At 38.5% G+C, this 282,720-nt stretch overlaps 5 protein-coding genes across 9 annotated transcripts; 3 read left to right on the top strand and 2 right to left on the bottom strand.

The window, feature by feature from the left end:
* Positions 1-26,820: 26,820 nt before the first annotated feature.
* On the top strand, positions 26,821-36,156 carry syt10 (synaptotagmin X). 2 transcript variants are annotated; one of them, XM_062443832.1, is made up of 7 exons: positions 26,821-27,010; positions 27,781-28,174; positions 30,698-31,259; positions 33,559-33,679; positions 33,979-34,150; positions 34,495-34,624; positions 36,085-36,156. In XM_062443832.1, the coding sequence occupies exons 1-7, from the start codon at positions 26,824-26,826 to the stop codon at positions 36,154-36,156; spliced, it is 1,638 nt and encodes a 545-aa protein (XP_062299816.1). In that variant the 5' UTR covers positions 26,821-26,823. The 2 variants fall into 2 exon arrangements, with proteins under 2 accessions (XP_062299816.1, XP_062299815.1); XM_062443831.1 differs by having other exon boundaries at positions 26,824-27,025.
* Positions 36,157-55,168: 19,012 nt separating this feature from the next.
* On the bottom strand, positions 55,169-56,017 carry tnnt2c (troponin T2c, cardiac). Of its 2 annotated transcripts, XM_062443637.1 has the most exons (2): positions 55,952-56,017; positions 55,169-55,894 (listed from the first exon to the last, which is right to left on the bottom strand). In XM_062443637.1, exons 1-2 carry the CDS (start codon positions 56,015-56,017, stop codon positions 55,169-55,171), a joined length of 792 nt encoding a protein of 263 aa, XP_062299621.1. The 2 variants fall into 2 exon arrangements, with proteins under 2 accessions (XP_062299621.1, XP_062299620.1); XM_062443636.1 differs by having other exon boundaries at positions 55,169-56,017.
* Positions 56,018-62,636: 6,619 nt separating this feature from the next.
* Positions 62,637-65,098, top strand: LOC134004600 (transcription termination factor 2, mitochondrial-like). Its single transcript, XM_062443934.1, has 2 exons — positions 62,637-62,696; positions 63,500-65,098. The coding sequence occupies exon 2, from the start codon at positions 63,519-63,521 to the stop codon at positions 64,656-64,658; it is 1,140 nt and encodes a 379-aa protein (XP_062299918.1). The 5' UTR covers positions 62,637-62,696; positions 63,500-63,518; the 3' UTR covers positions 64,659-65,098.
* A 273-nt stretch (positions 65,099-65,371) lies between these two features.
* On the bottom strand, positions 65,372-83,044 carry cry1a (cryptochrome circadian regulator 1a). Its single transcript, XM_062443419.1, has 14 exons — positions 82,140-83,044; positions 71,486-71,594; positions 71,216-71,358; positions 70,917-71,101; positions 70,713-70,801; positions 70,407-70,547; positions 69,944-70,255; positions 68,681-68,832; positions 68,120-68,322; positions 67,586-67,696; positions 67,369-67,467; positions 67,017-67,088; positions 66,731-66,834; positions 65,372-66,182 (listed from the first exon to the last, which is right to left on the bottom strand). Exons 1-13 carry the CDS (start codon positions 82,295-82,297, stop codon positions 66,743-66,745), a joined length of 1,866 nt encoding a protein of 621 aa, XP_062299403.1. The 5' UTR covers positions 82,298-83,044; the 3' UTR covers positions 65,372-66,182; positions 66,731-66,742.
* Positions 83,045-86,879: 3,835 nt separating this feature from the next.
* Positions 86,880-272,180, top strand: LOC134004440 (ankyrin repeat and BTB/POZ domain-containing protein 3-A). Of its 3 annotated transcripts, XM_062443705.1 has the most exons (19): positions 86,907-87,771; positions 120,222-120,257; positions 212,907-212,936; positions 215,800-215,880; positions 240,315-240,522; positions 247,295-247,447; positions 249,832-249,997; positions 254,412-254,501; positions 256,924-257,025; positions 257,863-257,956; positions 260,678-260,813; positions 266,490-266,722; positions 268,295-268,473; positions 268,747-268,852; positions 269,993-270,095; positions 270,205-270,286; positions 270,584-270,652; positions 270,757-270,870; positions 271,950-272,180. In XM_062443705.1, the coding sequence occupies exons 1-19, from the start codon at positions 86,907-86,909 to the stop codon at positions 272,178-272,180; spliced, it is 3,078 nt and encodes a 1,025-aa protein (XP_062299689.1). The 3 variants fall into 3 exon arrangements, with proteins under 3 accessions (XP_062299691.1, XP_062299689.1, XP_062299690.1); XM_062443707.1 differs by lacking the exons at positions 120,222-120,257; positions 212,907-212,936 and having other exon boundaries at positions 86,880-87,771; positions 215,731-215,880; XM_062443706.1 differs by lacking the exons at positions 120,222-120,257; positions 212,907-212,936; positions 260,678-260,813; positions 266,490-266,722 and having other exon boundaries at positions 215,731-215,880.
* Positions 272,181-282,720: the final 10,540 nt, after the last annotated feature.

Genomic DNA, 282,720 nt, shown 5'->3' with positions numbered 1-282,720 from the left:
TGTGACAGTCAGGTTGTTGCGGGAAACAACCTTTTTTTTTGTGCGTTTGCTGACATTGACGTTTGTGGAGGAAGGGTAGAGGGATTGAAGGGTGCAGCATTAGCTGTGGGTCACAGGCAAGAACAAGCTCATTATTTCCGTTCACGGCTTCAACACCACACTGTGAGCTGAGCGTCTCACAGACACCTTGATTAACTTGACAACTGGCTGCGCGTCCATCAAAATGTGCTCTCAGGTCTGATGAAAGGTTTGGGGCGGAGGGGGCCTTAATGGATTTGGGAAGGACAAAAAAGAGAATGCAACGGACATCCAGTAATTGTATTGGCAGTGCGCTCAGACCTGTTGGCAGCACACAGTGATTTGTTTGAGAGTCCAGCTGGCAGGAGACAACAAAGGAGAGGATTCAACCCTTCTGCCACTTATTGTCTGAGAATCTAAATAAAGTTTTATCACCAAATGTCTGGCAAATAGTGGTAAAGTCTCATATAATCATTCAAATCCTCAAAAAAACATTACTTGTGTGATTATTTAGGCCAAACTAATCTACATTTGTAAGTTTTAAAAGTTTTAATAACTTTTTTGTTGTCCAAAGTTTATTCTATTGAACGTTTGGTTTAAACAAAAAATAATCAAACCATAGGGCATTTAAGAGTGTTATTGTCATTTTTTAAAATAAGAAACTATTATTAAGTATTACTAATGTTGCATAATGTGTTGCACTAAGGGGGAAAAAACAATGATAATATTTTACAAAGACTACTAAATTGGCCTCCCCATTCACTCCCACAGGTCTAGTTGCTCTAAAATCTGATGGAACAATACCGACTGCTTTTTGTCTTCAGGCAAGACTTTGTAAAAACCAAAATTGTCCAGAGCTACGTTCATGTTCAAATAGAGTATTTAAAAGGTCAGTCATTAAGCCAGAGGCCAGACTTGCAGCCGTAAGAGAAAACACACACACGCACAAAAAAAACCCCTAAATATAAACTCCAAAAGTAAAAGAAGGGGAATTAAGGACAAGAAAATAACAGCTTGTTGAGCTTTTCCTCATTACAGTCTGCGTCATGCCAGCAGGCGTATTCACAGCGATGTTTGGTAAGAGTTCAGTTTGAGTTTGGTAAAGTTTTAAAAGCTGAATAGAAGCTTAATCAAATCCTCTCAAGATATATATATGTTGAAATCCAGACCGGACAATTCTGCAACCCACCTCCTTTCTGCTAGACATGAAAATGAATAGGTGTGTAAAATGACTGACTTAGTACAACCTGGTTTCTTTATTTTGCCTCCAATTAATATTTCCAAAGGATTTGAAGCTGCAATTTAAAAATAAATAAAGAAAGAAAGTACAATCTAGTTGTAAACAGTCATTTTTAGAACCTTATAAAAGCAAATCAAGCAGGGTACTGCACACGGATCCATTGAGGACTCAGTGAGTAATCTGCCTCGCAGAGATGTGGTTTACTCCCTGTTTCTGTTGCCAACTTTGTCACAGCCAAATAATCTACGAGAAGTGATGCGAATGTTCCTGACAGAGATGCAACAACGTTAAACCTTTCAGTCACCGCTGGAGAAAACTGAAGTGTATCCAACTGTTTGGCATTGTGACTTCTGAGTCATTTCTTTCAATTCAGAACATTTCAAACTCACTGAAAACTTCCTGTTCACCGGCAGCTTTGCACTTGTGAGTCCCGTGCGGTGTTCACACGAAGTCCGGTATCAAACTGAGATCAGCTTCTTCATGTCTTCATGCCAGAGACTTAAATTACGAGCATTTATTTCCACTCTATGATCACAATAGGACATAATTGTCAAGTCAAGCAAGAACAGTATGTCAAAGAGCAGATTTCAGGCTAGAAAATCTAAAATTTAGCTTAAAAGGCAGACAGTAGTAGTAAGGTGTACATACCCGAGAACTTTACAAATAAACTTTCTAGAGCTTCACTTCTTGTGTGGAAGCCTGTTAAAGTCTGATAAAGATGATCAAGACAACAAAATCTTGGTGAAACCTGCATTAACACATTTTTACAACATGGGGACAGAAGAACTCCACAACAAACAGCTGATTAACTAACACACACACACACACACACACACACACACACACACACACACACACACACACACACACACACACACACACACACACACACACACACACACACACACACACACACACACACACACACACACACACACACACACACACACACACACACACACACACACACACACACACACACACACACACACACACACACACACACACACACACACACACACACACACACACACACACACACACACACACACACACACACACACACACACACACACACACACACACACACACACACACACACACACACACACACACACACACACACACACACACACACACACACACACACACACACACACACACACACACACACACACACACACACACACACACACACACACACACACACACACACACACACACACACACACACACACACACACACACACACACACACACACACACACACACACACACACACACACACACACACACACACACACACACACACACACACACACACACACACACACACACACACACACACACACACACACACACACACACACACACACACACACACACACACACACACACACACACACACACACACACACACACACACACACACACACACACACACACACCTCTGACATATTATCACCATCTCAAGTTGTTACAGCTATTGTGTTTGGAACCATTTACTTGTTCCCACATTCAAGAGCAATTAGCCTTTATTTGAAATTGTGTTCCTGGCAACCTGGTGCGTTTAATTCCAATATTCACTTTCTTACCCTTGTTTTTGGTCTCTATCAACTCCCGAGGGAAATATGTGTCTCTTTAGCTGTTCACCAGATAGTCACCACCTTTGTCTGTATATGTTTGATGCTGGGCAGGTGGGTTTATCAGAGCTTTTTTTTTTTGCTGAAAACAGCTGCGTGCTGAATCTGTAAACAAGTTGCTGAAACTTTTTGTTAAAGCTTTTCGTGATGCTCTGAGCTCCTCTCCCTCTCCGTCTCCATCTGTATGAATTCATGTCCAATTAATGCATGTTGATAATTTGGCATCTTCTCTGGAGTTTTTGTGCTTTTTCATCTGGCAGGTTTCCATGTTGGTGGTTGCGGACCACCTGCTGCTGTGGTTCTCTGCTTGACTCCCACTGTAACTATTACTATTAATAGTCATATTTCTATTATTATTACAGTTGTTATTCTTGTTACTGTGAATCTTTTGAGGTGTCTTCCTATTAAAGGGGAGATTTTCCTTGCTGCTGTCTCCAAATGCTTGCTAATAGGGGATTGTTGGTTGAATGTTGAACGTTGGTGCTATATAAAGTTAAGATCATTCTCCATGTGTTTGTCACTACTAGTTTTTCCCAATACATAATCATTCATTTGATCCATTGGTGATCTAAAAGTATTGATTTGAGCAACTTCACAACGGCTGTAATAAAAACATTTTTTATTAGGGTCAGTGATGTTTTTTGTGTCCATGTGGTTTAGTCAAATTTAAAAGGGGTTAAAATAAGAAAATAAACATATGATAAGTTGCACACATTCTTTTGTTTGTGGACCCAGCAAAAACATTTCTGCTTTTCATCCATTTTGAGAGAATATATTAGAGGATTATGGCAAAAATGTCTATGTTGTGTAACCGTACAACTTTGTAATTCTCAATAAAACACCACCTTTTTTATATTAGCTAAAAGGTAATGGAATACTATGTTCTAAATATTAAATTTAGTCTGAAGTAATTATTTGTATAAGTCCACTTAAATACACTGTAGGTGGATAAAATATTTCATATTTATCATTATTTTGTGGTTACACCATTTGACATTTTCAAGAAACATTCAGTCTTACTTTTGTTGGACATAAAACCAACAAAAATAAAAAAAATATACATTTTAACAAACCTGATGCTGTCACAGTCTGTTCTGCTCTTCTCCTGCTGCTGGTACAGTAAATTTCGTTTCACCACACCCCTGCTCTACTCCTGCTAATCAGCCACACCCACCTCATCAGTTTACTCTGTTCACCTGGGCACTCAGCTGCAGCTCATCAGCAATCACCTGGACTCTCAGCTGCACCCCATCTGTAATCAAGCCAGTATATATAAAATAATAATAATAATGAATTTTTTATTTAAAGGCGCCTTTCAAAGCACTCAAGGACACCTTACAAGGCAAATAAAACACAACAACAGTACATCAAACAATATAAATCAGGTAACATTTAGTGCAAAGATAAAGAACAAATATGAATGTGACTACAAAGTGCATCAGTACAATGAATAAAGAAGAACGTGATTGCATAGTTAGTGTTAGACAGAGTATGCCACTCTGAATAGGTGCCTTTTTTAGTCAGGATTTAAAGGTGGAGACAGAGTCAGAAGTGCGAATGTCTGGTGGGAGAGAGTTCCAAAGGCGGGGGGCAGATCGGCTGAAGGCTCTTGACCCCATGCTAGTTAAGTTGGCAGATGGGGCAAAGAGCTGGTTGGCAGAGAAGGATCGGAGAGTTCGGGAAGGTGTGTAGATGTGAATAAGTTCAGAGAGATATGACCGTACCAGGTTGTGGAGGATCTTGAAAGTGAGAAGTAGAATCTCCTGTTGTCCACTCACTCTTTGCCAGATCGTCATTTACATTTGCTTCATGCCAAACCTTCCAGCACTCATTCACGGACTGATTCCCTGGTTTCGACCCTGCTTGCTTTTGACACACCTGAAATACTGTATGAAGTGGCCTGAAATACGACCCTGAATTATGACTATGCACTGTGTTTACTGGATGTGTAAATACGCACCTGTTTGCTCGCTATAATCTTAAAATGTGATAATATATCAGTGTTGGTTTTGTTTACAGGATGTTTCCACAGTGGCCAAAAAAGAAATCACTTATTGCAATCTTCAATCTCAGGCTTTAAAGTTGGCGGATAAAATGGTTCAAATCTATCAAACAGAAAGAAACAGCCAAGAATGACAGCACTGCTTCAGACTAAATGAATAGCTTTTGCAAATTAGTGTCTGCTGCCTGGCTTTGAGTTAGTTCTGTGCCAGTGAATACAGTCTGCCTGACAATACTCAAAAATTACTGTTAAGAGGGTTTATTCCAGATTAATGAGCATAAACGTGACATTAAGAAAGTACAGAGCTAAGAATCTAATCTGCAATGCCATTAAGAGAGACAGCCAGGGGTACTTCAATGCTAATGAGTGGGATTCTGGCTGTGAAAAGAAATGACTGGTTGCTCTATATAATCAAATGTAGATCAAAAAAGTGTCTGGTGCTCCAGGAAAAGGGGGGAAAATACCAGAGTGCTTCAAGCAAGAAAGAAATCCAGACATGGCAAATAGAAGAAAATGTAACAGCGGGGAAGAAAATATTTAATAAAGCCTTTTTTATAGTGGCTAAATTATGTTTCGACCACTGTATGTCTTCATCAGGGCTTCAAAACAGATACAAGTGTGGCCTCACCTATATAGTAACAACAGCCAATGGGAGGCAATCACATGACCCAGAGAAAACCATGACAGGTGAGGCTAATCGAAAACAATGAAAAGACAAAAAAAACATGAGATGAGACACAGAAATATATACATGTACATCATGAAAGGAAAATAGGTACCAATATATAGGTTTTGCATACACTGTGAGAAACAAGGAGAGCCTATACAGAACAAGTGTACAGTACGAGTCAATGCTTGATCTGCTGCTCAACAAATAATGGTAAAAAAAACATCTAAATTAAATGAATTAAGTTAAATCCTAATGACTTTTTCAATCCCCTGAATTTTCCTTTAGTGACATTTGTGTTTTTGAGTGAAATCTTTTACAGCTGTTGCTTGGCTTGCCATAAAAATTGGTACAGACACTTACAGTATGTCCCACTCAAGTTGAACTGTAATCAATCATGTCCAATATTTATAACCAAATACCTGCAAGACCTGCAAACATGGGATTCTTTTTGTTTACTGCTAATAAGCCAGTGTTACTACACTGACACACCAAACTAAGATGTTGAAAAAGGTTTACATTATACCTGCTAAACATGTATCTCAAAGCACTGCTGTGCCTAAGTACAGCCTTAAAGAGCTACTAGTGTGGTTGTAAATCTTTCGTGTTTTTTTTTTACACTCAATCACACAAAGTAATCATCACGGGCATCATTACATTGTTTGGTTTCCTCTCCCTGTCTGTAAAGCTGTTTAAAGGTATAGTTTCTGATGAAAATCCAGTCAGCAATGACTGAACATCTCCATCATTTCGCCTGCATGCCTCATCGAAGATGCGTTCATTTAAATTTCAAGTTTTTACTGCATCTTCCTCCTTTGATATTCTCTACAGTTCACTGTCTTGCCTCTTCTTAGACATGCATGTTTGAATATCATGAAGTCAGCCATTAAGGGAGATTCAGTAATGCATCATGGCTGACTAAAACCTGGCCAAAATAAAATCAAAAAGTCTGCAAATGTCTTGAGCTCTTCGATTCCGAAACTCGAGGAGATATGGAAGTCTTATTCAGAAAGATTTATTGACAAGCACAAACTTGATGGACTAAGGAGATGAAATGCCACATCAAATCTAAAAGAAAAGAGTTAAACCACTCTCAGTTATTCAGGCAGCACCCAGGCGACCTTGTCTTAAGGCACAACATCAAAATAAGATTATTCTCTATGGCAGCAATCATAAAGCCAGGTCGTCTTGTCCGGGAAGAAGACAGCTGCCTGCCACTCACTGTCTGCTTCTTTAAAGAGGATTTTCATATATGACACATACATAAAAATTCCTTCACAATGACTATGCCTAAAATGAGAAATCAACCCCAAATTCACACCTGAATGCACCTATCATCAATCAATCATTTCAGGGTAGGAACCATTTAAAAGCCAAAACACTATTGTGAGTGCAATGGATTTTGCCTGTCATGTGAAATCTTACGGCTAACAAGCCCTAAGTGATGTGAGACAATCATACCATGGAGAATGACTGGATTTCCTGGTGACTTTCCATTACAGAATTTTCCCCCTGGTTTTCAGTGGCCCAACGTCTCCGACCCTGTCACTACCGATTGCTTGTGTTCGCAATTATGCCTTGTTTACTTCTGTCAGTCCCTTTAGCCTGGCAAGATGCTTATGTAACACAACATACAATGTATGATCATCAGAGCTGCTGTCTCCATGAGAGAAATCAATTTTCCCCATCAGTTCTCGCCTTGCCCTTTCTGATAGCTCAATCCTTTCTCTTTTCTTCTGTCTCAGGCATGTGTTCACATGTCTTTACTGCTTATATGGGTGAACAGTGGGGGTCCCATGATGGTTACTGACGAGTAAGGCTGACACTCTGCCCACAAACCATAATACAGACTGGTCTGAGTTTGAAGCTTATTTCTAATGAAATATGATGCTTGGAGGGAAAACATACTGAAGCAGCAAGAGTGGTGCTTTTGGTTTCAAGTCACTCAAATTGTTTTGTAGCTGCAAATGTGTGAGTGTTTTGCATATCATTAGCAAATTTAGTGTGTGTTTTTGATGATAGTTGTCATAAGACTGAATTCTGTTCTTTAAAAAAGATCAAAAAGCAGGTCAATTTTAGAGAAATGCATCATCAAATATGTCAATTATATGTCATCCACAGCTTCTACTGTATGTCTCAGATGGACCAATGAATGCGATGCACACACAACATGTCCATGACTCCCATCTAGTCCAGTTGTGCTTCGTTGCACAAGGGGGGTGGGAAATCTATTAACCTTTAAGGCAGCAGGAGAATCACTAAGCCAGCCGGGAGGGGAGCAAATGCATCTGTATTTAAAGGTTAGGGGAGATATGGAGTAATGAAGCAAAGGCATACAAGAGGGGGAATGGGAATGGTGGGGCTTGATAGGAAGATAAACATACAAATAACTACTACTCAAGCTTGCTTTAGTACTTGTATGTGCTCAAACTGAGCATGTTTAAAGCAGTTTATTTAAACTCTTGTGGAATAGAAGATATCTCCAGGTATCACTATGGTGGAAAGAACAAAAATGACATAAGATTGAGGATGAAGGAGTGCAATTTTAGGAGTTTAATTGAGTTGATAAAACTGAGTTTAATATTAATGAAATGAGGAAGGAGCTGCTGCGTTTATACACTTTTAGGAACAACCCCCCACCCCCTCTCATAAGATTAAGATTCATAAATATGTTATTCTCCATTATGAGGCAGAGTTTCATGGTTATAGTAGAGGCATGTAACCCAACCTCACCTTAAGCTTACTTAAGTTTGAGGGAAATTGAACAGTGGCTTCACATCACGAAACACAAGGCCACATATTCTATGAGATAGTTGATAAGTGAGTTTGAAGCATCATCTTGGAACTAACTACATAATGATAAAAAGATGAGAAATGTCAGGAAGTGTCAGTTTACCACCTGCTCTAAGAAAAATATAAATGTCTTCGATGTCGCTCTCAAAAAAGGATGGAATGAGTACTGGTGCAATTTTACAGAGCTGTTGTTCAAATTGTATTGACCTTTTGTTTTCTTATCTCAATGTGGTGTAGTTAGAAAGCAATAGAAGGTAGTGTTGGACAGCGCTGAGCCCAATCTATCCATAATCTGTTTTCAATGCAACGCTACATCCTTTGGCAGTTTGTGACATTTGAAGTAATCACTTATGCAGCCAGACATATCTATTAAAACTGTATATATGATGCACTCTCTATGAGCAACATTATGTATTTATTAAGTTTCATTTTGCACCATCGTCCATACTGCAGGAACACACGTTTAATAAGTGTTGAATATATTTATTATTGGAACCACACTGGCATTTTACTCTGTATTTAAGGCATATCATCGTTAAGCATGGCTGTATATTGGATGTTGAGTTTTTATTGGGTGAATGCTTGGGTATAAATCATTTCAGTTTTTACCAATATGACACTAAAGCCCGGAAATTTGAGACAAATGTAAAATGATGTCTGTTCTTATTAACAGATGCCAACAGACAGCAGTTGTACACAATAGAAAGCAACTACAAAGCAATAACTCTCAAGTCCAACTGATAACTGGCAAGACTGAAGCTATTTATCATATGCATAAATAATGCAAAACATACTTGACTAAAAGCAGAGGATAAATCAACCATGCATATTGATTCGTACAAATAAATACAGCTGACACCAGCTACGAGAACCTGTAGGTGTGTTGTGGCCATGTTGTCAAAATTACAACCAGCAGCTACTGATAATGAAAACACAACACTTAATCAGGAACATTTGGGAAAAGCTCCAACATGTCAGCATGTAGCTGCAAATAAGTAAATACAACAAACACCTCCACACAAATGCAAAACAGATTATGGACAAGAAGACACACACAGATGCACACAAACCATTAGAGTTATATACAACAAACTTTTTTTGTTAACCTTGACATTGCAGCTCTTCCAGGCCTCAGTCAGAGTCACATTGAACTGGATCAAGGACAGCCAACACGAGCCAAAAGCTACATGTTTCCAATAATCCACCTGTGTGAGGAAGTGGAGGAGGAATGTGACGGTTTAATTCAATTCATCAAGGTTTATATAACTAGATGCTTGAAATGAAAATTGATACTGGAAGAGGTTGATGCCAGTTTTTAAGATTATTACTTCTACTCTTCCATATGGCAAGACTTGGTGTAAGTCAATGTGAGTAAAGATAATTCTGCTCAAAATCAGACAGAAAAAGCACATGGAAATATGCAAAGACTATTTCTGGGTCCAACTATGGAGGCCAGAAAGCAAAGATGTAGTCATTTTGAATGGTTAATGAGGGGCGTAAATGTCTTGATCCTCAATGGATCTCTGCCCGATGCCATATTAAACATCTAATGAGATATTTAATGAATAGTCCTGCATACCTATTTGACAAGAAGGCAAGATCTCATACAGGCAAGCTAGGCTTCAAATGGTACTCCTTTTCATATAATGCCTTTCCCCCCCATTTTATGACATAGTGTGTGTAGCAGCATGTAAAACTGCTAGCATTACTCACTGATGGAGGAAAAGTAATCAAAAAGACCATTTTGAATCCATCATTTTGTTAATACCGCACAGATCAGAGGATATGGTGAAGAACACTTTTACTGAATTGCGGCGAATTCAAGGAAAACATTCAGACTGAATGGAGAAACAGCTTTATTCAGACCCAGAAAAACAGACCAATCTTGAAGAGAAAAACTGCACTAGATCCTTCTTCTAATCTTTTCCTTCCCGAGATAATTTTTTTTTTTACTTGAGTACAACAGCAAAAACACACCACTTTCCCAGAAAGCATAAAAATAGTTAATAGTATGTAAAAATCTGCTTCAACTGATTTATAGCTATGTTGTGTGTAAAATAATTACTCAGAACGACACAGGAGGTTGATTTCATACCATTCACACCAAGAGTAATACAATAATGTTGATCCACTTCTCAATTCATCTGTCAATATACTATATTACCTTGTGTATCCTTCCCTACAGCACAGTGGTTTATACAGACTCAAGAGAGCAATATATGAAAATCTCTTGAGATTCAGGCGAAGACAGGAGCCTTCGGTCTGTGAAGCCTCTCGTCACCCACTACTGTAATAGAAAAATGTCTCCAGTGCTCGTCCTTTCCACAGGAAGCTCAGAGGAGCCATGGCTGCCATTAATTCATTAGTAAACAAGCCAAACTTTCCAAGTGGCTTCTCTTTTGACTCTTAATGTTGACCAGTTTAACATTTTAGGTGGATTCATTTGATTTCAAAGAGGGAAATAAAGAAGGTATTTATTCCTACAGGTGAATCCACCGGCTGCAGATTAATGTGATAGCTGTGTTGAATGAAACACAACAACATTTTTGCTCTATTAATACAATTTGAAGACTTATAGTAGCTTCGATGTCTGCTGAGTCAGACTGTCACAATATTTAGGTAAACTTAATGTTTCTTGATTACGATATGTGCCCTCTTAGCTAAAGTAGCTATACTATTAGCCAAAGTGTGCACCTCTTGGGCGTTCCCAATAAGCTAAAGTATGCTTCGGTCCAAAGTAGAGAGCGTGTGTTTCTACAGCGTGAAAGGCAACAGCCCACATATGGAAGGTCCTGGCTCCATATGATGCCAATCCATTAAGCTTTCACCGACTCCAATGCAAACCAACAGGTGACATTACACCTCACTAAGTCCATTTTTACATACACTCTATAAGAGTACCAAGCTAATAATAAAATATCAGGGGCTTCAGCTAAACATTGGCCCTGATCTTTAGCAATCCCTGGTTGGTTATTTGTCAGCAGGCACCTCAGAATGAAATCTAAACACGACTTAATTAAGTTTTATAAGAGCGAAACAGATTCATGGTTTGTGAATTTTTCTTAGTTTTTTCCTTTTGGAGCCGCTGATAACAGCAGAAATCTAACAGCCTCTTTAAACTTTATATTTGGTTCAAAAGCTTACATTTTTTGATAATAGCCTTTATTTCTATGACATTTGTTAAAGGCTCCACACAGTTTTTGACATATTCTTCTTGGAAAAAGCACTTAAGTGAATTAGTGAAATACTTTACAATCACCACAGTGTTACTGTCTATGCCGGTTTACAAGTGATGTGCCACCGCATTAATGGAAGCCTTCACTTACACATTCAACCTGTACGCTTTAGAAATGGACATTTTGCTCACGTGTAAGGCTGAGGCAGTAGGCTATTCAAATTAATCACCAGGTAGAGCTGAACTTGATGGCTTGTGGGTTGGACTGAAGTTTCACAGCCTACCATTTGCACACAATGGGGGTGACCACTGATCTTAATCCATCAATCTTCTTTTTTTACCTTTTCCAGTAGGAAATTATATATCATGGTAAAACCCTGGATGAGTATATTTTACATCTCATTGTCTGCATTGTCTTTTTGGGACAGAACATTGTTTTTTACAAATGTCATGAAAATGTTTGGTAGAAAAAAAAGTGCAGTTGTCTTGTGAAGAAAGAAAACAATGATTTTCACTAAAATGTGTGTTGTGTGTTGGTACGTTTTCTTCCCATCCTTGCTATTTTTATTTCTCTACTTCTCAAACCTCTGCATCCTAACAGCTTGAAACAGAAATAAAGAGGAGCCTGACAACACAGATTGCTGGCTTTTACATCCCTGCCCTGTCCATTCCCCAAAACCATTAGCCCGAGTCTGATAATCCAACCCGATAAAAAGGAGATAGACCCAGACTGAAGCGGTGTCTCTGTTAGCTGTGATTACACAACAGTGTTATCCTTCCTCCTGCTTTAGCCTTTTGTCCCATGTGATGTGCTGGTGAGCTGCTTCTCCCTAAAGGCACACTATCTCTGTGGCTCACCCATAAAGACAGATAGGATCATTGCCTGCCTGCAAGAGGTCCGAGCCAGAGGCGAGGAATCTGTGAAACAACCTTTTGTCAGGTTGTTTCACAGATTCTATTGTTTTGAGATGAGGAAGAATCAACAAGTGATATAAATATGTATGGAGTCTACAGTGCACACTGGACAAAAAACCCCACTAACACCCACTTGCTTTTGGTCAAATGACTCCACAGTAGTCACAGGTATTTATCGGTTCCAGCTCTGATCAGCAGTGTTGGAAACATGACACCCAGGTGGATGCGCTAATTTTCGCCCCTTTTCCAGGAACACTATTTATTGTTTTTGTTTTTTTTTTACAGTCTATGGGAACAACATGCCACAAATGTCATCTGTCTGCATTCAAGCAGCGTTCGAATATCATTCAGTCGGCGTTGAGTTAGAAAGAGACACTGAAGTAAAAGATATTAAAAAATACATTACAACATAACATTGTCAGTGGCCTCTATGCTCCTTTTACTGTTTACTAACCCTGAACAAGATACACCAGATAAAGGAAACAGAAAAGCAAACTCATCTAGCAATGGGACAGGAAATGAATTGTCTATTTTTAACAGGTTTATATTATTTGCATTTAAAGAACCTGCATATATGTGCCAATTTTGGTTAAAAAATGGTAAAAGGTGTTAAATGTGAATAATTAGAGACATTTTAAGTCTTTAATTGTGAGACTGTCCTCACCAGAAAAACAGCAGCATTGGTTGTTTGTTCAAACACGTAGTACACATAGTTTTAGTTGCATAAACCTTTATAAATGCCCATTTGGTACAATCCTTGATGCCTTCCATAGAAAATATGAAGAAAAATCAGCCTTTTGTCAAAGGTGGGCAAGAATCAGACACACATTTGTGAAACCAGCCAGTTAGTCCTCATTCTTGAGTCTGTTTTCATGTATGGACTGGGTTCTCTTCTCCTGTGCTTATGATTGAGCTCTTTCAAAGCACTTCAAATGTTATTCTTTCATTTGCACTCTATGTCCTTTTAATGATTTTAAAGCATTTATGCTGCAACCTTATATTTAATGCCCTATTCTAGTATTTTCTTTCTCTCTCTTTCTATGTTTCTGTACTTTGTTTTTATTAACAAAGGGGGGGGGGGGGGGGGGGGGGTGTATGTATATGTTTACTATGATTGGGTTTTATTTTTATTTCTCAAATTCCATGTTTTTTTCAATTTTTTCTGTTAAATGTTTGTTTATGTAAAGCCCATTGAGTTGCCACTGTGTATGAAATGCGCTATATAAATAATAAGGCCTTGCCTTGCCTTGCCTTATTGATGCGCTGACCTGCCATCTAGGAGGTCATGCTGGGGTTTTATCACCTTTCCGAAAATTCCAGCTTTGCAGTTCAAATGGCACGCAACATTATTCTTTATCTGCCATGTCAGGTAGCATTTAGGGCCTAACTTCATCACCTCATTACTAATGAATTGATAAATATTACAAAAAAATTTGCACTGAAATGATACTTAAAAAAAAATTGGAGGTAAAAAAAAAAGCTGGACTGCTTTTACAGAGTTGTGATGTTCGAATACGTCAAGGATAATGACTAAGCTCAGCAGAACTCAGACTGCCTATAGATACACTTTAAATTTAAGGGATCACAAAATAGAAACTGTGAATTTTAAAGGAAACAAACAAAAAGCAAAATAGAAATGACAAGTGGATACATTTCATTGTGATAAAAGATTTAAAAGCCTGTTTAAAATGTATTTTGCACATCTTATATCCCTGTTCAACTTCAATCATTAATCATTTACTTATTTAAACAGTATGGAAATATAATTTTTGGCTAATTTCATAATTTTTTTTTGTTTTTTGATGCACCATTTACAGTAAATGCTCATTTGATTTATAATAGCTTATTTAAATGTAGACACACTCCAGACTCCATATATCTTAAGAAGGAAACTGAAACAAAAGCTTTAATCAATCCACCAGGGTCCAGTCTGCTGTTTACGGACTTCTGGGGGTATTTCTGAGTGAAAAGACTTTTGAATCATGTGTGTCCATCACAGCAGGTGCTGCACTTTGCACAACATGTGTTACATACCACAATACCTATCCAGTCTTATGTAACAGCCATGGAGTGTCTTAGCCTCGCCTTTTATTACAACCCTGCCAGTGTTGTGTCTCTACATTACCTTTGATAACCGTGGGGGAAAAAATGATGATGAAAAGGAAGAATCTTTCAGAAGGGAGCTTCATTCACAGTGTTGTGCGTGGGCGAGGATTTAAGAATAGGTCATCTGGTGTTCGTTGTAGGTTGTCAGTGTGGATGGACTATAAAGTGCATGTAGCTTTATTCAACGCCCTCCAGCACTGTTTGTTTGGATGTCTGTGTGGTTGATTTCTGTCAAATGTACCTCAGAATTCTAATAAAGTCGCTAAGGCCTTATGTTTTCATCTGGGATTATGTGTTCCCATCTCGTCTGCTCTCCTCTCATGAGATTTATCTCCAGCTAGTCAGGGAAGGAGCACATGTTCGAACAAAATGTTTCACTTATTTTTCTCTCTTTTGGGGATTGTCTGAGCTAGTCATCCGTCTTCGGCAGTGTTTGACTTACATCATCATTGATAAACATCTCTCAGTCTGACTCGTGGCATTTGTTGTGTTATCCATGCTTCTTCCATGCAGCCGCCTGATCTAAAATTTGCATTCTCAGACCATCAATGTTTATGTTTACACAAGCCTATCAATTTTTTTTCCACAATGTATGAGACACACATGCACACACTCGAACAAGGCATGTAACAGTGCATGTCAATTATTAGACCTGAAGAGGAATTCCTGCCACTTGTCTGGCTGATGTGAGATTATCTTGACATTCATCTTCACCCTAATCTCTTGAGGATCACATTGAGGGTTTTGGCGAGGCGGCTGAGACGCTCTCTCCACATCCCCGCAATGCACACAACCCGTGTCAGCCGCCAATAAGAGAGATTCACTCTGTGGTTTGCTTTAAATTGTGTTTAATTATAGCTCTGCGAGAAGTGGGGAGAGTCTCTCCCTTCCAGCTCGGTATCTATCGAACATTCAGGTCACCATGACAACAGCTCAATCAAAGACCAACACTACTGAATTGTGGATGTCTGCACTGGAGGAGGAGAAATGATTAAGCGTGTGGTTTCCCCCAAACAAAATGGATGAAAAGTGCAAAAAAAAGAAAAGGAGAAAAAAAGGCAACAATAGACAGACATAATTGCAATATCTTATGACTATAATCTCAGGACTAGTATTTGGGGAGAGCCAAAGGTGAAGGAGTTAAGAGAGGTGATTTTGAAGTGAATTGCAGCTCCATCGTTGTGAGAAAAAAAATCAAATGAATTATATAGCAACATGTTTAATTCCTATCTCCCAGTAGAAGTGAAAGCATGGCCACTCAGTTATTGATTAGGTTATCTGAAAGAGAATACATTAGATGCAAAGCACACAGGTTTGTCTGGGTGTGGGAGTTGAAAGCAGGCATGATTTTATTACTTTGGAAACCAGTCAAGAACAAGTATAATTCGCATGTTCTCACAAAGGCAATAAGAAAGTCAGCTAAAGTTTTAATTTGATCACTTTTGGTTCATTTGGCAAAAAGCTAAGGTGCATAAAGTCCTCAGGTTCCTCTTCTTTGAGTTCACTGTTTTGACAATCAAGTTAAAAGACACTTGAATAGCCGTCGCAAACTCCAGCTTAGTCTGGCTGATATCGTCCTCACTGCACTGCCTTTAATCAGACAGATATGACAGTACATTTATTATTATGATTACAGTGTCCTAAGGTCAGGCTTGCCATTTCAAAATGAGTGTACAGTAAAAGGGAAAATCAGTCTGTACAGAAAATCAAGAGAAAAACGGCTTAAGAGCAAAGACAGGCTGCCGTATTTCCAAATGTATTCAGAGTCCCTTTGTAATGCTCTTGATCCGCACACACAAGCACACAAATAACCACAAAACAAATATAGGAATATGGAATAGAAAAGCTTGTTTCCCATTTTTTCTTAAACCCACAAAAGCATTACAGAGGAAAAACATTGTACAGTATTACCAATCCAAATTTAGCGCCTGTGAATATTTATATTAATCATAAGTATTATATTTGGTATTCATCATCCCTCATGAACATGGTTAATAAAGTCCCAGTTCATCCTGGGTTGTATGGACAGAAGCTGCATGCTACTTCTATAAATTGCTCTCGAAAGACAGCGTTGTTGCAGTTTGGAAGTGTTGGGAGTCTTTTAATTGATGAGCAACCCAAAGTCTATTAATAGTCACTCCAAGATGTTCATCCGGTTTGAGGTGCCCACAGTCTTTGGAACATACAAATCTGTGACGTTAGAGATGTAAAATGTCTATACAGCGGGGAATTCCCACAGCAAAAGAAAACAATGATCATCTATTTCTGTTATTACTGTTAAAGCCATTTGTCATCGTCATCATGGTTAAAAGAAAGCAACCTTAAAGTGGCTATTATCATTTTTTTATTAATAAAGATGTATCAATGCCCACATATCGAAGTTCCTCGGGCAACATACTGAACCCCAAATTTCTCCTGATAACCTGATCCCAGCATGGTAGTCACCTTGCATAGTAGCTTGCTGCCATCTAGAAGTACTTGAATGTGAGTGTGAATGGGTGAAGTGGTGATTTGGATAAAAGCGCAATATAACTGCTCCCATGGGTAATGTGTTAGCTGTGGCTTTCACTGATGAACCTACAGAGAATTGTCGGTGACTCTGCGGCTCCCCTCAGCGTTAAAGCGTTTCAGCTCATTGTTTTTCTTTTCCAGCTGCAACTTTACTCTTTTGATTCACTCTCACTGCTGAAAGTGTTATTTTCGGCTGCAGCAGGCAGCTGTTCTCAAAGAAAAAGCTGTAAAACCCCACTTTGAACTACCTGCACAGCAACTACAGTGGAGTATCTAGCTGCTAAAGAGCCAGATATTTCTCTCAGAAGTTGTGGAAAACAAGAAATTTACACTATAATGTGTCACTACGTCCTTACTCCTGACAGGCAAGTCACTGTATCATTTGCCTGGTCACACCTCTCATTAAAACACAAACATGGATCATTGTTACCTGTTTGAATAAATGAACAATGCTGTATGCTGGTGAGGACAGTCTTTGTCATCTGTTTTAGATAATCTAACAGGAGTGATTAATGCTTATAAAGAACCTCATACCAAATAATAAAGTGCATGTGCAAATTGCCATCTACAAACAAGCAGATGAAGATAAAGCTGGATAACTGAATGTGAGTTGCAGAAGACCTTAAGTAACGCATATCTTTAAAAAATATATCCTGTGTATGTTTAAAAAAGCAAATCAATTACACTAATTTTGACTTAATTGGAGTATTTTTGCATTTAAAATCAGAACGCCTCTTTGAACACCACACCCTTTCCAGGATTCATCGTTAAAAGTTCATTTTCATACTGAAAGAATTGGACTACACCAAAAGGGACAAGATGGAAGAGAAAACAGAGCCTACCAGTGCCTGTGTAGCTGTTAATAATGGAACATGAGAAAATAAACGCTCATACTGGTAAATAAAGGTCAGAACCACAGGGTTTCAAGATATATGTTCTTGTTACAAGAGAAAATGGTCTCTGCATCCTACCATAAAGTTGTACATAACCAAGTATTCATTACGGTGGATTTTTACTTATTTGAAAGAAAACACTGAAACAAATCTGTGACAACCCTCACATTTAGTTTTTGAAGTAGCAGATTAAGCAAATTACTCTTTTGAAGATTACTTTTCAAAGTTCTAGACGTAGACTCATCACTACAACTCTAGCAACCATTACCTTTCCTTTTGTAAAGCAGCCTGATTTAAGTGCCTTCTTGCTTTGTAGCAGCTGACTAAAAAGTCCCGATTTCGAGGACCTTGCCTTGTCCAGTAATGAGTATAATTGGAGCCATGCATCCAGATGGCCCTGGTGGCCCAAGCTGCACTGTTAATGTGAATTAATTGTGACTGTAGTGAGCAGCCTCTGGTTAAGATAATGACTTCACCTGAGGGGTCCTGAGTGGCAGCGAGGCAGAGGTAATTGTTCTGAACATCCCAGTGAGGCGCTCTCAGCGTGATCAGTCACCGCTTACCCGAGTGTGTCCGTGGTGAAAGTCTGTGTGTGCACACCAGAATGAAACAGAGATTAAGAGTGGGAAAGATTGACGCCTCATGAATTCATACTGAGGTTTATCATGTATGAGATCATAATATACAGCCATGATATAGGCTCCATCATATGAGACCACATCATTTTAATTTATATTTTAAGTTCCTAGTTTATTTGTGAGGTATTATACCCACTGATCAACTGAAAAGCCATAAATGAGCCAGATTTAGCCTTAAAGGTATATGTTTTTAAATATTGTGCCTGTCTAGGTGTTAAAAAATATGCATTAGAATAAAATAACATTACCACAAAGTATAAAATATACAATATCAAGGAGAACAGCAACAAGCTACATGAAAGGGTACACCATGCATGCACAAATGCAAATGCAACTTTCATCTAATGCCACTTATCTACAAGTCTACAGCCATGCCATAACAGCTCTGAGGTTGTAGTTAGGCATAGTGGGGCTTTGAGCTAAATGCAAACGTCAACATGCTGATGTTAAGCAGGTTTTGATGTTTAACATGTTCATCATCTTAGTTTAGCGTGTGGGCATGTTAATATATTCGAATTAGCACTAAATACAAAGCAAAGCTGAGGCTGATGGAAATGTCTTAAGTTTTGCTGGTATTAAGTAATTAATGAATTAAAATTTAAATAGCGCTACATGAAGTCGTTAAAATTTTTCTTGAAGGAAACATTAATATCTGAGCTAAATTTAAAGGCAATCCATGCAGTAGTTGTCAAGACATTTCACTATAAAACCACTAATGTCAACCTCATAATGGCACCAGAGGCAAATTCATCATCCGGGAACCATGCCATGACATAAATGTCATTGCATGGCATTAACTGAAACGCATGCAGTAATTGTTATATTTACAACTGGACATAAGTGGTGGACTGACAGATCTGAAAACATAACCTGAAATGCACTTAGTTTAACTCATTTTAATTATTTAGCTATTGTGGTTTTAACAGAAGTGCAGAACTAAGAAATATAAACCACAGAAAAGCCCTGGTGCCCACTTAATAATATTTAAAAGTGAATTTTACTTATATTAGACAAAGATACATACAAAGACAAAGATGAGTATGAACACATCACAGGGAGTATAAATTATTGATTTTTCCAATGTGACAATGTGTGAATGCTTGATTTTAAAAAGATGTATTTTTTCAGATAACATAATTTAATTGCATTCTGTTAGATGCTGGGTGTGCTATAAAATGTGAGAACAAATGCAAGTGCCTGCTGTGAAAAACAAGTCTGTAGGCATTAATGTGCAAGGCGACATGGTGTGAATGCATGCCAGGGAAACACTCATTATTTATATGAAATTATACTGGGAAAACGGGCACCATATCTGCTTTTCCATAGTCATAGGTGGAGCTGGCTGCAGAGGAGAGCACAGCAGTGAAAGATGTGAAAGACATTGTGGATATGGGCGCAGACCTGGCAGTTAACCTTTAAATGGCCTAATTAAACTGCACAGCCATTAGGAAATCCGTGATTAAATCAAACCTGCTGCATGAGGGCGATGAAAGATGTCTTTTTAGCGGGTTAACCATAAAACACACTTTTCTCTTCTAAGGCTGCTATTGAATGTGCATATTTCATTCGACTTTTCAACATAATTGGGGAATTGGGTGTTGGTTCATTTATATGAGCTGTGAGCTAAAGGCCCTGAATGTCACAGAATGAACCCAAAACAGTCAATTTGCATGATGCTGTATGTTTAATTAAAATGGGCCATGAAACTCACCAAAAGTAATACATTCTCATGGCCAAATTCTTCTTAAACTACACTTTATATCAAATTAAGGATAACTCGGGCTAATTATAATGTGTTTTATTGTTATAGTTTTTTTTTTTACTCCATAGACAATGTGTAAACAAGCTAACATTCAAACCCCTTTGTTTGTTTGTAAAATGGAAAATAATCACTCATTGCACAGCTTGCATGACAAATTTGAACCAGTTAGTCCTTTAACTGTGATGAATGTGAGACACTTTGGGTAATAATTTCACTCGTCACCTTCTCCTAAATATCAGCTTATTACCTGCAGGTTTGTCACAATCTTGTACAATGTATTCTGTGTCATTCTTCTTTTTTAGCACCACTTCTCTTGATTTCTTAAATAATAATAAAGCTGAGTTATTCCTATTGTTCTATCCAAGGATAATTGGATCAAGGATTGGAGTCACAGATCATGGATCACATCATGGATAACTACTGATGCGCAAACCATGATACAGTGTTTTACAAATGTGTGTAGTATATATTTTTTCTTTCTTTCTGCCCCATTTTCTTAAAATATTAAAATCTTAGTGGATGTTATGTATCACAGTGGACATCACATCTGTATCAGTTTTTGTCAAACTTACATTATCAATGTGAAATGTTGCAGCTTAGAACTGAAACAGCCCTGAATTACTGCGAAACAATAATGTGACATGAATGCAACATTGAATGCAGACTTGAAGTTAACCATGTACCAATTGGTTTGTGGACTGCCATTTTGAAGCCTTGAGTTCGCATTTTGACCATCACCATCTTTGATTTTTGGAGCCAGAAGTGACCATATTTGGACGAAAGTTAGCTGCTAACTTGGTTAACACGGTACATTTGAGGCCTATGGTTGACTGTGATCATGCTGATGCTTATTTGTACTTACTAGAAAAACTAAACAACCAACAAGACTTTTTTTTAAGCAACCAAAATGTTATTTCATGAACTGAAAACACACTGAAGTCGCAGCAAGTATGCTTATACTCTGTGAATCTGGGGCTACACCATTGTGATGTTAAGTAATCAACATTGTCGCTGTGGTAGGCTAGCGGCTTGTCCATTACAAGTGAACATCATGCTGTATTGAAGAAGACTTGAAACTAGTGAGACCATAAACTCATTACAAAAGTGTTTACTGTGGTAATAAATCAAGTGAGAAGTGGGGTCATTTTCTCATAGACTTCCATACAATCAGATTTATTTTTGCAACTAGTGGAGTAGCCCCCTGCTGGTCATTACAAATTATGCAGGTTTAGGTCACTTTCAATTTGGCTTCACTTTTTAGACCAGGAGCTAGCCGCTTCTTACGAAGAGGAAATTAAAACATCAAACAAATTTAGTGAGCACCCTGGCATCTTTGAGTATATATTCGTCACTTTTCCAATGAGAAATGCAACTTGGAGGCATTAAACATTCACAATTGGAAGAAAATAAAAAAATATCCAAAGCATTGAGTAAATTCAATATTTTCATGTTCCTATTTCCACTATTGCTTCAGACTGTTCCTTCAATTATTTTGTATTTAAACAGTTCAGTGTCCTCTAATTTCATAAATATATTGAGCATGGAGGCAGCACTCTCTTGGGTGTAAACATAAGAAATTAATGCCTGTCATGTTGCCGAGGCTTTTAAATCTGCCAAATGGCACTCAAATGCAGCAAATACCAGCAACAGCGGCTTCAAGTGTTGTCAGAATAATTAACACAAAACAGTCTTTTTAGGAATGTGCAGCAGGGGCCGACGGGGTGTCATTAAACTGTTGAGTAACAAATTGATCCAGCCTCACACACCCTGCGTTTGTGGCTGAGACAGGGCAGCAAGTCAAGACAAATTTAAACCTGCTACAAACTGATTATCACACTCCACACATACAAAGACACGTGTGCAGCTCTTGAGAGATAGTGTAGTGTAGTAGTGTCTTTCTGTGACTTTTTTTGCTTTCACAAACTGTGTGCTTGACATTCACAGACGACTGTCTCTCCTCCCCAAGTTGTGCTGATGCACTCAGAACTCTGATGATGTTCTCAATGTCTCCAAAATAATCAATTACGGCTGTAATTTCAGAATTGTCTGGCTGTGTTTTGTTTTAGGCAGCGGCACAGCGTGTTGGAAGCCTTCCATGTTACCGCTCATGAATGTTAATGACGAAATCATTCTTCACACGCAGGCTCCCTTAATGTCAGCAGATGTAACAGACCATGTTCTTGAAGCATGTCTGTCGCCACAAGGCTCCTTCACTGCCTGCTTTGAAATTTCATGATAACAACATAATGCTGAAGGTGACAAACAATTTACTAAATCTGATGTAAAGATAATTTGTTAGTGCCACAAGTTTCCTACTGACGGCAAAACACTTGTCGTAAATGGCTTTTCTCGTCGTATTATCTCTGCTTGATATAAATTAAAGAAACTGACCTTGTGTGAGTAAATAAACTGAACATTGTATCCTCTGTCAGAGATATGAACACTTTCACACTGCCGTCTTGGTGGCCACTCCACTGACATTTACCGTGACATTTGACATTCTCGAGCTCTGTCCTCCTTCGACCCAACAGAAACAAACACAACCGAAGTTTAGCGATAGAGATACAACCTTTTCATGGACTGTTTTACTCACAAATTACACAAACCTCTCTATTGGCATTGGATGTTAAAGATTGGGTGTGTATTCTGTTGGGATTGAAAGCATGTTTCTCAAACCTTAACAATCGCATATTACATGCAAATTCAGGTGTTTCCTGTCACATTTTCAACATAAAGAGAATACAAAATTGGGGTTGTTGAAGTTTTACATTTGAATGTTGTACAACAATTTCAGACACAATTGTAAATCAGTCCTGATAGGATAACTGCAAATTCACATCACAAAGGGGCACAGTAGGTGTTCAAAATTTTTGCCTCATTCTTTATGCTTCGGAGTTTAATGAGAATACCAACGGGGCAACACAATGTGTGTTTATGAGTTAGCATTAACATAATCACACACTAACCTTTCATCATCTAGCGTTCCCTCCTACCAATTAGTAACCTATAACTTCCATTAAAATGCATTTTAAAGTGGAGTTGATTTTTACAGCAGGCTCGGCTTCAGCACAAATGCTCTTTATTTCTTTCCACAATGCTACCCTACACATAAACAGAGGACATTAAGTCAGAGACAGAGGCACTCTTGCAGACAGTTTACTGACAATCAGTATGTACTGTTGTCTAGGAGATGGACCCTTTTGATTCACGTCCCTCATGTCAGGAGATTTGAGGTTGGGAATAAACCACTATGGGAAATAAAACACTCTGGAGGCTAGAGATGAACCAATTGTGTTAAACACACAAAAGCAGGAGATAAAAGGTTGATGTAACATTTGGCATAGAGTCATGTATGAATATTGAAGTTATCTATTACTGGAAGCTGCCAAAAGAGGCTTGCAAGCAGATGAGCATGTTTTAATTGATTCGTAAATAGCATCTTCCAAATAAATGGTTACATTACAATATGCAATGCCAAACAGCTGGCTCTATGCATACATTTGTTTATATCAGTTGCATGATAGTGAATTAAGTCTGCAGAGCCAACTCCAATTCAGTGCAGCAGTTGATTATTTTGCCCTTTTATTGGTTAATTCCCAGTTCTGGAGGTCTGCCAAACAGCTTTCTGGGTTTGGCATCATGACTTGAGACAGTATTGGGCACATCACTCATCAGGGAGGACCTGCAATTTTTTTCATTGGTGTAGCGCCCCTTCATAAAGTGGCTTTTTGGAACGGACCGAGTACTTGGCCTCCAAAAAGGCGCTTTGCATATAAAAATTAATACCACTGATGTGAGGTTTGAATGAGTATATCCACCAACAACACGAAAGAAACTAACATGCTACAGATATTTAGTACTGTAACGTATAATGCTAGCTACATTTAAAACAATATAAATAACAGTTAGCTTTTGAAAATATGGGCATTCATCATATTGAGCTCTTAGATCGTTTATTTTCGGTGGCGTCTGTTCGGATCAAACCTGCAGTGGGGAACTTTTACATATAAATGAACGTCCGTAACATTCATGTCCTTGCCATACAAGCTCACACAATGCTAATAAAGCCTATCACCGCCAGATAAATCTCTCTGTATTTCACAGGTAACAGAGTTTTAAAATCTGGTGTCAGATTTGACATTCCCACGCTGGCTGGATAAATGCATGCTGTAGCCAGCAGGTTAGCTTATGATAGTGAAACAAGTAATTTTGCAGGATTCTGTGACGATCAAAACAATTTATCCCCTGTTTTACAGCCACAGCAGTGTCTACAGAGTAGGCTACGCTGGAGCCTATGACATAAACATGCGTTGAGTGTTTTTGTAATTACTCTCACTGCCAGATAGGGGAGACAAAAGTCCCACACTGCAAGTTTAAACCACTCATGGTGGAACTAAAAGAAAATTTAGGGCAGTCACCAAAGTCATTAGGATTCAACCTCTGCACATGATAATCCAATCATGGTGGACATATTGAAATGGTGGACTGACCAACACTGTTTTCCCTATAGAGCCTAAAAATATATAATATAAAAAACCTTTTCTATCAAATGTCTTTCTTCCATACTATATATTGTTAGACGTAGCACTTCAAAATATGAAGCGAGTCATGTTAAATGAGTCCAAGGGAGATGAAAGCAAAACTGCAGAAGGAAGTTCTCCAAGTATCCTTTTGAAAAATACATTTTGAAAGTAACATATACGTAAATCACTTTATATGCATGGAAAAACCAACCATGGAATTTCTATTTGTCCTTTCAAAAAGCTCTAAATGCTCTTTTTGTCTTAAAAAAAAAAAGTGTTCAGTATACAAACAGGTCAAGCATAGGAGCATGAATATCAACCAGTTCTTGCAAAGATACAGACACCGTTGTGGATATACTGTTGTGACAATCTCAATTATCACATGGGGACATTGTGGCTGTATTGTGAAAAAGAAGGGGGGGTTCTTTCCTGTTCTGCTTCATTTCCACTCTTGACGTATTTTCTTCAAAAGAGGCAGTAACCATGGAACCAAAATTCAGAACCACCTTCAGCTGTATTTGTCACTCTTTCATTGCAGCTGTTGTTATTCTCTCTTTTGCCAGTTTCCCCTGGCTACAGGTGTATGCCCACCCCCTACCACTGGCATAGAGTGTAAGGTAAGTAATAGAAATAACCAGTGAATATAGGCTGGGTAAGGATTGTGCTGCTGCAGTGGAAGCAACAATGTCAACTTCACGGTGACAATAGATCCATGAACGTCAACTTTTAAAAAAAACTTTCTCTCATCCAGCTTTCCTCATTTTTAAAAGTTACCCAAATTAACTGAATATGCAGCCGATTTGCTATGCAACTAAAATTGCAACAGGTTATCTCAGAGAGATAAGTTACGATTTTCATATAAATAATTAGTCCTTCAGATATACAACTGTCCTTGACTTTTAATTAAAACAGCTGTTCAACCTGCTAATTTGCTATATTTTTAAATTTATTGCAGAGTTGTACTGAAGATCACTTTTTCAGGTTTACAGCACAACTGCCACAAAATGGCACATTTCAATAAAACATTCAACCGTCCCTGACTCCCCAGACTACATACTGTAACTATTTAAACTGAATAAGTAATGTATAACATACTGTATATGCATTAAATTAATTACAAAACATAGATTTTTAAAAGTGTGCACATATGTGTTTAATATATGTGACATGTTAAGAGCATGTCACATATGAGCATACAAATACATAAAAAATATCACATATGGCAATATTACATATGCCTACTTTATATGTAGACAACCTGTATAACCTGTGTGCATTTAAGAAGCGGTTTGTAACTTTTCTTATGACACCTGTTACAACCTGCCAGTGCATCATGGACAAGGAACAGGAGGAACAGTACTGCAGCTGTACTCACGTGGCTCCACGTGGCGGACCAAATGTTCTAACGCTGATCCCTTTTTTTCTTCTTTTTAAATCAAAGTCAGTCGGATTTACAGGTGGGGATGCAAAAGTAAGGTTTTATTAAGTATTTAGAAAAATCGACTTATATACCCCATCTATCCATCTTCTTCAATGCATTCTTCGGGGTCACAGGGGACTAAAACCTGTTGGTGGTACTTTGAAGGAATGGAGCGTGCAAACCAGCATGTGTTGCACTGAAGGCGGGGACACAGACAGGTCGCCTGTGCCTCACGGGATACTCTGTAGTCATTACTAGAAAAAAAAGTAATCGTTACCACCACCAATCAACCAGCAGGACTCACTCTCTCTAGCTCACTCACCCTCAAAGTGGTGCGCATCGCTATTGGTCGCAGTAAGGGTTGGACTCCAGCGCCCAGCCGCCTGTTATTCAAAGGCAGGGAGCGCGTCTGGCCACTCGCTTCTCGTTGCGCGCTGGATATGGATCAGGACGCAGCTCGCCTCCTTACTGTCTCCCGCGGACAGGCTGCACTCTGCGGCGCATAAAAGGTGCCCAAATGAACCACCGTCCTCCCGGCTCCTCCGGCGTCCAATGGCTTAACAGGAGAGACATGAGTGTCCGGACAGAGGACACCATCACCTTGTGCCAAAGGGCTCTCCAAATCATTACGGAACTTTGTCTTACGGGGCACGTAGACCGGGAGAAATGTTCGGATATATTTCCCCTGGATAGCAACATACCAGGTAAAGGTCACGCAGGTAAATAGAATAAAGTCATTATTTTCTTTCCCTTATTCCTTTAATTAGTCACCTTTCCCCTTTCCCCTGAAATCGAGTAGTTGCTGCGTTTGAAAAAATGTGAAAAAACTTCAGTTCTGAGTTTTTAAAAAACTTTATTTCATTTTTTTGTTGAATGTCTTTTAGCGTGTTTAACAGCTATGAAAGTGTTTCTCCTGTTACCTGTTACGCATCCTGCTGCAGCTCAGTCCAGACTGAAGAAATAGCAACAGGTGGAAACAACAGAGGTGGCCATACTGAGGAGAAGATTTGTCTTCATTTCTCTCATCTGTCTTCCACTTTCCACATTTTGGACATTCATTTAAGACCAATTTGTTTAACCAGGGTTTTTTTTTTTTTTTTTTTTTTAAGCTGCGTTTATGAAGCTTCCTTCCTTTACTATTACAGAGTAAACTTTGTATTTAAAAATCTGTCACAATGGGACATGACAGGAGCAGATGGGGGCTCCAAATTATTTTTCCTCTTCAGGCAGTGAGCATGTAATTTTCTTGATGCTGTGGCTCCATGACTGAAGTTCTCTATGACTTTATATTGTCCTGCTTTATCAAACAGGTGCATATGCTGCCCCCTCTTTCTTACAGCTTGCTTTCTCTCTTTTTTTCTCTTTCTCCCTTGCATGTTTGTCTGTCGTATTTGTCCCTCGCTTGCTTCTCCTTTCCTTTTTATGTGTTTCCTTCTCTGTCTTCCTTTATGGTTCTCTCCATGGTTACATGTAGACATCTCTATTAGTCTCCTTGCTGTGGTCGTGGGTTTCTGTGGCCTCGCCCTGTTGGTAGTCTCTCTCTTTGTCTTTTGGAAGCTGTGCTGGCCCATTTGGAGGAGCAAGGCTCTCTCAGCCCACACCGAAAATGGCCTGCATGTCGGTTTCCCTGAGGCGCCTCCACCCAACTCCCCGCCGGTTAATGAGTGTAAAGTGGCAGAGGTGGAAAAGAAGTACCCACCAGAAGTGAAGGTGAATGGACGGAGCTCTGTCAAGCTCCTGGAGGCGGCCATGAAGATCAGCCAGACGTCTCCAGACATCCCTGCCGAGGTCCAGACAGCCCTGAGGGAGAAGCTCAGCCAGCAGGCTAAAATCCAGAGGCAGACCACCGAGCCAACCTCCTCCTCCAGGTACTCTGTATGAACCCAGTGCAGTCACATAACCGCCCCCTCCCCCAGTCTGCCCCTGAAAACATAATAACTGTTCATACACATGTATCTGTTTTTTACAACTACAGTTGAATGGTAGAATTTTTGTCCTGACAGTTCGTGACAGTGTGTGGCCACTGTCCTCGAGGTAGTTTGGCACATGTCATGCAGAGCATCGAGGACTGGCCGGCGACCTTGAAACGCTGTTGCACATGTTGAATTGTGTGTCTCTTGCTCTAACTGGCCAGAGAAAAAAAAAAAAGAAGAAAAAAAAAACCTCCTGTAGGCCCATCAGCTAGGGCCATGGCATGTCTCTTTGCTTCAGTTAAAACCCTATAATCACTTCTATGTGTGAGTGAAGCTGCCATGGTAACGGCGGGAAGCAACCCTAGTAATTAAACAATCAGCTCTTGCTTCTCTTTGTTTTCCAGGACTGTGTTTAAAGTAGAAGGTCCATAATTAGAATTGCTGTGGGGTGGGAGCTGTCACGGTGGAAGGTTGGTTTCTAGCGAGACGCACCAGGCAGCTGCGCTCAGTTTCTCGGAGGGAGCTGCTATTGAAACTTGCTTTGATTTGTCTTTTAGCTCATTAATTATATTATATTGAGGTCTCCATGCATTGAACACCCACCAAAGATGTAGTAAAGCCAGGTTAAAGATTACAACGCCTACTTTCTCAATCCTTCCACCTACTCCTTGACAGTGATTCACAATTTTGTACTGATTATTTTCTTTTTGAATGAAAAAAAGCCAAAAACACCTACAACATGAAATGAAGTCTTAGCTCAAGTCCAAATACTATTTTAGAACCGATATTGTTGTGAGAGGTATGTCAGCTTAATGAAGTTACAACAACAAACGAGGTAGATATAACAACCAGACATTTTCAACCAAAGTCTGTCTATTGCTGTGTTCGTCTTGTGTCTGAGGTTTATTAATGTTTAGTTGCAGGAAATGTAAGTTTTTCTAATGTGTTTCCTAATGAGCCAAAACGCATAGTCGGGCTAAACGTAACCATTATTTGTATTATCCATGAATCTATCTCAATTACTTGTTTGGTGAATAACAAATAAAAAAGTCCAATGTCCTAGAGACCAATATGACATCTTTAAGTGGCTTTTAGGACCAACCAACAGCCCAAAACCTAAAGATGTTCAATTTACTAAAAATGTAAAACAAGGCAAAACTACAACTTCTCACATTTGAGAAGCTGGAAACCAGAAAATATTTGTTTTGTTTTTTTGCTTCAATATATTGTAATAAATGATTAATCGATTACCAAAAGAGTTGAGTAAGTACTCTTTTATGAACTCTTCATATCATCTAATATTTAGTGTTTTTTTTTAAAATATTGTAAGTAGGTTTTTGGAAAATTGCAAAGAAAGTTCATGGAGGACAAGATAGAGGAAGATGTCACTGAACCAACATTTCCTCATAGGTCAACGTCAACGAAGTAATAAAAACAGGCTGATTAAAATAAGGCTTTTATCTCTGGTGTGTGTAATGGCTTAAAGATAATTAAAAGTTGATATCACACAGCTTATAGTTATTGCTATTGTCATTTGAATTAGTATTCAATGTGTTTTCTTATGTGTTTTAGTAGTATTTCAGACAGTTTTTCTTTTTTACTTGGCTCTAGACAACACTTAGCTTTCTATGCTGCTTGCAATACTTGAGTGTAGTATTTAATTTCCAGCTGTGCTTCCTGCACCATATCATTTGTGCCATGGCTGACAGATCTCTGTGATTGTCTTATTGTCAGAAAGGAGGAAGGCTAGTTGCTAGGTGACAAGATTGGCGAGTCAAACACAGCCATGGTTTTCTCCAAAAGATATCAACTTCACAGAAGTTTGTGTAGAAGGATACATCTGAATGCTGGAGATGTATTGTCAATGTCCAAAACCACAGTCAATGCTGACATAAATCTTTTCAAATGAAAAATAGTCTGACTTGTAGTTTTACAGCCTGCTACTTTGAGAGTGGAACCAAAATGTGAAAAACAGTGAGTTAGATTTGAAGTCCTTATGTTGTTCATAACATTAAAGTTGTTTTGATTTTAAACCAATTATACATTAAATGGATACAAGATTGTTGGTTCAATTAATATGAACATTTTAAGCTATCATTTTGTTGCCACATATTTTTCATGATATGCATTGAGTGTATTGAAAGCGACAGTATGCTTCTAAGAGTAATTCCTGGCAAGTGTCATTTTGTCCTGTAGGGGGCACTGCAGCCCATTTGGATTGCTAATTTGGCTGTTTGTATTAAAAGTATTTTTTCTACACACCTCTACACTAGATTCTTATGCCTCTGTAGAACATTTTGAGCTACTCTACCAGACTAATATGTCAAAACATGTTCCATGAGCACACTTTATTATGCATCATGCTTTTTAGATGTACCCCTCTCCTGACAAACCATTAGCACCCCCCATAACAAAGCCACTCATGCATAACACCGACACTTGAGACATTTACCAGATGCCCTCTACCCTTTTCAACAGGCACAATTCATTCCGGCGCCACCTGCCTCGTCAGATGAATGTCACCAGCATTGACTTCAGCATGGACACAGTTCCCCTTCGACAGTCTTCTACAGTAAGCATTGGAAGAATAAAACCCGAACTCTACAAACAGAAGTCTGTGGACTCAGAGGACGAGGCCAAAGAACCTGTTGAGACTTGCGGAAAGCTCAGCTTCTCACTGCAGTATGACTACGAGGAGCAAGCGTTAGTGGTGAGAATCCTCAAGGCCTTGGACCTGCCTGCCAAAGACTTCACAGGCACCTCTGACCCATATGTGAAGATCTACCTGCTGCCTGAGAGGAAGAAGAAGTACCAGACGCGTGTCCACCGCAAGAATTTGAACCCCATGTTTGATGAGACCTTCTGTTTCCCCGTGGCGTACGATGAGATTTGCAACCGTAAGCTGCACTTCAGCGTCTACGACTTTGACCGCTTCACCAGCCATGATATGATTGGCGAGGTGGTGGTGGACAACCTCTTTGAACTCTCTGATCTTTCCAGGGAGGCAGTGGTGTGGAAGGATATTCAGGCAGCAACTACGGTGAGTTGGGGTTCACACCAGCACACTTCCAAAATCCTCAAAAATGTATGAATATTGTTGTGTTTTTGTATGAGAGCAATGTTGCACCAGAGTTCAGTAACTGAGGAAAAACTGTTGAATGGAAACTACTGCTTTTAGAAAGGCCATTGTGAGAAATATCGCAATGAATCACTTCTGAGAGCCTGAATTCATCAACATGGCTTCTCAAAAGTGGCAGGTGGAACACATTGCATAATGCAAATGCTTTGGGAAATGCATTTCATCAGCCAAACTCCCACACACGTATTTTTCCAGAAACTGCTGGTTACTCTACAGACGTAAATATAGCAACAGGGAATAAAATTACCCAATCGTCAGATATATAAATTGTTTTATTTGGTAGCAGCAATGTGCTCTTAGTATTTACACAAACACATACATTTATCACGTAATGTAGATTATATGTCTTCATGTGAACTCTTTTCTGAAAAGGACATGGTGATATAGAGCACAATGCAGTTTACACCTACATTAACACTTATCACAGTTTACTCAAGGGCCTCAACTTGATTCATGGTTTATTTCAATGTGAGAAACACTGAGCCATTGTCTTCAGGATCATATTAGCTTCTCCAGACTAAATTAGTAAAAGAATCATTATTATTGTTTTTTTTATTGCCTTCTGATGAGAAATGTTGCTTTTTATATTATGCTGTTTTCTTAAAGGCACTCGTAATTGGGAGTGTCAACGTTGATTTGTTTATCTGCATGTTTAAACAAGATAATGCATTGTTGTGGTTGACAGCATCAATTGTGTTTACCTCTTCACCTCGTTGGGCTTCTGACATGCACATTGATGCTTTCTGGTTATTGTGGAAAACAAGGTCACATTCTGCTGTATTTTCTATACTCAGTACATACATTTCTAAACACTTTCTTGCAAGAGTTATATGACCATGATGTCCAGGCCCCATTGTTACTTTCAACAGATTTCAAATTTGGTTGAAAGTTTCACAAAACAAGCGTTGAACAAGAGTTTTTTCATTCCGATCCAATTCTAGCTGGAGATTTATGATTTTTTAACAGATTTTGTGTTATTGTAACATTGTGATATTTGACACAACCATTTTCTCAAGAACGACTTACTTCAAGTGTGAATTCAACAGGCAGTATGAACCACACACAGCTGCTTTCATGTCATGATTAGGTCAGTTCTTATTATAATAAATAAGCAATTAACCTGCGAAATTGGGAAATGACATTGTGCATCAGGCAACCTTTGTATATGACTATGTAAACAATATGTTCATGGCAATGATAAGAAAGGTGAGGCTCCTTTTGGTTGCTTTTGGTTTTAAACTCTCAAATAGCAAAACTAAAGCGTTGGAAGATTCAACATTTTGTAAAAGTGCATGGTCTCTGCTTTGTCAAGTCAATTATAACAGTATTACTCAAAAGCACTCAAATTATTTGGCAGAGTATCATTTGGCAGTCGAAATTAAATACAGTCTATCCTTATATTGGTCTGGGTAGTCTTCTTTGATGGTTTTTACATCTTATCCTCAACATGCAGGCCATATATTAAATTGTAAACCTCCTACTGCATAGATACTACCTGAGGGAAGCATTTTTAGTTTTTAAAACTCTGTGGACTAAAACGTAAGATTAAGTGTTGGATGCATTCAGAGCTCCAGGGTTTTAAAAATGTTTATGTGTGTGTGCTTTTATTAAGGCACATGCAGTGTTGCAAACTATAATTTGCTGCGGTGCAGATTTCAGCTACATAACTACTGAAAACACATTATGATAGATCTTTCCAGGCTGTCAGTTTCTCTACATTCTAACTCCCCATGTTGGTCCAATGACTAGATAACATAGCAGTTTAACTTCAACTCAGCTGAGTAGCTGGCATGTTTTTTTTTTCCAGCAAAATTGTCTCTGGAGTATCACCTCCTGAGTAGGATTGTATACAAGTGACAAGCAAATTGCACACAAGGCAGTCACATATTAATGCTTCCTAGTTTTAATCATCTCTAAGAGTTATGTGTTAACATTTGTCAAACTGGCTTGCAGGCTTGCAAAGAAAGCCGCAACTTCTACCTAATAAAAAACTAGTGGCTATAATGCATTGAAGGATATTAATAACACAACAACCTGCCAAGCCATGCCAATTAAATGGTCCTTTCCAGCTGACAAAACACAACCCTCCTTTAATTACTAACCTGTTTAGTCCTCTGCTTTGACATTTTGATGCAACGTAATATGGTAAAAGTTATTCCAAATGGACAAAATGTATTCTATTGTCCCCTTTCCCCTCCAGGAAAGTGTTGACCTGGGAGAGATCATGTACTCGTTGTGCTACCTCCCCACAGCAGGGAGAATGACCCTAACAGTCATCAAATGCAGAAACCTCAAAGCCATGGACATCACAGGCTCTTCAGGTAACCTTGACAGCAAATAAGATGCGGCTCACATCAAAAGCACAAACTGGGCCATGAATCAAAACTTAGTGGAGACCAGACAGCAGGTGACCACTTAGAATGGAAATGGGGAGAAGAGCCATAGGGAGGCAAGCGACACCAAATTATTAAAAGTGTCACCTTCTCTCAGAATAAGATGATACGCAACAGTGCTAATATTTTTAAATAAGTCAGTAGAGCTTTTGCACAACCCATTTATCTAATTTCACTATGCACAAATGACCAGATTTTTGAAATGACCGTGAACATATGTCTCCCAGATCCATATGTGAAGGTTTACCTGATATGTGAAGGACGGAGGTTAAAGAAGCGAAAAACCACCACCAAGAAAAGCACACTTAATCCAGTGTATAACGAGGCCATCATCTTCGACATCCCTCCTGAAAACGTGGAACAAGTCAGTCTGAGCATCATGGTGATGGATTATGATCGGTGAGTTAAGCAGTCATTACATTATGTACTCTTTATTAACTGGTATGTGCCATAAATAAAAGTCAACAGGAAATGATTGGGGAGGCTGAATTAACAAAATCATGAGTGCACCAAAAGCTCTCCAAAACAGAGATTGATAATCAGAACTAATTAGAGTGCTTTTAGAAGGCATGCGATAAGCTCAGTTAACTTTTGTTTAGTTAGACTCAGTGTACTCCACAGATTGTTTTTGAGACATTAATTACATCTCAAAATGGTAAAATTTCCATTCCAAGTTATGCTTTTGTGTCCGTTCCAGGATTACTAGAAGCATTAACATTGTATATGTGTTTTATGACTAACAGGGTCGGACACAATGAGGTGATTGGTGTGTGTCACGCTGGGCCAGACGCTGAGGGTCTGGGACGAGATCACTGGAATGAAATGTTGGCTTACCCACGGAAGCCCATCACACACTGGCACGCTCTGGGAGAGGTATTATACTAGACTCTGTTTCGCTTTTTCTTAAAGAGGTCACATTTACTGAGCTTTCTAGAAGCTTCTAAATGTGAAAACGTCCAGGACAGATGCTGTTGGGTGCAGGGTTAAATGTCACAATGGTTAATGTGTTTGAATGGGACCCAAGCTCTGTCTACATGAGCCTTCATGTCCTGTCATGTCTTTGAAGACGACATTATTTTTGTATTTTGGCTTGCTTTTAAAAGAACAAAACAAAATCCAGTGATGTATCTGTATTTATGCAAAATCAAGGTGTAAATCAAATAGTTAAAACATCATTTGTCAGTACAAGCATTTGCTTATTTTTACAGCTCAGTTATGAAATATGCTGGCCAATCTGCAACATAATAAGATGTTTTGATATTTTTTCCTAGTTTTGAAGGGACATTCTAAGAATATATTAGCCATCTTAACAAAAGTCAGATGATAAATAAAATCTACTAAAAATTAACCTCTATGCATTCAATACAGAGGCATCAAATGTGTTTTGTGGAGGGAAACAGCTAGCTTAGCTTTGTTAAAGGTGCTTTCCAACAACTCCAAAACCGTCTCACTTAAATTATGCACACAATTAAAGAGAGACATACAGTTGTTCAATGAGCAATGAGATGTCTCCAGATAGAGAAGTTTGCAGTTTTGCATGCTTCTGCAAGTCTGAACAAAATCCAACTGACTCTTGGATGTATTGGTGACTCGTTTGCAAGCTATCAAGATACAATGTGCAAATAAGTAATAAAATTAATAATACTAAAATATCTTTTGACAAAGGCTAACTGTTTTACTTCAGTTAATGTAACTTCATATTTTACATGTTATAAATGTTTCTTTTTCTTTTGTCAAACCCAATCCTCACCTGATGCATAGGAAAATACAGGTGATTACTCATTTTCAGTGGTAAAACAACTGTTTATACTTTGAGAAAACTGTGATCATAGGCAAAACATACCCTGTTTACTAGTTGTCCAAACCCATCATCAACCTTTGAGATAGAAAAAGTCTGACTTGGAGTATTATTGGTAATAGTACTTAGTAATAATAGTATTATGGTTTTGTCATTTTGGGGGCGATAGGTGCTGTGGGAACATATCGGTGAATGACAACCATCACACACACTCTTGCTTGTGATTTTGATAGTGTCATGTGTGAGGACTTGAGGCAGAAGCTGTGTATTACATTGGTTATTTGCCACTGCTCCTGACGTATTTATATATTATTAAAGTGCAACTGTTACATCAAGAACCCGCTAAAGACCCCTCTACTTAAACTTGGATCTGACCATGCGAGATGGTGTAAGCTGCTCTGACCGACCTGGGTCGAAGTAACCTTTTTACCAATGATCACAGTACGTCCTGAGGACTAGAGACATACCTGCTATTACCAAAAATGGACAGTAAACTCCTATAATGTCTCACATTTTGTGATATTTTACCTTGCAGTGGCCTGGAAGAGCAGCAAGCTTTGAGAGTCAAGGTTCTTGTCCTTCGCCCAAACCTCCACAGACACCCTGATGACCACAGGTAGATTGATGACATCGCCTCTGTAAGAAAACAGACTTTTTTTTTAGAGTGGCTCAGAAGTTGTGTTGCCTATGAGTCTCTTGTGAGCATGTTGTGTGAAAATGAAATTCATTCATGTTTCTTACATTTTCATAAAAACAAGCTTGTATTGAAATTGTTTGTATTCATTCGATTTGAACTAGAGTTCAAGTGCTCTACAGAGCTGGCTATGCAGCAGACACTGTCATTCAAGTTCAAGGGTTTGTTTGTCATATATATATATATAGTTATATATATGCTTTGAAATGATCAGAAATGCTTTATTTACCAAACATTTACACAGACCACATGAATGGTAAGCCTCACTGCAAGAAATCCTAAGAGATTCACTTGCAGCAGTATCAACCTTTTCAATACTTTGAATATTTCTCTGGCCCAAGAACTCTTTAGTGATTCACCATTTTACCTTGAAATGGCACAAAGGGCTATGCTGCTCCATGGCATATAAACATTTTAATTTATTATTTGTTTTGCCTTTATTTGAGGGTCAGTGTGGTAAGACGGGCAACGGGGCGAGAGAGGGTGGTGTTACATTCAAGGTTATCCCTCAGCCGTAAATTTTTGTATGGTATGCACCTTAACCATTAGGCCACCAGGGCAGCCTGTATGAAAACATTTGCTTAAAAGTCAATAGATCCAGTCAGTTCAATGATCCAGGTTTTATTGTAGAATGCAGGTAACATTTCTACAAGGGCTGGGTTAATGTCTCAGAAAATTCATCAGTCATAACTGTCACAGACATGTAAGCCAGCCATTACCCTGCCACTCTTACCTGCAGATATTACATAAGAGATTTAGAGAAATTGTAGCGGATTCATGTAGCAGACATATGTACAGAAAGAAAAACACTCAAATCAAAGTGTTTTTAAAATAATTTAACAATAAATCTGTTTCCAAACACCTGGCTGAACCCTGCAAAACTTTAAACATAACAATATCTTATTCATATTTAAAAGCATCAGATCGATTTCAGCACATTATTGCAAAGCAGCACATATAAATTAGACTATCCCTCTTATTATCCCTGTCATGTAAATATAATTAGACTGTTTACTCTGCAAATGTCAATCATGTTGAAACTAAATAGTGAACGAATGCTCATAAACAGTGACACACTGGTTGATGGTTTAGTTCTACTGTATGAATTGGTTGTAAAAAGATGGAAGGAGGATCTTTATGTAGAGAATATCAGTAGACTAATCAACAATGTTGTTCTAAATTTATAGAGAACACTACATGTGACAATGATTTTAGAAAATAGGATTCAAATTATATGTAAGGTCGTCAATCCAAAACGACTGTTTGCTTAACCCGTCCAATGAACAGCGATTGTCCAATCATATAGCTCAGCAACAATAACAATGTACAGCAGGCCTGTCTTCTTCTCCTAATGAATTTCCAGCTAGATGTGCACTGAAAAGCATAATGCTGCCCTGTTTACTATATATCCTATATTTTATAATACAGGCCAGTCGCATGGAGAAATCTTGACATTGCTCCACCAACAGGTTCAAAATTCATTTTGGATGCAAAAATAGACTTGATACAGAAAACTGAAAGATCCAGATCTGACAACTCCCTGAATGACAGTTAGCATTTATTGACTGTATATAAATATGGCCATCATGACAATGGATGTATTATAAGAGTTGGATACCAAAAAAAATTGCTTGGTTAGTTTCTAGCTTCCAGATTTGCTTCCGCAGCCCACTGAATATGTGCAGTGTTTTTGTCCCACCTGCAAGTTCCTGTTCGGCCCCTAGACTTTACATTGTGATGACATCGCAGATTTCTAATTCACTTCTCTAAGCTAGAGGAAAGTTTTACATATATAAAACCTCAATAGATCAACAATTCATAGAAGAAAGAGATGTAATTGACCTAGTTTGCAGTTTTAAGTGTCCTATCAGCAGTTGTGCAGACATCTCTTTTACAATGGTAGCCTACAGAAAAAGCTTTTTGGACCGCAGGGGAATTTTTCACTGCAATACTGCAAGTGACTACTGGGAAAAAATGTCTGTAAGGCTGAGCAGTGGAGTGCTGTCCAGCTCTTATAATACATCCATGGTTATGATTGCTCCTCAAAAGTGAAGCCAAAATATCTCGATCGCCCCCTGGTGGCTGGCTGCAGTATATTTCATAAATCCCATCCCTTTCATGTTAGCATTTGGGACATGAGCCAATGGAAGAAAAAAAATCAATGTGTTGATGTTCACAAGCATTCATTTTTCTGACAATTTTGTTTTTATTTGGTTATTTGATGATATAAAAAGAGGGTGTGACATTATGATTGACAGCGTGATAGCCCCTCTCAAACATCCGTCAGGTGATGGGTCGGCTGAGGAGGCGTTTCTCATGGACTGTCATCCCACCACCTGACTCTACTCTACACACTCTGGCTCCAAATGATGCCACACAAGCTGGTGGCTCCTGAAAAGTTGATATTTTGGCTTCACTTTTGCATAGCGGTCAGAGATGGAGCCACGTTGTTCATATTTTATGCATTTAATGGTCAAGTTTTGGATGTCTCTGCCTGTTGCAGAAGTACACATGGTGAGAGCAATACTCTGTATATAAGAGTTTGAATAGTAGTTTTTTTTTCTTTCTTTTACCCAGTCCAGAACCAAAAATACAAGAGCAAAATGCAAGAAATTGATTTAATACAGTCCAGCATTATATTGAGGGGTTACAGTTCATGTTTGTAAAAAAAAAAAAAAAGATTTTACTAACAGATTTTACTTTACAGACTAACTAACTAGGTCTAAACTGTAATATAAGAACAATACTGTGTCTCCTACATAGTTTATCAACCTGTTTCTTCAGCCGCCTCAGTCTTTAAATATTGGATGTAACCATCAAGTGCATATTTAAGATCCCTTTACAGGGTTCACATTTTAAAATAAGTCATCTTGAAACATTACGTTAACCAAAAGTTATCATGTCATCCAACAGAACTGCCTCTTGATGGCTAGAAATTAGACATTTTGTCTAAAATGAAGGACACATTGGTTTTAGAATTACTATATATAATTACTATAATTATCTTTATTTAATTTAATGTTTTCCACCATTAAGTTTTGCTTAGAATTTCATACCAACAAACAAATAATAATACCTTAATGTATAAGACATTCAAATTGCATTAATTTATCCTACACGAAACACATACACCTCTCATACTGCCTCCCTACCCTCCGCAAACATAACACATGGTTGTCCTGGGTCACTTTTGCAGACATCACATAGACTTACATTAATTTCCCTGAGACATGACATAACCACTAACTGCCTGAACCTGAACTTTAACCTAAACTTAACCTAACTCTAATCTTAACCACTGACCCAAAAATCATCTTTTCCCCATCTTGTAACATTGTCCCCAATTGGACATGTGGTCCCCAATTAACTGGTCTGACATTGGTCCCTGAAAGTAGCCTAGGACAAACTTACACACACAACACCTCACATTACTTCTGTGGCCTTTGTTATCCATTGGACTCCGTCCCCCTCTCTTTCCAGCCATGCCTCAAGTTATGTTTTAACTCTTATAAGAGAATTACAGTAAATTTCAAGCAGCACATCTGCCACCGTTATCATTTTACCTTCATATGTGTGGTGTGACAATGGAAAGATTGACAGGTGTAGCAACACTATCTAAGGGAGATGGGGTTAGCAAACGATCAACTGGCCAAATAACATCAAAAATATTATAGTAATAAAAATCATAATAAAAATCATACATAAAATAAATTAGAAGAAAAAAGCCAACATTTATAGTACATCCACTTTTCCTGTCCAGTTACAATTACAGGAAATTATAATTTACACACACACAATAATATTATAATTATTAATAATAATAATAATAATATACACAATAAAAAAACAACTTATGTATATTTTTACATAAAGCCATATGAAATTAAGTTCAATGCGTCTAACACAGAACATTGACTCAGCTTTTCCTTATGTCAGTAATAAGACACTATTAAGAAACCAACATAGCAAATAGAAAAACGGCTATGTACTGTTATCTAACTTGCACATGCATATAATAATGCTTTTCCCTCTGCGCTGCCATTAATATTAAAAATAAATATTTTTACTTGTAGCATGCCCGTCACCACTTTAAAAACAGACTTACTAAGGGAAAATGTAGGTAATTAACATGTTAGAGTGTTTTAATTTTCAAACTTTGAGTTTACATTTGTATATATACAGTATAATTGTGTATGACACTGTTTGTACATTTAAAAAAGTGAAATTCAAGAAGTTGTCGTAAATTTATGGAGATAGAGACATCAAAATGTATTTCTATTGTTTTTGTGATAATTTGAACAGCTCAGACTTGTAATAGAGTGAGAGTTATACACGTTCTTTATTGTTGTGAACAATTAGTCAAACTGGAAAACCCAGTGAAGCCAACTCTACCTTATCAAGTTGTTCTATGTTTAGGAGTTTAGAGCTTTGAGCTGTAATTGTTTGCATATTGGTTGAAACTGTATTGAGCAAGAACAACTGCAACTACTGTCATGATGTGTACAGTTTGTGATAACTTTTGTAACAATTTAAAGTAAACATTTGGAATATAATTTATTGTATCTGTTTCATATGTATTTTAACAAAATAAATAAAAAATGAAGAGTCTCTTGTTGTTTGGGAAGGCAGAATTATTATTTTAGCTTATTTTATTTAGCTTCTCTAACTTGATGAGGTTTGTCACAGAGGGTTTTTATCATCTTCTTTCATAAAAGCTGGAGGTTGTGTCCATATACCAAGTTAAATGAATATCTAGTAGATATGTTGTAATTTTCTAGTACACTCTAGATATTATCTAGAAAATGTTAGTTGTTTTTTGCAAAATAAAGTGAAGATTCTGCAGCATTGTTTAGTTATTTTTCTCCCAGTCAACACATTCAAAAATCATTACTTTGAAGCAGTGACAAACCAAAGCAAATAGACTTGCAAACATGTAGGCTGAACCTACCCTATTTACATTTATTGTTTGTAAGGATCCCTTTAGATTTATACTCTAAAAAAAATGCATTATTTGATGCGTGAAGCATACATCAGACAGCCATATAGGCAGAAGTAGTCATGGTACTGTTGTCAGTGCCAATCCCAGAAACAAATGTGTCTGGGATTCATTCAACATTGGTGTACCCTGATGAAATGATGAGCATCACTGTGGGTAGACGTGTCAATTCATTAGAGCGGCTGCAATTTCATCACTTCTGCTCCCTGGATCAGCAGATTTGGGTGTGTAGTGTACCTTGACTCTGGTGTTAAAACACACATAAGCAGTGGTTCATCTCAAATGCCCCTCATTCATTTCAATGAGATTGCCATGCATAAATAACAAAACAAAAAGATGCAGGGTTACATGGCAAAAAGGATGAATTTTATGTAGCTTTTGTCCTAATGCAATTCGAAAGTTCATCCTGCAACAAATACTTTATACAATACAAATACAAATATGGTAGAGACAAAGAAAGAAATGATTGTGATTGTGATAACTTTCCATAGAAAATGCTGTATTTGTATTATGAACCACTGTGTAGTGTTTTAGTGTCTAACAAGGTTTCAAACTCATCGATGTGTGACTTTCTGCTGTATTTCCATTTTAACACAGTGCTGTTATTGGTTTGAACATGACCTTAAGCTCATATTAGAGGCAGTATGATTGCATTGAAAGTGAATGAAATGATGCTATTGGTTTTCTTTAGGCTGTACAACCTGAGCAATTCATGCTTATTCAAACAACATACAGGGACAAGAGGATGGGGGCCATGGTCTGGAGACAAATAACAGAAATTATGATTTTGAAATGGTAATTTTTCTTAAGTGATGTAATTTTTTTGTGTCAAAACAACTCATTGCATGTTGTTAGGCAGTTAAAGTTAATATCTGTATATTCGTTGCATAACAAAGACGGACTACAAGAACCTTCCATTGATCAAAACATAGCAATTAAAGCAAAAGTCACTTCACATTCACTCATACAGTAATAATGGGTGCCTTTGCTGTTATTTTCACATTTGTCTCATATATATTGGCTATAAGTCCCCTGCACACACACTTCCAGTTCATACAGTTTAATTCTCTTACATACTGTAACAAGTTTTTCTTTGTGCTGCTTTCCTCTTCTAGTGTTGTGTGACGCAGGCTTCTGTAAAAGTTCTATCAAGTTGCTATCAAGGTAATAATAGGAATAACTTCTCAGTTTTCCTGGACTTAAGAACAAGAAATGTTATTCGAGTTTGAGCGGCTCAGAGTGATGAGTTGCATGAAATTCAGTAACATTTATTGTCCGCTTTCTACACAAATGCAAAGCACTGTTTCGTTTTAAAGACATTATTAAAGGTGATTTTTACAACTGTGATAAAATGTAATCGAGCTGGTTAAGTATAGTTCTCATCTGTCTTGGTTGGCAAGATGCTGGCTCATTCAATCACGACTAACACTTGAACTAAAAGCAGATAATACATGTAAGATCACCACTCCACTGAGTGATACATGGCCCTGAGTTTGTGAATGCTTTTAAGACCTTTAAGATGAAATAATAAAGCTTGATAGAAAGATGGTTGCCTCTTTCTCATCCTGCATCCTTTTGATGGTGAAACATGTAGAGAACATTTTGATCTTTCGTGCACCGTGACATAGAGCACAACTTCCTTTTGATCCACAATATTAGGCAGACACAGACAAAAGGGGGATGTTGCATTAGTTTCCCTGGCAATGAAAGCTTCCCACTCTCTGAACACTAAAACCCATATTTAGAGTGGAGTTGTATCTTTAGCAAAGGCTAATAGCTCCACGTGGTGATGCATGTAATTAAAGCTTTGTCATTTCCTGAAAGCTTATTTGTGCTGGGTATTTAACACCACTGCTCTATGAAGATTTAGGAGAAGATTGGACTGGTCTCGTGTCTACTGTCAACAATGCACCTGCATGATTAGTCATTATTTGGGTTAGAAAATGATGGGTTGGAAATGATCCATCCCAGTTTCAAATTGTCAACACGGGTATAAAATAAAGACTTAGGCTACTTTCAAACTTTACTCTTTGAAGAGATATCTTGTTTTGAATAAAGACTTTTAATTAAACGTCATCAGCTTATGAAAGACCCTCAGTAATACCAATATGATCAAAATTTTTTCCTGCTTGTTTAATCAAAAATATTCAATCAAAGTCCTAATCTTAAATACCAATTAAGACCATGTCATACTACATAAAATCTGACTGGTATTATGGATACTTGTATTTACCTCATTTCCCAGACACTGACATTTCACATCTTAAGATATGTGTGTGCTCAGACAGGTCTGCTTTATTATAGTTTGATTTTCCATGGCGCATTGGATACAGAGGGTCAAAGTTCAACCCATTAATGGTGAGGTAGCGAGGGCTAGTTCTATTCTAAGAACAATTACAGTTAAAGGGGTAAATGGACAGACAGTTATGTAATGCCACCACCCATTAGAGGCTAACGGTTGTTTTTATAGCCTTCAGTGTCTCCATTAAAGAAATTCATTGCTCTCTGGCACGTGGCTGTGCGTAGAGTGCATCTGGTCAGAGCTATATTACATAATTCAAATATCCAATTCATGGCGTGAAAGACTTCCAGCAAATTTATATGATTGTAGTACTAGACACAATACAAATGGTTCCCATCGCAGACATGAAAAGCACGAATACATTAGCACAGACCCAAGCGCATTTTCAATTGAATGCCGTTGACAGATTCGGTAGCACTATCTTGATAAGTCATCTTCATGGAGTGAATGTAAACCCCCCCCCCCCCCCCCCCCAGCACCTCCCTGGAACATCTGCTCAGAGTCAGACGTAGCCTTGTGGTTGTTTAATGATTTCTCTTTCTGGCAGAGTATCAGGAGCTCGTCTTACTGTTACTCTACTGTGACATTAACACTCCTCTCCTGTCTTAGTATGGAAGGTGAATAATGCATACAAGTTGAGAGGCAAGGTTTTGCCTAGAGGGTATTTAATAGAGGGATCAAAGACACAAACTGCTATTTGATTTTATTTGATCTCATCAGGTGTTTAAGTATCTGTGATTTGATTGGATAGCTAATTTAAGAATTTAAATTATTCAGAGAAATAATAATAATAATAATATGTATAATTTGTACCAAACTTTTAATTTACAGTGAAACTCAAAGTGCTACAGTATACATAAAAACACAACATTAAGAAAATAGTTATGCCTTCCTGAATATAAAGTTTTTTAGGTCTTTTCGAAAAGAGTCTAGGGTCTGTGCTGCCCTCAGATGGTTAGGAAAGCTGTTTCACAAGTAGCAGAGCGGAAGGCTCAATCCCCTGTGGTGTGGAGCTTAGTGCTTGGGCCTGGAGAAGCAAACTGCTGGCAGATCTGAGGCTTGTGGTATGATCAGTTTCTGTAGATAAGGAGGCGCATTACCATTGATGGATTTGTATGAGAGTAGCAGGACTTTGTAGTTAATCCTGAAGGAGACTGGGAGCCAGTGTAAAGAAAACAGAATTGATGTGATATGTTTGTGTTTTCGCACTCTTATAAAGGATGCTGGCAGTGCTGTTCTGAGTGTAGTGGAGCTTCTGTATGCTCCTGCCAGGGATCCCTGTGAAGAATTGAATTAGTTCAAGCTTGAGGATATGAAGGCATGGACAAGTTTCTCTGTATCTGACAGGGTTAGAGAGGGGTGAAGTTTAGAGATGTTTTTGAGATTGCAGAAAGAGATTTTGCATAGATGTCTTATGTGGGGCACCTGGCCATTAAAGGTGAAATGAGGTATCGGTTATTGAATCTGGTGTGCAACTAAGGAGAACTTCAGTTTTGTTGCGGTTTAACAAGAGGAAATGTGTGCTCATCTAGGCCTTTATCTCCTTAATACAGGTGCTGAGGGATGACATGGCTACAGAAGGGCTTGGGGCAGTTTTGATGTACGGCTGGGTCATCATCAGCATAGCCACAAAAAGATATCCCATGTCTGCTGATGAGACATCCAAGGGGGAGCATGTAGAGGGTAAACAGAATGGGGGTGAAAACCAATCCTTGTGGAACACCACAGATAACAGGGAGCAATATAGACCTGCATTCTCCCAGGGTGACATACTTATGTACATTTTTCAAATAAGTTCTCCTGGGAAGTTGGAGATAGGTTTGTGGCTGGCAAGAACTTCTGGGTCCATGGTAAGCTTCTTGAGGAGGTGGCAAATGACTGCGTCCATGAGAGCAGATTGAACTCTATCAGTTTGCAGGTAGTGGTTGACAGTTTGGGCGATCAGGGGTTGAGAATGGGGATGTATGATATGAACACAGCTGTGGGAATGGGGTCCAGGGCACAAGTACAGGGTTTCATCTTCCTGAGGATCTCCTCAATATGGCTCTGCCTGATGCCAGTAAAGTGGAAAATGGAGTGGAGACAGTGAGCTCCCAGGCAGAGGGTCGATGACAGGAGGAGGAAGAGAGGAAGAGAGGAAGAGATGGACATCAGAGAACGGATCGGTGTTGACCTTGGCTCAGAAAAAGTCAATAAAGCTGTTACATTGCTCTTTTGTAGCCTCAAATGGGGAAGATGATTGCTGTTTCAGGAGATGATTTATGGTTAAAAAAAAGGGCTTAGGTTTGCCAGGATTGTTATTTATTAGGTTGAGTAGAACTGCATCCAAGTATCTTTAAGAAGCTTTGAGTATGTCCTTTAACGTCCAGTTTATGGACAGTGAGCCAAGAGCATCTGAAGCATTGTTTCATAATAATGTTATTATTTTCTGCAGGTCACGAGTGAACCAAAGGGGACAGTGTGAAAAATTGACCTCACATGTCTTCACAGCAGCAATAAGATCAAAGACACTGGTCAGAGATGTATTGTAGAGCTTCACTAGTTCATCGACTGATGCAGAAGCTGGGCAGTTGATATGCGACAGGTCCATAGTCGTGATTGCTGGGTCAATGCTTTTCCAGTTCCAAAAAAACATGTCATTCTGGTTGCAAATTTGTCTTGAGTTCAATTTTCTTTCTTTCTTTCTTGTAATTTTAAGAATAAAACATGCACCAAGTATCCTGTTTTATGTCGATGTATTTTCAGTATAACATTCTCAACCATTTAAAATACCAAGAGGACAAAATTAAGAGAGTCTGAAGCTGCAGAGTGTCAAGTGCCGCTGCTCACCATCACTAACAGAGAGGAGATGAAAGGTTGCGAAGCTTGCTTTATGAAGCATTAGACAGAGGTGACATGTAGGGAAACATATTGATGTAAGCTGCTATAAATAGATGTTTTACCCCATGGGTAGGAGCACAGGAATCCTCTCATATTACTCTTGTTCCTTCAATTGATGTGTCTTGACAGAAACCTCCAACTCATGAATAACCATGATTCATATTTAGAAGTGAAACTTTTGAACCTTGAAGTGTGAATGTTTTAATTGTGGCAATCAGGGTAGCTGTTCGTCATGCTTTTAAATGTCAGTGTAGCCAATCACACAGTGCACTTATTTTCATTAACCTGCATTTATACCCTGTTTATTTAATCTGTACTGAAGTTGGAGTGCAAAAACGACAAGATGTGTGTTTTTGGTTGGGGAGAGAAGTGCCCGTTTTTGTAAGGATTAAACAAACAGGATATGACATGTTTATTTGTGAGCTTTAGAGGTGCTAGTGGGCAGTTTCTTTTTTCAGACATAGCATGCTTTCATTTTTAAGAATGCTTTTAGAAATGTTCAGATGCATTTCCCCCATAATACAAAAATATCTTTATTTCACCACCAAAATGTTTTTACCCGCTAATAAGAAAATTAATTATAGTGAGCTCATTCACACTGCCTCAGATAAAGACTCAAGCTTTTATGAGGCCTTCAAAAGAATTTCTCCTCTGAGAAATTGTCACTGTTGCTGTTCGCTCCTGATACCTCCTGACTCAGACTTGCATTAATTCCTGTTTTAAAATTGGTCTGAGGATGATTGTAAGACATTGTAAGCACCACTGAGACGGGAAACAAGAGGTGTCACTGTCACTCCAACAGGTGTGAGAAGCGGTATTGTCATCAGTACCGTCACAGTGTCGGGAAGAAGTGGTAATAACAGGTTGGGAGGATAAGGTTCTGTGTGATCAGGACACTCCAGCTGCTCTGCTGATTTACATGGTGAGCAGAGGTGGAGGAGTCGGAATGAATCACCAGAGAGACGGAGAGGACACCGCGGAGGACGTGAGCCTGAATCTAAATGCAGCCTTTCATCAGATGCTGCTCATTCCGTCACAGGTATGGCTCATCCAGCAGTACAGCCATTCATAACCAGTGACACATCCAATGTCCAAATGAAACAGGTGGGCCACGCTGTACAGGGAAGCATTTGTCAGCAGACCACATGAATACAGATAGAGGCGTCAGATCTCTTTCACCTTATATGTACAAGCACAAACAATGAATACATATTCAGAGATTTTATTCTTAATCAGAGAGATGCTCACAAAACCAACTTGAAATGACACTTTAGACACAGCCACTAGTAACAGACATTATTTGAATATAAAATGTACAATCCAATGCTGGCAGCCCTCTGAGGTAATAATACTGTTAAGAAAACGACTTTGTACATTGGAGAGTAGAGTTTTTAAGGTTGACATTATGAACCTTAAAAACTCCTTGTTCACAATCTTAATGTTAAAACATGTTGAACATTTAAGTATTGGGCAAATGAAAATTTTGACCTGATGATGGCACTAAATGTCAGAGGACAAGCAAAAGTTTTACAAAACAGCACCTGGGAACAATTAATGTCTGTGCCAGATTGTGTGCCAAACCATGTAGTTCCAGTCACAATATTGTGAATATCTAAACATTTAAACTTAATATCTATTGGTTTTAGACTGTTGATCAGACAAAATGACACATCTGAAAACAGGACCCTTACTAGGACATTGTAATGGCAATTTTCACCATTTTCTGAACATTTTAAAGATCAAACAATGAATTGATTAAATGAGAAAATAATTGTTAGTTGTAGCCCTAATTGAATAATCACTGGAGCTGGAAATCAACATTGTATTCACCCAATTTATGAAATCACTCCAGAATCCCAAATTGGAGCCATATCACCTTTACAACTGGACCAAAACTCTTCAGACTCTTGTACAGTATTGTTACTTTGATTTGTTTGACTAAAGCCACTATTTGGCATCAAGGCAAAACAGCTTCTTGTCATCTAAACATTTAGACAATGCTAACACTATCCTACAACTCTATAAAAACTCTAGCATAGTGTTGAGTTTGACACACAGTCTTTCTTTGAGCTCTTTGAGACAACAAGAAACATAACAACACAGTATTTCCCAGCCAGCGTCTCTGTCTGAAGCCTGTGATTATAGCAGCAAACAGATGTTCGATGTCCTCATTGTATTTGAGCCGCTTTTGCATGAATGAATGGCCTGAGCTCCTACACTCAGGTGGTGAGTCATAGTTTTGACCTGTGTCCTTACAAAGCGTTTGTGGGAGCCTGGGTGCCACCGGTAGGAAGCTGTTAGATAAGGGCAGGGCTTTATATTTATAGGTTATTCCCTGTCACGCAAAAACAACACACACATACACACACTCAAAATGACTCACTCACTGGCTCTATGTATTTTACATGAGTGCACCATCTTACAGTCTAATACATCTGCATTTCCCACACATTAAAGAGAAAGTGAGAAAGAGAGCTGTTATTGGACACAAACAGGAATATGATCTAAGTGCATCAATTTTCTTTGGTGAAACTGGTACTATGGCATCACCGATATTTAGCCTTGGGTTTGAGAGGCATATAAATATGTTTGAGCGCAGTTAAAGTGAAACTGATTTACCAACTTTTTGACATGATGAAATTGTAGTGGAATAAGGCAGTCTGACCCACGCCTTGGTTTGATGCCACAAAAATAGTGAAATTCAGCTTGTAACTGCTCTTTTTCAGGTTGTATAATTCTGCTGTGATCACCGAATATGAGAGGTTATCTTCATCCGTAGCATAGGAGTATGCCGGCGGCTTGATGGAACTAAAATTGGGACTGACAGGAAGAAAATTCGCCATTGCGGAAGAAAGCCAGAACACCCTGGACACAGTGACAAAACATAACTGCAGGAAATGTTTCCAGGAATAGGAAAATCGCTTGTACAAGTCTATTGCTTTTCAAGAAGAGTATTTTTTTATAGACACTAAAAGTCAGGGGATTAGAAAGGTACTACTGACAACAGTTGAGATGTTGCCAAAAAGCAGTGGAGCAACAGGTGCTATGCAAAACCAGGTGTATTATATTAGTCAAAATCACTCGCTAAGCGAGGTGAAAGTTTTACTTGAGGGGAAAGTTTTAGTCTAGTACTGTATGATGATTGTCAAAGTAAGAGGTGAAGCGTGCAACACATTAATGAGAAAAAAAACAGAAGTGCTCTTCAGAGACATACAGTACAGTACTCATATGAATTTATCATAAAAACAGAAAAATGCATATTTTAATTAAGCATGATCCACAGCAGAGCAGTGAAAAAGAGCACAGAGACGATGTTTAGAAGCTGAACCTCCAGTTAAAGAGGGTTGGCTCAATATCACAGCAATTAAAGCTCCACTGTTACTATTCTCATCTAGACAAATATAAGACTGATATCTACATTCCAACACAGACAGACAGTAAAGCTATTTATTTATTAACTCACTCTCAGAGGGTTGAAATATGCTGCTGATAGGATGCACGGCAACATCAAATCTTTATATGGCAAGAGGGATCGGGGCTTGAAAACTTGGAGGATGCTGAAGAGGTGCAGAGATTAATGCCCTGTCGGATAGGCTAAATCTCCTTTATACCTCTGGCCGCTACCAACTCCCACCTCAATTTGGAGGAGGCTGGTGATAAGCCCAAACGGCACTGTCTCCAGGGCAGGCTAATTTATCCACAGGCTAAAGGCATCCTGAGAGCTGGAGCTTGAGCATTGCTCTCTGCTGGTTTCCCTGCTGCCATTGTGTGTGCATGCATGGGATTATAATATGACAACACAACAAAAGGCTGCTTGCCATAAGGAAAAATACAAATCCCTTATCAGAGAGAACTCCAAATATAGACATTAAAGTATCCATGAAACAGAAATTATGAGTTGTATTGTTTTGAATGACTTAACCTGTGAATTCTCTCCTAAAAAAAATATCCCCTTTTAGGTTCAATTAGGGTCATTACTTGAGTACTCAATGCTCTGTCTAATTAATAAGGGGTACTATATTAATGGCTTCAGTTGCCTGAAGTGATTAATGGTCCAATCTAAGACCACCTAGTGATGGAAGAAGTATACAGGTCTGTGAGTGAAATTCAAATTCTTACAAAAAGTCTAAGTACAAAAATATACCAGGAAAAGATACATAAAAATCCCCTCTAGACATATTACGACATATAAAAATACGACATTGTGGTCTGTGGCTTTGACTTCTTCTCCCTCATTAAAATCTAGACTCTATTAATATGCAAATATATCTTAACTTCAGGAGTGTAAATGCTGGACAAAAAATGTCTCCTACTTCAAGTCAATCCTCAGTGTATGTGCACTGATGTTTCCACATAACACTTTTATAAGTTAACTAACAGAGCATGACTGGCTTTAAAATTGTGATGTGACTAATCATGCTCGTAGGCCCGCCCCCCTAAAATGTGATTTTCCAATGAGCTCAGAGAAACTATCCACTTTCAGCAGATAAATGTGAAAACAGCCTTTTACTATCAAAATCTGCACGTACATCATTCTGCACAGTGAAGCTCAAACAGCCACCTGAATTTCTGAGTGTACATTGTATTTTATAAGCTTTTTTTACTGTAAAATCTTATTCTGCAAAGCCACTAAGACAACTGTAGGGGAGTAAAAAGTACAATATGTGCCTTAATAAGACAGAGGTTATTCCACCAGATCCATAAATCCATAAATGTTGTTCTGGATTACTGTATGTTGTGAACACATAATACCTTCATTCCTTCGAGAATTTCCATGTCTTAGTTTTTAGTTTACACCCAGAAAAAACAGACTCATCCACTCAATAATAACCAGTGAATAAACTCAAAACAACATCACACTGACTGTCTGAATGAAAGTATTTATGACATAAAAGCTGAAATAATGTGACATGTAATACTTTTTAAAATTTCAACAAAAAACTGAGCTCCTTTGGTTTCACTGGATGTTAAAAGATTATTTGCAGCCAAAAGGAGATCAAACAGAAATGTTCAAAATGGAAAACTACACAGGAGTTTGCTGTTATATCACAAAGCAGGGGGGATGAGTCTGAAAATGGGTTTTTATATCTCTCACAGTGCTTACCAACAGGCATAATCTAATTTAATTGTCATTAAAGAAAATCGTGAATAAATAATAGGAACCATGAGCATCCACATCACACAGACTGACAGCCATTATGGTAGATACTGTGGAGAGAAATACATTCTCAGGCACACAGACATATGGGAAATTTAGACTTTATGACTGATTCAAGGAAGCAAGCCAAGCCAGCATTGTATTGTTCCTCCCTGGGCACATTAACATGCAAGCAATAGCCTTCAGCAGCTGCTGTTCATATTCTCAGATATTTATATGAACTATTTTTGTAATTATTGTCTCCATTGGGTGAGAATCACCATAACGAATTTCAACCTTTTTAGACTAAAAGCAGTGACATGTTCCTATGATAGAGGAAGAATCAAAGCCTCTTAAATGGCTTTTTTTATTAACATAACCAGCTTATTGTAACAATGTCAAGCTTCTTCTTTTTTTTTTTTTGATTTTTAATGCCATTTTTTGTAAAGTTCAGAAAGAAAGTTAGTCTAGTCCGTAAGACACAATAATGTAGTAATACTGGTAAGTTTAGATATGTGAGTGGTTTGGATATACTTATTTTATAAAGATAACATTTTTTGTCCACCTGTGACACTCATATATTTGTTTATTTGTGTTGATATTTAAGAGTAGGACTAGATTTATCACTGCAGCAAGGTTCACACCTCAGCCATGGACTGCAGTAGTTCTTTGATTTGTTTTGTTTTGTCTGAAGATCTATTTGTAGCATGCTTGCATCTTTAGAAGCCTGCCTGTGATGAAAAAGGACTCACGGCGAAAAAGGAAAACGAAAGAGATGTCTGCTCCGAATCTTTGATAAGTAGTATCACATCATCACATCAAAACATGAGCTGACAGCACTCCAATCTTCTCCTTAAGCAATTTGTGTGTTAAAATTATCCATTATCAATCAGCAGAGATATGACATCTTCTTTTTCCATAAACACCATTATCAGTGTCAGATATCTAGATGTAAAACAGTTAAATATGCTGGATGTCTCACTGTTGGCAGATCTCTAAACTTGTTTGAAGGAAAACAACATTTTTGCAGAACTGAAAGAAGAAATATTAAAGCACTGATGCCAAACAAAACATCCCTACAATGCAAAACAACAGACCACTGAACAGCTAATTTAAATGCAAATATCATATGTTAAACCGAACCAGATAAGTTCCTGGTCAGGGTTGAAAATGTGGCTTAGGAGCTGTCAATCATGCAGCACTTACATTATCCTCTAGTCTCGGCTGGGTACTAATGAGCAGACAACGACCGCCTGATGACCCTGCAGCTGCTGTTCCAGGTGCGCACACAGACTCACACTTTTAGCTTTTCTGATATGACACATTTCAACTCCTTGTGCATCACTGTGAACTGCATGCTTCCTTTCAAATCATATACATCCACTGTGATAGTTCAACAGAGCCATAGTGAAAGGAAATAAACTGTTTCACCACCCAGCAACCACTTGCTGCCCAATTTACTCCACAGTTTGGAAACATTGTGTTCTTTGTGTGGCAGATTGATGCAGTGGTATGTCCTGATGTTGTCAAGTCAGGCATTTTTTACAACATTGTCAATAAAATCCACACCACACCTTTAGACTAAAGCTGCAAGGTGTATGTGCGAGTGGGTGTTTTGTTGCGGCTAGAGGAGAGATGGAGTTGGGGGTGGGGGGGAGGGAGGGGGGATAGAGACCTGATAGCATAGACGGCCTCTCCCAGTCTCTATGGTAACCTGCTGGCATACAGCCGTGTCTGGGGGGCTTTTAATGGCTTGTCATGCCCGTGAGAGCAGAACAGCAGTAAGGCATTGACAGTCCAAGCCTAGGTGACAATCAAGAGCCGCAGGGGAGTGGAATGTCCCTGTACCTTGGTCTGACATATATTTTTATTGCAGTTCACTGAATAACTGTCGTTAAAGAGGGTGTTTTCCCTGCTGTGCATTGAAAAAGTCTGTCAGGGATAACCGGCATGCATCCACAAAAACAAGAAGTACTTTGGCAATTATTACGTTGCGAGTGTAACTTAAATGTTTTGTTTGTTAGCTTTCCTTGAAGTTTTAAAATTAAACACAAACTCAGAACTGCTGTTTAAAAGTTTGACTGTCTGAGTAAATTGCATCATTTAATGAGTAACAAAATATGTATTGCATATATAAATGTTTAGTTATGTAATGTACTTCTTTTTCACAGCAGGGCATTAAAAGCGGCATGCAACAAACTGGTGTTCTAGTGCCATCTAGTGGACATAAGGAGTAACTATTGTGCAGTTTGACATTCATTTGATCTGAGACGGATGGATGTTGTGGCAAATAATTCAACGTGGATCATTGCAGTGTGGTTGTTAGACTTTTGATGATGGTGATTTTTGTCTTTATTTGATAGTTGACAGCACAAAAGTGACAGGAAAGAGAAAAGGATGATGAAGTAGTGATCTCAGACTGAACTGGGAACTTCTTGGTACTTTTACTTTTATTAAACAAGCAACATCTTCAAATGTGTTTACTAGCTTCTCCTCTGATGCATCATTTGCTAAAGAATCTGGAATCTGTGAATTAAAATAGTTTATTTATTTAAATTTTTTTGCGAATCAATGTCACTATTATTTTTCTATTGGTTATTTTGTACTGTATGATTGTGCTGACAATTGAATAAAGAAATTCACACTTTCTCAGGTAGTTTATGTCACTTTGGCTAATTCATTACTACAATTTATTTAATTAATGGGAAAATGGTGGTCTATGATTATAATTATGATAAATTTGATAATGTTTTGCATAAAATAAGCAAGATTGGTCTGATCATAAATTGTGGAAATTACTAAAAAGAACTGCCCTACAAAACATTTTATCTGTACACTGAATAATTTGAATAGCTTATTGTAGGCATCAGACACCCTGCTGCTGGCCTCACCTGTTAGTCAACTGTTGGGTCTTTTCTTGCTGAAAACACTGCAGGCCTGCACTGCCAGTCCTGAGCTTGAGAGACTAAATTAGCTTCCTAAAAAGTCAGCTGCACAACACCTGTTAGACTTTTCAGACATTTAACACAACCCAGTGAACCAAAATAACATCTTCCATTCAATTAAACATACTCAATACCCCCCCCCCCTTTTCAAAACACTGTAAAATGTTTTCAAGAGGTTTCTGAAAAGGTAAAAGTGGACTAAACAGAGTGAAAATAAAGTCAGAATCCCCTTAAATATATAATGATTTAACATATTTAAAGTATGAAAATGATTTCACTTAACTCTAACAGAAATTAAAATGAGTTTTGATTTATTTGAAACAAATAAAATTTCTTCACCCCATTTGGAGAATTTTAAACCTTTGTTCAGAAAATTCTGGAAATCTTTGGAAAATGTTTGTGAGACAAATCCTGAACATTTGTGCAGGTTCTAATATTATCATACTTTGGTGGGGTACTGAAAATATACCACCAAACACTCAAAATTAATAAACTTGTCAACCTCAGCTTGTGAACAAACAGACTGGTGAGCATCCCAAAGTTAGAACAATTGCAGATAATACATGAAATCTAATACAATCCCTGGGATATTTTATAAAATACAAGTTGGAAATTCAAGCCAAATGGTCCAAAAACAATTTGGCTGTCCTGCTGGAGCTGCATCCTCATTTCCAGGAGCCAGACTTGCCCTTGGCCCCACGAGTGGTCTTGGATGCTTTGGAGCCCCTCTGGTGGTCACTGACTCGGTTTCGGAGCACATGGATGTCATACTTCTGCCTCTTGAGCTTTTCTGCCAGCTCAAACTTCTCAGCATGCAGCTCATGGAGCCAACTCCACAGGTCCTGCGCCTTCTCCGCCAACTTCTCTTGGTTCAGGTGGTCGATGTTGAGTGGCTTACGGCGCTCCATCAGTGCTTTTTTCTTCTCTTCTCTTGCAGTCAGCTTCTTGCCCTTCTTCTGGTCGACCTTCTGCAGGTAGCCACCGAATGATTTGTTTGTGAAAATCTTCTTCTTCTTGGCCTCCTCCTCTGCGCGCAGCTTTGCCGCCTCCTCCTCACGCCTCGACCTCTCCTCGGCCAGACGTGATTGGCGCTCGCGGTCCTGCTCCGTACGGACGCGCTGTTGCTCCGCTCTGTCTGATCGGCGGCGTTCAATACGGCTACGAAGAGCAACCAGCTCTTCCTCCTCTTTCTGGCGGCTGGAGAAATGCACCTCGATGAGGCTCTGTAGGTCGTTGAAGTCCTTTTCTACTCTCTTACGGTGGAGGTCGTCAAAATCCACCTTCTCACCATCTGGGAGCTTTGGAGGCGCAATATTTGGCACATAAGTTGTCTTATGTCGCCGTTTGGACTCTTCTTCATGCTCATTCTCCTCTGCAGGCTCATGTTTTTTCTCTGCATCATCATATTCCTGCTCTTCTTCCTCCTCGTTCACCTCCTCATCCTCCACTTCCTCCTCTTCTTCCTCTTCCTCCTCTTGCTCATACTCGTCCACAATTTCCTCAGTGTCAGACATAATGGTACTTTTGGAGGCTTGCCAGGGAAGAGAAAGCAGGGTGAGCACCAAGTCCAGCTGGTGTCTGGCAAACAAGAGTTGACTGGGGTCTTGGGTGTGCTGCTGGGGGTCTTTTAAAGGTTTGTCCTTACCATGTGATCATAGGCTGACCAAAGTCTCCAGAGTGCGGGTCAGCAGCAGGGCGGATTTTGAGACAGATGGAGTAGTCTATTTTCTCCTTCAGAAAGTCTTGTCAGCCTCACACACCCCCACTTATCCCCTATAGACCCCCACTCTGCGCCACTCTGACCCTGCAGCCCTCCTCATTCCTTTGTAAGGACAAGATGAGAGACTATTTCAGATGCACAACAGATGCGCACATAGCACAACACAGTATCATCTAGAACAAATACCATTCATAGTTTTAAAGGCCTACTGAGCCGCTGGCGCTGATAAGAGATGGAGTTGTGGAAGCAGAAACACAGAGGATGAATAGAGAAAACTGCTATAGATCATCCAACTAACTTTTTTGGACATGGATCATCCATTGTGTGCACCATTTAGCAAACTTGCTAATCCAACATTTAAAAGCCACTGTGGCAAAGCATGTGGTTCATGTGGAACTTCCATTAACAAAGCAAACTGTAGTCTCTTTAGTATGTCAGAGAGCCAGCAAGGGTTTTAATGATGGGAAGTTACAGCTGTCACGTTTTCTAAAATTATAAATTATACTGAATATCCTGCGCCTTGTAGCACCGACAAACAAATGTTGTTTTTGAGTTAAGAAAGACACCACTGCAAACTCTTTGTTGTCAAATAAATCTATCTTACTTCATGATCTTGTTCTATTTTTTATATTCATGAAGCACTTTGTATTTAACTACTGTTATAGCAGTCAGTCAGTGCATATTAGTTATCTAGAACTGCTACCAATATTATTTTCATTATCTATTAATCTGTTGATTATTTACTCGATTAATCGATTAGTTGCTTAGCTGAGAAAATGTTGATCCCTGTTTCCCAAAGCCAAAGATTCCAACTAATGTCTTGTTTTGTCCCAATTAAGAGTCTACAACCCAAACAGTTTAATGTGCTATAGTTTAAGATAAAGAAAACAGAAAATATTCACATTTTAGAATCTGGAACCATGGAATTTTAGTATATTTATTTAAAAACAACTAATTGACTAATCAACTAAACACTGCACCTTTAATACCAACAGTTATTTCTGTAAAGCAAAGCCACTTTAAAAGAAAGACAGGCGCCGCAGAAGACCTTAACTAAGAACAATGACGTGCAAGATGAACTTTACTACTCCGGCCTCGTCTCCACTTTGGAATGTAATTAAAACATTCTTGCTTTTGGAAGCTTTCTGCTTTCAAGCGCTGAGTGGATTAAATGGTGATTGGTCCCATGAGTCAAAGTTTAAAGACTGATGTCAAGAATCTATGTTCCCAAGTCTCGAGTTATCAGTGGAAAAGGACAAACGTAGTTTATACATGACGAGATAACTGACAGGAAGAGACAGGTGCTCTTGTAGCCTCTGAGGATCCCCATTAAACTGTTACATGCACCTCCTTGTGATAAAGCTCCTGACGTTATTCTACTATACATGTGTGCGGCAGAAAACACATTAACTCTGGGGTTAAATTTCAGTCTTATAATAAATCTTCTGATGCTGTAACTTAGTGAAGACGGGCTAAATGTGGCCTAAACAAATCTTAATGCCAATGAGAATGCTCCATGCCTGTGTCATCCCAGTGTGGATTGAGCTGTACTGAAACATGCCTGTGCAGAACATGAGGACAGCAGGTGGTTCCAGTATAATCAAGGCACTCTTGGCTGCTGCATGGTGGCAAGGGACAACTGTGTATATCAGTAGAGGAAGGCAACAAATGACCAGGCCTTTAAATAGCAAAATGTTCTGCTGTTTCACACACTTCAAAATGAACCCCATAAAAGCAGCAGATCAAAACTATACCTACAATAGGGATCAATACACTGTTGGGACACCTTAAAAATAAAAGTTGTTTAATATAAATTGTAAACCAATATCCACTATCCACAATTTCATAATCAAACCAGTGTTTCTGCTTTTAGCCTTTCCTTTGACAAGAAAAATGCTTCTTTTTCTCATTGGTTTTCTGTGGCAGTTGCATTACTGCCACCTATTGGACTTAAACTAAAATCTCTCCACTGACTAAATAAAACTAATAGGCTAACCCCTTCCCACTATAAATTCTTTTTCAGGTGCTTGAAAGAGTCTAAAAACTTCTCCTAATGTCTGCTGCACATTTCCTTCATAAGCTTCCACATCCAGAAATCTCCTTGCTTCATCTACAATTATGTCAATTTTCCTCAGATTTTATTTCTACTTCAGCAGTGCAGTTGCGAAAAATGCCAAAAACCTCACCTGATCCTTACAAAAGCTAAATTCATCATGCTTCCTGACTGATTTGTTCTTCTTAGCTTCTTGTCTCACATAATAACATTATTTCCTCATGTATAAGTATTTTCTTAGACCTGGCCCTGATTATTTCTACCTTCCTTACCCTCTTTGAGCACTTACCCTCCATGTTGCATGATTTCCTTTGCAAAGAAGACACTCTGGATCTTTCTTACAGACTCTTTCATTAACCACAAATGGCAAAATCACTCCTACATGCAGACAAACTATGACCAAACTTCCAACAATCTTGCACTACAAAGGTTTGGGATTATACTTTCTTACTGTGTATGAAATATTATCCAAGAACACTCTACCAGACAAGTACTCCAAATCAAAGTGAAGCATAACAGATTTAGTTTCATACTTTTCTTTAACTACTTCATCAAACTTCTTCGTTCTATAACTGTCTGTCACTCTTTAAATCCCCTTGGATCCACTTTGTGTGAGACTCCATCAACAACACCTTTTATTGGAGCTGTCTTGCTGAGCAGAAAACATGCCACTGGGCACACATCCATCCGAGAACCCGACACTAAGACCTTCAAGGCTTTTTCCATCTGTGTCTCTGATATACACTCAACTATCAAGCCAGATCGTTTACTGTCGATCAGTTTAACATCACCCACTTTATTCCTAATCCATCTTGCCACAGTGTGCTTTTCTGACAACGAACCACCTCCAGCACCTTCTTTCAAACCCTGAAACCATGTAGGTTTCTTTTTCATGTTCACTCTCACTATGACTCGATGAATCAACTTTCCTTTTCTTTCTCTTCCCTGAGGCTCTCTCGCCTTTAGCTTCAAAATTCGATTTTCCTTCAACACCTGTGGCGTCTACGCAGACTTCCCCCTGCAGACAGATCCACTGAGAGCTTACAGTGACGTACTTCTTTCAACAAGAAAAGTCTTTGTGAAGCTTGGAAATGTATGGTTTGGCTCAAGAAAATACCGGTTGAACAATAAAAAACTAGTCTTTGAGGCCTGGAGGCACAGTGACCTCCTCTGGTAAACATTGTGCAGTACAGGTACATGTACCCCATGCAGTATATTCCTGTCAAGTTGAGGTGAAAAAGCCTCTTTATATTGTATGTCACCATTCTTGCTAGGTTGAGGATATCAATTGAACATCCAGATTAAGGCAATATATTTATAGATTATGGCATGCCAAATATGGTTTTCAATTCATTATTAATGTGTTTGTTTTTGCATTTACATTTTGTCATTTGGCAGAGGCTTTCATCCAGTGACTGATATGACAACCCAGCATTTATTGTTGTTCTGTGTTTGGTTTAATGAATGACCAGAATACGCAATTTTTGTATTTCTATTGGAGAAATGTATCTAAATACGCATTTACTAAAAAAGAAAAATGGCAATGACATAAAGTGAAAATATAAAAAATAAATAATATAAAATAATATAAACCTTTTTTACCACATCACAAGTGATTCAATCTAAACGTTGACTGCAGAAGCCAGCTTCCCAAAGTCACGTGCTGCAAAAAAAGAAAGAAAGAAAAACATTTGGACTTCTTGCTAATATTTATTGTGTTTTGTTGACATTGGTTTTACTTCCTCATTGTTTGGTATCTTATAGATCCCACTTTTATACAACAACTGTAATAATAATAATAATAACTATTATTAAAAAAAACCTTTTCAACATTTATTTCCCGGTAAATATTTAAATATTTCTTCTGACGTTAATAACACCCAGATTGTTGAAGTGTATTGCGACACATAGGCTATATTCCTTTAGTTCGCCAAAACATCATTAACATCAACATCAACAGATTTAAAGAATGTACAAAAAAATTCCAGTCTTGTATCTGGAAGCAAGTTATGGATATTATTTCATGTTACAGTTGTTGGAAACATTGAAAATGTGGGTAGGACAATCTAACATGGGGGGTGTCTGGGGGTCCTCCCCTTGATACTTTGATCTGGTTGTATTAGCATGAGAAAAATAATGGGTACATGTTGTAATTACATGTAGATGAAGTGTTTTGCCTGAGATCACTTATCTGAAGAGAACAATAACTGAGCCATCTCTACTAATTACCACTCATTGTTTATTTAAACTTGAGGATCACTTTATGCTTGCATGTAACTTCAATTTCTGTTACATGTTCCATTATCTAAACAATGAGTAAAGTAGAGAGGACAGCTGTAGTCAAACATTGCTCATAAGGTACACAGCTGTTGGCTCAAAAAAAATTCTTGGAAACCCCCCCCCTCCCAAAAAAAAAACTCGATCCTTATGTCCATGTTGTCTGGAGGAGTAAATTATATCAAACCAAGAGACTGTCAGCCAAAAAGTAGACCAGTCTATTCTACAGTAACAATCAAACGAAAACTAGCCACTCAGTGCTTCCTTTTTAAGAGTGTGTTTTTAGGCGGTTTTTGCCTTAATTTGACCATTGCTGAGAGGCCAACAGGAAACAGGAACTCACTATAAAAGGTCAAATACGATTCTATAACGTCCAGTAACCAATGCTATCAGGGAACTCTGTGATATGCGAACACTTGGCTAACCGAACAGTGACGCTGCTGTGAGTGTTTGGACTGTGAGCAACAGGTGAACAAAATACGAACATTTAGTTAGAGGCCAAGCTTATTTTTCAGTGGAAAAGTCCTAAACATTATGTTGTGACAGTGTGTGACTCACCTTAACTCAGTTACCTGGTGTCTGAATATCAGCAACACGCTAGCGTTAGCAGCGCTAGTGTGTACGTGTGTAACACCTCAGCAGGACTAGGTTAATGACTCTTTCTATTATCCTCGAACCGGAAAAAACCCTAACCTAATCCTATTTTAAAATTAGTGATGTCATCACAATGTAAAATCCATGGGCCGAGTGGCGGGCCCAGTTTGCCCATAGACAATGTGGGGTCTTTTTTTTTTTTTTTTTTTAATCCTAGCTTTATTTAAGTGCTGTACCAAATCACTGGCGTTATCCTTCATATAAATGTTTTTTTGATGGAAATTAATTCATGCAGACCAAAAATATTTAGTTTGTGTTGTTAATGTATTCAAATTTGTATTATTATCTTTTATTAGGCTACTTATTTCTATATTGCACCTAATTTGGAATTTGTATGCAAAAAAAGCACCAATTGTATCCAGATATTGAATTATATCTGTTGATACGTTTTAATTAACTGGACAGGTACCCAAATGTACAGTAAATGAAACATGTTTTTCTTGCTGACATTAGAAGATCCCTTATACTGCACTTAGGCTACAGTGTTAGTGATGGAGGACATAATCCACAGTCCTCCTTCTGTGTTAAAAGTATTTAAAAGTTGATCTGAAGATAATAGCTTCAGCTGTCCAAATAACCCATCAAGTAGATATATGTTACGTTACAATCTTTTTAATGCCAAAGTCTCTATTTTTATACTTCCACCACAGCTCAAGAGAGAAACACTGAGGAAACACAAAGAGGGAATTTGATGCTAAAAAGACTGTAAATATACAGTAGCAGATATCCTCTAATGTAAATAACTTAGACTGCTGACGTGTCATATAGCCTAGCTTCATGCAAACGTTTAAAAGTGGATTTTGGTCTCTATCACTTACTTTGAAAGCACATTTGAAGGAGATCTTGTATGAACAGAAGATTACAGCAAGGAAAACCTCTTTCACTGTGCATATGGACATACCCGACTGTTGTTTTAAGACAGACCTGAAAAACCTGTCTTTTCTGTGTACCTCTGTAACTTCCCTGAGGTTTAAAAATGTGATTTTTGGATGAATTTATTTAAGTAAGTAAGCTTGCAAAAACGTACAGAAGACAAAAGTGTGAATGATTTCAGCATTAACACTACACTAGTATAATTTTAAAATCAAGCATGGAGGCGGGACTGTGGCTTGCATCATAATCACGGTTGCGTCTATAAGGGAACCCTGGATTTGCGAAACTCTCGCGAGATTTGTAGTAATTGTAAAAAATAAAAATAAAAAAAAAGAATAAAGAAAATTATAAAAAAATATATAATTTATGTAATTGCGCTGTGGTTAAGATCTGATAGTCTTTAGGTATAAAATTATTGAATTAGAATTAGGTATACGTTTCGGTGAAAAATACGTAAAATCACGAAATAATTCGCAAATATAGGGTTACCATCCAGACGTGACCAAGTCACATTTTTTTCATGTGTTCAACTCCGCCCACAAGCTCCTCTAATGTTATGAAAGGTGGTGGGTGTGGAAAGCGGAGTCCTTTGGGTGAAAACAGAGCTTGAAAACTGGTAATTTCACTACTTTTAATTTAATACAAATGAAACATGCTTTTTGTGTTGTGTAGCCATCATTACATTTAATTTGAATGTTTATCTCTTTTTAGTATGTAGTGAAGGCGAGCGCTGTTACACAATGCAACACAATACATAACCACGTCTCATGTAGAATAGCAGTCAGTACACAGTGTTCTACAGGACAGCTGCTGTGCTCTAAAACAAAAAAAAACTTCCTAACTATCTGAACTGTTGATTCATGCTTTGCAATATCAGCTAACTGAGAGCTTTATTTATTTGAACTTGTCTTTGAAAGCTTGGTGAGTGCAACTAATCCTAATATATCTTGCATGACTAACAAAACAAAGTATTTGGTGAAACAGTAGAATGGCAGTATGTGGGTCCTGAGCCTACAGTTAAAGCATTTAAGCCATGCTGTAATTTTAAATTCCTCTTCAGTGTTAGAAATCATAAACCTTAGCTTTATGGCTCTTAAAAACCTGTAAGTGTAACTTGATATGTAATGTATAGCTGTAAATCTTCAGATTTGCTTTTTCTCAATAGTTCTGCAAACAGATCAATCTGCAATGACAAAATGACACATTTTCTATGTTTTTTACTTGTACCTTAAAGTTAAAACTTAGAACACATTCTTGCTTTCAGCATTGAGCATATAGATTGTGTTATGCTTTTTTTAATGTAAACTATTATCTCAGTTATTTAAAACTTCAAATTAGAGCTATGTTATGCTTATGGAAAGAGTGCCACTGGTTTGTTGAGTTCATTGTATTAATCAATATGCTTTATTCTTCACACAGATCCACTGTAGTCATCAACATGCTTCGTGTCACCACTGCCTCACTGTGCACCTACTGCCAGAGGATGAGGGTCTTTCTCCCACAGTCTGCCTCTGCCTCCACAGTCACTTCTCCTAGCAAAAGACTGGAGAACCAGCACACAGTGGACTCCCTCTATGGACTGTCTGTAGATATCAGAAAGGTACGCAAGTTCAAGGGCTGGGTTCTGTCTGAAGGCACTGCGTATGTGTCTGAAACGGCTGATCTATTGAGGGACATGGGTGCAGACCCGACAGTAATTGCCCGCATCCTGGAAACTCACCCTGAGGCTGTCCTGTGCCGGCCACAGGACGCATCCGCTCAGAGAGAACTCTGGGTGTCTGTGTGCCCCAACAAGCGAGAGCTGATGAGCATCATTGAGAAGTTTCCCGCCTCCTTCTTCACATTAACTCACCATAGTAACCAGCAGGCCAACATCCTTTACCTCCAGAGCCTGCGCCTCAGCAAGCGGATCATCGGAAAGCTGATGGCCAGCGCCCCGCAGAGTTTCAGTCGGCCTGTTGAGAGGAACCAGGAGGTTATCCACACACTGAGAGAGACCTACTTGGACTTGGGCGGGGACGAGGGCAACCTGCGCATCTGGCTGCAGAAGCTTCTCAGCCAGAATCCGTACATCCTGATGCGGCCTGCGGAGGCATGGAGGGACAGTCTGGGTTTCCTGAGGGAGCAGGGCTTCACCACAGAGGAGCTCCTCAGCCTTGTCTCCAGCCTCAGGGCCTCCATTGCAGAGCTGCAGCCTGAATCTATGCACCAAGCGCTGGCCTATATTGAAGAAGCTTTTGACTGCTCCAAGGGTGAACTCAAGCAAATTGTGATCCTTTGTCCAGCTGTTTTGTACTACTCCTTGCCCACCTTGATCGGCCGCTTCCAGGGGCTGATGGATGCGGGAGTGAGCATGGGGCAGGTGAAAGAATCTCCAAACGTCCTGGAGCTCACCACGCAGATTGTGCTTTACCGGATCCAGAAGCTGGCCTCCTACGGGTATGATGTGCGTGGTGGCAGCCTGGACGTTATTGTGGGAACCAAGAAGGACTTTGAGATGAGCTACAGCAAGCTACACCTCAGGGCGCAACGGCCGCTCTTCAACCCTGTAGCTCCCCTCAGATCTGCTGAGGAGTGAATTTCAGATGGTTGATATGTTGCAATATTCTTCCATGTGGAGGGTTTGTGTGTGTGTGTGTGGAGGGGTTGGGGGGGGGAGTTGTGTGATTGTTTGATGCTGATTTCGCAAAGAGATTTATATCTTCACTTTTGTGCAAGGTGTGTGAAGAAAGGAGGCGATCTGAAATAACAAACCTCCAGCAATACTTGTTGTATTGATAACAACTTTACTACTCTTAAAACACTATATATAAAGATGTGACTGCTTTAAAATGTTCATTCAGTGTTGGAAAAGAAAAACAAGTATTTTATATGACAAGTATGTCAAAGAATGTATTTTAATTGATGTAGTAGTCTACATAGACGAGTGCAAACCCATGCCTGTCATTCTGGTATGTTACTACTGAGATTTACAACTGTAGTTAAAACTGATTGAGGTAACTGAACATGTCAAATGAGCAATAAATGTCAAAGTTTTATGTTTTTTAGTTTTATTGATCGACGATAAGAAGCTGCATTTCTTCTAAGTGAGTGAATATTTAACACAAACTATGTGTACAATCTAACAATGGGCTAATTTGATAACTGTTTTGTTAATCATAATCACAATCTAGGTTACATTCAGTTGTGTTTCAGGCTTCAACACTTGAGCTCCAAAGAATAGACTGAAAACATTTTGTATATTTAACCAAGTTTTAATCAAAACAAGCATTGAGAAGGACTGAGAAACAAGTGAAGCAGTTCGTTCCAGTGGTACATTTATTGGGGATTATACAGTGGGGACACCGATGATATGGATACCGTAATTCCTTTCACCTTTTCTCAATAAACATTGACAAAGGGCAATAACTAGACAGCAACATCAAACTGATATTGCCTCCACGGTATAGGAATAAAATGAGCCAACTAGGACTGAGATAGAGTGAAGGAGATGATCAGAACACCTCTCTCGATAGATACACTGGATGGCTCAAAAGGGTGAAAACTGGGAGGGAGATGAAGAATAAATGAGAAGACAGGCAGTTGTATTCGAAGAGATAAAAGGTTTCTCACCTTTTTTTATGGAATGGACAGTCTATAAATGCTCTCATTTTTATTGAAAATTTTCCATAAAAGAAAGATTCATCCACAATGATTTCTCATATCAAAAATACTTTATATCAATGGGTCTATGGCTACACAAAGAGAATACACACATACAATATCCAAATATTTACAAGTTGTATGTGAGCTGAAATGAGCAAATTCATTATATACACAAAGATTTCAGTCCCGGCAATATTAACCAATAGATAAGCACAGTGTAACAGCCTCTCAAGTGCTGTAACTCTGCTGGGATGTCAGCACCGGCTGAGCTGTGCAGTCCAAATAATAATATACAGTCCAATTACTTCAGAAACGTGAGTGTGTTTAAGGACGGGCTCCTCTTGAAGGTGAGTGTTCATTTATCAGTGTAGTGCTGCGACAAAAAACGCAAATCTTAGCGTCCTTTTTTATGTCAGCTGTGTACACAATGTGACGGTCAGCGTGTCCGCAGAGGCACCTGTGATGGGAAGAGAGAAAAAAAAGACCAGTGAGATATTGATAATGAACATGTTTTAGCTGTAATTCACTCCTTACTCCTAATAAATGCTAAGTTAATTGAGGAAGAGATAATTGGAGAAAAGGAAACATTATATTCAGTAAGTCACCTATATGTAAATGCAGCCATTTAGAGGAATATTTTGATATTTTGGGAAATATTTTTATTTGCTTGATATCATTCTCCACAAGATAGAAAATAAGCTAATTTACCAAAATGCTGAACTAATGCTTTAAGAGAAAAAATGAAATAGAATAGAAAAACCTCTATATATTTTTCCTAAAGAGCAATTTTGAAATGACCCTGGAAAGTGTTTAGTTTATGTAAAAGTTCTGTATTTATAATGGCCACATAAGAAACTACGTAGAAGTTAAAGATTATATTTGTCACATAAATAATATGTGTAGTGGCAGGGTGGCATACTCACGAATGAGTATTTGAATACATACATTAATAATAAGTTAAACATATAGGATAAAAGGATAAAGGATAAAATGTTCCCAGCTCACCTTTCTACTGGTCTAGTGTCTCTGGACCTTTGAGCCTTTGCCGTTTCCAGAGTCCTCAATGTGCCGTTTGCCGAATGTGTGGATAGTGCTGTGGTGTTCGAGCCCTGAAAAGACAACAAGCTGTTAAAAGCTGTGTAGAAAAAGGCCCTGAAGTCACAGTTTAACCATCTCAGAGACTAATGCAGCTAAGGATAAAGGTATTGATAGACTGGAGAGCTTGTCCTCAGCTATGAGAAAATGTAAATTATTGACCCTTTTCTCAGTCTTACAGCACATTAATATTCACCTTTTTGAATCCCAGGAATCTGTTGGCTGCCTTGAGTGTAATGCATCATACTGGTACTGGTGCCTGCATAACCTGGAATTCAAGCAAAAAACAAAGATTAGCATAGAAAGCATTGGAGATAACAAAGATATCAATCAGTCTTTTGTTTGTAAAGGACCTTTCATACATAGCAAATAACAGTAAGTGCTTTATATAATACAAAATAAAAAAAACAAACAAAAGAAAAGAAAATGTAGGAAAACTAATGTGAAATAAAGAGTTTAAAGTGAGCATAAGGCACTGGAACAAACGGGTAATGTGTTCAGACAAATGAGACAGACAAATTAAATATGTAATAGCTGAGGGTCCCCACCCTGCTGGTGTGTGCCGATGCTGGTTTGTGAATCACCCTGCAGGTACATCATGACGCCGCTTTGCCAGTCTCCCTGGGAGTGAACCTGCATCTGATAGCCTGGGGAAAAAAACAAAACAAATAAATGTTAGTCAACTTCACTGCCAGCAGCTACAGAGGAAGTTATGAACAGCTCAGAAGTTTGAACTGAGAGAAATGTCGGTCTTGTGCTACTTGCCAGAAGGTGCCGCGGCATGATGTGATGCCTCACCAGTGAATCCCATCACATCTGAAGACGCCTCGTTGTGTCCATTACCATTTGAGTTGGACGGAACTGTAGCCAAAAGGCCTGCGGACACAGACAACAAACATTGAGCATAAAAAAAGTCTCCATCTTGTGCAAAATACAGAAGATAGAAGAGTTATCTGCTAGTATTTGTGGGGATTTTTTTTACCACTTTAAGTGACCCGATGAGTAATAAAGCTAAATTATAGATATTTTAACTCCACTTGAGCTAGACTAACCCAAGGTTTTTTAAAAACACTTAAATAAAAATATGTTGGTCAATTTTTCCCATTTATGTTGTTTTCTCCCCTTTATTAACTGCCCATCAACTGAACAAGTACTGGTATTTTACCATTGGCAGGAAAGTCTGGGTACCTTCATTATCTACTCTATGTATTACTTTAAAATAAATGATCCTTGATGATCCTGTTTCATATTAATATAAAAGATGAGAATGTAGTCCAGTAACTAGTGTTATGTCCTTACCAAGGCCTCTGTAGCAGGATAGCTGCTGATAGATCTGTTTCATTCGCTCGATGTTGAGTCGACTGGACTCTGCGTGGTTCACCATGGGCTTCGGGTAATGCACTCCGATAATACATTTGGCTGCCTTTTGCACACTCTCCGGAGCGTTCCAAGGATCATAAATATACTTTGCTGGAAACCCCCTCAGAATGGGCAGGTAGCGCCTGAGGAAAGAAATGGAGGTTTAGTGAGCATGTAGGGTGGTGTAATTTATGAAAAACAAAAACACCTTCTACATCAACTTTGGTGGAGCTAGCCAATACTGATTTGTGTGATAGAGTCAAGCCATGTCATCGAGACATAACAAATGTACTTCCTTGGCACAACTAGACATACAGTTGTTCAATTACATTAGTCTTTGATTTCAATGCCAAATACTGTATATCTGAGTTTTTACTGTCACTGAATAGATGAGGCTGCCTTCAAAAGTGCAAATGTAATTACACAAAAACTAATTTTAAGTCTGAGTAGTGTGAGAATATTTGAATACCACAACATAGGATTTAAGCAGATATAACAAACCTTATGTAATCTCCGTTTGGGTCTGTGCGTCGGCCGAAACCCACGGGGCAGTAGCAGTGGAAGAACTGCTGGAAGAAAGAGCTGCAGGAGAGCCACATCCAGCTGCCGGCATTGACACTCCAGTCTGCATCCAGCAGCAGCTCCTCGAACACCTGAAGACACAAAAACACAACATGGCTCGTTAGCTGAGAAACATGGTTGGACTCAGTGTTTTTCATTCTGATCAAACAAAACTAAATGTGAAAATGTATGAATCAGCCTCTACAGCAGAGGGGTCCTTGAACAATCTCTCAATAGTCTAACGGAGGAATACAAGTGCCCTAATAAAGACTCAAGATGACATTAACAAGGTGGAAAAGGAAGCCATCTGAGGCAGCACAGCAAGCTACATCTGCCCTGAGGCAGAGATACATCATGGGGCAAGTCTGTGCCTTCTACCCAACTCCAGCAACTCTCAAACTTTACACGTCGTGACAGGTTGTGAGACCAGCCTCACGCAAGGATGCTACAACAGGCCCTCAAAAGTCTTGCATCAGCCCTTTTGAACAAGCAGAGGGTGACCCAAGTCCTTAATCCCAAGAGCAACCAATCCCCTAAAGGCAACAACATTCATTCGTCCAAGAAAGACTGAAAAGACCCAAATGTTGTACCACCAAGCCAGAAACAGGAGACCTATGCGTCGACCGCGACTGGAAGATGCTGGTGGATATCAGTCAGTGGCTAATCTTTTCACCTGAGATTACTTCCACCAAGCTTAGGCTGCATTTGGCACTGTGGTGCCCTTCACTGAAGAATACTTAGACCATAGCGGTCACAGTCCCGTGGAAGGACTGAAATACCAAAGTATATCAAGTTCAAGTGGGAAGCAGAGGATTTGTGGCTACTTATACCACAAGGCTGTTAAAATAGCTAAGAATCCATGGACAGGTACTGCAGCAGGCCATCAGATCAGTGTCAGAGGCAGCTGAAAGAAGCAGAAGGACCCTTGACCCATCACCGAGTTAACATCAAGCGATCAAGAAAACAGAACAGAGCGGGAAGCCAGAATCCTAATAATCTTGAGAACCCCCATCTGTCAACTGTCTGCCACTCCTAAAAACTAGGTGAATCTCATGTTAGTGCTCACTACCTATTGGCACAAGGGATAGGTTAACATCACGTCCTGTGTGTGGTTGATTCTGATAGAAATGTGAATTCAAGGTGCCAATATGTAAAGTCAATAAGAACTGACGAGAATAAAAAATCAATATCCATATTGTCTACCTTCATGCCCTCCTCCCAGCTGATCCAGAGGTCTCCTCTGGTCAGGAAACAAGCCACCGCGTGTCTTGCCAGGTGGTGGATCCAGCCTTCCGTCCTCAGCTGGGTCATGATGGCGTCGATCCAGGGAAAGCCCGTCCGGCCTTCTGCCCACTTGGCTAGCGCCTCTGGGTTGCGATCCCAGGGAATCTGAACGCAGATTGGGTTACTCTCCATCTTGTCGAAGCAAGGGTTGTTGGTGGCTGCCGTGTAGAAGAACTCTCGCCACAGTAGCTGACCGTAGAGTGAGAGAGGAGGAGAACTGTTCTTCTTCACCTTGTGGGGTTGGAGAAATGGCACATGTTATGGTCTCAGGCATTCAAAGTATTGATCACTACATCAGAAAAAGTGGAATCTGCTTTGAGCTACACACACATTCATCAGTTGAGCTGGTTTTTAGTTTGTACGAGACCCTTCCAAGACTTACCTTCCTGTAGAGATCGGTGAGTTTGAAGTAGAAGAGCCGACAGGAGAGGCAGCCGAAGCGCAAGTACGGGCTGAGGCCTGTTGGGCTGGCGAGAAGCGAATTGGCGTTCATTCTGGGACGCTCAAAGTTGGCCACCCACGCCTGATCAGATACAGAATGAGATGCATGAGAGCATGTTGTTAAGACATAACAATTGACAAGGTTTCAATCAAGGTTATCATACTGGAAAGCTCCAATCTAAAACCTTGATTTAAATATTTGTAAAATCGTTTTATTTTAATCCATGTTATATGCGATTTGACTGACCTTCCTCTCCAAATGCCTCTCTAGTCGTGTGAGGGCTTCTGTCTCTCCCCCTGGCCACACAGCTGATGACAAACCTTCCGTATCAAAACCTGCAAGGAAATCAGTAAAAGAGAACATTAATATTCAGCCTCTATTTTTCAATTTCACTCTGCAGCACACGTGATCATATGATCTTATCGTTCATATCTCTCTGACTTCACTTACCCAGCTCCTCTAGGGAGGGAACCCCAAACTTGTCATCGTGGTCCTCTGACAGCGGCGTAGTGCATTTCCCCATGATGTCAGCTGTGATGGACTCTGCAGGGACCTCCACTGCGTCCATACGGCTGATGAGGGTTTGGAACCGCTTATAGGTAAGTGGGGACTGACCCCCATTCAACTCTATGATCCTGGATGGGTGGAGTGACATCAAAATGGTCAAGAGTCATAATAGATGTACAGATGTTCAATATGGCAACAGTTTTTACAAACTTACTACACTTTAAAAAAGAGAGATAACTCACTTGTCCAGGTCATAGAGTGTGTGGGAGATGCGAACTGTCACCTCCACTCCAGCCTCTGAGGCCAGTTTCTTAATAGCTGCATCTCGTTCTTTCCCAAAGGGCTCAGAGTCATACTCATAAGACAGACGAGAAATATTCCATTCCTGGAGAACAGAGAAAACAAAAAGGTCAAGTGAGCTAGAGAACAGAATATTTGGGGTTTACACGCCACGTTTTAAAGCACCCTGATTGATTTTGTAGTTTAGTGATTAAATCAGATAAAAATGTCACCTTGAAAAGTCTGGGAAAGACATCAGTTGGTTGGCCTCGAATCACAAACAGTCGAGAGTTGAGCTTACGCAGGCTGGAGTCCAAGTCTTCAAGACTCTGCAGTAAGAACCTTGAGAATGAGAGAAATAAAGAGTGGTCAACACATTGATTTTAACAAATATATGGAAGCGTGTTACAATGTCACTGAATCTAAAAGGTATTAAAGCAGGTCAAAGCAACATCATTTTAAACAAGAAGTTGGTGGGAAGTTCAAGTTTTCAAAGTTGTTCCCTGTAATTTTTGGTTGCATATGCAAGAGGAGTGATTATTTTAAGGTTGTACTGCAGTAAGGTAAAGCTCTAGTTTCAATCCAATTAGCTAATTCATTACCAAATGTATGCATCACGGTGCAGCAAAATCTAATAAACAACGACCTACTTTGAGAATCAAATTTTGAAATAAAATATTAGTGTTCACAACAAGGTGCTGATACAAAGGATTGGAGATTCAGTAATTAATCAATAGACAAAAAAATAATCAGCAATTGTTTTGATAATTGATGAATCATTTAAATCATTCAGCAAAAATGACAAAACATTATATAGTTCCAGCTTCTTAAATGTGATGGTAATACTTTCAAAACCGTCAAAAATACAGATTCCGGGTAAACCTGGAATATACGATGAGCACATGAAGGCAACATGTAATTACACCTCCTACCACTATATGGGTGTCAATGGCCGAGTGGCGCTGTGCTCATAAACTCAACAGGAAGTGAAGTCTGCAGCATTTCTAACTTTTGCTGAAAACTTTAGTCAAAAACAAGAGCTATTCGTGTCTTGTTACATTTGTGGTAAAAGAAACTCGCTATATATTTCTTTGCTCCAGCTGTGTTCACCTGTAACCTTCAGTAACTTTGTTCCTGACATTTATTCAGCTGCTTTCGCTGTGGTACCAGATGAACAGGTAAAAAAGGAGTAATTGTTTTCTCTCAAACAATATAGATTAGCTTTCATAAGGGGTATATTTAAAAAAACAAATCCTAATTTGTGCATCACTACTAGACAATGACTCTTAACTTCAGCATGCCACTTCATGAACAACAAGTGAAAATACTCAGGTTACATCAGTAGGGGTATTTAAGAGTATAAAAGAGCACTCTACAAGCCTTGAGTGCATCTGTATTCATTGCAACTCGCTGAGAAATGAAAAGAGAAGTGAGTGTTTTATTAAAAGACCTCTCAGGTAGAAAAATGTGTCTGCCAACAAACCTGAAGGCTCAACAATGCCTACAATTAAACTGACAAGGTTAATGTCACAAAGAGAGGAGGACAAACGGCCACCTTTAATGATGGTGAATGAGCGTATTTCTGGTGAATGTGTCACTGTTAGTTAGGTAACAATGCCACAGGCAGAATAAAGTGGGACCTACATACTCTGGATGACTATTTAACAAAAGAAATGGGTAAAAGCAACTGGAACACTCTTATTAAACAGTGCATGAGAAACAGTTTTATTTTTATTGTTATTTATTTTATTTATTCTTTTTTGTAACCATAAAGACTACACCAAAACTGTAGATGTGGGCTCGAAAACGTAACTGCTTTAGCATTTGTACTTTTGCAATTCATAGAAAATGAATTGCCTATTTTTTAAAACTAAATAATTTCTTATGAACATGATTGAACAATGATTCCAGCTACTCAAATGTGAATATTTTCTTGTTTATTTTAGTCCTCTATGATAGTTAACTGAATATCTTCGGGCTGTGGACTATTGGTTCAGGACAAAACAAGACATATTAAGTTTTACTTTAAGGTTTTGGGAAATAGTGATCCCATCAGTTTATTGTATACATTTTCCCAATCCTCTTCAAGAGCTTTCAAGTCCTTAAGTTTAAATAACATTATAGGTATTTAAAAATTCCGAAGGTATATCAATACTGTCATGAAAACAGATGCTCCTCTTGCTGTATTGTAGTGCACAGCAGGCGCCACTAGATGTCAGTCTCTACTGGTGCAACAGGTAGCTGAGCTGAGAAAGATGGCGTCTATTGCCACATATAACTTAATCCTGAGATGACTTCTTCCAACTTTAAAGAAAGCTTATTAGCAACATGTTTTTATTCAAATATCATCTCCGTTCAGTCTGATGTGTAAGTATCTGCCGTGGCAACAGGTCCTCCAGCAAGAATGTGCAGGAGAAGGGCGCTTATCGCCTATCTATTCATTATTTTATGGGAGATAAGTATTTGAAGGTAGCAAGACTTGTGTAATTAAGCCAATTGTAATTAGACACACAGTATTATAGGCTAGACAATGATTGGCTCATCTTCAAATACATAGTTCCACACATGATGAAATACTTTCTGCATGTAGTTTTGTGTGTTATATACTTGATTTTTAGCACAAAGTATACATGGGCTCTTTATAACTTAGGCCTGTAACCACATCTCTGTTGTTAGAATAAAATTCATGATCTATTACAAAAAAAGTGCGAATTAATCTAAGCTGATGCCGTCCTTGTCTGAAGCGTTCAAATGTCCCGTTATGTAAATTCTGAATGATATCTCCTGATGCGACTTTGCTCATTTCATATGATAATTATTCCTAAGGACAAATTTATGAATGCCGACAACATCCCACCCTCATTAATTGTGTGGAGTTTTAGAGGAATCAAACCAGCAGTGCTACAAAGTGAAAATTAAAGGATTTTCCTTCAGGGCATCAATTTTCTTCCCGCTAATCCTGACGTGGCTCAATTGAACCTCCGCTTTGCACAAATAAACAAGTGTGACCAGCTTACGATGCTCAGGCAATAGATAAGCTAATTCTTTTCAGTCTTTTATTTTATATTTCTCTCACATACTTTCCAACGCTGTCTTTCTCTTATTGAATTTTCTGTTAATTTATAAAGCCTATGCGTAACTTTAGTTCTTATCGGTGTGCCTTCTGACGGAACAGACAGTGTTGCATCATTTATTTGTAAAAGAAAGACCTTGAGCTCATGCCTAAGACTAAATCATGCAGACAGTGAATGAGTCAACAAACCTGGATCCATCTTAGCTTAATCAACACAAACTCACCAAACAGAAGCTTTTTTTTTTTAACAAAGTAATAAATGTGTTTCTCAATTCTATCATTTGAACTGCACTTCTGTTCCTTAGTTTCCCAAAAAGTTATAAATACAAACTGTAAACACACCAATGTGGTCAGAAACACACCCACACACACACACACATGTGCAGACAGAGCGGTGGTAATGTGTTGCTTCCCGTTGCCGTTGCCATAGCTACCCAAAACTCGTAGGTGGAAGCTTCCTGTATCATTCAGGTCTAATAATGTCTTACAATGATGTGAAAGCCAGGTGGGTGCTGCTGTGCTTTTTTACTGACAGTTAGGCTAAAATACTTTTCATCTCTCTCTTGTTAATTACCATAATGTAGATGTTTCAGTTGATAAATGATGAAGCTTAAACCTGCCTTCAACTTATCACCCGCCATCTTTTATAAGTCATAGTTACACACAAAAAAATCTGGCTTTTACACATTTTGACAGATGTGAAGACTTTCAGATTCTGATTGTTTTTTGGGCAACAGATATAAGAGTACATCAACATTCAGTCGAGCACAATTTAGACTAGAAAATGTGCTACGATAGTAAATCACATGTCGAATCTAAATGTCGGGACAGAAAGAAAACTGTACAACAAACTTTTTTTATGCCACAACTCACCAAGTAACGCGACAAAAATGCGAACTTCTAAACAATTATGTCTACATGCCGTATGTAACATCAAGCTCCTCTGTGATCCCAAACCTAAGCTTAGAGGAATATCAGAGGCGACAGAAGTGAGTGGGACAAAATCTGAGTCTGCTACAACTTGGGCTAATTTTCATATTTTCTAATATAGATAGATATATAAAGCACAATACAGTGAATGTAGAAGGAATCACTAAAATATTCAAACTAACTCATTCATTGCAATGATATGTATGTGAATGTGTATGTATGACATTATCGATGCATGTGAGTTTTTAATTATAATGTGCTTGATTCAATCAAAATTGGGAAACATAGCTGTATTACAAGATGCTATAATTACAATCAGAGCTGCAATTTTGACAGTTTAAGTCTATTTTTAAGCAAAAATGCCAAATATTTAATGGCTCCAGTTTCTCAAATTTGCGAATTTTCCTAAAATGTTTGTATATTGAATATTTTTACTTTTGAGTCTTGATCAGACAAAACAAGACATTTTTTCCCAGTTTTCTTTTGTTTTATAGAATAAACGTTTAATGAATCAATGGAAATGAATCACCAGCACTAGATATGACTCTACCGAAAGTTGATTCATAATAATATGGTAAATATCGCAGAGCTGTAGTTTGTCGCTGTTGCATGCGAACTGCTTTGTAGAGGAGCTTAAGTAGTGATTTCTTATTTTATACATAAGGGAAGTTGATTGCTTTTTTCTTTTTTTTTTTTTAAATTGTAACTTCAGTATGGCTGCTTTTTTTTCCAGAAAACGCCCTGCTCTGCTCTCAGTTACATATTCACATCTGGAAGCTATTTACAACTACAGTCTTATCTGATGACCACTGAGCAGGTCTCTCACATTTCAGCCCAGATTTATCTGAAGGATTGAGACTGGGGTGACTCGCACTGCTGGCCACCTGCCCGCCTGACCCCTCAGCTCACTGTGACGTTGCAAAGACAGACTCAGACCAACTGACTCCTAAAGAAAAGCTGGGGGCTTAATTTATATCCATCTGGGGAGTTTAGACAGGGCAAGGTTATATTAAAACGCACATAAAAACTCATCTGTGTCTGTTTTCTATTATTTCTATATTCTGGGAGAGTAACACTACATTAAAGTCATGTTTTGGGGTCACCCAAGATAAAAGCAGATAAAAAAAAAGGCAGAAAATAACATTTAAGGACCATCTAAACCTTTCTTTTTCTTGCAAGGAGTCAGGACAACTACTAACAGCTTTTTAATGATGATTTCTATCTGTATAAAACTGTATAAAAACTAGTTGAAACTAGCTCCATCTCCAGTAACATGTCATATATAATAACACATCAGGGACCAAACCACTACTTTAACTTGCATAATTTTTTAACTACTTTTGTCTCTTTGGTTTTTATGACGTGCCGTCTCACCACATCAGAAATCAGATGTGTTTATCGTTTGTTCTGAGTGGTTTTAAAAGGAGGAGTTTAAAAAACGGTCACAGAGAGGAGACGGGGGAGACCACGAAGATGGGTCTCTCATTTGTCATTAAGGCAGCGACACTACAGGGTAACCAGGCTACCTTAGTTAAGCTGGCTGGCATAATACCGTGGCTGTGGCCGAAATCACTCACGATTTACTATACAGTGCTCTAAGTTTACCCTCCACCATTTTATTTGTGTGTGTACATGTGTCTGAGTAATGTCCGTTATCGACTTATGTCTACTTATCATGTCTATATATCGATCTTTTTTTTACCTCAGTATTGCCACACTTCACATCAGCAGCCAAAAGGCTATTCATGTCACATTGGCTAAGTGAGTAGTTGCCTCCATTCCTCACTGTGCACGTGCAGACTGCAGAAGCGAGCGGCGCCGCTTATATGGAATTACAAGGTAAATAACTCCCAGCTCATAATGGCAGTCTGTGTTTTTACAGAAGTGTAGCGCCTACTCTCCAATCAAACCCCCCACTGCCCCCCCCTGCATTATTATAATATTATATTATATCAGTCGTATAAACTGATATCGTTTATCGCAATTATTTCTGAGACAAAATAGTAAAACAAAAGTAGTAATTGTGACAGGGTCTGAGTGCTGAGTGTGTAAATATATTCATGAAAATCTCTACGAAAAAAGTAGCGTCCATGGCGTTTCCACTATTTTCTGCTAACAATCCCACAATGCAATACTCCACATTTTAAAGATGTTAAAAGTACGATCATGCGACTCTACAGCTGATGGTGACAACACAAAATGACAACGATTAGATAGCGTCCAAAATCTTGATTTGCTGCTAATTACTGAGTGAACTATTTACTGTCTATTATCATAAAGGGAGTAGTGAATGAGTGAATAAGGGAGTGATTTCGGACAGTTAAGTGGTGCGCTGTTAAAACGTCCCAGGTGGAACTCGCGCTCTACAATTATAGTTCCTCACTTCAGAGCAAGTGGATAATTAAACTATTTTGACAGTAATTGTTTGGGTCATGGACAATATTCTTCTTACGACAACATGCACCAAACCGTAATGTCCACTCCAACTGTCCTCTGACATTAGCACCCCTACTTTCCTCTTACTAGTTATAAACAACTTTTTTTTTTGTTATGTAACTCCACAGTAATTACATCCACATGAATATCTGTCACTTGAGAAAAAGGTCTTTCATAATCACGGGCCACCCAGCATGACTCAAACAAACAGTTTGAACAGTCAGTTTAAAACATAAAGACGTTTAAAGATAATAAAATGGATATCAGATGGATTTGTAAGGATTAGTGCTAACGGTTGCGCTGCTCAGAAGAGATAGTTGGGGTCTCTCGCTGCAGCAGAAGTAGGTCAAAAACACATGGAGGTTGGAAGGTTCACTACTAACACACTGACCTACTTTTGCCATGCGGGATCGTGTCGGGGGAACGGAAAGTTATTGGTTATGTCATCTAGCAATGCAAACTTGGATCTCAAGGACAGGACTGTTCAATGCTCACGCCTTCACGAGCTATTCAAATAATAAGAAAAGAAGCAGGAACGAGAGCTTAATACAGACGCTGCAGACTATAGTGAGTTAAGCTACCTGCGATACGAAATCAGAGACAGCAAAGTGCAAGAGTTATCGTTATTTCACTACAGTTTGAATCCAGTTCTAGCAATGAAACAGAGCCTATGTCTTTAAATCTCAACCATGGCTCATTATTACTTCATGCAAAAGCAGATAGGCAAAAGCAAATATGTCACATTTACTGTTTGAAACATTCAGTACATCAAAAGTTTAGAAACTTGCTCCAGTAAAAGTGCTTCCAAAGACTTCTGCATTCATTTAAAATCTGCATTTGTAACACCAAACATCTTAAACAAAAAAAAACAAAAAAAAAACAAAAAAAAACAGCAGTGCACATAGATATTTTAAATTTAACATTTACTTTAACAGGATAGTTTAGTCTTGACTTAAAAAAAGAAGAAAAAAATAGAGATTTTGATCTTCTAAATACCTTGTCCTCTTGTGAAATCCTTCAGTTTTCAGAGATAAAAGGTTTTATTTCTTGTACCTGCCTATGCGCATGAAAAAATTAAATAAAAGAGATTGAATCAGGACATACTTCGTGCTCTACGTGTGAGCTCTGCATCACTCCAGGCAGCTGTTACATAACTGTGGAATCATAACATGGATGCTCCGTCCATAACAGGCATGCTTTTGCTGCTGCTGCTTTAGTCTCCCAGTGACGGCATGGGACCGCAATGGAAACCAGACTGAACACAGCAGGAAAGGAAATAAAAACATCCCAGAGAGAGAGAGAGAGAGAGAGAGAGAGAGAGAGAGAGAGAGAGAGAGAGAGAGAGAGAGAGAGAGAGAGAGAGAGAGAGAGAGAGACCTAATGTACTTTAAACCTGAGGAGCTTTTTCATTCATTAAGAGCAGCAGTTGAATGAATGTGCCAAACAAGATCGAAGCAGGCTTTGGCACATATTTGTAGGGTTGTAATGAATGAATGCAAAGGTCAATCTGGGTTAAAACAAAACAAAAGAAGAAAACATGATGGTAGTTGTTTTGACTGGGGAAAACTTTCCACATAACACTGAAGGTTAACCCTGACTGCTAACTTTTAAAACGGTCCTCGCTCTTATCTGTATCACATGATAAAGCTTCATATACTTCAGTGTGTCACCAGACTCAACCAGATTTTTCCTGTCTTGCACTCACACACATACAAGCACAGTTGCAGACTGTCTGGAGTTCAGGAAAAGTCAGTTATGTAAAGCATTTTCATTTTCCTCTTCACCAATAAAACATGGATTCAGGTCAAAGTCTGACAACAGTGTGATTTCTTTTCCATTCATCTCTTTTTTTTTTGCAATAGAAGAACAAACTAGTTTTCACTTTTAGCATCCGTTTTCTCTTGTTTTGGTTTCAGACCAAGCAGTTCCAACTAAAGAACTGACAACTCTCCATTACGTGGAATACAAATGGATTTAAAAACAAAGCTTGTTAAATAATCACTCTCCACTCTGGCTAACATAGAAGTCTAAGTATGTCTGGACTGAAGTCTGAGATGTCTATTCAGGACTGTATTTTTCAAACATGACCCGCTCAGGACGTTGAAAAAAGCCAGGTTTCAAATACCGGCCAGGGGGAATAAATAATGATGTCATTTACACTTTCACAGTTTACTAAAACAGGTCACAGCGGGCGACTGTGGTCTAAACTGTAACGAGCCGCGGATCCTTAACGTCAAAGAGTTTGGGAAGTGCTGCTGCGACGGTTTTGTGTTATGATAAACCTTTTTATAAAGATGAAAGCATCAGCATGTAGACTGTAACCCAGTTTGGCTATAATTACAGTTGAGCGCTGAGGCGAAGATCAACACACCAAAACACTGTTTAGCAACTTGAAATGTTACCGAATGAAGTTATATAACACATTTTACGTCTATGCAGATATAATTGATGTTTCCCCTGTTTTTGATATCTCATTTAATGATGACTACTGTGAGATAATTACAGTTTTATGTACCTCTACATCTCCAGATGTAACAGTGACCGTAATTAACCTTTTGAATCACCTGACAAAGAGACTGGTAGATGAAAAAATATGCAAGCCAAGCATATTATAAATTGCCTTTTTAGGTCATACATACTGTTTAGCAGAGTTGAGTACCTGATGTCCAATATGATAAAAAATCCTGCGAAGCTTCGAGCATTTGAGACACTTGCACTCCTTCACCTCAGATCACCTCAGGCGCCCCTACAGTTTCGTGACACTGTTTACATGTGAATAAAAAAACAAATATGGCGACTTGTTTCATCTAAGCTATCACAGCAGTTATTTTATTACCTGACTATTTTACCCGCCGACCCTGCAATATATCCACATGTGGCGCTTGGAAGGTGTGATATCAGACTTTGCTTGCAGTGTGTAAGGTTATCAACACAAACATAAAAATCCAGGCATGTATATCAGTGTTACGTATCCATCTTTCTGCGCATTCCTCTGTGACAATAACAAAACTAAGCTTACAAGTGTGACAGTCTACAACTTAAAAAAGAAAAGCCCCTGTTGTATAACAAATGCCAACAACAACCTGTTTGACGAGGCTCTTACATCTATTTTTCCTTTGACATAAGTTGCAGTCAACTCCTTTAAGAAACAACACACACTTGAAACAGTGGCTGGTTTTGTGATAAATTTGTCATCAATTAGTTTTTTTCAGACATCTGTCTTCTCTGAACCAGGAAGCATCACAGACATAGTAGCTCAAATCAGCGCTGTAACTAATGATTATTTTCATTGTCGATTAAACTGCAATTATCTTCTCATTTCATCAATTTATTGGTCTGTAAAATGTTTAAAATGGTGAAAAATGCCATTCATAGTTTCTCAAAGCACACAGTGATTTGTCTGTCCAAAGTAAAACAGCAAATTATCATATTAGAAGAGCTGGAACCAGATATTATTTGACATTTTTCCTGATTAATCGACTAATCATTGCAGCTGAAGTTAAATACCGAACAAAAACATAATGGAAATGATCAGAAATCAGGATTATGATAGTAAATATTGATTCCTATTCTCTGCCAGTTACTTTTGATGAATCGTTTTGTCTACAAAATGTCACAAAATTGTCAAAAATTCTATCAGAATTTCCCAGAGCCCACTGACATCTTAAAAATTGTCTGTTTTGCCCAAAAACTTAGATTATTCAGTTTGCTATTATACACAACACAGAGAAGTGGCACATTTATCTCATTTAAGAAACTTGAACCAGCAAAAGTTAGGTATTTTTGGCTCCCAGTACCTCCGACTCCCACTTAAAAAAGACTGGTGCTGTCCTTATGTAATGTAATGTAACTATGTAAATCCCAGTAACATTGCACACATGTAAATATAATCTCAGGAACTTCTGCATATTGCACATTTATATGTTGCAGATTTATTTACACATTGATTGTTCACTGTATATAGTTTCTTATTTTATTTATTTTATCACTTTCACTCTTATGCTGCTACTTAGTTTAACTGTACTGCTGAGTCAATTTTAATTTCTCCCAATGGGGATCAATAAAAATGCATCTTAATTTTAGATGTGTCCATCAACTAATCGGTTGATCAATTCAAACAAGCAAAAAAAAAAGCTAATTTTGACGTGAAATGCGTAAAATCCCAGTGGACACATGCCAATAAGTCGCATAATGTAATATAATATCTTGTATTTTTTACCACACCTTTTTATACGTGCTGATATTTATATAAATGTAATTATATTTGTGATGGTAGGAAGGAGGATAAGTGCCAAAGCTTTAGTACATTCAAGTGTGCAGGAATTACAGTCTGCAGGTATGTGTATGTATGTATGTATGCATGAATGGTGCTGCCCTACATCTGTGCATGCATGTGTATGTGCATGTGTTTTTGTGTATGTATGCTGGGGGGTCGCTGCTTTCCTTACCTCCACCTGTTGATCCCTACGTTGGAAGATCCTGCAAACCAGGGGTCGAGGATGTAGACACAGCGGACAGTGTCCGCTCCCAGCAGAGATTCCTTGAGAGACGGGTTGTCGTGGAGCCGCAAGCCCTTCCTGAACCAGTGGATCGTATTAATGACCATTACTCGACTGGACGCGTCCTTTTCTTTTTATTTGTCCTTTTTGTGTGTGAATGATATTAGCAGTCTTTGCTGTGCTTGCGCCGCTCTTATTCCGACTCACTGACAAGTGTTTCCAAAGGAGAAGAAAAAAACAAAAAACGAAGCGAACAAGCCCACTTGCAAAAATCCAACAAGATAAAAAAAAAGTGTGTATGCTGTTTGAGCATACGACACTTAAATTACGGTGAAACAGTCCAACTTTTTCTAGATTAACCTTGTTCTAGAAGAATCTTTTCCATTATGTCGAAGAATTCAGAGACTGATGGATGCTGAACCATTTGTGCGCTCTGAGGCAATGTGACAGGCAAACCGGCGGGCTTTAGGACCTGGGTCGCTACCGAATGATCGCTCAGCTTGTGTTGTATAACTTGTTTTTCTGAGTCTTGAAATAATGCGTAAAAAAACACAACAATTAGCTATAAACGCACCTTACACGGGTAAATTAAGGAATGACAAATAGCGTATGCATAAACTGGCTTGAATTTGTTTTATTTAACCTCAACAAGACACTAGCCTACTCCCCGTCTGCGAAGACCGGGAAAAAACTGGTTATGTAAACACAATTTACAACCGCGATTTAGTTAAATTCTTCTTCCTAAATCAACATAGATGAACACTTAGCTGTCATAAAAACGTCTCCTCTTTGTCCGTGGGAATTGTCTCCTGCGTTACTGAGCTGTTGTTTTTAGCGGCTGTGTGACACAATTTTTCCTCCTCAATGGTACTAGTCAGTCTCCTCGCCGCACCTACAAGCCTTTGGTAAATCCGCCCACAGTGCGACGTACACTGCTGCGCACTCCTGGATTGGTCGGTGGAGGTGCTCGCGGGGCTCGGCGTGGTCACGTTTCTACAGCGTGCTTTCTCTTGCCCTAAAAACAGCCGAGGTAGTTCACATGTTTGGAGAACATACTAGGTGTAATAACATCTAATAACTATCAAGCTAATTTGCAATTTATCCAATCATTATTTCTATGAAAAGACTGCAATGTTATTATTATATAATATTAAAAATGTTAAAACATATTTTTCTCATATAGTGTGTGCATATATTTAATAGTGGGTGAAAACATGTAAGGTATTTAAAAAAATACATATAAATGATGTCTTTGCCATCTTTTAAGGCACCACTGACTTGTTATAACATAAAAGGACCCGGATAAGCACATGAAGCCTGGCATGAGCCGAGAGGTCGGGGCTCACGCGTGTGTGCATGTGCGTGTGCGTGTGTGGGGCTAGTAGCACTGACGCACTCGGTATTACAAGTCCTCCTCTCTTTATTTTAACATGCATTGCCTTTCTTTTTTGGGACAGGAAGTTGTTGTTACGTCTAGTGGCATAAATAAGTTTAAGTGGTCGATGCAACTTTTCATTCAAAAGAATGAAAAGTTGATAAAAGTAGTTTCGAGTGACGCAGCGTGCAGCCTAGTTTAACGTAAAGCCGACTGAATGAATGAAGCACTGCTGTATATTCATACTATTTCAATCAACATTGTACATATGCATGTGTTGTGTTATAACAGTAATATTGCCTTTTTAATTATGTATTCATACATATTTAAGTACAAGTCCATATTTACAACTTTTTTACGTCTGCTTAAATGTATTAAACTGTGTAAATCATCTAATAATAATGATAATAATAATGATGATTATAATAATAATCAGTAGTAGTATGTAATAGGTTACTTAATTTTCCTTTAATTTGGTTTTCATCCATGTGAAGATAGTGCGTCACAACATGATCTTACATAAATAGGTTTGTAATTATGCAAGACGTAAAATGCTGCCATGGACTGTAATGGAAGAGCCGCCTTTTGGCCACTGAGTGGCAGCATAACATCACACCACTGACGCTGTCCAACTCTATGCCTGACAACACATGATAATGAGCAGTTCCTACTGGAGGCTTCACTCTTTGTCTTTTCCACTTTGTGATGCAATATTTCTATGTGTGCTGTACAAGTCTCTCAATTAATAAAATATAACACTTCATGATTAAATGTAACTTATATACTCAAGTCAACTTTGGAAGCACCAAAATAATAGCTTTATTTGAACAGTACAGTCAAATAAGAACAAAATGTGTAAAAAAAAATAAATATAAAAACTAGACTAAGAAAGATTATACAATTTATGTAAATAACATACTGTAAAACAATATACTGAAGTCTAAAGATGATAACATGAAGCCCATAACACAAATGTAAATCTTACAACCTACGATTTCATAAATTAAAAAACGTGACTGTATCGAATGACTAGGGAAGCATGATCATGTGATACAGTCATTCTTCTGGCAAAATACTAACAATTTATCATCTTGCTGGGAAAATCATGATCATTTTGCTGTTACCAGGCAACCAAGGCTTAATAAGTGAGGACAAGCTTTAGAGGACCATAGTGCATGGAGAGAAGCAGCTGACAGCTGCCCACCTCCACCACTCTCACCTGAGTTAGTCAGCAAGATATGCTGCATTGCATCAAGAGCTTGTGGCACACTGCTGAGGAGGAACTCAGTTAATGTCACTGAATGGAGAACCGGATTTACTCATAGTGACATCTGCTTACATGGAAAATAAAACTCTTTATAGGTGGAGTTCGTGATCAAAATGCGTAATTTTGTCAATAATGGAATCAATCAATCACATTTTCCAGACATTACCCTCATTGGCTTCCCACTTTACTGTTAAATAATTCTCATTCAGTCAACAAATACCTTGCCAAATTGGTCCTTCTCATCCAAAAACATCTTATCCAACAGCTTAAAAAGCACAGTGCATTTCAGTGGAGGGTCTTGACATATTACTATATTCTTTGCTTGAAAACATTGATTCTGGTAAAGCTATTGTTTTTCAACCAGTCAGATTGTAGGTCAGTCACTTTGCAAGAGTGAGCATCACGTCAGTTCTCGAACATCATTGTACGCCCTCATTACAAATGTAGGTTTTGGCAGTTTGGGCATGGGTAGTGCAGTGTCATGCAAAGAAAATATGAAAGGGCCTTTGGCATAGCATGCAATGTTGGACAGATGGTTGGTCCAGCTCAGACATACAAGGAGAAGCCCCAGCAGAATGAATGAATCATCGGTCCACCAACTGTTCCTCTCAGCATGTCCTCAGAATTAAACTCACTCACTCTTTGTTTTGATGGCCCGACAGAAGTGTTGTATTATGGAAAATAAATCATGATGATGATGATTATGATGATGGTGGTATTGGTGGTGATACACCCAGAAGCAGGACTGAAGGTCTTTGTCATCACTGGACGTAAGTTACTTCTCTGATTTTGAAAAAAGCTCAGAACAATGTGCTTTGAACATTAAAATATTTATAAAGGTCTGGAGAAAGCTACTTCTGCTGCAGACCCGCTTTCACTTCTCCACTGAAATGATCACAAGTGGACTCCTGTGGGTATGCATGCCAGAAAACAGCAGCTTGTCACTGCAGGACACATGACTGTGTATTTCATCATTTCGCCATTCAGAATCAATTGCAAGAGAATGTTAGGTTCATTCAGAAATTTTGTATTTTATCCAGACTTCAAAGAGCTTAAAGTGAGAGTCAGACAGCATATTATTATCATTATTAGTTGCGCATAATAAAAGAAAATTGCAGATTCATTGTTAGGTGATGATATTGTGGAGGAAGATTTGTGTTTAATTGAAATTATTTCCATTTTAAATCACAAGCTGATTTTTGCATGATTATCATCAGTGATAAATGTGGGGAAACTGCTGCCTGGTTGTAGGTTCCCCCCCCCCAAAAAAAAAAAATTATCAAAAAGGCTCTGCTTAAATTGTAACACTCCCCTTCCATTTGAACTTATTGAAAATTTGATCTATCACCTCAGTTTAATCACCTGTTGTAAAGTTAAAAATAAAACAGGCAGTCCTATATTTTTTTTTTGTCCTAATCTCCCCCGTAACATCATGATTCATGTTTCCACCATTGGGGATATACCTCTCATCTTGACACTGCCATGGTCACTTCACTGCAGCCACACTACAGATTGGTTGGCACAGCAGCAGCCTATGCGTGTGTGTGTCTGTGTGTGTGCGTGTGCGTGTGTGTGCGTGTGCGTGTGTGTGTGTGTGTGTGTGTGTGTGTGTGTGTGTGTGTGTGTGTGTGTGTGTGTGTGTGTGTGTGTGTACATTTTGCAGTCATGTTACACCAGCACCAGGTAGCCTTTGCTGAAAGGTAGCCGGTTGCGTGTGTCAGTCAACCCTTGATGGAGATGCTGATTGGCTTGTTTCAGCCCGCGGGGTTCCTGGCCCCTCCTTCCCATCAGAGTCCTGCCTGTGCTGCGCTTGTTGCAGGGAGCGCGGAGGATTTGTGCGCTCTCCATTTACGCGTATGAAGTTGTGGACAAGAGGAGACCGAAGACTTCCAGCCACTTAGAGAAGGAGGAAAGTAGAGTCTCACTTCTATCGTTTCACCGTCGATGTTTTTTTTTTTAATGTGGGGAAATACAGTAAAGCCCTCGGACAGCGGCTGAACACCGAAAAACACCTAAACGAGTTTGTGGCATTTAATTGAGAGACCAAGCATACCCAACAGTATGCGGTGCAGTTATGGCAGGCAATGGTAAGACAGTCGTGAGGACGCTGGAGGATTTAACGCTTGATTCTGGTTATGGTGGAGCCGCGGACTCGGTCAGATCGTCCAGCGTGTCGTTGTGCTGCTCCGACACGCATCAGTCCTTTCCACATGGGGGCAACTGCTGGCATCTGACAGAATCAATGCACAGCAGACAGAACAGTTTGGACACAGTCAACACCGTCCTGGCGGAGGACACGGAGGTACTTGAGTGCTCGGGTCAGTGCGCCAAGCTGCCCGAGCTGGAGGACGTGCCATGGAGCCTCGGCGAGGTGGAGGGCGCACTGAGGAAAGACGAGGAGCTGATGGTGGGCAACCCGCCACCCGAGGTCCTGGCACGGCTATCCGCTCTCATCAACCGTGCCCTGGTGAGAGTGGCCCGGGAGGCGCAGCGGCTCAGCCTCCGCTACGCCAAGTGCACCAAGCATGAGATCCAGAGCGCCATCAAGGTGGTGCTCTCATGGACCATCTCCGTCAACTGCATCACGGCTGCTCTCAGCGCCCTTTCCCTCTACAACATGAGCACCGGGGACAAGTTCAGCCGAGGCAAGTCTGCGCGCTGCGGGCTGGTCTTCTCCGTGGGGAAGTTCTTCAGGTGGATGGTTGATAGTCGGGTGGCCCTCAGGATCCACGAACACGCTGCCATATACCTCTCCGCCTGCATGGAGAGTCTGTTCAGAGAAGTGTTCAGCCGCGTCCTGCGTAGCGCGCTGGTGGAGAGGGACAACGGGATCCCCAAGTTTACGCTGGAGTCACTGGAGCAAGCCATCAACAACGATTCGGAGATCTGGGGTCTATTGCAGCCCTACCAACATCTCATATGTGGCAAGAATTCAAGTGGTAAGAAAAGTTTAAAAAAAGAATAACGTATAACATCATTGGTTAGTTGTTGAAATATGAATCACTGAAACATAACTGCACTCTCTGAACCTTTGGTGCTGGAGGCTTATTTGTGTTCTCAGTCAAAACTCCCGATCCATTCTAAAATCCACTTTATATATACATATATAGCATATTCAGTCATTTCCCCCTCAGACAAGTAGGCTAAGGTGCTACTTATTTCTGATGGATGTCCTCTGGTCTAAGAAATATCTAAAAACAGGTGGCTGTATCACGGCACAGTGGTGACTCACCTGTGAGCTATAAAGGTTGATTAAATAAAACTGAATTTTCTCAAAAAACAAACACCTCCATCTCAAGTTTTAGCCCTGTCCATTTGTTTGGAGGACAATAGGACTGCAAAATCTGAATGTGTGATCAATGACATTTTTTTTTTTACAGTGCATAAAGTAATAATCATGGTAGGTGAACCCAGATGGAAAAAGACGGTGCATTAGCGGTGTAATTATGCCAGGGAATAACCACTGCATCTCTGGCTCGTGTAATTTCACTCCAAACAAAAGGACTTGACAGTTTCTTGAATATTTATTACTCTCAGCGTAGACCTCAAGGCCCACCTCTGAAACAGGAGCTTCCTATCTTGGTTATCAAAGCCCCGAAGCAGCAGCAGCAGTCAGAATAGGTATTTATGGTAGAAAAAGATCAAACAAGCTCAAACTTATATTTCTTTGAAGCTATTGTGCTCTCAGACTTTCATTAGAGACAAGAATGTTAATGTTAATCATTGTTTTTGATTCAGTAGTTCATCCAATCTGAGACTCTCAGATGTGCGTGGTGTGCAGAGATGATATGTGTGTCGTGATGTTGCAGAAACAGGATTTGTGTTTATATTGTGCTCTGGCCTTGTTGGTAATGCTATTACTGTCTCACTGCAGAAGGTGTAAGCTGTCAGTGTGGGATGGCCCTCTTATTCAAAGCCCTGAATGAGCTGGCTGAAACTATAAAGCAGAAGGGACTTGAAATGCTATTCTTTAACAGAGTGCCAACCTGGGCCATGCAATATTGACACAAAAAAATAAAAAAAATCATGCAGCTCTTTTGCTAATTGTTGCAGCAGGATTGTTTTCCCTCAGCACTCAGTGGGATTTGTTTACTGTCAGCGCTCAGGTAGAAAAACAAAGACGTTGGCTAAGAGAGGAATTTTTCACATGTGCAACCTGTCTTGTGGATGAGCCATGCCTCCACAATAACCCGTCAGAGGGGATTGTTCCAGAAGCAGTCTGAAGATCTGAAATGTCTGTCATAGGTTCATGAGTCATAGATTTCAAATTCAGTTTCATGGATGCAGGTTTTTCCCACCGTAACAGGTTCTTTTCTATAATCCAAACCCTTTAGTCTGTGTCATGTACAACCCACACAACAACAACCTAAACACATGAACGAATTAACATAGAAAGGTAATCAGGGGTGAAATGAACTATTGTCATTCTTATTATTTTCTTTATAGATTCATCAGCAGGCAATTTTCTGTTTGGACTATGACATGTCAAAAAATAGTGAAAAAAAATACTCAAGGTGACTTCTTCAAATGTCTTGATTTGTCCGATCAACCCCCTGAAAACACAAATATATTAAATATATAATGATTTAAAAATCAGCAAATCATCACATTGGAGGAGCTGGAATCAGAGAATATTTACTGTCGGTTCTGGAAAAATACCTGCAACCATCAATCATTAAAATACTGTCAGTTTGCTGATTGACAAATTAGTTATTTGTGTAATTGTTGCAGCTCTATTACGAATAACATATAACTGGTTGAGGGACACTCCACATCACCATTTAATCCCCTCATCCACCCTCCTTATACGTCTTCATATGACAATGCTGTATGCTACTGCTTTGTCTTGAATTTGTAGCAGAGAAACAGGTACCACTCCGTAGACAAGATGCAGTGCCAAGCATGCATCCCCCTCCACTCCTACCCGTGGAACGCATCATTTCCTGCTGGTGCAGAGGAGGCTACAATTTGCTCTCACGCACACCAGCGTGATGTCACTGTGTGACAGCTATGAAGGCGAAAAATGTGACCTACTATCTCTTATCAAACATTTCAAGATGCTGTAGTTGACAGCCATGACCACACTTCAAAAACACATTAAAAATATGTTTGGAAATGAAATGTCAGATCTTTACATTCAGTCATTTGTGTAAAATCTCCCCTTTTTTTCGTTGTGCTGTGTTGAGCCTCTGCAAACAAAGCTGATAGGCATGAGACGTGGGAGCATGCAGGGCTGCCCTTCTTGTGAGAGTCATGCTCTCCTGTCTAAATTTTTTTTAGCTGGAAACAAAAGTGTTGCAGCACATAATGACTAAATCTACATTGCTTCGCGCTCCCACTGACCGCACGCGACAGCTGCTGCTCTGACAAATGAGACGACCAAAGTGGAAGCTTTTCTTTACGTTCTTTGTTTTCAGAAATTCAGGCTGGTACATTCTGATTATGTATTGGATTTCTAATATTTACTATTATAGGAAAAGGACACTTTGTACATATGAAACATGTTCAGAGAGCACATATTCAAGCTTTTAATGAAGGTGTCTTATGTGGCTTTCATGTGGTTTTAGAAGTTCTTACTGACACTAATTCTGAAAGTAGTACAGTAACACAGTATAACATGCTGTCTACAGTTGGATGATTAGGTGGAGATAAAAGACTGCTGTAGAAAATGACGATAAAAAGATCTGGGGAAAAAGGAAGCTCATAACAAAACCACAACTAACTGTAATTTCTTATTCTCCTTCGCTTCTCATGCAAAGCAAGATGCAGGTCGCATGACTCAAATAGGAAACAGCTCACTGTGATGTTTTTGTCAATAAATCCACTAAACAAATTGACAAAACACTGTTTGGCACCAAATAAACCTATATTACCAATACAAAAACAATTCATATGAGCGTTTTCTGATCTGCCACCTCTATTGCTGAGATTTGGTTAAGTTTAGGCAATTAAAATGGCTTGGTCATTGTAAGGGTTTGGGAAATATTGTTTTCATGTGGTCAAATAATAACAAAGAGAAGAAAATATTCAAACCACAATCTTCTCTGTCAGACACACAATTTGTTTATTCAACCATAGACCCTGACCTCAAAGCTGAGAGGTTTCTGTGGCACTAAAAGAGTCATGCTACGCCTGCCTTTGATTCTGAGAGAGAATGGTCATTTTCGCATGATGTTGCTTGTTAAAAAATTGTAAAAACTGGTCGTTTTAACTGCACATATTATAGTGTCTCTAATATATACATAAGTCTTATACCAAGGAGTTAATGTCCCCAATTTATGCTACCATACCACCATAGCTAAAGTGAACCAAGTTGTTGAAGTTATCCAACCTTCCATAGCACATTTTGGCCACTTGGGGGCAGCGAAAACAACCTTTAAACACAACATTGACATAATATAAATTTTTACGTTGATATGGGAAACTTGTTAGTATGGATGTGTTTATTTAGACATCCAATATTAATCCAGTGGTCACTCTCCTTTTAGATCAATTTGTTTTCAGCAACTCTTGAAGGGAAAATCTGGCTCTTTAGCTGCTAAGTACTCCAATATGTTCACCAGATAGTTGCTAACTTTGCATGCCTACCGTTTGGTGCCGAGCCGGTAGCGTCCAGTGAGTTTTAAGAGCTTCATGACCTTCACAATGTTAATGGGAGCATTGAAAGTGAGCCAAAATAGTAGAAAATGGGTGCTGTAAAACTTAAACAATGAGCTGAAAATGTTAAAAAAAAAAAAGCCTTGTAGAGTTGAGGGGAACTGCAGAGTCAGTTACTTCTTTGTGTGTTTATACAGATAGTTAATTTAAAAGTATGATTATAGCAGCTTTAACCCAAACCTGAACTTTATCCTATTTTGTCTATATCACTATATGTATAGTACCAATCAGGTGGTCTAACGTTTTTGTGCGATATCGTGGAGAATATTTGAATCTGTATAGTTTTCGGCAAGGATTCCCCATGTTAGACTCTTTCTTCCCAGTCATGTTAAACCATCGAATGACAAGTGACGTCAGAAACAAAAAGCTTGGTCATCAGCTTCTAGACCTGCCGGGGTGGCTGTTAATTTTGGAATCCCGAATGACTTGATTGTATCTGATGATGTCTGTCATTTGCTGTGACCTTCCCCAAGGAACTGATTCAACCTCCGCAGGACAGATGACACAACATAATGGAATTGCATAGCCTGCTATAGTCAGTCTATTAAATTAGCAGCGGGGTGTCTGTTCTCCCTCTTCTTCTCTCTCTGTCTTTCACACCATATTTTATTGTGTTTTCTGCTAGGAGGCGGGCTCGGCGCTTGCATATTTATTTTGCACTGTGGTTTTTAATAAGCTCAACTCGTAACCGCATGATTCTGGCAAAGCCTTTGTTGTCCATTCTGTTATTATTTTCAGCCTGTCCTTCCCTTCCTTGGGGTGGACTCACAGATGAGCTGACAGATTGCTGTCATTCTGGTGGGGATGCAAATACCCGAGCAGGCAAGGTTGTGATGGATTTTTATGTCATGGTAATTTCATTCACCTACCTCATTTTCAGGGGAAGGCATCAGTAATTGTGTTAAAAGTTATTTGAAGTTGTTTTCTGGGGCCGAGATGTATTTTATAAGCTGCATCAGTTTTTAGTTTTCCTTTCATGTTACCGACTTGTAAAAATATTGACTTTCATTTCATATGCTTCACTAGTAGGGATTCCGAAAACACCTATAACTCTGCTCTGGGCTACGGGGACGAGTCCAAAAATGTTTTGGTTTTATTACTTCCATGTCATTGGAGCGTGGATCCCCTTTTCGCTTTTCAGAAACTAGGTGAAAGCACTGGGTCAGGATGAGATAATGAGACGAGTGTGATATCGGTGAATGCCTAATGTTGTGAGGGAGGGAAGAGCGGGAGGAGAAACTAGGCTGGAGTGTCAGCTGAAATGAGGTGGTGGTGAGGGGGCATTGGCACAGTCCCCAAGAGATATAATTACCATGCAGCTCTCTTTAATGAACACTTGTGCTTATCTGGTAGTCATTAAGATTAGGAATTAGCAACGGGAAACACCAGGGAAATGGAGAGAACAAAGATGATAATTCCTCTCATTCATCTTTAATACCCGTTGTGCAGGTTGACGTCGGCATGATTCATTTGATTGGTCTGCGTGGCTCAGATAACATGTCTTCAAGACATTCAGAATGGTGGACTGTCTCTGCCATGGGTCCCTATTGAACAGTTAGGAAAAAATAAGTTATTGCATCACCGGTCCTTGATGTCAACACATTTCTACACTCTCAGCACAGATGCCTCCATGTCTGATCAGGAAACTTGCATCAAACGCTTCTCCGAGATCCCTGCAGGATTACATTGTTTTGAAGGAATGTCAGGACGTTACCGATGTTGGCTGTCAGTACATTTGAGTGTTCATGTCATCAAAAAAGAACAATGGCGAGACCTTGGATGTGATTTTTTTTTTATCACAACTGAAAACTGATAAAGTCAGTATTTGAGAATTTAAAAAAATCTGACAAGGACATATGAAAAGGAAACATTTTTGATAAGGACCCTTTAATTGTGACTAAGATATGTACTAAAAAGGACGAGCACTTGAACAATAAACTTGTTAGTGCTAGCTCGATGTACTGTGTCTTTAATGTTTCTGTACTGCCATAGAGTGTTATTTATCTGTTGATTCACTGTACAGATACCAATATGGAAACATTGGCAGATAAAGGTCTCACAGCCTGGCAGATATATTGGTTAGATGCTAATATGAAAGCAGATTTTTTTAGTATAAAAACAAATGTGCTATTTATGTTTCTCTGACTAACTTGGTGCCTGAAAAACATCCAAATTGGGAGCGTGTCAGTGTTCCCTCAGATCAGTATCACCTCCGATGAAGTAATGTTTTCGCCCCTGCCTGTTTGTTTGTTTGTAGTTGCCGAAAGGGGTGGCGGTTTTGCAATGGTTGTGGCATGTCACAAAAAGGAGCATCATTTCAATTTCTCAAAGTTATGGACGGATACCCGTAAAAGCTCATAATTGTACCAAATCATAGAGGCTGTTTGAGTGCTTTTTCTGAAAACATTATCAACTCAGGGATCCTCCTTTACACTAGCAAGCTAAAATTATAAATGGACATTCAAAAGGGGCTTTCTTGTTATCCTAAGTCTATGCTTGCAGTAGGAAGATCAGATTTGGAGAAAACTGAGGAAACAGTTGGCATAGAAGTTTCTCAAAAAGTGAGTAAAATCAGTTCAGAGGTAGACATCAGTAGCTATCAGTCAAGCCAACACCTCAATGGCTAACTTAGCCTCCACAGTCCAATAAGCTAAAGCTAAATCTTTTTTAAACACAGCTAGGCATGTGCTGACGCCTATTAGTTCACTGGCACACATAACCTAACCCTGGATTTCCACCGGGTCCGTCAGCGGCACCTTACAGCTGCGCCACAGTTTAGCTCCGTCCTCTGCCCAGCGTCAACTCACACCGGGAGCGTTACAGCAGCGGAGCGGTGCCTTGCGAGCCAGCAGAATTCCCGCGAGATCACGCGATAATCGCGAGACCGCGAGATCCCGCGAACTGGGTGTATAAAGTCAACAACAAGAAACAACTGGTTTCTTTGCTTCTCGGACGTGAAACGAGACCCTTTGATCGATTGACTGCTGACCTGGGGCCACCGGTTATGACGTAATGTTGATGTGAGGTTGTGATCTGCGCATTGTGTTTTATTTTGAAAGGGGACGGAAGTTTTATTGTGCCGATTCTGTGTCTGACTTCCTGTCTGGTGCAATCTGCTCTGTTGAGCTTGTCGCGAGTTAGAAACGTGTCCGTGAAAAATAGAAATGCTGCGGATTGATAGCGCTGCGGCGCGGAGAGCCGCTGCTGGGACGTTGCTGAGACGTTGCTGACACGCTCCCTGTGGAAATACTATCATTGATTATAGTGTTACCTATCAGCTCCGGTGACCGCGGCGCAGCTGTAACGTGCCGCTGACGGACCCAGTGGAAATTGGGCTTTAGTTTGTACGTTTGATCTGTTCATATTACATTCAAGTCACATATCTACGCTTATCTTCTTCTGAAAGATAAATCCCTGGCGATCTTTCAAAACCCAGAGCGGTGTTAAAACATCCACAGCAGTTTTAAAAGTATTTCCAGATTCACCAACACTTCTGACCATTTGGATTTAAAAAATACTCTTTCTGCCTCTTTCTGCCTCTTTTCCCAATCTTGAAACAATTTCCTCATCCAAGAGCAGTACCAATACCTGACTTATTGATTTGGTCATTACGTATTTACCCTCCAGTGGTAAGCATTAATATAGATAATATTCCTGATAATAAAACGCTCTAATTCTGGTTCTGTGTGGTACAGATTGAGTGGGAAAATCACATCTGGCTTACAACAAACATTCTTTCTGCACATCTGGGTTTCCCTGTATTTGTAGGCCTATGTGTTATCAATATTGTGGCTGCTGGCTTCAATCGTGGCTCAATCAAAGCTGTAATAAGACAGAAGCAGCACACAGGGAGACGTTTCTTTGTCCTTGTCTTGTGTTGGTTCTCAGGTAACACTGTGAGAAAGTACAAAAGCGTCCCATGTGTGCAGTAGTTTGCCATGCCTTTCTCTGTATATTTCACACTCTGCCCAAGACCATATTGAAAGATGTGCTGGCGCTGTGCTGTGTAATCACCTCCATCTGTTGACCTTTTGACCTGTGCTACAGGAGTGATGTCGGTACAACAGGTGGGCGATTGGTGCAGGAGTTAGCCGTGTTTGATGAGTTTCTTCAAGACTCACCTCAGCGGGTGGGGGAGAAATCAGTGGAAACAATGCTGCAATGTTAAATTGACCTAATTGTACATACTAAGTTTAGCAAACACACAGCACAATGATGCCAGCCCAATGAGATGAGACACATCCTGAAAGTCTGAGACTCACAGGGGCTCGTTTGATGTCGACACAACTTGTGACAGCGGCTGTCAGAACATACTGTGTTATTTGATGTCATCTGTCAGCACTACAAAAAGTGAATTCCCTACTGATAGGATCGTGATGCTACATAGAGTTTTAGCCAAAGTAATAATTTCATGCTTTTTTTTAAATTCTGTATTTTTTCAAAAACATGTTTGCAGATTTATTTTTATTTGTAAAGAGAGTCATAGTGTTAGAGGATGTCAAACGTCACATACATTAAAGAGTCAGTTCACTCAAATGATCAAAATAACACATAGTCAAAGGTTTGGTTTCACATCAATGGGACTTTTTTTCCTTCATTTCTGCTGCACTTCTGTATTTTAGAGTTGTATGAAACTAATTGCTCAGTCCAGACTCAAATATCTCAATAACTAGTGGATGAATTGCCATAAAATTTTGTCTAGACATTCAAGGCTCCCACACAATGAATCATCCAGACTTTCGTGATCCCTTGACTTTTCCTCTTGAGCCACCATTATGCTTCAACAATTATTGGATGGATTGCCTTAAGATTTGGTCCAGGCATTAGTGTTCTTATGATAATGTAAAAATACATCAGTGATCTCTTAACCTTTTAATCAAGTGCTGACATCAAGCCAAAATTTGAATTACTTGAGTATTCCGCTGATGAAATACCTGAAAAAAGTAAAGCCACTCTCATCAGCCTCAGTTGTACTTTGTTTTTTGAATACAAATTAGCAAACTGAGAACGCACTGGCATCAGAAATCTCAGAAATTGATATCTCAAAATTTGGTATAACCCCAATAAACTGTCTGCATGACTTGGGATAAGTAGAAAAATGCTCTTTGTGAAAACTGAAAACAATGAGAAAAAATGTCTTAACTAAAATAAATTACAGGCTAGGCTCTAAATCATACAGCTCAAGCATAACTGAACTCCAGCAGACAGGGAAACAAAGTGATTTAGAATCAAAAAGTGAGATGTTATTGAGCTGTGGTGACGCTTGATTGCGTAGTTTGCGATTATGTGAGGTGAAATCAGTGGGTGAAAACCCACTTCATATCCTGTCAGTTATACGGTATGTGTTCCTCCCTGTGAGGTGGCTGCATGTTTCTGTTATCACCCCAAATGCTCTTGTTACATTGAGCATGTAGTTGTTCTCTGTCTTTGCTGATGATGCTTTTGTTCATCACACCTTCAGAACAAACTAAATCGTTGGTACTCTGTAGCTCACAAAACTCCTGTGTGCTTTAGAAACTACTAAGCCTTGTATATTTCTTTTTATTTCTTTTTTTTATTGACTTGGCTTTTGTTTAACATCTGAATAGTGGCTCCACTTTACTTATTGCCTTTTGTTTTTTGCGTACATCCTAGTCTGTGTTTTGGATTTTTTTTCTTTTGTTTGTTTTTGCTACAATTTTAACTTGTCAGACCGGTGCCGTTTGTTGTCATTGCTATTTTTAATGTCTATTTTTCATTGTGTAAAGCACTTTTTGTTTTTGCATCTGTTAAAGGTGCTACACAAAAACTTTTTTTTTTTTTTTTTAAACAATAAATCCCAGTTCAGTTTGAGTTGTCCCTGAAATTTCCATTTAAGAGTCCAACACTAATATCAAGACTTACAAGAAACCATCCCCATGACTAAAGCTATTGAGCAGTTTTGAAACTCAGGCGTCACTACATGAGTCAAACTATTGACCGGTTGTGAAATGTTTGGCTTTCTGTAACATTGGTGTCATTCATGGACAGGGAATGAGGATGTTGGTGTAAAAAAAAAAAGAAGAATCATGTCCTCCGACACTCATTTATTGAGTCAGACTTTGTTTCTGTATTTCTGGGATTTTTCGTGATTGCTTTTTTGAACCTGTGGTCAATAAATAGGGCAGGCGGGGTCATTTCAAACTGTTTTTCTCATGCTACCAAAAAGGGGATTTTCTAAAGGTTTAACCACCATGGGATCAACGATTTAGCATTGCAAAAGCATTGCAAAGGCAGTTGGACGCAATCATATCAAATCAACAATGTATTCAAGCTTGGTTTGCTTACTCATTACTACTCAGCCTGTGTGCTATTGAATTAAGCAGGCGGACTGATTACTTACTTTGTTCCAGTACCATTTGAGCTGTTTTTAAAAGCAGCAGGCATCAATCACAACTTCCCCTTGTGCTTATTATCTTCCTCCTACTATTATTCCACACACTTACCGCAGACTCTTGGAGTTAAAGTTGTTTATACGTGAACAGAAACACATTCAAGCCACAAAAAAAATTTATCAAACGGACTTCTGAATGCAGCGTCACATTGGTATTGTTGTGAGTGCTCTGCGGCAGACTGTGTGTACGCGGTTATTGACACCATCCTCTCTGTTGACTATACTTCAAAATGAAAGGAAGTGACAGATGTATATCTTTCCACTGGCTCTTTTTCTCCAGACAATCTCTGCTCTCGCCTCCCTCGCTTCACTTCAAATTGAACTGAAATTTGTATTCCCCTCACTTTTTGTGTAAGAGGAGTACTCTAAAACTATAAATATTGCAGCGTGGTTATTGTGCATACTTTTCAATTTTGCAAAAGAGGATGAAACTATTTATGAACGGATTGTTTTGAAACAGCGTTGAAGCCTCTTGGAAGGGTGTTTCCCATGGCAACATCTGAGTTGCTGTATATATGAATGTAGAGCTAGAATCAATATCAATTTTTGTTTCTTCATAACATTCATGTGTAAAATGTCGACATCTTCCAAAGTCAAGTTATTAAAAAGTGGGTGATGCTTGGCTACGTTAGCTGCTTGAGTCACAACTGTACCACACACTGTCATCATTGGTTAATATCTAAAATTCAAAACCCATGAGAAAACTGATTAAACTAATACCCCAAAAATGTTAATGATATTCTTCTTTTTGGTAATCACAATTTTGACTTATAAGTATGCAAGTCAAAGCAAAAAAAAAAGTAATATGTAAAGACTTCTTAGCAAAATTGATTTGTATTTTCATTTTTTTTTTTTTTTTATGTTTTTTGGCAACCTGAAGGATAAAGCTGGTGGTTTTCTATATTTTTCTTGCCTTGTTTAGAAAAAGGCTCCAAAACAGAATAACAGCGATCACGTTTTCAGTCTCTAGAGAGTAGCTCTGTGTACTGCAGGCGCCACTGAGCATGTACGGGAACATGTTTTTAATAGTTTTTGGAGAACAATGGAAGTCTACAATACAGAAGAATAAAAATCTGTTTTTGGATTCACACACAATACTTCTAAGTAAGATGAGTCCATTGTTGGTTTGGCTTTACACATGAGATTTACTGACTATAAGAAAAATATAGAACATTTTCGTAAATATCCAATAAACATTGAAATTTTCATTGATATTGCATTGCATTGATATTTTTTTTCAATGCACATTGGAGATGTTACATCCATTCTTCTTCAAAACACACTCAGGGGAAGAAAAACATATCTCACCCTCCCTTTCTCGCCCATCTTCCCCCTACTGTACAAATCTCTGTCCTTTCACTCTACAAGCTGGCACTTCTTCTTTACTTCTACTCTTCTGGTTTCCTGTAAATTTTATGAGAATTTCCTACGCAAACAGGAAGTCTTTTATGTGTTTCTTCTTTCCCCCGTGTCTTTTAAGTCTTTTATGCACTTTCCTTGCGGTGGCTCAGAGTGTCTTCAGTGTACCTCGGTTTGTTTGTACCTTTTGTGTTGGAGCCTTCCTCTTGGTGGGTCACATTTTTCTTCAATGTGATAGTTAGCCAATGTCTCCCAGCAGCTTCCATAAGCGCAGATTACTAAAAACTTTAACATGATTACTTGGCTTCCACTCGTCTGCGCTTCGTGTTCTAGCAGCAGTGATTAAAGGCTTTACGAGAATCAACAAGAAAGAGTTTCTCACACTGCTTTTCATGCTTGCATGTCAACACTTAGACAAGACCCGATCCGGAGAAGTGCTGCACTTTTTCTCTTCACGCATCGCCATTTTAAACTTCACTGTGGCCTCAACCAGAGGGCAATAACCTTTTTTGTTTACTTTGTTTGGCTGTAATTTCAGCATGGATGAGCTGCAGTAAGTTGGTTTTAAGGGATCAAGACAGATTAAGAGCTGAATGTTAGCATCTCTGCTAGTTGGATGATTTCATACAAAACACCTCACAGAAGATTTCTCTCAGCTGGTGGCCGGCAGTGGTGGATCTCCTCTACGAAGTTTTATCCATAGGCTTAGCAAGAACACATAATTTGTCCGCCTGCTTTGAATTATGTAATACTTGTGTAATACCTGTAAATTATGTACCAAGAGAAGTTTCTAAATATACAGTACAGTCAGTCTCCTCTTCATGATTATAGACAGAAAGCAGAGATACCAATGTTTGATGAATAAGATGTTTTTTGTACTGTTTTATGTCTACTTCTATACGTACCGTATGTTGTGCTGTATTACCATGTCCTCTTTTCCCTTATTTTTAATTGATCTTCATCAGACCAACTTATTTTTTTTATATAGATGCTTAATCTGAAACTAATTTAAATGCTTTTCTTTAACAGTATAATATGCAATTAAAACAAATCTAAGTTCAAAGTTGCATTTTGGAGCTTCCAACTTCAGTTTTCATTCAGCAGATATAGACTATGCTGAATGAAGACAATGAGAGGCCGTTAAAAGCTGTTTTTGAAATACTAGTAAGTGTGACTTTGAGCTTTAATAGTTTTTTTAATACATGTAAATATCAGATTTTCAGCTGTTGTTTGGTTGTTTTAATGATCGATTTAATGATTTTTTAATGATTATCTATTGACATACAGTGAAATCATATTGTGGTAACATGATCATATCATTGTACAAAATAATGTTATTTAATTGATTGATTCCCAGAAAATTGCTAATTAAAAAGTAACACTTACATATATGACCAGAGCTGCATCGATTAGTCACTTAATCGATTAGTAGTTTGCCAGAAAATTAATCTTCAACTATTTTTATAATCACTTTGAGTCATTTTGTAAGTAAAAAAATGCAGACATGATCTGGCCCCAGCTTCTTAAAAGTGAATATTTTGTGGTTTCTTTAGTTCTCTGTGATGGTAAACTGAATATCTTTGGGTAATGGTCTGTTGATTAGGACAAAACAAAACATTTAAAAGTTGCAACTTGAGCTTTTGGAAACAGTAATAGAAAATCAAAAGATGAATTGATAATAAAAAACAATAGTTTGTTGCAGCCCTACATGTGACGCTTCATTGGCTTGAACACGAAGTTGAATTTGCTTGCATTTTGAAAAATATTAATATCATCATCATCATTAATTTCATAGATATTGCAGTTATAAGTGAATACGATTGTTTTCATGCTTTGTGATCACACGCATATACCCACTTGCCATCAGCAACTGGAAACTGAGATTGAAAGTAAATGTACAGATAAATAAGAGTGAAAAGTACCTTGAGATAACGTCTGTTGTGATTTGGCTCTATATAAATGAAGATTCATTGATTGATTGATTGAGATAAGTAGAGCCTCCTGCACACAGTGAAACAGGCTTTTAGTGTGTTGTGTTGTATCCTGACAGGACAGGCGGCTACTTCGTGCCATTACAGCACTTAATTAATGAGGGCTGAGTGTGTGATCAGTTTCTGGCTGTTCTCAGGTGGCGATGGGGAAATTAATCTCTTTGCTCTGGGGAGAACCATCTGGTGCCACAGTGACACCAAACAGGCCAATGATAGCGATACCAAGCATTCTGGGTAATGGAGTCTAGGGAAAAACCTTCTGTGATTAAGACCCACACTTCTGCTAAACTTGGAAAGCACTCTGCCTCCCCTGCTCCGCTTTGTTTGCCCGCTCTACCATTTAATCCTGTCTTGACAAGTGCAATCGCCGACTCACACAGCCCACAATAACAAAAGGAGCACCTCTTTTTTAAATTTTTTGTTGTTGCTTTTAAAGCTGTTACATAAGCCGCTTCTCAATGAGCAGTCATTGAGAAACAGCGACAGTGACATCATCCCACAACAGTATTCCTGTACTTTCTTACAACTCGTATGAAGATGTAACAATTTTGTTCACTGCTGCAGTGTAGGCAGGAACACTTCCTCCCACTGACATCAGGCATTTCATAACGATTGCAAGACAAACGTTGAAAGGAAAGCTACAAGGCGAACTTCTACTCAGTGCAATCAGCCTGGTTGCTGCACTCACCAATTCCTCTTGGCGACGTTTCTTCTGAGCATTTGCCCCTTTATTGATGTTTAAGGTGCAGTAGCAAAAATGGAATATAAGTATTTTAATTAGTGCAATCATAATTAGTGCCTTAGACTGAGCCTTAGACTCTTTTAGTTGCAATCTCCAACCTAACCACTAGATTCCACTAAACCCTACACACTCGTCTTTTAATTAGATATTTGATGCCGCCTGTCTCGTCCTCTAATAGCTGTTTATTTTCTTAACGAGGGCAGCTAAAGAATTGAGAGCATGTAACAGCCACAGACCTAAATAATAATAATAATAATGTTTCCATAGAAAGTGGTGGCGGTGGTATGCGATTGGGGGATTATATACAGCTAAAAAGCACCATGTTTCTGATGAATATGATGGTTAATTACCTGAAATGGGTTTGGCACTTGGTTTTTTTAATGTATAAATCTAAAGTCAATATCGTGGCCTGCTAACTCTTAGTAAAGAGCATGAATACAAACAGCAAGTGACTCTCTGCCCCTATTGAGTCCTAAAAATCATCTATAATAAGTTCAATAGAGCTTTTTTTGTTAAGGAAAGTTGAAAGCGAAACTAAAAACCTGACATAGGAATTTGGGTGTGTGTGAAACAAATAGTTTCCCAGGAACAGCATCATTCATCTCCATTTTGTTCTGTAGCCAAGCTTGGTTTCTTTGTTTATAGGCTGTCTCCTAATACATGTGTACACCTGTAACTTTAACACCTCATTGCATAGTAACACATGATTGTTACGCTTTGAAGTTTTCTTTTTAATGTTTTAGTTTTGTTCTGCTGTCAACGGTCTGGTTGAACCTGTTTTGTGTCATCCTAACGCTCTGACATGACAGACAAGTAGAGACACAGTGTGCTGCAGACAGGTTGCATCACAGCTCTTGTTTACCGTGCTCTGATTAATTGCCAATAACCAAACTAATACAGGCGTGCATATCGACACCCAAACAGGTGTCTAAACACACACAGTCGCTTCTGCACGTTTGTATTACTGCACCTGTGGGAGTGTTTAGTAATTATAGTCATAAAACATACCTCAACATGCATATTTGGGCTCTTCCCTGAACTTTGTACATCAATCCTAATTAGACTCTAAAATTCAGTTTGAAATCCAAACTAATCCTTTAAAGTACTTTTAAAAGCAGTGAAAGTAAGCAAAGTCTTAAAATCTTGCAAAATATTGTGACTCTCACTATATCTCAACAGGGCAGCATCAGATACAATTTCTATACTTGTGAGGACTGCAAGTATCGAGGTCTCTGGTCCTTTCAAGCAAAATGAGCCTTCATGCTTGGTTGTGTTAGAACTGCAACAATAAGTGCAGTCTAATCTGAGTCAATCCACAGATAATAATTGTCAATATTTGCAATTGTTTTGAGTCTTTGTTTGAGGAAAAATGTCCATATTCTGTGGTTCCAGCTTCTTAAATGCAAATATTTTCTATACTCAAATATTGAGTTAACTATATTCTCTATGAATATAGTTAACTCAATATATTTGAGTTATGGACAATTGGTTGAGGCAAATGAGGACATTTCAGGTCACATCTTGGGCTTTAAGGAAAAGTGATTGACATTTTTTGACATTAATTAATCGAGAAAATAATCAATAGATTAATCGATAATAAAAAATAATCCACTCTAAACATGTGCATCTAGTTTAAGTTGTGTCCCATTCTCCTCAATGAGGCTATAGTTTATTGTTTATAATGCTTTTTTATGATACTGCCTTGACTCTTGGCTGCTATGAACTCAGATGTTGAAACACCAGTTTAGAGACTGAAACCACAATGACTCAATTAAAAAAAAAAGACTGACTTAGTATTTCTAGAGAGAAATTGATGCTTTTTAATCTGATGTGCCAGATGGTTTATTATACAGAACCATATGAGAAGTCACCCATGTACACTGTTTAGAGAAGGGCAGGCACTTTCAGAAAATACTAGACAGGTGATTGGATGAACCATCTGTCCATCACCGTCTTACCTGTCGAAGCAGCTGGATTCATGACGCAGATTGGTTCAGACACAAGCACATAACTTTGAAGCCCAACATGACCGATTCTTGTGTGATCTCGTGAGCTCGCAAATCTAGCTGCCTTACAAGTTAAGATGCTTTTTGAATGGTTGAATTGTAGCCGGCATCTAGTGGCTGTCAGTGGCATTGCGCTTTAAGGTATTTCCACATGGCATCAGCATTAAGTAGTGGTAGTTGCTGCATTAAGATGACGTTTTAGTTGCTGCCAATTACACTAAAAAGATTTCACAGATTGGTTGGATCACTGTTATGCAATGATCTATCATTTTGGTCACCTTCAGAAATGTAATAAAATGAATTGTGTAGCAGAAAGGTGTTTATATATGTTATCCATCTTATAGTGCATTATTTAAAATATATTTTCATTTTCAGATAGATGTTGTTATCCTGAAAAAGAAAATGATTCAATGAAAGGTTGGGGCTAATGTGAGAGCATTAGATGAATAGGCTACAAGTAGGCCAAAATGCTCTGTTGGTCTTTACAAAGATAGAAGTACAAGAGCACTCACACACGCTAACACACACACACACACATACACACACACACACACATGCACACGCACATACACGCACAGGTTATGAGTGCCAGAGAACAATGCAGCATTGTCACTCACCTGCTGTGTCTGCTGCACCCATGTGTGATAAAGACAGCTTGTGTAACTTACAGTGTCTGTTCTATTTTTGTTGGATGCGGTAACAGATTTTCTCAGAGCCTGTAACATTATCGTCATGTTAATGTAACAGCAAAAAAAAACAACAGCAAAAAAAAGAAAAAAACAGAAGTTGTAATTTATATGTCAAGCAGCTTTAATCTCAGAGCTCGTGCCATCACAAAGTGCACAGATAGGTTTTCATGCATATCCTGCACTGCCAAGTTTATTCACCAAGGAACTCATTCACCTATGCTAATGCACACCTACACAAGGCAGCTGCATGCTACCATTCCTGCATCCACACATTCACTGTTCATAATCCTCAGGCTTCAACGCAGCAGATTTTTATTTTATTTTTTATTTTTTCACCACACTCAATCTCATCACAGTACCCACAATCCATCATGATGTCCCATAGGCTGCCTGTCTGTTATCGTCATCGAAATACAGTTTGTTTTTCTGGCTTGTTTTCACATGTGATGTATCATCAAGAGGGTGGCAGCATCTCTCTCTTCCTGACCTGCATTTTGCTCGGTGAAAGGTTAGATGAAACCTGTGAGTCAGACTGAGTCAGTGTGAGTGTGCATAAAATGTAACCTAAACTACTAAAGTGAAACTTTTAGAGCTGCAGCTAATGATTATTTTGTACTATTGACTCATCTGTTTGATGTTTTATGATTAATCAGTTATTCCTTTAAAGTATGATGATGTGAGAAAATATTGAAAAACCACAAAATCATCCAATAAATACATCCAACCATCTAACATCTAAAGATGCAATGATGCAAAACAAAGAATAGCAGCAAATCTTCATATTTGAGTCTGAAATCGCCAAATGTTTTGCAGTTTTCTTTGATAATTAATTAAAGCAGTTTTATTTGATAAATTTCTTCAATGATTCATGAATGCTGTTTTATATTTAAGTAATGTTTTTTAAATAACCTAAAATGGAAACTGTTTTAGGTCATTCGCTTTTAAGTACTCTGCAATCTGAATATATTCCTAGTTATCTTCAGCAAAACAAGTGAAACAAAAGATAGTCATTGACCTTTTAAACGGTTTATATCTTTTTATTATTATTATTTGTTGTCAAAAATTGATATAAATAAGAAAAGAAGAACAATGTATTGACCTTAAATGCCATACTGAGGTCACATGATAATATCTGAGTAATTTGAAGGATGCATAATGCCGGCCGGATTACTGTTTTTATAAATATCATGTGGAAATAGTGTTATTTAATGTATATGATATCCACATCACACACATACGGCATATATATTGTATCATATGCAGTTGTAGCAACTAAAGCATTTTTACGCCTCTTTATGTTCATGTAAATTTGGGAAAGATTGTAGTTTTGGTTTGATGCAAAGAAAGTGACTTCAATACAACCGAAATATCTTGGCTCAAAAAAGCAAAAAAATGTTCCTATGAAATATAATCCAGGCAGCATTTACATTTTCCATCACAACATAATATGAGTTATATAAATGTCTTGTATTTTATAGCAGACAATTGTGGCTGATTCTACGCTGTATAAAATTATGAACGTCGCCACCGTGATGTCACCAATTGGTTTGTGGACTCCTGATTTAAAGCCTCAAGTTTGGCATTTTGACCCTCGCCACCTCACATACTGTAGTAGTGACCTTGTCAATCACAAGGTATCCACACCCTAAATCCTTCCCTGCTTTATCGTCATTGTTTTTACTCTAAATGGCACCATTATTAACAAAATGAACATCATGCTGAATTGAAGAAGACTTGAAACTACCATGAACTCATTAGGGAAGTGTTTATTGAGGTAATAAATCAAGTGAGAAGCTTAGAGTTATTTTCTCATACACTTCTACACAAATGGACTCTGCATTAACTCAGACCTGGAACTACCTGCTTGTTACTGACGAAGGCCACGAGATGCATCCTTGCACTAAGAGTGTCAAAACATTAGTTATTTGCAAATATTTCTCTTCTGTATGCATGAGTACACAACTTAATGATGTTTTTAGGAGTCTGCTCATTGATTTTCATACCATACGGACAAGAAAGGAAACTAATGGATGATTATAAAAAGTAGAAACGGAGCGTAAATGAATCTTAAATGTGGCATTTGTAGATTTATTTACATGAGTTGTAGTTAAGGAGCTAAATCTTTGCTCCCGAAAAGAAACACAATCTTATATTTGATTGTGAAATTGGAAATGGCAAACTGACTTTCACATCTCAAGGTGACTCTAGATCACTTCCTGTTGGAGTTTTTAGTGTAAATTTGGCAACAGTTGACAGTTGTTCTTTTTCTTTCTGATTCTCGCTCTCCTTCTCTGCTGGAAGTCGAGGGCTGTGAAATTGCCCAGGAAACATCAATCATGCCTTCATTTCCCAGGCTACCCCCCTGCCCTCACCCCCCCATCCACACCCCTAACTCGGATTGGCCCCTGTCTGTTCTTATGCTGCTATCATTTTGAGGGCCTTCTCCGCTGTATAAATCCCTGCGTCCTCATGGGGGGGAAGAGGCTGATAGAGTGCCCCACTATAAGTTCTCCTTGGGAAGGATCGGGCTCATCCATGTTTTAGTGCAACGCGATTGAGATATTTATGTGTTTAGAAGTGTCACTCTAGAGGTTAGCCAGTGTTACCGAGGAGAACGATGTGGCAGATAACTCCCCCGCTGGGAGATGGATTGGATGTCGGAATTTTATTTTTAATGGTCTTCTCGCCCACGTCGGGAACAGCGTTGAGAATGATGTCAGGCTTTAAATTTTGTCAACTGAATGTCCCATTATGTGTATTTGACCATAAATATAAACATTATATAACATTTAAAACAAAGTAAATGCATAATAAAATGAAACATAAATAAATGATTGCAATAATAAAATCAGTAAAAATGAAAAGAAAATTAAGAGAATATTACACTCATATTCATATTATGAAATTAAAAATAGTAAAATGATAAAATAATTAAAATTACACATTTAAAGGAACATGATACAAAATAAATATGATAATATTTACAATAATTCAAGATACAATTAATAATTTAAATTATTTTAAAATAATTTAAACAAAAATGTAAAATAAATTGGAAAAAATTTAAAATAATAAATGAGTAAACATTATGTCAAATAAATAGTAAAACCAAAATCATTTAAAATTAAAAATGTAAACAATAATAAAAATGTAATAGTATAAATATATTACACACAATAAAACAAATAAAACAAAATAAATAATAAATAAATTAAAAAATAAATATTAAGAGTAAATAATGTTTAATAAAATACAATGTTTTAAAACAATTTATAATAAACAACAATTAAACTATATTTTTCAAAAGACATACGTTATAAGAAAACATTTAAATAATCATAGTAACAATAATAGTAAGTAATAAACTAAAAACTTAAAGTATAAAAAGAAATGAAAGTATATATTGAATTGTAAAATCTCTGTTAAAAATAGAAAATATATAATAGTGACGTCACAATGCTACCTGTTGTTCCCTCGTCTTGCAGGATGCACGAAAACGATGCTATCTGTCTCTCTGACTGTCATCGCTGCAGAAATGAGACAGTCATATATAATTCCAGTGTTTATAGCGGCCTGTCAGAAAAGTGACACTGCAGACAAATAATGTGATCAGACAGAGTGAATAATATGCAGAGGAGACTTTGCAGGATGATAGATGGAGGAAAATGAAGCCGCCTGTAGCTGCGGTCGCTGCTCATAATCAAGCCTGGAAATAAATGTGCTGTGGTTTTTTCCCCCCGGTTTCCTTTCACATCCGTGCTCGACTTATAAAACTTTTATGTTTGTGTGTGTGGTTTGTCATCATTGTATTTGTTTATGTGTGTGTGTGTTATTTAGCATGACAATAAATCTATGGGACCAGATGTACTTGTAGACCAATCTCTGCCTTCATTGTCAGACTGTCCCAAGCGTCGGCCGCTCTTTGTTGTTCTTACAGTGCGTGTGCATCAGTGCGTGAGCCTTTTTATGCCACATAGATACTGCTCTGTCAGACATTTTGTGGCTGACACCAATAATCACTGAAGTATACACGCAGACACACAAACAGGGTCCGTCGGGGGGAAATAAACAAGTTCCCTTCTGTTGAGGAAAAAACGACAAAAACTCTCAGACAGCACAACAGTCGCCTAGAAATCAGCTTTGATCACCTTACTTATGTGAAAACCTGAACGTGACGGCTAGAGGAAGCTTCTGAAATGTTCTGCTGTTTCATTTTTTGGTTCTTTTTTTCCGTCTTTTCTTTCCATCTGTGGAGAAATCTGTAGGACAAGATTAATTGACAATCACACTTCTGGCACAGTCAAAGATGGTTCACACTCTTCTGCGTACAAGATGACAGACAAACAAACAAAAAAAAAAGGTTTCTGTCATCAAATTGGAGGCCTTCCCCGAGGGCTTATCAGAGGCGTAAACACTCCTTTTAATCCCAAATAGAAAAGAGTTGTGTGTGTGTTGGTGTGAGTGTTTAAAATTCTGTGTTTCACTGATTTTTGGCATTTAGCTTTTGTTTGATGTTGGGAGGATTATAATTGTAGTTGTATAGCGTGTGTGTGTATGTGTCTGTGTTTGTGACTGTTATAGCCCATCACCACGGCAACAACTACTGCTGAAATGATTAAGTCAATCTACAACTCGCTTTGAAGTCAACCAGTTTCATAATTGCTGAATAATTAAAGTCATGTATCCAGCAAACATGCCAAATATTCTCGAGTTCTCCGCTTCTCAAATGTGAGGATCTGCTGCATTTTTCTTTTATGGTAATGTGAATATTTTGGGGTTTTAGGTTGGTGGAATAAAGATAAAAGTAAAATAAAAGACGTTTCCACTGTGACATCAACCATTGGTTTGTGTTGTCACATTTTGAAGCCTTGAGTTTGCATTTTGACTGTCGCCATCTTGGATATTTGGAGCCAGAAGTGACGATATTTAGACGAGATGGTGAAGCTAAACCTAATGTTAGCTGCTAGATTGGTCAGCATGGTGCCTTTACCGCCAGTTTACTGTGATAATGCTAATGCCAATTTTTGCTAATGAAAACAGGCTTAAAACCACTTAAACAAAATGTACTTTTAACAAAAGAACTGAACGTCTGACTCCTTTTAGAACAAGCAAACGCTGAATACAACTTTTTTAGATCACCAAAATGTTACACTGTCAATGTTAAACTTTCACGCACTAAAAACACTGAAATAGCAGCAGTTACACTTGTACTACTTGGTGTATCTGGGGATACGCCTTGTTTGCATTACCCGACAAACATTATTACCTAAAGCATATCCTGCTTTATCGTCAAATTGAAATAAATTGATTAAATGGGATCATAATTTACATAGAGGCTTTAAACTAGTGATTGAGACAATTTACTTGTACACACACACACACACACACACACACACACACACACACACACACACACACACACACACACACACACACACACACACACACACTAAAATAATGCAACCTTTCTCAGACCTCTTTTCAATTTGATTTTAATTTGATTTATCATAAATTTAATTCTTTTTTTTTTAACCTGAGTGAGTGAACCCCACAATATTTCCAATGTGCATATCTCCTGTGCAAATGGTAATGGTGTTAAGACGTGGGTCCAATTTCTAATTTTCATTTTTATTTATTCTTTTTAATTTTTTTTATCAGGAAAAAACATTGAAAGCATTACCAGCTGTGGGCCTGAGTCAGATTAAAAGCTGTTTTCCAGCAGGTGTCCTGCTATCCCACAGTGAAGACAAAAGCATTAAAATAGTATAAAAACAACACACGCAGAGAATAAAATACAAATTAGACAGAAAATATTATTCACATCGGCATGTGGGATAAACACATACTGGGTATTACTGATAAAGGAATATGGCATCTGGAAAACAATATCAATATCAAAGAATAAACACATTTTAAATGTATATATATGTATACAATACATTTGGTTTGCTTTATATACTGTTAAGTGGTTTAATGTATAACTGCACAATATGTTTTGTATGTAAAATCTCAGTCTGAAAAGTAACTGTAGTAAGGAAAGTACAGTATTGCCCTCTAAAAAAGTATAATGAAATGGAAAACTTCTCTTCAGTACAGTGCTTGAGTAAATGAACTTTCAACCACTGGTCTTCATCAGAGCCAAAATGGACAAAGATATAAAGAAATGACATATACAGTCAATCTACAACAGGTGTACAAGATGTTAGCAGATTTAAAATCTCTTGTTCACTGTTGTCTATTTTTAAGGTCTCAGAGAGATTTTTATTATAATCATGAGTCCAAATGAAACATATCAACAAACACTCAGCCACCAGGATGATGCAACATCTCATGATTTGTTTCCATGGTGACCTTTGACCACATGGTAGTCACTGGTGCAGTTGGTCATGTGTACTGTGACTGTGAGACAGGATGTTTTCCCGAGCTGATAGCTGCAGGTTTCATTTTTTATTTTTTGTGTGTGTGTTTGTGCATTTTTGAACATCACTGATTTTCTCTACCATTTATAAAGAGGTCATGAAGAGTTTACATAAGTTTAGTGCAACTTTACATCCTGTGTTTATTCTCTGCTGCTGGCTGAATTAAGTTATGTAATAAGATTTGTGAGAGACAATTGTAGGCTTTTGGCGTTATTTGTACAGATGCACTGATCCAGTTTCTCTCCCTCAGTAACAATTCCTGAACTCAGGATATTAATCAGTACTGGGTACCAGCTTGAAACCAGTGCTAACTTCTCTTTTTTCCTCTGTTTCATTACTGGGATCCTTTTTCTTCTGTATGTGAAGTTACATTCGTTTTCATTTACACATCTATTCCTGAACTTACTATGATTGGAGATGTGCAGAATTATTTTTAGGCTTCTGCACAGTTGGATTATATTGTTTTGAAGGTTTAATAAAGTTGTATTGTTCCTTTTTTAATTAGAGGGCTACATTCTGTATTTCTAAATTAGGCAAGAGGAACATTTTCATTGTTGTTTAGGGTCATTTATAATTCTCTTTGGAATTTTTGTATCCACGAAGACTATACATATTCTACTTCATGAAAAAGTGTATTAAAATGACAGAATAATAACATTGTTCATTCAACGTTTTGTCCACTAAGTATTTATAGTGATCTATAAGCCACACGTCTAGTCAGACGACTGCATATGAGGAAACGAGAAGCCGTAGTTTCCTCAAATTAAGTCTGGTGAACAAACCGTGATGTAGATAAATACAGAAGTGTGAATATTCAGTGTGGTCAGTCATAACTGACAAATACATAATCATTGTAACCCATAATATTCATATTCTGACCCTTCACAGCATCTCCCCTTGATTAGTCTCAATACCAAACTATCTTTCATTCATAAACACCTTATTAGTCATTAATAAATGGGTGATTAATCCTGTAATCACCAATGTCATCATATTATGGTCATATGTTACCTAAAACAGGAGAACATGACAACCATCATGAGTCAAATTAATGTTATTGAATGTGAAAAAGGCAACAACATTTTTCAACTGTGATTTTTGAATCTTTGAATAAGTATCGGTCAAGGTATGTATAAAAATGTGTATCAGCTGCCTATATATACATATAAAAAAGGAAATATTCCTTATTCTTAAATTCTGGGTTACTTTAGGGAACATTTCTGGCTAAAAGAAAGGTGTTTGGGGAGTTTTTACTGCTGTCAAATGCAAAAATGGGTCAAATATTGTTGTTCTCCCAGTGTTTTTGTGGATATTTTCTAGGTGTGGTGGTTTCATCCCACAGTTGAAAGACATTTAGCTAAACTTAACGTTTGAATGAATGTACAAATAGTTGTAAATGAGAACATGTTTGTCTTTCTGTTGATGGTATAACAACTTGTCTGAAGTGTTTTCATGCCTTTAGTGTGTTGCATATTATGATAAAGCTCCCCTGTGGTGTGGTTAAGGATAAGTGATAGATAAATACATGGATTCAGGTCAGACTAAATTAAATATCAAATATCTTTTTCGTTTTAATGGCGAAGCAGTTTTCACAAATAGCCTCTTGATTGTACTTACAGAGGCTCTGCTCAGGAGGAGGGAAACACAACATCTCTCGACATCTCTAATTTGTTTTTCAGATCACTTGTTTTCCTCTTTGAAAAACCTTAAGTCTTCAATGTAATTACACCCAGCGGTGGAAAAACCTCTACCTAATGCATAAATAGACAACGTGCCTCCAACAAAAAAAAAAAGAAGAAGAGAAAAAAAAAAAGCCTTTCAGTTGACTGAGCTAATTTGTCACAGTGTGTGTGATGATCTTCAGCTGTTCAGCCAGCGCTCATAAGTCAGCGTTATGGAGAAGAGTAATTGGGAGCGAGCTAATGGGGACCTGACAATTCAGGTCTAGTTATGTGGGACAGCATGAACATTTCACTGCATCCAAGTGTCATTTAAGGGAGCTTAGCCTACAAACCAGTGACTTATAATTGGAATAACTTAAATGGGGAAAAAAGGATGAAAGAGGTACATTGAAGCACATTAAATGTATATTTACTTTCACATTCAGAGAATACTAATATATTCCCTACCTGTGTTGTTGTTGTTGTTATTGTTTGTGAGGGTTTATGATGACATTGCAGGCTGTGGTGCATTGATTTAAAAGAGTAATCCATCAATTTAGTGTAACATTGTTGGCCTCACAATGGCCAGTTTAATAAGAAGTATCAAAATCGGTGCAGCACAATCCAAGATATTGTCTTTTTTACTCAACGCTAACCCAATAATCAACACACAGTCGTTTCCATATGAAAGTCAGATGTGTTGTTTCCAAAATCAAAAACTACAACGTTTCATCAAATTTTCATAAGTTAAAAAGGCAATAATAAGGTTTACAGGAACAGTGGAAACACAAGGGTAACAAGAACCAGAAATAAACCAAAATAAATAAAATAACACAAGAACATATACTTCTCCAGACACATAGTCAATACACTACCACATACCTCTGTCACTTTTGGGGTATTTACATAATTTCTTGGAGACCTACACTAACCCTAACCTTAACTGCTGACCCAAAAATCCAAGAAAACTGTTTATGTTTTCCTTTTTTTCTTTTCTTTTTTTCACATTGGTGCCCCCTAGCACAGCAAATTGGTTGTTGCCCCCAGGGGCAATCGCCTGATGCAATATATGGATAATCCGACCCAGCACACTTACACACACACACACACACACACACACACACACACACACACACACACACACACACGCACACACACACACACTCATTTCTACTGGCAGTTTGTATTTATGGCAGCCTGGTTCGAGATCTGATTACTTTTGATGCTCATAATGAATGATAGCACCCCATCTAGTGCAAGTCTTTACAACTGGCTTAGTTAATTAATTAATCCATGAGTGATAGCTGTCCTAGTCACTTACCTTGGTTCATGCCAGGTTAGTTGGAGTGTGCTTGGCTTGCATGAACGCCTTCTGGGCTCTTGGCTGTGAACGTGAGCAGCTGTCCAATCAACACGGAGACAAACATTGCACATCGATCGGAGAGTAATTTAAGATGCAGCTCCATGGAAACACCCGTATGAAACACTCAGTTTTAAGAATGCCAGAAATCCATCATATGTTCGCCTGTTCATCTCCGTTGCCGTTGCAGTGTTTTGGCTTGAGAATTGTTTGGGCAGCATGAGACTGAAGGTGAAAGCGTGAGAGTTGGCAACCCTACCATGGATGATTCGGGTGTGTTATGTGAGTAGTGGCTAATGTAGCCTCAAGCTGTTAGTGGTCTTGTAACCACGCTTCTTTCTGACTCCACACACCCCCGAATTTTTTTACTTTCAAACTTGTAGTCTTCAGCTCCAACAGATGTTGCAACAGCACTGCATATGATGTGTAAAATTGGCGCACTGCCCCATAAAAGGTCAGAGCTAGCAATTTTCTTTATTTGTCTGACTGTGAACAAATTTCATGTGCAACGCCAAAGTATTGTCTGTATTCAAAGCCTGGGACCCCCTCGTCCTACAATGTTTTTTTTAATGAAAGAGGACTTATTTTGTTTTATTTTCATAACTGTTAGAGGCTCTAATCCTAACCCTAAAATACTGTAATTCACAATAAATAAAGCAGAAATTGAAGGAAAGATTTGAAAAAAACAACAATTTTGTATGTCAGAAATATGTTTTTTCTGTTATCCTATCCGATGCTATCATCTCATGACCCCTTAGATTAACCCTTTGTTAATCTAAAGGGTCTTTGTGGAGCTCCTACCCCCAGGTTAGGAACCACTGATCTACAGCACAGAGGAATATATCACACTTTGGATACACACATAATACTTTTAAGTAACAATCAATTCATGGTTGGTTTGGCTCTGCACAGGAGATTTGTTGACAATGAGAAAAAATCGACAGCCGTATCTTTTCATATTCATTTAGTTTAATCATTTCCAAGCAGAACTGTTTGTGAAGCCTTTTGGAGTAAATTAAAATCAAGTCTCAAGTTTGTCTCATCTCACAAGTCTTCAGGAGAAAACTGGAAACTCAAGATGCAGCAAAAACAATCAAACATGACTTTACAATTTGCTTGTGCTTGATGTTACTATCTCTTCTATTAGTATAGATTTTAAAGAGTTTTCTCTTTATAATTCAGATGGATACCTATATTTAATTTCCTCCTCGCAGCAGTTGGAGCAAGGGGAAAAAAAAGGGAGCAAATTTCAGAATTTTACTGATTGTGCCACAAGCCTACACAGGAGGAATTGGAAACAATAACAGTGTTGAGTAGCACTGACTTTGCTGTCACACACCCACTCAGTCACCCTCATCAAACCCACATGTCGTGCAGCTTGCTGCAGTTGCTATGCTCCTGCTGTTATGTTGCATTGCCAGCATTGTTTTGTGTCTTGGGCAAGACAGCGTTTTATCAAAGGTTCATAAAAGCAACTCAGGCTTTGAGAACAACTATTCTTATATACCTCCCCATATTTCTCTGTGAGTATAAAAATCTAGTTGCATAATAATAATATATGTAACATATCTGCAGTTTTAGATGCCTCCTTATAAATGAATGATTAATTACCTGCAAAATTGTCCTTTCGTTCCCCTATCATCCTGCACCTCTTTCTGAGGTATCTTGAGACATACCTGATGGGTGATATAACCCCCACAGTGTGTTTTGGGTCAGCTCCAGTGTGTCCTCCCAGTTGGAGATGCCCAGAATACCTCGGGGTAGGAACATGGGAGGCTGTACTGTACTTGGATTGTATTTTACAGGTAAAAATGGATTTTTGAATACTAATACTGTAATTGAAAACCATTATAATACAGTAAATGAAAGTACAGTAGTAGTAGAAAATACATGAATTAATAATATTGTACATTTAAATCATATGGTAATAATATTGTAAATGAAAATACAGTAATAATGCTGTAAACACTTTTACAGTACCTTACTGGTATTCAGCTGACAGTAGGTTATTGTAAAATTTACTGTGAGGTTTTTACAGTGTAATTATATGAATGAAGCTGAGCAGAAAAATAGGCAGAAATTCAGTTTGGACCAGGTTGAGTCGGGACACTGCAAAATAAACTTAACTTGTGTAATGATGTTTTTCTTGTGGTTTAATTTTTTGTTGTGGTCTCAGGTGACGGTAAGAATGTAGATCAGCTAGTAAGCGGGAAGCATCTCCTGCAGGCTCCTTGTTCTTGTGGACCCTGTTAGAAAGCAGACTTGAATGAAACACTTCACAAGGCATCGAGGGATTCCAGGCGATACAGGATTAACCAGCGAGGTGAAAAGTGAAAACATTTTAACTTAATTGCACAAACTACACAGTGACTTAATGACACAACTATATTACACAAAATGTAAAGTTAGGGTTAGGGTTAGTAAGTCAGTCCACCTTAATTACTATGACTTACTAGTATGAGTCCATGGTGTGGAGGTGCAGTTTAAAAAACATCTGAGGAAATGTGATATGAGTTAAAAATCTTGTGTTGTCTTGTTGTTACATGGATAAATGTCACTTTCACCTTCACACTCTGATGAAGACTCTGCTGTGCTTCTGTATGGAGAACTATAGTGGCTCACTGAGGTGTGCCTGTCTGAAAGTTATATAACAACTTAGAAATAGAATTATAAAGGCCAAAGTCCCCAAAGCTTTAACACCAATTTAAATGGAAGAAAGGAAATAAGTGCAGAGCTATAGTCCATTATTATTGTTCATCATATAGATATATATAAGATTGGTTATAGCAGCTACATCCACAATCAAGACAGCCACACATAACATAAAAACAAATCTCTAACTATCCACAGGAAAAAAAAACAATTACCCTAAAATACCCAAATTTGTTCTAATAAAACAAATATATATATATTTAATAATAATAATAATAAAATACTCAGTGTGAAAAAAGTGCCAGACAAAGTGCCCTGCAGTATCTACAAAATATCTAAAAGATAATAAAAAATAACACAAAGTAAGAAAAATTCTCAAATGCACCAGTGTTTATAGTTACCTTATCATAAGCCTCCATGCAAGAACTTTGCCCGAAACTATTAAAAATAACCAAAGTTTTTAAGTAAAGAAAGAAGTAAACAAGACAAAAGAGCAACAAACTCCAGCATTGTTTCTGATGTATGTCAAAACCCCCACATACATTGTTTTCTTGTGCGTGGCATCTTGACACGTGTCATTTGTGAGCGTGTCGGGAAGCACCGCTCTGCGTCGACATGTGTCAACTCTTCAGTAAAACAGGAATTTCATCGCTCCCTACATCAGCACATCCCAGCCACACCGTACCCTGACTACCTCTTCTGTGTGTGCGTGTGTTGCGCTCATAAATTTAACAAAACCATCTTCCTTTGACAGTTTTCAGTAGTTGGTGCCACACACACACACACACACACACACACACACACACACACACACACACACACACACACACACACACACACATTTCAATCTTAAAATGCATTGAGGTCTAATCACCCCAGGACATCTAGTACAGCGTTGTTTTTACATTTTTTGCATAATGCGGTTTTTCTATGTTTGCCACAACTGTTAGTGTTGGATGAGACGTCTACTTGGCAGGGATGAGATATGATGAAGGAGGGGAAATTCAGACAAAAAATTGTTTTAGACAGCTTGTCAAGATTAATGATTTTTTTTAATACTAGAAACTGTTGATAAGGCAGAAATTGTAAATATAGATCAAAGTTTGTGCCCTTTTTTTTTACCCTGTTTTCTGTTACAAAACCTTTTTTCCTACATGATTATGAGATTAAGTCACTGTACTGTATGTCTGTTTTGCCACTGAGAATCTGCTTGCAGACGGTAATTTAATGCACTGATGCATGTGTCCCCTCAATGCCTATTTGGGTAATAGACAAGCTACAGTCATCCAAATGCCCCAAATGACCAATGTTGCCTGCTGCACCCCATGTGTGTGTTTGCACGGCTTGTGATTCAGCCCACAGATGGGGTCATGACTTCAGCTGAGTGTAAATGGACCAGTGGACAGTGAGGACATGCTTTAGACGATGCAGCCCATCAGCCGATCCTCCATTCCTCTTCTGGGGGCACGAGATAGGGTGGCTAGCAGGACAGGAGGTGAAGGAAGGCCAGATTAGCTCTGTTGGTTATGTAGATTGGGCTTTAAAGTAGGCCAGCTCATGCCTGGGAGCAGCCATGCCAAATGAACTTCCTTTGTCGCTGTGTGAGGCGTCGTTTTGGAGGATACTCCAGGGAGCCGGGGCTGTCAAGGCAATGTGAAGCATTTGAAATGCACCAAAAAGGAAATTCAGCTTGATTTTGTTCCTCAGAAATCCCCATTTGCAGTGCAGGAAGCTTCATAATATGTCAAGGGCTGCAGCTGAGTTTTGATTTCATTTTCAATTAACTGCACCGGCTATAATAATATATGCCAGTTCAAAAAAGGAGAGATGAATTTCAAGTGTGTAACAATATGAAAGACACTGCTGATTACACTCTACCGATGTGAGGACTCTTCATTAAGCCCACATGCAGAGAGGAGATAGGACAGGATCCCTGGAGTCCAGACTCGTGGTGGTGGTGGTGGCGGAGAAAAGCCGCAGCAGGTGGTTGATGGAAACTCTCAGTTAAATCTCGCCGGACATCCTGGAGGTCACGGTGGTGATCGAGAGGTGGCGGGCTGCAGTGACTGCATGTTTAGAGAAAGACATCCAGGGACTTATTGGCTTGAGGAACGTGGGCTGAAAAATCACTGGATAGCTACAGTGCTGTCATGATTGTGAATGTAGGTGATACAGACGATAGCAGATATTCACGTATAGAATAATAAAAGCTGAATTTGAAAGATCTACCCTTTTCAATTTCTTCAGAACTCTTTTAAATAAGAAAAATGTTCCTCGAGCTCCAGTTACCCTCTTATATTTGCTCTTTTTAGCAGAAAAACTGCAAAAAAGATTTTTGTTTTTTTACATTGTGAAACATAGAAAAGCTGCAAAAGTGTTTGACTGCTTTCTTTGGATAAGGTACTTGAAACAATCTTGACAGTTATTGACAAATGAGCTGTGTGTCAGTCAACTGAGGGCCCTAGGCGAGCTTCCATTTTGATGATTCAATATAAAACGATGAGCTACGTCTATTAAAATCTAAATACAGGAGTTATATCAGAGGCATATTCCCTTTTAATACATCTTCACTTTTACATAAATAAACGGTTGGTGTATATTTTTCACCGCTCCTCACAGCAGGACCTTGCCTCCACACTTATTTAACTGTCAAAAATCCACCATGGGAGTCTTTTAACAGTTTCTATGATGAAACGGCAATGGCTGTTAAACAGTGAGGGAATCCCATGCTGCCAGACAAAGCTCATTTAATGAAGGTTTCATCTAGTCTCTGGTGAAACTCCGGCATTCCTGCAGCCTGGGGGGACACAAAGAGAGACTCTCAGTGCATTCATGTACGTATTCACACATAGGCAACGTGCAGACATATACATCATACATGCTGATGTATTCTGTGTATAGTAAGAGAAGTCAGGAAGAAACGTGGGAGTGCAATAATTGCTTTGACTGAAGGGGTAACGAATACAGGAAGACAGAGGAGAAGTGAGAAGAAGAGGAGGAGGAGGTGGAAGAGGAGGACCGAGTGGCAGGGGCCCATTCCCGTTGAGCAGGCTGGGATAATCAGAGCAGGGAAATGAGCCGAGTCCCACGCAGTCCTCGCCAACCGCCCCAGAGCGACCGATGACAAGCCTGATGGATGGCAGCACACAGTGAGCACTCTCCTCTGGGAGCGAGGGAGGAGGAAAGGGAAGGCGAGGGGAGGACTGCGAAGAGGGAAAGCAGAGAGCTGCAGGTGGTCAGAGAGGCAGCCAGGTATCAGGAGACACTGGGAGAAAGAAGGAGGTGGACAAAGTGGAAATATGTTTGTTAATGACCACTGAGAGCGAGGTTTACACCGGGTACACTAGTGACACGTTAGCGATGAAGGAATACAAATATTTCTCAGAGCAGCGGTGCTCTGCAGGCAGGAACTGTCTCATAAGTTGATTTAAACCCCAGCAGGTGTAGTTAAAGTACCGCAGCTTTTCTTGACCTGGAGTAAGCAGTGAAATATCATCATCCAGTCATGCATTAATCTTGTTAGAGAAGCAGAATAGTTATATACATTATTTAATATACAATAGCCACAGTATGAAAAAAGTGTTTAAATGTTATGAAGGAAGATACAATGTGTAAACTAGAGCCATTGTATTCAGTAGTGCAGTGATATGACTTTTGGCAACCAGAGGCAGCAGTGGGTGGTAAGAAATCTTCTGCCACCATTGATTTATTTATTTACGCTGTTTTTAAAAATTGAAGTCAATGGTAGAGACTTTTCATGATCAGACTAAACCCATATGACATATTTTTTTATGCCTTAAAATAAGATTGAGTACCAGTCAGAGAATTAACACTTTAAACAGTCACAAATGAGAGATGCCCCTCCAAGAACGTGATATACTGTATTATTAGACTCCCTACTTCAAAACCTAGCAATAAAATTAAGCTTTCATGATATTATCTTAGTCCATATATTCCCCTTATATTTTGACTGGGTTTCAGTAAGTCAGCTATAACTGACTGTGGTTTGAATGCTCCACCAAAAACCAATGTTTAAAATATGAAACACTCCTCCGCAGCACATTTTAAAAAGTGTTTTTTCAGAATTTATAGTTTCTGCTTCACAATGGCAAAAGGATTCCAACAGCAACCCTGATTTATGGCAAAAAAAAAGCACCAAAATGACCATATAAAACCCTTAAAAACCACTAATGGAGTATGGGCCTTCTCCTCTGTCCACTTCTTACCTAAGTATGTTCCTGACATAAATATTTTAAGCCACAAAGTGCCAAAATATGGCTTAATATACAGCTTCTGTTTTGGGAAGCACGGTCAGCTGTTTGGGTGTTTCTTTGGGATCGAGCAGACATAGTTACAAAACCAAACAGAGGTCAACGGGCACACATGCTATCCACAAACAAGCACGTATTAAGTCATATTTTGGATATCTGGGCAAAAACATGAGTGGCCTATTGGGAGCGTACGCAGAAATAGTAGCAGGAATGAGGAAAGTTTGGACGTTTTGATACTTAATTTTAGCCATGATGTGAATCCACTGTAGCTGTTGTAAAACCAAGCTTACTAGAGCTGATATCCTCCCTGAAGAAGTCAACTTTTCTGGGCTGCGTCTCAAGTCAGCAGTGGAGGATTGGGGTTGAGAGGGGTTGTCAGTGTTTGATATTCAAGACATTGGTTTTCAGTGGAGTATTTGCTTTAAGGTTTAAATCAACCAAGTGTGTCCTTCTCCAGTCCGCCAGTGCAGCTTATGAGACATATTTTCATACCTAAAACTACCACAAATATATGATCCTGGGATCTTTATGTGTCCTTGATTGGCCCCCAACTAAAGGAAGGATGTCCTAAAGCCTCTACAAGAAATAGTATTAATTGACTGTTGTAATCACACAGTGTTGATGGTTAGATAATTAAAAAGCAATTCAGAAACAACTAAGTATCTTTGTGTGTGGAGCTTGTGGGGACATGTTTTCATCTGCTGGAGCTCAGCTACAAAAAATGTTAGAGACTTCCTGCTCTTAACTTACAGAAACCTAGATATATAAGGTACTGCACCATCATAACACAGACTTTGTACTGCTGCCAGAAAGCAACTGTCTGGAAAAAAGACACTCTATACCTTCTTGTCTCAATGCTCTCACACGTGTCCCCATATAGCACCACTGGGTCACACTCAGTGAGACATAATGTAAGAGAAGACAGACTGAACTGTATCAGGGAATCGGAGCCCGAGTTTCCAATTGGCTGGATTAAGTCCCAGCCTGAAGTACACCTTGTGGGCCCATTGCTGGGAGATCAGCAGCCAAGAGAAATAAACAAGGCAGTAAACACTAGCTGCCAGGGGGATGGCCTCAAGGGAGAGCTTATTTTTCACTCTCTGTGAGAGGTCTGCCTCATCAAAATATGTCCAACTCCCCACAAAATCACACCAATCAGTTCACATGAGAGTTCAACTTTAAAGGGATAGGTGACGATATGGTTATTTAGAATTGTATAAGTCCACGTAGCAGGTTAAAGCTGCAATAAGGAAGATTTTCATGTAACGATACACCTATCTTGTCATCCTACATCACCATATTCGGCCTGCAGAGTTGATTCAACACACATTTGCTCCTTTTTCGCAAAGAAAATGTTAATGTTGCAATCAACTGGAAGACACTGCCAATCAGTAGACATTAACAGGCAACAAATGAGTGTTCATGAATGGCTAAAGTTGTTCCTCAAGTAAAAATAGGAAATGTGTTGGATCCGGCTTTGCAAATGTGAGGATTTTTGGTTTTGAAATCTTAAGTTGTGGACTGTTTGAGGCACAAAAGTAGCATTTCTTGAGCTTGTGATAAACAATCTTCACTATCGATGTCTTAAAGTCACTGTAATGTATTTTTATATTACTGATCACGTTTAATACATCACTCCATCAATGTTGTTTTTGGCACTGGTAAACCTACTGCACACTATTGTATTTTTATGTGCAATGACAATAAAAGTATCTACCTGTCTATCTATGAAGCACCAGATGACAGAGAAGTTAATGACTAGCTTGTGAACATTGTTGAGCATCTGGCAGCTAAAGAGCCAGATCATTTTCTCAGGAGTTGTTGGAGACCAAAAAAAAACAGAGCTAAAAGAAAAGTATCAGACTTAGATTCATCGGGTGGTAGGAAACATGACTTTAGATAAATGATAACACTGCTAATGTTGTGTGAAATAAGCAACTAAACAATTACTAAGCTTGCTATAAAGATGATATGTCAGTATTGTTTTTACAGCCGCCCCCCAAGTAGCCAAAAAAAATCAGTTAATGCAGGTTTACAGATGAAGAGAAAGAAAATAATATTTGTACATTTTCATGGGCAGTTTTAGGATTTCATGATGTTTAGTCTTGTCAGTGTTTGTACATGTGTGTGCTCAAATTGTGCAAAAACACACTAGAAGTCAAACAGCGGAGCATGTACTGTATGTGTGAGAGCATGTGTGTGGGAGGCCAGTGACATTAAATGCAGCTCATACTGGGTGCAAAGTGTGTTGACTCATTAGCGAGTGCGATGCAGATTGCAGATGGGATGACGTGCCGAGTGTGTGTCACGCTAGTAGTCAGGACTACAGAGCTGCACCTCGTCGGTCTCGTCTGAAAGGCATGGTGGACGTTCATCGACAGGCGCCGCTCTGAGATGTCAAAGAAAACATGTCAGGGCTGATGAAAAGTGACTAATGAGCATATAAGTGTCCAATTTAAATCCAGCGTGTAATAGATGCTGATGAATAGAGCCATCAAAAGTTTCAGCAGGAGCCGACCGAGACTGAGAGGTACATTAGCTCATGTCAGATATCTAACAAAGAAAACTCAACGTGGTGCTTTGTCTCTGGGCAGACTGACAATGTGTTCAAGCTCTGTCTCAGTATTTCATTATAGCTGGCACAGATGGACAGCTTAAATTGTTAATTCACTGCAAAAAGTCTCAATATTATCAACTCTATTTTTGTCCCAAAAGCCTGGTTTTGTGTGTGTGATGTGAAACAATCTGCCGATACGAATCCATTTTTTGTTCTGTATATAGACATTTTCTATGACAGGTTGATTTGTGTTGAACGTACACATTTTTTCACTCTTTCATTGAAAAACAAGACATTTGGGGTGGAAATATTGTCAGATAGGCTACAAGAGGCCTATTTATGCAGCAACCATTACCATAATATGTACAATAGAAGTTCAGTTATGTCTTTTCCGCCATCTTTCCTCTGTCTCCATCTCCTGTGTTCTTAAGCCAGCTTGACAATGCGAGGAGACGCTTGTGTGAGTGTGTTTGTGTACCTCTGTGTGCTACTTTTATCGGTTAGGTCTTGAATTATAGAGGGATGAGACTGCTTTCCTTTAGGTAATGCACCAGCAATAGTTTGTGGAGATAATAAAACTCCTGTGCACCTTTTTAATACTTTAAGGTAGCTATCAGACAAGTTCAAAGATTGCATGCAAGGCCGTGACTGGCCATTTCGGTGTCTTACGCTTAATATCTGCCAGTGCCCAATGGGGGTTTAGACTTTTTCATGGCCAAATTACTTTAGTTTAATTTAACTTTATTGAACTTTGCTCACTTTCTGCTGCATGTCCTGTTACAAACAGCATTTATTCATTCAAAGAGTATGCTTATATTAACACCAGTATCCTGGTTATGAGTGTCTCATAACCAGTATCCTGGTTATGAGTGTCTCATAACCAGTATCCTGGTTATGAGTGTCTGATTTTTTAAATGTATCTGGGATAAAAAGTAACCTGTTTATTAATAGATGTGTACATGGCATGAGTGAGTGGATAAAGAAGCAGGCAGTGCTTACTATTAATGATGGCCCAGCAAGGATTTTGCTACCTATGGACAGAAGCAGGCTAGCTGTTTCCTCTCTTTAAACAAAGATAAGCGAACCAGCTATTGACTAGAGCTTCATATTTAATTTAACAAACAGATATGGAAGTAGTATTGATCTTCTCATGTAACTCTTGGCAAGAAAGCTATTAAGCATGTTCCCCAAAATATAAAACTATATATAAAACTTGGCCATCCAGCTGTTGGTGCCTAAAAATTGCTTCATGGTCAAATATTTTTTTAGTTCCTCTACCAAATGATGCAGTGAAGGTGAAGAGGTCGATGCAGTGGGGAGAGCAGCAGCAGCAACAGGGTATTTTGAAAGCTGAGAGCTGAGGAGGGTGACGGTCAGTGTTTCCTCAGAGAGTAACCTTCCTGACCAGCAGTTAGACCGAGACGATGAGCACCTTTGTCTGTCTTTACTGCAGAATAAATGTGTGAAGGAGATATACAATTCTCGCCCTAGTCCAGACCCATAGGCTCCAAAGAGCCTTATGAATATATGAGGGGAACAAAACAACCTGCCTGGCTCCTCTAATTCTCTAATTGACCAGAACACGGGCCCCAAGGCCAGTTCCTGAGATGATGTTGCCTCTGTGTTCGCTGATACTCACACCTGATTAAGCATGCATGTGATCTTTACTGTGAATGGCGAGTGCAGCCCTGAGCTGGATCACTCTGAGCCGATCTTGACATTTAGGTTTGTTTAACAAAACAAAAAAATCAGCAAGTGGTTTTGGAATAATATGGGCGACGTATTTATTTGGGTAGGTCACAGAGAGGGCGTCATTTTAATTCTTGTTCCAGTTTGTAGAAAATGCATTAGGAAGACCATGCACAAGTGGGTAGAATGTAAATGCAACCATGATATTGTTTTAATTATGAAAATCTAAATAATGTGAAGGCAACAGTGTTTTCCATGCAGATTAGTACCTGTACCTGGCATGTGGCTCTGGTGCCTGAAGTGGCACAGATGGTATTTTGTATGCTGCGTGCAGAAAACTCTGCTTCCAGCTCCATCTACCCTCTATCAAACACAACCTCGTCTAGGTTGAATGTGTCGCTGCATACAGTGCAATGCCCTTTTTTGTGTCTGTGTTAAATGTGCTGGTAACCCATTCTGCTTAATGTACTTTTTGTTCCCTTTTCTTACCGCAAAATGTAGCTTTCACTTTTCCTATCCCTGTTCTCGTCACCGCATGAAACCATTAGCTTCAGCGGTAGCCAACGTTCCACCGCACTGACATAAATCAGAACCTAATGAGGCTATCTGTATGCTGCACATGTCACCTGTGAGATTTACTGCAGAGGGCATTGACACTATGGCATCTTCAACATAGCTTTGCACAACAGTTAAACTCTCTCTGACATCACAAACATATGAAAGGTCATTTATAGGTCCAGTATTTTTTTTTCTTCGCTGGAAATAGTTCCTCAAGCATATGATTAGACAACTCAGCTGGGTTCCTTCAGAGGCCTCACTGACCCACCAGCCTCCAGGTGGTTTAGATTCATATTAATGTTACAAAAAAATCAGCCAGCCATCTGATTCACTCATCATTCTGCAGCTGCAGTGGTGTCAGTCTAAGGACTCAGAAAATATTAGAGCAACAGCTTGTTGAAGGAGGTAACTGAAGGTTTTTAATAGTTTGTTTTAAGATTTCGTGTCGGCCTATTTGTATTTTCCACAGTGCTGCAAGATCAGAATTATCTGAGGTTGTATTATAAATTACTACATTTTATTTGTACCTGAGACATGATCTGAAAGTATGGAAAGTGGCAACTACTCGTCATCTGCATCATGACTGGTGTGGAAATGATTAGTACATTACTTGAATAGTTCTCATAATTATGCCACATCAATATGAGGATCAACTATGGACATTGAACTAGTGCTGAAGTGATTAGTCAAAAATCAATTAGTCAGTTGACAGAAAGTTGATAGTATAGTCAGTCAGTCAGTCACTCAAAATGAGGAATGTTTGTCTTTTGGACATGTTGTGATGGCCTGTTTGTTAAACTTATTTTCTGACATTGTATTGATTAAATATGAGTCCACGGAAATGCTAGCAGCTGTGTGAGGATGCACTTTGAGCTAAATGCTAGGATGTTTACCCTAACAGGCATCAAAATGACAATGCTAACACGCTGATGTTTAGCAGGTTTAACATTAACCATGATCATCATTGAAGTTTAGTGTGTTAGCATGCTAACATTAGTTAATAACCATTAAGCTGGAAATATGTTTGTGCTGCAGGACTTGTCATAAACTTATAAATATAATATTTATTTACTTCATGGGTAAAAAGATGATGTAAAGGGATTAACAACGTTATTAGAATTCATCCTGAAGAGGATGTGAAAGTTTGCACATTTTATTACAATCCATCCAATAGTTGTTAAGATATTTCAGGCTGGACCAAAGTAGTGGACTGACCGTCTGATTACCACTGTATTTGAATTGTTTCTTTTATTTTCACTTTGGAATATTGAGCAATTTTTACTCTTCCTATAAGAAAAGCAGAAGGAAGGAAACTATGATAAAGCTGCAGCTTTGCATGTTCCTTCCCATTTCCAGATCCACATGCCTTAAACAGAAACCATATGCCAGATTATCTCCTTCATCCTCCCCCCTGTGTTTTCCGCTCCCCTTTGGTTTCACCACACTAACTCTACAGCCGTACAGAGGCTTTTGTACCTTGGGGACTGACATCGGCGTGCAGGAACGCTGCCAAGCTGGTACAGTAAGATAGGCACGCAACACTGTGCTACTCACAGCAGATAAGCCCACTGAAAGAAAGCAGAGAGGAAGCAGGCGAGTGGTTGAGTCTAGCATACTACAGGGGTCAGCGCCTCGATTATCTACCCTCTCTGAGGCCCTCCATTGTTGCCGATGGCCCATCTTATCTCAAGGCACTAGATCTCTGACACAAATGAATAATCACACCCCTTATCGCCACGTGGGCTCAATCCATCCCAGGGATGCAGTGCTTCATGAGAATACAGAGAGCTGCTTTTTTTTATCTGTAATGGTCAAGTATGAATGTGTGTATCTGTGTACATTAGTGTGTGTAGAAAAGTATACAGAGGAGGGGAAAAAAAGGTTTTCAGGGGGTTAGGGAGAAAGATGAGCAAGTAGGGGACATTTGTTGAGGTAATGGTAATGGACCTCGTGCCCTGCACAGTACCCCAGTGTAATTTCCCTGCTGGTCTTTTATTGACTGACTGTCATTGTGCTCTGCAGCCCTAAAAGACCCCCATCTGTCATACATCTAGTTGTACAGGACTTGCCTTACTGAACTCAGGTCCAATTGAGCCATTTGCTCTCACTAAAGCAGCGTCAGATGCTCGCCAGCTGTGCAGGAGCTAAATTGTTTCATAAATTTTGCTTACGCTTTTACATCTACTGGATTCTCTCTGTATTTCTGATGGCTCCAGTTTCATGTCATGACAAATTATACTGTTTGGGAATGAACGTTTACTAGAGGCCATGTTGGGACACCACCACCTAATTATTCCAGCACAACTGCTCGGTCTAACTTGCTGCTTTTGACACGGCACACACACCAAGGTTAAACACTGTTTATTTGCCGGAGTGTCTCAACAAGGCACCAAAAAGAGAAAATAATTGTGTTTACTTCCCCAATTGTTCCACTTCAAGGGACATAAACAGAGACAATAAACATGACAAAGAAAACAAAAAAATTAAGGTGACAATAGAGAGAGAGGGAGACGCAATCATCCATAGCAACAATCAGCAATCAGAAGAGTTTCTGGTTTGAGTCAGTTTATCAATACCAATTATAGCTTTTACCAAATAGGAAACTTGCTACTCAAGAGTCAACAAGAAATAATTCACAGCTCGCAAACATACGGCTTGATGACACATTACCCTGGGGCCTTTCTGTGGAGTTTGTATGTGGGAGTTTCACTTTTCTCCCACATCCATGTTCAAAACTAACCTCAAAACTCTGGTATAGACCATATAGTTGGTTGCCTACGGCGTTAAATGAGTTTTCTAACTGACAGGTGCATCTGTACAGCTTTTGGAAATATGCACTTTTGCAGCATTTTTCCTCTTTTTTTCTCCTTTGAATTACATGGGTTTTCATCAGCCACCAAACTTCATGTCCTACCTCAGGCATTACCACTAAACACTCACTGAATGTCGCCTTGACCGCCATTTTTTGTGTTAAGTACTGGGTGGAGATACCATTTTTGCACTTAGTACCAGAACTGAAAGTGCACTTCATGGGGGGCTCTGATCTAAAATCTCACCTATAAACCACCAACGTAGTCGGGGCCTGCTCTAAATCTACATGGATGGCATGCAACAAAGAGTTGAAGCAGGGGCATTGTGATTCATCTTAGACTATCCAGGGAAACATTGTATTTATAGTTGAATGCTGATGTTGCTCTGAGTCTGTTTGATGTGTAAATAGGAAATTGTATGATAGCTGTTCTCCATAACAACTTAAAACAGTGGTAATATGTCAATGTTGTGCTTGTTCTGCTGCCCATAAGTGCCCTAAAAATCAGTTAATACTGCTTAAATGATACTAAAATACTACAATTCTATTTAGGTAATAACACAGCCTATTTTAAAAATCACAAAAACATATATTTTATCACAAAAGTGTCTTGACAAAGCCATGCTTTTTTCACATCCTGTTGGCTTCACACTGAGCTTTAAAGTCAGAATCGTTTGTAGTCGTTTTTTTACTGCTGTTGACCCCTTCTACAAAGAGTCCTCTGTCATAATAAGGAAACTCACAAGGAGCAAAACAGATTACTCATTCTCTCCTGATAAAAAAAACAGAATGCCACATAGAAGATGAAAGGGAAACTACAGAGGGAAGAGAAAGTAAGAATTAAAAAGTGAGGCAGAGGAAGCAGCAGGTAGCTGGAGTGACAAAATCGAGCGACATGAGAGGGCAGAGCGCCCCTGTTGAATGAGACTGCTGAGGTTCGGAATGGATTCTGCCATAATGAAACTATTACCTTCACAAAGGACCTGGTGTGATGAAGAAATAAAGCAATTATGTCGAAAGAGAAAGGTCAACTTTATCACGTATCTGCAGTTAACCTGACAACCTGCCAACAATAGCGATGTTGATGTTGCTCAATTGGTTATTTGATGCTTTTGAAGATGCTTTTTGTGAACAGAAAAAGCTGACATAGCTTTTTCATTCATTTCCTTAAAAATAACATTTAATGACCAGTTGGTAGAGTTGCTCAAAAGCTAAATAAACCTGTTGACAGGTGGGTGACTATCATCAACACAGTGTTTTACCACTGACTGACACTATTTTCCACTATATCAGGCATTTCCTGTCACCTTGATGTCAGCAGCAGACATTTTGCAGCTCCTGATGGCTTTTTAATTAATGTTAGGCCTATTAAACCTCCATTTTTAAAATGTGATTATAGTGTGCAGATGTGAAACAACATTCAAAGAGGCTGACACATTCAAAACTTTTATTGGCTCTCCGATATCACTCAAACAGCAAGAGTTCAACGTGATGAAATATGAGCAAGACTCACTCTCTGTTGAAGTTTTTAATTTTTATTTGTGATCTCAGTCAATCATTTATGCATAAAAGCATAATTTATCTTGTCTATATGAAAGACAATGACATTGAAGAAGTGCATGTCAAAAAATAGCTCAGAATAAGTGGGTTTAATGATGTTAAATGTCCAATTTTTTAAAAATATTTTGCTGGACAGGAACAGTAAGAGAAAGTATATAATGTACAAATGTCATGAACTGGACTCTACTGTCACTTTGCAAGACATCTTGAGTTGCCGCCTTTGTCATCAAAAGCTTGAAGATCAAGTGAGAGCCCATCTAAATGTGCTCTTTAAAGATCAATAGGCCATGACCTTAAATCTGCAGGGCGGTTATAAACCTCAGTAGCTCTGCGCCGTTAAGTCAGGAAGTCACTGCTCAACCACGACACACGTACACAAGCCGAGCTGACCAAGCAAAACTATCGACATCGAGCCTCACATGAACACGAGCCCTGCGGAAACGTTTCCTTGTGCACTCGTGGTGGTTTTACACACAAGCAGCTCTCATATTCTGTTTTTGTCACATGCTTTCACAGCACTGGTTGATCACATGTAGTCACTTTAACCTCTCATGCTTTTGTTGCCAAGTTGCTGTAAATAGTGTCTAAAAAAACTGTGTGTGTAATAACTAACAGCAACAGCATAACCTGAGGGGGGGCGGGCATCAAGTGCAGGGTGCTATTGTTTGTTCACTTTACAGCATGTTTGTTCAGGGTTTTGGGGCAAATCAATGCTAGCCATAGTGGAAAAATCATTCTAACACTGAATAGGAACGATTGCCTGCAGTTTTAAAATGTATTTTTGTTCTAAATAGGTTAGTTGTTGTTTGTTTGTTTGAATATGACAGTCATAGTTACTGACAGCAATGTAAACCTTATGTTATATAGCAGTGGTTACTCATATATAAGTCTTTTTGCACTGCATCAAAGGTCAAGAAAGTCTGCATTACATATGTCAGTACAGAAACTCCAGGAAGTCTGTACATGAACAGCATCTTTTTATAAACAGGAGAAGTGATACATTCATTGAGAAACTAAGTGCTTGAACTTGAGCGTAAAAAAGTGCAATGTCCAGGCCATGACACAGATGTATGTAAGGGTTTACTGAGTAGTTCTTCACTGCATTAATTGTTGAAAATGCTTGATTACAACTATGCTGCCGGATTCTTGATATTAAGATTTCAACTGGTTCAGTTTTGTGGTAGTTTTGTTCAACAAAGGCATGTTTGGTGTCATAGTGACGTTTTACATTCCCACTCTTTATTATGGCCTCTGTTTCATTGCAAATCAAGCTCTCTGATCTCATACTTCCCTCGGGCCGAATGAATGTGTATATCTCAGCTGAGTCATCTTTAAATGCATGTTTTTCACTGTCAGCCTTAGTGACACAGAAGTAGTAGTAGTACATGAAACTAAAAGACTGTGCAAAGACCCCTCCTAGGAATTGCAGTAATTATGAACAAAAAGGGACAGAAGTGCGAAACTGTTCAGCAATCAGTATCATAAATTGATGGAAACCACAGTTTAATGTATTTTTTAAAAGCTGTAAATCTGTAAAGACAAATCTTTGTTGAAAGTCTTTTTTTTTGCCTTGGTCTGCAGCTCATTTGATCGTGTTGCCATGGCGACCAAACCAGTACTAAGATTCAGGGCAATCATGGGAACATTACCTTCATTACTGAGTGTGGGAGTAGTCATAGTTGGTTGGGGTTGTGAGGATATGAAACCGCCATTTATTTAATTTAAAAGTGGGACTGAGGAAGGCCTCATGAATCTGCTGGTATGATTGATGTACATTGTTCATTGCGTGGTGAAAATGTTTTTGTGTTTTAAAAGGAGAATTTTAATCAGATTATGGTTTATAGTGAGCACAGCAGTGTCTTGGCCCAGGACTTTGCTCAAATGACGCTACAAACACATTTACGACTTTAAGAAGATGAAGCTTTGCTGCTACTCCTTGTCTCATTTTCATACCATTCTCAGCAGATTCCCTTTAAATTCAAAGGCCTGTTAATTTGAGTGGCAGCCAGTTCTCTTGGCCACAGCACTGTGCCTGTGGAGGAAGCCATTACAGCTCTGCTCTGGGTTTAGAGATGACCCAGGTCACGGATGACATCAGAAAGTCTTATTCCTCCCGCCAAAGTCTTCCAAACTTCGGCACCACAACGAGGTGGCAGAGCTGGCAGAGTGTCTTTTGCTGCTGCTGCCGTCATTTTCATCTCAGCTTACTGGTTTCAAAGGACATTTTTGTGCTGGAACTTTACAGATAAAAAAACTACTTCCCATGCAGCAGTTAAAGAAAATACTACTAAGAGAAATATACTAAAGACAGTGCTTTTGTTCTACAACACAAAATATTTGCAAAAGCATTTAAAGGGGACCTTTTTATACTTTTCCCTGTTTTAAGTCATATGTATAATGTTACAATGTCAGATGTTCATATTACATGTGGCCAAAGTGTCAAATAATGAGGTAAATGTATGTAGAAGTAAACTTAATGCTCTAAATGCTAATTTTCAAACTGTTTATTAAACTTTCAGCCCAAGCTAACGTCAACTTGTGACAGATTTATTTATATGGTCATCTGCTCCACTAACATTATGGCATTTTTCCATTGTTTTTGGGGGAAGTCACGCTGAGCCATGACTCCATTATACAGTATGGCAAGGTAAAAATAAGTAGAACACGTTTCATCTCCTGTAAATTCTTTACAATAAAAGTCCTCTGTTATTTAGTCATTTAAAAGCTTTTAAAATGAAGCAGTAAATATGCTTGCATCATCGGTCACTCTGATGCAGCTGCCCCACAGCTGGCTTCAGGAAAGCTGGCCAATCAGAGTAGAGTGGACTCATTGTGAGCCCACTCTGTTCTTTAGAAACAGACTGCATAAAAGGCCAGTATAAGACAAATAATTTTTTTACTTTTTTTTTTACTGTGAAATCATGCAAAGCTACACAAGTGGAAACCTAGAAGAAAAATATAGAGCAGGAAATGAGCATACTAGGTCGCTGTTAACAATATGTTTGAATCCCCCGTTTCATGCTTTGTTGCTGCACTAAATTGAACCGTATGTATCATGTATCATCGTCTTTCTCCTGTAGGGAAAAGACTGTCATAAAACAGAGTGGGACAGGTTTAATCCCTGCGGTCAAATAGGGGATTTAAACTCACCGGAACCTCATAATATCCTTCACTTTATACACACACAAACACATACATTTGTTCTTCTTTACTTGTGAGGACTTTCATGGATACAATGCAGTCTGTATGTCCTAACCGTTGCCTTATAATCACAACTAGATACGTAAGCCCTAAACTATCAGTGGTGCTGGGATGTTATCAAGCTTGCAGAGGTTAAAAGTCAGCAGCCAGGGTGGAGGGGGCTTCTGAACCTAATTGTAACCTTAAAGGAATAGTTTGACATTTTAGGACAGTCTGATGAGCGGATCAATACCAATACACAATTGTCATTTTTGTGTAGATCAAGATCAAGAAGATTGTATTTATCTTCTCGTCTAAATTTCTGCAAAAATATTACATTACAGCTGCACGGATGAGTTGATAGTTGATAAGTCGATTAGTTGAAAATGTATTCTGATAATGTCTTTTTGAAAATAAATGCTAAAATTTTCTAGCTCCAACTTCTTAAATGTGAATATTGTCTGGTTTCTTTAGTGCTTTGTGACAGTAAACTTAATATCTTTGGATTGTGGACACTTTAGGTTGCATCAGAGCTTACATAATTTCCTAACTAATCAATTAATTGAAAACAAATAATAGACAGATTAATCACCAACGAAAATGTATTTACAGCCTTATTGAAGCCCTATTTTCAAAAATACCATCACTATCTGGGTCAAAAAAATGGTCCTCACAGAGATTGAAGCACATCATATACTCATGCACTAACTCCTCCCTTCCCCCTACACACACAACACTACTCATCACTCACTATTACATCATGCAATTAAACTTGAACATAGGAACTTTGGCTGGGCTTATTTCCAAACACAGTGTAATTCAAAATTGATTTCCCCCCCAACACATCCCCACACTGGCATCAAAACAACCCTGTAGACTTTGCGATTAATGTGGCAGAACGGATACCGCCAGTGCCACAGCACACTTGTTACAGGGCGCACACAAGACCATCCCATAATCTTATGAGTTGCAGAAATGATAAATTATGAGTAATTATGAGGTCACTGTGGCCATTTCGAAGAACTCTTATCAAGTCTTTGTTTATGATTATTAATTATTTAGCTCATGAATCAGAGGTAGGTGAAGGACTCATTAAGTGAAGCGTAGCTGCTCTACAGACAAAAACAACTCATTGGTTGAATTACACAAGTTCAAATTTAATAAATGAAGCCAAAGAATCAAACTTTGATTAGTGAAGGAATTTTACATGTCCTCTTACTATCTCCCATACAAATACAGATTCTGGTGAAAATGAACTGCCTCTGTAATGTCAACTACTACTACTTGATGTGCTGATATGAAAAAACATAACTGTCATTGGGATGCCTTTAGCTAATCAAATTCCAAGTTCAGTCCCATTACCATAGTTATGCATGGGTCATTAACCAGCTTTTCCACAGTGATAAACTTCCTCCATGGTCATGAATACAATAAAAAATATGTCAATAACATTTCCTTTTTTTAAATCTAGTTTTTCAATGTGGTCTTTCTTTCCAACTGAAATTCAATTCTGCTCCAATTTAGCGCCTTCAAAGTGATGTGACTTTTTCTTAAAGCGTTACACTGGCGCTGTCTGCGAATCCATCACATGCACGCTGAATTTATCTTGGTGAAATTGGAGCTTAGATACATACCACTGAATTGTAATGAAGTGAGAGAACACTCGCTGATGCAAACAGTACAAGGACAAAGGATCTCACAGCCCATATAATGCAAGAGCAGACAGTGCAAGACGCCCACTGGGGATGGCTCCTTGGCCAGTTCTCACTTATTAGGATGACTGGCTAAGCATGCAGACACCCTGAGGGAAGAGGATGTTGAGATGGTGGGTGGTGTCGGGCGGAACGAGCCACTTCACTATTCCCCAGGATAGTTTTGTCTAGGTGAGCAGGGTCAGGGGTGATGTATTGTGTGCACTTCCCTTGCTTAAACTTACAGGTGATATTTGGAGGTCAGCTGACAATTCACTTTTAATTTTTGGAAGAAGTTAAGAGGGAAGAAAACCTAACTGTGGTGGATGGAAGGATGTTTATTGAGGATAAATCTTGAAAATGAGACAAGAGAGCATTAGCTTCTTTGGGTGGAGGACACGCTACCATTGTTAGCATTGGCTCTAGAGATAGAAATGTCAATCTGTCAGTGAGTTCACCACTTTTATTCAAACTGAAACATCTCAACAACTATTAGATTGATTGTCATGAAATTTTGTACACACATTCACAGTTCCCAGAGGATGAATCATACCGACTTTGGTAATCCCCTGCCTTTTCCTCTGAAGAATTATTATATAAATTGGCACAGATTTTGGTACAGAATATGTTTACATGGTAAACATAATACCTGCACATCAGCATTGTTCAAAGCAAAGCTGTATAGAAAGATGGACATAGCTAGCTGTGACATCCCCTGTTTGCTTGGAGCCCATTTGAAGCCCAGAGTTGAAGCTCATGGTCGGCGCCATGTTTTCTGTTTGGAGCCAGGGCTTTCCATATAAGGAATGCAGGTTATTACATTTCAGCAAACTTGTTAGCCTTGCCATGGCTTTTTTCATCTTGTAAGAACGTTTTTACAGGATGTACTGAGGAGGTGTTTTATTTACATTTTGAACAGCTGTATTATATTGTCAGCTTTTTGTTTCTAGTCGTTTTCTACCCTTAATCTTCTCGTCTCTCAGGATTTTTTTCATCAGCACGTTTGCTGCTTCCACAGTATATGAGTGCATAAAGTTGTGCGTTGTTTCTCCCCTTTCAGTCATCGTCTCACGCCACACTGCTAATTGAATTTCACCACCTGTAAATGGTCTGTGCATTACTGTGGAAGGTCAATATCTATTTTTCCTGATCTCATTTGCAATGATCGTTGGGTGGCTGTAATCAGAGCGTTCAGCTGAATCACTTCAGAGCAAAGCAGATGGGATTGGTTATAATGCATGAAGAGCCAAGATATTTCTGGGAATTTGGGAAACATCTAAATTCAGACATAAACATTTTAGAAGCATGTAAATTAACACAAGTTGAACTAGATTCAATTTTGGTGTATGCAGAGAAATGCTGATACTAAATTCTAATGAAGAGTCGATAAACAGATAATGGCATGTCTGGATGAAATCATGACGGACATGCTTGTAATCACCCTCTCCCCACAGACTTTATGTGGACCAAACAAGTGTTGGTGCACATGCTGGTTGTGATCAATGTCCCGTGTGAGCGAGTGTGACATAACTTCCTTTGGGCAAGTGGCAGTGATCGCACATGTCCACTGCAACAACAAAGAGCTGTGCTGAACACACAGATATCATGAGCAGAGTTTGATTTTGGATAAACTGAGATGGAGGAGGCGGGGGCATAAAGAAGAACTGTTATGGGTCAGGTGCAAGGGAAGGGATGACTTAATTGATTAATCGACTGGCAGAAAATTAATCGCAACCATTTCTAATTGAATAGTAGTTTCAGCCATTTTTCAAGCAAAAAGGCCAAACATTTTCTGGTTCCAGCATCTCCTATGTGACACTTTGCTGTTTTTCTTTGTCATATATGAAAGTGATTTGAATATCTTGATGTTTTGGACTGTTATTCGGAAAAACAAGCAAATTCAAAGTCTTACTGTGGCCACTAAGAAGTTATTTTCGTCATTTTTTCAACATTTTATACAAACAAGAGAAAATATTTGAGAATTTAATTTAATTTAAAATTTGAGAAAATAATCCATTGATAATGAAAATAATTGTTAATTATGTTTCATAGTAATAATGTTTTCAAAAGTTCTCTCAAATAGCAGATTTTTATTGAAAAGTTCCAAAATGAGTTGATGAGGGCTTAATTTGACATATGTGGAGAGTTGGGTTTTTTTTGTCTGATGTGACTCAATCATGATTTTGTGTTGAGAAAACAATCTCACCACAGGATCTTCACTATCAGATGGAGTTTTCTCCAGTTATCAAGATGTGTAGCGCTTTAAATTGATTGTTTTTCCTGACCACTTAAATTGCTCCATCTGCTGCTGATGAAGATATGATCAAAAGTTTCAGAGCAGCTACGAAATGGACTTTGTTGTGAGATGTTTTACTTAGCTGTGGTTTCCAAGGTTGACAATGGACTTTAAACCTGATTATTATATTTGTATATTTGCCATATTGTGGGAAAAAATACAGCTACTAACCACTTAAATCATATCACCCTACTTTACCCAATGGCAAAGGGAATAAATCAATACTTAGTGTTGCCTCAATTCTGTGTGGCTCGATGTTTAGTAGAGCAAAGATGACCATTTCCTATGTTTTAACTGTAAATTTGCCACCACTACCAAAAAATTTCAATTTCAAGAGTTTCATCCATACAAGCTTTAAATTTTCAACTTCTTTGGGTTGTTTCTCTCTGCAGTCTAATTTTTTGGTTCAACCGCTTCACTCTCAGTCAGAGCTCAGTGGAGCGTGAGACCAAGAGTTCAAAAGATAGGGATGTTCAGGGTCCTGTATCCATGATGTCACAGCCGGCTTCATACTGAGGCAACAGCCCTTTATCTCTGGTGAACTCCTGCTAACAAGCTCAATTACAGTGGCTACAGATACAGTATAGCATTGGCTTCAGGCGGGATGTGCGCGTCGTGCTCCCAGTGGTTGTGGTCGGAGTGTTTCTACCTCACAGGGCTTTATCACAGTAGGTAAGCAGGACGAAGGTGGTGGCTCAGACAGGGCTGTCTCTGCTGTTGATATATTTCAGTGATAACAAACAACTGTACACCTATTCTGTTAAACCAGATATGTTGCTATTTTAAATGGTTGAAATCTCCTGAAATGCAAAAAAAGAACCCCCCAAAACATATGTGAGAGATATAGGACTGAAGAGTTTTATTTCTTCAACACAAAATTACGTGACACTTTTCTGCTATTGCACTATCCATAACTTGTAAACATATTCATCCAATGCCAAGGGTTTCCAAATAGACATTTCTTAATTTTAAAGATTCACAATCAAGAAAAGTAGGGCAGGTGCTACCATTATGGACACACTAGATCAAACTTAGTTGCACCACACAGTTCTTACTTAAAGGTTAGTATTTGCGCCTACTAACTACCAGGTTCAACTGTTAAATGCTAAATGATCTGAATGACAAAGTTAATGTTAAGGTTAACGAGTGCTAATACCTGACCTGTTTAGATATGGAATACGGTGGACATATCTGACCTGAACATTTAAAATTAACACAAAAACACAAAAACACAAAAATCTTAAATTACAAAATCAAAAAAGTTGCAGTAAATGACCAAAAAACTTTTGTTAACTTAGCATAATCAGATATTTCACTCTCACTGTAAACTGCATGAATACTACTAATTCTAAAACGCATATTTTTCCAGGTATACAGATATAAATAAGAGTAAATTCAAAAAGAATTGGTTGTTAAATTTATTTTAACTTTTGGCCCCTAAAACAGTTATTTTTGGAGGTTATGTTACAGCTTGTTATGCTAGCAGTTTACATAGTGGTTTACACATTGCTTTCATGTTTCCTAGCAGCCAGTTTACACATTACTTTGTAACATATTTCTAAACTTTTAATGGTGCAACTTGATTTAGTAAATGACTATTTTCAAACTAGTTAGTACTATAATTACTCAGAACTTAAAGACTTAACACTCAAACATAGTTATGAATTTAGTACAGTACAGTAAAAACCTTTTTAGGCTTATTCCAGTATTTTTAGGCTTAGTATTTTTACATTTGACTACTTTTAGGCCATTAAAAGCAACTATTAAGTATTTATTGACTATTAAAACTTCTTAAAGCTACTAACCCACCTTTCCCACAGTTTTAAACCACATCTGACTGTTTTCCTCAGTGGATAATGTTTGTTTAGTTGTGTAGAACTTTGATCATGTGATATTTGATGCATGATGTCTTTTGCAATATGGGTGATCTGAGTCTTTAAAGGAATTCCCATCAAAAAGAAAGTGAATTAAAGAGAGAGAGGGGGGGATGCAGAGTAAACATCTCATCTCTCCTCTAGCACTGCTGATCAGCAGAAATCTAATGTATTGCGAACTCCGTACTCTCCGTGGATACATCCTCGTCATATCGATGCCCTGATTCAAAGAGAAAGCTGTTGGCTTTGTTACCATTCCAGCTCGCACTCAGCTGAAGAGTGGAGGTTGTCTGAAGGTATTTATACAGTTGGGAGGAAATCTGCCAAATTCACTCATCAGCAGCAAATATAAATCACTTTGTCAGCTGCTAGGGTTTGGTAAGGTCATGCTGTCATTCTTTTGGTCATAAAAAAACTGCACACAGAAAGCCACAGGGGACACAGAGACATGGTACCTACAGTACAGTAGAGAGGTTTCTCTGGCAGTCTTACAGGTGCTTATCTCACTCGGTATGGCAGCAGACTTGCAGGAGCCCTGGGTTTTAATCAAGAGGATGAGAAATTCAGCTTTAGCATTTGGTTTCACAGTTGCAGTTTATCAGAAATTACAGTCATGTTGTCATTTTTGCCTTTATTAGACATTCACAGTGGAGAAAGGAAGGAAACACGGAGAGAAATAAGGCTCCCAGGACAGATTCATATTCTGGGCCTGATAAATCAGTCGTGCGTAAATGCTTCGTCAGCGCCTCGCCAAAGTCTGTCTTTACCAAGCTGACATATTAAAAATAAACCTCAAAAAACTTTGTATTGACCTTTTGACAAAACAGCCTCAAAACAGGGCCAATTTAGTAGCTGAAAATATGAACTAATTCTCTGACACTGAGCAATCTCCATCTGCTGATAGAGTTGATTATTTTTTTATTGATTAGTTTAATGGACAATAACTGTTTTCAAGTAGGCTAAGAAAAATACAAGAAGAGGAAGAAGAGCGTTTTATGTATTGATCCATAAAGATTATGGAACCAAGTCTGCTAGAAATTGCTTTTATATAATACTAACTACTATCTAATTACGTTATGGTGAAAAGATAATTGCTGCCTGGATTATGTTGACAGGCAATGTTTTTACTGAGTTAATGAGGCGCTTTATACAAGGACGATCATCCCCGATCTTCAACTGCTTAGTACTGCTTAAACATACTGTATACTTTCAAAGTTTAATCATGCTTTAGTTGCTGTATATGGTTAAGACTTTAAGACCGGATATTTTAGTGGAAAACATATTGGCATTGAACATTTTACAGATACTTAGAACATTTTGTGTCCTGCCAGAAATGCAACACTTTCCTCATTATGTTGTAATGTAGTATGTTCGTATGTAGCAGCATCCTAGAGTAACTAAACTGTAACAGTAACTGTAATCCGTTACAGTCACTGAGAAAAAAATTTGTAATTGAATTAGTTACTTATGAAAATGTTGATGATTACAAAGGGGGTTACATCTGAAGTCAGACCTTTAAGATTTAGCTCAGGAGGGTTTTTCCCTCATTTTTTCATATCTAACTTGTTACTGAATACATATATTACTGTTTTTAATTCTTTGAAAACAATATTTGTTTTATATTTTGTAAATACATCATGACATGAGCTTAAATGGTGCCACAGTACCAATTAAGCTAATGCCAGACTTGACTTTTTTCATAAAATATCTTTATTTTATATTCCAAAATCTACATGAACTAAATCTTGCTTTATAAGAAATTATCTCGATTATAAATCATGTCAGTATCCATGAAAAACACCTAAACTTAATGGAAACACTTACCCTAACCGCTGAAAACATTTGTTAGCAAATTAGAAAAGCAATCAAATGTAATAAGCTTCATTACTTTGATTAAGGGAATTTAAATACATTACATTACTTATTATATTTTAAATAAAGTAACTAGTAATCTGCAACCTATTACATTTCCAAAGTAACCTTCCCAACCCTGTTCGCAACATAGAAAACAGACGTTTTGTGTAATTGTAGTGGCTGTCAGAGGAGAAATACACTTCTCAAGACAAGCATGAGTGAAAAAAATATACTCTGTGTGTAAATAAATGAAAGGTTTGTGTTTTGAATTGCATCTTTTGGACTCGATGGGGTCTGACACTCGTTGAAGCAGAAGTGTATCGTACCGTGCGATTACTGTGTCGAGTGGCAGTTCACTTGTTATTTCAGCTGTTAAAAATATAAAATAAAAAAAGGTCTAAAATGCTCCAGGAACACTTTTGCCCTCAAGCCAAAAGGGCCATCAGGACTTGTTGTTGACAAACTTCATATGGCACAGAAGTCAGTTGCAATATTAAGGCAATACCAAAGCTATTTTTACATTTTCTTTGACTTTTGACAAACACCATCTGAGTCCAACTGTAGACAATAAACTGTCTTCTCAAAGGTTGGTTAAAACCTCAAATCAAAAAGAGACACATTTTACCTCTGATTAATGCTCTAGTCCATTGGGAAACAACTACGAATAGAAAAGGCCAAAACTGCAAGGATAACAAATGTCATACATTGCAGACTTAAATATATTTAATATCTTTCTATTTTATTTCTTTTCTGACTTTTTTTAATATTCTCACTCCAGTTTCCCTTACTCAGCACTGAATACCTCCAATGTTGAAGTCTATCTGATCTATTTCAGCAAACTTTCTACACTTTCTTGAGTCTTACTTTTGGAATAACTCAAGTATCACTGGCTCAAAACCTGTTCTTAACCATTTTGTCCTGGATAATTAAAGGTATTATCTGCCGCAAATGGTCGTAAAATTTCAAAGCAGCTAGAGAATATCTGTCACTCTGTCCTCCATCGCTCTCCGTGTCCTTCGCTCAGTTCCTATTATACAGGAGAGAGAGAGCTGAATATTTTACACCTCATTGACTCAATTGAGATGGGTAGAGCTTTCTGGACAGGCATAACCTTTAAACTCCTTGCTCCATATGAGTCGACACGTTTTAACAAGCTTAAGCTCCATCCCCGGTCGCGTCCTGGATCACCTGACCTCCTGAACCACACTTTCCACAAGCAAAATCTTTGACCTTCTGCTGATTTATTGAGGTGCTTCCTCAGTGTTTTCCATTTGTACTTAGTATTCAAGTCTCCTCTCAGGTCTGTCTCCTTGGGTACTTTCTGCATCCACAGGGAGTCAAGCAAATGTCTTTTTTTTTCCTTCTTGGAGATAATTGGACCCAGGAACATAGCAGGAAGGATTTTCTACGTGCTTCAGTCTGACAGTCTGACATCCAGGTTAACGTCTGTTCAAATCGGCACCGCTGCACCAGGAAATTCTGGTTCTGACATGGATGATCTGACACATCTGTTAGGGTTTTTTTTTTCTTGCCTCCACTTCTAAGCAGTGTGCTCTCCTTACCCTTTTCAGTCAGATTACTCATTAAAATTCTGAGCTGATATATATTACAAAGAGTGAACGGATAAACATCTCTATGGGACTTTTATTTGAGGTAGCAGTTCATCTGGAGATCAAATATTTGACCAAACTGTAGTGCTTGAAATTGCCTAGATGAAGAATTTAAAGCTTAATGTAGAAGCTCTATCATATATAGTATTTACTGTAGTCCTAAACTACTTTTAGAAGCTGCTAGATGTCCGTGAAATCACTTCAAGTTCTAAAAATATAAAATCAGGCACATGATCATTATCTTTTAGAAATTTGGGAACCATCAGGGTCCCAGGATGCATCCAAGGGTACTAAATGCCTCTCACACTTTGAAACATATGTCCATGCTGTGCAGTCATCCAAACTAAAGACTCCTTGCTGTAATATAAAGTACAGATCCACCACTTGCTGCAGACATTTGTAAGTTGGCAGCATATGTTGTGTTTCCCCAAAATCTGACAAGATAAGAAACATATTTGATCACTAAAACAGCAAGATTACATTCTTTAAGTGCTGGTCACAACCATAGTGATATTTATCTGTCAGTCGGTTCAAGTTAGGTGATGCTAGAGGCTCGGTGAACATTTTAGTGCTATCTGGCTTGCCAACTGGTAGTTAGCTAGCTAATGCAGTTGCTAACAAGGCAATAGGTAGACATATTTTGTGTGTAAACCATTGGGGCAGCAGAGAAGGGTTATATTAAAATGAATGGTGCAACTCAGCTAAGAATCTTAAAGCTTTCTCTCTGTTTCTCTGGACTCTCCGCTCACTCAAAGGTCAGCATTGTCAAGATGGTTGGTATGACCAGGCTGTAACGCTGCTCAATGATATAGATTTATGTGCCCTTCTGGGTTCAGATTGTAGGCGAGTCTGATATGTTTCTCTCAAATTTAAACTCTGGTACTGAATGTCATCACTGTTGTTTGTGTTTTTCCAAAACAAAAAGAAAGTATATTACCACAAAAACTGTTTAAAAAAAAAAAAAAAAATCAAGCAACAGTGCATAACTCTATGAATGTTGTGGATCTCCATTTGTAAACGTCATAATTTGCAAGCAATGTGAAGCAAGAACCATTTAAAATATAATTGTGTGGCCAGATGCAGATATGCTGTTAAAAAAATTTGAATCATGTATGATTGTGGTTTCTTTAGACATTCTGCAGTCCAGAAACACTGTTGCCAACGCAGCGTGTTAATACTGAGCGTATCTGCATAAAGGTCACTGTTCACTGACATATTTGCTGCAATTTGTTTTCTGTACAATATCTTCTCTTGGCAACTAGAGAACTGATATTAGAGCTGGTAAGAGAGCGTGACAAATGACATAGGCAGCAATGTTGTTGTCTTCAAAAACATATTTGGCAAAGCACCTTAGTATCAATCAGCATATTTTTCAAGAGACCGGCTTGCCAAAGCAGTAAAAAATTGAAAACAATCTCTTTGTGAAACGTGTTTGTTTGAAACTGTTGTAGAAATTTGATCCAAGGTCAGTTTCGTCTCTTCAATTTTGTGCTAATCTGTGTTTATCATCTTTAATTGATGAACTCAGTTTCTCTTCAGGTTCTGTTACAACATAAATATATCTGTAGGCGTTAGTCTTAACAACATGATGTAAATGTGTGACACTTTTACCCCTTTGACACCCGGTTCCCCTCATGTCGCTCTGAAAGCACTGAAGAGCTGATTGTCAAGCCTATTTCAAAGGGAACACATACTGCAAATTGGCATAGCGCCTGTGAAGCCCCGTTGTGATGCAGTGACTTCAAAGTTCAAGTCCTTTTTTATGCTGTTATTTTATCCTTTTTCTTTTATACTTCAGAATAATGGTTTTTACTCCAAAGGTGTCAGTAGTATTAATGAACCTCGACAGTGTGTGTTATTCTGTAGCACAGTCATTTCGCCTGTACTCCCCCACATCATCTGACCATTTGATTGACAGACAGGCTTTCTTTTATTTCAGTGGGTGGTAACTTACATAAGGCGGAGAGTTGGTGCATGGACGATTGCTCTCTGTGCTGCTTCTTCCTTCCAGCATCGGACATCTATTTTAGCCGCAGGCCAGTGTACTGCATAGTTAAAAATGCCTGAGGTTTGTTTTAAAAACTACTTATTGAGCTGTAATACTGCATGTATTTTAAAATCAAGTTTCTTCACAATTTGGTGTAATGATATGTCTCATTCTGCCGTTGGTTCAAGAAAAACTCCTGAAATTTGAAGCTGCATCGGAAACTATTTCTATTTTTTATCGGAAATTTGGACTTTTAGGAATGTGAGGGGAGTTCACATCCCACGACTACCATTTGGTGGATATTTCATAAGTAGATTTCATTTCATACTTTGTAGACTCAATCTATTCAATTTGAGTTTTCTGTTTGCCCCTGCAGGTCCTTATGATAGGTTAACATCATTTAACACTGATACTGGGTTTCCATAAGAATGCTTGTCCAACTTTTGGCACATATCACTTTGTGTATTGACGACTGTAGGCAAATAATCATATTAAATAAATAGACTATTTCCCAACCAGAATTGTATTACTGAAGGTGTGGAGAAAAGCCCTGAGGCAAAAACTAAACTGTGGGCCCCAATGGGACCCTGTGTGTTCCACATGACACAGGGCTTCAATCATGAGCCGCGATGTCCCCAGTTCAACACCATGCAGGGACCTTTGTTGCACATAATCTCTCCCTCCTCATTTCCTACAGTTAATGAAGTTATAAAAATGACCCAAAAAACTTATTTTTCACTTACTTCAAAAAACTTAATTGAAAAAAATTATGTAATAATGCATGAGTTGCCCTAAGGCCCTCTTCTTTTCATAACCAGTTATTAAAATGACCACAAATTCATTGCCACACAATGAACCTGGGGCCTTTGGGGCCTCTGAGGGGCCCTTGAGGCAGTTGTCCACTTTGCCTTGTTAGTAATCCAGCCTGGGCACACACATTCACATACATCTCATATATATGTATAGAAAAAGTACCTGAATAAGGTACGGAAATAGTTTAAAATGGTTGAACTCATGACCTCAGTATTTCTATCATCCTGGCTACGACCCTTCATCCATTTTCTCTGTTGCTGCACCAACCTAAAGGATAATCCAGTGAACCATCCTAAAAGTGGATTTCCATTGGAAAACTCTTGGAATTCACCTCCATGCATGCCAGCTTTTTAAAAAAAATGATTACCAGTGAAATTAGAAAAAGTGGAATAATTCATTGACATGGTTCGAGCATTTCTTTGTCCCGATTATGAACAGTAATAGTTTCCTCAGGGGGCCTTAAATAGAAAACTGAGGCATCCATCAGACCCTAATGCTCATGATATCGTTGAATAGATAATTACCTCCAGGCCATTTATGTGCCATCCACTTGGAGCAATCACTGAGCAAATGTAGCTGAATGTTTTTAGTGATACACCCTTATAATATAAGGTAGCACCAAAGCTAGCATCTCAGTGATTCTTAGTGACATGAACTGCAAATGATCCTACTATGTGTGTCTGTAATATTAGCCGAATTTAAGGATGTAGTCCTTGCTAACATAATTATCTCTCCTTCTTTCCATGCGGTTGGGCCTGATCTCGCTGCTGTCCACTACAGGTAAGCCTCTTTGTGTTGCACTAACATAGGACCTAGTGTGTTCTGTCACTTTACTCACGGTGTAATGGTTCAGGCCACTTGCCAAGCATGAAAACAATTTACCTCAGCCTAACAACTTGTGAAATTGAAATCTGTACATTTTCCAACTGTATTCAAGCCAGTAGATGTGCTGGCTCTATTTCATTGCTCTGAAGTTGGCAGCATAAAAAGCAAACATGCTATTTTGTTAGTATGTTGTGTAAGAGATTAGAGAGAAAGCAGAGAGAAAATCCCTTTTCTATTGTTGTCACTTCAGTGTGTGACATCTCATTACAGGGCTATAGCTGATTATTGCTTTTTATTAAGTTTTGTTATTTTAACTGTTAAGAAAATGTGATATCTCATTGCCTAGTTGTTTTTAAAAATGTTTTTCATGTTTTTACTCTCAAGAGGTTCGTTATTTCAAATGCACGCTTCAATGAAGCGCTACATGCTTTAGTTGCTGCTTTTAAGTATAAAAAAATCCCCCAGCCGCATCCTTTTGACTATCTCTCTTTTTATATCTCCACTTCATTATTACCTGCATCTAAATGTGTATCATATCTGTCAATGTTTGTCTTCTCTCTTTCGCATTTTGTAACGTTGTTTGTGTTGCTGTTGTAGTAACAGGTATCTCTGTGAGTGGTGCATCAGATAAAAAACAACGACACAGTTTATGGTTTTGCTGCATGTTACTAATGTAACTGAACTTTCAGCAGTACACGACCTGCTCTTATCAAAAACTCCCACCACCTGTGCTTTCTAAATCACAGAGATTTTAAACAGCCCCGCAATCAGGAGGGCACTTTGAAAGAAAATTAAGGAAGCTGGAGTTTTTTGGGAACAGCTGGCTGCATTTTTTAGTTCAGACTTATCAAATTATTAAGTGCTCGAGGTTCTCTGGAGGTCAGCGTTGATGCAAACTTTTCCTTTTCTGCATTAATGTTACTGTAGGTGTTGGATTTTGATGCTTTTTGGTATTCTGCAGAAACGTTTTATAATTATTGGCCAAAAAAAGTGTCTACCACTGCTGTAAAAGTTGGATTTATTGTTTTGATCCTTAACTCTACCAAGAATATGGCATATACTGGACATTTATTGGTGCCACTGTTTGGTAAGACTGTATTTTACATGTCAGTTTCTTGTCATTTGCTTGAAAGGAAATTTAAAATTCATAGGAACGTTTCTGAGACGGACAATTTAATTTGGTGCTAATTATATGGAAAATAGAGTGTGTGATCAATTGGGGCACCTCCATTTAATTAGAATTAATTGACCCCTGTCCTGACCAGCTATTGTCCATTCACAGCTTAGAAACCTTAACTAAGCACCACTGCAGACCTTTCAAGCTTTGGATTTCTTTACATATAAAAGTGTGAATGGGATTGTAGTCACACAGATATTTCGTAATGTGTTTGGAGCGTGGTGTTTTTTAGTGTTTCCAAAATCAATAATACAAGAGCAACAGTGTAATGAATAGATTAAACAGTGTGTTTATCTGCTCAAACACGAGCTGTAAGAACCAATATGCAGCTAACTAGCTCACTGTAGTTTTAATCTAAACCAGAGTTACAGCCAAGGTCCAGGAACATTTCATACATAACTGCAGTGACCTGAGATAGCGTATGCCCAGCACATGTCTTAGTCTTAGTCATCCTAAAAGCCTGCTTCTATCATTGTAATGTGCATATGTGCTGTATAAGAATGGAAGTAGATGTAGGCTTCGCAACAATAAATAAGCATTATGGTTATTCAGGTCAACCTCCAAGTTGTAATTACGACTGGGAAACTGGGATTTTTCTGAAAGCTCTGATATATCATACTTGGCACTTAATAATATGGAAATGCCTGAAAACCAAACAAACAGGGCACCTTAGTCACCCAAAGGCCATCGTTCAATGTTATTAAACCCAGGTTTGATGGATATAATGTCATTTTTTTCGTACAACTAGCTCAGTTATCATACAACCTCTCTACGTTGTCAGAATGTGAATGTGGCATGAAGGACACATTTTGGTCATTTGCAGCAGGTCAAGAAAAGAAATGAGCTGAAACAGACAAAGATTGACTTCAGTATACATTATATAGAGAATAAAGTTTCCAATAATGAATAATTATGAATGAATATCAACTTTGGATTTAAATCTTTGAAGCAAAGTCCGTTGGAAACTGCTAACAAACTCAACACTGAACTAAATGTGTCTTTTCTGTCTTATAATTAGTACCAAATTATAGGAAACTTTATTATAGGGCTATGATAGGGACATGCCAAATAAATCTTTACCCGCTCATCTATTCCCTCGTATCAAACAAATTGGAGCACTTGCAGCACAGGATGTTGATTATGATGTTGGAGCATCTGTTTCAAACATCCGTTCTCCAGCTCTTTCAGTTGCATTTCCAAAAACTTGCCAGTTACGATTCCCTATAGCTGTTATGGATGCTGCTGTTACACTGTTTCCTATATTTGCTTTAATGTGTCCTCCAGGAGGGATTTAAAGCTTTGATCCTGCAGCCTCACTGTGTTCTCTGGCCACCATCCAAAATTCTTGCCCACTTAGTGCCGACTGCAGGCAAATCGGCATTGGCGAAAAAATAAAATGGGGTCACCAGCTAGTTGGGTGGTAATGTACTCCCGGAATGACTGCCAGGCTGAAATCGCCGTTTCCTGTGCTCAGACCGGCTGAGATTGTGTAGGAACAACAAAATGACCGTCTCTGTCATTGTGATGCGGATGTGATGAAATCATTACATTGAAATTCAAAAGTGTGAAGCCTGATAGCTGCAGCAGTATTTTCATTCCACAACATAAAGGTTTTTATGGATAAAAAGGTTTTTTTTTAAAGATGCATGATGCAGTTTAATGGCCAGTAAAAACTATGTTTGGATGGTAAATTTCTCAGATTACCTACCACCAGCAGATTGGTCATTGGAAAGTAAATTTTGGGTTCTTTATCTGTCAGGCATCCTGCCCTGCAGCAGGATGAAATAAGCATGATGAATGCAGCATTTATCATAGCAAGAAGCTCTCTATCATAGTGATTACCACTGTGCCAACGTCAGCTCCTCACACAGATGGACAGAGGAAGCTGTAGATTCACAGAAATGGATTGCCCTATCTTGTAAAACGTTTGTTGTCGTGTTCGTCTTTAGTTAGTGGTCAAAATTTCAGCTTTGTAGTTGTTAATGGAAAGAGAAACTTTTGGGCTTGTGGCAAAATAGAAAGGGGATTATACATGAGACGGTTTCTAGCTGTGACAGTTTGGCTTGCTTGAAACTTGGCTTTTTTTAGTTGGGTTGTCAGTTGGATGTTTAAGGTGTTGCCAACAGCTACTGCAGCTGTGGTAATAAAAAAGGGTCTACAGAGTGTCTGTGACAGAGTAATCAGAGCAGAGGAGTCACAGAATAAAACAAAAAATTCATGCAAAGAGTAAAAGAGGGGTAAAGCAAACCTACAGCAGATTATACTCATTCAAGAACACTGGTTTATGTATTATTTTACAATCACAAGTTGGCTGACTTCACTGGGACATAATAGATGCCGGATAGCTCAGCTGCAGGCTACTTGCCATTTAAAGCTAGACAGCTTATCAGGATGTGTGACAAATGCTGGAGAGGTAACTTAAAGTGCTGAGTATCAGGAGGACGGGGTTAATAAACACCATCCGCCTCATGCTGACAGGTCGAATTCTTGCAGCTTTAACAAAAAAACAACTACTGGTGAATGAATAAAACTTCTAGTAAATGACTAAATCAGTAGAGTTCAGAACATCCACCTACTTGTTTTGAGAAAGAATTAAATAGTAATGAATTAGAGTAAAATGATACACAACACTTCGCTAAATTAGTCACTTCATGCAATCTCTCTCAAGTTAATCAGTACACAGCAGGAGAAGTAGAGAAAACCTGCTCTTTGTACATTGACATATACAGCACAGTAGCTGTAGAAGGGTGATATATCATAGTTCTGCTTGCTGTAATGAAACTATAGCTTGTGCCACCATAAATAAACCAACAATTCCACACCGTTCATTCGTTTCCACCCACCAGCCTTAGTTTTCGTTACAATAGACCGAAAAGGCCTAAAGATTACATTTTCAGTTCATATTGATGCCTGATGAAACCATAAGAAATCATTACATGTGTGAAATAAATGTCTAGTGCGATTTCTTTACAACAGAAATACCTTCTGGTAGTCTGTGAGACACAAAGAAAATTAAAAAGATGTGTAGCTTTGGCTTGCACGGTGCATGAGGTGTTGCTGTTAACACCTGTATCCCAGGTGTGATGGTATTTCAACCGGTGACCTCAGCCAGCTGGAGTAATGGTTGAAATGGTGCAGCTGCTGCACAGAATATTACAGTCGACATGATTTATCATTCAATCCCCAGAGGAACGCAAAAAGAGTTTACATTTCCCCCTGATGTGAGACAACGTTAGAGGATAGAGTTTTGCTCAGCTCAGCTCACTCCCACTTCCCACCATTGTTCACTATTTTTATTTTTTCTGAATTCTTCCAGGCTAATCGCATTCAAAAGGCACAGCTAGATCTTGATTTCATTGGTGCTGCAGGGATCTTTTAGTCTCTTCCCTCTCTATTTCTCCCGTCCTCCCCTCCTTGCCATAGGTTGTTAGAGTATCTGCTTATAACCTCATGGTTAAATCCTGTTAGTATTCATGTGGCGGCTGCCCTCTGACTTCTGCATTTGTCATTTAAAGGGATATAATTAGCTAATGGAGTGTGTCTGACTCAGGTCGGTCAGTTTGAGGCAGAGTTCTAGTCAAAAGATTCAACCAGCCTCTCAATTCTATTTAGCCTCAATATGATTTAACTCGATGGATGTTGGCTGCTGTTGCTTTTGCCTTAAAGAGCCTCTTGAATAAATGAATGCCAGAGCACACACACAGGATCCACTGCTATTACAGATACAATGAAAATGAAAGGCAAAGAACTTCTTTATTCAGCTGAATGTTCTGTGCTCTTTATTGATTATTTATGTACTTTTTTATGACAGGCATCCACACACAAAAAAAATCCTCACGGACAGCCAGTGTGCTGTTTTAATCACTAATTGCTGCAGAACTGTATTTAATTATCTTGTTTTCCCCCACCTGTTGACCTTAATTTCATCTCAAGAGTAACCTATGTTTTTCTTGCAGTGCAGCTCCACAGACCATAACACTTTGCACTTGTAAACAAAGTTACGTAACATGTCAGTGCGGGTGATACAGTGGGAGCCAAAATTCTGCAGAGCATTTCAGAAGCATCTCTGAAACTTGCCCAGTGAATAATTCAGAACCGCTACCATGAATGTGCACAAGCTGCGGTTGCCTTCGTTGTGTGTGTTTCCTGTCATGTTTTTTGGTGAAGGACAAGGGTACGCTGGCCACCGGGGGTTCACGGAGAGATCCCCCATGCCAGGGTTACACAGGCTTTTTGGCTGTAGAGCAAGCAGACTTAATCAGCTGGATATTGTTGGATAGCTGCCTTTTGAGGGTCAGTGATCAAAGTCACGGAGGCACTCAAAGATGCAGGAAGTGGATAAAAAGTTTGTGAAAATAAATATATAAATATAAAGAGCATTTTCTAGAATTTATTTGTTTATTTCTAGATATTTCTGACCTTTTTAGACAAGGTATTTATTATGTTTTTTCCTGGAGCATTTAATTCAAAAGCCCACAAATTCCCAATTATAACTTAGCAACTGTAATTGGACACAGGGGGCCATCAAATTTTGTATTATTCTCACGTTGATGGGATGTAGTCAAACAAAAACTCTGTATATAAAGAGTTTGGAGGTTGTTGTCCTCTCTTACTCCTTTCCAAAACCAAAAATAGGATAACAGAAGGGATTTAACATTGCATTTGTCCACTAGTTGTAGTATTGTTACTAACTACAATAGTAACATAGTTTATACATATTTACTCACCATGAAGAAGCCACTTGGAGATGTTATCAGAGTTATAGGCTTATATTAGCAGCTCTGTCCTGGTCTTTATTAGATTTGGGGAAGTTTAAACTCTAGTAACACCAGCCAATGTTACAGAAGATAGCGTTACGTTAGCCAAACACATCTTCCTAGTTAGTCCTCATCTTAAAAACCATATCTCTTGTAATGTTAAACATAAAACCACAGTTTTCAAGTATGATTAAGAAGGTACAAGTCAAACAATTATATTTGAATGGAATAAGAGTTGTATGTTGCATCTTTCCAGGAATACAATTACCTTTTTAAAAAGATCAATAACAGGTAAGGATGCTAACTTTTTGCGTGAGACATACATCTTTAGCCTCAGTTTTAATAAAGTGCATAGTAAACCTTATCACAACACTTTTCTTTTAAAGCAAGTCTACTTGAAACATTAAAAACTTAGCTAGAGACAGCGTTTTCAACCAATTTATGGCGGTAATGTTAGCTTAATTAGCTCTCTAGTGACAGTGCAGACAGTTCTCGTTATAGACAGTGAAAACAACGGTTGCTGGCTAGAAATGAGAATCTAATTTCCTCCACCGTTGTCTGAAAACAATTAAGGACTAATTATACACTATAACTTATAACACTATAACAAAGTTGTAAATCTGCTTATCGGTAAAGCTTGACAGCAACTACACAACGCAGATATACGTTTATTTTTTATGTTTACTCCTTACAGGGTGCAGTATGTATTTACGTTGCAGTTGTGAGTGAATTAGATCCACATTTCAGTGAATTTATGACCTAGATGTTCAGAGTTTTGGTTTCTCTTCTCGTATACCCAGCTTGTTGGAAGATTTGAAGCACTCAGGAAGAAGCCGGTCTCTTCCCAGAATGCCCCTGTGGCCTCGCTGTGGCCCTGCACTGGGCCGGGCTGTCAGCCTTCCTCACATCAGTGGGGTGAGGCGGGCAAAGCTGAGAGGTCACGGTTGGAAAATCTACCGTCTACATGTCTCGCCGGGACTCTGCCTCCCTCTCATAACTGTCAGGGAAGAGATTAAGAGGTGTGTGTGTGTGTGTGTATGTATGTATGTGTGTGTGTGTTATTGCATAAGCGCATGTGTTGAGGAAACAGGATGATACCTAAACCAAAAACTCCATCTTAACCTTCAATTATGACTTGAAATCTGAATTTTCTTAGACAGAAGAAATCTTCCAGTGGGTTGAAGTCTCTCGCTTCCTTTTAGATGTAAAGCCTCCTGACATGTCTCTAGTGTTTTCCTAATTGAAGTGTCATTTTCTCGATAGTAGTGCAGTGATGTGTCTTGGGGATATACCAGTAAGGACATAGAGGTTGTGTCCTCTGCAATTTTTTTCTTTTTTTTTTATCACGTCCACTTCCATTTCTCACACCGAACTGAGATTTAACTCGATTTTTGGGAGTGAACAGAAGGAGAGGTCTTCATCTTTTCCCAAATTTCAGCATTCAAGTCAAGAGGGCACATTGAGATCCTGCACAGCAGAGGTGTAACAGTACATCATGAACTGCTCGGTGGAAGTTATGAACTTTTATCAGTTTGCTCTATAAACTAAATTGTTTCAGTTATAATAGAATAACTTTCCATTTCTCATATCAGGATACAATTTAAAGATGATTTGGGCTTTTTATATACATATGTTTCCATCAGCAGCCAGTTGGACCAAAACGTGGACTAGTAACATATCTTTGTGGGTCCTTAAAAAAACACACACAGACAAATTGAATACTTGCAGATTGTGTTGTGGATAATGTTCGTTGTTGTAAGTTTGAATTGTTGCAGAACAAATATGGAGGGTGAAACCGCAGGGACATATACAATTGGATGATACACACAGCTAAAATAGGGTAACACTTTCTCTGTTTTGGACTTTGTGGTTTATCTGCATTCCTTCAAAGGTAAAGACTGTCATACAATTTGCAGTTAAATTTATGTGTCAAAGTTTGCCATCTGAAGTCCTTTTTTTATGTACTGTAATTCTGACTTGAGTCTCATATTTACAGCTTTGGTGGTTATGTTTCTAAAAAAAAAAGTCAGTAAGTGTGAGGGGAAAAAAAGAAACACACAATGTAATTAATTTCCTTTATGATGCCAAAAATGACACATTTTTAAGGCCAAATATGAATCGAAACTTCTTGCAAAAAGAAGTAATTGACAAATGCTTACAGCAACAGATGGATAAACAAATCTAATGTGCCATATGGTACATTTATTCTTCTGTTTCTCCACACTGACAGACAAATGCATCCTGTCGAATTACATCTATAGGTGCACTGAATATATTATCCTCCGGGAGGTATATCAACACTTTTTCTTACGCCCTAACAAGATCTCTCCCTCCTCTTGCGATGACATAAACCTTCTCTTTTATCTCCCGGCTTGTCCAATCTCTTAATTATCCTCTGTTGCTAAGGCAGCTTTTTTTTTTTTTACTCTTCAGACAAGTGATCCAACAGATAAGGCAGCTGAGGGATAAAAGATCGATCGGAGTGAAGCGCTGCTGCAGGGGCTGAATTAGAATTTGTCGCAGTCTCCCCCTCGCTTTCACTTCACAACAGATCATCTGACACAGACATGCACACGCACACGCAGAGAGACAAATACTCACAACAAGAGGGAAATTAAAGAAAAAAAGGGCAAGAAGAAATAAAAGCTTGTTTCCTTTACTCCCTCTCTGTGAGGTGTGAGAGGGCATCACTGATATCTATCTTTCTTCCTCTAGAGGGGCGAGGCATCGTTCTGTATTTCTGAAGCAATAGATTAGACAGCTGCAGCGAGTCCAGCTGAGGTATTAATCAGGAATCGCCGCCCCTGTTGGCTTCACCGAGTCAGGATTGACTCTCCTGAAGGGGATCAATTGAATCAGCTGTGACTCACAAGGTCTCACATTGCAGTGATCAGGGAGTCATTGTAGCTTGACTTGAGGATTTAGAGAGGGAACAGCAACAGCTCCCTAGAGGGATATCCAGGAAAATTGGGGCTTTTCAAAGAGATTTGAATTCGCTCCGAAGATTTTCATTTCGCTGGATTTTGAAATATGCTCTGTTAAGCTCTCATATTGATCTGAAAAGGAGAGGGAAAGGACAGTGCCATTTTGGCAATGACAGTGAACAATGGCCTTTTTAAAAAGGCAATCATAGAGTCCTACTGTATGCTTCTACCCGCCTCTCTCAGCTGTTTATTATTTAACCTTAGTTATATACTTGTATTAGACCTTGCCCTGTTCGCTCACTTTATGTACCGCCAAGTATAGGTTATGCATAAGTGGGTGATCCTCTTGGTTGGATTCAACATAATACAGAACAGCCTGTTTCTTACCATGTGTTCACACTAAACATTCAAGCACAGCACTGCAGAGGATAGACACAGTCTGTAAAGGAATTGAAACAAAAAGTGACCCTGACCTTGATTTTCTGACAGTTTCTTTTTAACCTGTTATACTTTATTAAGAAGTTGTTTGGTGAGAAAAAAACCCTGATGATGTCGTCAGGGTTGGGTTTGCTTGAGACATCAGATCTTTAAGAGAAAGCCTGGTTTACATACAGGCTTGATCCTGCTTTATGGAAATGAAATACTAGATTACTGTAGTGTCGCAGGGACCTAATGGTTAAGATGCAGCTCACATATTTTGATTGATTAAAGTCCCTGGTTCAATTCCAGCTGGAGACCTTTGTTGCAAGTCATTTCTTGTTCTCTTTTATATGAACAAATGCCACAAAAACTGCTTTATTATATTTCCAAATTGCTGACAAAAAGACAATTTAATGTTCATTAGACCATGCATGACATTTGTAGCGACCGCACAGTTGATTAGTTGATTAAAAGAAAATTGATGATTGCATTCATCAAGCAAAAAGTCTAAACTTTGCTGTTTCCAGCTTCTCAAATGTGAGAATTTTCTGAATTTCTCTGTTTTTCTCTTATGATGGTAAATCAAATATCTTTGGGTTTTTGTCTGTTTGTTGGATAAAACTGCATAATTTGAAGACATCACCTTGGGGTTCTGGAAACTTGTGATGGGGATTTTTCATTATTTTCTGATGTTTTCCCAATTCTAGTTTAGATGAAGCTCAGATAGCGTCCTGCAGTTGAATAAATTAAGATGTTTTGTGTCATGTTGAGCCCTGAAGGCATCGACATCAGTATCTAGTTTATTTACAAATGAAACACGCTTTGGCTTCGACTTCACCAGTTACAAACTATTTCTGACATTCATGGGGTTGAGCATTGGTTAGCCTCAAACCACATATGGAGCATCGCCATGTTTTCAGCTCATGAGCTGTGTCATGCCAACATGCAGCTGCATCCTCTACAAATAAACCTTCTTAAATGTTCATATTGATTTTAAAGAGACAAAAAACATAACTGCCTATCATTCAATAGTTATTCATATAGTATCTACACATGGCAACTACACTACAGTCTGGATTTGATTGAATTATGATGACTTCTCACGATATTTCCACAATATTTGCAACACTGCTACTAAACATTGCACAGAGTGAAATGATTGTTTTGTACATATGTTAAATATAAACTTAATTATTAACTATATCCCACCTTGCCTTCCAGTGTGCAATTAACCTAAACGTCGACCCAGCAGCAGTCAGTGCAGCTCGCCTGATAATCAAGAGTGAAAAACAATCTCAACAGCTGCTGCAGTGATGAGTGAGGCAGGACGAGTGATTATTGATCTTGTGAGGGTTGTGATGGCAAAAATCATTCAACCCATACAGCTAGAGTGGACACTACCTGCAGGCAAACATGCATTGATCTCACTGTACCAGCACAGCTCTCCTTTTAAAAAAATATTATCTTTAAATCATGCATACTGACACAGAAACACTTCAGTTCTGCGTGTTTAAATACTCATCATTTACAGAGCTGGTTCCCGGTTATTATCTACCTTTGTTGGATATTTCTAAAAAAAGAAATAATAGATATTTAAGTTCTACCAAGAAGTTTTCAGAGGTATAGTTTACCATACAGCTGATGAATACCACACTTAAATGAGCTGTAGTCTAATTCAATTACTCCATTAACACTGTCGTTTTTATCATGAACCCTGGCATAGGCTGTAATTTGCGTCAAACTGTTCCGAACTGACAAAAATGTTACAGTTTTTGATCAGTGGTGCAATTAAAGCACAAAATAAAGAGGAGGGATAAAACAAGAGTGGCTCCCTGCTTTCATTCTCTTATTACTAAGAAAGTTTGGAAAAGCTGAATCTGGCTCATACAGGAAGTCTGTGTGTAGTATGTACAGTTCTCCTGCATTAGAGCCATAGATCTATATGAGATTATGTCTAATTCATTTTCAGTTGAGAGTTTTAGTGTCCTATAATGTTTTGTTTTTTTCCATTTTATGTCATGACACTTTGAGAAGAAACTACACAATACTTAAAGCATGTGGATATAGTCTTTAAAAAATATCTTTTATTAAGTGATTTTTGTCTGTAATTGAGTCCTTAAATGGGTTAAAATGAATGTTTTAACAAAATCATACTACTTAGGTTAAAGTGCTTCATTTAATCAACAATGTTTTGTTATTTTAGTCTGTAATTAGTTTCTTTCCTATTGCAAAGTGAAAATATTTGCAGTGGAGTCAATTATTATACAAAATTGAGTTTCTTGTTTCTAGATTGTAGAGATTTAAGGTGCCAAATAATGTACAATCCCATTTAAAGATGGAGACATTGATTTCTAGAAAGACAAAATGATTCATATAAGATTACATTTTTTCACATTTTTAAGAAAATATGTTTAGGACTCTATTATTGACACGAGCAACATATTAGATGCAGTTTTGTTGTTTTTGTTGCAGAGTGGTGATACTCAGCATATGATCATCAAATAGAGTAGTTGCTGTGTCTCATGAACTAGTGGCAGAAAGGGAAAGTATGATCTTTATAGTCCTGACCCGCCCTGGCATCAGAGGCTCCCGTCAGCCAGAGTTATGGTCCAGGTTTATGGGGGTATCCCTGTGCTTTGGCGGGGCCCCCGGCCTCCCTCACTTCCCCTCCCCTCCCGCCTGCATGCCTTACATCAGCCTGCGTCTTTATGAGCTGTCTCTACCCTGTCTACCTCCCTCCATCTCACAGCAGCCATTAGCAGGGGCAACTCTGGCTCCAGCCTTGCATGGCAACACTGCTGTCTAATCCTGCTGCTGCTGTGTGGAGGGATGAGGCTGACTACTGAAGCACCGCTGAGGAAGAGGGGAGGGAGAGACGGTCACTGTGTCTCCCGGGAAGAAGAGGAAATGGATATTTTTTTCTCCTTTTGTTGCTTAACAAAAAAACACACTTTAGAGCTTTTAGATCTATTAATGTACTGTACTGTACAGTTCTTATAAAAGCCAAACATCAGCCGTCTACAGACAGAAACCTCAAACTCCTGCTTCCATGCATTTGAATAATAGAGTACGAGTCTAGAATAATAGCAAACATTGACTTTACATTACTCTGCTTTTCTTTATTTACTCCATATAAATGCAGGAGTGATGATAATCCGTCTGTACAAACTGTACTCTCTGCATTATTCTCTTTGTTTGGCTACAGTCCTTTTTTTTTCTCGCTGTAGGTCAGAAGAAACTTTAATCCAAACCCTGAAATGTCAAAAACAATTAAAGCCCACATAAGTGATTTTTTTTTTTATGGCTGAATTTGGAGTTCTCTTTGCATCTGGTCAGTGTGTGTGTGTGCATTTACTGCATAGCGGAATGAGAAAAGCCCTCTTAATCGGATTATTATACAAAAGCACGCTGTTGGAAGCAGAGCTTGGTAATTAGCAGTGTTTTAGCAGAATTCAATAGTCTGTTTAATATCCTTGTCAGTCTGTCTGTGGTATCTGTGTGTGCAATCCATAGATAGCTACAAGCGAATGACAAATGCTAGTTAGGAAATTAATTGTATGTGTTTTAGTGCTGCACAAGTCAGTTTTTTTTATTAATTGATTAAGCATTTAGATTGAATATTCAAGTCAGAAGAGGTGTATATCTAAGGACTTCCAAAATAGTGTTTTAAGTGCCCTCTAGAGGACAGACAGGGATCAGAACGATCTGCAGGACCATTTTTAAAAAATATTATAATAATGTTTTTTCCAGACTGTGACAACGCATGGTTAAAGTCTGGTTAGGTTTAGGCACCAATGCCACTTGGTTAAGGTTCAGGAAAGATCAGGACACCCTAGCCTTGGCCAACGATTGTGTAAAAAACTGGTGATTCTTGCCGGGAAAGACACACCCAAGCTGTGACTCTTTTGCAGGGAAGAACACCTCCTCCTGATATGAAGTCACTTTATGCTGACATCTGAAGAGCGTCACGTTCCTGGGTCATAATTACATCAGCTGCTCGATGGCGTAAACATAACTGAGCTGAGTTTTATCATCAGTGGGTCCCATACGAGAACAATTTTAAAACATTTTTATGTGAGCTTTACTCATCTAAGTGTTACAAGTCGTGACCACCGACCTCTTTTAACTCCACAACCCTGTTTTTAATCACACGTTTCAACCTGATAAATGCCGCCCGTTCAAGAGGTGATGTGTGTTCGTGAGATTTGATCGTCAACATAAGTGACGCCCACCCCAAATTGCTATGTGAGGCTGACTGTTCTGCTTTATTCGTGGGCAAATTTTCATTCACAGAAATTTAACCGATGAGTAAATTAAACCAAGCACTGCAGAGCGTGAAGTCATGCTGTTGCAAATCAGCAAATGAAAATAAATTTGAGTAGTCATGTTAGGGGAACCCAGAGTTTTAGAAAATATTGATAAGCTGCTGACTATATGTCATTGGAGCATAAAGTTAGATGCTAAAATTGTATTTATACGGTGCCCTTTGTGCCTAGATTCAGACACACTGTTTTATGCTTGAAATGGTGTTGTTGTCCTTGTTATCCATGATTGCATACAGGATGTGCTAGAGGATTGGCGCTTGAGAGTAACAGTTTCTGGGCATTGTTCATTTAAGCGACAGCCTTGGTGTAGATGCTGCTTTTCACTCAGGATGTGTGAGTAAGATGTTCCTGTATTTCCTGCTGCAGTGTGGGAGATTAAAGAGATGATTACTGGGGTGAGTCAGATCAGTCAGTGTGAGTTGAAGATGTTGTCAATGTCAGGCACTGATGTCTCGAGCAGTTTGGATTATTTGCTGTGATGCTTTCTGGTCAGTTAAATGTCAGACAAAAGTGAAAAATGCCCATTTAAAGTTCCTAGACCCCGAGATTTATTCTTTAAATTGCTTTTATGGTCCAACCAGCAGTCTAAAACTCAAAGATACTTTTTTTAAATGGTGTAAACAAAAGAAAAATAGCAAACCTTCACATTTGAGAAACTGGAAATGGCTCATGTTCTGCAACTTTGCTTCTTTTGCATCTTACATTTCCTGCTTTGTCACCTGACTAAATGACTGCTCATTTTAACATTGATTGATTTAACTTTAACTCAATCTGAGTTTGGTGATCAGCAGATTGTGACTACAAATGTGTTGCCATAGGTGTCTGGATATCAGCATGAGGCCACCGGGTAATACACAGAGTCAATTTTAATCAGTGGGCTTTCCTGAACAAGACTCGATGTGTTAAATCGCTCTCTGCTGAAAAATAAAAAATCAGCAGGATGTCACTGCAAGGCACCGAGGTACGGGCCGGTCTCATTTTCTTCCCACAAGCGCTCCACACATACCACTGTCACTCCTATGGGTTTGTTATCACACTTTGTTATTCTGCACCTGTCACCCCGACTGTTAATAATTCATGGTTAATAACCACCTGCATGGGCTTAATTTTGGCCCTGACATTTCATTAGCTAATATCAGATGCCTTCATTTGTTTTCTGAAATCACAATTCAGGATATTAAGTTAGGTGACATTAGCTTCGATGAAATTTATCTGATGAACCGTGTAAATTGGAAACCATGTAATATTTCACTCTCTGGAAGTGCAATTCCAGGTACAGGTTTTATTGCTTAATGCATATTTTGTCCCCATAGTGTGACTTTCTGTTCTAATGAGGTCTTTGCAAGTTTGGATATTTGTATCTCTCTTTTCAAGCCCATGAACTGCACTGAACTGTTATCATTTGGGCTCCAGATGTTCTGATAAGCCCCAAAAACGAGGGAGCCATGAAGAAAAACAATAGAGATCAAAGAGTGAAGGGAAAAAGAAATAAGTATCATCGTTTACAATAAATTGCTACTGCCAGATCTGCCATCATACTATGCTTACCTGCAAAAACATGATTAACATACTGATATTTAGCAGATGTACCATGTTCACCAGTTTAGTTTAATGTGTTAGCCTGCTAGCATTTATTAACACTAAACTCAATGAACGCCTGAAGCTGATGTCAATATAATGAGTTTTGTACTTTAGATATCTGGTCATAAACCAAAGTATTGGACAAATTGACATTTTGGCCTTGATGGTGCCGCTGGGAACACCAAAGTTAAAGTTCAAATTCATCCTGGGGGCAATATGACTGTTTCAAAATTTCATAGCAATCCATTTAATAGTTGCTGAGATATTTCACTCAAAACTAAAAATGTAAACTTCACGATAATGCTAGAGAAAGTCAGGGTGTCATCAGGATTCATCATCTGGAAACCATTAATGTCTGCACCAAATTTTCTGCCAATCCATCAATTAAGTGTTGAGATATTTCACACCTCGTTACATAAAGGACATGACTTCCTGCATTGGCGCCTAACGTTGACGTAAATTACGAGGTGCAAACTCATTCAATATGGATGCAATTCGTGGGATACCAGGCCAATAAATACATCAGTAAGCAGTCTTAAAAGGTTTTGTCCCTTTGATATTGGCAGCTGAAATTACGATTAAATTAGTTACAGTCACTGCACTCATACAAAATGTTTACCTTGTCCCTAATCAGGGTGATTAGGGCTGTGACTACTTTCTCGATTAAACGATTAGTTGTTTGGTCTAAAAAAATGTCAGAAAATAGTGAAACATACTGATTACCACTTCCCAAAGTCTAAGATGCAAACTAAGACTTCTTGTTTTCAGTCCACAACCCAAAGATGTTCAGTTTACTATCACAGATGACTAAAGAAACTAGAAAATATTCATATTTATGAAGCTGGATAAAGAAAAGTTTGTTTTTTTTTCTTTAAAAACTGACTTAATCTGACTTAATTGATTATCAAAATAGTTAGCAATTCATTTTCTATCAATCGACTTATTAATTAATGAACTAATCATTGCAGGTCTATAAGTGATAGATTGTTTAATTGTAGAAGGGCATGCACAGATTTGCATTTAGTGTGGGAAAATCAAATCAGATGCAGCACATATACAGTAGCTGTAAACTTTAAAGGATGCCATTGATAAAAGAAATGTACAGTACAATCAATATTAGTTAATGGTTAGAGTATTGTGCTGATCCTCCTCTCACAATTAGGGTTTTTGCCACAAAGTAGTCACAGTGCTTCAAGTGTAGCAGTCTCACTCTCTGTCCTCTGTTCAGTAATACACAGTCAATATCAACCGTTCCAGCTGAATAAACATCGTCATTGGTGTAGGTATCAGATCAATCTGCTCTTTCTGAGGGTGCATGAATCCCACGGAGCTTCTGCTATAGTGACGCCGAGCTCACTGTGTGTTTCCTTTCATGCATACAACAATCCACTCCGAGCACTTGAGAGGAGGTGGGGAAGGAAGCGTGCTTCTGATTAAAGTAAGCTCCCTCTGAGTTGTGACCCAGCCTGACCGTGGCAACACTCCAGATCTGCTGATGAGGACGCTTCGTTGCAGCAGGCAGTTTTTCACTCTCTGTGGGCCGACAAGGGGGTTTTCTGTCGGCGGCGTAGCTCCTCTGTCTATAAACATTTTCCCCGTCAAGTGCTTGCCTCTAATTCACCTGGCAGCTCACGCAGCATTATATAAGACATCCCAGTGTTTTTACTGTAAAAGTGAAAGCCCTAACCCAGCATGCGGAGGGCTTTATGAATCAAGCAGCAGAAGTGCTCAGACTAAAAGGACACTAATATTGAGGGGGATCCTAAAATCAATATAGACTCAAAAAGATAGTTCTTTAAGCACAATTGTCACAGGAAGGCAAAACCATTGACTTTTAATGAGCAAAAACAAAATATTTCTTTTAATTAGCAAATGAATTAATACATGATTCCAGATTGTCCTTGTCCTGTAATGTAATAACACGCATCACTACCTGCCAAATAATTTGTGCAGACTAATTTAGATTTGGCATTGGGGGGCCGCACTCAATTTTGAGATGAAAAGTTTAAAAATTCCCAAGTGCAGTTTAAAAACTTTAATCAAGCTCCAAGTTAAAATCCTGCTGTGTTCTTAATTTCCCGGCACTAAGGATGGTTTATGGTCTCTGGCTTCTAACTTGTAACTTAAGAGGATATTTAGAAAAGTATAGTATGCTACAGGATCTGGAGCTGTCACTGAGGATTAGCTTGTCGGCAATGAACATAAAATGTAAAGGAAAAACAATCAGAGCTGATTAGAGGAGAAAAAGTGAAGTCATTGTTGGTGGAAACTTAGAAACAGATGGAGTCCTGTCGCAACAAATCAGGCGTACCACTGTTTTTGTTACACCATGCACATGATGGAGACTAATAACGTTACATGTAAGTGAAGGTAAGGAGATCACAGTTCATCTACTGTTTCTATGGTTACCTTTAGTTTAATGTATACCTTGTGCACTGATGTATAATAGTGGTTAAGCTAACGGCAACTGATGTTTGAGGTTTCCTGTGAGCCAATCTGACATGACTGACTCCAAAATAACCCTGGCTCCAACTGACTCCCACTCAAATAGCATCAACTTCTGTCTAGAAATACTGAGGCAATATGGTCTCAATTGCAAATTCAGGCCCTCTAATAAATTGGCTAGTGTTCATTTAGGAAACTATTTCTCTGTTAATAAGATTTGAAGACTTATAGTAGCTCTGATGTCAGCCATGTGGGCGTTGATTGACAGTTGGCTCACCTGCTGCTCTCTCCGGCTCCGGGACTTGCACTTAGTTGAACTGTTGTCACTAAGTTGAATGTCATTTCATAATGATACATCCTGATACATGTCAAGTGCTTTAAGGTGGGACAAAGCCTTATACACCAGCAATATATAGCTCTCTCTCAATAGCTGTATAAAACTGCACATCCAAATCAAATCCTATGTACAATTTGTGCAAAATTGATATAGCTGTAAAAAACACGGAAATAGCAATTGACAAAACATTCTTAAAAGGTCAACATTTTACCTGTTTCCATGATTACATGTTGTTTTCTGGTTTGGGTTTTTTTTCTGAGCACTTTAAATTAAATAAACAGTGATATTTATTCTTTTAACGTCAGTATTGCCAGTCAAAACTAAATCACTTTTATTCATGAACAAGTAAAAATATTAAATTATATCAAATCTGAGATATTAAATTGCGGTTCAGTTGTGTGAAATTGAATCAGCAGAAAATGGTATTGCATCATTATTCATTACAAAAACCTATGATCAGCTTACCAAATATGATGGATTGTTATAGATTAAATGAAGAGCAGTACACACGGCTAAGTAGTTGAAATGATCTTCTTTGCCAATGTATCTGTAGTGGGGGGGGGGGCGTCTGAGGTGCTGAAGATGAATATTCCCCCCAAATTGTCATTCATCATGTCAGCCTTACTAAGCTGGTTCAAGCTTGTTCTCATCGTTTTTGTGGTACAATAAAGAAACTAAAATAAGCCTAAAGAAACTTTAAATGTCAAGACATATGGGGTGGTCTTTCTGTGCTACACATTTACCAAGATAATTTATCTCATAACAACAGATTTCCTATCACATGGGGTTGCAAAATTGGTCCATAAAAGGCTCAAAATTACTGGAACCTCTCTTCCATTTTTCACATCTTTGGCACAACCCTTTACTTTCACCAGGAGGCAAACCATTAAGTGGCAGAGCTCTAACATTAAGTGTCTGCAAGATATAATCAGCAATATGAAAATAGTTTCATAAAGTAAACTAAAAGAACAGTATAACCTAAATGATGCCTACTTCTTGGCTTAACAAATATACCCCATAATTAAAGCTAAAAAGCATAACGTGTCAGCGGCAATGATAACTTTTGGGAAAGGACTGGTGTCTACTAAACTTGTGAGTCTCATACAGCTCAGAGTTACTCACCAACACAACTTTTCTGACAGAAAGGCCCCTCTCTGCAGCCAACGGGCAAAGAATATGGGCTATTTCAATAACGTCAAAATATGTCTGATATATAATCATTCAAATAAAACGTTTATATAGGCTGTATATTACTCAAGTAAAATGTAATAAAATGAACTCAGACAAATGTTGGCATGGCTGCAGTAAAAGAGGCAGCCTGATATATTGTCTGTGTGGGAATGACCGGCACTGAACTCCCTCCAGTCAGTGGTAACAAATGCCTTCACAGAGATCCTCCAGGTTGTCTAAATGTCATATTCTGTGTATACTGGGAAATAAAATAAATGGGTTATCTGTAAGGAAAATTAGATTCGGAAACATTTGATTGTCATGCTGCTAAATGGAAAATTGTTATGAATTGGAAGATAAGTATGCCAACCTGTTTTAACTTGAGCAATTGGTTGGAAGAGTTTATTGACTTAATATGGCTGGAAAAAGCTGCTGCCACACCTTAATCTGGGCCTAAAGGGATTGATTTTGAACTTTTTGCTTGTGTGTAATTGGTGTGAAGTATGATGAGCTAGAAAAAGATTTTCAAGGATCTGCTTTTTTTTTTAAAACAAACAAACAAACAGCAAAACATCAAGTATGTTTTGGTGCTCCCTTTTTCTCAGTCTGTAGCATAAAAAAACAAACTAGTTAAAATGAGTTCCATCATGACCAGCTGAAATATTTAAATGCTGCTCAAAGTCAAGGATTCAATAGTAATCATATCATATGTACAATAATATAGTATACTGATTAATATAACACTTGAGTACTTTCACTTTTGATACTTTAACTCCAGACTATTCAACTGGCGACCAACTGACCAACTACAGCCTGCCAATCAAGTCACAGCGGCCCACCGATCATTCCTATTTACAAATACAAAAACAAATCATTAAAACCTGAAAAAAGTCACACAAACAATAAATCTTTCAAACCAGCAGCGCACTCATGAGTAATGCAAACTAGTTCTTGCTCTACATACACTAGTAATACAATAGGTACTAGTTGTGGCAATATATGCCAAATGCAAAGAAAAGGAAGAAGCGTTCCAAGCTAGCTGTTTGGATAACAGATGGAACAATGTCACGATCAATGCAGAAAAAAAAGAAATGTGAAAAACATTGAAGCTTCTGAGGGCAAATAAATAAGTTTGCTTTGCACTGAGTCTGGCTCTGTAACAAAGGAATATAACCTCCATAGGCACAAGTACAATGTTGAATGCAGGACTGCTTCCACTTATATAAAATAACCTGAGTGACATAGGTTTATATAGTCTCCTCCTATAGTATTCTTTATGTTGCAACCTTGAAGATCCTTTGAGGCTTATGAGAAGCTATTTCCAAGCTTCTGACCTACATTTAACCTGGGTGCATTATGCATTCATTGACATTACAATGTCTCCCGCATGTCTACAAGGTGTTGTCAGTATGCTGTCTACATACGGCGGCACTTGTAAAACACAATTTGATTTGCTGTAGCGGTGCAGTGATATCATGTCGCCTTTTTGATCTTCTCTTATCTGTCCGGACAGGAAGGCACTCAGGTCAGAGGTGGGAGATAACAAAGACTTTCTGAGGAAGACATCCAGTCTTTGATCAGACACTTTTTTGGCAAGCTGAACACTACATTATGGAGCAGCAGGAGTGGCAACACGCCGCTCCAGCTGCTTCTTGCTCGAGTCCTGCCAATTCTTTTTTAAAAAGGTTAGTTAAAGGCGTAGTGCAGAGCTGTGCAGATGATTAAAATCTCTGCTGGGAAACAAATTTTTTGTATTTGGGAATAAACTCAACAGCCTGTTTTGAACTGTATTGATTTGGTCTTAACATTTTTCAACCTCATCTTAAACTCTTTCTCTTTTGATAACATTACTACCTCCCTCCATATGTCAAGTGTTGGTACTCGGAAAATTGACATGAAAACACTCTGAGGTGATCAACACCTACAAAGATATTCCACACTTTCAGAAGCCTAACAAACATATGCACCTATACAGCATAAACCCCCAAAGTGTAACCCGAAACCACAGCAGTGAGATAGTCCCAATGTGGTTTAAAAGTATTATATATTCAACAGTTTCAGGAACGTTGGTTTGTAAATCCTACAGTGAGACCTTCCTCACTCTGCCTAAAGGAGCTGTCAGTTCACTTAAAAGAATTTAATTTAAATTGGTTTCAGTATACTGTCTGCTGTTTCAGGGGATTTTCTACTTTTTCAAAACGACTTTTTAGCCAGATTAGTGGTGTCATTTCTTTCTTGAATTATCTGAATAAACTGTTTGATAGGTTTACAATACAATTAGTGTAGAGAATGATAGTCATTAGAGGATTAATCTTAAACATCAACTAGCAACACCCACAGGTTAAAACTTTGTACTTTGTACCAATTTTTACATGATTCAACACCTCTTTAAGTATTAGTTGTAGACTATTTCTAACATGGCATGCTACTGTTCTTAGCGTGAATTACATGCTAAATGTTGTCTTGCTACACATACAAGCAACACCTTTGTATGCATGCTAACAGGCTAAGATGTTAATTACCAATATACCTACAAATTTACATGGGGGAACTTTATATATTATATATTGTTGTATACTAATAGAATGTATGCTCATGAACGTTAGCAGGCAAGCTAACTAACACTGCATTAATATTTAGTTCAAAGTAAAACTGAGCCAAGTCTGATTTTTTTTTAAACAAAAGCTATTGCCACAGTAGAGAGGACATATGATTTTGTCTTATTTTAGGTAAACATATGGCCTTTCCTTGAGCACAACCCTCAGGCCAAACATTTTGTGTCTCATCATCATCATTAGTGGTAAATATTTAACAGTATTATGTTGTTTCTCAATTATTACAGCCTCACAGGGTTGCTTGGCAGTGGATTTAGCCTTGTTAGAATTTTGTTGGCATGAAAAGAGTCAAATAGAAAGAAAGACTACCAAATTAAAAAAAAAAAAAGAAAAATATTGGCAGTTTACATGGATACATGTAAACTGCCTTCTATTGTCCTAGAAGGGAAAATTGTTTTTTAAAGCCTGCATCATGTGTGTATGTGCCTTGCATGAAAAACACACAGATACATAACATTTACACATAATATAACTGTGTATATATATCCCCAGAACATGTACACACATCCACATATATGTATCTATACACATCCACATAGCAGGATATCTTATTACGGCCAAACTTAAGTAATCTAAGAGTGACACACGATTATTATTTGACCCTCCAATCAGAAATATTGTCCTGTTGCCCAAACTGACCAACCTAACTTCATTGTTCTGTCCCTGAGATTTGAAAGAATCAGGCCACATCATACGTAAATATAGTGAAAAAAAGAAGCATGAAATACCTGAATTTGTTCAAGTTCAACTTCCTTTACTTGAATTTAGATATAATAACATCTGTTTCAACAGCTCCTGCCAGAAGTGCACTTCTGATGTCGTCGTTATTGCTCTGTAAGTTTTCTGCGGCAATGATTATATTTCAAAAGTCTCTTTATAGTTATATTCACTGTGTTGTATTCATACTGAGGGATTTTCTGCAATAATATGGGGAAAATATTAATGTGGTAACGATCCTACTTGTAGAGTCCTGCTCGAACTGTGGCAAGAAGATATTTAATTACTCTGGGCAATTTAATCAAGTACATGCAAATCTGGATTGATTTTGACTTTAACCTTAATTAATCTGGCTGGTTGTGTGAGAATTAAATCTTGACGGTCTCTATTTGTATTGAAAAATTCATGAATTGCTGTATTTCTCAACTTTATTTTAAGGTGTTGTATGTTTATGCATTTACAAACTTCTTGCTTCTTTTCTTTTTACCAAACTGATTAATTGACATTTCTGGTTAGGCATTGGTGGATGGAACCATTGTAAAATTACAATATGCTTATGGTCGTCTTTTCTATTAATTTTAATTTAGAACAGTTTCTGCAACTTAATATGTGGAATATAGGGCCATATATAATCCTAAAACTTTTTACTTTTTACTCTGGTAACTCCATCCTCTCTGATGTTTCCTGCATTGCTTGAGATTTTTCACTCAAATCCCAGTAGGATCAGAGTATAGAGTTACATACTGTATCCACAGAATTTCAGATATGCACAAGTTGTTTCTCTCTGCAGTAAAACTTTTAGCTGTCATCGCTCCCGCTTCCCGTCAATGCCAGAATCCCGTTTGATGTGTTTTGAGGAGGTCTGCGTACTGTATTTAGGGTCAAAGTTCAATTTAGTTGAAGTTGCTACTCAAAATCAGGGCAGTGCGTGCAGAGAGCGCAGCTACCCTCCATTAGAAAAATGTCCTTGTTTGCACAATGACACAAAAACGCTGTTGGTCTGAAATCACTGATACAGCAAAGAACTGTCACGATATTTCGTTTCTCACTGCCCATTCTGCCTTTGTCCCTGCATTTAGCCCCACACACTCTCTCTTCCTTTAATTTTGGCATTCTCTACTAGTCCACCAGATGCCTCTGGACTCTCCTCTGCCAGGTTCCCTCACCCATCTACTCACCTGTTGCCCCTTCCTAGTTACCCTCACCTGCTGCTCATTACCTCACCAAACCCAAAGCTTATTCTGCCATCCACTCGCTGCCAGGATCCTTTATGTTGCTTTGTTGCATACTTCAATCCAGTTATCTGTTCCTGCTACTTTTTACCTGCCTTACTATCTGTCACCTGTGCTTTTGATGTCGAGCCTGTTTATGACCTGTCTGCCTTATTTTTCCCCTTTGGAGCTTATTTTGCTTGTTTGGACTGTGCTCAAATTGCTGGACTATAATCCTGTTTTTGGATTTTGGTTTATTAAAGCATCTTTTCATTCAACATGCCCTGCAATTGGGCCCTCTTCCTGTTTGCCTGGTTCAAAAACAAAATTGAGTTTTAATTTATAGCTGTAATTTAAAAAATCCATCTAAATTAGGGCTGCAATTAAAAATAATTTAATATCCATTAACATGTCGTTTACAAAGGTGAGGTCCTAAAATTGCTTGTGTTGTCTGACAATGACATTCAGTATACAAACTGAGATGCAGAATATTTGAGAAGCTGGTACTGGAGACTTGCTGATGATGAACTCATTATCAAATGTCATTCGACCAATTGTAATTATTGACTAATTGTTTTAACGCTAGTCTACAGTAAACAATTTCATCCCACCCAGAATAACTCTACTCCAGGTGATACTTTTGTTTGGCTTTCAAAGCTGCAAGCAATCATATCAGGAAGTTGGGCACAACAACAGAACACAAAATTAAGCCAGAAATTTACTGTTTGGATTAACGAAAACAGCTTTCAGGTGCGTGTTGTTGTGGAAAGCAAAGCCAGATGAATGAGCAGTTTCTCCTAATAGTAGCTGCAAGATAAATACAAAGTTATGAAAATGTCCTTGTGACAACTACAATGCAGAAACAATAGGTTTTCTTTTTTTTAATTATTATTCTCAAGGAACGCACATGAACATGCACCAAACCTCGAGGGCCTTTCATTCACTAGAGCTTAGGCTGCCATAAACCAGCATGCCAACAAATTGGATTAGCACAGCATTTAGAAAATTAAAACACATTCTGTAGAAAATTGATCGGGGTGAAATGAGATACTTGAAAAGATCTCTGACGGCACACCAAACCCTGCCGCATTTCTTTCATCTTCAGCGCCGAGATTCACGGTTAGATAATTTGCTGCCCGGAGGGACAGATCTCTATCTGGAAAAATAATATCTTTCCTTGACTACTTGATAAGTTTAATGTGAACAGATTTACAAGACACGCTGTGGTTCAACCTTGTGGATGGCTTAGAATAGAAAACACCTTTGTCACTGTAAATGCTGTAGAGAATAGCCTGTACATAAAACCAGGGGCTTCTTCTTTTCCTCCAGAGTGATTAATGGCTGCTACATAAAACACAGACCACCCCCTTTTTTCTTTTTCTTTTTCCTTTTCCTTTTTCTTCTTTTTTTTTTTTTTTTTTTTTTTTTACAGCAAATACAATGACTAGGGTTATTTGAGGCATTTGTTCTATTTGGGCCTGCTGTGGTACTTTCATAGCAGCTATCTGGCTCTGGCTTCAGTGTGTGTGTGTGTGTGTGTGTGTGTGTGTGTGTGTGTGTGTGTGTGTGTGTGTGTGTGTGTGTGTGTGTGTGTGTGTCTGTCTGTTTGCAGAGAGAGAGAGAGAGAGAGAGAGTGTGTGTTATGTAAAGCCTCCACCCATTCGGGGTATGTAGGGGCAGATCGGTAATAGCAGTGGATTTAGGACAGGAGTGTAAGATGCAGGATGAGATCCTTCTGGAGCAAAGATGTAAAACCTTCAAAGTGAAATATTTATACCCCATGCTCCAGGAAAGCTAATGGTGTCATGCCATTTGTTTTCATTTCCTGCCTAGGGTTTCCAGCCAAGTAGCAATGTGTGTACAGCATCATTTTAAACCAGCTCTGAATTGGGGAGTAGCACTGCAGACGTATCTAATATAGATACAGCAGCAAGTACTTTAACTTCAGGAAAGTTAAAGTGTCACATATGAAACAGCGGGGCCATGTTGCACAGCAGGTGGTGGTGAAATACTTTAACACCTTATGCAAATGAACCAAAAAAAGGTCTTAACAGGTCACATTTGAGAAAATAGAGAAATTCATTTTATGTTCAAGGAATGAGAGAATCGGTGCTCATTAAAGGATGTACCTGTCTGGAGATTTCATTCTGAGCACTTTACTGTGAGTTTTTGGTGAATAATGAGGTGAGGCACAGGCAGTAAATTCATCGGACAAGCAGCCTAAAGCAACTTTAATGGAGCTTTTTGTTTCTCGCCGAGGCTCTCTGACCTCAATAAGGAAAAACAACTCAAAAAGCATATGGGGCCCCGTGTTACAGTGAGTCAAAAATGTCGCCAAAAAAGAGGGGAAAGTTTCTTTTTTCTCACATATTTTGCTTTCCGTTTTGTTTTTTAGCCAACGTTCTATTAAACCCATGTAGGACTGAAACAGATGGTTATTTTAATTATCAGTTTTAATCATTTGGTTCATAAAATGTCAGAAAGTAATGAAAAATGCACCAGGCAACTTCTTCAAATTGTTTTTGTTCAGAGACAATACATTCACAATGATATGAAACATGGGAAAGAAGTAAATTCTCACTAAAACAAAGCCAAAGAAAAGCAGCACATACTTAATAATATAGTAAGTGTGGCTGTAATATAAGTGCAATAATAATAATAACAATTTCAGCTTTAAATCCATATACTGTGTAAGTGATGACACAGGATAGAGTAATATATTGAAAAATTTTTTTGTTTGCTGCAATTTTTTTTTTTTTTACTATCATCCCTCCACCACACCCTCTTTCCCTCTCCAAAATCCACATTCTTGGCTTCGGCACTGTATATTTATATATACAAGCCATATAAGAGAGTACAGTATATATAATATAAGACAAAGAAAAGCAACACATATTTACAAGTGCAAAACTAGAACTAGTGAATTTTGGCCTTTTTACACAATGTCACAGTAGTTGCTTATTAATTTAATCTATGCAACATCCTAGAGTTGCTTCATCTATAAGTCTTCTATAGAATTTACCAAAAAAACCAAAAAAAACATGCATTATGTTACTTCAAAAATTATCCCTCTGCCACCCCCTCTTTTCCTCTCCAAAAGCCACATCCTTGGCTCCCCCGCTGTATATTTACAGATCATCTATGTATATCTTATGCTAACCCAGTGGGTGAGGTCAGGCGTGAGATGCCAGAGCAGCCAGCAAGGCAGCCTCCCTGTCCACTGCTGTGGCTGCAAGTTTGGCTTGTGCCAGACGCGTTCAGCCGCCGAGGTACTCAGAGCTAAAAAACAAAAAAAAGAAGAGAAAGGTCGCGCCCTGAGAGGAGAGTTGCTGTATGGATGGCTGGTCCGTGAACTGACCCAGCTCGCTAATTGGATGACGTTACATAAGCTGGACTCCCCCAGTGCACTTGAAGAAAAACAAAGTGTGCATAAAAGGATGCACAGTCCTTGTAAGGAGTAGTGTACAGTGTGACTCTAAACCTGCAGTGTGGAACTTTTGTATCCCCCTTTTAGCAAAGAGAGTAATGACACACACACTGCTGCAGACCCCTGACGATTATTACATGAACTGGCACTCGCCCTGGTTATGTGACGTGGTTGGGGCACACTCAGGACAGTCCGACCCGGTCGACACTAGCAATCCAAACTTTGCTGGTTGACGTAAACTGTTGTGCACTGCCAACACATGAAAATCGCAAGAGATTTACCTGGCTGAGACAGCCTTAGTCAGCTTGAATGTAATGGGCGTTCATTTATACGTTAAAGTCCCGCACTCCAGTTTTAAGGCTTAAAGGTGCAGAGTGTAGGATTTAGTGGCATCTAGTGGTGAGGTTGCAGATTGCGAAAAAAACTGAATACCCCTCCCCTCACCCTCCTCCTCCCCTTTCTGGCCAAAAAACTTGCAAAAAACATGAAAAACCCAAAAGTCCCTCTCTAGAGCCAGTGTTTGGTTTGTCTGCTCTGGGCTACTCTAGAAACATGGCGGGCTCCGTGGAAGATGACCCGCTCCCCATGTAGATATAAAGGGCTCATTCTTAAGTAACAAAAACACAACAATTCTTATTTTCAGGTGATTAAAGACTAATTAAAACATACTTATTAATATCATATTCCATATATAACCAAGTCCGTCCTGCTAGATGACACTATATTCTACACACTGCACCTTTTTGAAAATGGAGGTTTGAGCTTTGCAAAAGAAAACTGATTGTGTAGTTTTCCACACTGACTGAATCCACAAAAACAAAAACAAATGACAATACAACATGCTTTACAATGTTATTTTTGAGCATCAGGCTTGATTGTATCTTGCTGGTAATTGGCAGTCGTGATTCCCTCAGTGGGCAGTGGATGTTGTCGGTGCCAACAGCTTTATGCTGCGTTCTTGTTTCCAACGTTACAGAGGATTTTTCAGATATTTTCAATAAATTCTCAAGTTGAAATCTTCTATAGGTTTAAAGTTGTCTTTGAATTCGAGCTCAGTTCATTAGTTTCACCAGGATCCGCAAGCCTTCCAGCTACAGTCTGCTCAGAGCGCCCTGTATCTCGTGCTTTCTGTTTCATCTTATAAAAGAAGCAAGGAGAGTCATCACAGGCCTAATTTTAGTAGTGTTTTTCTGGTATGTAGCATAAACCAAATCAAGAAGTATAAACTAGTTCATTACAATGTGAAACTGCTGCTTATTTTCAGCATTTGGAGAGTATATATTTGGTGATTCATGGTTTATTGCTTATATATTTAACTTCATATGTACAAATATCTCTTATATACCATAAATGCAGCTGTAGCTATTGATCTTCAGTTCCTAAAACCTTTTCTTGTAGTTTGATAAGAACACATCTGCCTACATCAATCACCAATACCAGACAGACTCCTGATCACTATTATGATTAATAGCTTGTAACATATGCCACTACAATAGATTGTTAAACACAGACCTCATAACTGGTCATAGTTGGTCAGATGACAAGTTGAGAGATTCAGCCCAAAAAACAAGGGCTGGATTGGCCTGCCTGAGAGTTTACAGCCATGCTAGTAACTCTGTGATGCCACACTAAATGCTAATGCCAATGTCAAATTTAGCAGGTAATCGACCATGGTCACCCTCTTATTTTAGTATTTTAGCACACTAACATCTGCTTAACATGAAGTACAGCTAAGGCTGATAGGAATATCATTAGTTTTGTAGTTATTTAGTTATAAACCAAAATGTTGGACACCCTAAAATGTTAAGGGGATGATGATGTGAGAAGACAAGTTTAGACACGCATTTAGCCATTTCATTTAATACCACAATAATTAACCTCCTGTTGGTGCTATAGGAAAAGTCCGGGGATCACCAAAGTCAGTAGGATAGATCCTCTGAGGCCCATGAATGTCTGTAATGTATGTGTGAATCCATTCAGGAGACGTTGAGATATCTCTCTTCAATCTTAAACCTTCTGGTGGTACCAAAGAAAAAGTCAGAGGATAACCAAAGTCAGTAGAATATATCCTCTGGGGGGCGTGAAAGCTTGTACAGGATTTCATGGCAATCCATCCAATAGATATTGAGATATTGCAGTCTGAACTAAAGTAGTGGGCTGATCAACAAACCCTAATCCCTACAATCCGACAGCTATAGCCCAGATGTCATAGTAATAATGCACTCAGTCATTTTTTCCTTCGTTTGAGTTGTTCCTGGTCTTTATTCCCACAGAAGAGAAGTCAAACAATGACAACTATGAGCAGAAAGTGACATTATATCACCTTCTCAAGAAAATCCACTGTTGTTATTTACTTCTTATTCACCGCTGAACTGACAGGCTTTGAAAATGAAACAGTATTAGAAAGTTTCGGGCAAAGCTGCTGCTACAGTGCAGGTGTTGGGGGGGAAATAAGAGGCTTTTGGCTTTATGCTTTGTGACTAAATTCTCTCTTCTTCCTTTTTAAGGGCTCAGAAAGATGACGATAGCACCTCATAAGTATACAATTACTCCCACAGCTTGTTACTTGAGGATGCTTGAGTTTACAGCGCCACCCATGCAACATTCTAATCTCTTTCAAAAACTTTGAAGTCCTCTCAGCTCGATGTAAAATCAGTTCTGTTATGATTAGTCTGCAGAGGCTGGTGACATCATGAATAAATAACAATAAAGGAAGGTAGCCTGAAGGATTATGAGATTGGGTGCAAAAAGAAGTCAGTGGGTACAGTAGCATGTGTTTGCAGTTCCTGGCTCTGGTCCAACATGTGGAGAGCAGGCGGTGTGGGAAACGACCAGATTTCCTGGACTACTTCACTTAGTCGTTATTCTGCAGAAGAAAAAAAAAGGAAAAGACAACAAAACAATGCAATTTCCCTCGTTAAAAAGAGAAAGAAATATATTTCCTGACTTTACTCCTCCATTATAACCAAATGAGGCATGGATTTTATGGTTGAATAGAGGGCTCAGTAAATGACAACAAAGGTGAGTTGCCCGCTCTAGCGCCGCAGTAACATCCGTTTAAAGTCAAAGAGAAAGCGAGGCCTTGAAAATGAAGGATATTCTGGCGCCGCAGTGAAAGGGAGATTATCCCCAATTGTTCCTTTCAGCTAGCCTAAGCTGTCCTGATTTACTTTCAAATCAAATCATTCATTTTGCTGCCTCATCGGCATACACCTTTAGCGCGAGAGGTATCAGAGCAGGAGAGTGGGTCTCTCAAGTTGCAGCATTGAAGGCAGATTGTACAGTTTTTGCTGTCTTTTAAACCACAGAGCCTTTTTTCCCCCAGCCTGGAGTATTGAGTAATAGAAAGCACAAAACTCTGCCTGGCTCATTTATTACAGCTGTACTTCTCGTGGAATTATTGTATATGAAATAGGTCATCAGTCTTCATGCTTGGTAAACTCTTTTCATCTCTCCACCAAAAGGGACAAAAAACAATAATAGAAGGCTGCAGTGAGCTAAAGAGGGAACGGCCAAAGGGCACCTTTATTGATACCAAAGAAAAAATACCACCTTGATGAGCTTTGATGATGGACACAGACCTGTCATGAGCCTCGTCAAATCTCAGGGCTTAAAGGGACAAACTTTTCTCTTCTCATCAACCAATCCTCCCAGATAAAAGAGGCAATATCTTTTGTGCACAAATGTGAGCCTCTATGCTTTGAAAAATGCTGTTTTATAGCTCCTTTTATACACCCAAAGTCATTTAATTACTGTATTATTATTTAAAAATGCAACACTAAGTGCACAGGATGTAACACAGCATAGAAAAACCATACAGAATATAGACTTTATATAATGTGCATTCAATTTATACATCAATTTATACTGTCAGGCTCTCTTAACCACTCACTGAAACATGGTATTTTCAGCCTGCATAAGGTTAAGAGGAGCTATTTTCATCTGAAACACTCAAAAGAACATACAACAACATTTTCAGTAACATAATCATGTGCGGATGTTTCAAGCCTGTTTCACCTATTACCATCTACCACTTCAGGGGTGGTTATGGCTCACGAGGTAGAGCAGGTTGGTGGATCATCCCCTAACCTTTACCTCGTGGTTATTATTGTAAGCATGATGATAAAGGTCACATAATCTTAAGGAAGTAGTCATTTTTAATCCATCTGTAATGTTTCACTAACCAAAACAAGTATTTTAACCCAAGAATAAGAGGTTCCCTTAAACCTAACCAAGTGGTTTTTGTGCCTCAACGTACCTTAACCACTTTGTTGTAACACCATAAAGTATAAGTATGTCTTAACAGTGATTTGTAATGGTTTCTGACAGACAAAGCAGAGACTAATGATGTCCTCACTAATCACCGAAAGGGGCACCAGATTAGAAAACGCTGTTATGGGTTGTTCTGGAGTGCATGGATCAATAATGTATTTTGTCATGTAAGTTGGAGGACTTTTTTGGTGGAGAAAGATTTTCTTAGCAGGTGTTCTTTGTGGTCGTGTGAATAATGACTGTCCGCCCTCAGGCCCATATATCGAAAAAGGGTGAAAGAGAGTTCAGGAAGTAGCAGAGTTGTGAGTTACATATGAGTTACATGTATAAAATGTTGGATTTTTTGTGATTTTAGTGGATTTCCAATGATTGCAGTTTGCATCTACAACCAGTCAATGGTGGTTTCTTCTAATCATGTCCTCCATGTCCCCTCAAACTCTGCCAAGTGGTTTTAATTTCCTAATTTTAACCAAACCCCAGATCAATTAACACTCATGTGAATAATTTTCTTTAACAGGATGCCAGAAAGTGCTCATATGGATCATTTTAGTTGTTTAGCTATGACCTGCTAGGATCTTTGTAAATGAACAGTCAATGCATTTTTTTTCTTTAAAAATTTCTGGACATCTTCCAGAGCTAAATTTTGCACATTTATTTAGATAACAGCATGTTGTCAAACTGATACAACATGCTGTAGGAGTAATAATCAGTATGTATAAATATTCCACTCTTAGTGTCTCTCTACTGCAAGACTTTCCTTAAAAAACAAACTTATTTGAGAGTAATTAGAAGAAGAATAACAGCGCAAGTGGAAGTTGTTATTTGGCTTCTCATTCTACACCTGCTTCTGCTTAAAAATAAATATTAATAGCACTCATTACTTTCAAATTTAGTGATTGAGTAGGGTCATTATTTTGTAATTTGTACATTTTGGGGCAATTAACAGCAATGCACTAGTGTTCATACACATTTATATCCTTGATGAACGTATCTAATGGAGACAAGATATATTATTGTAACAGCTAAGTCTACCTTTTCATGCAAATGCTAATCAAGCTGGGTAATGCATGAGGCGTTACATTTTCTCTGCTTTATTCGAAAAGAACCGTGAAATCAATCATTGGTCACAGTGACTGGCTATGTGTTATGTTGGAAATCATGTTCAGAGCAATCGAAACCTATTTCATGTTGATAAAGCCAACAGAGACGGTGGGAGATGCATTTACCTGTGAAAATGATCACGGCGAGAGGTTCTGTTTAAACAGGAGTGAGCCTTCGACAGCAGGGAAGATAATACAAGCGGCCTAATAATCACAACAGAATACAATAACAGTGTTGTGGGATTGCAATGTCTCCCTATAGAAGTGTCTTATTGGATCTAATAAAATGCTGCATGTATCGTTTGCAGTGGTGGTTATTAATAGCTATTCCACTCACCGCGTTGAGTTTTGTATTGGTTGTCTGCGTGGATTCCCACAGAGACCCTGAATGACTTTGTTTCATTCAGTTAACTACGTGTTAGACAATAACAGCTAACTTTCTGTCTCCCAAGCTGATGAAACTGCAATTTTCACTCCTCCTGTTTATATGAGTTTTCCTTTCTTTTCCACACACTGCTTTCTATCAGGATGCATGATGCAGAACGCTATAGCTATATTGTTGTTATAGCCAGGGGTGTCAGGCAGTCAATTTCTTTCCCCTTTCACACATGCAGTCTATCCCTGAAATGTTCAGGAACATTTCCTGCACTGGGTTATGTGTGAATGAGAGCAGGGAATATATTCAGGGAAATCTGTACTACCAATTTCTACCTCAAGACCTAGTAGCATTGCAGGGTTTCGTTGTTAATGAAAGCAGTAGCATTGCAGGGACAAGCATGTAAATGGTTACGTTGGTTTGGTGAAAAATGCTCTTCCATGGGGCGAGCTAGCTAGTCATAAGTCTCTGCTGATGATGTATTTGAATCCAGGACTTGTTTACGGTTGCCTTGCTAATGTTTTCACAGGTGATTTGTCCCACAAACCTGTTGAATATTAAATACATTACAAGAACATTTGCACCAGACGAAAACAGCTCCATGCCTGCAATGTTTCTGAAAATAATTAGAGACGGCTTCACTGCGTACAGATGCATCCGGTCTTGCCTCATCTTCTTCTTCTGTTGAGTTTTATGGTGGTTAGCATACATAAGTGTTACATGGTTGCCATCTGCTAGATTGTCCCTTGCCCCATCTATACCGTCATTGCCACGACATGTGTGAAAACATGCAAGATGGAAATGCTCCTAAATGTAGCTGCATGTGTGAATAGTGAAAATCACTACCAGTGCTTGAAAGTTTATCCCAGTAATTTACTGGGAACTATGTGTGAAAGATTTCAGTACTAAAAAATTAAGCTACTAGTAGGCTAATAGCAAGTGGCAACATGCTAACACTAATGTAAATTGCTTGTGGGTTAAAATTAAAACCACTGAAGCTAAAATCTCTTTAAAAAGGGAAATTCTGAGGCTCTAATTCACAAATTCATTCAAATCATACTGTTTTATAGTGTGAGCGGAGAGTGGTTATTCATACCTCACACTGTTAACACAGCTGCAGTTTGCAATGATTCCAAACAACATTAGTGCTAATTAGTAAATAATGATTTTAGAGCTCAATTAACAATAAAAAGTGGGAAGTAATGAGAGTTACTGGTGCTTAATTATTTAGGTAATTGTAACTTTTTCATTAATTCGTCTTACATTTAATTTTTGCCAACATTTTGGAGATGTGCTTCAAATATGCACAACAATTTTACAGATAGTGATGATATAATGATAATTTTGTGGGCTCGTTTGATAAAATCTATGATCTGTATGAATGATGCCAAACAACTTGTGATCAAAATCTAAATAAATCATTTATTCAAGGTTTTATTTTACACACATTTGAAGATTTCTTTATAATTTAAAAACAGGAAACACACTGTACATCAATGTGATTGTGCATACATTCTCCATATCATGATGTATCTTGGAACAGTGTTATAATATACAGTATATCAACCATATGACTCAGTCCTTTGTGTATATGTGTGACTTTGTCCACTATCGCACTCCCTGCGTGCCATTCTTTTCTATATCCTATGAGAAGAAAATAACTTGACACACTTCTTCCCTCCCTCATGGTAACACAGTCAGTGTGGGTAGTGAAGTGGTCCCCACGTTAGCCCATGATGCTTCACTGCACTTCTGCAGAGCCAGGTAACTAGGCAACAGCCCTGCCGGTCGACGGAGGTGGGTCTGCAGAGGATGCTGCGGGGAGATTGTGACTTTTGAGATCCTCCTCTTGCGTCACTCTTGTAGTACAAGACACTTGCAGAGTAGAGGGTTTTTTTGCTTGCAGCTGGGTCAAAAAGCTGGGGATTTTTTTTTCTTCTTCTTCTCTCTCTCTTTTTATGCGGAGAAGGAATTTCCTCTCCCTGCAGTTATATCAGAAATGCACTGGCAGACTGGGACTTGTCGTTTTCTTGGCTGTCCCAAACTCCCACCTCCACTCCCACGGAGTTGGGCTGCCTGCCATATGGTGCGGGACACAGTTGAAAAGAAATGTGCAGAGGGAATTTCTGCCTAGAACTGGGTCACTAAGATTGTTGGTTTATAGGGATGCTAAAGTCACTCTTACTTTATTCGTTGCACCTTTTATTGATGATGTAAATTTGCAAGATTAAGAGGCATTAGAGTAATGGTTGTTACTATGCAGATAGGGCTTTTAATTGACATATCAGCATAAATCAATGCTTTTCTGTATAAATAATTGAATTGTGTTTCCTCTGGAGATTATTTAGCATAAGATGATTGCAGTGTAGGCGTAGTTTACTCACTTTTATATTTAAATTAGTTACATACGAGATACAGTATGTGTTGTTTTCCCTCACTGATGCTATCAGGGCGGGACAATCCATCTGTTGTGTTTATCTGTTTGTTTCTCTATTAATTTGTTAGTTTTAATGAAACTTGGGGCGATGAGTCATATCACCATCACGACGTTTACTGATTAGCTCAAGGGAAGACGTCACAACTATATGTCAGAGTTATGAATTTTAATAAGCAGTCGTGTCGCCCCCTCAGTAGGATTAGCATGAAATTTGAAGCACATGTTCAGCTGTCCTTACTCTGCAGATTTGCCTCCTGAATCATCAATGTACTGTACGTCATGTTGGATTTTTCACCGTTTCAGTGAAGGTAGCTGAATTTAGATTTATGTTCTGACTGACCCGACAGGGGGGCTGCATCATGCGTGGGTGAGGTGACAATTTTACCTTTTTTTTTCACAGTTGTTTGTGTGCTGCTCAGGTGCTTTCCCCCGACTTGTTTACGTTTCAGAGAGTGTGCTCCGAGTTCCTGTAATTGTCTGCATGTTTAATTCATGCAGAAGTTCATGTATAAACCAGACTGTCTTTGTCAGTTTGGCTCTTCCTCTGCCCGCCTCGAGCTGAAGCCGTAGCAGGATATGGGACCAGGCAGGTCTGTTTGATCCGAGATCTGCCTCCAACCAAACAGCTTGTGAGGATTTACACTAGGCCCACCTTTCAATCACTGCTCACCCATGAAGAGCAGCCTGCCGTCTCCTGTGACAGGTCATGAGATATTTCTAAGGCTTAAAAAATAGGAGTTTCACTAACATACAACTTTGCACTTTTTTTTTGGCATCAAAAGGGAGTGAAAGAGAGAGAGAGAGGGAGAGAGCTGATTTGAAAGATTTTGTGTGAGGTGCAAAACATTTCCAAGTCCTCTCTGGGATGTTGCAGCAGTGATTATACCAGATGCCAGAAACTGATTTGGGTAAATTTATGGAGTTTAGAGTGAAGCAGATTGTAATTTAGGCTGATTGGATCAGCTTACGTTTGATAAGAAAACTCTTTACAACCCAAATCCTTCCTTTTGGGAGCTTTCAGTCCCTGCCCCAATGGTGTGTTATTGTATTACTTGTATTACTTTTGTATTACCTAGCTTTCATTATGGATTTATTGCACATTTTCTTTTTTCATAGCAATTTATTTTATAGGGAATCATTTAGATCAACATTTAGGTAAAAAAAAACAGCATTTATCAGATATTATAGCTCGTTACCAAACAGTAATTCAACTAATCAGTGAAATGTGTGTGAGTTTTTGTTTAACTAGATTACAAAAGCATTATAACCAAAGAACAAAACAAAGCAAAAGTGCATGAAGTGCATAAACAATCTAACAGAACATAACCTTGGCTCAAGTCAACCAAGCCTAACAGTAAGGAACAGGACTATTGATGTCAGTTCATGCGTAAGCTCCACCCAATTTCTTAAGAGGATACATGTCCCTGCAATGTGTGGCTGCCTTTGCACAGTTGCACGTACTTGCTCGATAAAAGCCGATATTACTCTAAAATCGCATTAGCACCTTTCTCTTTTTGTTTATCTTTGCTCATCTCCTCTACAGCAATGCTCCATCCCAGATAATGAATAGAAACGCTATCCACGGCCAGAGACAGATGAAGACCGATGAAGTCATGATGCCCTTTTCTGATTGTTTTCTCTTTGTCAATTTGGAGATTCCACGGTTGACAGCTGACGCACCTGCTCCTGTGCAATCACGATCTGCCATTTCTGCACAGTAATTGTCTCATTTTGCAGTAATGCCATCTAGCTAATCCGGGTTGATAGCAGCAGGACACTAACAAGAAAAAAAAGCATCAGCAGGACTGAAGAGACATTTTGAGTCTGTTGCCCTGCAGAAATTTGCAACCCCCCCCCCCCCCCTCCTCTTCTTTGTTTAACTTGCGGCATCATTTCATAAGAACATGATTTTTGGAGACGGCGGGGTCCTTTCTTACCTGACACCTCCATTAAAAGGTGATAGAAGAGGTGAGGGGTGAAACGTCCACTTTTCCCTGGACTGCAAAGGCACAGCTGACAGCGTGCCCTGTCACCCACAATCCCCCTGGGCGGCACAGCAGTGACAGTAATGGTGCCCTGATGTGACACCCGCTGGAGCTCTGACCCAGGATCTTGGGCGGCCCCTGGCCTCTCCACGAGTCAGCACGGCCCGTCACCATCTGCTGTCAGCAGCGTGCCTGACAGGCGAGTTTGCTTGTTGTTGCTCTCTGGGTCCTTGTGTCTAATCTTGATGCTGCCATGCTGAATGCAGCTAATGAAAAAGCATCTCCATGAGGGTCTCTAACCCCTTTAAAACAAAACAATTATCAGTTTGCATACATGTCTAAGTATTGTTAACAAGCATAGAGTTTTTTCTCCTTTACAGACTGATTTATTTGGATGTTTAGATGTGCAATTATCCAGTTATTCACAAGAAAAACAAAGATTTTATGCCTCTAATTTCTGCTTTTATCTTAATCATCCCAAAATTCCTGAGGTTTATGTTGTTCCTCCACGGTTCTGGACATACACCAAAAGTAGACTCCAAATAACAATTTAATCTAAAACAGGAACAAAGTTTTACTACAACCTGACCCAAACCACTATTGAGTGACAAATCACTATCATATCAACTTCAGCTGTCATCATTCAGCCGCCCACTAGTCACCACAGTAAGTGAAGTTGTTGTAAATTGTTGGTAGGAGCTCTGGTTGATAAAGTAAAATGTCTTGCTCATAAGAAGATGATACAAAAAAAAAAGATTGACAATGAAAAACATTTAGGATCGCTGGACTGAGAAATATGTGTTCATTCTGCCTGAGGGAAGTACAACACCATTTGCAGTAAATAGAGTGAGAATGTGAAACTCCACTATGACACCAAACATGCTCAATTTGAACAAAACCATCCCAAAAAACACAGTAAAAACCACAACTGAACCAGTTAAAGTGGTGATAGCAAGACTCCAGCAGAAGAATTGTTAAAGCAAACATTTTCAACTATGAAGGCTATGAAGAACTCACTAATGAACACTCACAGCAGTATCTCTGCCTGCCCATTGCACCTTTTATGCTCAAGTTTAAGTGCTTAGTTGCACAATGAATGGTGTCACATCTCCCATTAATACAGACATGCTGTTCTGTTCTGTTCTGTTTTAGAGATTTCCTACTAAAATATCATCATGTAATGCAACCTTAATGGACATTTTGAAGTGGTGGAAATTTTACAAGTGGACCAATAAGACTTGTATTTGAGTACCCCTGGTTTAAGATATGTTTTGTTCAGCAATAGGTATAAATACAGTTGCTAAAGAGGGTATTTAATGTATTATGATTTATGAATAGATAATGAATAGTATTATTAAGAATAATAATAGGAGAACTGTAGTGTAATTTCCAAAACTGTAGATTTGATTCATGCTGTAATCTGTATTTACTGACTATATTCACAATAATTATTGTACCTTGTAGTGTAAATCGGGTTTATAGGAAATGATAAAAACCAAAATAAAGAGCCAAAAGAGGCTTAAATGCTCTGCAGAACTGCAGTCGGATAATAATTCTCCAACATTTACTGTTATGCATGTCATTGGATGTATTGTTGAATATTGATAAGTGTAGCTTTGAAGTTACAAAACGATAATGCTTCCAGAGCTGTAAAACCTTTTTATTTTTTCAGGCAGTGAGCCCTGGAGCTAAACTTTTTGGAATACTGATAAAATGAGCTTTTTGTTCATTAGTTTGAAATTCTATGTTGTTTTCGGAAAAGCAACGTGATAGCCTCTTGACAGACATTTCGTCAGAGAGAGACTCAGGCTTCCAGGAGCCTTATTAACCTTCAGGTGAGAGCAGACAGGCAGCGAATCGGTGACCATGTAACTCCACTCCTCCCGTCATGTTCATGAAGAGCCGATCCTCGGCTTCAAGGCTTCGTCAGAGCTCGACACTAAGCTCCTCAGCTCTCCTTCTCTGCCACCCATCAAGGATTTATCCCCTTTCAAACAGACCGCAAGCGCAAAGTCATGCAAGGGCAGCTGTCAGGGGAGTTACAGGGAGCCCGGTACTGTCTGATTTCAGATTTCAAAGCACAATATTCATGCCAAATCATCTTCCTCTCCGCCTACTATGCTAATCTGACATGTGAGAAACACGGGAGGGGCGCTATTTTCCTTTTCTTTTTTTTGTTTCCTGCAACTTTCACTGAATTCCCGAACCTTCCTGGCTGCATGCCTGATGTCCCCCTCCCTCGGTGTTGGAGCTGTTGGCTGTCTGTTGAGAGCATGCTCAGCTAATTTTCCTCCAAGGAGATGTTGTAAAGGGATGGGCCAGACACACTCCAGCTTTCCTGGGGTATAATTATACCACCAGAGCCCAACCTCTGTGGCAGCCAGTTACTCCGTGTATATAGTCTCACTTGGCTCTTGGATGTAAAGAGGGATTGTAGATAGAGGGGGGCGGGAGAGGGAGAGGATCAGGGGTTACTACCTGATTCCTACAGCTGAGCAGTGATAAGCAAGTCTCTGTGAACAACAGATACGCCAACTTACTGTACTGCTTTGCTTCAGTGAGTTTCACTTATTAAAGTTGCTGAAATTCAGGTGTGACTTTTTGGAATCTGTAGCTTCATACCGAAAACAGATCAATACATGAGCATGGTACTCTCCGTTGCAAGTTGAATAAGGTTAGAAAAAGACTATAGTCATGATGGATGTTTTGGCATGCACAGCACAGGACATGAGATATACCTTGGTTCACATCGCTCCGTCCCATCGGATTGTTAAGTTTAGGCAAATAGACTTAAAACTAGAGACTCAAAAGTAAGGACTTGAGACTTGACTCCCCAAAGACTTGGCTTTACAGACACATTTAATTTTTAATTACAAGGCTGGTGAATTGAAAAGGACACAATTGACACAGCCTTAAGAGTAAAATATTTAAATGAGGTGTTTTCTTAAAGTTCAACTGAAATCCCCTTTAATTAACCATCTTTGCAGTCAAAAGTCAACTTGCTTCTATTTCTTTAAATATATTAATAGTTAGTAGTTTTACATTATTAGACTGGAGAAAAAAAATGTATTTGCGAAAACATCAGAAATGCTTCATTTAGTCTCAGCCAGGTGTTGATGTCTGTGTTTGATTGACCTTAGCTGGCATTAGCTGTTACATCGTACAGAACGGAGACAAAGTAAACAAACTGCTGTAGCTAAAAGTCATAGATAGACATAGATAGTGTCATTAACAGGGATTTTAAGGCGCAAAGACCAAACAAGCATGTAATGGATCCAAAGTGACATTTTCAGGTATCTTAACGTGCTGTTTAATGTGCTGCAGGTGAGCAGCTAATTAGCCTAGGCCCTAAATGACATTAGCGGTGAATGTTTGTTTTGGGGCTCGTTCAGTAAGCTAAGGTGCATGACAAGATGCGTGTTTGTGAGTTAGATAAGAAAGAGACTTTAGGAAGAAAGCTAATGTTCAGAGTCGCTCTTGTGTTGTGTAGCAGGATGCTGTCAGGCTCAGTGTGAATATGAATATGATAGAACGCCACGTTATGGCTTCATGCTAAATTTGATTTGCTGTGTTGAGATAAGGACTCAAGCTAAGTTAGCAGATGATGGAATAGTATTTACTCAAAATAATGTAAAACTAGGTGGCACCATCATCAAATAAGATACAAATCAAGTGGTTTACAGAGCAGATATGAAAGGAAATTTGATTTCATTTGGTATTTAATGGTTAGTTTTCAAAGACCTAAAAAATGTGTAGCTGACTTGCAATTTTGAAAACTTACGATTTGACTTAGACTTGTTAAAAAGACTGAAAAACAGCTCTTGTTTAGGGTACCAAATCTGGTTAAGGTCAGAGAGTCAATGCTTAGTTGGACTGCATATAGTTGAAACACAAGATTTGCTGTGACACATCACTTTATTGATAAGCCAATTTTATATTCCCTAAACCTGAAAACAACAAGTGGGATGCAGGTTGTGAACCTCTTCCTTATTTCTTCAGTGCAGTATGTCTCACCCTGTCTCCTAGAAATCACAATTATATGCCACTAATTTGCTTTCCCTTCGAGGTTTTTTAGGGACATGTAATTGCTGCCTGGTTAAGGTTCCCCGGCAACGTTGTGTGAAGTGAGCTGAAGGGAACTGTTTTTTGGGGTGGATGGTGGGCGTACAATGTGCAGGATTCTGACACTAGACTTGGTTTTGCCTATCGAGTCCTGTGTGTGGTTCGGTTTAAGCAACAAAAGCACTGCAGCTAAAAGAGGCTGATTGGAGAAAGAAAAATCAGCTGCAGAAACATGAAAAAAAGTCACTTTTGTTGATGGTTGATTGACATGTGAAGTTCCCCTGCAGACACACAACAGCACAAAGGACCAACAACAAAGATATCCACAAGATTTGAAAAAGAAAAATTACAAAAAAAGTTTCTTGATTATCCACATCAAATATAGAATAACCTTTTATTCCAAGTAGAACAATAGCACATGAAGTATCCTGATTGGTCTTGCTTCAGGGATATATCAACAGCTTTTAGTACCTTTGCACATTCAGAGATACACCATGACATCAGTTCCACACAATTGAACAAGCACTGCAAAGCAACAACACAAACCACAACTGCTGCAGCATCTGTGAGCACCAGTTGAGAATAATTGAACATAATTGAACCGGCAGAATGGAGCACAGCAACTGTCTAAAACTTTTAGCAACATCATTGCGTTCCTCACTGGGAGAACTGAGGCGTAATAATGCGACCACACCTGAGTCCCAGAAGACACATCAGCCATAACCGTGTAATAGGGTGGAGGGTGCTGCTGTGGTTTGATGATTTGTTACCGGAGAGACTTGCACGAAAGCCACAGACAAGGGTGTTTCTCTTTTTGTGGTGTGTCTGCACGCAGCAAAAAACATTCAGTTCAAGTTTTTTGGCAATAATTTAATCAGGAAAAAATTGTAGTTTTCCTTAAAACAGTTCATCATACTGTGGTAGATAGAATAGTTTAACTCTGTCTCATAGTTTACTGTAATTAAATGGCATATCTTCATTCAGGTTGTTGTTTTACAGGCACAACTGTCTGAGAAGTAAAGATGTTTTCTCCATTAACAGTTTTCACTTTATTTCAGGTCTAAACGATGCTGGAAAACTTGCATCAATTAAAAATATATGCAATTTTTAACTTCAGTCAACTCACTTGGAAATAATGTATGAGGGTGAAAGTATTAAAACATATGCAGTTTTTAACTTCTGTCTCCCTGTTTGGAAAATAATTCATCAATTATGAGGCTGACTTTATTAAAAGAAAGTAGATTGTTTTCTTTTGGTTTATTTACAGCAGCCTTACAGGGAAAAGTATGTTTCTTATTCTATATACAGTATTGTTTGAGGGCTCTGATCGTCTTTTCAAAACCATCCTTGATAACAACAATGTGAAGCGATGATGTGACTTTCTCAAAGTGGAAAGTCTAAAAAGTATTTTCTTTGTGGTGTTTGAAACCTTTTCTGAATGCAGCACTACCTTTACTGGGTTTATACTGTATCTGTATGCCATTTAGCTCTTTTGCACTTAACAGATATGGATAGCTTTGCAGTGTCATCCTAAATGGTCATTTACATAAATTATTCTACATTAAAAGAGATTTTACACCCATTTTGACATTAAATCCAAAAAAATGCACTTTAGTCAGTTGTGAGTTTGCATTTATTTCATCGTATGATTAATATGAGTTGCATTATTCAACCTAAATGTAAATAAAAACAGATTAAATTAAATTATTCATCATCTGACTCAGCTTTTTTTAAGTTGTGACAAAGTAAACTTAGTTTGCATTTTTTTAATCAGGCAGTGTAGTACTGTGCGCCATGCTAATCTGCTTTATTACGTATCATTCTTTACATTCTTTAGATGCTGAATTATTATGAATTATATATGAATTATGCTGACTTGTTATTTGAAGCAAAACCAGATTTTTTTTTTGTTAGGGTAGATGATTGTGTTGAGGTTAGACCATTGATCCAGTGTAAGTGTGAAGAAGACATGATCAGACCTGCTGCCAGCTGTGACTCGTCCTCAGGTGTCGGTGTTTCGTGGTATAAAGCTGGTCGAATCACTGTCACAGAGACAGTACAGTAATTGCGGTAAATGCAGCCGGCTCATATTCATGCACTGAGGCAAGCTTTTTCACGTCTCTCCGTCATGAAAAAAAAAAAAGAAGCTCAGACTCCTTTCTGTGTTGCACCCCCGCACCTTTTCTTTGTGCATTCATTTTCCTTTAGTGAGTCCGTATTGAACATTTGAACTTACTTGTTAGAAATGTTTGTGTTTCAAGACTCACATTGTGAATCACTGTCTTCTGTTTGAAATAAATCAGTTAACCAATTTGGACAGTTTTCCCATTTGTGAGAGACGCGTGTGGGCTAATCCACTCTATTTCACATTCATCCTTCTCCTGCCCACCTGTTATCTTAATATACTGACAGCTCAAGCCCTCTCTACCTGTATGAGTCTCTGTAGGTGTGTGCTGTATCAAATCTAACACTGCAAAAGCGTTTTGGTTGGCTTCATTATGGACTAATTGATTATTTTTGTCACAAAGGACATTTTGACACCAGCACAGGTGTAAAAAATTGCCAAACTCTATTCAGCTCCGTCATTTTCAGCATCCTGGTATTGTGCATGCTGGCTCACTGTCGCAATGACGTGGCTTAACTGGAACACTTGAAAAGAACCGAGCCATTGTTAATGGTATTAGTAACACCTGTGCTTTAACCGCAATGACAACTCAGATGTCTGTTGTGAAAAGGGCTTTTTATTCAGTCTATAAAATGTCACTGAAAATGGTGCGTCACATGTTCCCAGAATCCCAATGTGATAAATAAACAATCTCAAACTCAAGAGATTCAATTTGCAAAGACATAAAAACAGAGAAAAGCTGCTACTCCTCCCATTTTTAAGTCTGGCACCAACAGATGTTTTGGCAGCACATTTTTCTTCTGATTCAATAATGAATGAATCCATGAATTGTTTCATTTGACAACACATTTATCTCTAATATAAAGCCTTGGTAAACAAGATTTATTATTAATGCTAAGTAGCATTAGTTGCGGGAATGTTTCCAGCAGGTTAAAAGTAATATTCCTGGTTCTTTTGTAAACTGTCTGGTTCTGGCTGCTTTTGACGCAACGGTCAGTAAATAGGTGTATTTCCATCCTCATGTTTGCAGTTTTTAATGGTGCATGAACAAACCCTGAGGGGAAACACAAAAAAGTTTGTAAAAATTTTGAAATACTGCAACAAAAAAACAAAAAAAAGTTTAAGCTGGGCTGAGGTGGGATGGTGATGTATCGATGAAAGCAAAACACAACAGACGGCAATGAAAACAAAATTTAGCGAATAATTCATGACACACTTTACATGAAGCATGTGACTTTAAACATCCACTAACGTTTACGCTCCACTGAAGAGATGAAAAAAAGCAGCAGACAAAAACATTAAGCCAGTGTGAAGTGATTAGGAGACTGTAACACCCCTCAAATTACTACATTAAACAAACAACCTTTACTGAAACTGAAGTTAACTCACTGCATAGATGTGGAGCTACAACATGAGCACAGTGAAGGCAGAGTTTTATCATATTTATTTCAGAGATATTCAAGTTAGATATTGAAATAATGAACCAAACTATCCTCTTTGAAAGTTCAGTAGACTTTTCAGAGTTGTTGAATTCAACTTTGACCAACTTAACTTACTGTATTGCAAATCTTTAATGCAATATACAACTATTAAAAGGTTATTTTAAAAAGGAAATTCGCTTTACTATCCATACTAAGATTAATTTTGAATAAACAATGGATTTAATTTGGCAAAAGGATAATAAAAACCATTCCTTTCATTAAATGAGTTGGTTACTCATTCTTTCAAGGTAACAGGATGCGGTTTTCAATTTTATGAGTGTAACAAAACACTTACAGGGAGATTATTTGATTCTTATTTTTATTTATTAAGGAGCCTACCCCTGTTTGCTGCGCTGTTCTGATTATTCATATGTTATTTGCACAAAATATCAGATGTTATCTCTACAGTTGCTCCTTTAGAAAGACCCATAACAAACACCAGAGGGGCACACGAGTAAACAAACCGCAGCGCTTGGAAAGTGCGCATTCCTTGCCCCCCTGCTCCCAGCTCGCTGTACGTGACGTATGGACATATGGTGACCATCTGGGCAGGCCCGGGGATGTCAGAACATTTTGACTGGGTGATATTCAGGGGGCCCCGCAGGTCGGGTTAACCCCCTCAGAGGCAAGCAAGGGAAGAGAGGACAGACGGCTGACTGTTATTACGAGCTAACGCCGCAGCAGCCGGCCTGGGAATGGCAGCGTGAGAAGAGCCACAGCCTGGTTGACACACGGAGACTATCTCTGTCCGTCGGCCTATCTCTCTCGGTCACACACTTCCGTCAATATGTCCTCACACACACACACACACACACACACACACACACACACACACTTCCACAAACTATTATACTGTGCACTTTCAGTTCCAAGAACGGCCCCTGTCTTATCAGAGGCCTGTCATTTTCTGTTATGGTGATATGTGCCTCTGCATTGTCCTTCATTCACCTGAGAGCGCTTGTTTATTAGAACAGCTTCTCCCAACAGGATATGGACATCATCGCCTCTAACCTTGCAGAATTAGCTGACAATAAAGCCTCTCATGTATTGCTTGTCGTCACCAGACTTTGAAGTGTGGGATATTTGTGTCATCAGACATGAAAACAAACATGAACATGAAAACAGCAACAATCAAACCTGCATTAATTGACTTTTTGCCCACTCTCAGGCAGTGCAACAAGCTGTAAACACAATATTGACATGTAAAGTTGTTATCAAGAGAGTTTTTTCCTCTTTAAAGATTCAGTGGAAGCAGAGCAACATTAGCATTAATTTTCTGGCCAACAAGTAAGTCCAATATTCACTCAATTTTTTTGTCTCCGCCAAATCCTGAGGGAAGCATCTGTCTCTAAATTCTCCACTATGTTCATGAGCTAATTGCTGACTTTTCCCGTCTGCTGTTTGGTGCAGAGCAGGTAGTCATTTTGTTAAAATCATTTTATTTTATCTTTTTCATTTAAAACAGCTGCCTTCTGCGTTTTGGAAGTGACGCTGATGAAAGCGGCGAGAGTGAATCGAAGCAGTAAAGCTGGCAGTCCTAAAACCAAAACCAAAAAGAGAAACCTTGGAGAAACTACAAGTGACACCATCTCATTACACATAGTCCTTTCATCTATTATTCATATAAAAATATTGATTAGAGCAGCTTTATAGACCACTTTTGCTTTTGCTGCTGTGATCTTACCAAAAACAACATAGCAACATCCTCGAACGTTTAGTTTAAGACAAAATCAGAAGTTCCGGATGATTCATCTGTGCTGTGCCCTCCGGCAGATGTGCTTTTTAATCTTTCAGGTAAACACTAAGTATGCAGGCAAGTATGTGAACAATTCTGCCTTGCAGCTGCTTGTCTATGCAAAACTGCAAAACCAGGTATCTTTAGACTAATTCTTTTTTTTACCATGATGATGTTTTTTTCCATTTGAGGACATTTTTTTCCGGGTCAGGAAGAGACGATGAGCCCTCAAAAGGGCGAGCGCTTTGAAGCTGCAAGATAAAAACAGGACTTCCTGGCTCCCTACCTTTGTCCTGTGCTCACAGCTTTCCCCTTTCCAATCTCCACACATCAATCACTTTTATTCTTTCCCTTTTTGTACTGTTGCCATACACTTTCTCTGCATCCTTCAGGTTCATTGTAGTTGGTCCCCATTGTTCGTTCACACTCTCTTGATCATCTCTGTCGTGCTAGCGCTCTTTCATTGTGGGATCAGGGCACTGCAGCATTCTGGGATGTGTGAAATCATTGGAGGCTGGCCCCTGGGCTCCAGCCAGTCACAGCTGTGTAACCTCAGCCACTTCCCAACCTTCCACGACTGGCCACAATGCCCTGCAGCCCAGTGACCTGTGAGCACGCTGCATGGTCGCATCAGCCATGTTGCCAGCCTTAACATCAAGACCAAGTCATATGGCCCCCCCAAATATAGAGCTGCCATTCCAAATCTGTATGGGTTTTTTGACTTGCGTCACGGCTATTGTCTCCGTTCAAAGTGGTTTTTCATGCCTTGCTTTTTAAAATATCACCAGCAGACAGGGGGCTGCTGCAGTTAATAGATAAATGAGTGTGTTTTTTTACTGCCCTGCAGCAAAAAATGACCATCTGCATGAGAGATGATAAGATTCTTCATCATTAATAATCACCACAACCTTTATTATCGGGGACTGCTTTGATAGTTTGCCCCTTTTTTTATAATAGTAATTTCATTTGGTTGTAAAGGTAATAGTAAATGGGATTCTGGATGCCATTTACCAACAGCTGTATTCATAAAACGGGTGAAATGATGTAAGTGGAAATTATATTTGACATTGTCGTTTGGTTCTTCATCTAAAATGTGTTTGTGTAGCTGGTGTGCATTGTGTTGTAATATGCCAAATTAAGTCTCAGGCGATAAAGGAGGTTCTCTTCTTTTACTGGCACTCTGGTTAAGACAGGCAGAAAACACAGACATCATCACCTGTGTTTGTCATCCATAGGTTATATCCAGAAAAAGCTTTGATTTTGTGCTTGGGCCACATGGTTACGTAGCCACGCTGATCGAGTCAATGTGTGCAATGTGCGGCTGTGTCTCAGGAGGTCGTCCTCCAATTGGAAGATTGGCGGTTCGATTCCCAGCTCCTCCAGTCCACATGTCGATGTGTCCTTGGGACACTTAACCCCTAATTGCTCCAGTTGCTGCGCCAACGGTGTATGAATGCAAGTGAATGGTTAACTTCCTCCTGATGTGCAGGTTGGCACCATGCGTGGTAGCTCCTGCCATCAGTTACCATATGCATGAACACACATACATAAAAATATTTGGTAAATGCTGTCATTCATATTCATATGTTATGGTAGCTAAAGGGCCGATGTTTTATCATTTTTTAACTTCAAAAAGCCTCAAAATAATGAAATTCTGAGTTTATTATTGCTGCGATTGTTTACATCGTCACAGTCATCAACCACTAACGTCAGCAATAAAAATATAAACCTAAAAAGTTGAAACTGTCAATCAATTTAAACTATAACTTTATTCCTGTGTTTTAAAATCACACACGTTTTCAGCACTGATGCTTTTCTATAGTGATTAGACCTCTTGGCAGGTTAAAGGGTGGAGTTATGATCAGAATTACGTGATCAAACTCTCACATAACGCTGATTGCGTTGTAATTGGCCCTTGAAAGTGCATCAAAACCAACAGCAGAGTGAAGCAGCTGTTAATCAGGCACAGTCAGTACATGCCCACACAGTCTTGAGAGGTTTAATCAGGCAACAAGTCAAAACAAAACAAAAAACTAGTGTGGATGGACTATCACCATGTTTATGTCATGTTGGTGCCATAAATCATAATTACCAGTTTGTGACTTGTAATACCAATCAAGTCAACATCTAATTACGACTGGGATTTTGTTAAAGCTCCTGTACACCCAACTTATATTATAATATTATAAAAGCAAACCAGACAATGTAGGCATGTCAGCCAAAGATCTTCATTTAAGGCAATTAAACCACAATTTTAATGGATATAATGTAATATGTTCAATACACAATACCATTAATCCTCACACGACCAACCGTGTTGAGTTGATCGATCACGTGAGTGCATGTAAGTCTTAAACGTAGGAATCTTTCCCAACGCTACCATCCATCCCACATGATGTGAACATGGCCTGTGGTTGTTGAAGAGGCTTGAGCACTCCGATTTAAGGCAACTAATATCAGCAAAGATGAATTATCTTACCTGAACATCACAGTTTCAGCAAAACGGTTAATTCTTTGCAACTTCTCACATTTATTTGTCCTTTCACTACAACCTGCCTTCTTGAGGTTTGGCTAAGAGTTAAAGTACATCACATTTTGTGAGTACAGAGAGTTCTCTTTTACCACTCATACATCTCAGACATTTGTGAAAAGTATCCACTTCACTTTTGAAAGCTGCCAAACACGGCCACACACAAAGATTTTTGCCCAGATAATGAAATCGTTTATGAGAAATTCAATATCACTGTGCTTACAGTAAAAATCAAACCAAATTTGATATTATCTAATATAAAAGGTGACAAAGTGCCAATTTTAGCATTACCTTTTAAGTGGGACCAAAAATGAGGTGTAGTTAATTAGTAATAGTTCAATTAAAGAACAAATTATATCTGATAAATTTACTAGTAATTGTTAGGAATTTATAAGAAAGGTCCATTTCATTCATATTTTTCAAAGTACTACTCTTTAGCTTCAGGAGGAAAGTGGAACAAAATGTTTTTTCACACAATTTCCAAATAACCAGGTTAGTAAAATGAACTAAGACATAATTTGTCCTTACAGAGGATGGTTAATACTTACAAATCTGTGTGTGTGTGTGTGTGTGTGTGTGTGTGTGTGTGTGTGTGTGTGTGTGTGTGTGTGTGTGTGTGTGTGTGTGTGTGTGTGTGTGTGTGTGTGTGTGTGTGTGTGTGTGTGTGTGTGTGTGTGTGTAGCATAAGGGGATGAAATGAAAGCTTTACAGTTTGGAGGAGAGAGACAACTTTGACAAATGTTTTCCTAATTCTACATATTCAATAGAAGTCATGGATTGCTTGATATTCTTTGAAAGCTCTTTCTTCAATGTGTTGCAGAGTCAGCTATGTTGTGGCCCCTCTGGAGCCCGAGGAGGTTCAGCATCTTGTTGAAGGGTACTTTGATATGGCCGCAGGGGGGGGATCATGCCCAAGCCCTCTGTTTCGGGGACAACCTCCATAGCTAGAAGCTGGTCTGTCTTTTTTTCTGCTGCCTCTCAGCACTTCTGCTCTCAGTCAAATGGCATTTTGGAAGAATTACCAGATCGATTATGCTCTGTTTTGTGGGGATTTTTGTTTGAGTCACACTGACCGATGCAGTGTGAGAACATCCTGCAGAACATGGAGAACAGATAAGGTGCAGTATGGCAGCAGCATCCTAATGCGAGGTTGTTACCCTTCCCACAGGGCAGCGGATCCAAATGTCAACACCGCCCGTGCCAAATTACAGACGTGTTCTATTTGGGTACGCATGGCAGCGTGGGAGGGGCTGAAAGGCTGGCTGGTGTCAATCTGTCTCTTTACACCTGGTACGCTGTGGAGGGAGCTCCGTGTGAAATACCCGAAACTAAGTGAGAAACAGGTTCAGAGGCCGCAGGAAAAACCCAGAGGAAAGAGTATCCTCCACACTATTAAAAAAGGTGTAAATGTGAGATCACTTGCCAAAATGAAACTGACCATTAAATCAATTTACCTGCTATATATAGCCATAATGTAATACGCCCCTGCTGGGACTAGGAGCAGGTGAGATGTTTACCACATGGCTTCATTAAATCAGTGATTAAAGTACACAAAAGTCCAACTGGCATCACCTTATTTTGGGTTGTTGTCTATATAAACAACCCAAACCCCTGTGGGTCCTTAAATTAGGATGCTGCTACCTTAAATAACCTGATGTGTTTTACTGTATTAAGCAGGATGTTTTCACAGTATCATCAGTCTGTGTAATGCAAATAAAAATCCCCTCAAAACGTATCATTATCGATCATGTAATTCTGCTAAAACGCTGTTGGATTAAGAGCAGAAGCACTGTGAGGATGCTCTAATGTAGTGAAGCAGACAGACCAAGTAAAAGAGGTTATGAGGAGATTTCTGGCTCTATCACAATACCTTCAGCAACAGACTGAAACCTTTACTGGATGGTGTAGGGCTCACTCATATTTCATACTGTCCAGAGTTTTTGTCCAAACAAGCACATGTTTTTAGGTGCTTAATGTTAACCCTTCAAAATGCTGTTTTCCATGGTAACAGGGTTTGAATATCCACTACAAATAAAAATAAATCAATTCTGTAGCCTGTACTTTAAGACGCTGAGTCATTTCTGATAACAGTAATTTTGAAGATAGTTGCATGCTCCTTCATTATTGTTGCAGAAGTTGTTTGTCTTCCTCAGGCAAATACTACAAGTTTGGAAATGAAAGCCAATGGTACTGTAACAAGTTGTAGCTGAAGCTGTAGCTCGTATGCAGAGGGATGAAAAAGTGGCTAAGAAAATAGAACTTGAAACATGACATATCATACACATTTCAGGTCTACATTTATATTATTTACTAGAATATCTTGAAAGCACAGAGCTTAGCATCATAGCAGGAAGAAGCCCTGATGTTTGATTTAAAGGTGACATTTTTACACACGTTCACATCAAGTTTTGACCACAGACAACCAACAGTATAAGAGTGCTATCACAAAGCATGATTCATCTTTCAGTTCATTATTTAGTTCAATATTGTGTTCATGTTAGCTGTGTTTTGTTTGAGCGAAGGTGGGGATGTTGCCTTATGTATGTAAGTTGACATGGAAGCAATGGTAGAGGATCAGGTAGCAGTTTAAAGGAGTGATTTGACATTTTGGTAAATACGCTTCGTATGTCTGCGGTATGTGTTTAAATTAGCATGTATCCCCCGAAAACTACAACAACATGTGTTTTTTTTTACTTTAAACAAATTAAAATGAAACAAATTTGATAATTTTTTTGAATTTGTAAGCTATAGACATTATAATAGCTTTGGTCTTCTCATCTAATTGTTAAATGACATGCGAGTAAGAGTTGCTATTTCTGTACGCTGACCTCCAACAACCATTAGCACAAACTTATACGAATCACTGAAATACATTGTAGATATGTGCGACAATTCAGAGCTACTTACAGTACTATCACTACTGAAATTATAATTTATCATTAGGAACGAGATGTTGTAGTTAAAGGGTGAACTTTTTCAGACTTTTTTTAGCTGGTGGATCATTTTCTTAATCGTCATGACACCACAATTAGGCTGCAATATTCTTTTGAAGGCTTTATTCTTATCGTTAAGGAGAATAATTACTAGCATATCAAGGTTTTCTGTAAACAACCTGCTCTTGGATCACCACCTGTATAGATCCACATTAGTGAGTCATGGAAAATATGATTCAACCCCTTGAATGACGGTGACGAATGACACTTTTCCTTGATGTTTATTTGTTTATTGTGTTTTCATGAGTAATAGAAATGCGAGAATGGTTTTTCAGGGTTTGCTTTATCATTTGCAGAGCACTTATTGCTGACCCTCTTTGACATCACTGTTTTTCTTCTCGTCGTCCCAGCTTGTTAAACACAGGCTGATATTTGTGTTGCATCTGATTGCATTACGCTGCCTCCACTGTCTCTTCACTCGCTGTGATTGGGATGAGTCAGACCGCTCCATTGAGAACGCGGGCTGAACCTCGCACAGAATTTAAACCATGGGGAAAGCAGACCACTCAATTTAAATAATATCCACACATGCAAACAACAGACCGGCCGACAGACAGTGGTGTCATTCAAGGCACAAAGAAGGTTGCATGCTGATTTAATTTGTGCCATGATATATCCCAGTGTTCTAGATGGAGATTGTAAATATAGTAGGGCATCTGGCATTGGCACCTGCAATCCATCTGGCTTGGCATGATAAAGGTGCCCAAACGATAAAGGATTAGACTCCTCATGCTGATGACTTTGCAGCTAGATTAAGCAACTAAACAAAACAATCTGCAAAGGCTGACGCATCACATTCATGTTTGTTTTTTTAACAGAATACTAAGTGTAAATTATGATACAGAGCATATGGATTTATCACATAAATACCAAAACTCATATCCTCTCTGGTTGACTTCACTCAACGATGTGTCTGGTGGACCGCTTGTTCGCTTGTTGTCGACTCGGCACAAGACCAGAAAGTTGTTTGGAAGGCATTCTGCACGAGTACCTTTTAGCCTGAAAAAGATATGTCTCATGGTAATGGCTATTGATGGATAGATGGATAAATAATAGTGTTACAGCAGCAGATTATCCAGGAGTTGCACAGGACAGTAAATGCACAGTGGATATACATATCAACACTAGAATAGAGCAATATATATCCATAGATATATAACCACAAAAATACCCATTATACTAGAATACATTACATGATAATGTGCAGATGTGATGATTTGCAACTTCACTATAGCAAAGTTACTGAAGGAGCAAAACAAAGTGGAGTCTGTGGTTGAGAAAGAAACTGTAAAGCTGAGTGTTTTGAGACTGCTCTGTTAGACAGAGATCAGGTGTTGTAGAGAGTTATTGCTTCAGGCAGGAAAGGTTTACTGTATTTGGTCTTTGTGACAGCAAAGCTAAACCAGTCTGTTAGAGAAAGTGCTCAGCTGTCTCGTCCAGTAGGTGGTGGAGGAGGTGGTCAGGATTTAAACGTTTAGAGATCATAGTTATAAGAACTGCAATACTCCATGCTGTAGTTACAGCTCACAGGTAAATGCTATACCAAGACAGAACAAAGTTCATTTCTGGTAAAGGAAGCTGTACGCAGACCCCAAACATTATCAGGCCGCTGCAGATGAAGAGCAACATATAAGACAGCGCCTAGTTATATGTATAAGCTCAAGTTATTTGGGATGAAATGAACTGGAAATGATTGATTGCTCTGTTTAGATCAAAGATTAGTAGTCGCCATCGTTCATTCGCATTTTTTGAGGCTAAAAGAGGGGACACACATGATGTCTGAATGTGAATGTGATTTGGGTGTGACACCTTATTGGGCCGAGTTGGAGTCAGTTGATGTTGAGATACGAATCTTAAAGGTTTGGGGTGTAAAAGACACTGGACAGTTGACATGGAGCAAAAGCTGACTGAGCTATTAAGAGAATAAGTGTCTCTGAAACATAACCTCAAAAACCGAAGCCGACCAGAATCTGATGTTAGCTTCATTTTAAAAAGTTCACTCACCCCCTTCCCTCTGTAGGCTCAACAGTCCACATTTTCCTTTGTTTTTATTTTTGCCTTTTCAGCTCCTACTGCACTGCATAGAAACAGTACTAGTGCCTGTCTGCTATCCATGTTTGTTTTGGTACAAGAACGCGTCGTAATTGGCGTTCTCATGGGAACTCCAGCTGTTACTGAGCAGTCGTTCAGTGTGTTGTCGGTTTTTGCTCCTTCCTGACTTGCAAAGCCTAAAAAATCTGAGCCAGTTGGTGGAAACAGTTATTATGGGAGGTCTGTCTTGTGTTTGTAGACTTCAGCTAGTCAGTTTAGTCATCACATCAGAGTGGAAATGCACTTTAGTTCATGCATCAGAAAGCAGTTGGATCACAGTTGATGGTGCTGTGATGTCCACAGTCTTCAGTTCAGTATTAAGTTTGGTACAAAATAAGCACCGTTTCTAAAGTCAGGATCTCTCAGTATTCACATTATTGAGATAATTACCATATTGTGATTATTTCTATGGCTTTTGCTGCCTTGTAATAAGCTTAAAGGTGATCACGGTGATTCAGAAACATATCGGTATATATATGTAGATATTTCAGAAAACCAAAGCTCGAATGTTGTGATCAAACTAACCAGACTCTCAGTTTGAGGCTTATTTCATATTCTGTTGGAGAATTTTGAGTGACACCTTCAATCAAGTTGAAAAAGTTATAGTGCTTGAGACAGAAGAGCGAGTACGCATCTCAGAATATGTAAATAATGGTTCGAAGAGAAAGTCTGCAAACATGCATAGCTGGTCAGAATAAAGAATACAATGTTTCAATGTTAGTGAATAGCTGCCAGTTTAGTGGATGAGCATACACTTCAAAATCATTCCAAGTAAACACATCTGCATGTTATTTCATTACTGGTTTGTTTGCTGTGGTGTATTTATGAGGATGTGAGGGCACATCTTGATGGAAGATATTACACTAGAGGAAGGGAAATTTCACTGGAAACAAGTGTGATGGAAAACAGTGGATCATTTGAATGCTAATGAACGGATGGAACAATGTTCAGGTCAGTGAGCAGCAACTGAAGATTAAACAAGACTAAAATTAAAAAAGTCTCACTAGTGGCCCCATGAGGCTTAAATGCTCATTACACAACAGAATGCAAAAAATTTCGACTGGTAGCTGTGACCATTTTAGGATATCCATTTAGTAATATTGTACAGACTGTAATTATGAGCAGCCGAGCGGGACAAATCGCTCTCTTCAACTGCAGAGTTGCAGCTGGTTGTGGATATTTTGGGGATTTTTGAGAGATACGGCATATCCCATTTGGCTAAAAAGAAGAGACGATAAACTGGTGAGATTGCTGGTTGTTACAACTAAATAAATAATCTGAAAACCTAATTACAATATTCAATTCATGTCGATGTCCAGTTTGTAATTACAACTGGAAATCTGTTATTTTTCTGAAAGCCCTGACATATCCAGTTTTGCATTAAATAATAGAGAAGCGTGTGAAATAGCAAATGATGATGTTCCTTCCTGCCATTAACCAAAGTCTGACATTCAAAATGGATGTATTGTGCAATACTGACTACACACAGTATATTTTTTAGACCTCACACCATCAAGTCTGCAATCAGACGTCTGTAATTTCCGATTATGTGCTCACAAGACATAAATATGGAAACTTTCACACCATTACTTTCCACCACACATGCTGTAAACTAAGCATTAACTTCCATTTATCTGGACTAATTGCATGACCAGGAATGGAGGGAACCATTTAGAATAACAGGAGGTTTTCCCATTATTCCCACTCTGCCAACAGGGCGTGAATGCAACTTTAAACCCAAAGCACGGCTGAGTCTGCTGGGATTTTTGTCACTAGTTTCTTCAGTAACATTATCTTGTCCTGAAGTGAAGTATATATTGGACAGAAGACATTTGCAGTGATGTGATAATGGTGTGAAATTAACTTTTTCAGTCATTCTTTAGGGAAGGAGATAGTGAAAATGTTCCTTTTTACAACAGTCATCATTGATGAGTCCAGTCCAGTGACTGACGTATTTCGTTGAGTCATCTTGATGTCTGTCTGTGTCCACACCCAACATCTAAACACAATTTGGCAAATATGACTGAATATATCTCGGTCAGAAGGAGTGGAGCAGCAAATTTACTTTATATTGAGCTTTGATCTTCAGTCAGCTTTGTTTTATAATAACTGTAAGACCTCCATGTCACCTTTTTTAGGTGCAAGAGTGCAGGGACTTCCATTTACTGCTCTCATGCTGTGTGATAAAGATAATAGTAGGACTCTCTCATGGCTTTTGTGTGTTGTCTGTCTGCAGAGTGAGTGAAAACCAGTGAAATAAACATTTGTAAGGGCTTCCACACCAAACTGAGCTATTATTTATGATGTAGAAGGTGCTCATTAGTATTTACTGCTCAGCCGTTGCCATGTGGACACGGGAGATTTGCATAACTAAACAGACCTCTCTTGGAAACAGAGCAGGTGAAAATGTAATAATTGAACGGTAAAGAATGTTCTTGGGTTACAGTAAGGAAAAAGTTCAGATTGAAAGCTTTTTTCTTGTTGGTGACCTGGGTAGTTCATTATATTGGAATGGCAGCGCTACACAGTCAGAAATCTGTAATTTCTTTTACAGTCAAACAATGAAATAGTTTTCTGCTCCTGAATACTTAAAATGTGTGGGAGTGTTTTTGTCTCATGGGAATAAGAGCACAAATAATTACCCTATGAATATAAGATTTGTATCTAATAGGAGCTATTTATGAGTGTGCATAATGCTTGAGACAGCTACTGAGCACATCCTTTAAAATAGGTCCCTGCTTGTAAATGTAGTAAGGCATCTACTCATGGTTTTCCATGAGGAACTTTTAATATACGCACCAGAGACTACGAAACCTTTGCTGAACAGTGACCTCTGTGGCCAGAAGTGGAATATTACAGGGTAATAGTGTGTTTTAAAGCTGCAAAGACATCATTGTTTTTCTGTGACATGCTAAAATTTAGCATAACAGTAGCAAAAGAAAAATAAGGAATAAATAAACAAAAAAAAAATGGGTTTGCTAACATTAGTGTACTGCACTGTACATCAGAATGATCTCAAATCATTTCAGTACAAAGTCAAGAGGTTGTGGTATGTAGCTAACACAGAGCTACTCTCTAGAAACTGAATATGTGATCCCTTATTAGTCATTGCAGCCATTTCTAAACCCACTAATGGACCCATACTTGAAGGAGCATGTCACCCAGCGCAGCGGAGTGGTTCATTGGCTTGTTTTTTATAGTTTTTGAACAATAACGTAGGTCTACAGCACAGAGGAATAAGATATATCAGACTTTAGATGCACACACAAATACTTGTTAGTTAGATGAGTTCATTGTTGGTTTGGCTCTGCACAATAAGAAAAATATAGAAAACCACCAGCCATATCCTGTAATGTAGTTTGACATGCTGGATATAATTTTGGGATTTTTGAGAAATAAGTTGTTGTGGTCTGTGTTCAGGATCCAGTTCAGCTACTATGACTCTTAATGAAGCAACGACTGCGAGCTAGTTCAGGCAGCCCAAATCTAGCTGCCTGCATAATGGCGGCATACCGACTGTTCATTTAGTGTTTCAAAAGTTTCACCTTCACCGCAGCATCCACCTTTAGGCCTTTATGAGGTCAGAGCCTAACACCAAACACTAATGCTGTACATATTCTACATTAAAATAATAATCTACTCCGCTTGAGTTGGAGCTCCTTTATTCAATTTTTGAGGTAATCTTGTTAGCACTTCATAAACATCTCCATGCATCTTTCCCTGACTGTGTGATTAATTATATATGAAGTCAATGACATGGTCCTAATCTGAATTACCCTTGAATAAACTAATCTTGCTGTCCGTTCACATACAGAGCCGATAATTCCTGCTGAGGACAGTCACAGTTTTTGTTGTGCTGACGCAGCAAGTATTTTATTGTATGCATTGCTTTAAAATAACTCCATTCACTGAAAAAGGCTATTGGACACGGTTGAAAGTTCAAGGAATAGCTGAGTAAATGTACCTTGCATTTAGAAGAATATTCACCACACATGTGTGTCCCCAAGCATGAATCTCCACGCTGACAAAAGTAAAATAAAACTAAAGTTTATGAACTAAGTTCTCCTCATTTTGAGTCGGCTGTATGCAAGCAGCATGATAAAGAAGCAGATGAACTTTTCCTCAGCGTGCTTTATAATTCGAATATTGTTTGCACCACATAAATAACTTCTGTTCAAGATAGAGATCTTGTTTGCTGAAGATAATATAATAACTCACAGTGAGACACAACATAATATTTTGCTCACACAAGATAAGAGAAAAACACAATCTCTCTTGCATTTTGAGAAATTGAAGAACATAATACTGGAGTTACAGAGCAATATAAGAAATGTTTTTAAAAAATTATGAAACAGACAAAGAGGGAAATAATGTAGTAAATGAAATAACTGGTTACATAAATATCAGTACGTAGGATATAGTTAAATCAACTGGTGGTTTTAAGAGGATCAAAATACCAATGTAGGAAGAAAGAACAGCTACAATAGATACACACACGTACTTACAAACACAAACACATACACATAATATCAAACTATTGTCTTAGTTATCACATTTAACAGGAAGCTCATCATCAGAAATATTGTGTGTTGTACATTTCCCCCATTTTCTCATCTGTCTTCGAAAGATATGAACTTGCTTTCTACTTCATATTGTTGTTTTTCCCAATCTATGTATTTCATGTGCAGAGTCCTTCCATTTGGAGTTAATTAGATTATTATCTTTAATTAGATTATCGTTCCCCTTCCCATACTATTACTGGATATATACCTGGTGTATCATTATACATTATATAGTCTTGTAAAAAATGTTTAGCTTTGTTTTAAACTCATTTTGTAAAATGAGAGAGTTATTAAATCTCCAAATACCAGCACCGTTTTTCCGTCCTACTCCCTAATATCATTTGCAAAGGTAAATGATCTGACTAATGTATTTGGCCAGTTTTAATGCTTTTAACTGCACACAGATCTTGAGTAAACATGAAGTTTAAATAATCAAGTCTTGAATGGTTTCCTGTAACTGAGGAATAGTTTGTGTAATCCTTTTAAATTGGATTTAAAGTTCGCTGTACATCCGCTACTCCAATATCTTTAGAGAATATCCTCATCAAAAGTGTGTCCTTCTGGGATTTAAGTTTTGTACCACTTTGTGAATCCATTTTTACATTCATCAATAAATTAAAGTTTCATCCTAACATAATTATCCCTTTACTTTGCACTGTAATTAAATCAATAATCGTCTCAATTGAACCTTCCTCAAGAGGTTATATATATTTAATAGTGTCATATATTCTCCATCTATCTTCCCTTTCTTTGTCACATACTGTATTTTCTACCTCAAATGATGTTGTTCCTTATCACAGTTATAACACCTCTTCTGGGTAAGTGGTAGGATGAATAAAAGACCTGGATATTTAACAGTTTTGCTAATTTCTCAGGTTCCATTTTAGACAATTGTGTTTCTTGCATAAATACAACACCTCCTCCTTGATGTTTCTTTTGTGTGAGCACTTTGCATCTCTTAATTGGCTTGTTCAAACGAGCAAATTATGTTAATGTTCATACACTTACCACATAATATTGTCTGTTTTAAAGTAGTACTCCCTGTGCTCACAGTTCTCCCATTTTTATTTGACAGCCTGTCCTGTTGACCTTCTAAACCCTTGTAGATATTTTTAAATAGCTCATTTTGTAAAAAAGAATATTGAATATATTTTCACATTTACTAAGATAAAAACATATTCCCCTCTTGTGCTACCAAGTGCCCAAGATAGCTGTCCAAAGGCTTCAAGGCTTGTGTCCATGCATGGATATTATGGTCTTTTGCTAAGAGGTGACTTTAGAGTATTTGCATCTAGTTAGGTGACGAAATAAAAAACAATACAAGCAAAATGGATGCAACTATTTAAGTACCATTATAACAAAAATATGTTGTGATATGTTATGATTTCCATTGACAGATATTTATCATACAACCACACATAAATCAAAACCCACCTTAAACATAAATGCACATATACACACACACACACACACACACACAGTCCCAAAATAAATAAAACAATATACCGTTGTTTTATTTACATATCACATTGGAGACACATCGAGGTAAAATTTATGCAACACTACTTTAGAATAATGAATTAACCCCTGTCCGCTATTAATTGAACAGCTGTGGATATGTGAGAGTGCAGTGCTCCATATATTAGCAGCTTACACAGCATCCATTTCCCTTTCCCAAGCCTTTTTAATACAGTTGACAGATACAAAATCCTTCGAGGAAAAGCTCACAAATTTGGTGATGAGCTTCTTACTCTCTGGTGAGAGAGAAAGCAATTATAAAAGAGTGTGTCTTTCACAAATAGACTCAAAGTGGGGAATTTTCATCCTCAAAAAATGCCTAAGCTGCATATAATGAAAAAAACTGTAGTAGGGTAGATTATACTTTAAACTTAAATGACCAAAAGGTGCAAACCCTTTTCCACAACATGTGGCAAAAGTATTGTCTAGCAATGGGTTATTTCCATTTAATCTTCAATGTATGTCCTTAATTATGCATTTAATGTACATGAGTTTAAAAAAAAAAAAAAGACAAAATATGAAATATAATTTACCGTGCCAGCCTTTTGGAGATGACCCCCCTTCTGTGAGTCAAAAAGGAAAAGCAAAGCAAAAAAAACCCAAAAAGATAAATTAACCATAATTGTAGACCCCTGTTTCTCATCTTAACAGAAGTAAGAAGCCTGTTAATCATGTGTTTGTGTATGTGTCTGTGTGTCTGTGTGTGTGTGTGTCTGTGTGTCTGTGTGTCTGTGTGCTTGTTTGTTTTTTGGGGACTTGGACCTGACTACACACTGACTCATGGGGACTCGAGTAACCATTGGGACCCAAAACAATGTCCCCACTGGCAGAGCCTGACCACTAGCTCCAAAACAGTATTTAAACATGTCCCATGCTATTTTCCAAGAAGTCCTCCAGAGGTCCATTTACAAGACAAAAATCTGTGTATGTGCGTGAGTGTCTTTCAGAAGCTCTCGGTTTAGACTTGTTCCTTCCCAAAGGGAGCAACAGTGTCCTTGATGATTGGACCATTCAGTTCAGGCACGGACCTCATGTCCCACAGAGCCGATCAGACTAATCCACGCTGTTCTTTTCAGGCGAGTTCTGCTTCAGGCATCTTGTAGTTGATTTCATGAGTTGAATACCGCTGCTCCAAGCATCAAGGAAAACTTTGAGTGACTGGAATCTGATATCCCTCTGTTTCAGTTGTTTCTTTATCTCAATGTATTCTTACTTTTTATTCTGCAGAGTTTGAGAGAGGTCAAGTTGCAAAAAAACAAACAAACCTGCTTCTCTTTGATTTTCTTCTTCTTCCAAGCGGGCTAAAGCAGGCTTGTCAGGGTCATCAGGTATCCCCTGAAGTGACCTGTGGGTTGTTTTTATCCCAAAATTGAGCTCAGGGGATATGTTTAAAAGTCCTCAATGCTTCATAGTACTGGCTGAGGACATTGTGTAGAACTGCTTCAAATAGCAGGTGTGTTAACTACAGTGAGATGTATGAATAACTAATCTGATCTCATGACATAAATATAGCTTTAATGAATCTATAAATTACTTGGAGCTTCAAAATGTCCCTGTTCAAAGTGACTTTAGCATCAGTGGTTTTAACTTTCATCCACAAGTAATTAACATGAGTCTTATCTCGTTGCCAATTGCTATTATTAGTAGTTAAATGATAGTTTTTGTAAAAACAAGTTTGCAGCACTGACATCCTGTTGTAAAGGGGATCGACATGAGGAGATTCTTCACAGCCAAGAGCTAAATAGTGGCAGAAAAAACAGTTCAATTACAGTTCCAGGTAGTTATAGGGGGGCCAAAGCAAAGCCAAAGCAGATAATCATTGGTAAAAACTTGTTTAGTAATTTGACATATACTTTATGAAACTGTGGCCCCCTAAAAAAATGACCAGGACTTCCCTGCTTGTAAGTAAACTACTTACAAGCTAAATTCGTAAACTCATCTTTTTCGCTCCATTGTTGCCCTACATCCAGACTAAAGCATAATTTTTCTCCCCCCAAAAACTGAGTTTTTTTCCAAAACGGCCTCCAGAGAGTGCACTGAAAATGCAGAGGCCATTCTTTGTGAAACTAAAGAAAGCAAACGGTCCAATTTGCATAAAACTATTATGGTGATGCATTGCAATTTACAGCATTTACAATTGAGACAAACTGAATAGTTTGAGCTTCTGACGTCAACAAACCTCCACAGAGAGCTCAAAGATTACATTTAAAACATTTATAACTAATTAAGGTCCTTTACATCGCTGCTATAATTTCACAATCAGACCATATAGAATCGGATATTGTTCGTGTCCACTCAAAAGCTGCTCTTTCTGTTGCTGCCATGGGCTTCTACCAGCAGCTGGGTCATGGATCTATGGCTGACATTTGCAGTTAGCCTGTTGGGTCGAGCCGTTTAATCATTTTGGCCATTTCACTGCTAATGTGCTCTGAGTCCCGAGTACATTCATTCATTATTGATGAGAGAATAAATGTCTCCCCAGTATACTGGATGCAGCAATTACCCAAGTGAATCATCCCCCCCAATGATGAGATGTTTTTTTGTCACCCATGTGTATTTGTCTCAGGGGCTTAAAAGACACAGAGCTGCTGTAGTTTTTTTTTTCTTTGTGTGTGTGTGTTTGTGCTTTCCTTACAGTAAGGAAGAGAGAGAGAGAGAGAAAAAAAAAACACAGCTTTTTTCAGCACAGCCAATCACTACGCTGTTAGGCAGCACTCGCCTGTTGCCATGGTAACTACCTGTTAATATTCTAGGAGAGTTTTCTCACTGACAAAGGGGAGAGTTCCACTTTCTTGCTACAGAAAATCGATTGGACATTCCTGAAGAAAATAAGGGAGCTGAACCATGTGGTCGGGGTTAGAATGGCGCTACAATACCTGCACATAGTGGAGCTGATGGTTCATACTGTAGCTTTCAAAGTGACCAAAGTGACCCAACTGACCTTGACTTATCGCTTAGAGGAGCGCAGGGGATGTCGTACATGTGGCTTATTGCAGCTCAAAATTTCATCCTGTCACAATTGTGATACAAGCTTTTATTGGGAAGTAATTTTCTTAAAAGTGTTTTTTTTTTTTTTTCCTTTCTTTTTTTTTGTCTGACTTCCAGAGATTTCTCAGGAGGAGACTGCTCAAAGGTCGGGCATTAAGGAATTGGGCTTTCTTTGCTCTGAGTGGTGAAGGCATTCAGAAGGGATTGGCCGTCTGTCATATAATGGGATGGCATTGATCTCGAACCTCATTATGCCCTGAGGTTGATCTCAAACAGTCTAGACAAACCCATCTCCTATTTCTCTTCTGAAAAGAGCTTTTTTTCCCCAAACGGTGCTCCTATGTCACGGAGACAGTAAAGTCTGTATAACGAGCTATTAATTAAAGACACACACACACACACACACACACACACACACACACACACACACACACACACACACACACACACACACACATATATGTATTGGCCAGTGTTGCATTTGTGCACGCAGGTAGAGCCACATAATTAATAGCTAAAACCCACATGCAAATGCAATATAATCATTTCAGTTACACATTTACACTTTGTATTTGCAATATACCAAAATGTAATAAATAAATAAATAAAATAAAAGTTTAGGTTACATAATGTCAGTCGTGTGAAAGCACTTGGCCCCAAACTTCAGTAAAGTCAGCAGCAGATGCCTCTGGCTCATTGAGAAAAAAGACTATTTTTTATAAGTAATGCACAAATATAAAAATGTTTTTTCCCCTTATGCTCAGGCAACAGGTGCCAGGTGTAGAAAAATAACTAGAATTCAAAATGTCAAGGTGTGTCATTAAGTCAGCAGTATTTTTTTCAAAGCCTGGTGCAAAACATATTGTACTGTCTCCTATGAAACTAGTGCACTCTGCTTCTGAACTTGGAGTAAAAGATTCTCCAGTGCCTCTTGGACCTCAGATTCATCTCTCTCAGTGGATCTGGTGAAACCGGAAAAACACTGTTGAGATTTATTTTAAACGCTGCCAGGCAGTTGTATTAGGCTATTTCAACACCTGCTGGATCAACACTGAAAAATAGGTGCTTTTTTTTCCTAAGTTCCTGGAGGGTTCATACCCTGAAGCTACAAGACTCTAAGCTTGTGCACTGTATTGATAGAATAGACGAATCTGTCAGGTCATGCTTACATTCACCTCCATCTAGGTTCAGTAAACATTGTGTAATGATTTTTAGAAGGTTTTCTGCCTTTGGTCCACTGAACTCATCTCACAGACCATCTCACACTGGGACTGCTGAATTTATTCTTAAATTTCACAGCAGATTGATTTGACATTTTGGGTTTTATTCCCTGTGGGAAGAGCAACATTATACCAACAAGTGTTAGCACTGTATGTCAACATGCAGACTCAGCATTTTTACTGCCTTTGTTCAATTCATACTGTGCTTTTATAAACATTTCATATTTCATTAAGTTTAATCTGAGTAAATCCACACATGTAAAGAGTCCATATTGTTGACAGTCCGATAGTTGATTGTTCCGAGTCGGTATTCCTGACTTCCAATCTAAAAGCGTCCCAGTGAATTTGCTTGGAGAAACATGGACGCCCGCAGCAAACAGAGCTAAAAGAGAGTGAATGTTCAAGTTGGATTCACCAGGAAGACAGAAACATTACTCCAAATTAATAATAATGTTTCTCTGTAACTGCTGGATGTGGAAATAAGCAACTATTTGCTAACAAGTTCAACATTTCAACTTAAAAGTATGATAAAAGAGGCCATTCATGCTGGTTTAACATCAGCAAATGTTAACATATTAAACTGAATCGGTGAACATGGCAAATATTAGAGCTGCTACATGTCAGTATGTAGTATGTTAGCATGCTTATGTTACCATTAAGCTAAAAAAGAAAGCATGAATCCTATTGCGTATATAGCATTATAGCTATTCGGGGTGTAGCGCATTATTTTTGAGATACAGAAACATGACGATAAGCTGAAATATATAAAACAAAATCTTCATCAGTGGCTTAAGCAGGGAAGATTTGGTGTTCTCTAATAAGAAAAAGCTCCATCCTACTGCAACCTGCATTTAAATCTTATTTTGAAAAACTTATTTTGGCTATAGGAGCAGTTTTTGCTATTTGGTATTTGCAAACTGATACTTGTGTTAATTGCTCTAAAATAATAGCACTGAAGAAAAAAACATATTTGTCTTGCTTTTTCTTTTAACCATTTTCAACTCAGCAGGCTCATTTAAACATCAAAAACTTGGCTGAAATGTGTCTTCATTAACAAGACACCAGCTGGAGGCTGTAAAGCCAGATCATATCAAAAAAGCAGCATCTTTGCCTCACAGTTTCTCACTTTTCGTTATATTAATGGCTCTGCCTTAGGCCGTGTGAATTTTTTTTTTCTAATGTATGCTTGCTCTTCTTTGTTTCTCCAAAATCCATTTTCCAAACCGTTTCATGAATGATTGATTCCTATGCAGACAGCTGCTGTGTGTATATGTCTATACAGCTCAACATTCCCTACTTTATTTATGAAGACTTGCATGAGCAGCAGTATTTCTTCTGAGGTGACTCAGAGGGGGTCGGCACTCCGCTTGGTGCTTTAAAGTAGTTCTGTCCCCGTGACCCAGTCTCCGTCTTCATCTGCCCGACAGCAACGGAGATGAAGGCAGCCCCGGAATAGAAAATGCAGGTCATATATGATTAGGCTGTTTCTCAAGAATAAACACTGCTATACTCAACCAATTGCCTCGGAGGTCACATAAAGATGTGGTTAAAGTGACACAGAGACATAAAGTAATAAAGCATGCCTGTAATGCTTCAGAGTCTTACGTTCCCTTGTCATTTTTTTAATCGGATGTTTGTGGTAGCGTCCCGTCTTCCCTCGTTCCCCGCCCGTTCCCTTCCCTCGTCTCCAAGGGGCCAGCTTGGCTTCTTTCTCACCTCTGATGTTTATTACACAAACAGCACCTAGGATCAAATATTCCTACTTTTTTTTCTGTAGAAGCCAAGTGTTAGTGAGAGATAACATGTAGAGGGAGTGGGAGGTGGGGAAAGAGAGAGAGACAGACTTGTTTATATGTCTTGATCTGACGGGAATGAATAATTCAGCAAAAGGCACCCCAGGATTATTTTAAAAGGATAGTTTGGGCAGTGGGAGAGAATATAAAATAAAAAAAGTTGGGGGCAACAGTGAAGATGGGGGAGGCCTTGATTATAGAGAGCCCTGTGAATTATTCAAACCTGTCCCCCCCTTTAAAAAAACATATAAGTGCACAGTCTCCGGCAGAGGAAGCTGTGAATGCCAATACGGTTTTGGTGATTAGAGGACACCGAAGAAATGTTCTGCTTCACTCTGGGACAGTGGTAGATACACAGAGACTGGCAGCTTCTTTTTAACCCAAAGTTTGAGGACTTCCTGCTTCTCTGTTTGCCATCAGGCTTTCGTTCTGAAGTCTTCTTTCAGAATTTTAACTCAACTTTTTTTGGGCTTTGCTGTCCCTAGATGTTTCCAGCACCGAGCATTGCAGCAGGGCAACACTGATATGTTGTTTATTCTGCAGTTTTACAGACTTTTCTTTTCTTCCCCTCTTGTTGACCTTTTGTTCCGAAAAAATGTTGTAAAGTACTGTAAACTTCTTGAATTGTGTTTATTGATATTCAATGAACGTATTTAGTCGACCTAATCACTTTTAGTGATGTAATTATGAACTTAAGTCACTTCACCTTGCATCAAAAGTGATGGGAATGGTTGTGTAAAGAGGAAAGATATTCAAATCCTGCCTTATGTTCTCACTTCCACACACCTGACCAGTGGTGTGCACAAGGGGGGACAATTGTTGAAAAACACGCGCTAAAGTGCCCTCTTGGGTGGCAAAAACGCATGCTAAAGTGCCCTCTTCAGTGGCTAGAACGCGCTGTATGTGCCCTTTTTTCTTTTCGCCCCCGCCCTTCAAGAAGTCTGTGCACGCCACTGCACCTTACCAATGGCTGCTTGGATAATTGTTGAGTTGTTGGCCTTGTGTTGTATCAAAACTTGTTGGATGCAGCAGAAAGGTGTGGTGAGAAAGGGTGTAAAGGCATTTTCAAACCTGCCTTGTTTGGTTAGATCAGAGTTTAGTTTGAACATGTATTTGGTCAAAGACCTTCTTTCTGTGTTTACATTCTTGCTCTTGACCTTAAAAATGTTGGATTTGAAAACAACCTAAGCACTTTATTCAGGCCTTAGCCTTTACTTAACTATCCCTATTTTAATCCTCACCCAAAATCTGTGAATAGCCACAAACCATGCTCCTTTAAAAAGTGAATACTGGTAAAATATCTGCAATTTGGAGAATCCCGGTGTATGGTGCTGACAATCAACTGCAACCCAGTTTCACTCTGTCTTTGTTGCATGTCATTTCCCGTCTATCTCTCCCCCATCATCTCCTGTCATCTCTCTATTAACTTGTGAATGAAGGCATAAAAATACTCCCAAAAATAGTTTAATTTAGAGACCCTGTAAGCACTGATTTGATGATTTGAAGACGATGTAATTGATTAACTGGTCAAATGGCTTAAATGCAATGCTTTTTATATGTCTAGGTTACATAAAACCAGTTCAAGAGCATTTAAGTGATAATATTTCAGTGTGAAGCAGCTACACTTTGAAATATAGTTACTGAAATGCTGTTGAAATAGGGAAAAAATGTAACCTTTCATCCTGATTAATGATTTCAGGGGAATCCTCCTACCCTAATATATAATTGTAACTACATTACAGAGCAAAACCAGTAATTTTTCTTTCATTTCTTGAGGAATTCCCCTTTGAGACACACCCTAATACCAGCTGCTCCATCAATACTGGTCAGAAGCTAAAGAGCGATGGAAAAAGCTGCTATAATAATTATTGGAGGCTCTAAAAAAAACTGACCTCCTGGAAAGGCTGTGGGAGAAGAGGGAGCGGGTGTCTGACTGGGGAATACTGGAATTCTTGGGCAGGACACAGTGGGAGGAATCTGGAGCTGGAGAACTCATGCAGGGAAAAACTCCTACAAAATAAGACTCATGAGCTTGCTGCGCTGTGTCCGGTGCGTGGGCCTTTTGTCTTTTGTAGAGTTGGCATCAAACAGACAAAATGAGTTCTTCATGTTATAATTACTGTTTGTTGAAAAAACAGCGTATCCCCTTGAGCTGTGTCATTAGGATTAGCATTCAGCAGGGTGCTTTTCATATTATAGCAAAAAAAAAAACAATATCCCATCTGTCGTAAGCCGTTCACCACAGCTAAACAATAGCCAGGCTGCAGCAACCCGAATGGATTGAACCTCTGCTGCACCTTATATGCAGGAAAAAAAGTGTGCACCTGTTATTTCCAACATGATGTAACCGCAAAAGAAAAGAAAAAAAATCCCAACGCAGCTTGTGTTCCACTTTGAATTCACAGCTTTTGAAGTAACAAATGTGGCTTGCAGCCTAATTGGCTCAATTAAAGTTACAGCTACAAACTAGACTAAATGTCAGGCAAAAAGCCAAGCAGAGGTTCATAATGAACTACAAGAGGGCTCGAAATTCACTGTTTATTTTAAAGATGATAAGCGATTATGCTAGAATAATGCACTTAGAAGCAGGTAATGTTGAAAGAAACTTTTGAGTCAAGGAACTGCCGCACATCACCGGAGACAAAATAAATCAGCATCACATTTAACATATTCACAATACCAGCTGGGATGTTTTCACAGAGAAATTAAGACGTATGTTATTAACCTGTGACTTTTCCTCCTTGTTCAATCGTTTAAACTAATGTTTGCTCACTAGGTGCTGCATGTGAAATGAATGTGGTTTTATCATCCAGCCTACCAACCCTGTTTTGGATATTTAACTGAAAGTGCTGATCTGTTAATTCTCCTGCTCTCCTTGGATATTTCGGTGTTTAATTGGACATCAGCAAAATCTGAAAACTGAAAAATCCTCCGCCAAAAGAGGACACATAAATTACTTTTCCATTTGTAACCTTCTGACCTTTCCTCTGTGCTGTCTGCAGGTGTGCTGAGCCTTCCGGAGAGTTTGAACCTTCACCGGGATCAGCAGCGCTCGGGGGGGGCCGGCGAAGGTCACGGCTACTCCCAAGCCGAGCTCCGCACACTGGAGCAGTCGCTGCTCGCAACGCGGGTGGGCAGCATCGCTGAGCTGAGTGAGTGTTCTTTTACTATCAGTATGCAGAGCCAAGTGCATGAACTGACATTCAAAAATGCTTACGTACAGTAGGAGTGTAAAGATGGCGTCAGCTCATAGTTTGGAAGGAGAAATTGTAGAGATCACAATATTTTCACATTTGTATTCTTCCCCAGCTGTAAAAACTGTTCTGCTGAAGATTTAAAATGACATTAAAATAGTCACATTTAAAGAGATTAAATATTGACATAAGATATTAACAACTTAGATACAGCAAACCATGCTAGCAGTCATTTTTATGCACTTTAAAGGATGGGTTCACATTTTTCCCAAGTCTGTCGAGTCTGCACAAATATACACAGCGAGGTCTTTCTTGCTTTAATAATTCCTCCTTCTATACTGGCCATAAAAAGTGATGGGAAACAAAATCTACTGTCCTCCTTCAGGGCAAATATATATTTAAAAGTTTATCTCAAGCTAATGTGATGATTCAGCCGTCTGATTTAGTCACATCAAATGGATATCCTCCACCTTTACAGTCTTTTTAGAGCCAATTTCCTTCTTTTTATCACAATAAATTAATCCGGTTTGGCAGTTCCAATCTGCCACCGCCAATTGCTGTGGTCATTCAGTCTCTAAACACCAGTCTGATATTCATTATGCAGGCTTTGTTAAAAAACGTAACATCCAACCTCCAAAGTCTGGATGTTAAAGTGCTGTGTGGAGAAACGTAACCCAGCAGGAATTACTTGCTCTCTTATGATTTAAGTCATCAAATAATTTCCATGTATCATTTTAACCAGAGTAGAAAGCGTCATTTAAGCTGAGAAAAAAGGAACTGTAGTACCAAGCTAACACGAAATCAGTTGGGTGGCAGCTCACCATCAGGTCTGTGTAGGTAGATAACTCGGACTTCAGCGAGAAACATTAGGATTTAACACATTACGACCGGATGCAACATTTGCATGTATGTCCCTTTAAGACTGTGTGTGATGTTTGCAGAGCCGGATGCAATGTGAGCGCATTATAGATGATTTAATCATTTTTAAGACATGTGACTGATGTGTCCTGATTCGCTGATAGGCGAAATATTTGTGTTTTTTCAGTGCTCTTAGCCTCAGGTTCTAGGAGGTTATTTTCACACAGTGTCTATGTTTTAGATTGTTTGTTTTTTTTAAATCGTGCCTGAGGTCATAGTGGGTTAATAGAGATTCATGAAATTAAATAGACTTCATTCAGCAAAAGCTTGTGACTTTCATTTTAATTTTTTTTTTTTCTTCTAAAATGTCAATTGATGATAACGGCACAGCTCACAGCAATAAAGAACCCTCTGTAAAAACTGAAAAGTTAAGTTTAGTAGATTATAACATGTATTTTAATGGCACACAAGGACTATATTTTCAATTTATAACTGCCTTTATGGAATATTCTGGACATATTTCCTTGCAAAAGTGTCATAAAGTGACATAAATTACAGTACTTTAGGTTTACAAGTTAGCCGCTACTGCAGTAACTTGGCTACTTTCTCCTGCAGAAAAAGATAACTGTGGATTTTGTACTCCATCACTTACATTGAAAGTATTTATAATGATTGATATTACCAGCAAGCAAAACCTCTTTCTGTGTATGTTTGGGCACCTGATTGTTATTTAAGTCTGACTTGTTAACAGTGTGAACCTGTCCTTTAAAACAAACCTGCTCAAGGTTTTTCCACTTCCATTTGCAAAATAGCCCCATTAGTGAGAAGGAATGCACACTCCTCGTCCCTGTGGGCTGTCATGGTGGTCCGAGGCCGACCCACTAAGCTATTCTGCTGTCCCCTCGCCGCTCACTTCATCCACCTCCTCCCCCCACCCAGCGACACACAGCAGCCAGGAACTGTTCTATTACAGCTGTTCTAACACCTGTTCACGAGTCCCGCCTGGGGACCTTTAAATCCAAGGTCACTGCCTCGGAGGCTTTTAACCTCAACTTGAAAGGAAGGGCTCCATCCTTTAACTCTAACAACCCCCACCTCCACCCTCGTCCTCTCCACAGTCACATATTAGATCATCCTGTCCCCCGCAGATATTTGTTCTATGTGTGGCTTTGTGTTTGTGTCCATTTGTCCTGGATGCTTGTTTTAACCCCCATATAGCACATAAGCCAGCCATTCATTTAGCATCACTGATTAAAGGTAGAATTAACAGTCTATTTATGTAAATACTATGACTATCACTAGTTGTGTAATGCTTGTGATACAGCCTGTAGGAAGCTTGTGAAAGACGCTCTCCTCTCTACACAGAGGGAAGAGAAACTTTACTTACTTTTGGAAAGAAATTAAAAAATAACCTAATTAGCACTGACAGTTGCCATGGCTGAATTTAGAAAGAAGAGCGCACCACCTCCGAGATAATCCAAGAAAGAAGAGAAGAGCTCACACTCTGAAAACTGCAGCACTGAAACACAGAGTGCTGAGCAGCAAACGGGCGTGAATGCTGACAATACCACAACTATGCTTTTATAATAAGAATGGAGAACTTCTTTAACCAAATATGCAGGAGCCTGATGTACAAGGACCACTCACACCAACAGCTTTGATCTTAAGAGGCACAAGTTATCTTAGAAAATGTGTAGTATTCATCAATTTTGCGTACCTAGAATTTTTTTCTGAAAATGAATGTAATATAAAAGTGCACTGTAGAAAAGTGTCTAAGTAAGTGGGATAATGTTATTTTTAGATATAAAATCTAGTCTTACTTGCGGTGAGTATGAATTGGATTATCTGGTGCTGATTTTGCAAAGATGTTTGACTTATTTGAAGTAAATGTCACTTGCTGCTTGTCCTAATTAGCCATTTTTATCTTATTTAGGGTTAAGGTTAGGTAGATGTCAGTTACTGCTATACCACTTATTTTAAGCTCTGTAGTTTCAAAACAAAAACATATATAATGTTTTAAATGTTAGTGTTTTGACTTGCATGAGGGCACATTATCAATATCTATATTGGGGCAAAATATACTGTACCATTTCAAGATTTTCTTCGAAAGTGTCCCAATTTAACACAATACGAGCCTATAGTCATAAAAAATCAGTAGATCTAACACCCTTTTCTGATGATGAAAATTATATAAATCAGAACATCTTATATCTACAGCAATAGTTACACACATGCCAGCAACACACAAAATGACATGGACACTTAAAAAAGCACTAACTTTGACTATTGTTAATTAAGCAGACTGACAGTCTACAGCCATGTTAGCATCTCTGTGAGGCTGCATATACAGCTGTGCTTTAAGATAAATGCTGATGTGACTGCATGAGTGGTTTTAAAAGATATATGGATGTTTTGTTCAAAGGGTTTTTCCCCCCCAAGTCTCCTTTTAAGTCTGCAGGGGACAGAAATGTCAGCGAAGTATTCTTTTAAAATATGAATGTGGGGTTTGCATGGGAAGGTGAAGAGCAGCAAAATGTAATATATGGTACCTGGGTTGTTGTTTTTTTGCTGCTGCCATCAACACTGCTGGTTGGCACATGCAGCGCTTTTGCTTGCTATTGGAAAACATCATTAAGGTTACTAAAAACAGTTCTGGCAAGGCAGGTTTATTTGTATTGCACATTTCAACAACAAGGCAGCTCAAAACGCTTTATAGATAACATTAAGACAAAGTGCAAAGGAAAGGAAAAGGACAATTAAATACAATTAAAATATGTATTTAAGAGTTAAGAGGTTAGACAATACAAACAAGTTAATAAGACAGATAAAATGCAGGAGTAAAAGTTACAGTGCAGTGAAATTAATCATTAGCCTCAAATTTGATTTAATAAAAAGCAGCAGAAAGTCCTCAGCTCTCATGTATGAATAGTGTTCACATACATAATCTACACCGCTACATCACTTCACTTCTTTTGTAACAATCATAAAAACATGACAACAAAAGAAAGAAACAAGAAAGTGTTTCTTAACGTCACATTAAGCGAGCAGGCTGCTTGTCAAACTGACAGAAGGTGTGTTTTTGACCAGAATATAACTCTCATCTCACTGTGATATTCTTAACTCTCCATGAGGTAAATTCCAGATAATGAGAAGTCCTCCACTTGCACCCAGTCTCCTCTGACATTCACAAGTTTACAAGTTTACTTTCTCTCAGCGTACTCTTCTCCTGCTTACAGCAGCTGTTGCCGGGCAACAGTTACTGCACAACATGCACAAACTAATACTTACACTTGCAGCTCATCACTCATTAAGTAAGCTATTAAATACAGTATATTATTTAAACACATTATGGAACAATTCAGTTCAAATTCTGCATAATGCACGTAACAATGTTATAACTGTGATTACTGAAATGTTAAAGTAATCCATTATTCTGCTGTGTTCGAGAGAAAACTGACCCATCAATACACATACATACATATTTCTAAGGTTTTTTTTAGTTTTAATGGTATAATGTATTCTATTCTATAAAAAAAAAGATTCTGTGAATCTATTCGAGGAAATGATAGCATCCACACAGAGTTAATGAGGCCAAATTTTGTTTTAACCCTTTTCAGACCAGCTCATTAAAAATGGTGATTACTGTATTAGAGGAGAGAAAACATGTTGAGAATACCGTGAATATAAATAGCGGGAAAAAACAGATTTTGCATTTTAGCAGCATGCTGTATGTAGGAGCTTGTATTATTCAATCAATTATTCTAAATGTACACAACAGGAAATGCACCGGTAATGCATAAATTAAGGATAAAAGCAAATACGTGAGTGCGCCTCCTCTAATTGCTGATGCAAATATGCATTATAAAGCTCCTCTCCTGTGTTTATGCTCGCTAATCTGAACACATCAGTCAAAAACATTAAAGGCGTTCTTTTTCGCGCACTCGGATCAGAAAGTAGATAAAGGAGGACCGGCTGTTGTTTGATTCCTGTTTAATGTGCCGTTTGTTTGACTCCCTCAGCCAACGCTGCCTCAGCTGGGCTTCCTCACCTCCAGGGTCGCCCAGTCAAATGCTGCCAGAGGTTGACATGTGGCTCGTAACACAGTGGCTGCCAACCGCTCGCAGTCATTTAGGGGGATTTCAGCAGATTCTGTGGTAATGCTTTCTGCCCCACGTTTTATTATATGAACAGATTGATCTGTCGTTGGACGAATCACTGAATAACTTGAGTGTGAATCTGCTTATCAAGTGTATGATGATTGCATTAAGGGTGCTACCTTTAGCATGTTGCGCCATCTGCCTTCCTCGTTTCAGACACTTTTTTTCGGCTTTACAGATGATTAATTTAGCAAACGGGCGCAAAAATCTGGAAAAGCAGTTTGTCATCTGAAGTGCAGCTGGTGTTTAATCAGCCTCTCTTGTTTATGCATGTGTTTAAAGTGTAAGTCAGGTGATATTTTTCTTACTTTACTTAAAATTAAAAGACTCAGACCAACAACAAATGAACCCTCTAACAAGTTTTGTCTGTTAAAGCTTGATATATTTATTCAACTGTGCCATAGAGCTCCACTGTTGAAAAACCAGGTGGCGTGTTCATTTATTACCATGAATGCAGGCAATGTAGTTAACTTTGAGAGCACACATATAGAGCTGCCATTAACAATGATTATCTTTATCAATTTATCTGACAATCTGTCATTTTTGAAATGTCAGAAAATATATAATTATAATTTCTATTTCATCTGTTTTGTCCAACTGACAGTCAAAACCACACACAATACTCAGTTTTATGACAAAGACAATCATTAAATCATCATATTTAAGAAGCTGAAACCAGCTAACATTTGGCATTTTTGCTTAAAAAAACAATTACTCAATTGGCAAAATACTTGCAGATAAGTTTCCAGTCAACTAATTGGTTAATTGACTAATCGTTGCAGCTCTACCGTCATGTACTAGAGCACCAAATATGGATCAATCCGCAGCTAAAAATAGTCCCCAACAAACACACAGTTTAGTAATGTTTGTCCATCTGTTTTAGGAAGTTAATTACTTTTTGTTTTTATATATGAAACTATGTATTTATGACCCCATTTTTAAGATCAACGTCTTCAGATAGAAGGAATGGGTCTGAGGGCCACAGACAGAGCTGGGAAATATCAAAAGAGGGATTAACGCATTGTTGGTTTGATCTTTTTTTATGAGATTTGGTGACAATAAGAAACCAACCAAACTTATCCTTTAACAACTTCACAACAATAATGAGAGAATCTAAGCGTGATGGCGCCTTTCACTGGATGTATAAATGCTCATGTTTAACTTTTTTTTTTTACTCTGTTTGGCTGTGCAGACATGCCAAGAATAACAAATAAAAAACCGAAAGAGGCATCATTGAATAGAATAACACAAAACAAACATGATAAGGATCTGTTAGGGATGGTAGCGGATGATTACGGAGTTGTTTTCCTATGGCAGATTATTCTATTGGATCACACAGTGACAGAAACAACAGTCTTTTCTTAATAAGTTCTGCTTCTTGCAACATATAATAATATTTCTGTGGTATTTACAACCCTCAAACAGATGTAATGTGGGAGGGTGGGTTAAAATTTGAAATTGAAGAAAAGGTCGAAATGGTTTGAAAGAAAACACAACAATACTCAAAATACATTTTAATGACACTCAGCAGAGTCTGAATAGACACAACAAAAAGCTGACATGAGTGCCACACTGAAGTAGGTGAAAAGTGTGAAAAGAAAAACAGCCTCATGAAAGAAAAGGTGTGCAGCAGCTGAAAATAACTGAACCATTTTACAGCAATCCAACAAAGAGGGAACTGTCAGTGAACTGCTACAGTAATGCACTGTGCTGATTGTCGGGTGTGCATTAGGCTGCAGATACTACTTATAAGTCTCATCAATGACACGTACAGTAAACTCTCCACCACCTGTTGTTGTCCTTGGATTTCTTTTCAACTTAACCGAGTGCTCAATTTGTACGTCAAAAAAACCAACACAAACTTTCAGATAGTTCGTAGCCCAAATAAATGGTTTCTCACCTTGACTCCAAAAATGTTTTGGTGCTCTGTTCCTTCACTTGTCAAAAAAGCAATTCACCACCACTGAATTTGAAGTTTTTCTTTTTATTCCCAAACTACTTCACATGATATATAGCCAGGCTGCTTGAAAAATGTAATCAATTAGTCAATACATATTACTAATTAAAGAAGTAATAACATTACTTGAGTAGTTACTCAACAGCTAATGTCATTAGTTTCATGTCACAACGTGTGTATTTAACATGTAGAAAAATGAGAGAGCCTACAGTTTGGAGCTATTTATTTATCATCAAGAGTTAGCTTAAAGGAGTAAGTTCACAATTTTTCAAGTTTGTCCTAAAACAATAATGAGGTGCCCATTTGAACACTGTTTTTTCTTTCTGTAATTGTTCCACTTGTTAATGGCCCTAAATAGATCCCTTCATAATGCACTTTTAAAGGTGCAGTGTGTAGAATTTAGTGGCATCTAGCGAGTTGGACTTGTATAATAGCCTGAAAATAAGAATAGTTGTGTTTTTGTTACCTTAAAATGAGCCCTTTATATCTACATAGGGAGCAGGTCATCTATCATAGAGGCCACCATATTGCACTGCCATGTTTCTACACTTGGAAGAGGAGGAGGAGTGGTGTTAAGTTAATTTCAATTTGCGTCCTAACTGCTAGATGCTACTAAATCTTGCACACTGGACCTTTAAGTGCAAGTGAACATAGCATCAGTAGCATTCAATGTATAAAACAGAGTATAGCTGTCAGTGATTTGCATGGTACGACGGTTGATTTATGGTAATTACATGAATGTTCGTAATAAGAAATAATGGAGCAATGATAGAGTTATGTAAAAAAAAAAAATACTACCAGCACCATGATCAATATCACAGCAGAGACCCGGAACAAATCAATGACAGCAAGCAGGTGTTTCACGGTCAGACGCTGTGTTCCCACGTAAAGCAGTGAAAATCAAGCTTGATATCAGCACATTCAAATTTGCTTAAACTGAAATCAATTTTAACCCATTAACTCAATATCTGAAGAAAAAACAAGATCACTTCAAAGTAACGCGGGCCACAAAGAGCCGGTTGTCGGGGGGCAATTTCACACCCGACTTGTTCTGTAATTAACAGATAATAGAAGAGGCTGTTAAAGAGCAACATTCATCACTATATCCATAATTTCATTCTCTTGAGTTAGAAAAATAACTGAGGTCACTATTATCTCCCTGCTCATCTTACTCACTCATATTTCATGTCTTTGTCTGAGCGACGACAGCAGATTGCTGATGGCGGATTTTGGGCGATGGATGCTCCGGGTGTTTGTACTTTTTCCTCATCTCCCCATGACACTCGGCCATGAAGGATAACTTTCTTTCTCTGCTTTTTTGCGTTGTGTGTGGCGTATAGACTCCATATAGGCGCTGAACAGACATATTGTGGCCAGGTGTGACAGAGAAAGGCCGTTTATCTGTCAGCGCAGCCGCTGCCCCGTGGGTCAGAGAGCAGCCACTAGTCAAATAAACGGAGTAATGTAATACAGTGCAGGCCTCTAACAATGGGGCCCTCCATTCCTCAGGCTGGGTGTGCCTCTTCCACAGAGGATGGCAAATATGCAAAGTATGAGCTGGTTTTGAGACTCTATTTATTTTTTACTTTGTGAAGTAGTTTCCATTCTTCAATGCCGTCATTCCAGTGCTGTGTTCAGATTGCTTTCACTCGGCGAGGCATTCAAGAAAACAGGGCGTTACTGTGTTTAGTTTTATGTCATTGATAATAGACTCACTGTTTACTATTCGCTTTCATAACATTGAGTCAGAACTGTATTAAGTTACAGCTCATGCACACTTTTTTTTTCATGTGACCACATTTTTATTGGATGTTTGTTTTCAGGCAGAGTGGACAGACATGAGATTATATCATTTGCCTGTAGTGATTTAAGATTAGGGGAAAAAATCATAATAGACAAACATTATCGTACACATACAAGTGCCGACGTGTGTGTGTGTGTGTGTGTGTGTGTGTGTGTGTGTGTGTGTGTGTGGGTGTGTGTGTGTGTGTGTGTGTGTGTGTGTGTGTGTGTGTGTGTGTGTGTGAACGATCCAACATCCGAAGTAGAGGTAATATTGCAAACAAAGCATCCAGAGCAGGCGGCATTTTTACGTATGTTCACCTCAAATTCAGTTTAAGTGAAATTTCACAGCCTTTTTTCACACAAAATAATAATAATCACCATCATCATAATAATCATAATGATAACAGAGACAAAAGATTAGAACCTGGCAAATATGTCTTTAATAGACCAAACTATCAATTACTATCTTTTTCATTTGACAACTTAATATGTAATTGTCTTCTTGATTATATCTTTATGTTTGTCATAGGCTGTGTGCATCACTCGCTCTGTATTTTTCCAAGCTGACAATAGCCAGCCTGAAAAATGAGTCACTGTGTATTCCACTGTGCATAGGCAGAGAATAAAGTACTTATTCTTCAGGCCTGAGAGGGTTTCACAAATAGAGGAATCCCTCTCCCCCTCCTGCAAAAGCTGCAGGGATGGTGTGCCTGTTTGAAAGGGTACAGAAAATTACACAGCGATAGGGGATGTATTTTTCCTCTTTTCCTGGAAGTGATTGCTTACTGAATACATGAAAAACTATGATTTTTCAGCTTTGATGCACTTGACTATACTTTTCTGTTTTGTTTTTGTGTTCTCTTGTGATGATGCGCTTCAAGTTGCTCTCCATAAACAGGCATTAATCTCATGATAAATCCTTATTAAAGATCCTCTTCCTATTCTTTTTTTTTTGACAACCTACATTTCGAGATTTCATTAATATCACGTTTTTTTTTTCAAGCTGTGACTCAGACCATTTTCCCATTGTCTCTGCTCCATTATCCAACATTCACATAATGAGTGTGGGATAATGGGATAGCTTCACACACACGGGGAACGGGAAGATTCACAGGGAGGTGTTACATTTCATCTTGAGACCATCGTATTGCCTTGCTAGTCTCATTTTTCATTATATTAGAGTTAAAATACTTTTCCTTCACCATGCATCATTTTTCTTAATCTCACAGTCTGACCCACTTCTCTGTAAAGGTGATAGATTAAAAAAAAGAAGACAAATGAGTCAGTCAGACTAATTTTCTTCTTAAGTTAATAAAAGATCATAAAAACACGAATACAGGCAGTAAACAAGGTTGTGTTTCTCGCTTTATGAGTTCATTTCATGATAATGTAACCCTTTTGTCCCTTTCACTGTCCGTCTAATGGACATGTCAAGCCAGAACAGTATCTCAATGTGCTGGGAAAGGTTTCTGCTGTCATTTTTGTCCTCTTCACTCCACTTTCTGCGTCCTTTCAGAGGTCGGACTGCAGTGCCATTCACTTCCTCATGTCTATCAATCTGAGAGACGACATGATTTAAAAAATAAATAAAAATAAAAATGTTGACTGGATTTTAATGCAGTCAGTCACTGGAATAGGGTGCGGCCATTTTCCTTATCTGTCTCCTAGCACCTTTTGGAGGACAGCGAGGGCATGCTGACACAAACAACCCTCCTCACAATCCCCCAAACACCACACACACACACACCTCTTCATCGCACACAAAAGACACATGCTGGAAAATCTCGTAGGCCGTTTGTGCATGCTGCAGTAATTACAGAGGCTGGATTCATTATTGTATAATGGTTTAATGTCCCTCGATACCTGCCACAGGATCCCGCTTGCTCATCTGAGTTTAGTGCTGCAAAGATTAGAGTCGAGATTAAAGAGCTTCTTGAGGAGTAACTTGAGTATAGTTTTCGAGAAGGAACATGTAAAATGACATTTTTTGGGTCACTCAGACACAAGGCGATCTTTCTTAGTTTGCATTCTTGTGACGGTACCTTGTATCATTGTGGTTGTGTCAAGGATAGAAAAGTGAAAGTTTGTAGGCTTCTAGTAAATGCAGCAGCAAAGGTCTGCTTACGATTAGCTTGACAGTGAACTATATTCATTTAAATGCCATTAAAAGTTGTAAAACAGATTAGTATATGAAAGTAACTTTCAATTGAGGATGCTAACTTTCCATTAAGCATGGTTTTGGTGATTTGCAGGACAGAGACATAGTCCTCCCTTTTTTATTACAAACAGTTTGCCTCATTCAAACCTACAGAGCATAATCTTATTTCAAAAGAAACTAAATATATCTGAAATATGTCCAAATATTTGGGAAATCATTTTTAAAATGACACCATAGAAACATGGTTTTTACTACTAAGAGTTGGAACAAGTTAATACAGAATATATGATACTGTCAGACAGTGCAGATTAAAATGATTTTACAAACCTTAAAGTTACATTAGGGAAGAATTGGAGGAACTGGGGCCAAATCAGCTTGAAAAGGAGAACGTTTTTAGATGTCAATGACAATGTTTCAACACAGTTACGACCTAATATACTGTTGTGATTTAAATACTGTTGAAACATGGGTCGTAGTTTGATGCAAATGCTTACTGAATTGACTAAATGGGGAACTGTAAAGGTATGTTTAGGCAGAACATGAAGAAATTTGACTTGCTTTATCTGAATAAATTTGACCCAAGAAGTGTTTTTTGCAGTGAATTTGCCCCGAACATAACCGACCATCAACAGACATTAGCTGTAGCAAAAGTCCCCTAGTTATTGGTTTGTCATTTTCTAACCGTTTCTTCCTTTCTTCTTTTCTCTGTAAGTACAATATGTGGAGAAATATTGCTTTGACTTGATATGAATACATGCCAAAACTTCGCCTTGCCCTCTGTGTGAACCCACTGCCAGAACATTTGCTAGAAAAAAATACTCGAGGACACAAGTATTGACTTTGTATTCCTGGATTTTTTTATTCACCTTGGGTCTCGCTTTAGAAATCTTTAATGGTAGTTCTGATGTCTTCTATAGTCCATTGACAAACTTTCTAAAGGCTGATGTACAATTAAAAAAACACAAAGGAACACGAGGATGGGCAGTGGATAAAGATCTCAGCCGTTTTACTCTACAACTCAGATTGCATCTCATGGCAATCTGACCAGCAGTAGAGAGCTAAAGATTCACTGAAAGACTGACACTTCATGCCCAAACAATACTGCACTCCATTATTCTGATCCAAAATGGCTAGAAAATTGAACAGCCGCATGACTGAACTGATTATTCAACTTCAAACACACACACGCGATCTTATACTGTGAGGAAGCTTCTTGATACTAATGATTTTAAGAGGTTCGCTCCACAAGGGCACAAAGCTCGGCTGTGAGAACTCTTGCATTTAATAATGACCAACTTGCTTTTAGTGGAGATTAGGCGGGGGATTAGATTTGTCTCCTGTTCATGAATGTGGTCAGTGGCCCTCATTTAAGTCTCTTGTTGATGTGGACATTCGATCATGCCGTTGCTATGTGTTGGATTCTAATTAAAGTCTATCGAATGTATTGCATTTCCAACGAGGCGGATGCATCGGCATGTGTAAGCATTCAAGTGTGCAACTCCTCTCCGGAGAGGTACAACACCCACTGGCAGATGTTCAACATTAATAATTATTCAACCATCAGCTTGTCATGTGAGAGCACAATTCAGCTCCTTAACTACTAGTGACTTCAGTGGTTGAGAGACACATTGAACTTATTCATGTTTAACGACCGCTTTACACTCCAAGTCCTGCCGCAATAATAAGATACTGCCATAAACAAGACCCCTTGTTGTGCTGGCTTTGCTTTTTTACCCTGAACCATACAAAGACGACATAATACTTACACAGTGTGTGATTTTAGATAGCGTGACGGCGTTACAGAATCAGAGGCGTGTAACACAACAGCATCAGCATCTGGTTGCGACTCTACTTTCTAAACAATAATAGGGGTGAATTGGGTTGAGGTGCTTTTGCTAGCTGTGCATATTTATGGGCCAGTGACAAATAAGGGTTGGTAAGATGAGCAATTCAAAAATATCTTTAAAAATGTGTCTTAAACGCAGCATCAGGGTTGTTAATTTGCTCCTGAAAGTATCCAATGGTGTAACCCAGAAAGAATGATAAATATTAAATATCTACCTACAGTGTATTTAAGTGGACTTATACAAATAATTACTTAAAAAAAAGTAAATGTTTCCTGATTGACATGATTCCCCAGATTAAATGTAATATTTAGAACAATTGTATTCCATTACCTTTATTTAATATAAAAAGTTATAATGTAAGATCATGCCAAACTAGTTGATATGGTGTTTTATTGAGAATTTAGTGTTTTTAAGCAAGTTTAATTATTGGTACAAAGTTTTTATGGTTACACCACTTAGACATTTTTGCCATAATCCTCTAATATATTCTCTCTAAATGGATTAGAAGCAGAAATTTTATACTGGGTAAAAAAAAAGGACGTGTGCAAGTTATTTCTATGTTTTCAAATTGTATCCCTTTTAAATTTGACTAAACCACATGGACACAAAACAACATGATGGACCCTTATACACACTCCTGCTGGCTCAACCGCGGTGCAACAATACCCCCACTTTCTGTGTTTGTAGGTTTTATACAGAACGGCAAGGCGGAGTAACAGTGCAACATTATCAAAAGGGTTACAGACAGCCTTTAGAGTGGTGTTAGTCTAAACTGAGAGATAATGCAGACTTACTAATTGAGTGTTGTGGAGAAGGGCCCAGAAGGCTAATGGAAGTTTTGGGTAATAAGGCGTTGAATTGAACAGGCTGCTCTTAGTTCTCACCTCAGTGTTTCCAGAAAAAAGAAAAAAAGAAAAAGATGGGGCAGCTGTTGTGGAGTCAAATACCAGCAGCTGTTTGTAGCTGTTTGTGCTTCAAGGAGAGAAGACTTCACAAAAGGGTTTAATAGCTGTTGGTATCTTTGACAGAACTTTTGTCTTCAATAACAATATTAGTTTCCTGCTTCATACACAGTTTACTTCTATATGTTTTTATTCAGTGTGTTAGAATAAGAAAACAGTGAGACTTAACCCTTTGTAGGTCACACCAACAAAGTGCTATGTAAAAAAATCATTTCTTTGCTTTTCCTACCTCTTTAAGACAATATAAAACATGGATTTTTTTCTCATTGACTCTAAATGTTATGTTTTACAGACCTATACAGACCTCATTTGTTCAAAACTTTTTTAAAAACATGTTAGAGACTCATTCTGTTCGTGTACAAGATGAAAAAATGAAACTCAACTTCAAAAATGTCTCCAGCAGGATCTCTTATGTCAGCAGTGATTTGTGTTATTCTTCGTTTATACACTAGCACAACCTGTATCTATAGCAACCATAACACAATCTGATGGTCTTTTTGTGCATTACATACCTCATACAAAGTGACCTCTACCAAACGGTTGAGCAGACCTACAAAGGGTTAAATGATGCAAGAAAATGAGTTGAGGTTTGAATACTTACACCCAGTATGTGCAGTGATAGAAAACTCAGGTATTACTTTAGTGAAAATCTGGACACTGATTCCTCACATATGGAGGCTTCTTCCCTGCTACATTTTTTCCCACAGTATGCCATGAATTATGTCAACAAAAGACCTTCTGTTCATGTTTTGTTTGGGGTTTTTTTTTTAAATAGGATATCATTTTGATGGAGTGTTTTGACATACAATCACCAGGGGCCCATTTTTGTGTAATTAAGCAAAAGGAACAAGGACAAGTGAGAATTAGCTTGACATTTTCAAGGGATTAGAATAATAAATGTGCCTGCAATGCACTTCAGTTGAGGCTTTAAAAAACATTTCTTCACATAATTACAATTCTCAGGCCTTACTTTGGCTGAAAACATCTTCTACAGTCTGTTAATCTCACACAGCAGGTGGGGCCAACAAGTCGGACACTAAAACAGTAGACAAAATAGCTGTATTGCTTTAAAGATATAGCAAATGTCTTTTATTTTAAGGTGCTACCTACTTAGTACCAACATCACATGAAACATTACACTACAGGAAATCTATCAATGCTGGCTTTGTGGGTCATTTGACGCTCACCTTGCACAACCATTGCCTGTATTGTTTGGGGTTTTTCTTGAAATGCAGGTTTCTTTTTCTCGTTTTAAATGAATATGTTCTACTATAAAGTTGTAAATTCGACATAATGTGCTTACTCACTTTGTTTGCATAATGTTTTCTATTGTGTATGAGCTGTTGCTACAATGCTGTGAAATACAAAGACACTCACAACATGCAAGCTCGACTCAAGTCATGATTCGGTGTGTGACTACCCCCAAAACAATAGAAAAATGCCATAATGCTAGCGAAGCAGAGCAGTGGGGTAGATGACCATGAATAAATCTGTTATGAGCTGACGTTGGCTCGGGATTAAAGTAGAAAAAAATATGGGATCCTGAGCGTTAAGAGCAGTCTAGAGCTGGTGCTTTTTGCTCACCAGGATTACTTCTACACATGTTTACCTTATTATTTGACACTTTGGCGACTGAAAATGAGGAAAAACATAATAGGTCCCCTTTAAATATGTACGTTTAATATGGTTTGTTGTTGTAAACAGCAGGACTAGTAGTTTCTTGCCATGTTGATTGTGATGCTTCTATAAAAAAGGATGGGAAACAAAAATAAGCCCTCAACTGAAACATGAATGGTGCAGTACCACTTAATCATATTTGACACAGTGGATAATCAAGACCACACATAAGAAAGTTATTTATTAGACATTGCAGCAGTCTGCAGTAGTGCTTTTGCAGATCTTCTCAGAGGGGCAATTAAAGTCCCTAAAAGAGCCATTAGACAGAATGAAGTGTCATCCATTTAGAAGTCTCCTCCTGTGAGTTGCAGGAAAGACGATAATAGAACGAGAAAGATACTGTGTGTAATCTCCTGCTCCATTTCCACAGACTGGAAATATCTGGAAAAACTAAGATAAGACGATGAGACAAAATGAAGCTACGGTTCAGAAACCTCCTTAGACTGAGAGAAGTCATTATCAAGAAGGGACTTGTATTATTTTCCCCACTTCTATGATGGCTGTTAATGAAAAAACTTGTTCCAGGGATCCCTGGGACTTAAACAAATGAGCCATCACAGCTTGTTTCAGTGCACTGGGCCTGTCTGGTGCAGTTTCAAGATCAGTTCAGGAGTGGACAGCTGCAGCAGACAGGGGCTGCTGTGGGACATGATCATAATAGAGGAATCATGATGGTTTCTGCAGCACCAGTGCTTGCAAATATAGAGTACAGAAAGCACTTTCCTAGACAGGGATTGCATAGCTTCTTGCATCATACCACCCTCATTCCTCATTGTTAGTTAAATTTCCTCCAGGGAGAACTGCAAGTAAACAAACAGCCCTGGACATTTGACCTCGGTTGGCCCTGATACTCCTGATAAAGTATGTAAAATAAATGTATGTTTATTACATGTGGGTGATCATTTGTTATTCAAAACTTAATGTGTCAATGAATTATTCTGTACCCAATTGTCACTGGATCCTGGGGTAAAACAGATGGTATCATGCTGCTGCCTTCAAGTGTTTCCTTTAAAGCGCCTGCCTCCAGAGATACAGTGGTGCAGCAGCTGGATAGAAACTGTACATCAGCTACATTTTAACAAAGTTACACCGTCTGTATGACACCTAAACTTCATATCTGTTTATCCTGTTTTTTTGGGGGGGACATTTGAGGGAAGCACAACAAGCTCAAAACACAATATTGACATATTATCACCATAAAAAGTTAAGTTTTGTTTCTTGCGACCATATGAACGTAAGTCCTAAAATCATTCTCCACTAACTCCTGAGAACAATATCTGGCCCTTTAGTTGCTAGATGTTGTCCTTTCTTTACTAGCTTGTCGCTAACTATATCTGCCAGCCGCTGAAATTGTAAATGTGCTGTAAAACCACAACAGTGACCTAAAAGAGCTCTGCAGAGTTTGATGCTAACTTTCACATTATGTTTAATCACTTCGCTCCACGATATAAAGATGAGTAAATTGAGCTTTATTGCTGGCAATTTGGTGTTGACTATTATAATTTAACATGATTGCTGTACTTTGGAGCTGCATTTATTGAGGTTTTTAGTCAGTTGGAGCAGCAGAAAAGGCTGAAAATGTGAACAAATTATCACATTTTAATCCAGCAGACACAGAGCAACATTATTATATATTTGGAGTCGGGTTTCTGGTTCCCTGAAAAATGCAAGTCCAATATTCATTCTCCTTTTCAAAGCTGTCAACAGGCAAAAACCCAGATTACGCACAATGACAATGTTTCATCGTTCCAGTATTACTTCTTTTTACATCTTTTCACTATCTCTGCATAGCAGCTACATTTGATATTTTCAGATCCTGAATATGCCATCTTTCATTTGCTACGTTTCGTCCTTGCTGTTTTTGTCATATTGTGCTGTTTTTGTCACTTCCTGCACGTAAACATACTGTGTAATATTTCTAGCAGTGGTTCAAGGCAGCACAATAGCTGGAACATTCACTAGTGCTTCAAAATGAATGAATCATTTTCTAGCATTTGTAGCACTATTTTTGTTCTCTCTTAGGTTTTTTTGTTTTTGTTTTTTTGTTCTCAGCCTCACCTTTTCAGTTTGTGCCATGCTGCTTTTCCATGTCGCTGTGATTTATTCAGAGCACAAACAGTGTGTTACATGACTAGCATATGATAGAAGATGGATCAGTGATGCTCTCTCTCGTGTCCAACCCTTCCTCTTTTCCTCTCTATGGAGCCTCTTGTAGAAAGGAACAGAAAAAAACAGTTGCGGATATATTTTTAACCTTTTTTTTTAACATTCCTGTTTGGCTCACAGGTCGACTGGCCCAGTGGGTAAACTCCCAGTACTCCAGATGGCCACTCAGCCGCTGATTGCACCCTAGCCAGGTTACAATAAAAGTGTGACTTTTTTTTATGAAACCACCAAGCTGAGAGCATTAATTGAGAGTGTCAAAAGCAGCTACTGTACTGTATCTGTCAATGAATCCCCTGTCTATTTAAACACAGATGGTTGTCATTGACCTTCCTTCACATGGTCCATACTGAATGAGTCTACTTTGTGATTAATTTCCACTTAAGCAGCACTGATAAAGGTATCTGCAAGTTCTGTGTTGACGATGACATGTCCCTTAATTGACTGTGATTAATAGTTGCCATGGAATTGCTAATGTGCCCCATGGCAGAGCCCTGAGTCGGTCGTATTACCAAGTGATGATTAAATGTCCTCAGTTCAGCCCTCGGGGAGCCATAGGCCATGAGAGTGTGTCAGAGGACGGCGGAGGAATCTTCCATCTCAGTGCTCCATTAGGGAACACAACAGTTGTCTCGCTGTGATAATTTCTAGTCACATTTGATAAGAAGTTGGCTTACCTCACTTTGTCGGTTTGAATTACAGGCCGGCTTGTTGACCGTAGTTTCAGTTAAGAGCGATGTCCTCTAAAAAACACTTAAATCACATCTGGTCAAGTGTTTGTTTATTAGTTGTAATGTGTCCAAATTTTCTTTTTCATTACAACTACGCCTGTTTCAACAGCACACAGGCCTCCAGATAACCAAGTCAGTTATCTTGGGTAAACGGGGGATGGTGTTTAAATTCACGAAACCGCCTTGTCTCGATTGTGTGTGCAGGACGAAATGTATTATGGATGTGTTAGATTTAACATTGATTTGCATCTTTCTCCTGGCCTAACGTGAGGTAGCATCACTTTAAACATAAAGTCTCCCCTCTCGTCAAAAATGCACTTTGATTCCTGTTCCTTCGGTTGGATGTTTGAGCTTCACTGGTGCAGAATAATGTATGTGTAGAGTTTGCTTTCACATTCATCTGCTAAAAAGGGGGGAAAGTTTCTCTGAACTCTCCTTAAATCTGAGTTTAAAGCGTGTAACTACGAGCATGATTTCTCACATCACAACTAGTTTTGAGCCAGTTCTCACAAGTGTGATGTGGAAACTTGAAGCCTCCAGTTTCTCCTTCCCAAAATGCTGAGCAGCTACAGGAAATCATTCCTAATTCTGCACCAACTGAAGGAAGAAAAAGTTATTAGTTAATTACTTTACACAGGATATTACTGGACTCATAATTAGCTTTTTTTTAAGTTTAGATATTGCATGAAGAATCTATCACAAATAAATTGCTTACTGTCATATAAACACACTGTTTCAAGTATAATAACTCAAACCAGACTCCCTGTGGCTTCAATTATGAGAACATACTGTAATGATACCATCCTTTCATGTACCTGTTGCAGGGAGCAAATTTATAGATCAAAAACTGAACAGTGTGAAGTAAAGTATATTTTAAAAGCATTGTCCACAACAGAGAAGCCTTAATTAGGCTCCATACTGACATGAAATAAAGAAAGCAGCCATTAACATCAGAAAGTTTAATTAGTTGAGGCGTTAACATCTAGAAAGTGCAGTTCAAACAGCTATACATCATTGTTCTTCTATGCCATGAGGTCGTCTTTAGTTTTTAATGATGAAGCCTCGCTAAAATGCCTGCAATGTTTAATAATTAAGTCCTTTACTGGATGAAGAACCAGGAACATTTGTAAAGACATTTACACTGACCAGAGGATAAATCTAATTGACTTCAAACTGAAAAAGACCGAAAGATGGTGAACATTAAACCTACAGTACTCAAGCATCACCATTGTAAGCATGTTAGCATATTGATGTTAGCATTTAGCTCAAAGCACCACTGTGTCAAAGTGCAGCCTCACAGATCTGCTGGCATGGTTGTAAACTAGAACAGTTATATTCTGGGGGTGTACTGGTATATCTTTGCATGATTTACAGTTCCAAAAAATCCTTAGTTATCTTATACTGGTCCTTAATGCTGCCCCACAGTTCAGCCTCTGTCTGAAACAGGTCGTTTTAGCTCCTGTCTCTTTAAGGCCCCCCTTGTGATGAGCGTAATCCATTCTGATTGGTCAGCTCCCAGCTCTGGAGGCTACATAAACAGTAGTAGAAGGATTTCACTGCTTTTTCTTCTTTTTACTCAAGATTCAACTTCTCAAACACATCCGTACATGAATTTACCCCGTATTTGATCCAAAATATGCAAGGGGACCACATGCATCAAAGGCTATGGCAACAGACAGCCATTTGTGGGCATGTGAACAATCTGTGAGCATGTTATGTCCCCTCTGTGTTGTGTATGTGGAGTTGCAAGTGAAACTTTTCTGTGATGAAATGATCAGCTCCATGAAAACATTCAACTCTAAATTTAGATTATTTCTCATGCATCTGCTTGTAATGGAGACAACATAATTACAGAGTTTTGTAGCTGCTGAATGACAGAATCTAAAGTTGTGACATTTCATTATAGTAATGCGTCTTTGCTCTATGCTGTTTCACCATTTTTTATTTATTAATTTTTTTTTCTGTAGGAATAGGGAACAAAGTTTTGCAACGTAATGAGTCCTTCCAAGAAGGAAGGACTTGGCTGGGAGAAAGGAGGACTCTAAGCTGTCCCCTATGATTAATTCAAATGAGATGAAGCATGAACCCCATAGGAGTGTTGCTTAGATAATTACAGCAAAGGAGATGGGAGCAAATGTTGTCTTGCTGACTAAAACCAAAGTCACAAGAACAATTAATGAAGGAAAAGAAAAAGCTTGACTGTTTGTCCCGGCACTGGTTGTAGCTCAGAGGGACAACAGCGGTTTAACCGTCTGCATGGTGGCTGCCTCTGATGTTTGTGGCTAACGTACCAGTTTGTCTTGTTAAAAAAATGAAATGTGGTCTATTATTTATGGATGTGGTGTGGTTATAGAGCTCTGTTTTTTTTCCCTCAGCAAGGTCTGCAAACCCCAGGGGAGCACTGTCAGAGCTTGGAGTTAGTGTTTTTTTTGTTATCTGTTTTTATGGTGTTGCTTAGATTGTTTCCCACTGAGCAGGGGTGGAAGAGTTCATAATGCAAATGTGTATTTATGTCCTCTTTGTTTTATCTCGTTAATCTTTATTGATGTCTCACTATTCCTCTAACTATTCAAGCCACCAGCACATTGAGGAAGCACACACTGAGTAGCATGGGGAGTTCCTGAGTACCTGGAGTGGAAAGGTTTTTTCTGTGCTTTGTTTATTCCGCCTGCTTAAAGTTGCAAAATAAATCCTACAGAGCACCAAAAATGTCCAGTAAACAGAGTGTGCAAGCTGCAGAGTGTAGCACATTCAGGGAGACAATTCCCAAATCATATTTATACTTGTTGTTAGGGCTGCAACCAATACATTTGTATATTTTTATGAGCCCCATTAAAGGGGTAAACTCCACAAATTTAACAAATCAGCTTCCCAGTCATGAGGAGCACCATACAACCTGCGGAAACAGTTTTTGCACTCTTCTCTGTGGCTGTGGGTGAGCTTTGTCAAATTTATACTCAATGACTTGACTATAACTATAACTATAACATTGTAGTGATGTTATCAGCATCTCAGCTTGTGCTTGAGCCGGCTTTACATACTCAAAGTGCAGAGTTTGAAAGATGTGGTTCTTCAGCAGAGAGGGAAGATCTAACAAGAAGACGTTATCGAGTTTCATAATGAAAGTATCTTGTGAGTTCCCCAACTTTATGTAATGCCCCTTCACTTTTTCAATCTGACAATGGTATAGAGTAGGGGGGAAAAAAGTACATGACATGTTGCCAGAGCCCAACTGATCAACAATTCAAAGCCTAAAGATATTCACTGACATAAAATGGAGAAAAGCATTTAGGAAAACCTCACACACCACCATTTGTATCAGAGTGAAACAAGTTTTTAAAAAAAGCAAAGTTAGAAAGTATTGAGAGGGTTTTTATTGTGGGTTTGTATTTTCATAGGATTCGTTAACATTAAGACTTATTATTACTTAACATTTACAGGGTCCCCGCAGATCCTTAAAAAGTCTTAAAATTTAAGGCATTAAATTTGATTTGAGTGTGATTATATACGTTCAGTTTATCTTATTTACCATTATTTTCTGATTATTTATCATAACCAACCAATCAACTTATTAGTAAGTTAAAAATAATCAGTATGTAATGATACTAAAACATTAGTTGCAGTACTATATAAATGAGCTCCCTTCAACCCAATACAACAGTAAAATCCTGCTTTTGCATGATTTAGCATCAACTGTTAGCAGCATAACATTGGTATCATTCACAAATAACCTTAATTATAATAATTACACGGGTTGTGGCTGACAAACTTCACGGTATGAAAAGGTGTAATCTTTGATCTGCACTTAGTGACCATACCTAATGATGTTAGTCTAATTTGTCATACCTGGAGATCGGAGCGTTGACCCGCCACACATCTTTACTGCAATCACGGACACGGACCATGTGTTTATTTATTGATGTGTTTAATTCTGCCTTGACAACTGTCGATGGGGTTCCCTGGAGCCGGGGTGCAAACTGTGCTGTGAGCAGCGTGCTCTGTTTACGTCTGACTGCCTGTGAACTCTGTCAGGGGCCTTTAGTCTGACAGATGGAGAACCCTGGGCGCACAGTCACCGTGTCATTCTGTCTAAGGAATGAGGTTTCAAGACAGGCCAACTTCTCCACAGATTGGACATTTTTGGAACAAACAATCAAGCAAGATCAAAGAAGAGCATGTTGTTGCTGTGATGTGTTTACTGGTGCACTGCAGCTCAGCTCAGAGCTTCAGACTGTGTATGTGTTTTGTGTATTGTTTCTCCTGTATTCACTATGTGTAAGAGAATACGAGTCTGTGTTCTCCTATAAATCTTAAACCCCCAGTGTCCCAATAAACCATGCAAATAATTAGATCAATGAGAGTATACATTTTTCTGAGAAATCGACCCTGCAGGCTCACACTGCAGTATTTTCCCTCTCAGAGCAACATCGTTATTCTTAAATGCATCTCTAATGACCTCATTGATTAACGCCTGGGAAACTGCCAAAATCTTAAATCAGAGAATTATGACTTTCTAAATGTCAGTGCTGCATATCTGCTTCTGTCGTACAAAAGTATTGGATTTCAGAATTTGTAATTCATAGTTCAAAACTATTTGAACTGTAATGTTTTTATTATTCATTCTTGCTCATGCTGCATACAGTCACAGTTTGATGTACGTTCCTTCTAACATAGATCACATTTATCAAGGAAGATACCAGAAAATGTTTTCTAAGCTTTGTTTAATCTCTGTGGTTTTGGCCTTTCATTTATAAGGATTTTTATGTGAACCTTCAAATACCAAAAGAAAAATGTAATTGATTTTCTGATTCAGGAATAAACTGAGATTGGGCTTTACTGAAGAACTAGTTTTAAAGCTGACAGTAAATTCAAATAATGCTTTTTGCCACCTGCTGAACCCTGACACCTCAACCTTAACTGATGACTCTCCATGACATATTTTACAATCAGATGTTACATAGTTTCCTCCCACAAGGAGAAAAATGGGCGATCTGATAAATGAGAAGCTATTGATTTTATGAGATACACAAGGTGCAGTTCTCCTTTCACTATCCATGTTTGGAATGAATAATTGACCCAGTAGTTTGGAGGGAATATAACATTAATTTTAAGTTTGAAATAGAATATAAAGAGAAAGCTGCATTTTATAGCTGAGTAATTACATAAAATGATAGACACAAAATCATTTTATTTAATATATCTTGTTCCACTCTTTGTAAGCAACATCACCATGGCAACATATTATCATGCCATTCCCTCGGACTGTTTGTTTGTTTTTGCGCTGCCGTCCAGAAGGTGATGTCCGTCTGCTTGCATCCATGTGAGTGCAGCATAAATTGTGCACGGCCTGTCAGTTGTTGTATTGTTTACTCAGATATTAGTGGCTTCCATTTATAAAAAAATAATAAACTGTAATAATATTATGTTAATCACATTGTCATGCAATACAAGATGGATTTGGCCCCGTTGACACAGATTGTTGATGTAGGCTACTTTTTAATTTGCCATAATAATAGTAATAATAATAAGGTTCAGGTGGTTTGTATAAAATTAAATCAGTTTAAGCTCGTACACCAGACCAGCAAAAAAGGACCATAGTCTACAATCACATTTCCAATGGAAGAAAGTTGGCAAGGTTTAAAAGTGCTTTCCAGAGATGAACAAAAGAAGATAAGCTAACAAGATCTAAAGATAAAGTGAGAATGGAATAAGAGCTCTAAGTGATTTACTCAGAGAGGCACAATGCGCATAAGATTTTGTTTCAAGGCATCAATTTCCCACTTAGCAAGGATTGTGTGGGCATATGTGTATGACTAAATGTACGGTGAATCAGAGGGTGTGTGAATGAGGGAGTGCGTTTCTACTTCATCACAGAGGTGATGTGAATACTCGTGTGTCACGTACTCATGAAGGAAATGGATTTGTACGCTGACAGTAATGCGTAGGACTTTGTTGTAGTGACTCGATCCTCCTATTCAGTGTAGTACACAATGTTATTATTTCATCTTTACAATGGATCTTTATGTGTGTCACTTTTATTCATCATATTATCTTAATTTAATCCATGTTCTTTCTCATATATAAATGAATCCTCCAGGTGATTTGGTGTCCCGGGCCATGCATCACCTGCAGCCACTGCACATCAAGAACCCCAGCAATGGGACTCCAGTCCACCAGAAGACCAACACCACAGTACACTGGGAGCCCGAGGCCCTCTACACCCTGTGTTACTTCATGCACTGCCCACAGATGGAATGGGAGAACCCAAATGTTGAGCCCTCCAAAATCACCTTACATACTGAGAGGTAAGTCCAACAGCAGACCTGGAAATGATGCTGCTTTCACATTGCTATTTTAGTCAATATCCTGGAACAGTTTGCCTAAAAGTAAAAACCGCCAACAAATTTCACAAGTTTGAATCAGTAGTTTTATTTTTTTAGTTTAGTTAAAAGTCATTCGGTGGAGACAAAAGCTGTTATCCAACTCAGTAGTTGGATCCTGCAATGGATGCAACCCTTGAATGGAGATTCCTGGATCTCCTCCCCACTACTTGTGCAATCAGGCACTTTATATGAACTGATCAAGTCAAATAGTTTCAAGGAAAATACCCTTAAACTGCCATAAAAGTGTAAACATGTATTAAATAGACAAGAGTTATAGAGTCAGAGTATGAGTGGTAACATTTCACGCCAGCACATAATGGCAAATAAAACTTACTTCATTCACATTCTCTCTTTCCATCCAGCAGTGGTTTTTCCATTGGTCTGTTTCATGGCATGTATTTACCAGTGACTGGAGCTAACTGAAATAGTAAAACCTTGTAAATATGACAGTCACAGGATATTTTCCACCTGTACAATCACCTGAACGCTCCATTAAACAATCGACCATGTGCACAATGAATTGAAGGGCCTCAAAGGTTAGAGACTTACGAAAGAAGTAACCATTACTCAGCTGCTTTTTAAATGGTGCAGGCCTTGTCAGCAGCTAAGGACATATTCACTATTGATAATCAGACTTTGGAGTGTGTTCCAAAAAAGCCAAAAAATGACCCTTTTTGACCTGGAATCCTTCTTTGTCGTTCAATGTTGTCAATTAGCAATTGTCAACTTGCACACTATGATATGTGCTCCTTTGCCTCCACTCATCAGGGTTTAAATCAAGCAGTGAGATGATTTCTGTCTCTGAGAAATGTTTGTGTAAGTTAAAATCCAATCTCTTGATACATCTATCACCCACATTTCTGGCACATGGTGCACACTGTGAAAGCACTGCATTTAGCAGGAGCGCACTCCAAAAGCTTTCCATCTTGATATGGAGACATATATCCTTTCAACCATATTGCCGCTGTCAGTTAATAGTACATACAGCATAGTACAGCTAGAATGATTTCAGCTGCTGTAAAGGTTAGACTTCCCTACTTTCTTGCACAAGTTTTTTGCCCCACAAGCGATCCCTGTAAGATGCTGCGTGGGCTGGTCAGTGCTGACACTTCCTTAGGCGTTGAGCAGATTGATGGGAACCAGGGGGACTTCACTTGGATGGACAGATGGACAGATATTCCAACATCTTTCCTCCACTCTGACGAGATAAAACTTCATCCTGATGACCCTGGGGAGCATAAGGAATGTCAGCTAGAGTGACATGTCAGCAGGCTCCCAGGTCCCCAGAGAGAAAATTCTCTATTTAGCATTCTGCTGAAAGGTTGAAGACAAGTAGAGAAGGCCTGAACAACACACAACAAGATAAATATGAGACAGAAAATGATTAAATGAGACAAAATAATCTCTTTAGGGTTGTTTTGTGAAGCTTTCAGATAAGCGCCTGTGAGCTAAGTTGCTGAGATGACTTTTACACCGAGCTTAAAATATCTACCTGAAGCTAAATTAGCCTTAAACAAAGAAACCATGATTTACAGTTAAGCCTCTTTATTTAACTCACACTGACCCTTTATGCAGCCCCTCAGTTCAGCCTCTGTCTGAATCAGGCTGTCCCTTTAAGGCCCCCCCCTCTCGCTGAAGATCCCAATCTGTTCTTATTAGCAAGTTCTTGAAAAGTGCCCTCCGAGAGACTGCCTCTGGCTCTGGAGGCACATTATAGTAGTACTCAAAATGTCAACTTCTCAAATACATTCACACATTTCTGAAATATGAGGCTGGAACTCGCAAGAACCTTAGCAACAATAGACGTCTGTTTATGCATATAACAACCTGACGTCAGCTCTTTGGCTTGATAGAAAATAATGTTGTAAACAAAGCATTAAGGGCACATTGAAGGCAAGGAGCATTTCTATATACGTCAACCTCAAGTATTCAACATTATAACAGTGTATAAATAACAGAAACCACCCAAAGCATGTTATGTCCCCTTTAAAAAAGTACCAGAACTTGTTATATTCAATATTTTTGGCCCAAACATTAACTCCAGAAGAGGAATGGTTACACTGGCAGCTCTGGGTTTGGTTGTCGCTGTAGGCTCGCTGTCTGTATCGATGGATAACATTACCCTCAGTGTTTTCATTCCAGTCTGGGCCTCCCGCTTTTTCAAACCTAGAACAGTAAATATGTCTTTCAGGGAGTAGACATCAGTAAGAGCACAAGCACTGAGAAAAGGGAGGAGGTCTGAATTGTCACATTAGTCAGCCAACTGCTAAACAGCAGCGAAGGGTTCAACCGTCCAAGTGTAAAAACAAGGGTAGTGTGGCTGTGGAATGAGAAACTGATGCACACAAAATGTAGAAGAGTCAAACACAGCATGTCAATATTGCAAAGCTGCTGCCTTGATTAAACATGTGCTCACAGCAAATTTACAGAAGGACCAAGAAGCTGCATGCATGGCAAACATAAGAGCCTCAAATGGTTTCTCTCTGCTGGGTCTGTGGTTCTGTTTGGTCCTTTTTCTGAGAAATGATGGTTGCCAGAGGGTCCTGAGGAAGAAAAGCTCCAAAGGGACCTTTTCTGATGGACTCTTAATATAATTTAACTGACTATATAATGGAATTAGCCTATTTAATTTGATGTTATAAGGTTTTCTAACATGCATCTCAGACTTCTTGCATGGTTTTTTTAAAGGCCTTAAAGGAAAATAGTCTGTTTTATTATCATCTAAACTGGGATCTGGTTAGTCAGAATTACTCAGATGTCGACCATAATTAATGTTTCTTGCAGAATAAGTACTTCTGTTGTTAAAAAAAATCCTAAATAGGGAAGTTCATGAAAAGGCCATGTCATGATGGCTACAAGCAGATCAAGCACTATATCAAGCACTAATATCTTCTTCATGAGAATCTTGTGAAAACACTTTTAAGGTGTGTACTATCTACCAGTGGCCTGCTTTAAGGGATAGGTCAGGCACTGCAAAAAGCTCATATTATCCATGTCCCAAGGTTTTTCTGTTTGTCATTAGTTTGCTAATGTAGAGCAGAGAAAAGGACAATTTCCATGAGCCTAAGAGGATAATTATTATTAATGAGTAGGATGTACTGAAGGCACAGAGCCAGGGGATGAACTCGTAATCATCATTTAGATATATTCTTTATCCAGGCCAGGAGAACCATGAACTTTTATTTTGTCTTTCACAGTGAATTGTGGTAATATGAAACAATAACACTGCATCTGACGAGATATCAAGTGTTTCAATTAATGTTTGATAGATGATTAATTTCAGTACAGCAGGTAAATTGGAGCTATAGATAGCTGAGCAACTGGCTGGGGGTTGAAGCTAATAGTCAATGCAGACTAATGCTTGAAAGCTGCTGACATTGTCACTTATTTTGATTAATTCCTTCTGTGTTGGTAACAAGATATATTCTAATTAAATATATAATATATTCTATTATAAATTGAATATATCCTAAACTAATTAAAAAGTTCCGCTTGTCTGGTTTATTTACTATGTTATTTTTCAATTATTTGTTAATAACTCAGCTGTGACTGTTAAATAATTAATAGAAATTGTAAAAATACTGAAACACACACCTGTGAGCATGAAATAGTTTTACTTTGATGTTCTTACTGAGTGTCGTCACTTATGGGTGTTACGATGCTAAGCTTACATCCAACATGGGCAGTAAAGCAAGAATAATGACTAAATTAATACAACATACAGATTAAGTATATAACATTTATAATATATGAATAAAATGCAGCAAAAGGTTTCATGCCTCCTCGAACATTTAGGGAGATTTCAGCTAATGTAACATCATGACCAACATCCAATTTTCACACAAAAGGGTAAATTAGCTTTGAGGCCATTAAAAAAGCTTTTAAATAAGAAGGAGGAAAAAAGTGATTTCACTATTCTTCTGACTGGTATTGTCCTCAAAAAGACACTAAAGAAAAGGATAAGAGCTTCATTACCAGTTTTTCTGTCAGGGTTTTCTTTCTAGGTTCACGGTGAGCGTCCGCATTGTGGTGTAAAATTAATGTGACTGAATATCCAAGGAGGGTTGAATCAAAGGCGACTGGACTTGTAGTTGTAGATACATGAAGACGTTTCGCTTATTCAGCTCTAAATGACTGGCGGGGAATCCCTGTGGGATTAGCTCTGCTGGTTGTTGTAACAATAGTCGTTCGAGTCGTTGGAGTCACCTGAGGCCAGGTGTTAACAAGAACAGCGAGGAGCACTAACGAACTAAGTGGGATTCATGACCTTCTGCCAGTCAGTAAGAAATGAAGAAGCACCTTCAGTGAGTCTTCAAGTATCTACAACCAAGTCCAGTTGCCCCCGATTCAACCCTCCTCTTATAACCATGACCTGGACGACAGAGAATCGTCACAAAAAAACGTGACAGACTAGTTAAGGCAGCACTAACACCTTTCTCAAGAAGCAAATAAAGTACTTATCTTACTTACTTTGCACTTATCATAAACACTTGACTGACTTAACATCTTTCCCTGAGTTTTGCCCCTCTGGAGCTAGGTGCTGATTGCTGGGAGATGTACTGAGTCTCGGTTTGTAATTCAATCCTCCGAGGATGGAATAAGCGCAGCGCAGCGGGACCTGAGTCCTGAATCACAATATGGTTCCAGGGTGGTTCACGTCGAACAAGTGCAGAAGCTGTGCAGTCCCTCAGCACCTACTGCTGCTACTGTAGATGTGAAAGTTATCACAATCATAGAAATAATATATTGTCCTCTAAAATAGCAAAGTCCAATATATCAGCCTGTTAGTCTTTGTTTTTCATTATGAGCTAGTACCCAGAGTTGAAAAAATACATCTACCAACACCTCTAAAGCTCAGTTATTTACATGTTGCTTCTTATATCTTTTCAGTCTGTACAAAAAATACATAAAAATGACAACTTGCAGTGTTACAGGGAGTTATGTGCTGTAACTATTTCTTAGCTAACTGCAACAACAAAAAAAGCAAATTCATCACTTTGTCCGAAATGTCAAACTATGCATTTAATGACTTTCCCAGTGTGACTGCGCCTTGCTTTTCCACCTCAGTGTAACTGTATATTTACTGAGGAGAAAATGTGCTACCATCACAGAAAAAAAGCTACATTTTGGCTGTTGTTTGGACTGGTGATCATTTAATATACATTCAATAATATATAATAAATATGCTTTCTTGCTAATAGTTAAATGAAAAGATCAAGCTATTACAATCATGACTTTGCATAAATGTGTTAACTTGCAGGTTTTATGTTATACTTTATATTTCAGTTTCTGTACAAATTAAACACACGTGTTGCAGTAATTAGCTCGTTTTAGAGGTGGATTAGAGGATATAACTTTTAAATTTGGACAGAGCCAATTTCGTTGTTTGTCCCTGCTTCCTGTTTTTATGCTAAGCTGAGCTAATGCCCTCCTAGCGCCAGATCCATATTAAGCGCACAGAAAAGAAAGTGGTATTGATATTCTCATCTAACTATCTGCAAGAAAAGGGAACAAGTCTCAAACTGTTCCTGTAATCTAGTAATGTGTGTCTTTTGTCGGTAAGGTTCATGAAAGCTTGTTAAATGTTCCTTATGTGTGCCTTTCGCTATGACTCAGTGCAGCCTGACAAAATGAAAATATATGTATATTCTGAGGACAACAACTTATTGAGATAGGGGGCTAATATAAAAGAGTTAACTATCTGATAAATGAGTGACCTGAATTTGCCTGCTGTTGCACCGTAGAGGAGATGAAAAAATAGAGGACAGATACAAAGCGTGAATGTGTGTACGTGAGACAGAGAGATTAGATGATTTACAGGTTATGTGATTAGATACTACACACACACACACACACACACACACACACACACACACACACACACACACACACATACACACTAGTCCTGGAGATAAATTATGAAACATGAACCTGTCAACCAGGCAAGACCCATTACTGATTTTGATTAAAGAGGGTAATAACAGCATTTAGGGAGGTTGCAGCATCTATATCTCTTTCTGTTCTAGACTATCTTAGATATAAATTATGAATATTGATTTGGTGTAGCTGCCTTTTTACTTATCTGTAAGGGCATCTTTAATTAGAAAAGTTTGTGGATATCAGTGTAAGACCAGAGTCTCTATTAAGTGATTTATTTGAAAGGTGAATAAAGTGCACCGAGTATTATGAAACCCAGCAACGGATCTTAAAGGATTAGGCGATGTTGTCAGTTTGAAAAATTCATTTTGACACAGAAAGGTCACATTAATCATATTAGTGGATATTTATAGGGGCTGGAACAATCTGATCTGTGTATTTGCATTTTTTAAATGGAACGAATTAAGTTTACTGTCATTGTGCATTGTGACATACATTTTTTAAAAATGTAAAATATTATGTAAATAGATTTTTTTTCTTGTCTTTTCCTGTCTTTATATTTCTTACTTTCATGCAGCCTAATTTTTGTAATAATTTTAGATCTTTTTTTAATCTTTTGCACTCCTCATTCATACAGTATATGTTAGAAATATCATAAATGTTATTTGTACTATATGTTTGGTATTATTTATACTTTTATTTATGTTGTTTTTTACTGTATCCTTCTATTTGTTCATGCCTGTGGGAAGTAAAACATTTCTTGCTTAATTACAACATTTAACATGAGAGCATAAATTTTGTCTCTCCCTCCCTGAAGGCCGTTCCTGGTACTTCCTCCGCTGATGGAGTGGATCCGGGTGGCGGTCGCCCACACTGAACATCGGCGAAGCTTCTCTGTGGACAGCGATGATGTGAGGCAGGCTGCCAGGCTACTGCTACCCGGTGTGGACTGTGAACCGCGACAGATAAAGTAAGGATATAATAAAGATAAAAGAGGTTTTATGCAATAAGCAAGCTGCTCTACACAGGCAGAAATAAAGCTTAATGGAAGAACTTACGGTTTGCAACCATTTACAACACCTGTAATGCAAAAAATATGCAGAGTCTCTGCTGGCAGGTGGGATTCCCTCTTGGTTTTGCAAGTGTTATATCACCATACATTTTTGCCCATAACTTAGCTCAGCTCAAAACTCTCTCAGGCCATAAAAATGCCCAACTATGTACACAGCTGTTCAAATCATCAGTAAAACTTTGAAAAAAATGTGTATACAGTCTGTACCTCGAGCCTCACCATCTATTGGATTATAAATGACAATAATATGCATATTATGAAAGCCAGAGATCCAAACTGTCATCATTAAGAGAGAGTACATGAAATTGAGTCAAACAATTATGGATAACTAAATAAAACATGAGCACAAAACAAACAAAAATGTAGTTTCCACATAATTACATTTGCATATTATTGTATGCTCTTTAGAAAATTAGAAAAACCATGCTGATTTGGTCAGCAAACATCCATTAGGATCATTTACTGAATGCTGTGGCTTTACATATGGCATTGTCAGTCTATCGGTCCACCACTTTGGTCCAGGCTTAAATGTCACAATAGCTATTGCCATGGAATTAGGTACAGATATCCTCGGTGCCCAGAGGATGGATCTTAACGACATTAGTGATCCCCTGACTTTTTATCTAGCACCATCAGCTAATCAAAGGTTTCATTTACCCAGTGAAATATCTCATGTGGAATGGCACAAGATTTTTTAAAGACATTGATGGTTAACAGATAATGTTTTCTCTGTGGAGACTTTTCTTCTAGCACTACCAGTGGGTTGAACTTTGTGGATTTGAGAGAAATGTCTCAAACACTGTTGGATGGATTATCAAGAAATTTTGTGTATTTTTGGTGCACTCAACATTTCATTTATTCTAATGCCATCACCTGGTCAAAATGTTATTATTTAAACAATAATTCTGGTTTATTTAAGCCTGACTGTTTCTTGAAAATGTGCCCATTGTGCTGACTTGGCACTGGCCAAGTATGTTATAGAGAATCTATATATAGTGGGGCCAGCTGCATTAGCCTTCTATAGCTTTCCAAATAAACATGATTTTTAAATTAATAACTTCAAATGTTTGTCTCTGAGGCCGAATTTAAATTTACCACTTTGCATATAAGTATATATATGTAAGTATAGCTTATGATCAAACACCTCCAAAAATGACATTACCATCAGTATTAGCTGTACTTTGTGTAAATGTCAGCTAATTAGCAAATATTAGCATGCTAACATTCTGAATTAAGTTGATGACAGTGGTAAACATTATACTTTCTAAACATTAGTCATTGCAAGTATGTTAGTATTCTGACATTAGCATTTAGCTCAAAGCAGTGCTTAAAATATCTAATAGCTGCTTGCAGAGTCTTTTTAAATTACAATGTGTAATTTAGTTTGGAAGATACTACATGTAGTGTGTCCGTCCATCTTTAATGGACAGCAGCAACCTATCTGCTAGCTGTCTGAGTTGGGTATGAATACATCTTCAATCTGCATTTAAGTCTCTTTTTACTCAGAACTGTATCCCTTCACTGGGTCGTCATAGCTAGCCATCTTATTCTTCTGCTCTCTTATCATCCATCTCTTTTGTTTTTGGCTCATGATTTTTCACTGAATATTTTTTTCTGTCTTTCTACTTTTCTCTCCAGTGCCTCCCTCTTTCTGTTATATCATTGATAAACACACTGCAGCAGTCACGATGCCATGCATACAGCTGCTCAGTCACAAATTTTGAGCTGTTGTCAGTGGGTTAAGTGCATGATCACCTTTCAGATACTTGCAGAGGAATAATAAATGAAACACTGCGAGGTGTGAATTGCCAATTAACATCTGTTTATATCTGTCAGATATAATTGTCACATAACATCGGACAAACATCATGAAAAGGTTCCTTTGTGACCCTGTGGAAACGTCAGCATGACAGCTGAATGCAGCTTGGATTAAGAGGCTTTACGGGAGACATGAATGAGTAATAATGAGTCACATTGAAAGCTTTACCTGAAGAAAAGCCACTTTAGTAAATGAAGAAAGTGCAGAAGCAGAAGTGAGCTTGTGAAAAATGAAATGTTGACAAATGCAAACATTAGTGAATTGACTTTGAAAGCAGACAGCTTGAAATTAAGTTATAAAATCGCAGTTAATTTTATAATACTGAGAATTTAAGTTGTGAAAAGAACTTGTTTTCAATTTGCTCCAGTGTGTTGTGGAGATGTATATCCACAGATCTCAAAATCAATTTCTGAGATAAGCTCCCATTTAATCACAGTAATGGATCTGCCATTTTCATCCGCAGAGCCGAGGATTGTTTCTGTGCCACCAGAAAGCTGGACGCAGCTTCCACGGAGGCCAAGTTCCTGCAGGATCTCGGCTTCAGGATGCTGAACTGCGGGCGGACGGATCTGGTCAAGCAGGCCGTGAACCTGCTGGGTCCTGATGGCATTAACAGCATGAGCGAACAGGTCCGGCACTTAACACACACACCTACACGTATACACTGAATTAACATCACACCTACACACGCATAGTGGAGAGTGATGCACAATGAATTATGAATTACTAACAAGTAATACCTGGCAAACCATCACAGCTGACACACATGCTGGGTGCAGGCTGCTCCCTATGTGCTACATTTTTATGCCTTGATGTAACTTGTCAAAATTCACATGATTTTCTTTGTGTCTTTTTATTTGGGATACAAATGAATGCATGCATTAATTGCACATTAGGCAATGTATACATAATTATTCATATTTTTTGCACAAATATTTAAAGTCCATTGAGGATTGACACCCGTTTTTCTTCAGCATCAAAAGTAATGAAAGTGACCTCCTAGGATCAAAGCAGCATGATTTTCCATGATGCAGATTTGCCAAAACGTGCAATAGGCTAGAAACCCTGAAGCATTTTAAAAGTTTGATATTCAGTGAGGTTCGTTTTTGACTTCAAGGTTTGACTGATGTTGCACAGGTGTTATTTTTACCTCACAATCCAAAGTATGACTCAACAGTAGATGAGCAGAAGTTCGGGACACTCTCACACAGGTGTGCAAGAAATAGCTCTATTTTTCTTCGTAGACACTTCAAACCAACTTTATTGTGATCGAGACCTCCTTTTATTGCATGTATAATGTCCTTTTAAACGACATGCCTGGAAATGTTATATATATTTCTCTTATTGTCAACAAATCTCATGTGCAGAGCCAAACCAACAATGAACCCTACTCATAAGTATTGTGTGTGCATCCAAAGCCGGATATATCTTATCCCTCTGTGCTGTTATTGTCCAAGAACTATTAAAAACATGTCAGTGCTGCACTGAGCTCCAAAGATTAATAACAGCGATCACGTTTTCAGTCTCCAGTTGTATGTAAGGCAGACGCCAATGTGCATGCACGGGCAAACAGTTACATTTACAGAGCTTTACTACCATTCAGTGCTACACATCAGCCTTTTTACTCTGTGCTGAAGATATTTACAATGTACAAAGTCAAGAGGTTGTGATAGGCATAGCACGAAAAGCCGTTTCTAAACAAACTACTGTAACCTTAATCTTCGCAATATAAGAAACATGTCACCCAGTGCAACAGTGTGGCTTATTGATGGGTTTTTAACAACATAGGGCTACAGCACAGAGATATGAGATATATCAGGCTTTGGATACACACATTGTTGGTTTGGCTCTGCACATAAGATTTATTGTCAATAAGAATTATATAGAAACTGTCTCAATGAGCCATGTTTTTGCCAATTTGCCTTCTCATTTTCTATCATACACACATTTCAAATCAACTTAAGATCCAGCTGGACTTTAAATACCAAAATATGCTAAACTTGTTAAACTTATCTTATACATTTATGTACTAGGAGAATAAATAGCAGTAGAAAACAACTGACAATTCTAACAACATCTGATATAAATCCAATTTCAAGTACAAATACAGATATTTACGTGAAATAAACAAACCGATAGTCGGTTTGTGTCACACCCTCATTGTTTATCTAAAACGTGAAGGAGTGATCTGTTGTTCCATTTGAACCCGATACTGCAGCACCTCTCCCAGCCTGTGCTTTGATGGGTTAGGTTTGACCATCCAGTCGATATTGCAGACTTACTGCATCAAAGTGTTAGTGTCATTTGGGATTTTCTTCCTCCCCCCAGTCAATGGAAATATTGGTTATTCCTTGCGCTGCTAAGTGGAAGCTAATAGTGCAATCAGATTTTCTCCAGTCAGACGTTTTGCCTGGTTAAGTTTAATTTAGAAACTTGGCAGGTGCCAACTATGATACTCTAAAGATATCCAGATATGTAGGATTTTATTTCTACAAGCCCTTTTTTATGTCATAAAAGCATATTTTATGTTATCCAACTGATCTTGCAGGTTGATTCATGCAACATTCAGTCATATCATTTGACTGGAGCACACCTGAATTATTTACCAGCCCTTGTAAATACGACAAATTGTATTGACTGACACTTCCTCAGTTGTCACATAAATAACAAGCCGCTGTGACATACAGAGTTTTATTTCCTTGTAAAACCAGCCAAATGATGCAAGGGATCAGACAGCTTTACAGGAGCAATAAAGTAAAAAGCTGCGTTCTATCATCACGGCTGAGAGGCATTTGAACTCATCATGATCATCATCAGGGTTAGTCGTTTAGCGCCCTTTAGCTGTCTGCTGATTAAGTAGATTGGAGTCCAGGAAATATTTAAGAATGAATCACCACAAAGGGATATCAGTCTTCAACATTAAGTGCTGTGGTGTGTTATTAGCGACTCATAAAAGGCCTTTGTTGAATATTACGGCGCAGATCAGCATATGATTGAAGTCTGTTTTATGGAACCTCATCAGAAACACTTTAAAATATGTTTTGCGTCAGTCCAGATAGTCTGATCTCGCCGCCTGGTTTACAGTAAAGTTATTTTGTTATTTTTTCTTCTTACACGTCACTTTGCAACAACATCTACATGAAGTATTAGCTTCATCCTGCAACTTGGAGCATAATGTGTGTGGGTGTATTAGGCTCAAGAGAGTGCTCTCTGCATATGTTGGCATGTAGAGATATAAGATGTTATATTCAGTGCTTCACAACCCACCTGTCGATCTCGTTTTAAAAGACACAGTCAGGCAGTAATGATTATGTCTGGAAAATTAGAACCTGCAAGCAAGCAATTGAAATTTCTCTGATTGATGGGGAGGTAATGAGTGCTGAGTAGTTTATGACTACAGAGTATATTTTAGTGCAATCTGTAGGTATGGTGCTGAAAGCAGTGAACTAACAAAAAGCCACATATGGCCCCTTAGTGGTTCCCCAACGACAAAGTGGTGATTTAAAGAACATTATTTAAAGAAAGACCTGGAGACTAAATGATTGGGCTGGTTTCCTGTTGAATTAATGGGAACAGCTCCTGTTGAGCTCCTTACAGAACTCTTAATCGTCTCTTGAGGACTTTCCACTTGAATCCTGTTTTTTTCTGTTTTTTTAATTGTATAGTTGAAAGAAATAACCCAAGAAGCTGCTTTTACAATCCAGTTTCATGTGTTTCAGCTGGATATGATAATGAAGTAACATGCTTTACACCAACAGGCTAGCACAGTTGCTGTTTCTTTGATACGTGAATGGATTTTAAAGATATAACGTTTATGGTGTTTTTTTTCTTTTTTGCTGGATCAACCAATCACCATGGTTACCCATAAGACACGTTTCTGAGTACGCCCACAAACACATCTACATGTAACTTTGGAGAACTACAATTCTGGCCTTGTTTGGGTGTTAAATTCTAAAAAATCGGATCAACAACAAATCACAAACAAGACAGCAATCAGATCGAGGACCAGAGCTTTTGGTACAGATTAAATAAATACATTTGTGCGATTTTTTTAATGGAGGCTGAAGGCGAATCCCCATGAAGCCCAGACCCAAGACATTCACTCTATTCACACAACCTAAAGCTTATGGTCAATTAACAGTTTCCAGTCCACCTAACCTGAAGGTGTTTGGATTGTGGGAGGAAAGTGGATGCCCTCGATGACAGAAAAGCCTTGTTTATTGGAAACTGACCCTGAATCTTTTTTGCTCTGAAGTAACAGTGCTAACCAATAAACCTTAAAGTTTTGCTTGCCTGGAAATCACGATTTTGGAAGGGATAAGGCTCGTGATATTTTTCCTATCCTCAATAAATCCCACAAAAAGGCCAAAACCCAAAGTGTATTGGGTCCATTTCTCAATTATCCAAGTTCCAAGGATACATTGAATACTGTACTGTATATTAAATAACATACAGCTTATAAAACCCTTTGAGGCACATTTTTGTGGGGCTATATAAATACATTTTATTTGACTTGACTCAATACTTTCCAACATCCCAACCTTGTCTGTGGCATTCAGCTCTAATCCAAGTAACAAATGAAAGGTTACACAGTGATTTTCCCTCCTTCCTGTTCCTCAAACGGGGCTAAATAGTGCATTTATTGGGAAGTATTTTCAGCCACAGATTTGGTGCTTTAGTGAGTATTTCTGGCAGCTGGACAGTGTATGTGGGATTGAGTCCAAGTAAACTACAGTGTGTATATTTGTGGTAATGAACAAACAAGTCACCCAGTGCAACAGCTTGGCTCAAAACAATGGAGCTCTATGACACAGAGGAGTATCAGGCTTTGTGTGCAGACAATACAAAGCTGGATCAATTCATTGCTGGTTTTGTCTTTTCTTGGGATTTGTTAACAATAAGAACAATATAGAATATCACGGACCTGATCCTTTAAAGCACATCAGCATTGTTAAAAAATAGCTAACCAGCAACAAATGAGTTTCCAATAACAGGAGATAAACATGAAAATGCTTCACCTAGCCTGTAACTCTCCTCCTGCAGGGAATGACCCCTCTCATGTATGCCTGTGTCCGCGGTGATGAGGCTATGGTCCAGATGCTGCTTGACGCCGGAGCCGACATCAACAGCGAGGTCAGTGTTAATGAGACACCATCAGTCTGCCAAAGGCAGTGAAGTCACGTTGGTTCCACATTTCTGTTCATGTCCAAGATGTTCATTTACATTTGTTGTCATGTGTACCAGTGAAAACGATGAACCCACTTTGTGTTGCTCTTCCCTCCTCTCTGTCTTCATTGTCTCACCTGCTTTCGGCATGCTTTCTGTTCCACTGGCAGCTCATTACATGAAGTGCACTGATAAGCAATAATCGGGCATCATTTGCACAGTAACAATCATAGTTTGTCTCTTCAATGATACACAATAAGAATCCACTGATAGTCTCTCAGCGCAGGCAGTTACTTCATTACATTTTACACTGAAGACATTTAGCAGCAGTTTGCTTCATACCACATCAATAATGCATTATTATTGTATAAGTGTGTGCACTTAGTGTAACTTGCTACCACAGATTGTACTGAAGCATGATCTTCATTGCATTTATTTATTGAGTTGAACAGAACACTTAAAGTAACTAAAGCTATATTGGTCTAAATCCTGGTTTGTCTTATGTGTGTAGCTGATTAAATCTTAGATGTCAACAAGCAACATGCAAGAGTAGAAAACTTCATGGACTCTCCTCCACCACAGTGACCCCATCGTTGACTGTTGTGATTGCTCCATTGGTTTAGTGCCTGTATGTAGTGCAAGTGAGCTGACTCAAGAGCAAAGCATGACCTGTGTAAACGTATCAAGAGCTTATTAACTGATAAATGTTTAAATGGTCAGTTCACCCAAATTAGAAAAAGCATATTCTCTCATGTAGCTCTAGTGAATTCCATCCATGCAGATATTTCCAGGTTTTATGTGCAAATTTTTTGACGTATCCATCAGTAATTTATGCTATCTAAGCTTTACAATGGAGGTGAAGGGAATTGTATTCTTTTCCCTCATAAACAATGTCACAGTTTGACTAAATAATCCCACTCATGTGCTGAAGTCACTGTTTTGCATGTGATAAGTGTGTCTCAAGTCATGGCTTTAAAGTCCCAAATCAAGTTCAAAGTCACAATCGAACTGTTTAAAGTTAGTTCAAGTCATCAGTAAGTATGAGAGAGTACGAGTATGAAATGTACGTATTCCTCAAGAGTTAAATGAGTGGATCAAGATAATGACAGTGTGACTTTTCCCACCACATTCTAGTAAAATCCAGGACCCTGATATACAGATACACATCGTGGTCTTACAGCAGGTTACATGCCAGACTATTCCTAGGACAGGCAGCTTTCTTTGGGTTTGAGGATATCAAGTTATTCCCTCAGTCAAAAGTCACTGGTGTTAAAGTCTCAGTCGAGTTTCAAGGTTTTTTTAATTGTCCAGAGACTCGAGTCCACACCTCTGAATACTCCTCAGACTTCACTGTTAACAGGTTTAGGACTATTTCTTCAGGAAAAGAATAAAACTCCAAGAAAAACTGCACAGTGATATCATTGATTATCCAGATTTAAAGGGACATTGTTTCTAAGAAGATACATTGATGAATTTTATATTAGCACTAAAGAAACAAACAAATTCTATTGTATTGAGGTTGCAACAAAAATGTCATAAAACTCTCTCAAAAGTCCATAAAAACAAAACTATCTGCATGGCTAGATATAACCAAGAGTAAGTAAGACAATATTTTTTTTTGTCTGTATTTTGGGTGAACTGAGCCTTTAAATAAAGTCCAAACAGATGATCTTGCATGAATATTCTCCTGGTGGAAACTTTTATTGTGCTGAGTGCTCATATTTAAAGATAATGCAGTTAGCGATGGCCTCTATTTCTGCTAAAACTCTGTGATAACATAACATAATTAATTATTAATCAGTGTGAAAAAACAAAAACACTAACAGTCCCACTGTTCTTTAACATCAGAGCTCAAATGAAATGTGACATTACACTAAACATCTGTTTGAAAGAGGCCTCCTCCAGGCAACATTTAGAAATCATTTCTTTAATTTACCCAGTGATAAGCCCAATTTCCAAATCACAGGACAATATGGCCGTTTATTTTTATTCAGCCGCCGCTTTGTTCATGAGTCAGCACCACCCGTCTTGACTGTGTTTGTACTCTCTGCCAATGTTGTGTTTTTTTTCATTCCCCTTTGAAATGAAACACTATTTAAAGATGGAGCTGCGCAGATAGTACAAAATGTGGTCAGAGAGCTTTGCCCAGGCAGATATATCTGGTCTCACATATAGAGCGAGAATGAGATGAAAAGTAGAAGTCAAGCTGCTCAAGATTTTCTGTGAAACTCAAGAGGAAAATCTCCCTCTGCCATTCTGCCCTTTTTTGCTTACACTCCTCCTGCATACTGCTTCTCGCTCCTCCTTCCTCCCCACCATCTCCTGCCCTGAGCTGTGAATGTTAATGGCTGTATATCTCTCTCCCTGAACTTCACCTATGACTTCCCAGGTGCCAAGCACAGTAAACAAGCACCCCTCAGTTTATCCTGAAACGCGCCAGGGGACGCCACTCACTTTCGCCGTGTTACACGGACACGTCCCTGTCGTGCAGGTAGAGACGTTTATGACCTGTAACCATTAACCTGTGGCCCTTGCCCTCACCTTTGCACCAAAATGAGAATGATGATGATGATAATTCTTATTAAGGTGCATCATAATAATAACAATGATTTCTCCTTCTTGATCCTATCTGTGCAGTAATTATCTGGCTTAAATTCAGCCAGTCAGGGCAAACTCTCTAGATTAAGTTTGTTTTTTAATTATGTATGCCTTTAAGATGTGTAGATGAGTCACCCAGCACCACCCCTCCCCTGGTTTTCACCATAACTGAATCTAAGGATTGATCCTACAGCAGCAGTGAGAAACTTCCTGAGAAGAACTCAGTCAGGCTGATACACAGCCGCAGGGATGCCAGATTTCAATGTTGTGTTCAGTTCAGTTTATTCATTTTTAATACATGAATACATTTTGTTTCTTACTGTATGAGCTGACTTTGGGCTTAAAATCTGATGAACACTGTCGCGTTCGGATTTTTTTCCATTATTAATTTACACCACTTTTCTTTTTTAAGAGGGGGGTAGCAGAAGAACATTTTTTTGATTCTTCCTTTTCTCAACTCAGGCAAGCCAACAATGACAATAAGCCCCCCTAGACAGAACCCACACCTAATAAGGAAGTGTAGCTAGTAGTGTGTGTAGTGTTCACGAGCTACTACAATCTCCAAAATGAGGTGGATTAAGTTTCCAAAGGTTGAGGCTGTTCCTGTTGCCAAGCCTGACTGTAACACACCATCTCCCCTCGCCTGTTTTCTCCCTTCTACTCTCCCTCCTGGTTTTGTCCATCCCCCCCTCCCTTCCTGCCTTTCCACCTCCTTCCTTCCCCGTCACAGTTGTTGCTGGATAATAGCGCAAATGTGGAGGGCGCCCTGCAGGATGGGGCGGAGAACTACACAGAGACCCCTCTTCAGCTGGCCGCGGCTGCAGGTAATCACATACGGGCAGCAAACATGTGGATTCCTCTTGGCTTTTGGATTCCAGATGTGCGTTTAGTGCCTCACACACTTGACCCAAGTATTATTCCACATAAGGCGTATAAGGGATTAGTCATGACATGCTTGAATCTATGCTCACCAGAGGGCATTCTCCCTCTCCTTTAATCATCTAATTAATACATCACTTTCAATTACTATCTGGATTTTAAGAGTGCAGTGAATTTGAAATGCTGGTTTCTCATGATTGTGCTGTGATCAGACACATATGGGCTGGAAAAAAACCTGAAGTTTTTATTCACTTAATCAAAATGGGCTGTGGTCAATTGTGCATTAAAAGAAATAGTCAAACATATGTGTGTTCTTGGCAAGTTAAGAAAATTGGTACCACTGTCATATCATTATGTTAAATATAAAGCTAAACCCAGCAACCCTTTAGCTCAGCCTAGCCTAAACACTAGAAAAATAGGAATAAATAAGAAAGCTAGCCTGGCTTGTCCCAAGGTAACAAAAATACTCTTAAGCTAACTAATTAACATGTTGTATCTAATTGGTTTAAATAGTACAAATACCAAAGGAGTGTTGTTGTCACTGTGAGGTTGCCAGGTAACTAAAGCTTAAAATATGCTGACAGATGGATTTTGTTACCTTTGGACATAGCCCTTGTTTTCAGTCTTTAACTATGTAATAACTATGTATTTAAATGTATCACATATCTGCCCAATTAAAAGCCTATACACTGTTACCTTTAATTGTCAAAGTTAATTCAAATATATCATGTTGATAGCATAGTAGTGTATCTTCGTGTGTCAGTGCTTGACTGTATGAAGGTGTAGGAAGCCACGTCGCCATGGCAACATGTGGTGTAAACACGCAGCCAGTGAATTCAATTAACATCCTACTCATTAAATAATGAATAAAATGTGGATGAAATAAAGACCACAATCCCAGAACTCATTTTGTAAGTGAATAGCAAAGAGTGAGAGATTTTTCTATGCACATGCAGCAGCTTCAGGCTCATTCTCCATTTCAACTCCTGCCTGTTTTACTTTACTGTCATGTTAACTTTACTGCAACATAAAAGGTCAAATAAGCAATGCCGGTATCCCTAAATTCAGCAAAGGGTTAACATTTTGATTGTGTTGGATAAGATTTTATTTGTGTGAGTATTGAACTTTTTGTTTTTGCTTGGAGCAGTGCGTCAGGGATTAGATATATCTTGTTTTGCTTTCAGTAGAGCAGATCTGACTGCTGTATTCACTCAATTTGATTTACAACAACAGTTCAGAATTCGGGGCATGTGAAAATATATTCTGACAATTTATGTCTTGTTGTTGTAAATTTGAACAGCCATTCGAAGAGCCATTTACAGCATCTCTCCTTACCTCAGAAAGTAAACATTTTCAGCTTTTCACTAGTATAGATGTTGTGCATCATAGAAATGTATTCACACACATGTATTTTACTTATTTGAACACCAGCAGTCCAAACACCAACGATGAATATTTTTTCATCATGGAAATAAAAAAAGACTAGAAAAGCATTCATTCATTCTGTGGGGCTAAAGAACTACAGATTGCTTTTCTGTCAATCACCTGATCAAGTAGTTAACTAATTGTTACAGCTCTAATTTTGTTTAAGATTATGTATATTACAACTGACTAATGCTGTTTCAGTATTCTGCCATTCATTTATTATTTTAATGTGTTATAAATGTTCTTGGTGTTTCTTGATAATTCAAGTGCTGTTTTGATATAATTGCTGTTATGTCTGGCTGCATTTCTGTTTAATTTCTGAGTTATTAGTTTAAAGGTATTCAGACACTTTACTTAAGTCAAATAAGTATATCTCAGTGTATAAAAATTCCACTTAAGGACAAAAGTATCATCAGAAAAAACATACTTAAAGTATCAGAAGTAGGAGCAATCATAATGCAGAAATTGTTATACATAATATATATATTTTGCATAATGCATTAGTGTGTACGCATTTAAATGGTGCAGCTGGTCAAGGTGAAGCTAATTTTAAATACATTATATCCTGTGGGGTAGTTTAACCTATAAAAATGCAAATTTTGTTGCTCATACATGTCATATCTAAAATTCTAACCTGCAAAGTAACTACTATCTTTAAAAACTTATTATTATTATTTTCAGAATTTTTATTTCTTTTGGGCATTAGTCTCTGTATTACTATTACTAAATTATTACTGCACTATATTTGCTCATTAGCTTCGTCAGTCATCTGTGAACACTTTTAATTACACTAACCTGCAAGAAAAGTGCTGTACAAATGAAGTTTGATGGATTGATAGAAAATAAATGTAGTACAGTAAAAAGTACAAAATATCTTTCTGAAATGTAGCAGAGTTGAAGTATAAATAAGCATAAAATGGTAATGCTCCAGTAAAAGTGCCATTAAAAGTACCCTAAACTTCGGAGTGCCCTTGTAGCCAAGTGCGGTTACAGCGCATACAATATACCCTCAACGCCCCTGGTTCGAGTCTGACTCTTTGTTCCATGCCATACCCAGTTCTCTCTCTCCCCCTTGTATCCTGTTGGTCTCTCTTCCACCAACTGTCCAATAAAGGCAAAAAAATCCCAAAAACTGATATTGAAAAAAGGAAAGTACCCAAAAATACTGTACTTAATGTCTACTTTCCACCATTGCTGTATTTGAGTGTTTACTGGCCTCTTTTAACTTTCGGCTTTGTTAGGTAACTTTGAGTTGGTGAGTTTGCTTTTGGAGAGAGGGGCAGACCCCATGATCGGGACCTTGTGTCGAAACGGCATCTCCTCCGCCCCGCTGGGAGACATGAACTCATACAGCCTGGCAGCATCACACGGCCACAGGTAATACTCACACACACACACACACACACACACACACACACACACACACACACACACACACACACACACACACACACACAAGAGCCAGCAAGCTGAGATATATCCATTACCACAGTATTGATCCATTTACACACTCTGCCCTGGTCCCTCTGCAGCCTCGCAAAATCCTGCAGTATATGTGAAGGCAGATATCACGGCTTCACTGTCAGACAGAAGGCGACGATAAGTGTTGCAGTCTATTCAGCAGCACTTTTGGCTCCAGTTTGACATAATTTCCCTGCAGCTGAGTAAGATAAACACCATTAACATTCAAGGCAGTGAGAGCTGTCAGGAAGTGGAGTGGAGGAGCAAGCCAACAACACAATACAGCATTATTAAGACAATCAATTATAGCATGATGTTCAGGCTGCAGCATGTTGTGCATCAGGATTGGCAGGGTGCAATTGGCTGGGGGAGATAGTGGGGATTTCCTCCCCTCTGGTCAGTGCATCCCTGCTTCTGCCGAGTTATTTTTGTCCCCCTCATAGTGATTTATGCAGCCTCACCCATAGACCATATAGTATATCTAAAATAAAAAATAGGCTATTTAAAAATAAATCTAAGTAAAGGGCTGCAGTGTGAGACTAGTCTACAGTTGAAAGAAAAATAAAATCATAAATAGATTTTCACTGTAAGTGCTCGCACTCATGTGGCTATAAAGATGACATGGTATCTAGGCTATGTGATGACGCAGTAAATGGACCAGGGTTGCCTCCTTTCCTGCTCAGAGATCTGCAGTAATGTGGGTAAAAAGAGGGGCGACACACTTTGGATGACCCCTCCACAGGAAAGCATAAAAAGAATACAGAAGTAACTCATCAAAGCAGACTATTTTCTAAGTCTGCCAAGTGGGCATCTACTGTAGCCTATTTATTTTTATAATGACGGCCTGTTTTGCTGTTGTGATTACTTTCTGTTCAGTATATATGTTTGGTGAATTAAACACTGACTTGCAACAATGATATTAAGTGTATTGGCATGTCTGGCTGTGTGTCGCTACCCACAATACTGAAAGGAGGAGGGGGATTTAATTCTGGCATGTTAAATCTTTTGTTAAAGCTTTTAACCTTGTGTTTTGTTGTACATGATCACATCTCCTGTGTGTCTGCATGAGGAAAGGACAAGGCATGAACTTGACATCACATCACTGAGAGTGAAAATATTGTGCTACTTAATTAATTAAATGTTCAAAATCGATGAAAATACTCCTGTAAATGCAGTGGTCAAGTTTAAGTTCTGTAATTGATTTACTAGAGTTCATAAGTGTTTTATAATTGTTACATTAACAGATGAAAGAAATAGGATAGGATCCATATTCTCTATAGGCCCCATTATGGTTCTGATATATCTTCATGAATAAAAACCACCACTCCCCCTCTGATTTTCACTTCTCTGATCACTCCCTGATATTGGTTGTGACATTGTCCTTACATACCATGACGTAATGGTTGTATTTCAGTCATTCACCGGGGGGAGCACACATATCCATAAGTTATTTGCATGTATTTAGTAACAGTTATCTAATAATAACTATGGTGGTATCATGTTCCTGATCCATCTTTTTTCGACATGGACTTGTCAAATGTCATGTGGTCGCTAGGAACGTGGCTGTCATGAATAAAGTAAAAAAGGGTAATAAAGGTATTTAATCTCGAACAATAGTGCATTACATTAACTAAATTATTTGTATTTTTGCATTCAGTGTTTAAACTAGAGTACAGTAACACTGTACAATATCTTGTACAATATATATTTTTTAACACAGTAACTCATTTGTATTAATATTATTCATCATCAGCATCAGATTCTCCTTTCTGACATGTTGTGTCTTGTCCACTTGCAAGCTAGTCACCAAATCATTAAACAATATTTTGGATTTTGTTTTTCAGAGGTAGGAAAATGTGCAAAGCTAGCAACATCATGAGGGCAGGACTTCTGACACAAGGCAAAGCAGATGTTAGTCAGTAATTAACTCAAATGTTTGAGCAAACTACTCTTATTCCTACATGAGTTAAATAAACAAGATATAACTTGTAAATATGACACCATACTCTCATGTATTTCTTGATCTGATTACATGCACACAACTTGAACAAAACCTCTTGTATTCAGCTCACACTTAAATCAGTCACACTGTCAATCAACTATTAGTGGCGATCAAATTAATATTTATTAACAGCCTCAAAATGATGACTGAGCCTCCCCTCGACTTGCCATCAGTGAAACAATCACACTGACAGGAGATAATGTTATGTTGCCCTCCTTTTCCAAAGCAGATGGTGCATCATCAGGCTGTGATAATACTGTATGTGTTACATGTTGAAATCCATTCTTCTCATAGGAGGGCATCTGCTATTGCTGCATTATCCTGTTGCAGGGGCAATGTTGCATGCAATGTAGTTATTCAATGTATATGTTAATAATGTACATTCAAGCTAAACATTTTCAGATAATCAAAAATATGACATGTTCACCTTATTTCTCTAATAACTTAAGATCCAGACATCCAATGACTAAACTCCTTCATCCTAGTAAAAGATGTAGTTAGAAATAACCAAGATCTAAATAAATGTAGCGTAAAAATATGTCTTAAAACTGTCTATAATGTCACTTTATGACAGCTTCTGATGGTTAACCACTACACCGACACATATGCAAAGGAGATATGAAGCCATTGACAAGTGACCGAATGAAATGGACTGCTACCTTAATTAAAATTATGGATTTTTCTGGGTTTGAATATTGTTGAAATCATTTGGAATAATGTTAGTGCATGACTCAACAAAATATCTAACATAGGTCTTGTTGTTTTTAGACATTTTAATGCAGAAAAGTTACATATTTGGTCTTTTAGATCTTTGGCCCTTACATGTTTAGATGTTGAAGGATTTTGAGAAGATTATAATAAGGTGCATAACATATGGGTACATGTATGTTCTACAGAAGGTCCGCAGTTTCCTTACAGGGCTGGCAGCGGAGTAGAGGATGCCACCTTGACCTTGCTGAATTACCCTTATCGTCACCCTGTTTGTAGCTTTTCCTCTGCTTTCAATATTATTCAGCCATATTTACTTGCAGAGAAACTTCTGATTTTAATCTTGATATTAATGTCACTGGATGGATTTTAGAGTTTTTGACAGACCGTTCACAATGTGTGAGAGATAACGGTGTCCTTTCAAACAAGCTTCACTGGTTCACCTCAAGGATGTGTTCTGTCTCTCCTCCTTTGTATTCTTTACACAAACAACTGTCAAAGTAAATACCAGAACAGACGCATTATAAAGTTTGCCGATGACTCTGTTATATTTAGCCTACTGGAAGGAGAGGAACAAGGTCATGGGCCAGTAATTGAAGAGATTGCGTCATGGTACAAGGAGTCTTTTCTTCAGTTGAATATGTCTAAAACCAAGGACATGATCATTGACTTTACAAAGTTGGCACCAAAGCCAAAGCTGACAGATACCAAGGGGAATAAAATTGACCTGTGACAACAATTTGACCGTCCATCCAAATGTAGATGCAATTTCTCAAAAGGTCCAATAACATCTGTACTTCTTGAACAAAAATGAAAAAATGGAGGTTGTGTAATGATTAGTGGACGGCGGATAACGATAGCACCCAATGTGTGCTTTACAATGATGACTGAGTATGGTCTGTCTTTCTGTATTGTGGCCTTGTTTGGAAACCTGAATCTGACCAAGAAGAATAGGCTTAGTCAGCTTGTCAAAGTGGCCAGTAAAGTTGTTGGGATGAGTCAGCTACTATAGGCAGGTCCATATTGGACTGTCCTGATCAGCCCTTGCAGAGAGAGTTTGAGGTCCTACCTTCAGGCTGTAGATACAGAGTTCCTGCTCAGAAGACAAAACGATAAGAAGTCTCTTATGTTTGCATAGCAATTAGTAGTCTGAATTTGCATTTGTTATTTCTGTACCTAAGCATTTTATGTACTTGGCATTCAGCTGTTTGCCTGTTTGTTTGAAGTGATCTCGCATTGTACTGTTTGTTCCTGGGATCTGTCTAGATTGTTGTATTATGTTTTTCATGATGAATGTTTTTATATACCTGGCTGCAAGTAAATTTCCCCTGGTAGGATAATAAAGTTTGACTTGACTTAATGAGTTTAATTTTCATACTGTATATTGGGGCTCTATAGACCAGTTATACAAGTTGAGAGTATGCTATCACAATGGTGCTTTATTAAGTACACTAGTACTGTGCAGAACAGGCTGATTGCTTGACGTCCAGCTGCTGCTTCAACGCATAGAAAAATCAATACTGTTGATTTGAGATGTGAATAACGTAAAATGAGGGTTGCGTTTAAAAAGAAAATACTCAACAGAGCATTTGAAAAATTCTGCATCTTAAAATAAAGTGGATCGATCGTGTTGGGCTATTAGATAATTTATTTTCTGTACTTTCAGTTCAGATTTTAGTGGGTATGTTTGCTCCAAAGATTTGGGCGCTTCACAATCACCACGGTCTCGGAACATATGAGAACTGTCTCTGTGAGAAATTAACATGTAAGAGTCTTCTGAACTTCTTGATTAAAAGCTCTCTTTTTGCTGTCTTCTTTTCTCTTTGCATGCCATGTGAAAATACTTTTCTCTGACTGTTTTCTCTCACGTGTATGCGTATCTCACTCACTGACTCGAGTCGCAATGCTTATCAGCATGCACAGATTTGATTGGCTGAGTAGCATAATATGAGATGATTCACAATGCAATTCACATGAATCGCTCTGTGAGTTTCCAGGGCTGCTAACCCAGTGTCGTAAAGGCTGGAAACGAAAATGTATTAATTCTCCATAATGTATTAGTTATAATGACCTTTCACTCAACACTGCACTTCCTTGGGTCTTCAGCATTACACCCACCAAGTGTGAAGTCGATCAGATGAATGATTGTTGAGAATATTGGCTGCCAGCTGTGGTAGAGAGAGAGAAAGAGCATAGGCCAAACATCAAGACAGCCGAAGCTATAACCTTTCTAACAGTCATGAAACTTAGTATATTATAATATGTCAAACATTATGATGTTGCTGTTTCTGTATAGATACACAAATGACACCAGAGCTATGCGTTTGTGTAGCCACCACATCGGAGAGGTCACGATCAGCTAGTACACAAATGCAGCACCAGTATTTACAGCCACCTTATTGGAGAGGTCTAGATCCTCAAAAGTTTTTCTTTTAATGATATCTTTAACATTTTTCATTCAAACAACTTCACACTTGACACTGCACTTCTTTGGATCCTCAGCAATACACCTGCCAAGTGTTAGGACAATCGGATGAATGGTTGTCGAGAAAAGCAAAGGACATAAATACAGACTGACAGCCTTCCTTTACAGTTAGAGGAGAATATTTTGAGTTTTATCAGAGTTGCAGAGATAAATAGACTTAATGTGGATTTAACATGTATATGTAAGCCTAATTTAGAACCATTGTTCTAAATTCCACTTCACAACTTCTCTGACTATTTGACCCGAGGCCACGCTACGTTTTCCTGTTCCCTCAACATCTCCCCACAGCTTTCTTCCCTCTTTTTTAACCCCTTCCCCTGACCTGTCACAGTATCTTATCACTGTGAATTAATTTAATCTCTGTCTGAGTGTTTATCTGATACTTCGTCCCCTCTAGGAATGTGTTTCGGAAGCTCCTGTCCCAGTCGGAAAAGGAAAAGGGGGATGTGCTGTCCCTGGAGGAGATCCTGGCCGAGGGTACAGATACCAGGGAGAAGACTTTGGCTCCGCATGCCAATGGTGGAGGGACCCTGCGAACAGGAAAGGCCAAGCTGAGGGCCCTGAGAGAGGCCATGTACCATAGCGCAGAGCACGGCCATGTGGACATCACCATAGACATCCGCAGCTTAGGTCAGATTTACTAATACATGCTTCACTGGCACACATGCATCGCTCTCTGGTGCCTCCAGCTGTTCTGGAGATGTGCTCATGCTGTGCCTGTCCTGTCCCGTTCCGTTCTGTCCAGTCCTGTGCTGTCCTGTATACACTCTCAGCAATCACCACAGTTCATCCAACCATGAAACAGTCTCCAAAGGAGGACTTTTTATATCCAAGGCGATAATAGCTTGGGTCAAAGGTGTGAACATGATGGTGAAACAGTGTCCTCAAGCAGTGCTCATTCTGTACATGTGGCAATCATCAGCTTTCACCCCAACATTGTCCAGTTCGTTGGGCACCTAATGTGGCTCTCTATTAGTATTTGATTAGTCTAATTGACAATTTGATTATAGCTGACAAAACAGTGTCACAACAAGGTACATTCTGCAGCTGTTCAGGAGCTTTCGGTCATATTACCTCAGAAAACTGAGATTTCCCCTTTGTAATGGATTGTAGATGTTCAAATTTCCATTTGTTTGAGCTCTTAAGAAGAGCTTAGTATATCCCATATTGTTTAGTTTGTACTAAAACCAGTGTTTTAAAACAACTTTGTGGTTTTATGAGGGTTTTAACAAGATATTTCATGAGCTTTAAAGGTGATAGTTGGCAGATTTTGGTTAGCTGTTTGTCCCTGTTTCCATTGTCTATGTTACGCTGAGCTAACCATCTCCTGACTGTTGCTTCATGAATACAAACAAAGAGTGACATATGAGTGGCTTTGATCTACTCATTTAACTTGGAAGGAAAGCTTCTTCTTCTTCTTCTCCTCCTCCTCCTCCTCCTCCTTCTTCTTTTTCTCCTTATTCTGCTTCTTCTTCTTCTTCTTCATGTTGTTGTAAAAGTTGAGACTGAAAGTTCTTTCTTGAACGTGGAAACAGCAGTCGACACTACAATCTCACAACAAAAGCTCCAAAACAGTTGTGGTGAGATTGTTTTGTCAAATTTTGTAGAACTGTCAAACTCAACTAATCAATTTTGAGCTGTAAAATGTTTTTTAAAATGTATAAAAACAACCATAATAGGTTCCCAGAGCCTACGGTGCCATCTTCAAGTTGCTTGTTTTGCCCGACCAACAATCCAAAACACAAAGACACTTACTTTAAGCAGCAAAACTTCACATTTGAGAACCTGGGTCCGGCAAAAATTTGGCATTTTTTACATGATTAATAACTTGAATGACTAATCGATTATAAAAGCTGATTAATTTCATACTCGATTACTCAACTGATCATTTCAGCAGAGATCCAACTGTCATCAGTTATATTAATTTCACCTTTTAGTTGCCATCAACTTCTCACAGCACATTACAGTCATTTTTTAACAGGACATTGTTTAATTATATTCAAGTGCTGCCTTTTTATTCCCGCCGGAGCCTCATACTTTCCACTAATCCAATGCTCACCATGCAATCGCCCTTCAACTCGCGCTAACACCATAAAGTGATGGAAACATGGTCGGTTCTGTCGCCCTTGAAACTCCTCAGACATCAGATTGGCTTCGGTCTTCGCAAGTGTGTATTCACTGTTGTTGTGGTGGTGTTCCCAGGCGTTCCCTGGACGCTGCACACCTGGCTCGAGTCCCTGCGTACCTGCTTCATCCAGCACCGCCGACCGCTGATCCAGGGCCTTCTCAAAGACTTCAGCTGCATCCAGGAGGACGAGTACACAGAGGAGCTCATCACGCACGGCCTGCCACTCATGTTCCAGATCCTGCGAGCCAGCAAGGTCAGCAGGGTTTTCTTTCATGTGCATGTAAACAAAAAGATTGTTAGAAAAACATCAGACAAAAGTAAGCCTAGTTCGCAGGGAATACAAACTGTCCTGTGCTCATATTCGAGGGTGACATTAACACTCATATTTGCATATATTTAGTTGCACTCCAAACCATATTATCATACATTTGCATAAAATTTTGTCCCTGATAGCTTGTGGAAAACTGAGATCACAGAACTGTAATCTGTAAAAAAACGTTTCTGTCTTGTGTTGGTGTGTTTGCAGAATGAGGTGATAAGCCAGCAGCTGTCAGTCATTTTCACCCAGTGCTACGGGCCCTTCCCCATCCCTAAGCTGACAGAGATCAAGAAGAAACAGTCCTCGCGCTTAGGTAAGCAAGTTAAAAATGTTTTTGCCATTTCTTTCCACTTTCACTTTGCATTAAATAAAGCTGAGTGATGAGGGAGTGACAGCGAGGTTAGAAATAAAGTTGTAGTTTTTGGGGGGGAATTTTTGTCTCCAGCTTTGTTGAGGTCAAAGAATACTTGTCAATCAAGCAAATACTCTGACACTCATCTTCCTTTTTTCCCTCAGATTTGTCTTCTTCTGTGATAGACGTGTTATTTCTTTTCAGCCTTGTAACTGTTCTCTAGCAGATGTTAAAGGTCTTATGAACTGACAATAGGTTGAATCGCTTTTGTGATAAAATCATTTGGTGCTTCAGACTGGCAAATAGGCAGACACACATGAGAAATGTCACATATTATTGCTTCAAATTCTTATCATGACAAGATTACAGAGATATTTCCTCAGGTTATTAACTAATACAACAGGTTATTCTTGATATTCGGGAAATATCAGAGAGCTGTTTAGTTTTCAATCGACAAAACGTGGAGGAGGAGTGAAATGTTAAAGTTAAAGTTACTAACAAGTGTTATTCAGTGTTTTATTTCTATCTATTCTATTCCCTCAGTTAATAACACACATTTCTAATCATATGTTTTGCATGCAGATAGTTGCAGTTACGTGTTAGTAATGGTGTGATTATAATCTGGAGTTAAAGCTCTTTTGAAGTGAGGAAGGTCAGAGACAGGTCCACATTTTGATGTTTTTCTCTTTTTAATTAGAACATGAAGATGCATTGAAACCTTCAGCGACTGTGCTGTAGCACCACCTAGTGTTCGCTTAATAACAGGGAGGCAACATGACAGGCAGTCTGTTACTTGAAAGAGAAGTGAATTCATGCTTTAAAAACCTTTCACAACTAATTAAATTATCAGGACACTTTAAGACACAATGAGGGCCTGATATCAAATTCAATTGGCCTCCTTTTGTAATACAAGTGAAATGGGAATTGATTTATTTTGATTATGCAGCGCTGAGTGATGAATCACCTGTGGAGTAGCTACAGTAATTAATTACCACATTAGTTTAATCCTCTGCTGTTTGCTGTTCTACACCTGTGGTTTAGGAGATTTGAGTAATGAGGCATCGTTTGGCATTTTATTGTCATGTTTGTTTGTTTTTTAAGACCCTCACTTCCTCAACAACAAGGAGATGTCTGATGTCACTTTCTTGGTTGAGGGGAAACCATTTTATGCACATAAAGTTTTGCTGTTTACAGCATCAGCCAGGTAAATTTGGATTATGAAATTATTGTTATTTATTTTACATTTTTTTAATAAAAGAGTGGGAGATACTATACAGTAGAATAAACAGTACGATTTCTTCTTTTTTATCCAGGTTCAAGTCACTGCTCCAAAACCGTCCAGCTGCAGAGAACACCTGTATTGAGATCAGTCACGTCAAGTACAATATATTCCACGTAAGATGTTCACTGTATCAGATTTTGATTTTTGAGAAAGCATCATTATGTTATGGTTGTGCTTTAAAATGCAGACTAGATAAGGCCTGCAACTAGCAGTCATTTTTGTAACTGATGAATAGATGAATGCTTCAGTCCTTATAATGTCAGAAAAGAATGAAAAATACTCATCTCAAGTTTTTAGAGCTTTTGTCTAACAGAGAAAGCAGCAAGTCTTTATTTAAACTTTAAACATAATTTCTATCTACATTGTTATACAGTACCATAGACTGAAAACAGTCCTGTTGTGTCTTTCAGTTGGTCATGCAGTATCTGTACTGTGGAGGCACTGAATCCTTGCATATACGCAACACTGAAGTTATGGAGGTAAGAGAGACTTAACCAAAGCCTGCTGAGCGACAGCACAAGTATTAGCATTTCTAATCCCGAATCCTGTGCCTCATTCTGTCTGGCTGTACTGTTCCCTGCAGCTCCTGTCTGCAGCCAAATTCTTCCAACTAGAGGCCCTTCAGAGACACTGTGAGATCATCTGCTCCAAAAACATCACCACAGAAACCTGTGTGGACCTTTACAAACATGCCAAGGTGAGCAAGTGTCTTCAGCAGCTGGTGTAGAACAGATGATCAACTTATTTGTCAAATTGTCATAAAATGTCCCTGTGAACACGCCAGAAAAGTAATAAAATGTTATAAAATCTTACATAAGCAGCACACATAACATTAAGTTTTTGACGAGCAGCCGCATATTATCACCCCAATCTGCAGTGCATTCAGCTCTTGTAAACATTTTAGCATCTTTCAGCATGTTTTGGTTTTATGGACTTAAACTTTACTGTTCTGGTTCAGCCTCAACACTATCATCAGTTGTTTTCAGATGTAGAAAGCAACTATTTTTAGTAAACTGTAAACTACCTTAAATTTTGTATTTTGATATGGTCCCCAGTAAATGAAACCTTAAGACTTTGGTGATCTTCTTACTTTCTCGTTAGCGCCACCAGCAGGTTGGCATTTGTAGTTTTGTGTAAACTATCTCAACAGCTATTAGATTAACTACTATGAAATTTGGTACAAAAATGTACAGTTCATTTTAATAATTTTAGTGATTCTTCTCCACTTTGTCCGATACTTTGGTTTATGAGTAAATACCAGTAGCCTTAGTTGTACGTTGTGTTTAATGCTAATTATCACATGTTATCATGCTAATTGAGATGGTTAACATTGTACCTGCTAAATATCTGCATGTTAGCATTGATAATGTGAGCATGTTAGCATTAGCATTAGCTCAATGTAGCTTCACAGAGACGCAAGTGCAACCGTAGACTTTCAGTGATGTTGGACTTGTTGTCATGAAAATAGTAAAATTCTAATATTTGCATAACCAATAATCAAGTGTGTTGAAACATTTATGACTGTAATAGTATCAAAAAAAAAACATCCGCACCGATACCGCCTCATCCTACAAACAATCCAACACTGCACCAATTGTCATCTGGTGTGTTTAACTTTTCCACAAACAAAAACGTGTTATAACAGAATATAATGAAAAATGCAACAATTACAGTGAAGTCCTCTGCAAAGTGGCTTTAATCTAGAAGTACTTAAGTTATTGTCTGTATTTAAAAAGTGTTAAAACTCTGTCATGCTTTTTGTTTTTTTGGATATAGTTTCTTGGTGCCACGGAGCTTACGGCTTTCATCGAGGGCTACTTCCTGAAGAACATGGTGCTGCTGATTGAAATCGACGGCTTCAAGCAGCTGCTGTATGATCCTCCTCCTGCCGAGAGCCCTGCGTCCAGCCCCGGTGTCTGCTCCGACATCCTCTACGACCTGGAGAAAACTCTGGCCACACGCATCCACTCCATCCACCTCTCCACCTCCAAGGGCTCCGTGGTGTGACGTCGTCCCGCTCCGGAGCCCTCCGATCCAGCCACAGCATCCATGTAACACCACTTTTAACATCCAGTGTCTTTGCTATACAGCCCCGTCCACCTGTCCTGCCCCCCCCCCCCCCCCCCCGGCTGAAGAGGAGCTGTCGGATGTCGTTATGTCAGGGATTCCCTTTAATTCTGCCTGATGCAGCCCCCTGAGGGGATATTAATGTTGGCATACATGACGAAACCAGAGAGAGAACTTTCTCGCCTTGTCAGAAATTTGAACTCTGTTTTACTAACAGCTCCCACTGATCACTTCACACCCCTACAGTATCTGAAACTGTAAGAAAAACAGACTCGACCCAACAATATCACTTAGAGCTAGCCGTGATTATGAAACTTTCTACTGTATTTCATATAGGATAAATGCATGAAATACACACTGTACACCTTTTTTGGGCTTAAAAGGGTAGATTAGAATTTTAAATCAATAATTCAATAAAAGCAGCTTTGTCATCATCTCAAATATGAGACTTCAGTTTACAAATAACATCACTTTATGGAAGTGGATGCCATTGCAGTGAAGTTACCTGTAGTATAAAGTTTGACACATGCCAAAATATACTCCTACTATACAATCAATACAAATAAACAATAAGAGTGATTAGTAGCAATGCCAGCAGACGGACATTTAGGTGGAACTGAACTTAATTTGCATTTCTTTCTGTCAAATCTGTGTCGGATACGTTTCACTGTGTTATCTACTGTGTGCAGAGGCCAAACTGATCACACGAACTTCCACCGTGGCCGACACTGCGGCGCTGACTAAACTTACAGACAGCCCACTCAGTGAAATCTATGCTGACGTATGCTTGAAACATGGATGTCCAACTGGGAAATTAACTTGTGATAACTCCACGGACACTGTCGACTTTTTTTGCATGACACCTCCTCAACTGAGCTGCCCTGATATTGCTTTTTATGCAGAGCTTACTTCATGGACCACTTTCGCAAGGGATAAGTAAGGGAAAACGCTGCTTATTAACTTTCTATCCACTGCAAAACAGACTGAGCGGGCTTGGAGATGGATTTCGATGGCAGGGACTTTCCCTTTAAAGATATGTAAAGCAAAGTGTAAATAAGTCCTGAAAAGTCATCGTGCTGTTTGTTCTTTTTTGTAAAACTGATAGACAGTATTCTCCTACACTCGCTTGGCTGATGACAACAGTCTCATTGAATGTGCTCCCTGAACAGTTTGTTCTAGCTGTATGTCTTATGCAAAGTTGCATGTTTGATCCGTTTGTATGACTCCTCCGTTTTGCTTTAGGTGTGCTTTCTGTGTAGATTGGTAGGGTTGAGTAGGTTGTTGGTTGTTCAGAAACCAGTTAAAAGGAGTTTCCCCCCATTTCTGACACATTCCAAATGATCAGGGTCAACCACAAGATCCTTTTTTTGTTTTAGACTTCACCTCAGCTGAATCTCTCAATAACATGATTTCTATGAAAGAAAAGTCCACACACTCTCAGCACTGAGTTTAGAAAGCTGCGAAATTGGAAGACCTTTTCTACGATTTTGGATTAGCATGAAACTCTCCTGGTTGAATCGTCAGTGCAAAAGAACAACAACTGCATCTCAAAATATCCAGTTCTGTAATTTCGGCAAGAAACATCCAATCACCAAGCTTAAAGTTATCGTAGAGTACTCTGATAATGTTGGGTGGAAGCAAAAGTTAACGGATATCAGAATGTGCAGCTTAAATTAATCCATGGGGATTTTGGCCAACCATGGCGCCGCATTTTATTCACAAATTCATTTTGAAGCGTTTTGAATAAGCTATCATGCCTCTGACTGGCTCCTTCTCCTTAGCGACAGCAGCAGAGGCTCATGGATATTGTTGAATTTAGAGCTGTCTGCAATGCCAACCTGATGGAAAGAAAGTGCAAAGAAATTGAGTTGAAATCATTTTAACTGGTGGCCATAACTTTGACATATGATCAAAATATTATCCAGGAGAGTTCACTTACGATATTGTTTAAAGAAAAAATTGCCACGCATCAAATGTAAAATGTGAAACAACACATAACTTTATACTAGAATAGGAGACAAAAAAGGGGAACCATATCTCCAAACACCTGAGACAATCATTTCATCAAAAATGATGAAAATATCCTTAGAATAAAGCAAACAATATGTCAAAATCCATAAAATGCCTATGAAAATATTAAAAAAAATGGAAATAGCAATGTTTTTAAATGAAATATTAGATCAGAAATGCAAAATAAGCAATTTGTCAAAACAAAATGTTCAAAAAGAGGGTTAGAAACCTCAATCAAGCCAGTTTCATTTTTATTTTACAGATTTTTACATTTTGTTTGTCTCATTCTACGGTTGTTTATATCAGCTAGTGATAAGGGTAATTGTCTCGATTATTTGAGATTTGGCTCAGGCGGTTTTGAGATTTGGTTCCTCTATTTGATTGGTCGGTTGTGGCTCTAGTATAAAAAGGGGTGTTTCACGTTGGGAATTTGATGCCTTACAAAGATCCATGACAGAAATGTTGTGTTTCTGAAAGTGTGCAGAAAACGCCACCTCACAGTATGTCCTGTCCACCAGGTGTGTATTACATAACAGTTGTTTTTGTTTTTTTTCAAGATATCTTTATTGTCCCCGAGGGGCAATTTATGGTGCAGCCAGCAGCAAAACAATAGAAATGACAATAGAAATAACAGTTACAAAATAAACAATACACAAAAGTACAATACACAATAACAATAAATAGTAAAAACAAATAAAGTTAAGTGACCACAGTGTGTGCAATCCGCCTTAAAATGATTTAAAAAGGCTAAGAATTAACAGTAACAGTAAATAACAGTTAACTAACATCAATCCTAAAAAGGACCAAATGTTAAACCAAACACCTTTTTATCCAGCAGCAGCTCTGCAGTATCAGCCCTGCTGTTTAAATGATGCACACCCGATCAAAAAAGGGTCAAAAGTCATTCAGTTGAACAGAATTTGAATAAAACCCAGCTGACTTGACCATGACCCCTCTCACTCAGAGACAATGCATTTGGGAGGAAATCATAGAATCTACAGTATATTATGAATGTAACAAAGCAACAAAATTTTAACATTTAAACAAATGTGCAATGTCTCCAGTCCAGCAACAGACCAAATAGAGATGCTTCCCTCTGTTTCCAGCGGCTTACGATGCAAACGTCTCTAAAGTGTCCTCATAAATTGTGGTTCCTTCTATCTTCAGAAAAGAGGCAAAGCTTATAACAGATGCTGTAACACACTCAAAATTACTTAATTATTTGTTTATTTGGGCCAAAAACATTTTAGGTGGGAAAAAACAGGCATGTAAGAGTTAGCTTTACGTTCTGTAAATAGTTACAGAAAATTAAATATAGATACTAACCTACGACTTTATTTTCTTACCTACATACATAGCACTATATATTTTATTTTACATTCCACAGCTATTTTGTTTTACAAAAGTGAAAAAGATTATATAAAAAGATGCTTTAAAGTTTGAAATTAAGCAATATTTCCTTAAGACTGTATTACTTTTAGTAGTACAAAGAATAATATGCCACAGAATAAAGGAGTGATAAATGTGAATTGAGACATATAACATAGTGGACAAATGAGTCGCTGAAAAAAACCTGAATATACTATTTTTGTTTATATTTTTGTGACACCCCATGATGTATTTTCTTTTAAATGTATGTCACTCATTTTAAAAGATTATCTCTAACTTATAAAATGAAAATTTGTTGATTTTACCCTCACAGCTTTAACAAAGCTCATCTTAAATTATTCAGATTAACTATGGTTGAGATAATTCATCTTTATATTTGGCTTTGTACTAAATACATGCCCACATTTTAACTGAAACAACTTGCAATTTGAATGTGCAAAGTAACTTAAAGATGCAAACCATTTTGTCTCCACCGAGGTAAAAGGGGTTTATAATGATGTCAAGCACTTTTTGTGCCAGTGTTACTGTAGCCTCCGCACAATCAAAAGCATTAGTATTTCAACCGCAAGCGTAAGTTGAAGTCTTATTGTGAGCCATCAGCAGCTGCATGTGGCTTTAACATGAAAAAGATGAGCATAAGCCAAAAGACTTTAAGCTTATCTCTGTTATTAATAATCTTAATGTTATGCCATTAGCAAAAGACTAAATAACTTTAGCTTGCCCCTGTACTGGTGCTTTTGATTCGAAACTGGGTCAAAGCCGTAGAGTAAATGTCGGTTTGCATGGCTCTTCTTGTTTAATGTTGTCGAGAATGTGCTGTGTACACCAGCTTTGTCTAGACAAGACTCTCCCCTTAATTTGTCTGAGCATTTATTTGCCTGCGTACAGTATTTGTTCCTGGTAATAAACAACATTTCTCCTAGACGCAGTGGAAACATGCATGGGATACTCACTAGATTTCAACACGGGTGGGGGGCGGGGACTTTTGCTATTATTTTTTCTTTGATGAGAACATGTATATTGTACAATATATATATATGAAATATAAATTATACATGGTGTGAGAAGCAGGGATGTGGTTGAGTATAACAACAAAGAGGAATGTTACACTCGTGCTACAGTTTCTGTCGTTCCATGATATACTTTTGTGGACAGCTAATAAACAACCATAGTTTAATCTGTATGAAGATATTTTTTTTGTTTAATCTTCTCTCCCATGTTTTTTTTTGTATTACTGTCAGTACAGTTTTTGTGCACTGCTAACTGTTATACATCTGTTCTGCTTCTAACATTCACAAACCCTGCACATTTTAAAGGACACCGTAGTTTCACTGATATTAAATAAATATAAAAGGTAAATCCATAATGACAAAGACATTTTTGCTGTTTTACCTTAAAATAGCACAAATGTTTTCTGTTTTCTGCTCAGTTTTACCTACACGAAAAAGAGCGACAACAGCTAACATAGCAAGTGTAGCAGCTGATAGCGAAACATCTAATTGTTGGTGAAAGAAGTGTAGTCCAGTCAGTTTGTGAGACTTAAAGGGTATATACCTACCAAAGACAAATGCTTCTGGTAGTCGTAGAAACACCTAATATTTGCAATGACGAATAAACATTCAACCAACATTATGACAATTGTTAAGCAGTTGGAAAAACCAAGCCGCATTATTTTTTTTATTGTCATCAAATCCCATGAAAATACCACAACCAACAATAGGTTAGTCCCTTTCAGAATACTTTTTGATTTACTTACCCTCCCTGTGGAACTCAACTCCAAGGCCAATCGGTTCTTTCCAAAAAATTCAACCTTTAAAAACATCCATCCATCCATTGTTGTGGCTTATCCTGGACCGGGTGCCAGAGGCATCAGACTGGGTATGCAAACCCAGACATCCTTGGGGATGTCTGGGTTTGCCCAAGGCGTTCCCAGACCAAAAGAGATATGTAATCCCTCCAGCAGGTTGTAGATCTGCCCCAGGATCTCCTACCAGTAGGACGTATCCGGAACACTTCTAGAGGGAGGCGTCCAGGAGGCATCCTAACCAGGTGCCCACCTCAATTGTCTCATTTTATTGCAAAGGAGCAGGGGCCCTACTCCTAACTCCTTCTGGACACTCTCTCGGAAACTCATTTTGACTGCTTATATCCACAATCTAATTATTTCAGTCACTACCCAAGGGTCTTGATCGTAGGTGAGGATTAAAATGTAGACCGACTGGTAAAGCTTTGCCTTCTGGCTCAGCTCTTTCTTCACCATGATGGTCCAGTACAATGCCTGCATTACAGTCTGAGGTATCAGACTTTGGATACTCACATAATACTTGTTAGTAGGATCAATTAACTTGTTGGTTTAACTTTTCATAGTACAGAACATCAACAGACTTATCCTCTAAGAAGCAAAAGACCAAATCCACAAAGACCGAGGCATGTTTTTGAAAGCATTTGGTTTTATCATGAGTAGGTGTAAGCACAAATATAGTATAACAGGTGTGTTGCAGCTGATAGTTGAGCATTTTATCCCATAAATGTATTATTTATAGGAACAACAAATATAGTGTATATCAAAACTCATGTATGAAAACAACTTATTATCAGGAAATTGCAAATGCTCCCTTAAGAAGTACAAATATTTGCAGAAACTCTTAAAAAAATGAGGATCATTCATAGACAATAAACAACAACACAGAATTTATAGATCAAAGCCGGCGAAGCAAAGCAGTCTTAACTTGGGATAACTTTGTTGTATAAAAAGGACACTGCAGCATCCTCTGAATAAAAATGTGACAAATCTGGCCACAGCCCAACACGAGGGTGTTTTATTGATCCATTTACATCGAGTGAGCAAATGATTCAAAGTACTAAAGTCATGACAGCTCCCCAACAAAGCTGGTGTCTGTCTGCTGGCAGATTGATGGAGAGATGCAAGGTCATAAAAAGGCTGGAGGAGAGTTTGGCTGAGAGTCATTTTTTGGGGGATTCCTTTTTTTCTGTCTACTGCTTGAATGATAGGGGAGGAACTGCGCTACAACCATTCCTCCATGGAAGAATTATACCATGGTAGCCTTGCAAGTTCAATAATATTGATTCATTTGTTTGATATACAGTATAGGTCAACAGTTTGGACACATTATCTCATTCAAGGGAATGGGAGGATGTGTCCAAACTATTGGCTGTACTGTTTATGTAAATACAAACACATTAGGTTTACATCTGGAATTATTTTATGGTTTTCTTTACAGGAAAGGAAGATTGACTATTTAAATATTCAGTCTAGTCTTTTCTGTACAGTACATGCTATGGTAACTTAACTGACAAAATGAGCCAAATGAATATGATAACTTGGGCTATAGAAGCATGTGAGAGGCTTTTTTCTCTCCTCTCTGATATTTTACTGAATAACAAATCTAGGATTATTCAAGAAACTCATCAGAATATTAATCAATAATTAAAATAATTGTTAGTTTCAGCCTTAATATAGAATAGCTACTGTACCTCCTTAGTCTATCATTGTTGACAATAATCACTTGTCCCAAAGACATTGGGTCAATTGTACTCCCCTGAAGGGAGAATTACACATTTACTCATAGTTATAACTGTATCTGAAAATAACTGAATAGATTAGATTATATTCAACTTTATTGTCATTGAACAAGTACAAGTACCTAAATATGAAGTTGGCATCTAACCAGAGTACATAAATGATGATGGGCAGCTTACAAGATATACAAGATGTAGATAAACAGATTTGTGCAGTGATGCAGTGTGTTACATAAAGTCACATTGGGGTGAGTAAATAGTCCAGTTTGTTAGAGTATGGAGGGAATACATAATAATACTACAATAAGTAGCAGTAGTGGCCTAAAGATTAGAGAGAGGACTAGAAGGCCATCTGATCAATCCCTGGATTGGCAGGATAAATGTAGGTGGCCATGGTTCTCTCTCCTCTCTCCGTCTTTATGTCCCCTTTCTCCCTCTTCTCTTTCTCTCGCTCTCTCTTTCTCCCTCAACCCCAACTAGTCGAGGCAGATGGACGCCCACCTAGAGACCGGTTCTGCCTGAGATTTCTTCCTGTTAAAGGGGAGTTTTTCTTTGCCACTGTCGCCAAGTGCTTGCTCATGTGGGAATGTTGGGTCTCTTTAAATTAAAGGGTACCGTCTAGACCTGCTCTGTGTGAAAAGTGCCTTGAGATTACTTTTGCTGTGATTTGGTGCTAAATAAATAAAGATTGATTGATTGATTGATTGATTGATTGATTGATTGATTGATTGACTTATCCTACCACCACTGAGATTACCTTGAGCAAGAGACCCTTAACGCCAAACTGCTTCATTGGATCCGGCAGGTCAGTCTGTGGTTTTACTGGGCAGCTTCCAGGTGTGAATGAGTCTAACTGTGTTAATGTGATCAGGGTGTTCCTAAACACAGGACTCCTCTCAGTGAAATGTCCCCCATTAAATAAAGGTTTAACTCTTTCATGCATAAATTATGATAACCTCAGTCAGGATTTTTTCCGTAAGTGTTTTTATTACAAAATTGTTTTCCCAAAATTACATTACATAATAATAACATAAATCAACTAATTTACAACCAAAAAAGTTGACTGTAGATGAGGTGGCAGTGTATGGGATGACTGCTACTGTGGTGGCTGAAGTGCAACTATGCCATCAAAATCCATGCATATAAGGTGATTGCGCCTTGAGGTTGGCAGCCTGTTGCAGCAGCTCCTGCTCACTACTGAGCTTTTCCCTTTCACTTTAATCTGTGCAATAAGAATATCACCTCTGGTATATTACCACTCAATACCAATATTACTCTTGTAAATAATGTCACAATTATTTTTATTATATACTTTACTATTATTGTTCTTATTGTTTTTGTACTTATTATTTGTTGTTCTTTATTCTTTTTCTTATTGATGCTTTTATATTGTATTTTGCTGTCCACTTGCTGCTGTAATACTGCAAATTTCCCGATTGTAGGGATATTCCGTAATAAAGGAATACCTTTTATTCCGTTATACCTTACCGTTTTGAATAGCTGTCCACTGTAGTGACCATAATGCGTGAAAGGTTTTTAAACAAAAGACTAATGCAAAATTTAACAAAGTACAGAGAATATAGAAATTAGAGTTAAATTGCTTATTGTTTCTGTTAAATCTGTATGGGAGTTGATCCTGAGGATATTATGTTTTAGGCTCGATTCCCAAAGTGGCCTCTAGGTGGCAGTCATTACCAAAGCAACTCCGTGAGCGCCAGATATTTCCAAGACGAACAAGAAGTACAATCTGTTTCCTTTTGCAGGCAATCCCGAAGTTGGTGACTGTGATAGGCAGCGTGGTTTCCATGATTAAACTTAGCAGAATATGTGTATAAACAGGTCGCATGAGTAGATGTGAAGCCGTGACAGAAAGCGGCTCCTACATGAAAGAAGATAAACAGTTTTTTACTGACGACGCCTGCGCACTCAAAGCAGAATATCGAGCCGCCCTTCCGCCCCGCCAACTAGCACCGCAGGGTCGGACAGACGTCGACTCACAACAACCCCGAGTTCACTTGCACCTGTAATTGAACGCTTTCCGTCATAAAATGGAGAGCCCACATCGTGCCGAGAACGGTAAGCCAATCAGGATCCGAACCCGTGCCTCCCTTCGGGAGTTACGAGGTTTTCTTTTGGATTGTGTGCGCACGATTTTGAACATGGCGTACCCCGCTCTGAGATGGCGGCGGCGGCTTTGTGTGGCGTTGCAGCGGCAGAAAGCTGATGTGTGTGGTAGTAAAAGAAGCAGTGTAACAGTGTAACATCTACTAGTTAGCTGACAATTCATTTCGACATTTTATCATTGCAGAAATTATTAAAAATAGCTGCTAATGGCAACCAAATGTCCACTGAGTTAACGTTACTTAGCGACTGATAACCCGACTCACAGATGCTGCCTTCAAGAGCGTCCGTTCATAACATAAATACAATAACGTCAATGTCCTAAAGTCGAACAAGCCTTAACATTTTCTTAACTTAAAAGCCAAAGAAAGAAACATTTGTTTAACATGAAATCTGATTGTTTATACAACTCGGGTAAAAGCAGAGAAAGTCACGAGTATCGGAGCCATGTTGTCACTTTAGTGGGGATGCTCCGTAATTACGACACACTCGCCAGTCCGTGAAGGCAGCCACAGGACCAGGTGGGAGGAGAACGTCATCTCTGTCAGGTTCACTGACAGTTGTTTTGGGATAATTTTATCAATGAAATTTTGGTTTGGGGGAAATAATTTGGGCCTTAACCAGGTACTATGTCATTGACTAATCTTGAGGTTTGATTTTGAGTGTCCTGTGTCAGAAACACAGTCCACGATCAGGTGAAATTGTGCTCCTGAGATGGTGTTCCTAATATTTAGCCCACCGTATGTATGTAAAGGGAGTATAATACACTCCGGTACACCACCACCACCTACTACTACAATCTCACTATTAAACATTGAAGTGTTATTATCATCTTTCTAACAATGTCAACAAAAACTGAAAATGTTGAATTTATGTCAGAGCTGTTGTATTGGATTAATCAGGTCTTCCTAATGCAGCTCTGTATATGTTTCTTTAATGAGACCACAAACTACCAGATTTAGGGGTTCCCTTATCAAAAATGTTAATGCAATAACATTAAAAATATCAGCCAATACGCCGGTATTGTACAGAGATTCAATAGTAAGAAAACTAACTGCCCAATGATCTTTGTTAATTTTGAGTCATTTTTTAAAAAGAAAAAATGTCTAAATTCTCTAATTCCAGTTTCTCAAATATGAATATTTAATTTATTTAGTCATCTATGACAGTAAACTGCATACCTTTGGGTTATTGTTCTATTATGTTTCGGATAAAAAGAGGAGATTTGAGGTCATCATCTTGCACTTTAAGAAACAGTGATTTACAGGTCATTTTATAGACCAAACATTAAATCATGAAAATAAGACATCAGATTTTTTCAGATGTTCCTCTTCTGCTGCCGTCTCTTCGCCTCTTCATACCCCCACTACGGCTGGTGTCTGCAGCCATGTGGCAGGTCGTCCAGAGGGGCGATGTGCAG

The sequence above is a fragment of the Scomber scombrus genome, chromosome 22 (genome assembly GCF_963691925.1).
Source record: "Scomber scombrus chromosome 22, fScoSco1.1, whole genome shotgun sequence".
Classification (NCBI taxonomy): Eukaryota; Metazoa; Chordata; class Actinopteri; order Scombriformes; family Scombridae; genus Scomber; species Scomber scombrus.
Note: the sequence above shows the minus strand (reverse complement) of the source record. Positions and strands in the feature narration are given on the sequence as shown.

What these genes read in the sequence shown, in the direction of transcription:
- syt10 (XM_062443831.1), top strand. Translation starts at nt 26,824, where the DNA reads ATGAACCACCGTCCTCCCGGCTCCTCCGGCGTCCAATGGCTTAACAGG. An exon ending in GAGCCAACCTCCTCCTCCAG is followed by an intron (nt 28,175 to 30,697) that starts GTACTCTGTATG and finishes CCTTTTCAACAG; the next exon opens with GCACAATTCATTCCGGCGCC. An exon ending in ATGGTGATGGATTATGATCG is followed by an intron (nt 34,151 to 34,494) that starts GTGAGTTAAGCA and finishes TATGACTAACAG; the next exon opens with GGTCGGACACAATGAGGTGA.
- tnnt2c (XM_062443636.1), bottom strand. Translation starts at nt 56,017, where the DNA reads ATGTCTGACACTGAGGAAATTGTGGACGAGTATGAGCAAGAGGAGGAA.
- LOC134004600 (XM_062443934.1), top strand. Translation starts at nt 63,519, where the DNA reads ATGCTTCGTGTCACCACTGCCTCACTGTGCACCTACTGCCAGAGGATG.
- cry1a (XM_062443419.1), bottom strand. Translation starts at nt 82,297, where the DNA reads ATGGTCATTAATACGATCCACTGGTTCAGGAAGGGCTTGCGGCTCCAC. An exon ending in ACACTCTATGACCTGGACAA is followed by an intron (nt 71,102 to 71,215) that starts GTGAGTTATCTC and finishes CCACCCATCCAG; the next exon opens with GATCATAGAGTTGAATGGGG. An exon ending in CCAAACGGAGATTACATAAG is followed by an intron (nt 68,323 to 68,680) that starts GTTTGTTATATC and finishes TTCTTTCCTCAG; the next exon opens with GCGCTACCTGCCCATTCTGA.
- LOC134004440 (XM_062443707.1), top strand. Translation starts at nt 86,907, where the DNA reads ATGGCAGGCAATGGTAAGACAGTCGTGAGGACGCTGGAGGATTTAACG. An exon ending in ATGTGGCAAGAATTCAAGTG is followed by an intron (nt 87,772 to 215,730) that starts GTAAGAAAAGTT and finishes TGCTGTCTGCAG; the next exon opens with GTGTGCTGAGCCTTCCGGAG. An exon ending in CTGTTTACAGCATCAGCCAG is followed by an intron (nt 270,096 to 270,204) that starts GTAAATTTGGAT and finishes TTTTTTATCCAG; the next exon opens with GTTCAAGTCACTGCTCCAAA.